This window comes from Mollisia scopiformis, assembly GCF_001500285.1.
Source record: "Mollisia scopiformis unplaced genomic scaffold LY89scaffold_42, whole genome shotgun sequence".
NCBI classification, from domain to species: Eukaryota; Fungi; Ascomycota; class Leotiomycetes; order Helotiales; family Mollisiaceae; genus Mollisia; species Mollisia scopiformis.
The window spans coordinates 23,902-284,029 of NW_017263622.1; the positions used below are offsets into that span (position 1 = coordinate 23,902).

The following is a 260,128-nucleotide window of genomic DNA, read 5'->3' on the forward strand; positions in this document are numbered from 1 at the left end:
TATAAAGCATAAATAGATAAATTTGTGTTCTTAAATAGGTGAACATTTGCCCGAGACGATAATGCGAGAAAGAAAGGAGGCAAAAAGCGCATTGTCTTGACAAACGCACAAACGCCTTTGCTCAATTCGGTGATGAAGTTTGATTGCAAGGTTTAATGGACAATTTAGATCTATTAAGTTATAGAGATGCGGAGGATATGAGAGATGTTTACCTACTCGTGGATTCTGATACTTCTAAGGTAGTTGTGAGATGCTTTGACTTTTGAGTGCGTTTGCAGCTATGATTGGTAGTCTCTAGCTGAGATAATATACCAAAAGATTCTTTTACGTCACTGGTCATTTCATACGGAGTATGAATACATAATTTGACATTCTCAAAGGTGGAACACTTACGCAAGACCTTGGTGAGATGGAAAGGGGCAGTAAACGTAGGACACTTACGAGAGACGCTAGTGAGGCGGAGAAGGGGCAGTAGAAAACGCCATTGCATCGTCCCAACGGACACACGATCTGAACCAAGGTGAAGCCACACGTCGAAGGCTAGAAACTTTCGAATGTTCAATTCTCCAAACCAATTGTCTTGTCAATCCAATTCCTGCCAACCCTTTCCTTCCGCCCTCTTGCGCCTTTTCAACCACTTGCGCACAAGCAACGACATCAACGACATCGCTCACCCTCCTACGTCCTTCTCGTCTGTTTGTGCGTATCTCACCATCTTGCGTACACTTTCATCAAGAGACGAAGTTCACCGAGATCCATCGAGAGACGACATAACCAACCCTTCTGCACCTTCTTCACCTTGCGCGCAATCCCACCAAAGCACGACATCACCACCCACTTGGCCCCTTTTCCACCAATTATTACGCGAAACTTCACTTAGCGAGAACATCTCTCATTTCTCTTGCGTGTTTCTCGCCCTCTTGCACACAGCTTCATAGGAGACGACGTTCATCGAAGACGACATCATTGACCGTCTTGCGCCTTTCTCCGTCTCTGGCGCGCAACCTTAATGGACAATATTACAACTCTCTGGCGCTTCTTTCACCATTGACACCCTCTTGCGCCTTCCTCAGCCTTTGGTACTTACCTTCATCAAAGAACGACATCATGGCACCTTGGCACAGGAAGAAACCATCGGGAAAGCAGGAAGAACAGAACGAAGGAAAGCTGTTTGACTGGAGGGATAAGAAGGCAAACCCGGGAAAGAAAACCTTATCAGCAGCCCCAAAACCCGCATATCCGCCAGTCAAGAACGACCCCACAGAGTTCACCCCCGGACAAGCTACCTCCAATACTACGAGTACGAATCCATTCAAGATCTTTAAAAGAGAGAGAAAGACGGAGACACAAACCGCACCTCCAAGAACCACAATCAACCAGCCTCAGCACGGAGATTCACAGCGCTTATTCATCAATGGACAACCTTCTACATCGAGTGCTGCTCCAATCACCATAAACAGAACCCAAGTCCAGATCCTCAAAAGAGGCGAAAAGATTCCGGATATTCCAAGAGCACCATGTCCGGGCCCGGTTCCTGAGATTCCAGCTCTGCCTCCGATCCCAAAAGAGAGGGTTAGGCGCATGATACCTCCTCTTAACAACCCATCTCTGGAACGAGTACAGAGACTCCAGAGGTTGGGAGGAATTCCCGAAGTCCCAACACAAGATGGAGAATTGAAGAGCAGGGTCATGGAGTGGTTGGAGAAGGTGGAAGATGATGGCGAGGAGGTGGACGAGCTTCGGGAGGAGATTGAGAGGCTTTGATGGATGGAGTTGAGGGGAGATTTTCTCGAGACTGGCTGGACTTTGTAGTTCTACACTTGCTGGTTTAGAGTGCCCGAACTTTGAAAGAGAATCAAGAAGAGTACGGCAGATTTGAGTTGTGTGATGTGAGATGTTGATACTGTGAAAATTGTGACACAAAATAACATTGCTCCAAACCTCATTAAATTATCCGTGAGTTAAGTCATAATTATGAATTAAAATCTCAAAGAATTTGTTTTCTTATTTAGGTTGCTCAGAAGTTCTGGAATCATAATCTCTTTTATTCTAATTCTTACAATAGCAAACAATTCTTAGAATAAAAGTAAAAGGAGAGTTCTTGCCACACAACTTTCTAGTATGGTAGTCGGTGTTTCCGTCCTGGTGGTTGCTGATTCGTCAGGACAAGTGCTGCTAAATTTCACCACTCCAGCATATCCCAGCCCTATAATTGGCCATCCAGGCGATACAGTGGCCAAAAGATAGGGAATCTTCAGTGGCTGCCAGTTTGAGCTTAGTGCTCATTTGCTGCGGGACGGAGCCGACCGCTTAACCTCTCCTCCTTTCTTAGGAACTCTTCACCTTCTTCCATCATTTGTTTCTTCATACAATCCCATTTGAATCCGCTTGAGCGTCACAATGACAACATTGGCAGGAAGATTCGAGAGTTCCAATCTTCCAGAACGCCACATAATTCTTCTCGACTGCCAGACACGGTCAAAGTTTGCACGTGGGGCTGATTCCAAGGTAGCTGATGCCTGTACAGCCTAGGATGCTTGTTTCCCGGGCTCAATCCATAGCTACCTCCCAAGTCCGGATAGCTTCTGTGCAGCACATCAAATCAGATTAACTGCTTTACCAACTTCCTTTCCACACTACTGCAGGGCAGCGCGCTGCCCTGACTTGTCTTTCTGTTTCCAGCCCTTCCCGGGACACTTCGTCCAATGTCAGGCCTCACCGATATCCACGTGCAGATCTCGTACAGAAACCATGGCAGCAACCAAAGGCGATCGCAACAGTGGGGTAACCTTACCTTCCGAGCTTCCCTGTGCGGCGAAAAGCTTCCAGCTCTTGCAACTGCGGTATAAAGATGTCGTGCCCTGTTTTTAGGTCGTCCTGTTGCTGTCGTTCTAGAGTGCGCAACCCCTCAAATCGGCATCATGAAGAGAACCACAGCTTCTGCATTGTTCGGAGCGCTCTCCGCTGCCATTGTCCATGCAGCTCCCGTTGTGGAAAAAGCTCCTCGAGATGTGGACGATCGATTTCCGTACACAGGTCCAGCGATCCCAATTGGCGATTGGGTGGATAACACAGTAAATGGCAATGGAAAGGGGTTTCCTCGCCTGGTCGAACCTCCCGCCGTGAAGCCAGCAACGGCAAACCCCACGAACAATATCAATGTCGTCGCATTGTCGTATATTCCTCAGGGAATGAGCATTCACTACCAGACTCCATTCGGTCTTGGTGAAGTTCCTTCAATTCAATGGGGAACCACTGCTACGGATTTGGATTATCAAGCCACTGGCTACTCTCACACGTACGTGATTACAAGCTGGCATGCTTCAATTGCTACAGTACTGATTGACAATCTAGCTACGATCGTACCCCGCCATGCTCGCTGGTAGCCGCAGTGACACAATGCAGTCAATTCTTCCACGAGGTCCAAATCGGTGGATTGAAAGCCGACACAACGTACTACTATCAAATTGCAGCAGCCAATGGTACAACAGCTTCAGACGTTTTGAGCTTTACAACTGCGCGCGACGTTGGTGATTCGAAAGAGTTTACTATCGCAGTTCTGAATGATATGGGCTACACCAATGCTGGCGGGACCTACAAACAATTAATCCAGGCTGTTGATGAGGGAACTGTCTTTGCTTGGCATGGAGGAGATCTTTCTGTAAGTTTGTCTTGTACTAGTTGTCTAAGGTTTGGAATTCCGAAGCTAGTTTCACTTGTAGCTTCCGTGGAGCTCTTAAAGCTTACTCGCATGGTCTTGCTGTCTGTTTGCAACGCTAACTGGAGCACGAACAGTACGCAGATGATTGGTACTCAGGAATTCTCCCTTGCGAAGATGATTGGCCAGTCTGCTACAATGGGACCTCCACTGAGCTTCCCGGCCCAGCTCCTGTCCCCGACTACTATAAAGTTCCCCTTCCTGCAGGTGAGGTCGCCAATCAAGGAGGACCCGAGGGTGGAGATATGAGCGTTCTTTACGAATCGAACTGGGATCTCTGGCAGCAATGGATTGTCAACATCACGGCCAAGGTCCCATACATGACTCTTCCCGGAAATCATGAAGCGACCTGCAGCGAGTTTGACGGCCCAGGAAATGTCTTGACAGCATATTTGAACAACAATACTATAAATGGAACAGCTGCTAAGTCGGATCTTACTTATTACAGCTGTCCGCCATCGCAGAGGTATGAATCTCTTTTCTTGGGTGGAACTTTCTGACTGTAATAGAAATTTCACCGCTTACCAGCATCGCTTCCGCATGCCTGGAGGAGAAACCGGCGGAGTCGGTAATATGTGGTATTCCTTCGACTACGGCATGGCACACTTCATATCTTTCGACGGAGAAACCGATTTTGCGAACAGTCCCGAATACCCCTTCGCTCGAGATGTCAAAGGCAACGAGACGCTCCCGACAGAACAGCAAACGTACGTTACGGACAGTGGACCATTCGGTGCTGTGGGTAACTACAGTGATTCGAAGACTTATGCCCAATATCAGTGGTTACAAAAAGATCTCGCTAGTATAGATCGATGCAAAACTCCTTGGGTTATCGCTATGACACATCGTCCTATGTACTCATCCCAAGTATCTTCTTATCAGAAATACATCCGGACTGCATTTGAAGCACTGTTGCTTGAGTATAGCGTCGATGCTTATCTTTCTGGGTATGTCACCTTTTTTCTTGGTGCACGGGTTGCTGACAGCGATAGACATATCCATTGGTACGAACGGATGTGGCCCATGGGATTCAACGGCACAATCGACAGCTCTTCTATCGTGAACGACAACACCTACCTCACCAATCCGGGCAAATCAATGACGCACATCGTCAACGGAATGGCTGGTAACATCGAAAGTCACAGCACGCTCGACGCTGGTGAAAGCACCCTACCCCTGACTGCTGTTCTGGACTTTGAGCATTATGGTTTCAGCAAGATAAGATTCATCAACGAATCCGCAATTACTTTCACGTTCATCATGGGAGATGATGGAAGTGCTGGCGATGAATTGATGTTGTTGAAGAGAAGTCCTGGGAACGGAACTTGTTCGTCGTCTTCGAACTCTACTAGTTCAAGTGTTCCTACATCAACTGTTGGAGGATACAACGCGACTTCGACAGCTACTGGATCAGTATCCTATACAACAGAGGTGGTGACTGCATACACGACTTATTGTCCCGGAGCTATGACCTTTACTCAGGGCTCGAGCACTTATACCGTTAGCTCTGTTCGTCTCCCCATCTTACCCTCCTCCCAGATTCAAACTAACGAAACACAGGCAACAACCCTAACAATAACAAACTGCCCATGCACCATCACCCACGCCGTCACTCCAACGTACGTCCCCCTCTGCTCTCCCTCCCCAACCCCAAACTAACACCCCCCAGCCCCTCAACAAGCGCCGAAATCTCCCTCGCCTCCGGCCTCTCATCAGCAAGCATCTATCTTCCCCCCACGGGCTCCCATACCTTCGCCTCTACCAGCGTCATCGCATCCTCCGCTATCTCAGGGTCCCCGACCCTGCCCTCGACTGGTGTAATCGCCTCCTCAGCTTCCAGCGGTACAGCTGCTGGAACGAGTTCAACACCAACGACTGTCACGACCAGTAATGCGGGGAGGAATGGAGCTGGGTTGTGGATGGCGATTGTGTGTGCTTTGGTTGGGGTTTTGATGATGGTTTGAGGAGGGGATAAAATGTATGTATGTAGGGATATGATATGATTTGAATGTTTAATGAAAATGTAATACTTGAACATGCTTTGTCTGAGTGTTGAGGTGCTGTTGGCGGCGAGAATGTCTCAAAGCTGTGATATTTGAGGAGATCTCGGGGTTATTGCCTTAGACGTCCAACACAGGCAAGTGATGCTTTACGGTTTGCGATACCTCTGATGTTTAGATGAGCAGACACATGCGCAGTAGGTGCTTCAGCCTTGTCAGCACTCCCAACGGTGCCCGGAGATCGGAAGACCTTGCAGAAGGGTGTTGTAGGATATGGGATACTCAAATCTGCTTCCTCGTCACAGACATCCATACCCCATGCTCCCAGGCCATCTAGGACATTCTAGCATTTTCATATCCTGACTTTCATTCTTCAAAATCTTCCAAGCCGAGACCGACATCCTCAAATAATTAGAACAAATATATATTACTATCAAGTCAACCTCTCTATCAGCTTCCCTTTTTTCATGGAGGCATAATGAGGCTATACGAGTGAAACAATCCATCAGGGAAGTAAGTAGGAGGACAGCACATAACACCACCGCCCGCGCGCCTCTTTATGCATTTCTTTTTCTTCCCTCTCCTCTTCCCTCCCCTCTTCCCCACCCCTCATCTCACAGCCCCCACCCTACTTCTCAGCCTCACTCCCGGGCTTCATCCCGGGAGCGCCCTTCAAATCGCTCTCAAGCTCATCATTTGGCTGGTCGTGGCGCGAGTACATCTTATACTCGATACTATCCTTGAAACTCAGGCTCCCGGTCTCGACCTGTTTCCGCGTCGCCGAGAGCTTGGATTTCGGGAGGCCCATTGATTCGAGGAATGCTACGGCTATTTCTTGTTAGTATTTATTGGACAAGAAAAAAAGAGAGAGAGAGAGAGAAAGAGGGAAGGGAGAGGGGAAAGCATACTGTCTCGCCATTCAACGTCTTTTCGTTTGTTGTCCCATTTCAGTTCCCCAGCCATGATATCGATTACTTTTGGTAGGGCTTCTAAAGCCGCTTGTGCGTTCAAAAATGCTAATCTCGTCCTCCGGGCCAGGACATCGACAGCCGTCTGCGCGTACTCGTGTCGAACCGCATACCGAACTTCTCCATCGATAAATGGATATAAAGCACTAATCCTCTCCCCTCTCACGGGAAACCTCTTCTCGGTCGGGACACTGAGCGCTGCGACCGTCCACGCTCGATCACCGTATGATTCCGTCAAGTGTTTCGCGATATCGGTTTCCACGCCAAAATGCTGGATTAGATTTATAAACAGCGTTTTCGAGAAGCCGTGCGCGCCGATGAGTTTTACTTGGTGCGTCTGGCAGGACCCGTCGAGCCGTTTCCCGTCATCGATCATCTCGGTGCCGCTCACGTCTGGGGCGTCGGGGAAGGGTTTCGTTCGCAGGTTGAAGGTGGTGATTGCTTCGTCGACGGCTTCTTCAGCCATCTGACGGTAGGTGGTCCATTTCCCGCCTGCACAAGTCAGGAGACCGGAGTCAGAGACGTTGATGAGGTGGTTGCGGACTAGAGACTCGGTGTTCTTGGCCTTGGGGTCTTTGACGAGGGGCCGGATGCCGGACCATGCTGCGAGGACGTCGCCGCGGCGGACGTTGATGTCGGGGGAGAGGTAGTGGCGGATTTCGGAGAGGATCCAGTCGATTTCTTCTTCTTTCGGGAGAGGGTTGTGGGAGATTGTGGTGGGGGAGTCGGTCGTGCCGGCGATGGTGTTTCCTTGCCATGGGAGGAAGAAGATTACTCGTCCGTCAGACGTTTTGGGATCGATGAGACCCATCTTCTGAGGACTGTAGTACCCAGGGAGAATAACGTGAGTACCGGAACTTGGTGCCACGATTTCTTTGACATCTTGCTCGTCCATCTTTCGGATCGAGTCTGTAAAAGGTCCTGTGGCATTGATGATACCTCTGGCCCGGATTGTGAATTCATCTGCCTTCTTTCCGTTCTTTTCCTGGACCAGATCCTTGACTCGTGCACCACAGAGCTTGCCATTAGGATCCTTCTCCAAAGCTGTAACTTCGACGTGGTTGACAACCGTGCTTCCGTACAATGCAGCAGTCATTGCCAACGAAACGTTCATCCTCGAATCATTGTGTGCTCCATCGTAGTATACCAGTGCACCAACCAGATTGTCCTTCTTCAACATAGGAAAAGCCTCCAATGCCTTACTCCTCGTCAAGAAGTACGAAGTCTCAATCCCTTCCGAGCCAGCCAAGAAATCGTACGCCTTTGTTCCCGCCCAATAATAAGGAGCCTTCCACCATTTATCCAACGGCAGCATAATGGGCAACCACATCGACAAATGCGGCGCCGTATCCAAAAAGTATTTCCGTTCTCTCAACGCCTCCTTCACCAACTTATACTGATTTATATCCACCTCCCAAAACGCCTTCTCCAGATACCGCACCCCACCATGCACCAACTTCGTGCTCTTGCTACTCGTCCCACTACTAAAATCATCCCTCTCCACCACCGCAACTTTCAATCCCCTCGTCGCTGCATCCAGCGCTATACCCGCTCCTGTCGCCCCTCCCCCAATGATCAACAAATCATAAACATCGCCCTCATCCTGCGGCGCCGAAGCCTCGGTATTCTGGAACGCACCAGCGATGGTGCCTTTACTGCCACCACTCCTCTTCAAGTCCGCAATCTGCTCATCTCGACTCCTCACCTTGGGGAACCGCGGCGGGCGGAAACTGCCTCCAGCGCCGTAGCCAGGCGGGGACACGACTGCGGGGTCGGAGCCGGGGATGTTGCGTGGGCGGTAGGTGTAGTAGAGGAATCCGCCGCCGAGGACCGCTACTCCTGTGGTGTAGAGGAGGGGTTTCGCGAGGCGCTGTCGGAAGGCCATTGTTGTTGACGGAGGAGAGAGGGAGGAGGATGGAGAGGTAGAATTGGATTTCGAGGTGGTGGAGTTTCTCTGCTGGACTGGAGCTTGGAGCTCTCGATGATGTGCTAACGCAGATCAGCCCGCTTTTTGACCAGGCCGGGGCTTGGCTGCTCGAGCAATTGAATCGCGATCTTTTCTCTGTTCGAGATGAAAATGGAAATCTCGTACTGTGCAATTGCACAGAGCGAGGAGGAGAGAACAGAAGAGTGGTGATTATGATGGAGGACAAGAGATACAAAATAAAAGGAAAGAAGAAGCAATTGTTTTCTCTCTCGTCCTGGCTTTGGCATCGGTGATCTGCCGGTCATTATTCCGCCAATGACGAGCGGAACAGGCTAATTTTCCTTTTCCCAGGGAAGGGTTGGCGGATGGCGGAAAAACTTCCATGTGAGACATCGCAGCCCGCCAAAGAGGAACGTGGACTGACAAGGAAAGTGAGCCGAGACGCCAGATGTGCGGCGTGACGAGAATACTTTTTATGTCCATAGTTTCTTTGACAATCTCGACTCTTATTGTCATTTTGTTGTGTGATATAAGATGGGTGTTTTTGAGCCTATTCAATGTTGGTTGGCAAGAGAAAGTTTTGGCTTTTTCTCACTTCCAAGAGATCTCTAAGTCTGCATGACTCGAAAAAGTGGCACCTTCACCAACTTGGAAGTCTTCGAAGTATCGTGAGATCCGAGGGAAAGCCAGAATTAGATAAGAAAGGTTCTAAGAGGGGTATGCAAATCTGCAGTCAGTTGATTGTTTTCGAACAACCGCCAACACTGCTTTCTAAGCATAGCATAGGAGTCATAACCAGCTGTCGTCAGCTTCTCAAGCAATAGCATATTTTTTCCGTCCGAGGCTGCCGATTACTATACATTCCTCATCCACCACAACCTCACGCCTTCAACTCCGGTGTATCTCCAAACAGGTTTGCCAACGCTGCCGCGGGATACCTCGTCCCATGAACCTCAGCTCCCTCCACCAAATCTCTGATCTCCTTCTCCTCCTCTGCGCTCAACTTAACATCCAAAGCTCCCAAGTTCTCCTCCAAATACTTGATTTTCTTCGTTCCAGGAATAGGGATGATATCCTCTCCTTGAGCCATCAACCAAGCCAGTGTCAGCTGACCAGCCGTACATCCCTTCTTGTTGGCAATAGAAACGATGCCATCTACGAGCTTGAGGTTCTTGGGAAAATTCTCTTCGCTGTATCGTGGTGCCATTTTGCGGAAATCGCCCTCTTCGAAGTCGGCGGGTGATTTGTAGGCTCCTGTTAGGATGCCACTTTTTGAGATATTAGTTATTTTTACGAGAAAAGGAGGGGAAGGAGACGAACCGGCCAAGAGGAGAGTATGCCACGACTGCGACGCCCAGCTCTCGACATGTTTTCAGGAGGTTGATTTGCGGTTGCTCGATGTCGATTGCAAAAGGAGAGTACTCGATTTGCACAGCATCAATGTGGTGCACTTTTTCAGCACGACGCAGGGTCGCGGATGAGACTTCGCTCAAACCGATATACTTTATCTTTCCCTCCCTATTCGCACATCAGCTACAATTCCTCACCGCTCACCAAAGGGGAAACTCACTTCTTCAACTCAACCATAGCCTCGACCGTTTTCTCAATCGGCGTCTTCCCATCCACCCGATGACAATAATACAAATCAATAACACTCACCCCCAACCTGCTTAAACTCTTCTCGCACGCCGTCCTGACATACTCGGGACTCGAATCAATAACCCGCTTCCCGTCCCCCACAACCTTATTCGCGAACTTCGTCGCCAGGAAGATCTCGTCCCGCTTCCCCGTGCGCGCGAACCATTTCCCGATCAGGTCCTCGCTGTCCTGATACATGTCCGCCGAGTCCCAGAACGTTTCGCCCAGCTCGTACGCCCGGTCCAGGACTTTGAAGCGTTCGGCGTCTGGCTGCGGTTTGCCGTAGAAGGCGGAGAGGCCCATGAGCCCGAAGCCCATTGCTGGGACGAGGGGCCCGTTTTTGCCTAGTTTGCGGGTGGGGAGTTGGGGTGGCATTGTGGTTGTGGGATGTCCAATTGAGTAGTTTCTAATTGTATGGAATTTGGTACGTTTGATTGTGTGGAAAAGTTGCTGTTGGAGTTTCATTGAAAAGAGAGCAGAGAGAGAGATTAAGCTTTTAAAAGGAAGGGAAAATCAATGATGCAGTACGCCTGGAGATAGCCCGGAGTTTGCACTCTCCGTTCCTGGTCCTCCGTCGTCACACTTCGATTGATGGCGTGCACTTGCAGTTTGGTTTGGTTTTCGGAGATACAAAGTCCCACCTTGACGCAATGTTTCATCGCCGAAACTGGCTTACCTATAAACGTTATATCCATTGTAAACTCCATGGATTTTAGCAGCGGATGTGAAGAGAAGGATTTATTATACGATTTAATAGCCTCGATGTAACAGAAGATTGCAAATATCGAGGAGAGGCAAACAAGCTGTCGATGACGGCACGCTTGAGGGAGCAAAGGCGGGGCAGCTCGAAGGCCCCGCTATTGCACGTGATATTAGCTTGTTGGATGTCGGACCCCCTTTCCAACAAATCGCTGCCTAGGTAGACAAGCCAGAATGCGAATAGCCTCACTCTCCCCTTCTGCACTCTCCTCTCTCCCCATTCCAGTCTTCACCTAAGAAACCAAACTCGAACCCCAACCACACGAGTAATGGCCCCCCTCCACCACCGAACAAAACATCCTGCCCACCTGGTACAGCCTAGCCTTCCTCCTCTCTCTCCTCTGTCCTATCCTCTTCCTCCTCCTATCACCCCACTACCGCAACCGTTTAGCGCTCGTCGCTTATCTCGCGAACTTGTGCTCGTTTACTGAACCGAGTGATTTGGGGAGGCCGGTTGTTGTGCATTTTAATCCTGGGGGCTCGAGGACGTATCATCATCCGGAGGAGGGGAGGTTACGGGTTCAGGCGAGGTTGTTTTTGGGTGCTGCTCTGGTGGCGGCGTGGGTGGTTGTGGTGAGCGTTGGGGGAGTCTTGTGGGCTGTGGGAGAGAGGGGAAATGGGTTGAAAGACAAGAGGAGCGATGATTCTCATACGGGTGCCAATGTTGGGAAGGGTAAGGGAAATGGGAATTGGTGGATAGCGAGGGTTGTAGAGGTGTTGATGGGGTTGGCGTTTTGTTTGACTGCAGGTGCGTTTTTGGCGATGTATGGGAGGAGTAAACATGGAAGGTTTGGAGAGTACCTTGATCCAAGGGGCTATGTATCACCGATTTTCTGAAAGGGGGCAGGATCATAGCTTTCTGTTGGATCTTATTGAGTTTGGACTACCTATGGACTGGCGCTTTACGGCGACTGATGACTTGCACTGATGATCTGAAGGCTGTGTGAAGAGCTTGTTTCCTCATTATCATGCGGCTTTGATTCCTTACGGGCATCTACTATCATCAGCGCAACCAATAATAGAGCACATTGAAGGAACATCATTTACCTTGTGCAGCATCCATGAAATTCAAGAACACTAGTCCCAGCAATACTAGTGGAAGTACCTGACCAAATCCCCACGTCGACTCATCACTCACTAAATCCGCGTTTGAACGTTTTAGGTCGACAAGGTCGTAGGTATTCCAAGCGGTGAATCCGAAGTATGCAGCCACGATCAACGGTGAGTGAATGTCTCCCCACGCCCAAAGCGCCAAGAATTGTTTGAAAAGTATCCAGACCAAATGAAACGTTGCTCTTAAGAGTACTAGGAATAGCCACCCGAAGAAGCCTTTATTGTTTGTATGCGTGAGGTTGCTGGGGGTAAAATTGGGATGATATCTGAACGTTCGCAATATTGTTCGACCTTGGCTCACAAATACTTTCCATAAAGTAACAGAAGAACTCGTCAGTGAAGACCATTGTGTTTTTAAGTCTGGCCATATTGGCGTCAGACTTATTACGGCTCCAACAAGAACGCAAGTCAAGTATGCTGAATAACAAATCAGACCCGCAATCCAAAGAAATTGTTGGTCGTACGACGACTTGTCATGGGACAAGTAGCAGTAGCCAGATTTCACCGGATCCCATTTGCCTTTCGGTCCCCATTGAGTACACCGAAAGAAGAGCCGATATCAATATTGCAGCAGTCCTGGTCCAGTAATGCCAATCGTCGTCTCCGTCGTCGCTTTGGTTCATCTCACCGGATCTTGCGGCCCAGAAAGAGTTCAGACATAGGAACCAGTAGTCCATGACGAACTGTTGATGATAAAATGTCATCTTCTCGCCTTGAACTAAAGCTGCAATCAGGATACCAGTCCCAGTAACCAACTGTATATTGCAAAGTATATCAAGACCTTTCGCTGCAAATGCTTCAATTCGCGAATGCTTTGTTGCAAACAGTGCTAGGATGAAGGCTAAAACCCTGTGAATGAAGGCCGCTGCTTTTCTGGAAATGCCAGCAAGCAAAGGATGCTCGCTGGCATAGTCGGGAGGTAGTTCAGGCGGAGCATACTGGCCGACGAGTTCATCGAAGCTTCGCTGCCAGTCTGCATGAGTCCTTGAAGGAAGTCGACTGTATACGAGCTTTGATAGAGTACAATACATGCCGATGGCAGCAATCAGACACGTAATCCACCCTGTAATTATGAAAGCATAGAGCACCTTCGAAGTCTTGAATCAGCTTTGAGATACTAGTCTTCTGAGCCGAACTTACACCAAGGCCAGCAATATCCGGATCTCCTTGGAAAGGAGCCACGCAATAACAATCTTACAAATCAGGTGTCGTAAAATTGTAAAACTCTTTCGTCCCATTGTGAAAAAACCAGCAGCAATCGCTGGGTCCATAAGCGCCCTCGCAGAGCGACATGACGGAGAGCTACCGTATACTTTTCGTGACAACAACATATTGCTGAGCTCTCGAGATTATATACGGGTTCAAAAAGAGGTTCAAAAAGAAATATGAACTGAGCTGAATGAACTTCCAATATGTGGATCAGCCACTCAATTCAGCCACAAATGTGGTCTTCGAAATGTTACAGGGTAACTCCAGCAGCCACACAGAATCAATGTAGAGCAATTTCCTGAACGAGAAAAAGAGGCGCACGCAACCACGCTGAAATGGAAAATGATAATCATTCAGTCCTCACTTCGCGTTGTAGCCTCTGATGAGTACCTTCATTGTGGAGATGTTGGCGAAAGGGGAGCGATGACAGCCCGAAACACGCTAAAGCCCGCGACTATCTTTAACTCTGCTCCACCAGCTTGGGTTTTCTCGTTTTTATCATCCCTTTGCTGTTTTCATTCTTCATGCAGCAAGCTTTTCAAATCAACACCTGATTAGAACAATGACCAAAATTTGTAAGGAAGTAAGCCGATAGGAGAAATCTAACCTTTGTTTTCTTACGCTTGAATGGATTTGCGATGGAATAGCTAGGCGAGGGCGGTAACCTCCATCCTTTGATTAATGCAGAGAGGACAAGTTCTTAGGTTCTGTGAGCCAGAATCGCTCTTGGCAAGCTAAATGCGGGGTAGCAGGAGGCATAATTTCACGTAAATAGGATCTTTTTGTTTCAAGTTTGAGAGCATCAACTACGTCATAGGAAGCTGCTGCCTATTGTTGGTTGGTAGGATCGCAGGATGAGGCGCAGGAGCGTCTCCACCTAATACTTTCAACCTTTGCAGTTTTATATATCTCTACCTGTCGTATCAAAGATTGCTGCAAGATCTGAATCACACTCACCATGGCTTCAAGAGCAGAAGCAGGTAGAGACGCTTTCACCTTCATTGATCGCACAGTCGATATCGACCAAGATGGCGAACCGGGACCTCCTCATGTCTTCCCCAAGTTCGGCGATCTCACTTCTGCCAAACTCCCCCAACCTATCGTACAGCTTCTCGAAGATCTCCGAGAGAAGTATCCAGACCATGTTGTTACATATGCCGATACATACAGCCTCAATCTCCTCGCATTTGCTGCCGCTGGACTTGCCACCGCAACCTTGGATATCGAAACAGATTCCATCTTCCGCGTGCGCGTATGGCAGCAACCCATACGCCGAGGAGCGATTGGTCAGCTTGCTGAAGGCCGCGGTTTTGCCAAGTACCGGTATCGATGGGGTGATGAAGACTTCATCCTGTACTGCATTACTGTTAGCATATTCAGCATGCAGTTTGTACTGAAAGAGTACGGCCCAGGAGAGGGGCAATTGTCTCATTCCGCAGCTACAGATACCCTTCTTGCCCAAGTCGGACTTTGGTCGCACAGAACACTCAAGGGCATTTATGTCTACGATTTGTTTTGGCGTCTAGATCTGGCGTTATACGAACAAGTGCAAAAGTTGGTCTCTTCAGCAGGACCAGTGTCATTTCATGGATAAGCTAACGATATTCAGAGCCACGTGGGACAAAGTTATACTGGACCCGGGTATGAAGAAAGATCTGACAAGCGTCAGCGGTCGTTTCTTCGATAGCAAAGCCGTGTACGATGACTTGGGGGTACCATGGAAAAGAGGCTTGATCTTTTACGGTCCGGCCGGGAATGGAAAGACCATCAGTATCAAGGCCCTCATGCACACACTTGCCGAACGCAAAGACTCTATACCAACACTGTATGTCAAGTCAGCGCCTCGAACTCTTGACATCAGGAATATCTTCGCCTTGGCACGCCAGATGACTCCATGTCTATTGGTACTTGAAGACATCGACACCATCGTTACGGCTCAGACACGGAGCTATTTCTTCAATGAGGTTGATGGGCTTGAGAATAACGATGGCATTCTGATGGTTGCGAGCACAAACCACATCGATGAATTGGACCCCGGCCTTTCTAAACGTCCAAGTCGTTTCGACAGGAAGTACCTCTTTCCTGCTCCTAGCAAAGCAGAGCGAGTTCAATATGTGCAGTACTGGCGTCAGAAGCTAAAGAAGAAACCCGAGGTTGTGTTTCCGGAGAGCTTGGTCGAGCCCATTGCCGACATTACTCATGATTTTAGTTTCGCTTATATCCAGGAAGCCTTTGTGTCTTCTCTTCTGGATATTGCACATCATCACGATGATGAGGGCGAGGACGAAGAAGCTGTAGACGAGGCGGGTGGTGGTGACGAAGATCTTGACAAATACGAGCTCTGGAGGGTCCTCAAAGAACAAGTCAAGATCTTGCGAGATGAGATGGATGCCGAGGCATTGAGAGTAGATCCGGATTTCACAACTTTTGCAGCACATACCGCACCACCAGCCTCTCATAACTATGTGGAAGATAGCGGATATCCATCCACGAACCCAGAAGACAGCAACTTGCTTCACCATACATATTCAGAGAGCTCACATGGCTCTGCAATTCACCAACCACTTGCAATACGCGGTATCCATCCAGGTGACGGCTTTTCTGCGCTGCAACCGCCATTCTCAGGGCCGGCGTGTCCTACTTTCGGGGATTCAAGGGATCAGCTGCGAGGAATGACATGGTTCGAGATAGGTCATAAATAAATAGACAATTTAAAATGTTGGACGGTTTTTTCAGTCCTCTTCACTCGCATTTGACGATTTCTATTCTTGAACTTAGACTGTACCTGGGTCGACAGAAGCAAAGTGACTTTTGTTGCGTGAAGGAAGGCATGAATACGTGACCTCAGAGGGCTTGCAGACTTATTATGCAGGGGCATGTCAGGGTAAACGCCGAGCAGCATTAGATAGGAAGGAGAATGCTCTATGGCTCCTCTCTTGCTCCACCTAGGCTAGACTCGACTCTGACATTATCACTTCTATGGCTTCTCCCACGCCACTTATTAATCATTTTCCAAAGCTCAAATAACTACCAAACTCCAGGACCTCGTCATAGCAATGTGATGGACAATTTCTTTACTGATACCCTGCTCTCTCCAGCACCCTTGTGTACCAATCAGACCAACAAAAAAACGTAAGACCATGCTAGACTCCAGATAGCCAAACCGGGAGGAATCGTTGGAGAAGAGCCCGAATGAGATGTCGTCGGAGATGTCGTGGTAGGAGAAGTCGATGAGAGCTCGGTTGTTGTTGTGCTCGTTGGTGATGACCCTGACTTAGCATTTGTTGAGGATGAACCGCCAGCAGAAGTGCGCGAAGACTCGTGGGCTGTCGTACCCATACCTTGGGTTCCCGGGAGCGAAGAACTTGCAACATAGCTCGTCGATGTTATAGTGTCCCAATTAGTGGAATTGAATGGAGCCCAATTGGGACCACCATTGTAGTCGGCATAGCAGGATGTGAGAGGCGGCTGATCCGGGAACGCCCACATGTTTGTGGAACTCCACTGATCCGAAGCATCAAATCCTGTCACAACGCCAAATGATAATCCTTGAGAATCGGATCCAGTAGTTGGAACTGTATTGGAAGCTCCCATTGGGAAAATATGTATCTGGGGATTCGACGAGATGTCGACTGTGGAGTAGGGTAAAGGTGCTGTGATGCAGCCAGATGACCCAGGGAATTGTAATGTCCCGCTCCACACGTAGTCTGTGCCCCAGACGATGAAGCCGGTAGGAAAGGTGCTATTATCAACAGTCAGGGTTCCCTTCTTGATAGATTGCAACCACAACGTACATGGTGGTAGTGCTATTGACTCCCGCTGTGGTATATATTATCTCTTGCGTCCTGATTCCTTCGGAATTGACGTCCGAGAGATACTCCGGAGGAAACTCGGTAACAATGCTTGTTGTGTCAAGGACGGTATCCACGATCGTAATGATCGTTGCTGTCAAGTTCATTGGAGTCGGTTACTTTGTAGTCTGGATAGACAGAACAGCTAGCGTTGTTGGAGCAGGACATAGATTGGTTTGTTTCAAGTACGGGCTTGATGGGTCCATTCGGATCTTTTCAACTTGTTACCACAAGACACATGTATGGTAGATGAAAAATAGGATAGTTGGTGATTGAAAGCTCACCTAGAAAAGCGAGTACAAAGGGTACACAAAAAAATAAAATTATGGAATTAACCATGATGAGAGCAAACTGTGCAGTCTCCTGTCCTCGATATAGCTTGCAGATGTGAAAATTCAAATAAGAATTGAAAGCTTGTTGAAAACATGTTCCAGAATCAGGCTCAGTTGAACCTTTACATATTACCACGCGTTACGATCATCAATGCACTCACGCTGAAGATGCGAGCCTCACTTCAGCTGTTACGCATTCCTCGGCATGAAAACGGCGATGGATCTACATCCACTCTGCATCAGCAACCAATTAAGTATTGTCTGACACAGCCTTGCGTATCTAGGGTAGCATTTACAAGCAAGGATACGGCATATTAGGCCAGCTCAAATGGAAGATAAGCGTTCCATTCGTAGATAAGGGGAGAGAGCCTCGCTCACAATCTGCCTGGACGTTGGAAGGATGCGGCTAATTGTGATGCAGAAAGTCGAGACCAAAATACACGAGCACAGCCTTGTGCATAATACACTTCGCATACGCTGATATTCCCAATTGTACCTCATGGTGAATTGAAATTAATGCTTCCAGTCTTCCAAAAGGTTGTTGAGTATTCTGATGCGAGAAAACGTTGAATCAATGGAGGAAATACCGGACCAAGATCGACCACCAGTGACAGCAACGGAGTCTGAGTCGAAATTGCCAAATGAAGTTCTACTTGACAACGAGATACAGGAGCAACACTCAGAAACACAACAATCAGATGTACAAGAAGCGGAAGTGAGAGAAGAACGGCAGCATCCAGCGAAGCCTCCATCTCTTAATCGAACAAACAAGCCAGCTGGAAATGAAAGCAAAGCGACGAGCAGATGGCTAAGGGTTAAGGATATTGCGTTCCAATTACTCTTAAGCTGGTTCTCCTTAGGCATGTTCGCTATTATCATACTGTTTGTCCAGGCCACATACTCAGCGGAGATTGATTCAAATCGCCATGAGGCTTTCGGTAACAAGTTGTTGAAGACTGATGTCAGTACTACATTAGCAGTCCTACGAACTGCTCAGGGCATTCTATCAGCCATCACTTCCATGTTACTCACTGATGCATTTAAATTTCTGCAATGGATTATGATGAATCCCCCAAGAGGTCTCTCCTATCCTAGCCTTCTTGCTATCTCACCAACGACGGGAATCCTGGGCACATTGGACTTACTCCGTTCATCAGTAGTGAGAAAGTCTGCCAAGGCGTGGGCACTACTTAGGTACTTCTTTTCAAAACCAACTAAACTGTATGCCCAAGATATCTAAAATTCTCAGAGTTTCTCTGATCGCGATAGTCTGGCTGTCCGGCCTCGTCCTTTTCTGTAAGCCAACAATCTTGTACAGTGAAGGCGAGAAAAATGGATTGACCAAATATATAGTCAAAACATCCTTGGTCACGGTCTACGATATTGCATTTACCTACAAGGTCACCGCAGGAGTGAGTCCTTTCAATGCATCACTCATACGACCTTTCATCACGAGTGCGCAATCGTTATCTCCAAACTACCAGCTCATGGTTGTTCCATATACCGTCTTCGCAGCCGTATATACACTGGTCCTGAATCCGTTGCTCTGTACGCCTTCCCAATCAGTAAAATGTACAGGGACAAATTGCATGTCGTATCTTCTCTCTGGTGGGTTGGAGATGGTGGCACCCTGGGTGCCAGAAGGATACTCGGATTATCCCATGGTAAAGATTGAAGATGTTCCATCTATTCAGCTCGACTTTGAGTGGCCAGTAAGTGACATTTTCGACGATGCCGACTGCGATGTTTTTGGGGAGGATGGCTACACTATTGGGATTCGGTTGTGCATTGTAGAAGATACCACTGCCGTTGGATCATTCAGGGCAGGTAAGTCTGCAGACTCCGGTGCTATCACGAGACCATCACGGTCCTTCAGCTGAAGTAGCAATAACGATCCAGGTCTCTTTGTCTGCAATAATGGAACCGTCGGTGGTATCTGCCATGCAACTCAACCTGCAAATATCACCTCCAGCATCTCGTTCTACACTCGTGAAGCAACTGTAGTGGCAGTAAGATCAAACTATAGCATCATCAGTACTTCAAATTTAACGGTACGTACCTCCAGAAGGTTCCCAAAAGGCGCACTCAATTTTCGCTGCTTTGGCAAGACTTTCGGCACCCTAACTCACCGTTCTTCTGATAGCCTCCGATACAATTGACTGGTGTCGATCTCTTATCCTATCGAGAAAGCCTTCGATGGCTCCTCAATTACACAGCCGCCAACATCCCACCTCCATCCTCAATCGCTCAAAGCTTCTGGAGCTCAGTCCCAGAATTAGCAAGTCCTTCAACCTACGGCATCGTCTTGCAGAATTTTCAAAGCGTCCTCGCCTTCCCATTCTGGTATTTCAACTCCAATAATTGGGCGAACCCTGATCTGCAAGAAAAACAGATCATCTCGACTCTTCCTCCCCAATTCTATACTCAGGCGTATATTGTAGCACCATACAGCAAGCTGAGGTTCGACAGAGGCATGTTTATACTTTTCCTGATCCTGCAGGGATTGGCCATTGTTTTCGTATGGTGCGTGCTCCTGTTCGTGCTGTTTGGAACGAGGACACTGCCAACGACATCTTCGTATCCTTTATATGACATTGCGTTCAAAGCGAATGTGGATCATGAGGTGAAGGAAGAGGAGCTGAGCGAAGCAGGAAACTCGCAGTGCTTGAAGTTGATGAAGAATTCGAAAGCTTTTGGGAAAGTTGATTGATAACAAGATCGTACTGAAAATACCCAAGCTATGATAGGATGATCTTGGTCAACAGAGCTGGAAAAAGTGGCTTGTTTGAATCGTTTCCTAGATATCCTGTACTTCTATTAGCTGGAGCTCGCAATCATCCCAACTCTTTAAGCATGACTGTTCATACTGTTCCTGTCTCTGACTTCGCCACACCCCGCCTAACTCAGCCGGCGAATATCCGCACACAGGAAGTTGTGGTATAGTTTTGAATAAGCAAAAGTATTTCACACAATAAGATAGCTCGATAGTTCAGTTAGTAGAATACATGCTTTGGGTGTTCCTACAAACAAGCATGTGGTCCTAGGTCCAATTCCCAGTCGAGCCCATCACCCTTTTTTAGCACTCGCTTCTTTAGAGGCAGAAAGACGACAACGAAAATAAACGGCCACAGCTAAATTTAGTTGATCTAAGTAAGTACTTCCAGCTCAATCTTTATATATCAAACGGATGCGCATTAGAGAAATATCAAGAATATTTCACACGCAGATTTCAATGCTGTGCTCAATCAACATTTGCTGACATGGAACGCTCGCATGTATGCATACGAGGGCAGCCACTTGGGCGCGAAGCTCCTCTTCCCACGTTCTCACGAGAAAGGAAATCCCATAAATTCCAGCACAGATATTGTTCTTGCAGGTAACCTCTGAGACCTATGGCCACTTAAAATTTGCAGACAACGAGGATGCAGCCACCATTCAACAACCAAAAAGACTCTTGTAGACCTTGGAAAATTGGATCAAGTCTATATTATGCTACAAGTTCAGACACCACGTTGCCTGTTCGCTACTTGGCAAAGGAAAGACTCGCCGTCCCAACCTGCCTTTTCCCAATCCAGCTAGAGAAAACTAGAATACCTTTCACAGCACCAAATTCAATCCTGACGTCAAACTCCATTTTATAGCATTTCTTTCCGTCTTTGTAAGTGGACTCAAGTGTGTTTAAATCAACCTCAGAGTAGTCGACTTTGATCTCTCCGACTTGGACTACGCCTATATTTGTCTTAAGTCAAGACCAACAAATAGAAGGGGTGATGCTTACGCTCGTGTTCCACCGAGAGAGGGGCTGTGTCGAGATTGCAGCTGTAGAGCTCGACAGTTTGGGTGAAACTGCTCGATCCTTCTTTGTGGGTGAAATATAGCGATTGACTTCGAACTGTCTTGGTTGTGACATTCTCGCCCTAGTGAGTGCATATATTAGTTTCTTGCACTGGTACTAAGCACTGTTGACCAACCTTTGCAATCTTCCAGACCATTTCCTGGATACGCCTCTGGTCTTCTTGATCGAGAAAAGGGTCGATGTAGGCTTTGGTAGCGTCGTCAACTCCTTCGTCAAAAGTTCTGCCTACCTCATAGCCGTAGTGACGCCGTTGCTTCTTCAGCGATGGCGCGGTACCTGCAAGGCCTCGTAGCGCTGCGCCTCTCGCGATGGCCGCTTGACTGCAGACTTCCTATCAGCACAGAAAGATCAAGCGGGATGGAGAATAATACGGTGCGGGTGGACATATGAGCTTGATGCCTCCATTGGTCTTGCACCACGCTCCGAGCTTCTCGAACAGGTAAGGAGAATCACCGAATCCGCCGACGAGAACGATGCGCTACGAAAATTAGCAAGTAGGCTCTCTCCGGGATTTGTTTGCTCACATCGATGTCATGATTGAGTTTTGAAGCTTCTTGGACTTGAGCTTTCACCAGAGCTATGACTTGGCTGATGACAGGATCAAACAGCGACTGCATATCAGCCCTACTGTTGTCAGCGGATAAAAAGGATACGGACGGATATAATTCGCACAGAGAAAGCTTCACGGTTCCATCGTCGTCATCGTAGTGCGCGGGATTTTTGGAAACCAGCTTCAGCGGCCCGATCCCCTTTTCTTTATCAAAGCCCTTTGGAAAGTCTCTCTTGACTCGCTCAAAAGACTGCATGAACTTGCTTCCTGGGCCGGTCTTCTTCGGGTCCAATTTCTTGAATGACTCACCGAAACGAGTAGTCATGAGAGTGTGTAAATTGCGGTCGATGTATGTAGCTCCGCACTTTCCACCTGATCAGTGTCAGTGAAAACCCTATATGACTGCTCTTCGTAACGTTACCTTCTCCCACCACAAGCTCCTCGAAGTCCAGCAGTGGATAAGTCGCAGTGACAGAGTAAGTGGTTAAATCCACTGTCCCACCACCACAATCGCAGATCATGATGTCCTCGCCAGCCTTGGAAATTAGCAAATAACTTTACCTTCATCAACGGTGATGGATAACGTACCTTTAAAGAATCTGGGGCACCTGGTGCTGTGAGTTTCTTGAGAGCACAGATTGCAGCAGCTTCTGGCTCCGGTATAACATTGATTGAGTCCATTGAGCGAGACGCAAAACCAGCGCCTTTGGCTGCTTCTCGGGTTGCATCTTGTGCTTCGTCTAGCCAAGTAGCAGGCACGGTAATCCAACATTCCATAGGAGTAAGCTTCATGAAGTCTGCCCCATTTTCCTTGTCGAGTCGAGCAAAGACAAAATTGCGAACCTCGCGAAGGTAGTCCTCGCAGACTTGTTGAGCAGACTTGCCCTTGGGTAGTTCCATCATGCCTTTTCTGACAATGTTTGTCAGAGTCGGGTCATCGTATTTGCCTTTGGGCGCATTCTTGTCAAGCAAAAGTTTTGTCCAAGAGTAAGACTTCATTCCTGGCTCCACCATGAAACCCCATTTAACTCCTTGGAAGTTGTTCTCGCTTCCATAAGCAATGACAGTAGGAGTCTTCCACTCGAAGTCTCTGTCTCTGCCATCTCCTGGCCATGTTTGCACAGTGGCAATATCATTCAGTTCGGACTCGTTGGAGAAGACATAGCTGATGCCTGGAGAAAGTCAAACAAATATTGCTATAAATTCATGGATACTTACCAGTATAGGTGGTACCATAATCAATTGAAAGAATGCATTTAATTCTGTTCGATGCGGACAACAAAGTGCGATTGGGAAGCTTCCCAAACTTACGATTGGGAAGTTCGACCTCGTGCGGCAGTGAGTCGGGTTCGAAAGGCATGATTATCTGATGCAACGAGAAGATTTTTTGACTTGTTGTGGAAACTCGAGAATAAAAGGGCATTGACTTTATCTTGGATCTATAGGTGCAAATACCAGTTCCAAAGTCTGCCCAAGACTAGAGGTTCTAAAAGGACTTCACTGTTGAAACTAGGGCAAGCGCCCCAGCCTCCACAACATTGAATCAACCTTGCCGCAGTGTCTCATATCATGCACTGGACTGAATGATTTCTTCTGTCCGTGGAGATAGGCGGAGTTTGGGCCGCCTTCGGGTCTTTGCATTTCCCTCTTTTGGACGCTCGTACACAGATTCAAACTTCTGAGAGTACGGATTGGTCCTTTTCAGCCTCACACTCCCGCCATATATGAAACATAAAACATTGGCCTCTCAGCCGCAATTTCTGATTCAAATGCGAGCGCAGATCCGCTCCAACCATAGGTCTGAGCATTCGGTGAGCTCGTTGGCAACCTTGGCGGCTTCGTATTATGCAGCCACCAACAATGTGGTTTCTCAATGACATGGTCTCAATCAACCTCGGGGAATAATGCAGAGAGCAGGATGGAACTGCCGCACTGCGGAGCCTAGCCACCCCAGCTGCAGCTGCTTGGTACTGTCAATTCTTCACTCATTAAGTCCCGGTTCCCCCAGTAAAGAGCACTCTATAGGATCTGAGTGTGAACGCAAAAAATGTCTGATAGTGCAAGATCTCGCAGACACCATGAGCAACGGGAGAGTCAACACTTTCCGGGAGGCTCATCCAGTCGCCAGGTTAGTCGATGCAAACATTTTGATCCTAGATATCGCTTCACTGCTAATATGAATATGCAGCCAACCAGCGACTATCCGATGGATTCGACTAATCCCACGACCGCAGAGCAGGCAGCCAGAGCAGCGGTAGAAGTAAATATGGAGACTTATCAAAGAATGCCAGCTAACATGACACAGGGGCGAGGGAGACCGACTGCGGCACCTCATGGAGACCAGGTTCAGTACGAAGATCCTATGGACTATGAACAAAGTACACAACCTGGTGTTCGCTCAATAAAGGTAAATGCAAAACAACGCATCTTGGAATTGATTTGGCCTGGACAATAACACTCCGTGCCAGGTGACTTACATTCGAGAGGTCACTAGCCCGAGGGGATCCACTGTCCCAACGGACCTCCCTGGAAGTTGGACTGAAGTGGACTCACCGGGACATCAGCCCGACAGTTACAGTTCGCGAAACGATGCACATCCAGAGACAGGATCACGTGAAGATCCCGACAATCAGAGGCCCACAGACTCTCGACGATCTGGAACGACGAGCGACACCTCAAAGTCTTATACCAGACGTGGCCAAGAGCAAAAAGACGAGAGCATGTTTTACGGAGGGATATTAAGCCTTTTTCGCGGGAACGGAATATCCGCACAAGACGAGAAGAAAGTCAAAAGGGAAGTTACAGAGCTGAAGACGAGAAACCAAAAATTAACCCAGGACAAAACATTGCTCGCCCAAACCAATCAACGACAATCCGAAAGACTCAGCGAGGTCACGAATCAGAGCAGTGTCAGATTCAATACCATTGCGCGGCAGAAAGAGGAGCTCACCTCATTGCGACTGGAGGTCAAACAGTTGAAATTGGATCATCAAGGCATGGAAGATCAAATTCGGACAGCACAGCTTGCAATGAGCAAGAAGTCCTCCAAGCCCAAAATTGACCTTACAGACGAAGAAAGAACAATCAAGGGGAATTTTATGAATCTCCACGATGAAGTGAGGAAATGGGCTAAACGGTGGGGATCTGCGAATTTCTCCGTATTTGAGAATCTCTCCCCAGAAAAGAAGGAAATCTTCTTGCTGGAGTTAGGTAAAGTCGTAACTCTTGAAGATGGTTGCATACCTCAATGCTTGACAAGGGAAGAGATGTCGACCAGAACATCTGTTCTTTGCGTGTCTGCACTGCTCGGACGATATATCTGCGCGGAAGTCCTCGACGCCCCCTTTCGACCCCTAAGGTCGCTTTTTGATACAGCAACAGGAGACGCTCTGGATATAGCTGAGAGACAGCAGATCTCAACACATAGCCCAAGAGTGGTATTGGGTGACGGCTTTCTAGAAGCAGTCTACCAAAGGCTGTCTGATGGTAAGAACCGTTCTCAAGATATTGTCCTCAGACTGATGCGTCGCAGTAAATCGGAGCAGAGCTCAAGTGTGGAGAAGCGATCTCATGTCCATACTGGATCCCTCATCAGGCTCAAGCGTAGCTGCCAATGTGTTACAAACCCAAGAAGAAGCTGCAGATCGTCGGGCACAGGCAGCAAGAGACCTTACTTCGACGTTCTTGAACACAGCCGTAAGCGTTCTACTACCAGACGTTGAACCAGAGCAAGTCGTCAATCGTCACGAAGAGCTGCAGACAATCTTTCGGAAGTCCCTGGACATGGCAGGTCGGCTATGGAAGCAATTGACGATTGTGAAATGCACATATCTGGAGGACCTGAAGCAGTCAGCATTTAACTACGACTCTGACTTGATGGACGCACATGCTTTTCATAAACTAGGATTTGATGACGAGGATGAGGATGAACATCGGCTAGACAACCACCTTGTCCGTATTATGGTGTTTCCAGCAATCAAAGCTTATGGAAATAGCGACGGCGAGAAGTATACGCAAGATCGGGTTTGGGGAAAAGCCATCGTCTGGTTGGATGAATGATTGGAATGAATGATCCTGTACCTAGATTCGCTGTCATGGAACGCTTGCTTGCGTGGATTTATACAAGTCAAGCCACTCGGGCGCTCCTAAAAGGTGCAGGCTTCGCCGTCTCCATCTTCCCAGCAAGAAGTCAGCGTTCCCGCAGAGTTTCAGCATACGAGCATGTCAGAACTCAAAGAATTAAGCTCGTATCTCCGCAAATTCGCTCCGTGATAGTATACCGCTGAAAATGATCTGCATCGGTTTTGTGGCGGTTGGCGAGACCTTATTCCTAATCCGGCTGTTTTGCGAGCGGTGACGTTGAAATCTGACTGCAGATCTTGTCCTTCTCTGCATCTCTACATGAAATCCTTGCTTCAGAAGCTGAATACGATATTTCGAAGTAGAACGTTCAACATCGATGATTTGGCCTTCAAAACCCGTCAGGGTCAAGCTGAATTCGGCAGATTGAAATACGAGCATTTCCCCTTGTTCTTCACTATCTTTGGAAATGACTAAGCCACTTTGATATGCTTGCAGTGTTGCACACTCACGTCCAGGATATCTTCAGCCCTAAATGTTCATACCTACAAGAACCACGTTCCTGCCAAGGGTGCTTGCCACCGAAGGATCATTTCGAAAAGCTTAAGTAGAACATCGTAGCTTCGCTGAGTCGTCCTTGGCTTCAATTTCATCTCTTGTGTCAAACCTCTTCCAATAATCCCGAAACCATGGTCGGGGCTAAGAGCCTAGGCTGCTTGGAATGCAAGCGCCGGAAAGTAAAGGTTTGTGCCTGCATGTGAATGACAAAGAAGCCAAAGTGCCGCAAGCCACTGCTGACTCGAATATCAGTGTGATCAACGCTTCCCGAAGTGTGCAAATTGCGAGCGTGTCGGCCGATGGTGCTCCGGTCCCAAGTCTCACTTCATCCGCTTTGTTCGTCCCGGAGCCGAAGAGCACATGAACACGGTAACAGTCAGCCAGTATCAGTCACTCAAATCTCCAAGAAGTACTGTTTCAGAGCGGTTGTCGGCAGACCTCGTCCGCCAGCTGCGAGACATTGACAACGTTGGCTACCAATTGCAATGTTTCGGGGTATTCGTCTCCTTTCTTCCAGCACGAATAGGGCACAATCGTGCCCTTGATGCTGCTGTGAAATGCTTGCTCCAAGTCCATTCTGCAATGATTCGGGGCAAAACTTTGACTACCCACACGGAAGGTTTAGACAGCTACAACGAATCAATTGCTTTGATCAGGAAGGATCTTAACGATAAGCAAACTCAGACGAACGCCGAGACAGTATGTGCTGCGTTGATACTTTCAACATATGAGGTAATGCCTGCGACCTTTAACTTGTCCTTTCTATCTTTTACTGACCATATCTTCAGCTGTACAAAAGGGACCATTGTCATTCCTGGGTAACACATGCTGGAGGCGTCGCTGCAATTCTGCAATGTTGGGGTCCAGACCGCTTCGTTTCGGACTTCGAAATGGCGCTCTTTGCGTCACATTACGGATCTACTGTAAATTAATCAGGTGTCCTTGTCAATGATGACGCATTCTAACCTCTGATAGGTTTCCACTTCGATAATTTATGGGAAGTCGTGCTTCCTCGACGCTCCAGAATGGCATGCTTTGCGAGGCAGGTGTCTGAAAACATTTCCTGGACTCGACAAATATACAATGGACTGCTTGACTGCTCTAGCGAGACTTCCAAATCTTCTACAGAGTATCAGGAAATCAAAGGCAAGTGCGCGGCGCCCGATCTGGTCTCGTGAGCAGCTACAACTTGCGCAAGAGTTCAAGGCCATGGTCTCCCAGCATGCCCTGAAACTACATCTCGACTTCCTCAATCCGGAACTCATCTGGGAACGAGCCAGCACTTCCTCGTATTCAAATCAAACTATGTTAGTATTCGCAAAGCCTAGGATAGCTTTTCGTTACAACTTTTACTGGGCTGTAACAATCATTGCGAATAAAATCTTGTTGGCGTTTGGTGAAGACGACCAATCGCTGGTGGAAGAGTATAGGGACGCTGCAGAAGACATATGTAGATCCTTTGAATACCTCCAGACGCTCAGACCATTGGGTATTCTATGGTTGAACTTTGCAGCTTCAATGGCATATGGAGTATCTGGAGAAGCTACCCGCCAACGAATTGTGGAAGAGATGGAAGAGGCGTTATTTCCTATCCAGATAGAGGCTACGGAGACTGTTTTGAATATGAGTTATAACATGTTGACGGGAGGGATTGATGAGATCGAGCAGATCCGGGAGTTCGATACGTTCTACAATGGTTAGGATGGTTTGGAAATATAGAGGGGTAGAACAGCTTAACCACTTCGACTTGAAGCGAATACTGAACTTGCATTTTCTCCACAGCATCACTAGGTTGTGGTCTATGATTAAAAAGTGATACCATAAAGCATGTTTTAGTCCAGTCCAGAAGAAAGGAGAGCAAAAGGCTTTGGAGAAGGAGAGGAGAGGAGAAGTTTGGACTTAGTCTCGCCGAGGTTTACCCGTCTGCGTGAAAATGAACGCAGTCGACGTCCCTTCGATATCGATTTGCTATCTGCGATGTCAACAAACACCACCAAACGAAGCTTCACAGATTTGGAATCATATGCCTCTGAGAGTGAGGACAGGCCGCACGCCCAAGATCTGCAAGCTAGGCACATCATCCACAACCTCGACCTGGCAGCACTCCGCGAGATTGCCCTCTATGCATATACCTCGGACAACGAAATCGCGACGTATATAGACTCGAGATACAATACCCCCTCCCGTTCGAAGCCACTAGAGCCTCCGAAGAGCTTCCACTCGTATACTGAGTCGTGCTGGGAGATCCTGAATGTTACATACCCTGCTTTGAAAGCAACGTCAGATTCAACGCTTTACGAACTACGGACCCAAGTGCCAGAGGTGTTGGAGAAGAGCCGTTGTTTGATCATCGAATCTGCCGGTCCAAGAACACTATGGGAAACGAGAAGGAATCCTCTCGAAGCTTTGCGCAAGATCTGCAGGAATGTTATGCTCTGCGTTGACGGAGACCTACAACAGGACATTGTGGAGGATGGGAAGACACTGCCAGGTTTCGCCGACGCGATGTACAAAATTGCTGACGAAATGACGAAGGAAGAACGCACACGATATAAAGATGAGGGTCTTTGCGGCAAGATGTCCCAGCTGAAGGATGAGTGCGATTGGTTGGCCAATGTCCCTGCTTTGGAAAAGCTACTGGCTATCTTTGAGTTCGTAGGGCAAGACCAAGATTTTGGACGTATTATCTCTGTGGTGGAAGCCACAAGTCCTCGAGCTAGGAAGAGAAGAAGGCAGGCATATTACCAGTCTTCCACTGGTGGACGAAGCATATTTCAGCTACCTCTTCGAGGATCCGGCTCGTAGAGTACTGCGAAGAAGGGGGCAGCAGCAAGTCTAAGGCGTTAATGTCCCAGGCGTAAAGGACATTGGGGATCACGAGGTCCAGTGGCTTCACAACTGATCTGGCAAACAATCGCGGTATGCTGCGTGGTCAGATTCATTTAAACGTGTTACCAGGCGAGACACAATGCATCCAAATTGGTATATCATGTTCCTCTGCATAATGGATTGTTGTGCTTCGGCTCTCCGAAAGGTGTAATCACGCTTCTATGCAGCCTTACAAACTACCTATGCCATTACAGCCACTAGGTTCAGCCAAGATATTGCATCCAATGGCCCGCAATAAGTCCTCATCAAGTCAACTTTTTGGTGGCCTATTCCGATGAGGCTTCTCAAACGAAGTGCGAACTCTTGGTCTTCTCTGACTGGAGCAGCAAGGGCTGGTTGTATGGTATGAAGCAACACAAGCTTAAATTCGATTCTCTGCGTTTCTTGCTTTCTCTCTTCCTATCCCAGATCGCGTTTAATGACAATCCCGAGTTAGAAGCTGGAATGTCATAACCAAGGCCCGGGTGACATTCTATAGTAGCATGAAGCCTAGAATGAAACAAGGGTCACCAGGGCTTCGCAGAGCAGGTCTTATTCATAGCGGCCTCTCCCAAGTCGCTGTCATTCCTGCATAGCCTGTGAGCAAACCTGAATAAGAAAATGGCAAAGACTGGTGCTCAGGGTTAGCGTAGATCTTTCATGGAGACAATGTGGTGGAGATACAGGTGACAGCCTTTTGATACAAGTGTAGCTTCGAAGAGCTACTGGATATTAATGCCTCCAGATGAGTTGCAGATACATGTGCGACTCCTTTGTCAATGTCCATGTTCCATCTCCGGGAGACATTTTTGAGACGCTGATGTCCTCACGTCATCCTATTTTCCTTCTTGACTCTTTGTTCGAGATGTTTTGATGAAAGACAAGGGGAAACATGCCCAATGCCCAGACAATAGCGCATCTGTAAAGTTTCAAGCGTGTGCCCTCTTCTCTATGGTCTGACGTAGCTTCGTCAACTCCACTCTAAGGGAGAAAGTTCTTCATATGAGACAACAAGAACCTTTGTTACTAGAGGGCGAGATGTTTCCTCCCCAGATGAAGATCCGAACCATTCTCTTCTCGTCATCGTAGCATTTGATAATGATAGAGTTGATATTACGTTGCAGGGAAGAGCTAAAATTCTCGTTTACCTTTCTTTCAAAGGTGAACTCATGCTCCCAGCCTTAAAGGTGAATATGAAAAGGAACCGAGAAATTATGACGCGACAAATAGGTCTGTAAGGCTTTGAACTGTTCAGCTTTTTTCTTCCTCCACTTCCTCTGTCGCAACTCAACTCTCCACCAAAATGTCATCGCTGACCTCGCTCGCGACCTGCGAGACACCCAATACCTCGTTAATTCCCTTGATTGCCTCTATTCCACAGAGCAAATTCTCGGTCATGCGCTCAACGCAACCCAATGCTAGAGGCGATCACCTTCGAGTAGGATCAATTGCGCTCTTCTGTCAAAACCCAACGCGGAAGTCAATTATTCGATGCAAGCGTGAGGATCATTGCGATGGACTGCGGCTCCACTTTGGGGGCTTGTCACATGCAGTTCTCATTCTTTCCAGAAGCAAGAATGATTCTGTAAATGACAAGGAGGAAACATGTCTGGTAGCTTGGGTGAGTGGGCGTCTCCGCAAATAAATCTAGTATCTAACGCATGAAAGGTCACGTCTCATGGTCATGCCTCTCTGGCAAGTTATGTCAAGAACTACGAGCAAAGCTCAAGCATGCAGAGATCCATTCCGATTGAGCATTATGAGGATGCGAATTGCGTCCAGATTCTCCGACTATTGCGTGGCAAGCTCAACAAGCAATCATATGTCATGGTTGATCATGCTTTCGAGATTCCGGTATCAATGCTTCGCAGCTATGTCTCATGTGTTGGAAAAGCTCGCGCCTTCCGACTCCAGGAATCAAGCTATATCACCTTGATGCAATCTTTCGGCATGGCTGCGCAAGACTACCGCCCTCAACCGTATCGTCACTTTCAATCGTTCGCATCCCCACCACTAGCAATTGGCGAACAAGAGGATGACAAACCACACATTCGTTATGCACTCAGCATCAACATCACTGAAACGTACGCAAACAGCCACACATACTCCGGTTCTCGATCAGCTACAGTCGTTCCTCCACGCCGAGCCGAGTCATCTTACTACTCATACCAAACCTCCGAGTTCGTCTCCTTCCCAGCTCTCCCGCCATCGCCAAATCAATCTCCTTGTCGCGGAGAATGCAAGTCACCAGGCTCGAGATTGGGCATGATGTTGGATGAGAATTCACCTTTGCTACCGGCTCCAGCCACCTACCGTCCAAGAGAGCACGTGAGATTTGGCGAGAGGGTCGGGACATGGCTTACACTCTTGTTTGCGGTGCTCACTCTTGGCTTGATTATTTTCTTCTGGATTGTTGTAGAGGAATTTGGTGTTTGGTCTGGTGATGGTGATGTGGTAGTCGGGGCTACGATGAGGCGTTAGTGATGGGCGCAGCAGGAGTTTCGGGAGCACCGTGATGAATGCAAAGGACAGGTGATTTTGACAATTAGAAAACGATAGACAAACAATAGAATAGAAGTCAGAACGATTTTGTCAGTTCAACATGTGATTTACTCGTAGCTTGTTGCCAGCGTGCTCACACTTAGATTCATAGATGACGATTGCTTGCCATCAGACTGCCAGATTGCGAAGCTGAATACGTCGACTCTGTTATACTTACACTCAAGCTTCATCTCCAATCATTGGCCTGTCTGGAAGTACGGTTCCACCAGGCACTCACCCGAGTCACCCCTTGATTATAACTTTCATTGCACAAGGCAGATCTCTGCTGTGGGCGGTCGGGTTGCACTCACTTAGATCAAGTCTGTACTTTCACCCGTAGTGAAATTTTGACTGGGGTAATCGGATAAGGGAACTCTATAGCGCGGCCTGGAGCTTTATTTTAACCAACCACTCTTTTCCAAAATGGTTATCTCCATGCCAACCTTTCCATCTTGCATGAGTTATGTCTATATAGCGCATAATGATAACTCTTCTTCGATGGTACTGATCCCGGGATTGTCATTGCGAGAAGAATTTTGAGCGTTCGTGAGAATTTGTTCATGGCAGAAATATTTTGGGTTGTTTTGGACATAAGAGAAAGAGACATGCGCCCTCAAAGCGAAGCCCCATTTGGGAATATAAATCGAAACATTTCCCAAGATTCCAAGCCTTGGGTCGTGAGTTCTTCGGACGATAGTAGAACAGGAGAAGCTTTCACCTTTCACATGCTCGATTTGCAAGGATAGACTTGCTGCTGGTGGAGGAATACATAAAACGATGACAGTAGAACGTACCGAAGGCGAGTGGTTCAGCAAGCATATTGGAGCTTAGTGCACTCTAGAAGGTCACACTTTCAAGTAATGGCTTCTTGCGCGAGACTAATTATTACTCCTTGTATGGAAGAAAGAGACGCTAAAGAACGAATAACATGTTGGCGTGATTCTTCCGATTACTTTAAGAGGACATATGTGCCACTTTCTCAATAATACATTTTTAATCGCAATACTTTATTTAATAGCAAGCCATTGCTACACAGACCCTCGAACACAATTACTTACATTCTAATCATCAGGAAACTCATTGAGGTAATGATCAGATTGCAATTGTGCGCCCAAAAGCATTTCAACCCCGATTGAACGTAAACTTCCATTCAACATGCAGCGCAATCCATCTAGTCTGAGACTCAATAGAGGGCAGAATAGAGGCAGAGCGGGTAGAGCCACTCGCGTAGATACGCAACCCGCCATTGCGACCCCAATAACAGGCTCTTCTGTTTGTGTCGAGCACGTCGCGGTTGGCTGTATTTGTAACCTTCCAAATCAAAGCCAGGTGTTTGAACCTGTTTATTGCGTTCGTTCACATAACTGCCAACAGCCGAGCTTGCCATCGGAAGGTTTCAGACACCCAGTCGTCATCTCCGAACTGTACCAGAGAGAAGATGGCGACATCATGGCCAAGTTCCAATTGGTGAGTTGCACTCTCTTCTTGACTCCTGTGAACTGGCATTGGCGGGGACCGCGTCTTCAGGTATCAACCTGGCGAGGCGGATATCCACATTCGGTTTCCCAAAGACGTCAAGGTGAAAGAGATCACAGACTCTGGCAAGACATAGTGATTATGGATGGTGACGACGACTGTGTGGAAGAAGCAGAACACCCGAGAGAATCTCTGCAAGAGTGGTGAGAGTGGAGAATATCGTTATTGTGACGAAAACGTTGCCGCATGGGCCTTTGGGGAAAGTACTGTGGTGTGGTATAGGAAGGTCTGTTTTGGATTGAAATTTTTCTATTATCTGTCTAGATATGTTACTGCTGGACCTGGGGAAAGAGTGAACAGGGACGAGGTTGGGGTGGAAGACTTCGGGTGTCTGCGTGGATCAGACATCTTACAACAGGCCAAGAAACAAAAGGAAGAACGTTGGCCAGATGGTTCTCATCTCACTGTGGTTACCTCAACATGACTTGGCTCTGTTTGGGTGCTGCATCCTCCAAAGTCTTCAAGTGCTTGTAATCATGCAACGATCTCGAAGGCAGCAAAGATCTCGGAAGAGTGAAGCCAGAAAAAGCTTGGTGACACCAGGATTCCCGACCCAGAAAGCAATTCTGAAAAGGAAAGGCCGCCTTAAAATAAAGCTTCTCGTTATGGGGAGGAAATCATTTTCATCAATCATTCTAGAGGCGATGTTGTATGATGCTGACTTGTTCACAACCGCGAAAATTCACCATGTAGATGAGTAAATCACTGAACGATAAGTAGGTAGATGCCATTATGGACGTATGCCGTACATAGAGATTAGCATATCGATTAGCTTGCTAGGTAATCTCTAAGGATAATAGATGAAGTAAAATCTTTTCACACCAAATATTTAATGCAGACAATAGGAAGTCATCTCTTTTTGCTCGCCAAATTTACCTGATCTTCACCGCACTTGAATTAGCTTCGGAGACGCTAAGATCGGTGCAAAACGACAGCCTTCTTGCATACTTGCTCGATCAATTTGCCCGGCTCAAAATAACAAATCTTAGCTTGCAATTCCTTCAGCACCCCACACCAAGGTTTGCTCTCTCTATCTAATTTTTCAACACCGATCACAAAAGGCTATCGATATTGTTGAATCTTCAAGCGATGATAATTCGACAGTACTGTTACAAACATCTCGAATCCGACTAATCACCAACCCGCATTGAATATGCAGAGCAATGCCCCACGTCCGAGTGCAAGTACTGCAAGAAGAAATCGACGCCTTCGACGCGCAGGCCAAATGGGGCTTGGAGCAGGCCATGCAAATACCTTGGCCAATCATAGAGCAAATAGCCCAAGACCTCAGTTCACACCAACAGATATCGCATCCGTTCGCATCGAGCATACGGCGGTAGGAAACGTGTGCTGGTTAACTGATCAGAGTAAAGTGCCTGAAGATGTACGATGCGTCCATAACCATCACTGCATCGAGCCATACATGAGAGCGGACGGATATCGGCATCCAGTTCTGATTACAGGTTTATATCAGAGGGAAGGCTCCTCGGCGCTGGGTGATATTATGGCAAGGTTCCAATCAGTATGTCAGCATCTCAAATTCACTCCCCTTGGTGATTGGTACCAACCCTCTGATTTTTGTATCCTTCCAACAACATGAATTCGACTAAAAATATCTTTTGATAGGTCTCAGCATATAATGGCGAAGATCTTGGGAGCTACATTTACGCTAAAACTTATGTGCGAAAGTTTCTGAACGTAATACCTATCCGCCAGGGCCGAGAAAGACCTGAAGATGGAGTCTTCCGAGAACCAATACCACCAGGACGTAGTCCTTCGAATTCGAAACCAATTCCTTGGTCCTCAGTTGATAAGAAAGGGGAACCCGCAACAGCTACATTCCAGTTAGAATTATCTCCCGAATCACAGCTCCTAGCAAAGCAGTCGTATGTAGATATTGAACATGTTTGGGAGGTCCCGCTCCGATATCTCAAACCATATCGGTTCCGAGGTGTCTGGAGCAAGAGCTATTCTTTTCGAATTTCTAAAGATAGCTATCATGTTATCGCAGCTAGAACCGGACAGCTTGTTCAACCATATACCCCCATAGACGTCGTAAAGGCTAGGACCTTTGTGAGTACATTGGAAGAGTGGTATGGATTTCGGCCTCCTGTGCGCGCTTTATGGTTACAGAAACCAGCCCTAGGAAGAGGACTCGACAGTGGTCATGCTCTCGACGTTAAAAGACTACAGATTACGGCCGGTAAACATACAACGCGATTCTCGGAGAAGATGAAGAACGTAAACAAGGCTGGACATGGAGAGGTCCACACTACGGAAGCTGGAGGAGTGACCGGATCGGAGCGACACTCCGCAATTCCATTCGAGTCGAATATCAGATCTCTTCAGACTGATAGGAAGTTACAAAGCTCGACAGCAACGACACCACGGTCAAGTGGTATCCTCAACCCTCGAGCAGCCACGTTCAGCCCTCGCTCCATGTCAACTCTCAAACAGACTTCTCCGATTTCCCCTCTTACCATACCACCACCGGCCTTCTTCCCAACCCACGAACCAAATTCACGAGCCCCAGAAACGTGGGAGATGCCTCTTCCTAATCACCAGACAGCCTACGTCCTGCAAGAACCCATAATTCCGATGTCTCCCTTTTTCAACTCCCTCGGTATTGGCCGAGACCGAGAATTCATCTACAAGCCAGGGGAACCACCTATTAGGATTCGATTTCCGAAGGAGATAAAACTTGAAATTATGTCTTCCAAGCTAGACATGATGCTCGTGGATGAGGATGAGGAGTTCCTCGAGGACGCCCAATGCCCTAGGGACTTCTTGGCAGATTGGTAACGCAGATTGGGTAGACTGTTTAAATTTGGGACAGATACCCCTTGGAAAAGGATACTGTAGAATTTGGGGCGCGATATTGTACGTGAAGAGACGATGTTGGAAAGACACACTTGGATGCTGTTGTGGGTATAATCATAGAGCTGAGACGACATTTGGACGTCTTTTTGGAACTGATCGAGAGGGATTATGTATGGTATCACACCGCGGATGTTACTAGAGCAGACACCGTCTTGTAAAGAAGTTAAAACATGGAGATCATTTGGGTCTCTTTTTTAATTATTGCCGTAGTCTTACGAGAGTGGTCAACACTCGACAAGCGTGGTCCCACTAACGCACACATTTACATTATCCTTCCCATCTTCCTTCCCATGACAATCGATCAGATTGGGAATCTCTCCAATATCACCACAAACTGTACAGATGTTCGCAGCTGAGACTTGAGTGACGGCTCCAGAACAAGAACCTGGCACCTGAAGTGTGAAGTGACCAGCCGCTGGAGCGCCAGTGAACGTCCCTGCTGGCAGAGTCGATGGCTTGAAAGGGTTAGCAGTTTTTCTCACGATTATTCAAGTCGGACATTCAAGTCAATGTGAGATGGGTAATAGGACGTACAAGCATAAAATTACAAGTTGTAACATCAGCAGTGTGAGAGGTGACCACGATCGTGCCACAATCGAGAGCCAGGTTGATCACCTGTCCCGCCTTGGCATTCTGGATCTCAACTGGGTCACCGGTTGGCTTGCTGCCCTTGAAAGCATCGACACGGAACGGATCATCTCGTTTTGAGAGTGTAAAGTGATGGTCTGTTGTCTCGTTGGCGGAATTTCGGAAGGTGAGTGAGAGAGGTGAGGCTATAGTGAATGGGACAATGAGAAGTGGAAAGAAGTTGATGAGTTGCATTTTGAATCAGGGGTCGTATTGGTCTTATTGAATGAGGCTGTTGCTGTATGGTAGATGAAGAACTTGTTGATGATGCACTTTTCGCGGGACATTGAAGGGTATTTATCTTCAAAAATTTCAGTTCACTCCAGGGATAACAACATCTCCAGTATCTCTTCATGGAGTCGAATAATCATCAGCCTCTGCCAAGTCTCCTTCCGAACGTCGCATTCGGTACGAGAAGCAGACAACATGGATACCAAACTTTTCGCTAAGCGCAAAACAGTTGCGAACAAACAACATTTCTGTCCTTCTATGAGATACTCGGAATTTGACTTCATCTGACACGTAGATCCAAGGCTGACAACTCTTCTAGAGGCAGAGCTTCTCCTCGTTTGTGATTCATGGCCCATATTTCCTTCCGTCATGAACTTAATTTCTCGGACGGTTAGAAATGCATGATGTGAAGGCTTTTCTCCTCTAAGCCATAAGATTTGATCAGCCTGCTATTTGACAGAGAACTTTATTACCGATATAAAATGAGCTGAACTTTGGATTGGCTCGACTTTTATGCATAAGCCTCAGTGGTTGAGAGCATAGACCAAAAGCTTGGCTGAAGCCTCAGCCTCAGAACTTCTGGGAAGTTGGTTTCATCGTGAACTCTATTCCCTTGACATCACTCGGGACAATGGAATCTGAGGTCCGACAGCTCGGCCGGACAAGTTGAAGTAACGAAGTCAAGACGGATACTCAAAGTCAAGAGCTTAGGCTCACGTGATGGACGCTATTTCAAGCTACCTATTACCAATTAATCTGCTTCAGTTTCTCGGCAACGGGGGAGTGTTTCCTTTCGATCAGCTATATTTACAACAAGGGTCTGATTGTCGCACATTGTACTGCTCACGTGTAGCACAATGACGTAAAATTCCCTCTCGCTTAAAAGGGGGGAAGTTGCAACCCCGCCATCTGGACTTGAGATGAACAGAAGTGAGAGAAAGAGTTGGGACATTGAAAACTTAGCATCTCACAATTGCGCTAGCACAAGCGATCGTCCTGATTCTTGAGAGACCTGAAGCTAAACACAAGGAAGGAGAAGTGGCGCAGCACTCACACTATCTGCTCTGAAAGCTATGCCTCATATCGTTCTAATTGGTACTCTTGATACCAAGCTCCAAGAATTTCTGTACCTACACCAACAACTGAACGACCTCTCCACATCCACCTCGTCACCTCTCAAGGTCACTCTCATAGATTGTGGTCGCACAAACATTCAACATGAAGCCATCTCCATTTCGCAACAAGCCCTAATCGCCGAGTATGGAGGATCAGAACTCAAAGATACCATGAAATTACCGCGTGGGGAAGTCATCCAGTACATGACTCAGTGCTGTACCGCCTGCTTGAAAACACTTCTCAAAGATGATCAAATCCACGGAATCCTAGGCGCAGGAGGTTCTGGTGGCACGAGTTTAGTGTCAGCAGTGATGAGGGATGCTGCACCTTTTGGGCTACCGAAACTCATTGTTAGCACTGTTGCATCGGGCGATACCAGTCTATTCGTGGGCGAAACAGACATCACGATGATGAACTCTGTCGTTGATATTGCTGGGACAAACGAGCTACTTCTTAACGTCCTGAGCAATGCTGCTGGGGCAATGGTTGGAATGAGCGCTGCATACGAGCGAACCCTCGAACGAAGGAGCAAGGAAACTGCTCAGCAGGTGGAGCGTGTTACACGCATCGGGATCACGATGTTTGGTGTGACCACTCCGTGCGTCAATTACATCACACAGTATCTCACCAAGAATTATCCAGTCGAGACATACGTTTTCCATGCAACTGGACATGGCGGAAAGGCAATGGAACGGCTCGTCGAAGAGGGACGGCTTGATGCAGTGCTCGATCTTACGACTACTGAGATCTGCGATCACTTATTTGGTGGAAATATGAGCGCTGGCCCAAATCGACTGGAAGCTGCACTTTCGGCTGGCATTCCGAACATTATCTCACTTGGTGCGACTGATATGGTTAATTTCGGAGCAAGAAAGGCGGTCCCGGCTGAGTACCTGAATCGACTTCTTTTGGAACACAATCCAACTGTGACTTTGATGAGAACAACCAAGGAAGAATGTGACGCAATTGGGAAATTCATGGTAGAGAAGATCAAGGGGTTTGCGAAGGATCAAGACATGATAGAAGTTTGGATTCCGAAAGGAGCCAGTGTTGTCTCAACACCAGGAGAGATATTCGCCGATGAAGAAGCAGACGCTGCTCTTGCTGAAGCAATCAAAAAGGGGTTGGAAGGTACCAAGATCAAAATTGTGCAGGATACCAGGCATATCAATGAGGAAAGCTTTGCGAGTGATATTGCAGAGAGCTTGATGAAAATTGTTTCGAGAAAGAAGGATGGAGTTTAGCTTGTAGTAATCATTGAACTCAACGACGATTTTCCAGCAGTAAATACAAATCAATGCGTTTATCGTTCCTTTCCAGTGGAATTTTGAAATGTAATAAAGCAACTCCATTTTCTGAACTATGAAGTGTTCATCGCAATGTTCTTGAATTCCATCGCATTCCGCTTGATCGCCTCCCCCACAGGCAATCTCTCCATCGAACTCGCACCAAAGAAACCATGCAGTCCCTTCACCCGGTTCAACATGAACTCCGCATCTTTGGGAGACGCGATCGGGCCTCCATGACACAAGACAATGGCATCCGGCTTCACAGAAACCACCGCATCTCGAATAGCTTGAACACTACCAACACATTCTTCCAAAGTCTTTCCAGTCTTGGCACCAATAGTCCCCGAAGTCGTCAGTCCCATGTGAGCCACGAAAATATCAGCGCCTGCTTTCGCCATGGCAACACCTTGCTCAGGATCAAAAACATAGGGCGTGGTAATCAAACCCATCTTGCTCGCCACTTGGATCATCTTCACCTCTTTCTGATAGCTCATACCCGTCTCCTCAAGATTCGCTCTAAACTGCCCATCAATAAGACCCACAGTAGGAAAGTTCTGCACTCCAGCAAACCCCAAATCTCTCAGCTGGGCCAAGAACCGTGGGATATCCTTGAATGGATCTGTCGCACACACACCTGCGATCACAGGAGTTTTTGAAACCGCGCTGAGGATTTCGGGGGCCATGTCTACGACGACATCGTTTGCGTTGCTGAATGGCATGAGGCCTGCCAAGCTGCCCTGACCCGCCATGCGAAAACGGCCGCTGTTGTAGATAATGATGAGGTCGATGCCTCCGGCTTCTGCACCTTTTGCAGAGAGCCCGATACCTGTGTTCAGATGTGAGAAGATTCAAGCTATAGAAGAACTTTCGAGCATACCTGCGCCGGCACCCATGATGGGAACATGCTTCTCGATATTGGCTCGAAACCGAGCAAGGATCTCTGTTCGATCTGTCGGCGGTGACATGATTTTTGCATCCAAGTGCGCATGTAATTACCTCATCAACAAGATAGAGAGCTAAGCTTCTTGAGAGGAATGCTCGTGCCGGAGAAGATGTGAGGTTGAAGTCGGACAAAAGCGGAGAGTTTACATAATCTCGCATGACGTAGCGCTTCATCCTCAACCACCTCACAGTTCAAACCTTGTAGCAGACATCAATTCAAAGATGCAGCAATGGGCTCTCCATATGATGGTTTCAAGGCTTCTTTATTTGTTAGAGGCAGAAATTTTGATATACAGCTTCGCCTCTATGAGGAAGAGCTCCAGCAATTACTCTGGCGGCAACGTAAGCGAGAGCCAGCAAGAAAGGGGGAACATGATCTTCGAAGGTTTGACGCTGTGAAGCTTTATTTTAATTTGCTTATAAAATGAAATAGTCTGCATTTTCGAGATACACAAGACATCTCAACGGCCATGGCTTTAACTGTCTTCTCTTTGCAATTTTGAAGGGAAAAAGATCTTCCATTACCTGCCCTCAATATTCAGAGCGGTAGTTCCGCTACAGTGTCATAATATCATTTATAATCCTGGCTTGTGCGCCGCTAATCCCTCTTCATTAATCTTTCTTCCTCCAGCCCTCCAGAGCCTCATTAATTGTCAACGATCTCCACCCATGCTCCGAGATCCGGCTCTCATTAGTTTCTCTAAGCTCCAAACATTGAAACCCATGATTCGAAGGCACTGCACATTTTCCACAGGATATTGGGTGGTCCCAATCCGGAGATATCTACTCCAGAGATTTCTCCGAGCCAATTTGTTGAGTCTCGATGGAATCGACATCTTGCGAAGCTAGAATGGACCTCAAGCCGCAAGACTCAAAATTAAGCCGACACAATCTCTCAACCGACTGCATATTCAGTTCAAGAATCATCGATGTATCCATCTGCTGCTTCTTAGGAACAAACAACGGATATCTCCTCGCCGCTTTGCCGACAATCTCCAGATTCGTGTCACGGCCACGGAGGACTAGGAACTCGTTGTCATTGACCTTGCGAATAGAACCTCCAACCTGAAATCCGGGAGAGCGTGCAACGTAGAAACATCCACTAGAAGAGAAAGTTCCCTCCTGTTTTCCGCCCGTAAAATCATACAGCAGTATTTCAAAATCATCTGCGGATCGTTTGAGGTGGAACCTGTTGATTTGATCGTCGAATTTGAACGAGTATTGGTCGAGCCCTAAAGCGAGGCCAGCAACCATCTCTTTGTTATCCTTGGCGGGTTTGAAGTCCTCTTGCTGGCCCTTTCCCACCCGCTTTGTCTTCGCGTCGTTGAAAAAATCAGAAAATTCTTCTAATTCATGCCAAGCCGCGAAATCCAACACCATTTCACTACCGCCATCCATCACGAAGAACAAATCTCGCGCCATCTTATAGAATGCAGCTTGATACGAGGTTCCTTTCGAGATCAATATTTCCTGATGAGAGACAAGATAATGCTTCACCACCGACCTCCACACTTTCGCGGGAGACTGCGAGTAATCGACTCTCAGACTAGCTTGACAACAATCCCGACTCAAGCTGCGAAGACCAAAGACTTTGTCCCGCACATCAGTACACGAAGCTCTTCTATACGTATGGAACAGTTCAAATAAGGTAGCGACCTCCGTCGGTTGGGTAGCTTGATGAGCTTTTACTCTCTGTTGCAAGATCTTGGCTGGGACGGTATCTAATAAGTCGTACATTTCCACTCGGGCAGTTTGCCGATTGGATCGTAGGGGGTCGATGGAGGCGCCGAGTCCTCTTAGCTCTTCGCCGATGGGAGGTCGAGCGAAGAATTTCTCGAGGCTGTCCCATGGAATTCTCATATCTCCGCAGACGAGCACGATTCGTTGGGCGAGGACGAGTTCTTGGATTATCCATAGCCGGCTCCAGTCTATAAACGTGGATCAGCACGTATCTATATGTATTGGAAAAAGAAGAAGAAGAAGAGCGAATATCCAGAGCGCACACAAAAATGTTGCAGAACACCAGATTCTTGAATCAGAAGCATAGAAACAAGTATAAAGTAAGCACTTACAAGTCCTCCGGCACAGATAGAGCACACTTCGACACGCCTCATTCGATGTATCCCGCGGGAAGACATTTTGTCGCTGGTAGAGTGCCAGCAGCCCAGCCGCCTTGGAGACATCCGAACCGGCTAGGATTCGACGGCGGATGCGAGGCTGATCTGAAGGCCCAAGCCAGGCCAAGACACTCTCTGCACGGCTGTAAATAGCGCCCATGTAGTTGACCTGTTATAGTGTTCTGTTCAGAATGACTCTCTAAAGCAACTCTGAAGTGCTCATTGAGAAAATGAGCAATAGCCCATAATCTTTCTTGGAAAAAAAATAAAAAAATATAAAGGATTGTCACCTGATGATTCCTCTCCTTCTCATTATCCTGATCAATACACAAAGCATCGACCCAGAGCTTGATTATTTCAGTCTCAGAACGTATATGCCACAAAGCTCGATATAGATTTTCTCGGATCGGTACTTGGTCCCCATTGAGCGTCATGCAGTATTTGCTAACAGCAGAGAACTCGAAGAATGACCCCTCAGGTTTCCATTCGTATGACAGTGCTTGGTACCGAGTCGTCTCATCTTCAAGATTGGCTAGATGGAGCGTGCAAACGATGTCCGTTTCGCTGAGGCTTGGCAGGCAAGGCTGTAGATGGATGAGCCGGATTTGGGCTCTTGATTTGTCGACTGGACAGGAAGAGTAGAGTTGAGATGGTGCCATGGCGCATCTTGAAATCTTTTCGATTCCTGAGTTAGTACATTTTATATATCGTGAGAAATGAGATGGTTGTCGATATTGAGGGTTGCTGATCGAGGCTGAGAACATTAGGCAGCTAAAGTGAGATGCATGATGTAGCGCTACAAGCGAGATCCTTGGCTTCACCCAATTAATTAAGCACATACCCATCTAAGTCGACAACACTCAATCTTGCCATAACAATAATATTACTACACCAAATTCTATTTACAGCCCTCTTCCTCTATCTTTCCTTTTCCTGTCCCTCTCATCTCTCTGTCCCCTCTCATCACACATCTAAGCAATACCCTCCCAATCAACCCCCCAAACCTCCCCACCCATCGTGAACCCGTCCCGATTCCACTGCGGCCAATCCCCACTAACCCCCGAGTCCAACACATTCGTAATGTCCATATGATGATTACTCTCCTGCAGCGGCAGCGCCAGCGGAACACCCTCAAAAGAATTCGGATACGGCGTCCAGAAGAAATTATGTTGGTAGTGTAGCGGGGGTTTCAAGCTGTCTGTTGTGGTGGGGAAGATTTCGGGTGCGGAGTCCTTGCGGGATAGAAGTGTGAGGTCGATGTGGTCGTGTTTTGGGTCGTGGTTGTTGATTGTTGAGCCGTTGGTGGTCGTGGGGTCAGGGGTGCCAAGGTTCGGGATGGATACTTCGTCCATTGCTTCTTGGACTCGAGGGGGGATCACCTTACACCATTTGTGGATCAGCTCCATTATGATTGGTGTGTAGCGTCCGGCCATGGTGATCTTTTGTGTCATTTCGTGCATTGCACGAATAGACTCCGCGAGATGGTTTTCGGTTTCCGGGAGGCTCGTGCCTGGGTGTGAGCAGATGTTTACAAGGTGAATGATTGCGGCTGACATGACGCAATGAGTGTTGACGAAGACGCTCATGCGATGGCCATATGTCTTTTTGTACAGGTCCAGCAGTTGGGATATCGTATTCGCCGATGCGGTGCATATTTGCCGTGGTGTTTCCGATCCTTGAACAAAGGAAACCTTCAGGAAAGGACGGAATGTTTGTATAATGCAGTTGTTGTAAAATATACTACCATCCATCAGCGACTATCCATTGGCACGAGGAAAACACTTACTGTAAAGTAATAACTTGTGGTAAAGTAGGCCCCTCCTTCCGAATAGCAAGCCCCGGCGGAAGTTTACGATACCAATCCTGCAGCTGCTCATGAAACATCTGCAACTTCCGACTCGTGATTCGATCTCTCGGGGCATAAAACGAACGTAAAATATCATCGACAATCTCCACCAGGACGCTGCACTGTAATAAAATGGAATATTTCAAGCTTGGCTGAGTAAGTCTCGCCACATCCTGCTCGGGGAACCCATGTGGTCTCCATAACGTATTCTCCAGGCTGGCAGTTAATGTCGGTTTCTCTAACCGGACTGCTGTCCGTGGTAAAGTCGGTATTCGTCCTACACAGACTGACCAAATCTGCTCGAGGACAAAACAACCCCAGAAGGTCACTTTCCGGGCTTCAATCTCGGACAGAGTGAGCTTGCTGCCAGATTGAGCAGTATGAGAGATGTGCAGTCCCAACTCAACCGCCATGCTCATCATTTGAGCGGCATATCTTCGACCACTACTGTCATGACTGCTGATAGCCTCGCGCAGAGACATTAGACCCAGAGCCTGAACAATCGTCAGGGCCGGTGTATTGTCATCCTCTGCCAAAAGTCGTTTTGCCTCAGTAAAGAAACGTTCTCCAATAGGCGGAGATGCTCGTGTTTCTGGCCTGTCCGAGTAATGGCATCCGAGAGCGAGAATAGCATTGACAAGCAGCGGCGTGCAGTATTTAGGCTTCCTGTCCCGCATTCCGTGGTGGAAGATCTCCTCCGAGAATATAAGGTATATTGGATGTATCCATGCGAAATAGGATTCCATGATATCGTTGATTAGATTGGTGTCAGACGTAACAGTTGTCCAAGTCTCAACCTGTTCCGCAGTCATAGCCCGATTTTGGACCTGATCCTGCAATGAAAAATTGGACGTATGCCCATAATGACTGCTAACGCCCGACTTATCCGTCGAAGCCTTTCCATGGAAATCCATAAGAAGCTGTCCTTCAAGACTAGATGGAGGTTCAACAGGAGGCGGATCCGAATGCTTATTCAACGCCATGGCCCTGATCATCTCGGCCATATTCTCATGACTCTGATCCGGATTAGAACGAATGAGTTGCACAATATCATCAACATCAGCTTCAGAGCCGGCTCTAACTATTGGCAAATTAGCAGTTTCTTTTGACAGAGCTCCAGAAGCCCATTTTCTTCGATGAATTGCTCACAAAAACAATCCCAAAGAGCTCAGCTCCTATATTAATCCAATCCAGAAAAAGGGAAGTAGAAATCAACCTACTAGCATCAAGCACCGCCCCAATCCCCTCAACCCTCTCCGTCAACTCCGAAATATCCCTCTTCAACGCCCCCTTCCTCCTATGATCCGCATCAATATCAAACCGGCACTCCACCCGATAAACATCCCTACAAGCCCCACACCTAGGTTTCTCGCCATCACACTTCACATACCACACCCGTTAGCCTCGTCCCCTCACTCCCCTTACTCAAATAACGGGAAACATACCTTCGATTTCCGCTTCCGACAAGGCATACAAGCACTCGAGATACACCTCCTCTTCGCCGCCGCTGCCGCCGACGACGACGACGCCGCCTTCTCGCCGCCCGATCCCGACGACGCTGGGTCTAGCACCGGCGACGCGGATGAGGACGGCGGGTCGTATTTCGGGAGGAGGGGGCGTTGCTGCATGGTGCCGTACCGTTCCAAAATTCCAGTTCCTAGGAGATGATGATGGGTTTCAGCCTCATGGCGCGAGGCGCGATGTATATGCGGGGATGCTGCGTGCGGGCGCGCGAATTGTCTGGTGGAGATGAAGAGGGCGATGTGCAGCTGCTCAATTCCCCGACGACGTCAGCCTCGTAGATAAGTATAAGTATACCTCAGGCATTTAATCTCTCCAGGGATGCGATCGGACTCGAGAGAGGGATGGACGACGTCTCTCTTACTGTAAGAGAACGAAATAGAAGCACCGGGCAGGGACGACGGGGCGAGGCAAGGAACTTTAGTTCAGGTAGGTAGTTTATCGCCGACGGGGCGCTCCTTCTCGGCAATTGCAGCGCGTCACGTGGTCGAGAGCTGAAATTGGGAGTGAGCGGTATTTATTTTGACGGGTTATGGAGGAGTAGAAGAGGAGGTGATGGTGACACAGAGTGAAGAGAAAGAAAGGGAGGGAGGGAGCTTGTCGTGTCAGCGTTGGAGATTCGCAGGATGCTGAACCCCTGAGTGGGGAACCGGCAGCTAACCCCCATATCGCCGATCATTGCCTGCTGAGTTTTTTTCCTTGGCTTGGCTGGGGAGCTCGGGGAGTTGATAACGGAGCATGGATACTACTTTGGATCTTTTCGTATTAACGCACCCTGTTCATGTAAGGCCGAGAACCTCACGTCTTCAGCTCTCTGAATCACGGTTCATATTTCACATCACTCAAATCCAGGAAAGAATCAAGATAGTAAATGCACAAGGCATCATCCATTATATTGTATTTAGCTCCAGCTTCCCCTACACACCACAAACTCTACATTCAACAAGACAAGCCGTTGCGTCGCCGCAAACCTCCCTCTTCTCTTCTTTCTTTTCCCAATCCCACCCATCTGATATAACTCACTTTTACAAGTTCCATTTTCGTTTCGCTTTTCGCTTTGTGATACACCAGACAAGAGACCATGAAAAGAAGAGAGCAAGAAAGAGAAAGGGCAAAAGAGTACGAGTATCAGCGGCGTGAGCCTGAAAGTGTTTTGACTTTTTCTTGCCATGCCCGCCAGATCCGCTTTTGTCCTTCGAAGCCAGCGCAGAGAAGAAACACACATACACCAAGTATACAATTATCAATATCCCAATGCATCTTCCGAAGGCCGTGTATGCGCAGCCAATCCCATTTCGCAGATGCCAAACTTATTCAACCCGCAACAGCCCATTCACTGCTGTAAAAACTAGAAAAAGGAAAAGGATGAAGATCAGTAATGATTCAATTAATCATAAACGCCCTTCATCCGTCGTAAAACGCCGTTGTTCGCCTGTGACCCAGAAACCATGTAAAGATCATTCGCTAAAACGCTATTCAAGTGGGTATCAAATCAATCGATCGATCATCATGCAGTAGTAGTGTGAAAAAAGTGTAGGCGAAAGAGGATGAAAAGGGTATCGTGAAGGGTTGTCGGCCGTAAGGAGGAGTTTCTAAATAGGTGTAGCAGGGACATTGTTGCCCCTGTCTCGAGAATGTGTCCAAGCAAAGATATCGAACTTGTCCTTTTGTGTGGACGAGAATCCAGTTGGGTCGTTGATAGGGCTAGGTCTTGGGTGCATGTTTTCGCGAGGTTCGAGGAGTAAACTCTTGCGGTAGTATTGTTGTACGTTCTCGTTCTCCGAAGAAGACTTGACGCGTACAATCTGTGCTTGAAGCCACTCTTGCATCTCGGCAATCTCGGCGAGTCTGTACGGAATCTGGAATCGCTGAAGTTCACCAATGATCTTCGCAGTTCGGGTATGCTTGTCAAAGTTGATCACTGACATTCCATCGCTGTCACCGAGGCCTGGGAGTTGGCGAGTGGCAGCATTGCCGGCATCAACAAAGGTCAAGTCGGTCAGGTACATGCCGACGAATGGAAGGCAAGGAGGAACGTGATCGTGGAGTCTTCTTCGCAGGACAGCGTAATTCTTGTCGGGCTCGACAATGGCTTGCAGACCCTTGAGCATGTCCTTTCGCTTCTGTGAGACCATATCCCATGTTCTCTTCAGACGAATGATGGTTGAAGAGTTCAATGAACAGATGATGGCCATCAACGAGTCGTAGTTGTTGAGCTCCAAGCACTTATGTGCGATCTTGATCCAGTGCTTGATGATGACTGCTCGCTTCTTCGCGTCATCATACTGAAGGATAGTATCTGCAACCAAGTTTGAAAGGTCTGTGGAAAGCGTCGACATCGCTCTGACGTTGACCGCGTTGGATCCGGATCGCTTCGTCCATTCCGAGCCAAGGAGCTCCTCAGGCATAATCGAGCAGAAGATAGTCATCTCCTTGATCGTTAATTGACGGGCCAATTCGAGGGGATCGAACTCGAGTATGGTAGGATTGCTTCCGCCCATCTTCCAGTTCTTCAAAGCTCCCATCTGACTCTTGCTCAAGCCCGTTGGTGGTAAAGGCGTATCTGCTGGAATGTATTGTGCGATGGAGGTGGATGTCTTGCCCATGGAGGATACTAGACGAGGAACAAGGGGACCGTCAGTAGACGAGACCTTCTGAGACAACTCCAACAATCTCTTTCCAGCTCCAGGAAGTACTCGTCCAAGCTTCTCGGTGGCAAAGGGCTGAATGATTGACAAGGCATCATGATCGGAAAGATCTCTCCAGTGTGACTCAAGCCAACCCTTGAAGACATTGTAAACTCGCAGTCTTACGGGACCAGCGATGTGAGGGCTTTCGCCAACGTAGTCAAATCGATCAACCAAGGCTTTGGCAAGCTCGGTTGGAGTAACGAACAACCTGAAAGTGAGGTAGAAAGTCGAGACGAAGATCGAATCTGGGGTCGAGTCATGCGTGGTAAGTCTCTCGACCAGTGCTGGAAGAGTACCTCCAGTGATTTGACCTTCCTTATTGTGCATAAGCTCGTGCGCATATGTCTTCTCCAGCATCTTCGATTCACCATCATCTGCATCATCAGCAAGAGTCGACTGGGAGCCTGTCATGCTCAATTCTGAAATTGACGGTTGGGTTCTGGGTACATATACGGAGATATCGGGAGTTGTGGCTCGAGTTGATGTTTGAGAAAGCATGCTTTGTTCAGAGTCGCGCATGCCGCTCAAGTAGGTGCTGCTGGTTCCAGAATTTGATATCGCGATGCTGCCAGAACGGAAAGAGGCTTGGAACTCGCTATCATGAGCCGATGAATGTTCTGAAGGGCTGTAGTCCTCTTGAGTCATCAACGGGCTGGTCATCTTTGGGAGAGGCGGTAGGAGGGATTTGCGAGCTTCTTGCTTGGAGTCCATCATTTGTTGCTCAGCCGTAGCATTCTCTGCCACGGGTTCCAGCGCGGTTGGTGATAATCGTGCGAAGTTGTCCTCGGGAGTAGGAGATGCCAAAGGAACCTGTGGAAGGGGTTTCTCGTAGCTTGGAATGATTAGAGGAGGTGGAGGTGGTCGACTTGCAGGTTCTGGAGGTGAGTCCTCAATTATGTCTGCTGATGGTTTGGATTCTTCCTCCGTGACAGCGCCAATTGACGCTATATCAATACCGAGACCTTCGTTTTGCGGCTCGAATTCAAAGTCTCCGATTCGTTCTATCACGAATTTGGTTTTGGCGACGCACTCTCCTGCAGCCTTCACACAACTTGTTGCAGCCATGAGTAGGCGACCATTTTGTTGGGGCATGACCACATCTTCATCTTCAATCCCCGACAAAGTGATGATCTCCCGTGCAGCAATCACCAACTGATTAATTCGGTCGTACATGGCGTTTCGTGCAGCATCGAGGACCTCAGCGCTTTGATTATCGTGGGCACAAATCACCTCAACAACCTTAAGCAAATCTTGACCTGCTGTAACAGATTGTCGTACTGTCGAAATGAGATCTGCAGAAGACTGTGATTGGAGATGCAATCGGCCAATGAATGAGCCCAGGTGCGACAAGAAGGTATCATGACTGGAGTTGAGTCGTTCTGAAACCAAGTTCTGTCGTTGTGCTGCCGGTATGGTCGCCGATAAACGATGGGAGATTGACTGCCGCTTGATGTGGACCGAAGACGGCCGTGAGGATAGAGGCCGGGATGAAGAGGCGGAGGGATGTTTGGTCTCCATCCGTTTGTAAGACTGTCGTTTTGTTTGCTCGTCTAGCCGTTGTGATCCTGACAAGCCGCTTCCCGAGCTGCGACTCGAGCTCCTGCGAGATGCCGCATCATATGCAGGGTCTCCATGCTGTGCTCCATCAAACGACGTCGAGTCCGCAGGAGGTGTTGGAGGATTGTACGCTTCTTCGGCCACGGTTGCCATTAATCGGTGAATCGGCTGCTGTTGTCGTGTTCTGAGATCATCGTCCAGGACATCGAGAAACCGTACTCCCCTCGTGACTATCTTGAACGCCTTCAGAATCATCTCGTCAATAGTGTTGTTAATTTCATCCGAATCAGCGTGTGATGGCGGTACACTAGATGTGTACTCTTGCAATCTCTTCGCAGTTTTCACCAAAGCAGACAGATCAGACAAAAGTGCTTTCCTGTTCCTCCGTAGTCCTTCATTGCTCTGTATGAGATGAGACTCTCGGGTCAGGCAGTTCGATTTTTCCTATGATCGTCAGCTTGCATGAAATGTTCTACGGCTTACGTTACTGACAAGTAGATATCGCACTCCTGCTATGATTCCTCGCATGAACTCCTGGTTACCAAAGACTTCGCTGTCGCTTATGACTCCACTCCTCAAGAGGTCCCAGAAGTTCAATAGAGCTTTTAGTAAATTTCGCATAGACTCTGGGTCGTATGCTTCACAGTAATTCGTTGGCAGCCAGCCTCTTGCTCCAGAGATGAGAAGTGTGCCATCGGCCCAGCCATTTGTGTGGACCGAGTGTACCAATACCACGTCGCCTTCGTTCAACGGTAGGGTCACTGTCGTATCGGAAACTGCGTAGGTAGGATGAAAGGGATAGAATGCTCGGAGGAAGTTGTGGAAGACGGGTTGGGCCAGTTCAATCTGTTGGCTGAGGTCCTCCTGCGAGCCATTTGGTGTCGCTGGTGGCGTCATTTGCGATTGACCACTGGTCGATTCTGTTCCAGTCTGGCTGCTGCTTCTAGAGGATGTATTCCTCCTGTGTCTTGACGCGCTGCTTGCTCCACGAGACCTGTCCTTGTTGATGGACAATGGGGCTACGTGAATACTTGAACGCAACGAATGTTCTTTCTCCGTCACCATGATGGGCAATCCTGGAAGGCTACCATGGGACAGTGATGTTCATAGGTATTGTTGTTTCCCGCGTAGTCTGAATATATGTGTGTCGTTTGTTGTCGACTATGGATCGTACCAACGTATCGTCCGCTATGCCGAATGTTTGTATTATGATCGGTGAACTGATCCAGCGGTAGGGTGATCACGGAGGGGAGAAGGTATGTTGTATGCGGATCTGGCCGTTAATCAATGCGTATCGAGTCCTGCTTTCGGATCCAGCCTGACGTCCCTTCCAAAGATGCAATTGATTGCAATCAACGCAGTGAAGATCTACACGAGACGGGCAATCAGTAAAAGAGGCTCGAAAGTTTTGTCTGTTGTTGTTGTGAAGGGTAGGGAGATAGGAATGCAGTGAGGGGCCTAGGAATGCCACGATGCTCTGAGAGCGTGGGCGGAAGGCTGCATACCAATTCGGGAAGCGTTCAGGGTTTCGGGAGGATGCTCCAGTCAACGTCCTCGTCATGCGCAGGCTGAACAGTAATGCCGGACGACGTTTTTGCTTATGCCGATCTCCCTCGAGGTGACCTTGCTGTCTGTATGTGTGTGTTTTCTTCCAATATTCGTTGCGATAAGTGGGCAGGGAGTCAGGATGTAAAGGAGGAAGGCGAAAGGTGCTCGAGCTCGGAGCAGGGCTGGCGTCCTAGACCCTAACCCTGGGTTCTCTATGCTTTGCACTCGAGTCAGAGAAGGTGACAGACTATCGAGCCAATGGATGGCGGAGCAAACTAACTAATGTGTCAGGCCGTGAGGTTGGAGCTCGAAAATACCAATGCGTTCGGTCTCGGATGTGTTGTGAGTGAAAGTGCTTTTCGTGATGCACCGCACCGGGAATCCGAGCAATGCCAATGCGTGAAACTGTGAGGGTCGAACGATGCTCGCACGGCGCGCGGGAGGTACTGCTGGTCCCGTTGCTATTGCTCCCTCTCCTCCTTCTCCGTGGACGATCGTCTGTCTTCTCGCGCCGAGTGCTCTCGTGCGTGGGATATGCAACGCGGTACTTGCTTGGTACGTAGGAAGATGGGGTGCAGTCGACAGACACAATTGCACAAGAAAGGTCTTGCAGCAGGTTGTTGGTGGATACCCAGGCCCAGATATCCGTAAGTAGGGCAGCAATATAAGATTGCTTTGACCTCTGCGATCTGGGGTTATTGTGACGAGGGTGGTGGTGCTGGTGGTGGGAGGTAAATGGATGTGGGTGTTGGTGGTTCTCTGGTTTTGGTTTGGTCGAGTCGAGTCGAGTCGAGAAATAATGCAAGGGCAGGATGAACGGCGCGACAGGGCAGACCAGGGCAGGCCAGGCATGTGCCGAAGGAACGAAGAGGAAGAAGGTGAACAAGGGGAAGGAAGGGGAAGGGGAAGCAGCGACGAAACAGATGAAGCTGCGACTCGACTGTACAGTACTGCACTGCACTGCACCGCAAAGCTGCACACCTCCACACTTCCCAAAAGTATTTATTCGATGACCCAAGAATTCAATGCACCAGATGCGGAGAGAGAATGAATGTCGGTAGGCACGCATAAGAGATGGAGAGAGCGTTGAGGGTGTGCAGAGGGAGAGGGAGAGGGAGAGGGAGAAAAGAAGATAACAGTCACTGGGGGAACTACTGTACTTGGAGTTCCCACGGTCAGTCAGTCAATTAATTAATTAGTTTTCGCACGCAGGAAGAGTTGGGTTCTAATTTGATCTGGGCTTTTGCCTTTTGGCTTTGGGCTTTGGGGCTTTGTCTTTGTTTTCCCACGAGGGCGAACGAGACGAGGGTCAATTCGGAGACTTTTCACGGGCCACCAGAAAACAAAATACAACGGGCGTACCCTGGTGTCGTGTGTGGTGTGGTGTGCCACGTTGGCGTCGACAATAGCGGAGTTGGGCGAGGTGATGAAGAAAAGGGTCAATTGAGAACGCTCGCCAGAGATCTTTTCCTTTCTTTCTATTGGCGGTGTGCAGGATGGATTCTGGTGCTGAAGCTGCGTAATGACCAAATGGGGACAAGCCGACAGCCAATCCTCCATTTCCACTGCATCGGTCAGGGGAGCGTGTTTTGCTGGAGACTACTATAGCCCCTGGACCGCGTCGCAAGTACCCTCGACACGAAAATGGTATGCAGATATCGACGCCGGTGGGAATAGCTTCATCTTGTACCTCCGCGAGCCGTCATGCTCAGTAGTCCGAGCTAGAGACTGAAGGGCTCTGCTAGCTGCATGATGGCACTTGTTAGATGTTGAGACCACTCAGGATAGCTTCTGAAGGGAGCAAGATTGAGGAAACTCTCCGTGGGATGGGTCGACGATCCCCAAAGACGTGGGAAACATCTGCCGTGAGTGCTATTCAGAAATCATTCCACGAGGGTCTAAAACAAGTATGACACTCGCGGTGTCCAGAGATAGACATATCTGATCACGCATCCAGTTGTTACGATACGCCGACGTCCAGTGTGATGTTGTCTGTACTGGATGTCGAAATCGATGTTCAGTAATTCATTCGTCTTGCTGCTCAGTGAGCTGTCAATTCGCGCACTGTTACTGGCTCAGCTCAACGTCCTCATTTCTCTTGACGGGGTTTCTCCATCCAAACGCTGTAGAACCAGAATTGTATATGATTCGGAACCTCCCTCGGTTTCCTAGATCTGTCTCTGCCACTCCCCGACATCCTTCAGATCATCGAAACGCAATCTCATTTCATCTGTCGCCATGGTCATCTAGGAAGAATCGAGTATCGCCTTGTTGTTGACAGCGTCTCCTCGGCCAAACAGAAGGAGGATCGATCTGCTTTGGGAGATTACGTCGAGCGCGATACTACGTGCCACCGGCCCTTTAACGGCTCTGTCATTCTTAGACCAGGTCGATTCTGGTAAGTACTGTAGCATCGTATTGCAGTTTACCTTTCAATTCTTTGTTTATTCCCTTTTTTTTTTTCCGGAATGAGGTCGCGAACATATCATGGCTCTCCTCCTTTTGGTTGGAGGCTGGCAGGGCGTCAAGATAGATAATTTTATTTCGCTGCATCGTCCAGAGTCGATATCACGATGTCACTCAGATACACCACAAGGCATTCCAGGCGCCGAAGGGTACAGTAGTGCTTGTGTCCTCCGTTCTGTTCGACTCCCCTCAATCGCCATGGGGGGCCTGGCCATGCTCGTCGACGTGGGGTTGTGTGTCTTCGGGGCCCTCATCTGAGACCGACCTGGGATGTTGGTTGGATTCACAGTCTCTCCTTGCACGTGCGAAGAAGAGTCCCTGTAATTGTGGCCGTCACCCCCATGCTCTTCAGTGGACGCCATGTTCAGCATCCCTCCAGCATCCTCAAGCCTGGTCTTATGCGCACGTTCCACGGAATATTCGAAGGCCGAAATACCCTGCTGTGGCGTGCGCTGCTGCTGAGCTTTCTTCGCTGCTGAAAAATTGGTGGTGATGTTTTGTATCTCGTTTCGTACTCCTGAAATTCGTACCAACTGTGCCTCACTTTGCCACTCGCACGCCGCTTCGGCTGCCTCAATCCACCTCTCACAGGCTCAGATTCCCGCAATTTCAACGCCTCCCCGCCTATCTGACCACGAGGGTTCCAACGGTACGGGACGGAGGGCCAACAGCGATGGCACAGAGCCCTTCGTTACTCTGGGGAGATTCCCGAACGGGCTCTCCAGTGGCATTGAGAGTACGTACCTGAGCAAATCAGAGAGCAATGCTTCGCCCTAGAATCGATACACTTCTCGTCCGACGACGGCGACGAGCAAAGGAGAGAGCGGGAGACTCTCTGATGTGGTGATGTGATGGCTGCTGACCCGGGTGATAATGCAGCCTCGTGCACGCAAAGCACAATATCGAGTCTCTTAATGGATTCCCTTTCCAGTCGGGGACACGTGCAGGAGCATCTGCATCGGGCTCAAACAGAAGCTGCATTATTCTGCTGCGGTGATGCAGCCATTGCCAAGTTGACAGCGGGTGAGCACAGATGCAAAATGACCAAAAGCGTACATTTTCCTCCCCTAGCCATTCGTCTGATTACTTGCTCGCTTCTGCTTCGAGACAAAAGAGAATGCGAGACGCACACCCGCCGCAGACTCGACTTTTTGCTTCTATTCAATGGAGAGACACACGACCACTGATCAGCAAATATATTGTCTGTTCAACCTGATACAGGCTCACATTGAGCATTGTCTCTTGGCACCGGCAGTGGGTTTGAGTATTAAGAGGGGTTGAAAGAGGCCGGTCTTAGAAAATACCACCGCAGCGTCGTCGATCATTTCATCTAGAATTTGGATGTAGATGATCTTTTTTTTTTGCTTTTTACACTTAACCTCAAACGATCGTGCTTCTTCAATGGCCTTTCCTACACATTCAAGAAAGACTGGAACTCGACTCCTCTTCTTCACTGCCCCAAGTCACGAGCCGGGGAACCTTATTTGGGGAGATGCTTTGAGAAAGTCGTCTCATCGCTGCTTCCTATTTAAACATCTAGCATAACTTTCACTCCACACTGAATCCTTCCCCAACCAGTGGGAAATCGGTTCAACTCCACTCTCTGCATTCATGACGCATGCAATGCAGGCCTCATCGTCTTATCCTTCTGCAGCTATCAAACTCTTCCCAAGACTCCAAACACATCCTTACACTGATCGGACCATTTCATCTCCACTCTATCCATCACACATCCTCTCCCTCGGGACCTCTCAATTGCCTTCAGATTCTCGGACATTAGCATACAGATTCGACCAGTTCTACAGCATCCAACGCAGGAGATGGAAACCAACATACATATGTGACCGATCAAGCAATCATGACGATATGAAGCACACGTCCAGACTGCTGAAGACAACCACCTCGACTCAGCCTTCGGCATCTTACCGTCAACCGGGAGGAGTATCAGATGAACCCGGCGCACCAGTGTCAAACCGAATTCAATTTTCACAGCATCTAGGCTGGCCGTGATCTCGTACTCGTACTGAGAAAGATTTAGGTACTAGTACCAGGTCCCAGTTATTCTTCACTAAAAATGTCCTCCGTCTTAGCTCTTGTTGGCTTCAATCAGCAAATTTTCCTCTCGCGCGGAAATGACTAAGTTTCCCAACGGACAGCGACGGCCCCCTCTTAATCTCTTGACCAACGGCGGAACCCCACCACGCGGACCACGATTGGTGATCTTGATAGCAAGGTTTCCCGCCGGGAGCTATCCTTCTATCCGCCCGCCAGATTGCTGACGCCTCAGGGTCTGTGAGCACTTTAAGTTCGTCAACCGGGTCAACAACGAAGCCATGTTGTTTGCTGAACGATATCGGCAAGCCAAAGAAATGAACAGACGTGTGAAATGCTGGTTCTACCATCGATGAACTCTTTCGTTCTATTATCAATTTCTTGATAAAGGTGCCAAGACAATAGCACACGGGAAGCACTGACCGGGGCATTTCGTCCCAAACTTCGGAAACGAGCTGCATGAGAAGCTTCGAAGCTTGCATTAGTTTTCTAGCATGCAGGTGAGTGCAGATGAGAATGCATCCAAGGGCCAATTGCAGTCACCGCGGAAGTGGCCACACGGGCCAGGAACTCGACCTGCATAACTCCTGCATAACCTTGCCTCGGTTGGCCCTAGCCATCTGCAATGCACCCGACCACAATTTCGACATCTCACACGCCCCCAAAACATCTGGAATGCCCCAGACAAGCGACGAGCTGCGGATATGCGGCCGACTGACTGATCGCTTCCTCTACCAACGTGCCCAAGCAGACCACGTGAGCTCACTCATTTATTATACCTTCTATCGCTCCAATGCTGCTTCTCTTGGGTCTCTGTCATGTTGGTGACGTACGCTGACATTCAGGAGAAGCAGTCTAGATCTTCTCAACATCTCTTGACACTTCTGCCAAACGAAAAAGGTTCAGATCTAAGATGCCATCGGCGACCAGAAAAAGCGACGGGGCTGTTCTAGTGCACGTCTCGCCTGACTGGACGTGCACGAAAACTGACGGCTTCTTCACTCGTCCATTCAACTATTCTTCATTCGATCAGCCTCTTTCCCAACCCGCAAACTATTACGAAGCCACCACAACAAAAGGCGGGATCATCATCGGCATTTGATTCTATCCACTGTCCACATGTGCTACATCCAGAATAGCTTCAAGAGAAGCATATTTTCAGCGGGAGCCAACAGGCGAGAGGTCTTTCTGCGTGGAGAATCCAAGAAAAACGAAACACAAGTGTATCAAGCCTTCAAGCCTCAAACTCCATCCACTCGGTAACATGAGGGCCCGAAAACCTTGGAGACCATGACCTCATGTAACTTTCCATACTCGTCTCTGTCTCCCGAAAAAGGACCAGGAGCTGAATGCAAGTTGCTTCCTCCACCACTTCAATTATCGCACGTCTTTGGATCGACAAATTGGTGGCCGAGGCAGTCAAACACGCTGTTTTGGCACCGCGAGGATCTTTCCTACCACTAAAGCGCGCGTTAGTCCATTTCTCTACCCAAGTTAGGAAACGGGGAAGTCGGAAAATTTGCTTAGAGCTGTCGATTGCCCGTGCCGTCTCTCGATGTCTCTGAATAGCTTCACTTGTTCTCTAGTGAAACAAGGAAGGACCTTGCTAAAAGGGACCCCAAGTTTTCGTGTGCGCAACACGTGCATGAGACTATTTTTGCTTTTCCGCACGTCCTTTTCGTCAATTATTGTATTTTGCTGCGATGATCTTTGGGCTTGTGATATTGATATTGATATTGATATCATAAGCTTTATGTTATTATCGTTTCGTTCAGTCGATCAAAATAAGTCGAAACAATCTTTCTTTATTTTCAAACTTTATCGTTATCATTAAAGTTATGACTATCGCTACCAATAATCCTCACTCCCAGGAAAAGTACGGAGGAACAAAAATAACCTCGCCCCCTATCCCAGTCCCACCATGTGGTCTCCCACAAACCTCAAACCTTCCAGATGAGTTCCAATCCCAACGTGCCGCCGTCACGGTTTCATCCCCTCCCCCTCAAAACAATGATCCCCAACCATCAAACCGACATCCGGTCTGTGCGGTCCCCTTTGTACCCTCTCCTATATTTTTCTATGACAAACAACATCCGAATTCCTGGATGCGTTTTCTTCCACAGGCTTAAAGTGCTGACTCGTTCGTTGAAAGGTACGAAGTAAAGTTTGATCACCACCCCCGCACGGTCCACTGCTTAATGCCCATCACCCCCGCTGCCGCCGCGGGGAGGACACCCGGAATCCCATTTTGGTATTCCAACATCTGGATTCGTGAGGCAGGCTTCCTATTCGAGGAGTGAGCGGAATCCTTCGCGGCGCGGCGGCGGAAGTCAGAGGTGGGTGGAATGGATTCCGAGTCACATGCGAGCAAGAGAGTTCGCTTGCTCCCGCGGCTTTGCATTTCGTGGGATTGCGATTTAGATTGAAGGATCGTTGATGATCTTCGAATCGGGGGTTTTATACGGAATGATGGCTTTCTTCTCATGTTTTGTACGGGAAGTTGCAAATCTTATTAACTCAGTCTTGAGTCATGTTATTGTTTATCTTCACGACCCAGATACATATATTTCCTAGTTTCTAAATACTAATACAGTACCGGTATCTAGATCTTTGCTGGGTCTGTTCGAATGTAGCTCTTTCTTAAATCGTTGTTCTGGGCCCTTTTCGTCTATCTAGATGTCCCGATTGTTTGGCAGATTGAGTTTGTTGGTTTGGGTAGAGGAGAACTCAATCTGCTTAGCTTAGGAAGATCTCTTTCCGTGCGGACGACGGAGAGATGCTCCGGGGACGAGGTTTTAGTTTTAAAATTGGGTTTTCTTTGAGTTTGTGTTTGGCGTCATGGACGTTCTTTGGCTTTTGCTTACGGGAACCGGGAACATGCTTTTCCTCGCGTCTTAATTCTTTTCTTCACTTTGCTCTCCGCCATCTCGATCGCATCTTAATCCTCGAATGCAAAGCTTAGATTTGCTTTCCCTTACAGGTAGCATCTCTTTGGCAAAGAGATTTCTTTTTCTTCGAGAATCTTGGTTGTATTTCATGCGAAATGGAAAAAGAAAATTAAGCATCGACGGCCCCACGAGGATGCACATTGTATACTCTAGGAGAGCCATTACAATTGCAAGACACTTACTCTTTCTTCACTTTAGAGTTTGTGAATGATGAGAAAGAGTGCAGCTGTAGTTTCGCTAGGCACCGTTACAACGGGCAGCTAGGTAGGAAGGTGCCTTGACACTACCTACGCGAGCTTCCTATTTACTTGAATCTACTGTACAGCTTCACTCGTTCATAAATTCCACTAGATACCGTTACAACGGGCAGGCGTTCTGATACAAGCAAGATTCCTTTTGCAGCTCCAGATCATGTCGGTAGCTCAGATGTGCTCTGTGCTGTGCTTAAGGTTCATGCAGGTGCGTCACTGTACATGCAGTACATATCATCACGGTACTGTGCCTTGAGCGGATGCAGGTTTTGGATTTGTGTTCCTTCAGGTATAGTGTTTTCTTTTCCCCGTTTTGCATTAAAGCTCATGGAGTCCGTCTGTGCGGAAGGATTCTCGACACTTAGATAAATACCGGTAGTCATCATTCATTCACATCTCCAAAACAAACAATTCTATCTCTTATCGTCACTCCATCAATAGTTCAGCCCTGATAACATAGCTACCTAACATCCCCAAGAGTATCCGTGCCCACCAGGCCGCTCCACATCAGGTGTCAAAACGCGCGCAACGGGGAAGGTCCCGGGAGTGTATCCATGACTCAGGATCCAAGGGGAGCTTTGACGGGGGAATTGGGGCCGGGCTGGTCTTGTATCGATAGTTTGGTTGATTACTGTTATCGGGTTCCCCACGACGGGCGGATAGCTCGGAGAGGTCGGAGCGTGGGTAGGGCATGGGATAGACATGGTTTGAATCCTTTTATGGGTGGGTATGAATCCTTCAATGGGAGGAGGAACGCGATACTTACGCGTAACAGTTATCGTCATAAGAAAAGGAGATAGCATAGGTAGATAGCATACAAATAAGCAGCATATTAAAGAAAAATCAGTTCTTCGGCCGTATCATTTGTCACAAGAAGATACAATCGAAGGCACAACCTCGGAGGGATCAAGCCATTTAACTTCCTCCCCCCAGAAACGAGCCTAAGAACGTCGATCCGACGTTGAACCTTACTTCTTTAAGCTCTTCCCTGGATGCCTTGACTATTCTGGGCGCATTCAAGACAAGGGGCAGGTGTTAAGCGAGGAGGAATAGTTCATGCGTTGTGTAACCGGGACAGGGTACGTATTTTCCTGTCTATTATTGACAGGGAACGGAAGAGGAGGCGTTGATGCGATCGATCGATGGATGGATGGATGGGGATAGGAAACGAAACGAAATGCGTGTGATTGTTGTGATGTATGTGATGGTGATGCAGTTGTGATGGATGGGGTGAGTTCGGGATTTGAATGGAAGTACCGTACTGTACCTACGTTAGATGGGGATAGATGCTAGGCAGATATTGGGATTTTGATGCGGGGCTGCCTAGATACCGAGCGGATTTGGTTTTGGAGGGAGATAGATGTCAATGTTCTGAGCGCAAGTACGTTAGGTAGATAGGGATGCTAAGCAGATATTGGGATTTTGATGCGCGGCTACCGAGCGGCTTTTGTTTTAGAGGGGAGATGTCAAAGTCCTGAGTACATGTTTGGAGCCCTACTAAGCAGATGTTGGGATTCTGATGCGGGGTCCGGACGCGATGTTAAGTACCGGTACCTACCGGCTAGGGACATGTCAAAGTTCTGACAGAATGACAGACGGGGCTGGGATTGTGATGCGAAGGTTGTTTCTTCACTTAGAGAGAAAGCACGAGTGAGTGTTTGGTGCTAGAATTTAAAGTTTGCTCTCTTTACGAGTTGTCGTGGATTTGGTTGCGAGTGCTGGTCTTCTTTGTTCGTTTATTCGTATACTCGGATCGATCTCACCGAGTGGCATGAACCGGAACCCTTCTAATTTTATATTCACACGTTTCTGATGCTCCACTGTGGGGAAGGGTAAAGTATATCTTGATTAAATTTCTCAACGGGCACGGTGATAGGGTCGGGAAGAGCCGTGGCTGGGTGGTGTGTGGGAGATCGAGATTTTGAGTTTGTATGAGGGTACTGTGTGACGAAGGGTTGGAGGTTGGGTTTGCGTTCCGAGTCGGAGAGAGCTTGGGTGTGCATGTTTCGAAAGATGTATACTCGTCACTGTATATTGAATTTCTTGAGTCATGAGGATGGAGGTGTGTTGCGATTTCTTTTGAGTGAATTTCGGTGCTTCTCCAGATCCATTGAACATCTTTAGGTATTAAATTAGAATTTGAGTCAAGAAAACCCTGTTATTTTTCCCTTCCTGAGGCTTCATCATTAGAGCTCGTATACAACTTAGAGTGAATCTCTTTTCGGCAGAAGGTAGAAGAGTTTTAGCCCATCATCGGCAGAAGTGAATTGCTACATCTGCAAGTTGGTACAGAGGTACAGACAGCAGGACCCCAGTTAAAAAAAAGTCTCATATCTCTGCTCTACAACCCCCATCATCACTCTTCGTTCTGCTCTCTAAACATCAAGCCTTCTTCTGTCGAGGATGGACCGGAGACCTTTGGCTTTGTGAAAGTTCTTCCGCCATTTTCTTGTTTGTAGCGAACCCGGTTCCGGCTTCGCTGTTTTCTGTCGGCGTTGTCTGCTCAACTCCTTAGTTGTTGTCAACTTCTCCATGATCAAGTTGAGGCTGACCATTGGTCATATGAAGGAATTCTCTTTTTGCTTGGCTTTAGCTCTCTCTCCCAAAATAAAAACTTTTGGCGATGTCTTCTGATTATGAATCCTCAAGCTCTTTCTACCTAGGATATCTTGCACTTCTTGTAGCCAGGCAGTAGCCAAAGTGAGATCCGTCCAAGATCTGGATCTCAATCGACCTGTAGTCGGGAGGTGCAGCTTATTGCTTTCAAGCTCACCCACAAAATTATCAAAAGTTGCGAGCAACAGAGTTGCAAAGGGGGTGGATTTGCAGATCCTCTTCGTGCCTGTCTTGGAGGTATTTGGGAATCTTCTACCCTCCGCTGGAAGCACTCAACGTCGAGGTCTCGAGCACGCCGTCTTTGTTGTCACTGATTCTACTACCGCCAAGTCTGTGGGTGTTAATATGAGATGAACAAGGTTTGTCTACTCAGAAATTGATTGCTTAGATGAATTTCACGCTTTAAGAACTTAACACCTTGATGCCAAAAGCAGTTCAAAGATTCTGAGAATGCGTGAGAACATGTTGTTTGTCCTTGACTCGATTACCAGGTCCTCACCAAAGTTCTAGAAAGACCGCACACAATGGCTTGACTGTTCACTGAATGTCTGAGAAAGGAAATACAAGAGGTCCTAAATTTCTGTCCTGAAATGAGCAGAAAGTCCGACAGGTTTCTGTACATCTAGAGTCTTGTTTTTACTCGTTCCTAAGCTACGATCCTCAAGGCAAACGCAGACATTGTGATTCCAATACATATTCTGTGATTGAGAAGATGGGGGTGTTGATACAGGGATTGTTCTATGAAGAAGATACGATCTCCGTGGTCTAGTGGACAAGATGTAGAGGACGACGAAACCTCACTCTTCTTAGAACAGATCTTGAAATAGAAGATTGGCAGCGCGATGAATGAGACAAGAGCTCAATTTGACGTCAAGCGCATTCCCGGAGAAAGAAAGTTTCATTTTAAAACATATTAAATTCTACTATGCTTCCAAAGCTCAAGTTTCGTTACGATAGATACCACAAAAGGCGTGAGACTCTAACAATCAAAACGAATCTCAATGCTCAAACTTTTCACCTCCTCATAGCGAATGGAAATCAAGTCATCCTCTTCAAGGTGAAGATCGTCTATTTCAGACTCTTCCGTCATCTGAGGGCCATTCGATACATGCTTGAGCAGTTCCGTCCATCGTGGTGGAGTCTCAGGCTTTCTGGGCTCAAGCACATCAGTCGTGGGTGCAGCTGGTTCATAACTTTCATCCTCAGCTGCTTCGTTCTCTCGGAGTAGAATAGCGAGTTGGTCACTCCACGAACAGAGGAGGTGTCCCTCGATTATAGATTCATCTTGTGGGAATGGCTGATCTAAGTAGTCTCTCGCTTAGAAGTATTTCGATGAAAGTGCCAGGGATTATATACCTGATTGATATTCTCGTTGTGTCTCTCTCGAAAGTGGTGACTGCGGAGATGTAGACATCTCAAACTGATTCATAGGCTTAGTGCTCGTGATGCATTGTAGCTCTTGCAAAAGATGGTCTTCATTGCTATCATGGGTAGATTCGGACTCGGCTGGGATCAGCATTTTTTAAAACGATGGCCTTTGAAGGGGAAAACCGAATAATGAAGGAGAAGGGTTTATACAACAAGGAAGTAGTTATTGAGAGGGGGCAGGGCAAGGCTGCACGGCTAGGCTGCCATGTCGGCTGAATGATGTGCATTGTGACTAGGATCACATGCCACTCTTCCGGTGTGCGGAAGCGAAGGGAATGCTGAGGAAAATGCGGCGCGATCATGTTCGCCGGGCTGCTAAGTAGTGTAAGTTAGAAAGGTGAAGTAGAGACAGTATTAGATGGGTGAAATGGGGATAATGTTCAATAAACAGCAAAATACATTTCCATTTGCAAATCATCGTGCACAAGGCACTGTTTTCAAAAGACGCATCGCTATCTGCATGACTCTGATTCCCAATCTCCGACCGCCTCAAGACAATCGAGGAAGATATCTATCCCAATACGACCAAGGAACCTCTGTATAAACACTCTCTGGCATTTTCCTGAAGCAAAGGAAGATCTGCACGACGATGATAAGACGGGACATCATGTATACCGAAATAGCAACCAAAGTAAATACAGCCTCATGGCCGTCTGAAGTCCAACCCATCCCCGCAATGAAGAGCAACGCACAGGAGGGAAGGACGGCAAGACAAGACAATCTCCAAAGCCAGAGTTCGACATGACTGGGAAATAACCAATTCCATGCAGCGAGATGTATCGCTACGATTAAAACAGCAAGGCTAGCCATAATGTACCAGCTGTACAGGCGAAAGATATCGGCTTGAGAGATTTAGTTTTCCTTCTTGACATTGAGGGTGGGGAGAAATACGGTAAGTGCGATCATCCTCAAATCTCACTCTATCGTTGTTGTAGTCGGACGTTAGGTTGTGTTTGCTAACCACTTTCAAAACATGGGATTGTGTGGACTCGGGAAATGTAATAACACTGCGATGCTCGATATCATATGGCTTATTCCACCAAAAGCCGTACGATACCAGAGAGCACAAGACAAAGGCGCAAGTGCTCAACTCCAACTCGGAGATACCTAGAAGATAGTTCAGCATGACTTCAAGGCAAGAATGACTCAATTGCGTACTTGCACCTCCAACTGTTCTTCCTATACATTCTAGCACTAGCCACAAAGACTGCACAATTGCGAGGGTGGCTGTGAAGCTATCCGTTTTGCTGCGATCTTTAATGTCTACATCGGATGGTAGCTGCTCCACTACTTCGCTCCAACCATAACGATCCATCAGTTCTGGGAGACTTTCCCACCTAAGCAAAGCTAGACCCTCAGAGGTTGTGGTAGCCAAGCCGCCCATGTTGATGAAATGTGCTTGCACCATCGAACAACTAAATATTGTGTCAACTTCAGTCAGATCAAGACGGCCAAACTCCACTTACTAGTATCCCTTTGCCTTCATGCGGAGACAAATTGACCTGGACTCACTCCAGTCGCTGACTGCTCTAGCAGATATAAACTCAGGGGACATGATCGCGAGGACCATCACTCCCAATGCCCTGAGCCTTTTTCTGTAGAAAGGCCACTGTCTCCAAGATGCAAGGTGCTCATTCTCCGAGCATACATTGTTGTGAACGACTTTATAAGTGCAAAGCAGAATGACCGCAAAACAAGACCAAAGGATAGTATGTGTATTTCTCGTCGAGGCGCCAGATACCCATCCACATACACCGTTGCCTAGATAACCCGACCCACATGCAGAGTCGCCTGGTGAAGTTGTCGATGTTGCTGATGGAGACGAGGCTGTAGCAGAAATTGTCGTTGAGGCTTGGACATTGGTGGCTGCAGAGGCAATGAGCAACGAGAGCGTAATCCGCTCGAGGAAATGCTTCGAAATGATCATTATTGACGGCGTCGATCGCGAGGGAAAAGTTTGACAAGTCTAGAGAAGTATGGCGCGAAAAGAGAGACGTGTATGTGTTGGCGCATGAGGTGCTTCACGACAGCGAGGCTACAGCCACCAGAGCGGCTGTGCAAGCCATGAAACTTCGAGTCGCACGAATCATACATAGACATTATAATCGGGCGTTCTTGATGGCAGTACATGCACATCTCCGGGGCTGGAGCAACGTCGTCGAGACTAGACACCTAGGAGTAAATTGGCCATACCTGCCGACAGGGATTTTGTCTCGTGTCTTGTCCCGTCTTCAAAGTCTGGAATAAAACATCGCAGGAATCTTGCGTCGACAGAAAAAGAAAAGTTAAAGACGCTGCAATGTGAATGTATGTGGCGGGCTGAGCACTCCAAGAAGATCACTTGTTCTTACGTTAGACGTCTTTTGTGCTGCAGAATGTCACTGGAGTATGATTTGATGCTTTCATAAATCGCATGGCATTTCATGCCGTTTATGAATTGATGAGGAAGAGGACGAGGACGAGAAGATTTCTAAACCCAACGGATTTGCCGAGGCTTAGCGTAGCCTTAAAGTCACTTCCCAACGCGTAGATTTCGCGACGATGAGAGCCCAGGAGTTCATGCTCCCGCGCACGACTGTTATTTCGGTGCGTTTCTGCATCAGCATAATTGCTTGAAGACTGAGCATCGAAGTATGCATCACGCCTTGGGTTCGTTATTTCTTGGCTGTCACGTCTGCATGTCTTGCTAGGAAAGCCAAAGAGCTGATTTCTATCACTATGCTTGTGGACCTCCTTGCCACCGTCGCTAGCTATCTACGAACGCTACACGAACGGCAGACGATAAAAGCGTATCTACGAGATGAATAGCAAAGACCGTCTGCGGCTTGCGGGCGCAGTTGAAATCCAGCGCCTCGAAACACTTCACAACCCCTATCGTTGAGCACGAAGCCTTCCGCCGAATCTTCGACAGCAGAACCCTCGCTAAGTTTCACCGAGAAAATTAGAGCACAAGGAAAGAAGAGCAAAGACAAAAGAAATACGATGGACCCCATATCGTACGCCTCAACCACATGCCACATGCCTGAACACAGTCTGGGCTCAGCGTGTGCTGATATAGCTGGAGATAATGCGCGATCCGCCCAGGTCAAGATATTTTACTGGTGGTGGAACAAGCTATTCAGGCTTGAAGACTGTGTGCAGTGCGATTTAAGACCAATGGTCGTCAATGGGCATTATACGGAAGGACATGTTTCTTCATTTGGTATAATCGCAGACATATCTGGCTTCGTCTTTGGCACACCTACACTGGCATGCAAACAGGTGCTTGACGACCCACTTGCCTGGAATCATCCACTTCATCTTGAGGCATATGGGGATGCTATTCTCCGGTGACCTTCTTGTGGGCGAGATAGAGTGCTCGACGAGATCTGGATTTCCAGTTTGGAGAAGGCCATGAGATGACAGCCAAGAAGATGCCCAACATACTTCGACCGTCGTTGGACACAGATCCAGGAAGTCTCTTCGAACTCAAGATTCTATCAAAGAAGAGAAGTTGGCAGGAAAGCCCCGTCCGGGCTGAGGCTTACTCGATCAGTTGAGATACTTCGAAGTTGCTTGCCGATCGATGATAATGAGAGTATCCTGGGAAGCTGTAAGCACGGTCTCAGGGTCTGAAAGTGTTCATAAATACAGGTATGATTCAGTAGCATACTCTTCTGATCTACTTACATTGAGCTCTAGAATGCCTACCGCTTTCTCATGTCTTGTTTTCATTGTTTTCATCGTCCCTGGCGGAGGAATGGTTCATTTTCTTCAAGACAGCCTCCTAGCAGACCCTTTTTCTGAGTCTTCGCCCCATTTTCCAACGTTAATCATTAAATGTAGGCGAATAAACGAGTCTGCGAATCACTTGCAAGTCCGCTAGATTAGAATACGAGTCTGCTCAACTCCCGAGCACCTGGCGATTGGTCAGAGATTGTGCCTAAATTGGGCTAATTATCCATCTATATTGCTCTTTCGTTTTCTAGTTGCTAGATGGCCTACTGAACCAATCGTGGTGCCTGCGCCGTGTCAGACATGTATGCTATACAGTCTCACGGAAGCCTAAAATTCTCTTGATTGCATGCGTTCAATGAAATCCGTATTGATTCGCGATATTTCCCTTGTACTTTCGAGCTTGTGGGTATGGGATCCATATGAAAGACCACAATAGGGCGAGATTGTCGTCGGGCGAGTTCAATCGCACGTACACGTTACAAAGCATTCGGCGTCCTGCATTGGGGGCCTAAGCAATTCCAGCTCGTAATCATTTCTCGCACCACCCTTCATATACTTAGCTATGACTTGGTACTTGTTTGCTCATCCGTTTACATTCGTTTACATCGGATACAAATTAAAACGTTGTTGGCGACTTCACGTTCTTCAAAGGTGTTATATGTGATTTTTTTCGCCTTGCTTTAGGCTTCTACGTAAGAAACCTTCTCGAGAGCTGTAACAGCATGGACTGAATGCTTATATACGTAGCACCTACTACTAGAAGCATGTCGTCTAATACAACAATCCATACCGGGTTCTGGACCAACTACTCCAAAGGAGCAGTAATTGGAGCAACGCTCACACTTACCAATCGGAATGGCGGTGTATTGATTGCAGCACTTGCTATCTTCATCCAGGTGTGTCCATCACTGCTCTTTAGACCTCAGCTAACCTCCGCACCAGCTCATTGGCGGGCAATCCTGGGGCATCATAAGTTTTATTGTGCATCAACGACGAACAACGACTCTTGCTAGAGATGGTCTACATCACCAACAACAAGCGGTGTTGAGAAACAACAATTCTGATGCCAGCTTTACCTGGCAATTTAGCAGAATAGGATGGGCATGGCGATCTCGTGCCCTGAGGCCTTACCGACGATCTCTTCTTTTTATCGTGATGGGGGTTCTTCATCTCGTAGCCTTTGGAGCTGCTGGCATCTTAGCTTCGCACATTATCACTGCTGGAGACGAGGTAACTGTAGCTCGGAGCAGTAGATGTGGTCCATGGGTCTCAGTTACGGAGAGCGGCAGTGACCCGATTTCAGACGCACACATACTTCAAGCAAGTTATATTGCAACGCTCGCACGAGCTGGCCAGCAATATGTCCAAGATTGTCCTGGAGACTCTCAATCCCTACCCGAGTGCAACATGTTCAAGCGTTCGCAATTGCCTTGGGTATCAAGAGCAAATACTTCATGCCCTTTCGATGATCTCTGTCTTGGCCCTCTCAACAGTGGTTTATCTCTGGACACAGGCCTGGTTGATTCGCGCGACGATCTTGGCATCAACGGTAGAGAAGGTGATCGGATTCAATGGAGGAAGAACATAACGTGTGTGCCAATCACCACAGACGGTCATAGCAAAAATGGCACTAGCTTCGTAAACTACAGATATCCGTATTACAGAGGCCGCAATGCCTTCAACTATACAGCCATATTTACGGACCTCGTTATACCCTCAATTACTCCATGTTGGGATTTCCTGACCCTAGTTTCACCAATGCAACTTATCTGTATACAAACTACCCAGATATCAGGGTGCCCGAATACCCGTCACCGATACCTCTATATATCATAGAGTAAGTTTGGTAATACCTATCTTTCTCCACGATAGATCTAATGCTTTATAGGCAAGAGTCACTCATGACCTTTAACCCTATTCCAGCACTATCTATTCTGGATACTGACCTTTCTTTATACTTTACTACAGTACAAACATGGTATACAGCGCCAAGCGATGATCTCTGGCTACCCGCTCATCTAGCTCTATTTGAAAACTTCCAAGCAAGCTCTGGACCGATCGTTCGGAAGGAAATATACTTTCCGGATAACCAGGTAACAGTCCTGGCTTGTTTGGAGCAACAGCAGATCTGCAACCCTACACCGCTCGTTAACAACACGAAACATTGCACGCGCTTTCAACCCATCTTTACAAACTTTGAAGAGCTTCAAGACGTATTGAGCACTTCGCGTCAGATGAGGCTAGCATATTCATTGTTGAATTCATCTATGCAATCATCGCTTGCCTATACCATCGACGCCATCCCACTACTCGCAGAAAGTCTTGGAGATGGGGCACTATCTTTGCCCATATCTCCCATCCAATGGATCCTTGAGACCGAAAATTGGTTTAAGGTCGGTCTGTACATAATGCAGCGGCTTACGGTGGACTTTGCTACTAGCCCGCCTTCTCAATTTTCACAGTTCATCCCATTAAATCAATGGAATAATGATACCGACCTGCGCTGGATGTGCGACAATCAAATTCTGAAGCGCAGGGATTACACAAACTTTCACAGCCTTTCCATCGGATTTATATTCGGATTTGGTGTACTTGTCTACGCAATTAATCAAAGTCTCGAGACGACTGTAGGCTGGGTACGCTTGAAATGGAGAAGTGGGCGGTGGAGACAACGGGCTTGGTGGGCTGACGGTACTCTGCAGTTGCAAAGACGTGCATTTGAAGGCATGGGTATTAAGGACTGGGAATTGGATGAGTGGGACAGGGTATGACCGAAAAGGGCAGGGTGTTTAGTGCGTTGAGAAATTGGGATGAAATGCTTCCACACTCTGTGAAACTCAAAAACACAGCTGTGGTTGGGACGAACAAGACTTCAGTAAGCGAGGTGGCTGAGGAAGATAAAGACATTGTACAGGTGGCTTCTAGCAGTCCCCCTCGTAAGGAGGTGGCGAGAGACACCAAGAGTCCCAGACCATACTCTGTTTAGGTGGCACTCTGGAGCAAGGTAAAACCTGGGGTGGATTTACTACTTGTCTATTTGTATTCTTCCCGATGTGGCGATCTCCTATATTCTAATCAGTACGTGTGGACAAAGACATGACGTACATTTGAAGTAGAGTATGGAGAGGGGATCAGAATTGATGAGGACCTTCATTTCATATCTGCAATGGGCAGACTGGAGAAAAGCCAATCGACTAAGCTTTCGGTTCTTTTACCAGAACACATTCAGAGCGAAAACAAATACAGGTATAATGCGGTTTAGGGAACAACTTATTCTTCTTACAGAGCTCTACTCACCTTCAGATTGATCCCAGCGTCCCCAAATTGACTTCTGTTGCCCATCTGTTGCCCGGCAGCAACCATATGCCGCGCATAATCCATCATCTCGTCCAGCATATTCTCAGAAGTCATTTCTCCCTTCATCTTTCCCTCTAGCAACAGCGCATGATACGCAGCTTGACTAGTACTCGCTGCAGTATGTGGCCTGAACCCAGCAACCGCGTCGCCAACCAGTAATAATTTCCCATCGAAGAAGGATGCTTGGGGTGACAGCACATCTGTGATAGCTTGCACGAAAGGTAGTTGTGTTGCGCATACTAAGTCCGAAAAGGCTTCTGGTAGTACGTCCTGAGCATGTTGCTTTTGTTGAGTCCATAGTCTGTCTTGGATCTTGCCTGCTGGCATCGTGGTGTGATGAAAGTGGCCGTCGGAATCGGTCATCAGATCTTTGTATTCTGGTGAGTCGGAGGGATAGTTGCAGTACCAAACCCAGTTTATGAGACGTTTTCCTGGCTCTAGAGAACCGTTCTCGCCAGGGATGAGATATCTGCTCCAGTTAGAGAGAGATTATGTGACAGGAGAAAGTACCACTTACGAAAGGATCTGAATGCCGCTTCCGTGGAAGAATGTGAATTTGTCCACGAAGGTCTCCTTCAGCAATTCACTGGCCTCGCTCTCTACTACCGTACCTCTCCACGCCACGTATCCGACATACTGTCTCTCAACCTCCGGTAATAGAAGTCGTCTCACAGCCGAACTTGGCCCATCTGCAGCGATCACCATCTCGGAACTTTCTTTCCCACTTCCACCATCTTTCTCCTCATACTCAACCTCGACTTGTTGCCCCAAATCTTTCACATTTATCACTTTCCTCCCATAAACATACTCCGCTTTTCCTTCGCCGTCTTGTCTCTCGGGAACCTCACAATACCCACTCTTCACACCATCAAAGCAAGCTCTCAGACAGAAATACAACAGATCCCAACTGACCATCCTCTGGCCTCTGTGATCCTGATTCAAGACCCCTCCATCTCTCCTCAATGTCTGTCGCAGCAAAGAATCAACATGGAACTTTCGATTGACGTTTACATGTCGGGAGAAGAATTCTTGGGCTTCGGAACCGAAGACGATTCCTGCTCCTTGGTCTTGGAGGAGGGAAGTAGGTGAACGTTCGAAGATGCGGACGTGGTGACCGAGACGTTTGAGGGCAAGGCCTGTCATGAGACCGGCGAGTGAACCGCCTACCTATTACGATGAGTCTTTGGCAATATCTTTCGATGATTTCACTTACGATGATGATATTTTTGGGATGACTTGGTGTCATGATGTTTGGCATTTACGATGTGATATTCTTGGTGTCGAGAGGTCTTTCTTTATCTTTCAAGAATTGTTATTCTTGTATTTATTGATAAAGATTTTCATTTCATATCCTTAAGTCCATTACATTGCTTATAAACTGGGATATATTATGTTTACGTCATCTCGCCGATATCTCGGCGAGCGGTTCCGAGGTGTTGATCCTCCCCCCTTTTTCTCGAACCGAGGATTCAAATATTGTTTTGTTCTAAAGGCCTCATGGTGCGAAATAGAAGCTACTATCTAGATCTGTCCATATGAGATTGATCATGAAAGTATGCACACTTCAAGTCGGTGGGTTGTCGTCTCAATTTGGGATGACATAGGTACTCTTCCAAGCGTGAATGAAGTACGATGTATTTTTTGCAATTCAATTTATAGACCGATTTTGGGTCATCTATAATCAGACCTTGCAGATAGTTTCACCATGCAACACAGTGAACCATGCATCTTCATCCTGACCCCATTGTCTCCAAGCATCCGCAATATCCCGCAAATCTTCCTGCTTGCAATGGCCTCCTTCAATTGCAAAGTCTCTGAAAGAAGATTCCAGTGTTCTCTTTGGCCAGATTCCACTCCAGTACTCAATCTCATCCTTTGAAGCATATAACCAAGTCCCAACCGAACATTTAACGTCCTCAGCCTTGAACCCCGCTTCTTTCGCCCAGACATGGATTCGACTTCCAGGATGTGGATTCGAACCTCTTGCTTTTGCAACCCTCATGTAAAGTTGTTTCCACTTCGTCAGTCCTTCAGACTGCGGATACCAAGTCATGTCTGCACTTTCTCTACAAGCCACGATTCCACCCTTTTTCGCCACCCGTTTCATCTCCCTCAGTCCTTCCACCGGATCTCGGATATGCTGCAAGACCTGATGAACATGGACGACGTCAAAGCTGCCGTTCTCAAATGGTAGGTTATGGATATCAGCAACCTGAAAATCGATATTGGTCACTCCTTGTTCTGCTGCAAGGGCACGAGCATTTTCCAGTGGCTCTGGTTTGTACTCGACACCGGTTACATGGCCTTCTGGGACGAGCTTCGCTAGGTCTGTAGTGATGGTTCCCGGGCCGCAGCCAATATCGAGGATCTTGAAATTGGATTTGAGATGTGGAATAAGATATGGGATGGAGTTTCTGGCAGTGCGCCAGGAGTGAGTGGCGAGGACGGAGGCGCTGTGGTCGGACACGTAGACGCTGTCTTTGGACATGTTTGAGTACTCGCAGTGATCCTGCCTTGAATGTTTTTGAGATATGGTTTTCGTATCAAACGTTCTTTGAAGGACGTTCAATGGAACGGGGAGATGCAGGCAGCAATGACGATCTCGGAATGAGAAGGCGCGAAGCCGAATCATTGTCACGTGGGAGTTTCACATTCAAGGTAGAGTATCTATAATGAAGAGGAAAAATATCTATGTGTGTCCCTGGAATTATACTAGACCCTCGCTCTTGACCGGTAGCAGCGCCAAAGACATGCCCGTATCACTTCTCCTTTTCTCAGAACTTATTCTTGATTTCGAACGCTGTCTTCTCATCATCCTTTAAGACATTCCTGAATTTCCATTTCTGCCATATTGTCCATATTGCAAACACTGCTACAGTGAGTGGGATGGTTACCGCCAAGTAGTACCACCACTTCTCAGACACTTGAAATTGTTGATTCCCCATGCCATCTTGCTGAAAGTTGAAGAATGTCATGCTGAAGATGGCCTCTCAAATTTAGTTGCAGATATTGAAGAAATGATAAGCAAACTCACTGATACGAACGTCCCAGGCAAGAAGAACATGGTCACTGCGGCTATAGTGATCATCGACGAGCTATCCCGTTGAGCTTCGTGTGCGATGGCTTTGGTTGCACTCGAGATTTGAAGGTTGATATCGTTATCTGCTTGAGTAGACAGATGGAATGCCTACATTATATCAACGAGGTGTTGCTGTTTCAAAGCTTTGCGCATACCAGGTTGATGCGGATGTTGATCCTATCCCGAAAACTTCCAACCCACCTCCCTGCTTTCGTCGTCGTTGACAAAATCTGCTCTAGCTTATCTGTGTTTCGAAGCTGTTCACTTGCCTTGTCATTATTAATCACTGTTGCAATTCTGCGGCTAGCCTTGATTAGAAAGCCAATCAACTCTTCAAGATCACACAAGTATTCCTTTAGCGAGTAGAGTGCAGAAGATAGCCTATGTAAGCTTTCGGATTTTGCTTTCGGTTGCAGATTATGAGGACCATTCTCCTGATACTTTTAAGCTCTATCGGGTACCCATGGGCTGTGTTCTCACCTCCTGCAGGACCCCATTTCTTAAATGACCTCCTTCGCTGCTCAAGCCTTCTAAGCAGTGCGGCAAGACGAGTTCGTGTATTCTGAAGTACCTGCAAGCAGCTGGGAGCCCAAGGTTTTGGATCAAAGGGTTTAAGATGTGCGTTGCACGTGGTTTTGCATTGACCCAAATGTTCGTGATCGTGTTTCTCTGGATCTCATATTTCGAATACAGGAACGAACGGCCAAGCCACCTCCCATTAAAGTATCTGTAAAATATATCTGACGTTTTGTTAGCATGAAGATGGTGGCGGATTGATCTTAGCATCGATAATGAATCGAACCTATGCTCAAACATTTTCCATTCTCATCCTTAGTGACAAACAACCCATTCCCAAGTCTGATCCAATGTTGCGTCTCTACCAATCCTCGAACAAATACTGGTCTGATTTTCATGGTGTTGCACAATAGCTCCATGTCTGTAGCAGTAATGCCAATAGATGTCTCATGCCCATTGGGGACGCTCCATGGAATCAGGCTAGAACAGTATTCAGCGAAAAACTGAACCAACCCTCGATCTTGAGAGGCTTACAAGGTTCGGATCGTGACAGCAGCAGTGGATGTGTGTATGATCTCCTGCGGACCAAGAAATCAGGTAAGCGCTAAGACATTCACATTTAGAGTTCGTACCTGCAGCTTAGCTTTGAGGGAATGACTCTGCAGGACGGTTTCTTTCCCTAAAGCAAACTATTTAGCCCACAGTCAATACACGAGTTTGACAACCATCATTCACATTCACTTTGAGTTCCAAACGACTCGAGTAGAGTGATCTCGGAATTTTGAGCAAATCGACCGTTGTCGAGGCCATACTGGATAGCCTCGCGCATATCTGTGGAAACATCCTCTGCAGTCATGGTTCCAATGAGTTCTAGACTGGAAGAAGTGAAACAAAAAGCGATGTTTTCGAGATAAATATGATTCTTAATCCTCAGCAACACTTTACTGCGAAATGATCATGTTTTCAACCGACTAGGCATCGATGGGGAGACAAGGCTATGCCGTCGGGGTGCTTTGAGATAGATAGGCGTTATCGTGTCATGTGCCAGTACGGCCAGTAGCAAGGCTTCAGCCAGATGTGGCTTCCATTTCGTGTGGTCGTGTGGCTGCTCAGCCTGGGTTGCAGTGCATGAAGCCACAGTTTATATACACGTGATCAGCCTCATTCTCGACCACTTGTAGGTATTCATTAGTCAATGTGATAAGAGAAACAATATCTTCCGCTAGTCTCAAATTAGTTGAAAGTAAGACGGATACTGTAAGAATAAAAGTGAGGCTCGTTAGTTTTAGTCTATAGACTAGAAAATTGCGTGAACTTAATTTCGTTAAAAGGAAATTCGTTATCGAGCGAGTGTTCCAAAAAAATATAGCTTGTACTTCTATTGTAGTAATTAGTTAAGCGATCTTGACTAATAGATTATAGTTTCGTGTAAGTGAATATAGCAAATATCCGGCTAACCTGCACCGTGCCGAACATGGATTGTCTAGCCGGTAGCAATAAGATTTGAGACGGAAACGAGCGTCAGGCAAGCTAAGAACAATGTTGCTCAAGTGAGACTTCTCATCTTTATTGGCCTTTGCTCGCGTTTCAAAGCATGCAAGGCAATGTAGCTTTTGTCCGGCGAGCCGGTTCTCTCGCTTAACCCCTATTTCACACTCTAGGGCTGAGACAAAGGTGGCCAAGTATTGCAGAAGATGTTTCGAACCATACCTCGGCCCGTTCTTGAAAGGCATCGCAAATGGCATTCAGTGCTATGTGGGGCAGCACTGAGAATGCCATTTTCCAAAGAAGAGCTCTCTTTTCGGACTTTGATAAGCAGGACAGGGTTAACTTGACATTTTGTCCCCTGTGGCATCAACGTCTTTTTCAAATCCTTATATTTCTCAATTTTCTACAGGAATAAGTTTCTTGGCTCTCGTCCTGTGAGCGCCGAATTTGACTGGTGATAAATAGTAAACGCTTATGTTCCACGCGTCCGCCTTCTCTCGGTCCGACGCTCTTCTCCGACCGCTCTTCCAAGGTGGCTCAGGTCAAAAGGCGCCAACAGCCACCAGCCATCGGGCGCTGTGGCTGAAAGTGACGTCCTGACCTCCATAGCATCTAAGACACTTTCGAATGCGAACCATCGTAACCAGGAACCAGAATGTTCTCTGCACCTTGTCACACCGCGTCACAACGATTTTTTATTACGATGTACCTTTTCGGGGTTTCCGAGAGAGAGATCTCAAGCGCAAAAGCCGATGAAACATGCAATTACTGACATGAGTTGCAATAATGGGACGCAGTTTCTCATGGTGACTTTGAAGACCACGCGGTATAAAACCTTCAACCTGCCTTGCCAGTCGAACACAACTGTGCCCCGCTATTGACCTCTTGAAGGGAAGGTAGGACTGCGAGAACCTCATAGTACTCGGGTGAATATGTTCAGGGGCTCAGCGTATATTTGAGCTTCGAACGCATATCTCATACTGCTGCTCCGCATTCTCAAGCCTCTAGACTTCATGATTCAACGTCTATTTCTTGAGGCATCTAATCATTTCCACCAAGTACCACAGGATGGGGCTGTGCTGTGGGTGCCAAGATTTGGGGTCCCCTGCCGATCAACACCCCTTTCCGCCCTATGTGCAGCATTTTACACGCTAACACAACCCCGCCAGATCTGCCTTGCCCCTGAGTCCTCGGTGAACTTTCTAAGCCCTTGTGCGTCGGGCACAGCAAATAGAAGCTCGATGATGGCAAGGTGGACCTTCTTTATAGCCGGGACGGTGCACTTTTGGGGTTTATCCGGACGAGACGAGACTGCTGTTGACCCCTGGGCCCTGGACCAGTTCTTGCCCATCTTAGCAATTCCATGGTATCAACTCTCCGTCTTTCTTCTCGCTGCTCATTTCTCTCCATTCCTCTTACCTCCATTCGCTCATTTCCCAACGTTCATTGCTCTCGGACAGGATGGTCATTAATACGCTCGCTCAAACTACATCTATTGAACCAACTGGAGCCAGACCTGTTCATCCTGACCACAGCCTTACCATACATACGACACCAAGTCGCTCCCATTTGGACTTTTTCTGCAGCTTATCAGGCACACTCGCAAGTCAAACGATGACCACCCTTCCTCTACGCCATTCAGTCTATCCACTGGCGGTTTAGTGAATACCCCCAACTTCAATCTTTGGGTTCGGTAGCTTGCATGACAATGGAATTCATACCCTATCGCCTCAATCCTCAGCAATGGCTTCGTGCGGACCAGATTATGCAAGATGAAGCCAGCAAGCCCTACGAGTCAAGGCCTGCTGTCAAGGTTGTGGTCAATCGGACACTTGGAACAAGTTTCAACAATGTCTTCAAGTAAGTTCATCTCTGTTATAACCTGTTGCGTAGTCGAGGACTGACTCATTGTTCGAATATAGGACGCCTACATTCAATGCGGTCAAGAAGCGATACGAAACCTATTTTCTGGGAAAGATGGGGTCACATGGTCGATCTTTGGTGGAACTAGGGAATGAAATGATGGACTTAGGTTCCATGAAGCAGCTCATGTGCACGCCATCTGAGCTGGCTGAGGATATCAAGAACAATTATTTCAAGAATAGGTAAGGAGTCTTCTGGTCATTTCAGGGCTATTGCTGACGGGTCAAACCCATAGTCCGAGTGCATTACATACCCGAGAAGCCATCGAAAGTCGTTACAGGACATATTTCATGAAGTGGATGGATGCGGATGAGATGATGAAGTACGCAGCCCAACCGACAGATAATCTTGGAATACGATTCCGGATTGGAGCTGTGGTTGATCATATCAAAACAACTTTCTTCCCTATGGAGTAAGCTCAAGTCTCTTCTCCGCTCACAAATAGAGACTAATAGCTACAGCCCATTAACAACGGAAACAAATATTCAGGACCGATACTGCAGGCTCTGGCTGGGAGGTGTCATGACTGCTACAGAAGTTGAAGCATATGATCAACAGTGCATCGACCAAGAGTGGTCGACACTGCCCCGAGAAACGAACGTATCTCGGCCTCCTCATCAACCAACCAACGATTTTGAAACCGCACAAGAGAGTATATCGAGTACTTTACCACTTGGATTTCCACGTCCACCATCCCAACAATCAGTCGTCCCACCGAATTCGTCTCCACCCCCACAACAATCTGTCGCCTGGAGCGCATCTGTACAATCGCAACCACTCGCAACGCCCTCCCAAGTCCACGATAGTCTTGAGCCTACAAGACAGTCTAGTGTGAACTCCCACAAACGTATACGAGGAAATAGTTACGACAGCAATGCCATCACATCAAATACTAGCTATATGGGCCGAAGCAACAGCACAAACTCCCCCCTCGAATCTCTCCCTCCATTCCAGAAACTCCAGAGGGAGCTTCGAGACTCAGGATTCTTCTCCAGCAGTAGCTCTAGTGACTCGAGGTCACTCATTTCACGCATGAGTCGTCTTTCCATCGAGGTCAAGCCATGCACGATGAACCACTCACTTGCGTCGTCCGATAATCCCTGCTCCGTGTGTCAATACCCGGAGCTTCAACCAAAGCCCCGTGTGTATGTTGCTCCAGAATATGCATCACCACAGCGTGCTGATGTCGTTGATGCGGATGAGATGGATAATGGGATACTGACTGGCAATGCGAATGCGAAGAGTTTATGATGATACGATGTTGCATGGCGTTTCTTTTTGGAGCATAGAGCTCAACTCTTTTTCAGCATTGTTTTGGTTGCCTTATACCTTGCATTTTATCCTGTAACTTTTATTTCTTGATACCTTTTTGCAGTTCCAAGCTAGCGATTGAGCGAGGTTGTTTGGTTCTTCTTGGAAAGCGAGGAGCTTTTCGTGGGCGAGAAGGAGGTGTAGTCATCGAGGTCGATGACTATCATACCAAGCACAAGGCAGGCCTTTCAAGATATAGATACAAAGAATAGGTTGTACGATATTCATGAACTCAGCATGTCTCCATATTTCTGGCAAACTAGTATATGATCAGGGTGTACGGGCATTGCGGCATAAAGTGATGCGGCTCCAGGATATTTCCCTTCATTCAGGCCTTCAATCCACTAAAAGTCAGTGAACAAGCGCTGTAGAGACATAACAATCCCTATTTCCAGCATGCGCACACTAAGCTAGGCTCAAGTGATCTAGTTAGCTCCAGGCACTTTAGAGCTTGGTAGCCTATTAATGCTCTCTAAAATAGCCACTCTTAGGCACTATGTCCCTAAAACGCTAGCTAATTCCAAGCACTAAAACCTCAACCTTTTAGCGAGGTTAAGGCTAGAGGGCTGGAAATCCAGGGTGCACAGTGGCTAATGATACTGCTTACAGCGTGTTATGGCTGTGCCGTTGCCCTGTAGAGCACTCTTCAGGGAGCAAAGCCCTGTAGTCACATCACTTTCTGCCGCAATATCCGTACTGTACGCGAATATGGAGGTGCACAAGCGACCGCAAGCGAACTAAACCTTAGACACCCAGATCATCAATTCACCCACTAAAACAACAGACATCAAGCCAGTGAAAGCGTTGCACCTTCCAGACTCACTTGCTATTTAGGTGAATCTAACGAGGTACTCAAACGGCCGCGTGCGGCCGCAATCCCGCAAGTATATAAACAAGGACTCCTCCCTCCCTCCTACTTCCCTTCTTCTTTACACTCAAAGGATATTACTACCAGGGATACTAGGTGAGCTTTGTGACAGGCTCGGCCGGCATATCATCTCATAAGGATAGCTTTCAGTATCGAGATATGTTTCGTCTAGAAGCTTAAGATTGTTCTTTACTGTCAGTTGTGTTGGCCGCGTTTCGTTGCCATTTATTATACCACCTTCCCGATTCAACTGCTCTAGGTGAATCTGATAAAATGAAGAAACGGCCGCAGACGGCCGCAGATCCGCAGATATATAAACAAAGACTCCTCCCTACTTTCCTTCTTATTTACACTCAAAGGGATGCTACTATCAGGGACACTAGGTGAGCCTTGTGACAAGCTTGGCGTACACATAGCCTTGAGTGTCGAAATACTTTTCGCCTAGAAGCTCAAGATTATTCTTTGCTGTCAATTGCGTTGGCCGCGTTTCGTTGCCATTCATTTGGGTTTCTTTGTTTGTTGACAGCAAGAGGATAGTTGACGGCAGTTATCGTCCTGTACTAGATCAAAGAACCATGTCATCTTCCGACTTTGACTTGCAGAATGACTACAGCATCGCTCCAATTCGAGGAGAATGGACGGACAGAGTTTTGTGACAGGTTTAAAGTCCGTCAGGGATTGAGTATTTTGAGGCGGCATAAAGCTTTTCCTCTTTATGTTAAATTGAAATAATCGAAAGTCAGGAAACCAAGATAGGATCAGGAGGTACACTGTAAACAGCAATTGGAACCAGAAAATTGAAGCCTTTGAGTTATTGACATGATTATATTCATTTTGGATGCGTAAATTGAATATCCTCAGCCCCTACATTCTCCAGCTTCAGTGTCCCATCACATCCACCTAAACAGCAACTTCCTTATGCTCCGCAGCCTTCTCATCGACCTGCAAATCCTCCACATTTTCCAAGCCAGCCAACCCCAGCCTCTGCTCAATAGCCCTCATCCTCTCGCGATCCTTCACCGCAATCGCATCCGCATCACCCCCAAAGAAAACATCCAACTCCTCCAACGTCTTATTCTTCGTTTCCGGCACCGCAATCCACACAAACAACCCACCCATCGCACAGAACGCCGCAAAAAAGATATACGTCCCGTACTTCATGCTAGCCAACATATGCTTCGTCGTGAGCCCAATGATAAAATTAAACATCCAGTTCGTAGACGCCACGATCGAGACGCCACGCGATCTCATCGAATTCGGGAAGATCTCTTGCGTGAGGACCCAAGCTACGGGGCCCCAGGAGTACGCGAAGTTGACGGCGAACAGCCAGATGAAGGCGATGCTGGCCCATCCGGCGCTTCGGTGGGTGGGCCAGGAGTCCTCGAAGGAGCCATCGATGGCGGCGACGAGGACGTGGCAGATGCACATGCCGATCGCGCCGGTGATCAGGAATGTCTTTCTTCCGAAGTTGTCGAGGAAGAGGACTGCGGGGAGAGTGAAGATGATTTGGAAGATGCCGGTCACGCCAGTGGCTAGAAGATCAGTAGTGACGGACGTGAAGCCAAAGGTCTGGAAGATTTGGGGGGCGTAGTAGAGCTGTGCAGCGAATTAGCCTTTCTGAAAATTGGAGATTTCTCGTAGAATAATTCTGGAGACTGGAACGAGGAGCTACTTACCACTGCGTTGATGCCAGTAAACTGCTGGAAGATCATGATCCAGACACCGATATTGAGACGCCTGAACATATTTGGTGTGAAAAGAGCTTTCCATACGCCAAACTTGGTGGTGTTATTCAATTCCGCCTCTGTTTCTTCATCGAACATGACAGCGGCTTTGATTTCGAGGTACTCAGCGCGAAGGAGAGGAGATTCGGAGGAGAGACGACGCAGTTTGCAGAGGGAGGCGATGGCGTCGTCATCTCGGTGCTTCATCATGAGCCAACGGGGTGAGAAGGGAAGGAAGAACATTCCGAAGAAGAGGATCCAGGCGGGGATCAATTGTAGGGCAAGAGGGATACGCCAGGAGATCGCTTCCTCGCCGAGACAAGTGTGACCATGGGCTGCGTTGTAATCGAAAGTACCGTCTGGGAGGTTACCTCCGTTTGGAACACCAGCTGCGTTGCAATCTGAGCCACCGGCAAAGTGCATGCCATAGTCAAGCCAGAAAGAGATGCAAGTGCCAATTGTGATGGACAGTTGTTGAAGGGAGACAAGGGAGCCTCGGAGCTCGGGAGGAGCGATCTCGGCTTGGTAGAGGGGAATGACCTGTAAGTAGTCAGCACCAGGTTCTAATCCACATGGAATACGGACCACAATGAAACAGCAATTGAAAGTAGACTACCACTCACCATAGAGAACATTCCAATACCAATACCTCCAACCACTCTGCCACCAAACAACATAGCTGGATTCTGGGCACCGGTCTGCAGACCCGTTCCAATAGTAAAGATAATGACTGCGACAAGCATGCTGTACTTTCTTGAAATCTTGTCCGCCAAATAACCACAGAACAAAGCACCAGCCCAAGCTCCCAACTCCAACGCTGAGACCAACCATCCTTGGATCGTAGAGCCAGTGAGCGAAGGGAAATGAGCCTCGAAGTTCTGCATGACGAGGATGGAGCCCATAACTCCCTGGTCGTAGCCGTACATCATACAGCCGAGAGAGGCGAAGAGGCAGGTCATGAAGACGTAGGGATTTTGGAGCATGCCAATGATTCCATGTCTCTTGTTGGCGTTGGTACGACCAACGACCGATTGGGAAACTTTTGCTTCCTGTACTTTGCCGAACGCCATGATGGGCGAGGTTGTTCTGACTGAGGGTTCTGAGAATAAGGTAGAGAGACCCACTTGATGGTCAGAGTTGCCAACGATAGAGGGCCGAAGAGGATAAAAAGGAGGGTGAAAAGTCAAGGAGGAGAAAGATCGTCGGGTACTTATACACTCCCCAACCACTTGGTGAAAATCCGAGAACCTGGGCAGACAGCGAAGCTACCCTCGCGATATTTCCTATCCTAGACTGGCTCATACTCCCCCACCACCCGCATCTCACAGCTCTTCAATCGGTCCTTCTGTGGCGCCTATCCACACCAACTCCAATTGTCAACTCCAGTCCCCGTATCTCCATCGAACCATCTCAGAGTGGCCGAGGAGTTGGTCAGCGATAGATCTCCACTGGGTCCCACTACACCTGATTTGCTTGCGGAGGAGAAACGTTCCTTCAATCATCGCGGAGAAGTGTTTAGCCTTCTCTCCAACCCTCCTCGCGTGAGCTTCTCAGACCGTGAACAGAGACACGATTGGCTCGAACCCAGAAACTCCAGCACGATGGAACGTATCCCATCGATTTAAGCCGCCGTCTTGCGCCGCACGGAAGCTGTTTCCCTACGCACAATTTGCATAAACAACCGTATTCGGTTCTACGGCACAAGCCGTGTTCTCCTCCGCCTTCCAAAGAATGGTTGAGGAGTACTTCTCCGCATGCCGATCTCCTACCCGAAAAGAAAGAAAAGCAGATCTAGGTCCAACGTCGGTGCAACTTTGCATGCATCTGATAAAGCTCCCACGCAGAAGCGAGAAAAGCTTACGCGTGTGGCGGCGCGTGTGGAGAAAAGGATTAAAGCTTGTTCGAAATGACTCGAAATATTGAGGCTACTTTCCCTCCCTGACTTTGGGACAATTTTATTGGCTGGTTTGGAGCTAGTGGGAAGAATTTCGTTCCTAATTGTGCCGTGCTTTCCGAGTCGTGAACTGTGGGGAAGATGCGAGATAGAGGAAACAAAATAAACACTACTTTGATTTGCTTTGGGTGTGGATTCGTGGAAAGATGGGATGGAGAGCTGGGGACTTGGAGTTGATGGAGACTTCATCGGCTTGTCCTCGGTCGCATGCAGTGTTGCTCGGACAGACTTCCCAGCTTTGGGGTGTGGAGATAAAGAGGAGTCCCAGATATTCCCAATCGCATTTCGGGACCGACGAATTGAAGCGCTAATCAGGTCACTTGACCAATGGATGTTCGGTTCATGTCTCTTGATCTGCTTGATCTGCATCTTTCAAGGGTTCCCGGTTGAAGAGGGTTATATTTTCTACTTTTAGGTTACACGAGAGCCTTTCTATAAAGCTCTGAAAATTCCATCGCCAATTTGTACGCCAGTTATGAATGTCCGGTTGAAGGTGGATCATTCATCAATGCTGTTGAACCCCCAATTTATGTCGCCCCCAGAATAGCTTTTGTCTTTATGCCCATGAACGCCGATGTTGAGATCGTTGAAGTCATAAAGTCATCCGCTTCGCCCGCTATCATCTCCAGACAAATGAAATGAAATAAAAAATGGTATTATTTACTTGGTGGAAGCATACTTTTGGCGGTAGAATTTGGCGGCGTTGACCATGTTGATGAGCGCAGCTTTGGTCTCAGCCCATTGACGGGTCTTGAGACCACAGTCAGGGTTGATCCAGAGTTGTTCTGGCTTGAGGTAGACTAACATCTCATCGATTCTGTCCTTGATCTCTTGCTCGCTGGGAACACGAGGAGAGTGGATGTCGTAAACACCGGGACCGATGTGGCGAGGGTAAACCTCATCGACGAAGACTTTGAGGAGCTTGGCATCTGACTTGCTGTTCTCAATGGAGAGGACATCAGCGTCGAGAGCCGCAATGGCGTGGAAGAAGTCTTGGAATTCGGAGTAGCAGAAGTGAGAGTGGATTTGGGTAGAGTCCTTAACACCAGAGACGGACAGACGGAATGACTCAACAGCCCACTTCAGGTAAGCCTCACGTTCCTTGCCAGCACGGAGAGGAAGACCTTCTCGAAGAGCTGGCTCATCGACTTGGATGACGTAGACACCAGCAGCCTCAAGGTCAACAACTTCATCACGCAGAGCGAGGGCAAGTTGTTCGGCTTGGACAGATTGGTGGACGTCATCACGAGGGAAAGACCATCGGAGACATGTGATGGGACCAGTCAACATGCCCTTCATTGGCTTCTTGGAGATAGAGACAGCGTACTTCGATTCCTTAACTGTCATTGGTGCTGGTCGGGAGATGTCACCAACAACGATAGGAGGTCGGACGCATCGGGAACCGTAAGATTGAACCCAGGCATGGGTGGTGAAGGCATAACCATCAAGACGCTCGCCGAAGTATTGCACCATGTCGTTTCGCTCGGGTTCACCGTGGACGTAGACATCGAGATCAAGCTCCTCTTGAATCTTGACAACGTCTTGAATCTCCTTCTCGATGAACTTCTCGTACTCCCCAGCAGTAATCTCACCCTTGGTGAACTTGTTACGTTGGATACGGATCTCCTTGGTTTGAGGGAAAGAGCCAATAGTGGTAGTTGGGAAGAGAGGAAGTCCGAGAGTTCGTTGTTGCTCGGCGATACGGGTTGGGAATTCGGATCTTCTGTTGTACATGTCGGGGGTGATCTTAGATTGGCGGGTCTTGACAGCAGGGTCGTTGGTGCGCTTGGATGTTGCACGGGACTGGATCGACTTTGCGTTCGCCTCAAGTTGCTCACGAACAGACGCTGGGCCCTCAGTGACAGCCTTAGCAATCACAGAAACCTCAACAGCCTTTTCGCAAGCAAAAGAGAACCAATCGGCGATTTCAGGATCAAGCTTCTTCTCGCTTGCGAGAGTGTGTGGGGTGTGGAGAAGAGAGCTAGAGGTGGCAACAATGACACGGTCTTTGCCGAGATTTTGGATGGCAGTCTCCACAGTCTCAATAGCACGCTTCAGGTTGGTCTTCCAGATGTTTCGTCCATCGACGACACCAGCAGAGAGAACAGTCTTTGAGCCCAATGCACTGATCACAGTGTCGAGTTGCTCTGGGTTGCGGACAAGGTCAACGTGAACAGCGTAGACATCTTTGGGGAGGACTTCGATGTTGTGAACAATGTCACCGAAGTAAGTAGCGAAGACAATCTTTGGGATCTTGTCTCCGAGAGCAGCGAACTTTTCGTAAGCTGGCTTGAATGCAGCCTTCGTCTTAGCTGGGAGATCGTAGACGAGAGTTGGCTCATCAATCTGGACGGTCTCGGCACCAGCAGCCTTGAGTTTGGTCAAAAGCTCAACGTAAACTGGGATGAGCTTCTCGAGCAAGTCGATTGGCTGAACAGTTTGGTCACGATCGGCCTTTCCAAGGTGAAGGAACGAGACGGGGCCGATGAGGACAGGACGGGTAATGATACCGGCAGCTTTGGCCTCCTCGAAATCAGAGACTGCCTTGGGGTTGGCAGTGAGCTTGAACTCCTGATTATCTTGTAGAGTTGGCTTGACATAGTGGTAGTTCGAGTCGAACCATTTTACCATCTCCAAACTGGGTACGTCGATGCCATTCTTTTGGTGACCACGTCCCATAGCAAAGTATTCATCGACGGGGTTGAGGCCGTGGGAGGTATATTTTGGTGGTGCGGCCTGTGCAGATAAAATGTTAACATGATGATTCACCTTAATGAGGTAAAAAGCTTACACCGAAGTCCTGGATCTGGTGGAGAACTTGATCGTAGAGAGCGAAGTCGTTGCTGGGAATGACGTCGACACCCGCCTTCTTCTGGATGTTCCAGTGCTCGAGGCGCAGTCTCTTGGCCTCAGCAAGAAGATCTGCTTGCGAGATCTTGCCGGCCCAGTATGCTTCAGTAGCCTTCTTCAGATCACGATTGACACCCATGCGAGGGAAACCGAGAATCGATCTATCATTGACATTGAAGTTAGCAGTCTGCAGCTTCGGATGGTCATTGCAGAGGACTGTACTCACGATTGAACCATGATTGCGGTGTTGTAGAGTCGAGGAACAGCACTGAAAATTGCTACGGAGACGGATCACCAGCTATTGCGTGCTTTGATTCTGGGGTCCGATTGTCGGGATCTCAAGAAGGAATCCTCTACAGCCGTGAGGGAGGAAGTGTTTGTTGATAGAAAGATATCGCTCTCTGATTGTATTCGAAAGCGAGATCTGTGAGAGGAGATGGGGAAGAAGAATTGTTGAGGAGGTGAAGCGGTGTGAAGAGAAAAGAGATTTGAGAAATCTTCTTGGAGGGGTTGGTTTGCTGAGGGGCGTAAAATCAGCGTTAGACCAAGCTCTAGCAGGGTGACCTTACGATTTCAGGCTAGCCTATCACGTGGAAATCGCCGAGAAGATTCGAGTGAAACTTGAGCCGTGTCTCGTATGTTTCTCAGGAACTCTTATGTTCTTGCGAGAGGATGGTACTTTGATATGTGCGAGAAGTCAAATATTCTATCAATTATTTGCTATCTATTCACTCTCTCAAGAGTTGAATGTTCTTCCTTTTGAGGTAAATGGAAGCTCTCTGGCCCCCCGCCAAGGATTCTATCACACAGACCTGTTGTACTCATTCAGATTCGGCGGCGTAGCTAAATAACAACCAATCATGACTGGACGTGTTCAGAATTCGGGATTTATTTAGCGTCATGTTGTACCCCCACCAAATCAAACGGCCGAACGAGGGGAGCTCAGCTCAGTTGTTTGCAAGCGACGTTGATATCCCATTAACAACACGATTTGAGTCAGCGACGAGCAGAGTCCTCGTAGAGTGCTACTTGCTTTGGTAAGCAGGTTTCAATTGAGTCATTACACAGATACACAGAATCTTAAAGTCAAGAGAAGAGGCAGTTCATCCGTCGCGGAGGTTTAAACAACTCTTCATTTATTGGTTCAACTCACACCACCGACTTTGCATTATCTCTTTAATTGATAAACATTTCATTGTAGTTGAAGTTTCTCGCTTTCACTTACAGTCTGACATTGTATCGGAAGTATCATGAGCTCAATCACTTCCCAAATAGTCTCTGATCATTATTCAGCCTTGGCTCGAGAAGATGCTTCGTTGAACGCAGCACACATCAGAAAGGTGGCAGAGTCTTTCGGATATTCTACTGATGATCTGGCTTCCGTTCCAGAAGGTGCAAATCTCGGTGTCAGCTGTGGGAATCCACTTGCAGTTGCTGGATTGAAAGAAGTATTCCCCCATGTTCAATTAATGAGAAGCGTGTAATGACATCCAGTGTTCAGGGCGAAACAGTGATTGATCTTGGATCTGGGGCAGGCTTTGATGTATTTCAAGCAGCTCGAAAGGTTGGACAGAATGGACTTTCCATCGGCGTCGATATGAGTCAGGACATGCTAGACAGAGCGAAAAGAAATGTCGAGAAGTCATCCATCACCAATGTCAGATTCGTCCTCGCACCAATTACGAAGATACCTCTAAGTTCTGAAAGTGCCGATTGCATCATCAGTAATTGTGTTGTCAATCTCCTCGCTCAAAGTGACAAGATCGTCTGCTTTCGAGAGGTCTTCCGCCTGTTGAGACCAGGGGGACGACTAGCTGTCAGTGATATCCTAGCGAAGAAAGTCTTCCCTGCGGAGCTGCAGAGAAATATGGGCCTCTATGTTGGGTGTATCAGTGGAGCTAGCCTTGTCAATGAGTATCAGGAGTGGCTGAAGGAGGTGGGCTTTGAAGGTATTGAAACCTCCTCATAAACTGTGTACCGTAATGTTGACAATAACCCCAGACATCATGATTGTGGACAAGAAGTCGGACCTTAATATCTACAAGGAAAGAGGCCAAGAAGATACCTCATCATGTTGCGATACATCGGTTGTAAAGCCGCAAGCAGAAAGTTCGTCTTGCTGTGCTCCTTCAACCTCATGCTGCTCGAGGAGTGGAAATGCAGAAGTAGATGGCAAGAAAGAACTAGCCAAACGTGTCGCGGACATCGATTTCAATGAATGGGTCAGTGAGTATCTCCATACTCGTTCTCCAGATGTCCTCTCACAAAATCAGGTTCGTACAGCATATATGCTGTCAAGCCTAGCAAAAGCCAATAAGTGCTTACCGACTTCATGTCGCGTTCGCGTTCGAAAACAAAATAGCACTCATTAGATAGTTGCTGGATTCACTTCAAAAGTTCCCTGGGTTGGTCGGACGTACTTCGGTTGATTCTCGGGCAGATAAGGGGGTATCAGCCTTGCTTGAAGCGGGACATTTCCCGCCTTGTTTACATCCTTGATCTTTACCAAGGCGACCAACATCCATTCATTTCCCCATGCATAAAAGCCAAGGTGCGGAAAGACCTTCAATAGCATATCAATTCAACTCAATTCTTCAAAGTCAGAAATCTCACAGAAAGTTCGCTAAGAATATGTTCCCGAATTCAGAGACCCAACATCAACACGTGATCCTAAAATCACCGAAATGCCAACCATAATACCTAGCATATCGCCGAGATGCACTTCACTTGAGCACACAAATGCTTTGTTCCTGTTCCTAGGTTCGTTCTCCTAGTGCTGTTCCACTTTCGAGTTTCCAACTCGAATCCAGTCGTCGCAGAAAACGTGGACATAGGTCACTTTCGAACTCTACGAGTCTACGTGCCCTTCAGAGTATGCATGCTTGCATAGTAGCAAGAGCATCCTTGTATTCTTCCCATCACTCGAAATATACGTCGTTCCATCATCTCCCGTAACAACCAAAAGGTGGCAATTACAGACTGTTCGCGCGGGGGTGTAAAGTATGGTTTGCATTGCTGAGAGCTAATAATGCATTTAGAGAGATGGTGCATTCAGAGAACCGGTGCATTCAGAGAGTGCATCAAGAGCAGGTGCAAGTGCGAGAGCTGGCTGAATGGGCTCAGAGAAGGTGCAGGCGATAATATCATAGCAATTCAAGATTTTTTTGCACTTCAAATTCTTCATAATATCATACTATCGTGCGTGTGCCCTTTATGTCTCAAGTTCCTCCCGTAATACCTTATTTTTTTCTCGAGATGCAGCGTGATTTATTGATAAACAGATTATTTTACAAGTAAATCGGAACAACGCAAATACCCCTTTGTCTTCTTTCCATTTATCAAACGAGAAGTGGCGTATCTTCAGCAGAGGTGGTTTGACGGATTCCTGCTGATATTATGATGACGGTACAGGTGCAGGAATCATGATGGGACCAGGCGTGGAGGGCAATACTTGCGGCTTTTACTTGTTTGCTATACGAGTATACTGCCGCTCGCCCAATTTCAATCTGACATTTTTCTTTGGCTGTCTTCTCCGTTGCTTCGCTGCATTATATCTATGCGATGACCTGTTTTACTCTCTATACAGATAGCAGTATAATCCATAAACCAAACCAGCTGGACCATCCCAACATTACTCCTTTCAATAAGTGGTTGCTGAATAGTGAAGCAAAGTTAGGCGAAGATGCCGAGGTTTTGGTGCTGGGCTGTGAACCCGCTCCGGGGCTTGTAGTTACAACAGGGGCCGTAGCTTCAATTATTGTACGGGAACCCGGAGAAGTAACTCCACCTGACGTCGTGATAGCTGGCGTGGTGACCGCTCCGTTGACGAAGCTGGTAGAATTGTGAGTTTCCCAGCCGGTGCTAGTGAACCCATTAAGGACCGGACCGTCGTCTTCAGTAATGTAGCAAGACGCAAAAGCAGGTTGGTTTGGAAAATCTGGGCAATGGGTGCGGCACAGTACTCAGAGTTATCAGCGCCTCCTAAAGAAACCTGGAAGCTCAAGCCTTGCGGATCAGACGCGATCTCTGCAGAGCTGGGCAGAAAGAAGCTATCGGCAATGCTGGCAATCGCAGGCTGAAGGGTTGATTTCAATTGGACTGTACTCCATGTGAATGGAGTTACGAAGCTGGTCATCGGGGTTTTCCCTGAGTTTGTGACTTCTAACGTCCCTGTCCATATATACGAATCTGGCCAGACGAAGAAAGGAGTCGGAGTATTCTCAAGGACTGGTCTGCAGTTTCTATACGGTCTACTTCTGTGGAGTCTTTTCGCTGTTGTTCTGATATTCGTGCAGACTGGAGTTTGGGCAGAGTCAAGATCAGATGAAGGGCAGTCTCTGAATAATCTTTTGAAGATCAATGCCAGTACAACTCTTGCTGTGCTTCGATTTACACAAGGAGTCTTGGAAATTCTAACCTCCCTCATGATCGAACAATCTTTTTCATACATATAGTGGACTTTGACCGCATACGCCAATGGCATCTCAGGTCATAGCCTTTTGGCTTTGGCGCCAGCTACTGGCTTTTTTGGTACGATCATGCTCGCATTTGCCAAAGTCTCACTTCACACCAGGCTTTGGGCATTTTTGAGGTTTGTTAATTCCGTGATTGGCTTGCGAAACAGCCTGGATTCAAACGAGTTTCTGACATCACGCAGAGTGTCTTTGATTGGAGTTGTATGGCTGACAGGTGTTGTCTTATTCTGTAAGCACCCATCGAGCTCGCGACGATGACCAGAGCGCACGACTAATTCGCTCATTGCTGTGAAGTCCGCACGTCTACCATCGTCGTGTACGACACTGAGTCCACTTACAACGTAACGGCAGGCGTTGGCCCATTCAATGGCTCATATGTCCAGCCATTCTTCGACTACCTCCACTCGTTGGCACCTAGCTATCCACTCCAGACGCTGCCTTATACCTACTATGCGGTCTCCTACAATCTTGTCATAAATCCCATTTTCTCAACCGTGCTGCAGCCTGTTAGCTGCGTACAGAATCAGACTTCCGGGACTCGCTGCATGTCATACCTTCTCAGCGGCGGGTTGGAAATGGTTGCGCCTCGGACCGTTAGCACCTCAGAAGATTATCCGATGGTGAAGATCAGCAAGGTGCCATCAATGCAGCTCGACTTCGCAGAAGACATACCGAGTAACATATTTTCGGAGGAAGACTGCGATACCTTTGGAGCAGCGAATACGATCATAGCCTTGCGGCTTTGCCTAGCAGAGGACCAATTGGATTATGGACGGTGGAATGCAGGTTGTCGCACTTTATCCTCAACGATAGAGCGAGCTAATCGCTATAGGCCTTTATCTCTGCAACTCTGCAGAAAATGGGACTTTATGTGATGCGACAGGGGCTGATTCGCTACCCAATATCACAAGTTCGATCTCCTTCTACAAACGCCAAGCGACAGTGATGGCAATGCGGTCAAATTACAGCATCACCAGTATCTCTGATCTCAGCCCACCGGAATCAGTCACAGACATGGATTTACCTGCCTACAGATCTGCTCTTCGCTGGCTTCTCAACTTCACAGCTGAAGGTATCCCTCCGCCATCGTCGATTGTGGAAAGCTTTTGGGGCGCCGATGACCAGCTAAACACTGGCCCTGCAACGTATGGTCTCTTGTTGCAAGAATTTCAGAGTATCTTAGCGTTTCCGCTTTGGTTTTTTAATGCCAACAATTTCGGCAATATAGCGTTGAAGAAAAGAACGACATCAGCCGCGCCCCAAGAGGTTGGGCTACCGGCAGAATTCTTCACGGTAGCTTCACTTGTGGCACCGTACGCAAAGCTCAAGTTCGACCCAGTAATGGTTATCCTTTTTATTGTGCTCCAAGGGTTGACAATACTGCTTGTCTGGAGCATTCTGTTTTGGATTTGGTTCAGAGTAGGGGTCGACCAGCTACCAAATGTATCGTCACATCCTCAATTTGACGCGATGTTCAAAATCGAGGCGAAAGGAATGTCGAAAGCGCACACGCAAGATGATTTGCTAGATGCGGAAGGAGGGGAAGCTATCAAACTCGTCGATGGGGTAAGAGTGTACATGAAAGATAACTGACAGTTCTTTGAACAATGTATGAATTCAGGGATGTTATCCCAATGTTACGCATGTGTTCTTCGCGATATCAAGGGCACACATGCGGGAGAGGTAGCCGAATTTGGGGTCACAGTTGCGGAGGCTGGAGAGAAAAAGGATAATGTCTCTTGCGAGGAGAACCAGGGCAGTGATACTTGCTACTTCGCCAACGCCGCACATTATTGTGAGATTGTGATCAATGGCGTTAAAGCTTTGAAATATGTTTCAGTTATTATACAGAAGAGGTCGACCCTCGAAGAGATATATTGTAGACGAGTTTTCCTTGGGTCTTGATTTCGCCAGATATACTTTTCCTCTCGCAAGTTCAGTGAGACATGCAAAGCAACGCGCGCTTTCAACACAGTCCACCGCCACATCCTTCTCACAAATCAAGCAAGCTATGGTATGCACAATAACATTGCATTTGCATGATTCGAGCCCTCTCGACGCAAAATGAAAGGCCCTTCTTACTCAACAGCAGCGCTCTCAATGGGCAGTTCGGGCCTTTTTTTTGCCCTGAACTGTCACCAATAGCACCCTAGATGGTTCCAGACGGAAAATTGAAGAGGGTGTCGATTGCTTGAAAGGAGTAGATGGACTCGAAGATTATCAGCTCGTCATTCCAGACATATTCTGCAAGGTAATCAGCGATCCGAATTCGTTGCCGAAGGAGACTGGTGGGAAGCTAGAGAAACTGTACAGTACCTTGATACAATTTGATATGGCCAGTGATGTTGCAGGGTGCCCCATTAAGTTCTGAAGGGCGAGTGGAAGTGGTGGGATGGTGGTTTGAGCTTCTCTGGGATTGTCCTTGGCGACGATGATGGTGATAGGAGACTGAAACGCTGTAATCTTCATGGGTCTGGTACTGGGAGGTATATTGAGGGATAGACCACGTCGAAATGTTCATGTGGTCTAGAAGAAAGGCCAAACCTCAACACACGAGAGGTGAGCTTCCTCGTTTCCTGGTATCGAAAATGATATCAATCAGCATTTCACCTTCCGGTAACGCCGTGTGTGTCTCCACGATATCATTATCCAACAAATGAGCACCTTCTGTTTTAAAGAGAAAAGCCAATATGTGATTAATTGCGGTGTCTCTTCTGCAGGTTGGAGTAGGGTATTGACGGCATCCTGCCATGTGTCCCCCTTAGGACGAATATCCGAAAAGCCCGCTGCTATGTCCTCTCCGCGACCCACACCCACAGCTTCCTCTTGGCAAGATATCCTGCAGGTCTTTTGAAGCCAGCCAGAAGCCACTGATTAAAGACCCCAAAGCGTTGAATGTAATACTTGGACGGGCTGAACTGATCGTCAAGATAACGGAAGCAAATATCAGGGTGGAGAATGATGTCCCAGCCTCTTATGTAAGATTACCTTCTCCCTCGAGATAACCAATGCATTCGTGCCTTGTAAAAAAAAAAACTTCCGAATACACCCTCTCGCTGGCATTGAGATCTGTAAGGTGTGATTAGCTAGAATAGGTATTCAATGTAATGATAGAATTGTTGGCGGTTGCAATTTGACAGTTGACTTCCTCCAGTTGCTCGACTGTTTTGCTGTATTCGCCAGAGAACTGGAGAAGTGTCTGTAGATGTGCAACAAAAAAACTGTCTCGAGAACTGATTGGCTTGCGCGTTCACAGCGGGTCGTAGATGTGCAACGAACGATTGTCTTGAGAACTGATTGGCCGGCGTATTCTCAGCGTGTCGTAGATGTACATCGAAAGATTGTCTTGAGAACTGATTGGTCCGCGCAGTCTCGTAGATGTGCAACGAAAAAGTTCCTGAGAGCTGGTTGGCCGGCGCGTTTACGTAGATGTGCAACGAAAAGGTTGCTACGGAGCTAAGCAGGTAGACCACTTGCTTCCACAGTGCCGAAAATGCTCTGCACTGCTATTTAGTACGTCTTCCGAATCGAATATAGCATTGGCAATCTACGGCATCAATCACCTCCTTCCATGTATGTTCCATTATTGACTTGCGATCATCTCTTGATATTAAAGTATTGACAAGTGCTCAGAGTAACCTCCTGTCTTGCAGCCTCCCTGGCTGTAACAGCGCTACAACCTCTTTCAACCTTGAGAAAAGCTTCTGACGAGGCCATCTCCCTCCATTCATCCTCTTCGAACTTCCTTATCTCTGGCTATCTCCCATCCGCCCAGGAGAAGCAGCTATCGAAGAACAACTTGCGACTATCCACGCCACGCCACACAAATATGACTTTGCGGCGATCTCGACATGGCATACGACGGCCGCATGGATAAGATTCAACCCAGAAAGACATGCAAAGTCCTCTGCTAATGCGTTTCAGAATTATATGCTTACTCCTTTGAATACAGACAGCATCCCAGACCCCAAGCCCAATGAACCTCCGATCCTCTCCCCATTACCGTTTTACGACCCACCTGCCCTCGACCTCCTCCGAAAGATCTCCTCTCCACTCTACGCGCACCAAGCGATCCAGAGCCTAGAGAAAACAGCCTTCCAAGAACAATACGCAGAATGCTTCACCAAGTTCTTCACGCAGTGGAGCGGCTGAGCCATCCTCTTCTACAAACCGGGTTCCCAATCATAAAGTGGTCTTCGCAAATTGGCACGGTGGGCGGAAAGGCTATTTCTTGTTGACGGCCTGGACTTGAGGGAGATATATACTAGGAGTGTATTTGATACTGTGGGGAGGAGATTGATGGTTTGCAAAAGTTCGAGAAGGAGAAGCCGCTGAACTGGTTATTTTTATTACTTTTTCTTTTGGAATTTCTGGGCCATCCTGGTGAGGATCAAGCCTGTGTCGTTGGCATATGTAAGGAAGATTCAGGGCTGGAGGGTGTGGCCAACTTGGAGGCATTAGCTTTGACTGTTTGGATGGTAATGGGCGAAGAGAAGAACGACTCTGGGATACCGATGTCCTACACTTGTGTTCGCTGCCTGTGTGCAGATGAGCTGATACCGATACAAGGAGCATATGAGGCGTCGTGAACTTTCGTCTTTTTGAATGGTTGATGTGGTCGTTGATGAGTGATGTGTGTTCCAGAGGAGAAATGGTGGCTCTCGTGCATTATTTTGTGATATTACTCTGTTCCAGCTTGCCAACTCAATATACCCACCATTCTACAAAAGGTCCTACACAAGTGACTCCAGTCCCATTGCCCTCTGTTCTATTCGTATCACTCGTTCTTGACCCTAACCAGCTTGGTGACGCTCGTCCCATCGCTCAAAATCTCAACATCTTCTTCGATTCTATACCCATGCCAGTTGGGCAGTGCCACAAGCGCCACATACCAGTACAAGACTGCGAAGACAATACTATCCCAGTTAGTCCACTAATCACCAAGCGATCGTTTGTGGAAGACTTACAGTCCAATACCAACAACGGCATAAGTTGCGTAAAAGAACCCAACATCCGCACTCCCATCTTTCGGTGGGAAGAATGGGGCTGCGATCAATGCAATACAAATTGCAATCCTTATCCAAACAGCAGGAACCCAAGCCTTGAACGGCCTCCCCAAATCACTCCTCTTCCTCCTTAGCCAGATAAGCCCTATCGATGTGGCTAGTGCTGCGAATTGCCCCGGATAACCTTCCACATCGAGGATGAAATTGTATACATCGCCTCGAGGAGGGATGGCTATTACAAGGAAGGAAGGTATATAGTGGACAATCAATCCGCCCATTGGTGCGCCGAAAGGTTTCGATGAGGAGAAGAAGTTAGTGTATTTTCCAAGAGGAAGAAAGCCTTGGCGTGCTATCTCTTGGTTTACTCGTGCCTAGGAGGTATTAGCTTATTGAGTACTTCCTCAGAGTAGGAGGCTTACCAAAGTAAAAGTCACCACCATGACATTCCCTGCCGCAGAAACAGCAATCGCGAGCGGCAGAATCGTCTTCCCAAATTGCTCTCCAAAAACACGCTCAAAAAACAGGGCAGCGATAAGCTCACCGCTTTCCTTCACCTCCTCGAGAGGTACGACAACAAAAAATGCAAAATTGACAAGCAAGTACAGTAGGCAAGCTGTGAACAAAGCAGCGGGAGCCACAGTCTTTAGCGTCCTGACTGGATTCTTCACCTCGTTGAGAACATTGTTGAGATTATGAAGCCCAGCATACGAGTAAGAAACTTTGAAGATTGCAGTCGACAAGGTTCCCCACCCCCAATTCGAGTCTTTCCAAAGCCCATCCCAAGAAAGCTGCGAGCCAGGAGTCGATCCTTTTACAGGCTTGACGTTGAACAAGACCACATAGATCCCGGTCAGTGCCATGAACAAGATAAGTCCGACTTTGATCCACCCCAAAGCATTCTGTATCCTGATACCAGTCTTCATGAAGCAACCATGCACGATGGTTATTGCCGTCAGAAGACCCAAAGCCAACGTCTTTTGGGAGACCTCGGTAACCTCAACTCCGAAAGCAAACAGGACATACTCTCCAAATATGATACAGTTGCTGGCAGTGAAGCCTAACAAAATAGCTTGTACAGCAACTAGAGTCGAAGCAAGGAATCTGGGATACTGATACGTGAACTCCAAATACACTTTATCACCACCCGATCGTGGAAGCATGCACCCATATTCCAATGAAATAATCATTCCACACCAAGCAATAAAAGCACCGAAGACCCATAACAACAGTGCTAGACCGACACTACCAGTCGTTTTCACTATTGAACCCGGCGTTGCGAAGATCCCGGATCCGATGACTCGGGATATCACGAGTATGTAGGCGCTGGCCCAGGAGAGGTTTCGTCCTAGAACTGCTGTTTCGGGAATAATCGCGTCTTCGACGTGACGGCTAGGTTTGAAGCTTTGAGCTTCGACTTCACCATTATACGATGTTGAGGATGATGAGGATGGTAGGAGTGGCTCGGTGGCTGATGTTTCAAGCAGTGTTGAGGAAGCCATTATTGAGGACCTTGACTTATCATCTTATATGGTTCGAGCGCAATCAACGGTCACTACGGCTCTTCATAAGTAAGGAGCTTTCGGTCGTCCTCTAATACTCATACCTTTCCTTGTAGGTGGCAATCCGGGATGTTTGTAATACAACTCACGTGCTTCACAACAACAATCAACGACCTCGAACCCTAAAGAGGACATGCAAAAGACTCGCATGAGGCAGAAAGCTCGATGTCTTCCAACCGGAACTACGGTTTTGATTTGAATAGACTTCGATTGATAATCAAACCTAGGTAAAATAGGGACGCTAAATCCTGATACATCATTATGTCTCAATCTAACGTACGAACCATGTCCTCAATTTTTCAATCAAATATCTCATAGATAAGATAATAAACCAAGCTTCGCAATGATGCCATTTTGGCCTGAGCTTGGTGATTAAAGGGGGCATCGGGAATTATTTACGACCACTGCCATTGGCAAGCTATCGCGTGAAAGATCTGACGAATTGCGTGCTTACCCTCATATTCTCCATACCACTCAGCGGCTCCATACCCCGCACTGGTGCCAGAAACGCTAGTATGTTGGGATATGGTGTTTCGATGCTTTGAAATCCATGATTACAATTATTTCTTGTGAATATGGGTATCTGTAAATTCCGTTTCCGTTCCGTAGTATAAATAAAGCGCAAGCTGCCTAGGGCAGAGATTCTAATTACCTTTTTCAAACCGAGATCAATATGGCATCTGCAGCAACCCAGCAAGCTTTCGTTCCCGAGCCCTTTGGAGCTCAAGGTGATCATTACAATTATCTTGCTACTCAACTAGGATCTACTTATCAAGATATTGAGGTCAAGCCTCGTGATGTGACGACCATTTTCAACTATTTCAAAGAAAATGAAGATGGCTCTCCTCCCGCACCAAGCTATGTCGGAAAGCCAGAAACATACTTCAGGCCGACTGTGCCACAGAAGACGGTAGTCCACGACATCCGCGGTACCGAGAAACAATATACTTTGGACACCAAAGGCTTCCAGATCGTGAAGCATGCAAGCAAAGAGAAGGACTTCCTGGATGATGAGCAGATCAAACGCATTTACTACCCTGAGACTGAAGATTTATTGAAGAAGGCGTAAGTACGAATTTATGAACTCTGAATATGGAGTTTTAATTGACTGACCCCAACAGCACCGGAGCTTCTAAAATATTTATTTTCGACCACACCATCCGCCGCAACGCGCCTGACTCCAGCCAGACCGCCGAGAACCCAAAAGTACCCATCACACTCCGTGGTCCCGTCCAACGAGTCCACATCGATCAATCATACGCTGCCGGACCCCAGCGAGTTACCCACCACCTCCCAAACGAAGCATCCACTCTTCTCCGCGGCCGGTATCAAATCATCAACGTCTGGCGTCCGATTAAGACCATCTTGAAAGATCCTCTCGGCGTCGCAGAAGCTGGCTCAGTCCAAGACTCAGATCTTGTTGGTGTCAAGCTCATCTATCCGGATCGTGAAGGAGAGACGTACTCTGTGAGACCAAGTCTGGAACATAAGTGGCACTACCTGTATAAGCAGACTTCAGAAGAGGTGTTGCTTATTAAGTGTTTTGATTCGAAGACAGATGGGAGAGCTAGGAGGGTGCCGCATAGTGCGTTTGTAGATGAAGGGCATGAGGGCGATGTAGCGAGAGAGAGTATCGAGGTCAGGGCTTTGGTTTTTCATCCTGATGACACCTAGTAGTAGCTCGGCATGCGTGGGATGGGACCGAATATCATTATCAACTGATGTTTGAAAAGAGAATTTATTTGTATTCTTTAAAGTACAGTAAGTGGAAGACAGGAAGAAATCAACTGGAACATTCGTCCATGATCACTCAGTGGGGCCAACATCTTCTTCATCCGCCACCTTACTTTGATTTTTACCTCCGGAACTCTGCTCATCGCCTTGACTGGCTGCACCCTTGTTCCAATCAACTTTCTTGAACTTGATCTTTGCCTTCACACCTTGTCCCTGGTATTTCTGCATCTTTGCCATCCATCGCGAATTCCCACGATGAGCTTGCCTCCACTGCTTGATGCTTGCATCACTCCATCGGTGCATAGGTAGGGGCATGGCAAGCTCGATGTCTGCTTCCTTAGTTGTTGTGGAAGCACGGCGAGGTCGCAAGATGAGAGTGATTGTTGTAGCGACGACGAATACTGTGACGCAGACGATGACTGGCAGTCCAATCACGAGGACGTGGTGGACTGAAGGCTTCATTTTGAGCTAGTTCTAGAAGAACAGCCGCAAGGTTCGGAAGTTCAATTGAAAGGACGTGTTGTGTTGAACAGAATTCGTAGTGAGCTCTCTGACAGTTTTCGGTGTAGTTTTGATTTATGAAGAATATTGAGGTGACCAGTGAACAATGTTTTGAGGTCGTTGATTTATCTACACTGAAATTTCAATGCGGACTGTTGGGTGTTAGGTCATTTTCATTCGGACTGTCCCGTGGTTTCTGGTCATGTTCTGGTTTCGACGGTGGGCATTCGCTTAGCATAAGCGAGAAAGAAAGGGGCGTGGAGCGGGCCGTTGGGGATGCTAATCGCAAGCATAAACCCCTCATAGTGAAGCATCAATTTAAGATATATTCTCTGATCGATCGCAATATCTTCATTCAGATGTATTCGAAGAAGTGGTCCACCTCAGCATCGATGATCGAACGTGCGTTGGTTTTCCAAGCGCAAAGGCAGTAACGCAATCTCTTGCAGATGCAATGGCTCGCCATTCCCAAACAGCAACAGTCATGTTTAGACTAGCAGAGATATATATCTTTTCTCGAAGCAGCAGCTATGAAGTGATACTAAACATTTATTGGGGTTGTAATAGGACAAACTGGAGTTGCGAGAAATGAATGTCGCAGACTAGCCGAAGTACTAGTGCGCAAGTGCGCAAGTGCGCAAGGAATGCAGATAGATGGCTATATCCCAATCGCAAACACCATGATCTTGTATACTTCAACAAAAAGGACCATTGACTTGAGCTTTTACATCAAATTCCACACTCCTCTGTCTTCAATCTCTGGACATCACCTCGCGCAAAGTAAGACATTTGGAGTGATTCGAATTGTACTTACTTGCGCCTTCATCTGCACACTTCAAGAGCACAAAGCATAACCATGTGTCTCTACGCAACCATCTTCTTCATCGGCTACTGTCTTGGCATATGTTGCTCAACAGAAGCTCAAGATAGCGAAGAGGATAACATGTCAGAGCAATATGTTCAGTATGGCGATCCTCTACTACCTAGTCCATCATCACCAGCTTACGCACAAGCCAATGAGCAAACACCACTCCTTCCGAGGGCTGATCGTCTGAGAAAATTCAGTCCGCGTGGCAGTCAGAAACGGGTAACATCTTGGGTACTCACGTTGGAGAGGGAGCAGGTAGAGAGAAAGCGAGTCACGGATGAGCAGTAGGAAAGATGCTATCTGGGAAGCGCAAGTTTGTTTTTATTGATGCTATTGCGGAATGCATATTACTTTTCTTTCTTGTAATCAAGGCATTGAACCTTGGAGGTAGATGATGATACGACCAAAAGAATTACTTGAAACCTACCAGATCTCTTGAAGAATTAGTGCACGTGCGCCTCAATGTTGAGCGCAATGCCCTCGCGACAGTAATCATTTACTAAATTTCAATGTATGCAAGTGAAAAAAAAAAGATTGGATTAGAAGAGATTATACTAATAAGTACATTTTTATCCTCGATCGATAAGCAAATCTAAAACACCGGACCTAAATAGTACCGCATCTTTTCCTAATCTAACAATATTAGTATCCTGCCATTCGTGGCTGTCGACTAATGCAGAGCGAATTTTGACCTCTTTCTTAGATTTTCACCAAAGAAAAATAGAAGCCAAATGCCAATCTAATCAATCGATTAGTATCCAGATGCAATTTCGTATTGAAGACAAAAAACATACCACACCCAAGAAGCTCAAGCCAGCCAATAAACTACTTCCGGGGCCAATACCGAGATTCTCATACAAAGGTCTACCATATAAGATGGCGCCGAATGCCATCAAGGATCGACAGACATCGTTACCGGCGAAAAGAGAGGCGGCATATGGTGGGTATGACATTGGAATGTAGGTGAAAATTCCGAGGGTGACGATGAAGACCTGAATTTCTTGTCAGTAATAACAAGGGTGCATATTGGGAGGAGGTGACCTACGGATCCAGCGTATATTCCAATACCTATGATGCTCACTATGTAGTTGACAGAAGCTCTTGCCGTCCATCCTAAACAGGTGTCAGTATATTCCTTTAGGCCAAATCACATGATACCTACCAAAGAGAAACAAGCCAATCGGGGGTCCGAAAACCATGATCAACGATGGCATCAAGACATCTTCCTGCTTGCCAGGTCCTTTGGCTTTCATCTGGGGAATCACAACGAAATGTAGTAACGCGAAAAATCCAGTCCCAGCAACCAATGCACCGACAAGGACAGTCAAGAATGCGACTCCTGTCAAGCCTAGATTGAATCCATAGATCGGCGGGTACACAAGGGCAAAAGCCTCGAAGAAGCTGTAGTAGATACCGTAGATCAGAGCAGTGTAGACATTGGTGAACAAGACGGCAGGATCTTTGAACATGATTTCGAAAGGCTTGATGATGGCATCGATGAAGATTTGATTAGCAGTCATATTACGACGCTTGATCTCAGACTGAGATTGGAGGTTGGGATTTGAGGTTAACTTCCGTAGACGACGAGCGCGGTAAAGGAGGATGGTGTCGGCACTGGTCTCCGGCAAGAAGAAGAACCAAAGGATAAACACTGGGCCAGATAACCAGAGAATTTCCCAAAGGGACCACCGCCACCTGTATCAGTCAGCGACGCAGCCTTCAAGATATCAACCACAGATCGAATTGCGTACCCTTCTGCTGCAACAGAGAAACCAGACATCATAGGTCCAAGTGCTGGTCCACAGAAAGCAGCTAGAGAAGTCAGCTTCGACTCATCGTTCAAATTTAGATGACAAACCGGCAGCCCAGATTGCGATCGCGTAAGGAATGTAAAATGGATGGAACTTTGTTCTGTCAATACTGGACTCTACAGCAGCAGAGAAGAGCTCACCAAGTCCTGCATTGTGGCACCACCATTTGCAAGGCACGGGCTTCCAAAGAATCCTGTCAGGAATCTAAGAACAAGCAGCCCTCCGACGTTATCGACCAAAGCTGTAGGAACACACAGAATTACATAAATAGCAAAGGTGCCGACGTATGGCACATTACGCCCAAAAATTGGAATCTCCGACATGGGAGACCAGAGAAGAGGTCCGAGACCATCTGTTACTTGTTAACAAGAGCGGGAAGTAGAAGAGACGGGTCGAACATACATCCAAGAACATACATCGCTAGACCGAGTGCTGCCTTGGTGTACCCTATGCCGAACACATGCATAACGTCCCTGGAGAACGTCAGTAATCAGCTATATTCGTCTCAAGAGTAACCTACGGCTCGCTACTTGTATATATCGATGATGCCATATAAACTGCGAAAGTGTAGAGATCCACTTGACCAGCGACAAAAGCCTTCTTTCCAGCAGACCAGTTCATCGGATTCGCTGGGTCATCGGTGGTGTACCAGTCTACCAAGATGGTGCCTGTTGTCGTTCTGACAGGCACGATTGGTTGCGAGCGAGCTCTTCCAAGTGTGCCTTCCGCATTTCCCGTAGCAGGAGCCGTGGCTGCTTGATAGAGATTTGGGGTTTCAGTGTTTTCGGTTGCTTTCTCGAGATCTCCTGACTCGCTGACTCCTTTCCATCCTTAGTTCAGTACTTTGATCTGGAAAGGAATTGGTACAATGGTACACTTACTCTCGCTGTTGGGAGCTTGTCCCGCGCTTAGATTAGGTGTGGACTCGTCGTCTCCTTCAAACTTCTTCTCGTTGTTTCCAGCTTCTTCATCTTCTATTGCATCAATTGTTAATCTCTCGTTGGTGATAGAAACAGAGTTGGAGGAAGTCTACATACTGTCTGAGATTGAAGAGGCTCGGCCGTCTTGAGCTTCCAAAGTATCAGTCCGTCCTCCATTTTGAGTGTCGAATTCGGATTCATCTCGAGGATTTGGCGGATGGGAAGCATCGCCATAGAATCTCGAGAACTCAAATTCTTTCTGTTCCTCTGGGTATGAAAAGAATCTATCCCCTGTCGCTAGACGGGTAAGTTGACCAAAGGTCGAGTCTCGAAGAATGTCCCACACCATTTTGACAATATTCACAAGACGAAATGGAAGCAAGCACAGAGACAGTCACTCTCAATTCTCTGTGAAGAATGGGAGTGGGATAAAAGGGACCATTTGAACTTTCGGAAAAGGCCTAGGAGATAAGGACTGCATTACTGATATTGGCATCTCACAGGCTATCAACTCATTCGGCCTTATGAGTACGCCGTAAACCGAGCTTTAGCTTCGTGAGGAAGTCAATTTGACTCTCATATGGATGACTCTGACTGCGTCGATCTTGACTGGTTCACTTGGGAGATCTAGGCAGCTTCACGTAAGCTGTGCCGCCGCAAAGCTACCGCACCGCAAACTCACATTCTTACCCTTATCAAATCATCTTATCTAGGAGCCAGTGAAACCGCAGTTGTGGATTTTGAGTTCCCACAGTCCGGGTCTATGATGACGGGGCGTAAGATCAAGTAGCATGATTAGTGTGCAATACGGGCCCCAAGGCTGACTCTGAGTAAGAAATTAGTGTTGGGCTTGTGGAGCCGCGATCTGAATTTTGGGACATTCCAAATGATGTCTCCTCGTGTCAAAGCTCGATTTGTTGTTCGTGAAGTCGCTTCTGGGTTTGTAATATTGATCCAGATGGCGAGATCCCAGGGAGCGGATATACTAAGGTACCGAATTGCAGGTGCGGCACTGACTAACGCTTAAGCAAATCGCGAATGCCGAATGGCAATGTCATCTATGCCGGTACACGGCGGAAACATCAGACCGAACCACGAAAAGACCGCCTCAATCGGCCGGCTTCGGTGGTCTAGCATCTAGTGTCGCTGTTATGGTCATCACGTGACTCGTGAGGCGCTCATCTGTCCAATGTTCTTGTCAATGTGTCAAATCTGGCACCAAGGCAAGTTCTAGGTAACTTCACGATACGAATGAAACTTGGTAAGCCGTACGGAGGTAAGTTTAGACTCTGCCATGGATTTTCAATTGTACTTGCATTATGAGCTTAACATCGAAGCCCGAAGTCCTAGGTATCTTAGCGCACGGCTATATTCCTCTTTGATTGGACTTTATAGATATTCAATAGGTTACAGACACTGATCTGATCAAGAGCAGGTTCATTGTCTGAGATCTATTTGCAACCTACACGTCTATCGTGAATATCAACGATATTTGATGGGACTTTACATAACAATTGTTATCTGGTCTTCTGACGAGTATCTTTGCTTATCTTTTTCATGACGTCCTTTTGTCAGGGAACACGATGGCAAAGTTAACTGCTACAAAATGCCCCCTTCAGATAATATCGAATGACGCAAAACATCGATATAAACTGACCAAACGGCATATTCCCATGTGATCAAACCTTCTTTTAGCGCTTTCCATGATGGAACGCAAGGGTTATGGCCTTCTGGATATTTTCCTGACGTGGTCGGAGGTAAAGATAAAAAGCTGCATCTCCGACGATCTTCGGGTTTATGGGAACGACTCGACACTTTGTCGCCAGAATCACAATAAATCCGAAATCCGAAAATTGCTTACCAAATCCGAATTCTTTCGATGTTTGGATATCGCACCATTTACCATTATTGGAGATCATGGCGGTATCAGTTCTTCCTAGGCTGATCAAATAAAATCAACTTCATAGACGAAGGGCGGCGTTCGGATTTTGAAACTGTACCAGCTTAAGAAAAGAAGGTCCGGTTGACGAACAGCTATATCCGCCAGTCTAAAGAACTGAATATTACCAGAATTGTCAATTGGCAAAAAGCTAGTCAGAAAGACGACGGTGCGGTTACTGAAGATACCGAGGACTTCTTTAGCGTGACCGAATGAGTATGTACCAGCTCGTTTCGCTGAATCCATGTTGAGCGATGTGATCTAGTTTTGAGCCTCCAAAACGCTAATACTTTGTACGCTAATACTTTGTACAATTAGAAAGAGAAATTTCCCTATAGGAGTAAGTGTAGCGCTTGTGGCATCATTGGCACGTAGTGGCAGGGGTGTTATTGACATAAGTTCCCATCAGGAAGTGCCTCGCTAAGAAAGGGGAATACTCGGTCATGTGACTCAGTCATTGATAGCTCATGCCTCTATCGTCCAGGTCAGTAGGGTCATTCAGACATCAGGCTAACAAAATCAATTTCGTGCCCAGCTTGTCTCCTTTCTTTTCTTCTTTGTTCGGGACATAAATGGCTAGATGTATGCATACATGACGTGGCTGCCTGCTCGAGGTGCACAACAGCCTTATCCCTCAGCCCGTTCGCTCGCAAGGCTATGAGAAGTTCTCACGAGAAAATAATTTCTCGCTCCTCTGGAACTTCTCTCTAAACTCACAATTGTGACTTTTCGTCCGATATCAGCAACAACATTACCATTTCAAAGCACTCACCATTTTTCAAGAGGCTCGAACGATCTCGACGAGGCTGGTGAGTCAAGCCACAGCCCAACAATCTTGAGATGGATACATATAAGTACGAACCACTCGATCTTGACAAGCCTGCTGTTCGACTCCTCCGACTTCTGAGAGGGGAACTCGGAGATGTCGTCGAATGCGACCTATTTCAAGGATGGATTGACAGAGACGATAGCGGCATGCCTTACGATGCCTTGTCGTATACTTGGGGAGGCACGGAAAAGCCCAACACGATCAAGGTCCACGGAACTGCGATGCATGTTACTGCGAATCTGTATTCTGCACTCCAACATCTACGCCTCAAAGATGAGGATCGCATCTTATGGATTGACGCCATCTGTATCGATCAAAGTAATGTCCATGAGCGACGACATCAGGTTCAACATATGGGTGAGATTTACAAGGGGGCTGAGCATGTTGTTGTCTGGTTGGGTGAGGGTGATGTAGCGACCGACCTTCTCATGGGCACCATGAAACGGCTCGAAGAACGACTCCTTGAAGTCTCAGGCGATTGGAGGCGATCAGCTCATCTATGGATACAACCTTGGACTGATCTACAATCTTCAGACGAGAGAACGAACACACACCATAGAAGCCACCTGCGTCATGGAATGAGTTCAATATTGAAGCGATCATGGTTTCGAAGAATATGGGTTCTGCAAGAAATTGCTCACGCTCGAGTCGCAACCATAATTTGTGGAAACAAGTCTATTTCTGCACGGGTTTTCGCCCAGATCCCTCCTCTGATAGGCCTTGTGGTTGATAACCATTGTCAAGCTATTCTAGATATCATGCCAGGGTTTACTTGCAAAGAGTCGTGGTGGAATGAAGACAGAAGTTTGCATAAACTTCTTATGAAGTTTGGGCACAGCGAAGCATCCGACAAGCGAGATATCATCTACGCTTTGCTAGGGATCTCATCGGATGCAAGTGACAGCAAAATCTTAATTCCCGAGTACACCAAGTCGGTGAGAGAAGTGATCCGCGATACCACGTCATATATACTATTTCCTTCGAACCGAGATGAGCCACTCTTTGAACCTCCTGACTGGAGTCTGGAAGATTTCTTACGAAATCTACTTTTTTTACACATTGAAGTACTCAAACACGTTTATATGACCGGCCTTGAAGGTGTATCAAAAGTGTTGCATGCAATGAATGAATTACCGACAGAGTCAGGGGGGAACATTTGCTTCACACCACTACAGTTACTTGTGAAAAGAGAACAGAAAAATGGAATCAGGTCATTGTTGGAGAGCAGCATATCAAACTTATACAACTCGACTGAGCCCCCACTGTCGGAAGCCATTCGAAGCGGAAATCAAGAATTGGTTGATCTTTTCTTGAAAAGTGGTGATGAAGTGGGCTGGATTCCGCTTCCGTATGCTTCCCGATGTGGAAATCAAAGAGTTGTTAAGTTGCTCTTGAACATGGTTACAAGCCAGAGTCGACAGACAAATTTCGGCATACAGCATTTTCGTACGCTGCTAAACAGGGAGACCATCATTTGATCAAACTACTACTTGAGTACACAAAGGAGCCAGACTGCATGGATGGTTATGGCCGGACACCACTTTCGTATGCCGCTGAGCAGGGATATAAAGTCGTGGTTGATTTATTGCTTGACTGGGGCTATAGTCCAGATGCTATAGATGACTACCATGGAACACCCCTTTCGTATGCTACGAACAGGGGACATGGAGATGTAGCTAATTTACTTCTTGAAAGGGGTGCCAGGACAGATCCGGTAGATCGAAGCTTCATGGGACCACTTTCCTATGCTGCCAAACACAAGAAGAAAGAATTAATCACACTCCTCCTGGACAGCGGTGTCACAATAGACACCCTCGACCAAGATCTTCGAGGAGCGGTCTCATATGCTGCTGAGAATGGAAGGTGGGAGATTGTCAGATTGCTTCTTGAACGAGGTGCCGAAGTAAACTTGAGATGCGAGTTCGGTCGAACCCCTCTCTTATACGCCGCGATGAACGGCCATACAGAAACAATGAAGCAACTTCTCGCTGGAGGCGCCATGGTAAACTCGAAAGACAACGACCACTGGACTTCGATGACATACGCTGCTCATGCAGGTTTTGTGGACATTGTCCAGCTGCTCCTAGAATATGGGGCTGAAATGGACATATGTTGTCGCTTTGGTCGTAGTCCAGTTTCGTACGCTGCTCAAAATGGACATGCAAAGATAGTGGAGCTTCTGCTTGACAGAAATGCCGAGATAAATCTAAAAGATTGGAACCAATGGACGCCAGCAATGCACGCTGCACAGAATAAACATGAGAGTGTATTGCAGCTACTGGTTGGAAAAGGCACCGAGGTCATCTCAGCTCCACTTGGTGCTGCGAAAGGTTGAATACACTATATGTAAGAACGGGTTTTAGGACCCAAATAGGATACAGGCAGAATTAGGCCATATTACCAGCTTTTCTTTGGGACAGGAGCTAGCATAGAAAGTGAAGAATGCACCAATGCCCCCTGTAAACCTAATGGGGAAGTGACCATCGAAGTTGCGAGATGCAACAAACCCCAGAGATGAACTTTAAATTAGAGCTAGGCCAAGCATGGGTCTACTCCACACATATGGAAAGCGCGATACCTGATGGAGACTCAAAAGCTCCCAAAGCTGAGTGGGTACTCACGGTGAAAATACTTGGGACCTCACAAAAGGTTCAACGGCTGATATATCAAACACTGGAGCTTTTGGTGGGTAACAAATCTTACCCGTTCACCACCACCCCGCCGCAGCAAGGGATGGCATCAAGAGCAGAATAGAACATAATATGAGAAATTCATCAGAGGTGAAACTATCACACACTTTCCCAGTTTAAGCAATACAGCAAACTCATCTAACCCCTTGAGTGAGCGAGGTGTGCCATTATCGAACGTGCGAAAGCAACAAGAGGCTAGGTTCCAAGAAAGGAAGGCGCGGCTGAACGGCAGTTCGTTTTGCGATGTGCAACAAGAATTCATGGTGATGGTAAAAGCCACAGTGGAGACAATGAATAGAGTGTGGCATAGCATGAGATCCACCAGGATTCAAGCAGCGGCTTGGACCGTCCTTGGTGTGAAGCGTTTGTGATCTCGCATAGCGAGAATGTTCGGTGCTATGAATTAAGGAAGGGCCTTCAAAAATCTAGATCTCGTCTGCGATTCGCAGCAAACCGAATTCTGAAAGAGAAAGCATCATCAGTAAACCAAGCTCCCGGGAAGGCAAGCACGCTCCACCACCTATAGTCTGCACAGATCTAGACCTTGCATGCGATTTCCAGCAAACTGAAAAGGAAAAAGAAGTGGGTAGACTATTCCCACGAATATGCATACACGTACTGTACTTCGCTGAACCACCAAGCTGAAAGGTGTTCAGATCTGGTTCTCCACTGCGATGTGCAGCAAAAGAGATTCTTACTTCCCGCACCAGGCTTCGAAAAGGGACCGCATCCTATAGGCCAATATAGACAGCCTCTCAGCAAGCAAGGATCTAGACGCCCTCCTCGAAGACCAACATACCAGATGTTCGAGCGGGAGCAGAACATATAAGGACACACGATCTAGACCTCCTATGCGACTTGCAGCAAACCAAATTCCAACAAGGGAATAGCACACACCACCTCGAACTCTAAATCCTACACCCGCGTAGTGGAGAAATCCAGACCACCATACAAGATACAATGTACCAAATACCCAAGCGGAAAGAAAGTGTGGAACCAAACTCTATCAAATGGATATAAGATCTAGACCTTCCCTGCGACTTGCAGCAAAACCAAATTTCAAGAAGGCAAGAACTAGTCCCAAGAACATACCACCTCAAACTTTAACCATAGAGCCTCAAGGTCTGGACCTCTCTTGCGATATGCAACGAACTTCTTTAGACCATCCTAAAGACCATCCCAAAGAACGACAAGTCTGGTGAATCCATCTAACCTCAAGAGCGCAGGCACGCAAATAAGCATCCGCCAAAAATAAAACAGGCCACGGTTCAGGAAACGAAGAAATACATCATCTCAAACTCAAATGCAAGAAAGGAAAGAGCAATGCAGTGGTGCGATGTGCAACAAATAAAATGATAAAGAAGCATCAGTGCTAGTAACGGAGCCACTGAACTTTATTTGCGTGGTGCTGCGAAACTTAATAATGGACGGAGGCTTAAGACATCTGGAAGACTGAAAATGAAGACAATTTAGACACGAGAGACGGATCTTAACATGGACAGCAACGATCGACGCCACGAATGCATTACTCATACCTCATAACCTCATTTCTCATCACCTACTATACCTCCCTCCACTACCCAAACCTCATCCCCATACTCGGATCCCAAGTCCCTCCCGTCTGTCCCTGTCCTTGTTGCCCGCCACCCTGCTGCGGGGCCCCGCCATTCCCGCCAAACTTGATCCCCATAGCCGGATCCCACGTCGTCGGCACCATATTCGCGACCGGGGCTAGACTAGCTCTCTGCGGGACCGGAGCCGGGATCGCGGTGTTGGGTTGTGGGGGACGGTATTGTTGTGGTGGAGGTGGCTGAGATAGGCGCTGTGGTTGAGGAATTGGAGAGTTGGTGTATGATTGTTGTGGAGTCGGGGAGTTGTAGGATCTAGGGATGGCGGATGCGTGGGCTTGTTCGGCTTGTTTGTGGAGGGATAGGGAGGAGAGGGGTGGGAGGGAGAGGTCGCTGCTCTCAAATCAGTATGAATTCCATGGTGAGAAAGGGGAGTGTACTTCTCCATCCTCAAAGCCTCCTCTCTCCTCTCATTCACGAATCCCTTCGCACCATCTCTGAATCTGCCCACAATCTTCGCCAGATCATTATAGAACTTCCTCCCCGTCTCCAGATTATGGATGATCTCCTTATACTTCAGGTACGCATTCTCAAGTTTCTGCAACGCTTGTTCTCGTTCCCTCGAGCTTGTGTCTCCTTTCCTCGCTCCTACGAAACTTGCATTCGCAACTTCAAGTTGTTGAACAAGTTTCTCCTGCTCATCAGCTTCAGTCTTCAATGTCGCTACGTCAGCATCGTATTTCGCGAGATGCTTGTCGAAGAAATCCTCAAACTGAGCAGCAGCAATGGTCTGACTCGGATACTCCCGCTCTAACCTCGCTGCTTCGGCAAGAATGTCATGATTGATATCATCTCTTTTCGCCTTCTCTCTCAAAGCCTCAATCTTCCTCCGGCGACGAGACTCCAAACGAGAAACTTCATTGAGACTATTCCGCAACTTTGAAACTTCTCCCTCGAGTTTGGGAGGGATAGCAGCCCGGCGACTACTCGGGACGAAGTTCCCAATGTCGCGATCAGACGAAGAAAGGATTCGAAGCATGTCTTCGCATTCTCGGAATTTGGATTTTACCAATTCGTCGCTCTTAGATGCGCTCGAGAGATAGCCGCCGATTTCGTCGACCTGCGCGTAGAATTTTGGTGCTGCTGATGTGGATTCTAGGCGGCTCCATCGATCTGTTCCATATTTCATCATCAGACGCTCGTTCTCGGACTTCTCTGCTTGAAGAAGTTCACAGCCTTCGGCGAACATGGCGTTATCCGAAGATTTTAACTTTTCTGTGTCCGAGAATGAACGGTGCAGCCGGTCAATGGCATTTGCTTGTCTGATCTCTTCGGCATGAGATGTGAGACTGGGTGGTAGACCCAGAGGCTTTTCTAGCGCTTGTAAGGATCCTGGTAGATTCAGTGATCGTAGGGTATCATGGATCTTGGTTGTCATAATCTCTAGCTCGTCGATGATGTTGGTATTGACAAGACGATCTCTTCTCTCCTCGTAAATGCTCGCCGCTACATGCACAGCAAACGGTACTAACTTGGCAAAGAGAGGTGGACCAAATTCTCCTTTATCACCGATGAAGCTTGACGGGTCAGAGACTTCTTTTGGTACTCTAGCTATAGCCATATTTGCACGTTCAAGGGTCTTCAGTTCTGATTTTGGCGGTACGGGATCTGGGATGTTAGGTGAGTTACAAACATTGAGACTTCGACTTACTGAGGTAGATCAAATCGTTATCCTTCTCAGCTCTCTTCAAATCCTCTGTAACCTTGTTTTTCAATCCATTAAGATCCCCTAGAACCACCTTGTTAAGGTACCGAGCCTCCTTCAGAGCTTCATTTACACAAGCAATACTGTCTCGTAATCTGGCAACCTCTTCTCCGTACTTTCTCTTCTCCAAACAATCACATGCTTGTCTGTATTGTGCAGCAGCAGCAAAGTGATGATGTTTCGCAGTCGTATGGTGTATCCACTCAGAGCTTATAGCTTCGCTCTTCACACCCCAATCTCCAGCAGCACCATAGAAATCAGACACCTTAGCTGCGAGCTTGGCGATAGAAGCATCCTTATATCCATCCATCACTGCTTTCTGCCAGAAGCATTCTTGTGCTTGTGCCAACATGAGCTGCTGTAGAGATTCGAGTGTAGAGTCGTCCATATCTTCTGGAGGAGTAGCTCGTAGCTCAGGTATGGTCTCGGTTCTGAGGTGGAGTATAACACCAGCTGCAAGACAAAAATAGTTGATCGCTGCCTTGAGGCCTTCAGTTGTGCTTCGATTCGAGGATATAGCTAGCTGGGAGTATAGAGCTGCCAAGTTGTAGAGGACATTTGCCAACTCGAATTTCAGGTTATTCTGGGAAATGGGTCGTTCGGTGTTGTATCCTAGAGCCGGATACCATGTGAAGTCTACTCCAATCTGCAAGACAAATTAGAGAATAGAACTCAAGTGGTGGTCGTGTGGTCCCTACATCGATGGGAAATTTACCCCCCATCCAAGAAAGTTGCCCCGCATATGCTGCTATCTTTTTGATCCCACTCGTATGCGGCTCTCGAACATTGACAGCATCCCTTCGTAGAGCATCGATGACCTCGAGGTCCTGCCTGAACATATCTGGGTGTTGATCATATTTGCTGGAGATGTACTGCTTAATCGCCGTTGACAGAGACTGGGAGTTGGTCTTGCGGAAGGGCAAGAAGAGAATATTGCTAGCTGTAGTTTAGCAAAGCTCTGCGGATGGACCAAGGGAAGTAAGAAACCAACATACTTAGCCATAACAACAAAACACAGGGCGTGACTATCAACGCGCCTCTATCGTGATTGTGCACGCGTTTCACCACGAACTCACGATGATCTCATTGACGCCTTGAAAGTGTGGCATAGATTCAGGCGCGAACCGAAGATTTCCCTTTGGAAAGTTTTCCTTTGTCGAGTGGAACCAAATTCGTAGCAAACCGAAGATCAGGGCTGCTGAGTGGAACAAGAACGGCTCCTCTTGAAACCGGCTGTTCTTGATGATCCCTCGTGTTCCTGTTGATCCGTTACAGATTTATGCTTGAATTCAAGATTCTTCACCATTCCCATTGCAGCCCCGCCATTCCACGTGATGATCAGCCTATCAGAAGGACAAGCTTTCCCAAGGTTTTGATACAAACGAACTCGAGGCTTAGCCTGCCGCCAGCATCTTTGACACATCCCTCAAACGTAACTCGATGCTATCCTTGACTTTCTCGACTTCATCCAGCAAACGAAACGCCGCATCCAACGAATTACCGCTTGTGTGCTACGACCAACTCAGTTGATCCTTTCCTGGCCATTGCAACATCGGTTACCCCTTTTCGGTCGCTTCATCTTAATTGGGCGGCGGTGGCTTGCCGTAGGCGCAATTCCCCTCGAAAGGGGGCTTGATGGCTGCAGCCCAGATCCCCAGCCAAAACGGCGAAATTCCTTGCTGAACTGACTGTTTGTGAGCCTTTGTGCGGCCTCGACAAACGGTTGAGATGTCACCACCCGCCACTCGAGATGATCTGTAGATAAATCCAACATCGTGCAATTTGAGACCCCTTTCCAGCTTTCTAATTGGATGCGACTCCATCTACCGGAGCAGCAATCTCTTGGACATCTTATCGCTGTCAAAAATTGCCAGATCAGCCAGCCATCCCGGTGCAGCTCTCCACATGATCGCCGCCAGCGGAGGAACCAGTACAGATGCAGCAATTCGAATCCCATCTGTCAGTGTCTCACCCAATCAACGCCGCGACGTCTACTCTGTGACATCCACTACTCCATCGACTGCACATCCACTTCCACTAGGTACGGCACCAAGCATAAGAAAAAGATTGCGTATCTGGGTTGATGCCGAAGAACTCTGTCTCCATACACGTGGGCAAGGTTTCCCCTGAGAGCGTTGCTGTTTTCGCCCTGAATTATATTTAGGCCGAGACCCCAAGCTCTTTCCTCAATTGTTGCAACACCACATCCAACATCTGTTCACGACTGCTGCAGTGCTGGTCTTGTTTCCTCCCAACTTTTGTCTTTCTTTTTAACTGCTTTACTCTTGTCTGCACTCTTGAAAGAAACCTCACTCATTATGGGTTCTCCAATGGCAGCTGGAAAAAACATGCTCTCGCCCCGCAATACCTTCACTCGCGTCTTGTTCCTCGCGGCCTTCTGCACCGTTCTTTTCTTTTACACGCTTCGTCCCATATCAGATCATCCGCGCAATTTTCACCAGGAAATAATACCTATTAACATTACCCAACCCCATTCGCGAGACTGCTCCCTGGACGCCGCACATTTACGATCGTTACAAAAGAAATACAATCTCGAAGATGATATCGATTATGCGAGGCGATATGTTCGATTTCACCGCCAAGATATACAACGGGTTTCCATGACCAAGCTTGATAAGGACCTCTTTCCGAAGGGCTTCGATCGTATCAATATTCAAGATCCACCTATGAAGACAACATGTCTCAAGCCACTCGAGGTTCCAGTACCCCTCTCCTTGACGCCCAAAACTGTTGATGCTTCCGAGCTTCTTTTCGGCGTCTCTACAAATTACAAGCGTCTCACAGACGAGAAGACAAGTCCAATGAAGGAGTGGGCACACTGGTTGACTGACGGGAACGGAAAATCTAACGGCGCAGGGCTGGTCTTGCGCTTAGTGGATGCTTCGGAGGAAGAGATGGAGAATTCGAGAAAAATTATGACGGCAATGGGTACCAATGTCAAAGTTTACCATTCCAAGAGCTCAGACGAAATGGCGGCACGGTATCTCTCTTTACTCCCAGCGCTCTACAACGACTCTTCACGAAAGAATCGCAAGTTTCTTGTTATGTGCGACGACGATACTTTCTTTCCTTCCATGCATTCCCTCCTTGCTCGGCTCGCTACCTACGACCATAAGGAGGAACTCTATATTGGTACTTTCTCCGAAGACGTCAACAACATTCAACGCCATGGTTCTCAAGCTTTTGGTGGCGCAGGTGTTTTCTTTTCTATTCCTCTTGCAGAGAAAATCGCCGCTCTCTACGATCAATGCAGCACATCTGAGAAGATCAAAGAGTCCAACACAGGTTGGGGACCACAAGGCGACATCCTGCTCCGGAAATGCATCTACGAAAACACCGAAGTGCGCCTCTCGATGCTCCGCGACCTCCACCAACTCGACATCCAAGGCGACCCATCAGGATTCTACGAGGCTGGCCTCGCTCCCCTCTCCTTGCACCATTTCAAAGGCGGCATCTGGCACGAAGCAAAGCCTTACGCTGGGGCACAGGTTATCCACGCTTGTGGCGAAGCATGTTTCCTGCAACGCTTTCAAACCAAGGACGATTTCATCATCAGTAATGGCTATTCTGTCGCTCATTACCCGAAAGGAATCGACTTCAACGTTCACCAGATGGAACGTACGTTCTCGCCAGCACCAGATGATTACGGGTGGAACCTCGACTTCATGCTTGGACCTGGGCGAAAATCCTTAGCATACACGGGCCGAAAGGTGGCGTGGGAGTTGAAAGAGGCGAAAGTACAAGATGATGGAAGTGTGTTGCAGACTTATGTGAGGAAGTTGGATGACAGGAGATGGTCTTATCAGGATGGCGAGAATTGGTATAGGATGATGGAGAAGGACGGTGTCGTGGAGCTTGTCTGGATACCTTAGCTCCGATTTCCTTTTGTTTTCTGGGCATAAAATATGGGGTTTGGCGTTCAAGTGGCATTTAGTGGCGTTTTTTGTTTGGATAAAGTCGAGGTTTGACTTCTTGTACGAGAATATACCATTGCTGCTGCTGGTTGGATGGGAGTGTGCTGTACATTAGACGCATACTGTACATGTAGATGATGGAACGCAAGGATAGACATGAGAATAAATACTGCATACAAAAGGTGGTCATGTGCCACTCAAATTGCCCTTTAAGGGAAATGTCCCAACACGTGAAGTGAGCACGCCTGAAGCGGAGAGAACCTTGAAGTCTCAACTCCTACCTCGTCATTTGTCCTGGTATCTATTGCTTTCTCTGCAGGTTACGCCAAAAATGAGCTCAAAGGGGACTGTGGCCCTAAACGTTCAGCCAGGGGCTGATATTCCTTTTCCTGTATTCCCGTGTCTCAACGCCACACTGAGACTCTTCGCACTACAACTACCTCAAATTCACTACGTTGATAATTCAATCAGAGCATCTCACGATGGTACTTTAGAAGAAGAGAGAGATCTATTCCTTGTACTCACTTTTCTGGGGTCTGACATTCGGCGATTCTTTTGAGAGTCTTTGACATCGGGAGCTAAACAACGGTGCGATTTGGGCAAAACTTTGATGATCTAGTGTCAGTCTCACATTTAAGATTGTATTTCTGGGGAAATACGCTCAACTTTCAAGGACAGAGCGAGTAGCTGTCAGCCATAGCGTGCATATTTCCGGGGTACTGGATGGATTATGAATGAGCGTTCCTTTGCGTGTCCCTTATCATATTGACTCGCGCCCAAAATTGCCCAGACAAGTCTCACATTTAGATTTATTTTACTAGTTGGTGGCTTTACCTCCCTTTTCTTCCGTGTATATAGATACCGTCTCATACCCCAAGCGGCTCTACAGCAGTGTGCTCACCTACAAGCACCTCATTCTTACTGCCTTGACATCAGCGATGTTATTCCTTCCACTCGTTATAGCTCTTGTGCTCTCCTTCACTGGATCGGCTATCGCTAGCACAAAATCATGTGCTAATAACAACGATCTCATGAGATGCTTCCTCAGCTCAACCCAACTCGCCACGCCGTTCTGCAGCTCTTTCTTGTCCATCCCAACGGCTACATTCACGTACACCGCGACTACTACGTCGTAAGTCTTCCAGAAACGGAACGTGATATGTTGCTAATAGTTCCAGGTATCTTACTTTGCCCACACTTGCTACGATTGAGACCGATGTTATCGAATCGTCGGAATTCATTACCTCATATACTCCGGTTGTGGTCACAACCACATTGACTTCAAGTACGCTACACGCCATTCATATCTACTCTTACCTCATACAGGAGTTCTCAAAGCATTGGAACAATCCTCTGATATTACCCCAACTCCAACATCATGAGCTTCTGTTTTATGACGATATCATTTTACCTAGATACTAACACTTCCTAGCCACTACTTTGATAACTGATGCACCTGCGAACATTGCCAAGCGAGAGCCAAAAGCACCAGCACCAAAACCATCTCCAACCACGCTCGCCTGCCTCTCCGCTCTTACTGCGAAGTTGGCTCACTCATCTACGAGCATCGCCCTTGCCTGCAGCTGCCTCTCCGTCAAGACCTCAACAACATCCGTAACATCCACACAATACGTCACCGCCACCTCCTTCTCCTCCTCCACCGAAACCACCACAACGACAACAATCCACGAGATAGTGACCATCCTCCCATCCACCACCATCCAGACGGCAATCGCCATGGAGACCGACTCGACCAGCTGCTTCGGCCTAACCATCTCCAGCGCCTCGGATTCCTCCCTCATCGGCCAAGTCCTGGCCCTCACAGCCTCAGACTACGATCCTGCCGTTGGCCAACTGACACATTTCACCGACCCTTCCTCCGCAGAGGCATTCTACCTCAGCTCCGCTAGCGGCCTCGTCTCAGGCCTCAACGGCGCCTTCCCGGGCCAAACCGCCGCAATAGCCCCCGGCTCGACAGCGTACTATATCCAATTTATGACTCCGGCCGATAAAGCGGGTTACGGGCTCGTAAATTTGGTTTGTGGGGTTGATCACGGTGGGACCTTGGCTTGTAGGGATGCCAGTGGGGAGGGAGATGATTTGTTGGAGTATTGCGCGGATTTGGAGAATCATTTGTTGATTGCTAATTATCAGTATGATCCTACCTGTGTGACGGTGACGTTGCGGACTGTGCCGATGTCTTGTCATGGTGTGGATTGAGGGTCTTTCTAGGGAATTGGATATACTGAAGAAATTGAAGCATTTTTGATTGGTGACTTTTAGTTGATTCGTCTAGGTGTGGGTCCTTGTTGCTCACTGAGTCAATAGCTAGCTTGTTGCGGAGTTAGGTGGGCAAGACGAGCGACTCGAAGATGTTGCTGAGATCCTCCTCCCCCACAATGCTTCCAAGGCTCAGTCACACAGCCTGTCACACGGGGGCCCTCTCCCAAAGCCTAGTTCTCATACGACATTCCGCTCTATTCATCTAGCCATCCTTCATCTAACCCTACCTTTTCGTCAAGACCGGTTGCTTTGTTCACTTCTCTCGCATAAGAACGTTCGTGCCACAGCCACCAGATGCGCCAAATGGGATAGTGACTGTCTAGTATATCCAGAATTTGGGAGATATGGTCGAGTCTGCTGAGGAGGAGGCAGGGGATGATGACCAGGAAAACATCGACATGCTAAATGATGAGAGTATCTCTTCGTCGAGCCACGACTGAGCCTGCTCGCTGCTTATTGTAATGTGTCTGAAGGTTGTCTCGTCGAGAGCATCAATCTAGTCAAGTAAGTGGAGTTCCTTCGAGACTTTACCCCTTGATATTTCCACGCTTCGACTGCCTGCAAGTCGCTGCTCACTTGCTTGTCGCTGCGAAATCTTGCGATGTTAAGAAGCTCATTGTTTCGAGCCTTAAACATTATCACAGTGGATAGATGCGACTTCTATATTAGAGATATCACGAAATAGAATCTATCAGTGCAGAAGAAATGAGATGTGGTGCGGCTGAGACGCAATATGCAGTTACCATGGTCAGGTGAGAGCTACCCTCGTGGTCAAGATCTTCACTCCATCTGAAAATCATTTTCGGACCACTCTATTACACAGCTTGATCAGATATTGAGTCTCGTTTTGGGTATTCTTACAGTATTAGTTGTGCCGTACATCCCACCTAATCCATGATATAATCTAAATCGTGCCTCCTGAGGAGGCCCTCCTCCTCCTGAGACAGCCATATGACTGACTTTTCTGCTTCCATTCTCGGAATGCATGACCGAATGAGCCGTTTTCTTCCTCGCCAAGTATCACAGCTACTCGATGCTCCGCCTTCTTCATGGTACTTGTATCGACCAGAGGCACAAGGCTTGGTCGGCCATGCGCACACTGAAAAGGAAATTTGCAATCTGCCAGCTTTCTCACCAACTTCTCGCATTGAGTCTTACTCAACTCATCATTGAACATGATGGCACCTCTGCATGCTCTTGAGTTCAACATATCCAATATGCCTTGAGGACAGGTTTGGGTTCGCTGCAGCCATGTTTGTTGCCCCGCCGAAACGTCCGGGGCATTCTTGCCCAGCTCGTGAGCCTTCCATGCTTCGGTTCGTATCAACTCTATTAGAAGCCTAGGCTCCTGTTTGCATCTCTCGATGATACCAGGAGGAAGAGATCGAACTGAGAGGCGAGGCATCGCCTTGGCATCGATGGTATCGGACCCCCTAAGGTTTAAAGCCACCTCGTATCGTATGCCCCAATAGGCGAAGTAGGAGATCTTGGAATTAAGAACCTGTACCTCTCTCATGGATATTTCAAACACAAGAGGTTTGTTGAGAAGTGTAGTGACCACAGGAGATTCTGGTGCAACGCAGTCATCCTTCGAAGGCGTGCAAAGCTGCTCCATCAACGATTCGATACGAATTCTTTCGTCAGCTGCGTGTTGATCAATGAGAATAAGAATACCGTCACTGTTTTTGTCATCGCATGACTGGGCAAATAATGCTCGCACCTTCACAAGAATGAATTTTCGGTCGACTTGTGAGACAACTTCAGCGTTCCTCAGAGCAGACTTCGAGATTCGACCACTGACGCCAGCCGATGACTCTTTGAAAGCAAGATCAATGTCGATCTGGGAGCAGTGATGGTGGCGCCCATGAAGGATGCTTTGTGTATGTTCGTCGGGACCTTCTAGCAAAATCTGCGGTATCGTAGGTTCAACAGTAGAGAAGACGGGATTTTCCCAACCTTGCAATATATCACTAATCCACGCGTTTGAGGGTTCTGTGCTGTTTCTATTCGACTGGCTCGAGAAAGATGGCTTTGTAGAAATCCTCCCATGCCTTTCGTTCTTCGCAGGCAGTGTCATACCTGTCCGCTGGTTCACCAAGCATCTTACTTTGGTGATGGGATTTACCCATGCCACGAACTCATCGCCATCATGACTTGTTGTTTGAATCGTTTGAGAGGCTGGAGTGGGGCCTCGAATGACTTTGGTCGTACGAGCCCGTGCTGTGACTACATCATCAAATGGTTGGCGAAGAAGCTTGCCATCCTTAGCTATCAGTGGAGTTTGTGATCGTTCTGTGGTCGTTCCTCGAATTAACGGCGGTGCTGATGATGGTCTAGCAATCGTTTCTTCCCGCTTTTCCTTTTCACTCAGATCGACGATGACTGCACCGCTTTTGACTTTCGACCAACCTTCAAATGGCGAGTCCTGTTTTGACAAAGAGCGGCGAAATGGTGGAAGCCTGACGTTTGTTCCAAGAGGATCTAGTCTGGACTTCCCACTTCTCGACTCTGCACTCTTCTTGGCTTGTGCCGCCACTCTGTTCAAACTTGCAGATATTTTCGTTTCGGCTAACGACCCATTTGGGAATGCGGGTTGAGGGAAATCGCCCTCATTATGCTTCCTCGAACGCAACCCGCGACTGGGCTTCGGCCGAAAATGGTGAACGGTTAGGAACTTCGTTATCATGACTTGTAGCAGCTCCATGATTGCGCCGAATTTGTTGCCAGTGTCATCAAAAATACCATCGGGATTCATCTCACCAGTTCCTGCCGATGATACTTGACCAATATTGATATAGAACATTGGCCATCTGTCCACGCCTTTCTTTCCTCCCTTCAGCTCTTTGTTAGTGTACCCATCGCTATTGAATCGTCGATCTTTCGCTCTTCTGGTCCGTTCTGCATCATCAAGATCCGAGACTTCCTCCTCATTCCCGAACGAAGAGTTGAAAAACAATCGATTGATCTCATCATGAAGTATGCTTGGACCTTCACCCGACAGAGGATGAACACCGAAAGAGATAAACTGAACTTGCTTGATAGCACTCGGAACGAGAGAGATGGTGCCTTGAACAACCAAGCTTTGAGTTGATATCCCAACAGGGACCCAAGATGTTTTCTCGTCTAGCGAGACAAAGGTAGCTTGGGTGAGAATGCTGCAGACTCGTGATGCATCCACTCCTGTAATGCCTTCGTTGAAATGTACAGAGGGTCGGATGGCTAGCTTTTGATTGCTGTCCAGCTCTCGAACAGTGATAGCAACATTTCTCGGCCATGATATCAGAAGCAAGACAATAGCTCGTCTCAACTCCTCCCAGTCTTTGTGGTTCCTTCGTTGTTTCTCTGCTGCAATAGCTCTTTGTTTGACACGAACAGGCATGTTCCCAAAGAGGTCACGAATAGTGACTCGTGTGCCATGATTTGAATTTGAAAGATAATGCTGGGGTGGAGCAGGCGTTTGGCGTGATACAACATTTGATTTGTGCATGCTTATCGTATTGTGCGAGCGATGCAAATGGTAATGTGATGTGATAGACATCAAAGCCATAGCTGAAAGTGAAGCAAGGAACGTTCCACGACCGCCATGAACTATAGTCTGGCTGTTCAACTTGGATGAATCTATCACGTGTTAAGTCTCGCCAACAATTCAGAAAGGGGGGACACTGACGATACAGCTTTCCAAGACACCCATCTTCGCCAAATTCGGACGGTTGTATTCCCAGACCATCATCTTCAACGACACATCCACCTCTAGTGTAATCAACACTAATATCGATTCTCGAGGACGAAGCATCCAGAGAGTTCTTCACAAGCTCGCATATAACTCCATTCAAGCTTGTGATCGTGATTGAAGACTTGATTTGAGCAATGACTTCTGGCGGTAATGGTTGTATGGACATGGTGACTGGCCCAAATGCAGCATCAAAGTGCTTCCAAAAATATGGTTTGGAACGTGGCGAGAAGGACAGCTCCAACAGGCTGAATAGCACCTTCCCAGACTGAGAAATAGCGCTCCGAGGAGATCATGTCGGCTGCTACTATAAAGTATTTTTGTCGACTACACACCTTCTTGAGGCCACAATGGAAACTTACAAATATCGTATAAAGTTGAAGCATGAAGTTATTACACCAGCGGACATTTAAACCGCCGAGACCCGGCACGTGACTGCGCTAGCCTGCAGCTTGGGCTGAGACGAGGCTGTTGTGTCGACCGGAAATAGAATCACAACTTCCACCTCATCACACCCTGATTCACCTTAGACAGAAGTCCAAGCACATTCGTTTTCTTGCGACCTCAGCTCCTCGAGACATTGAGATTCTATTCCATCCTATTCTTCCTTTTCCGTGTCATCTGCACCAGTCCTTTGTCTGCGACTTTCACTACCTCAAAATGGCTACCACCGAGACAGCACAACAAATGCATGGTATGAGTCCAACCAAAACACAATTACGCTGCTTCATTGCACCCTTCTCCAAACCTGATAAAGTTGTCAAACTTGGCCTTCTTCGCGTGCCCACTCAAGAATCGCCCTCGAAACTGACTGAAATGCCAGATCGTCCTGGACGTCGTCGCCCGTTCTCGTCATGGATGAAGAAGCTGGCCAACTTCAAAGCCGGATCTTCCGCAGATTCTGGAAGTCCTGCGAGTACGAAACGGAACACATATCAGATGAGATCGAATGGAAAGAAGCCATCGCCTTCGAAGAACAACAATCCATACCCTCAGTCTGGCGTGATGAATGGCAATGACTTCACCGCGCCGAATGGTCATAGGTCGTTCTCGACAGTTCCAACTGGCACATCGATGAGTACAACCTCTCTGGACCGAAGTAGACGATCCTTTCGATCATCTCTAGATGGACTCCCTCCTCCAACCATCGGAAACAAATCTATGGCTGCTACATCGTCGACAGATCACGATGCGGCGCATTCAGATGCTGCGCCTTCACACGCACCCTCATCTGGACAAGGGACAAATGCTACAGCTGGATGCGGAGTTAGTTCTGGCAGAGGTGCTGACAGCACTTTCTCTTCTCCAGCACATTCGGTACGGTCGCTAACTACGACACTGACAACAATACAATCAGTGGCCCCGCAGGCAGCGACTGGGACGCACCACAATTCGAACACAAACAATTCCCAGAGCATACAGTTTGTTCACCAGTTCCCTACCTCTCCGCCTCCGAATGCATTACCAGCACATCTCGTTCCTCAAGGAAGTGGTGGACATCCTGCGACCTACAATACAGCGACTGCCAATAACCTCCTTACCGACAACGCTTCGATCCTGACACTTGCTTCGTCATCAAAGAGAAGGAGAAGGAGATCTATGGACACCGATGCTTCGGTTCGAGCACTGGCTCCCTCCTCTTTGTTCGGAGGCAGTCGAGAAAGTCTACCATTAAGTGTGCTAAGTGCTAATATCGATCCAAGTGGCCCACCACATCAGACTCGACCAAGTGTTGGAGGACTGAATGAAAGAGCTAGTATATACTCTGCGACGGGAGTCGCTCCCGCTCTCCCCAGTGAACGAAATAGCTACTATGCAGGCAAGCAGTCAATGGCAGCCGATGGCAGTAGCATAAAGAGTGGATTACTTGGTCACGGACGGAACGATAGCATAAGCGGTAGCATAGGTGGTGTTGTGGCGCCTGGAAGTCCTCTCGCAAGCCCACGAGACTTGACGGCGCAGAATGGGAAATTGAGCCGGACAAACTCTGCTTGGGGAGAGGGAGGGGAGGGGGGAAAGAATGATTCTGCCGATGCTGAAGCCGATGGCGAATATTTGAAGGAAGCCGAAAAATCGTAAACGAGACAAAAGGCTCGATGTTCATTCTTGGGATTAGGTTTGGCGTTGGTTACACATGGAGTCAAGAGAGCATGTTTGCATGGACATTGGACGATGGCAGGCGTAGGATTGAAGGGCAAAGCATGCCAAAGATACCCGTTACTAATATTGCATTTGAGTGGTTTTAATGGAATGAATCCATGTTATAAACATCGGTGTTTGACTGTTGGCTGTGAAAGTCCCAGAACCTCGAGGCTGCGTATCCCTACCATACACCGTCAGTCACCGAAAGCTTGAAGCAGAAACAAGAGTTCTCGCAGGATCAGAAGACCTTGGAGGAGAATGCAAATACAACAAAGTTCAAAACTCGCAAGCTCTTCTTATTTTGATCTGCTTTTTTCATCTTTCCTTGTCCTGGGCACATTTTGAAGCCACGAAATCATATTGGTTGAGGCGATCATCTACCTTGCATGGGGAATGCTTAAAATGGATGCTCTGCTTACATCCATGATGCAATGTCAATCAACTCAAATACCTAGTATCGACGATGGCGGCCGCCATGACTTTGTAGGATGCTGTAGGATTATTGAGATCCGATACGCGTACTGGACACAACTATCAAGGTCCCGTTAGGGCTGATGCTCAGCCGCAACCCCGTGCATTTAAGATGTTGACAACAACGCGGGCTCATTCTTGACGGGAAACCAAACCGGGAACTGGAATAACTTTCCGTACGATGATTGGTGGCCGTGCGATGATTGTACAGTTCGTAGGTCACATCTGACATTTGAGTTCGAGATCTGCATTTCTTCGTCCCTTGATAGGGTCAAGCTCCGCTTGGTTCTTACCATGGGAAAGGAATCCCAGACTGCAAGCCAAATAGTCTGCAGGTCCATCCCGTACATCGCCATTTAAGTACCTGATGGTACCTGAAGTCAAAATGTTCTCTAATCTTCTCAAGCACTTGTCTTATAGTTGCGAAGATGCACTTCTCCGATTTTCTTTCGCTTTTGCTCCTGTTAGCCTTGGAATGGAACGTGGAAGCTATAAAGCTGGTATGCCACGATGAGACTTTCGTTCCTGATGCTGTGCTCCGAGTTACAGCAGAGAACCATACGACATCATGTCTCCCATCAAAGTCAACAGTGCTCGTCAATGGTACTTCGCCAGGACCTGAGCTTCGTCTAGTGGAGGGTCGAACGTACTGGATTCGAGTCTACAATGATATGCCTGCGGCAAACTTGACAATGGTTCGCCTTACGTTGCTCCAATAGCTTCCTTGGCTAATAATGGATAGCACTGGCATGGCCTCTCTATGGCTGTATCACCTTTCGCAGATGGCACCCCTTCCACAGTACGTTGAATCCTGCCGTTATTTTGTATGCATTCTAGGAGCCGAGATATTCGAAATCCTCCTCGGGAGCTCTTTGGTAGAGAAGATGTCGTTGCGATTCCTCGCATAAGCTCCTCGGCTCCTAGATATCTATAGAAAGTGTATACTGAATTGTCTATAGTCTCAATGGCCCATCCCGCCCATGCATTTCTTCGATTACGAAGTGAGCCCCGCTGTCGGTATGGCTGGTACTTACTTCTATCATTCCCACGTCGGCTTTCAAGCGGTCTCTGCAGCAGGCCCATTAATCATCGATGACTGCGAGGAGCCGCCGTATAAGTACGATGGCGAGAAGATTGTCTTCATTGGTGATACCTTCACAGGGAATGATTCTACAATAGAAGCTGGACTAGTCCATAACCCTCTGGTGTGGAGTGGAGAAGCTGCTGCGATTTTGGTCAATGGTCAAGGAGGTGGAACAAACAATGGAACTGCTTGCAACGCCACTCTATCCTCTCTAGATGTGGAGCCAGGCAAAACATACCGGTTTCGATTCATTGGCGGGACAGCACTTACATTTGCGTCTCTTGCGATTGAAGGGCACAGTAATTTGACTGTCATTGAGGCAGATGGGTACGCCTTCAATTCTTCCTAATGACTGTAGGCTAACGGAGTGGACAGATCTTATACAGAACCATATAACACGTCTTTCCTCCAAGTTGCAGCCGGCCAGCGTTACAGTGTCCTGTTGACAACTAAACCTGCCTCTGAGCAGACCAAGTACTTCATGCAACTTGAGTCCCGTGAACGCCCAACAGTAACTCGTGGATATGCGGTCCTCAATTACGGCACTCCTGACCCGCCATCTACCTTCTATCCTCCAGCTCAACCCGTCATGACGCTCCCAAACACTACTCTAGGGTTTCTGGATTATGACCTCCATCCACATTCTATGTACGGAGAAGAATACCCCTCCGCCCAGGACGTCACAAGAACAATTACGATGACAGTTCATCAACGAGTAACAGGTCCAACTATCTGGGTAGAGAACAATTACAACTGGACAGAACAATTTCCTCAAGAGCCATATCTTGTGTCCCTTTACAAAAATGATGGCATTGAATTTCCTTCCATGGAGCGAGCTCTTGCAAACAACGGTATCGACCCTGTGACTCGATCCTTCCCCGCTCAAATTGGAGAAGTGATTGAGATCGTCATCCAGAACACTGGAGCTGACGCAGGTGGCCTTGACGCACACCCCTTCCACGCTCACGGAGCACATTACTGGGATTTAGGCTCTGGAAATGGGACATACAACGCGACTGCAAACAATCTGAAACTAACTGGTTCGCAACCAGTGAAGCGTGACACCACTATGTTGTACCGATATGCGATGACCACTGGTAATGGCACACGGATGGGCTGGCGAGCTTGGAGGTTGAAGGTCACAGAGCCGGGCGTATGGATGATCCACTGTCATATCTTACAGCATATGCTTATGGGGATGCAGACTGTGTGGGTGATGGGGAACAGTAGTGAGGTACTTGGGAAGGTGCCTACTCCAGAGGTTGAGGGGTATTTGACTTATGGTGGAGACGTCTATGGAAATGAGACGCACGCGCCAAATATTGTGCAATTTTCAGACGATTGGGAGGAGGAGCAGTAGATGATGTCATTGTACACAAGATAATGTTTTATATAGTAATGGGAAGAAGTGAATTGTAGATTTCTACCAGTATTGGTCGCATTTTCAAAGACGGTCCCAAAGTCGTTCTCGCGCGCCAGAGTGAATTTATCGTTAGCCTCCCTAGAAGGTATATATAAACCACCTCGGTCTCCGAACCTCCGACCTCCGACCTCCGAAGACAACTCGTCTATGTGGTTTCTGACCATCTTGTGGAGAGTAGGGGCCTGGCTACATCACGTTGTTGAACGCTGATCTCTTCTGGCTGATGTCCCCCACCACGCAACAGATAGTCTCTCAAGTAACAAGCTATTTTTGATCAGCAGTAACTATCTTCTGTCATTGTAACTACCATTGCTATTCTCGTGGCAACGATTCGTGTCTTTGAGATGGACCAGCAATTAACACATATAATGTGAATAATAACTATTCCCGACTTTGAGCTCATTTCTTGTCTTTGAGATAGACAGACATTTTACATGAGTAAAGTGAGTCTGACTAATCTCACTTCTAAACTACTTTCTGTGTTTGTGGAATAGACCGACAATTCACACTTATAAAGTCAGTAGTGATTGCTCTTAACATTGAGCCACTTTTAATGTCTTTGAGATAGACCAACATTCTACAAATGTGAAGTGAGTCTAAACTCTCCCGGACTTTAGGGCCCAATTGTCCTAGTCATGTTTATAATTACTTTCCTTCTATTGATCTCGCAGGCCAGCCCAGACGAGATTGCCACACAATTTATTCTTTATCCGTGGTGGATGTGGTCCGTGGAAAGCTTCTCTTTGTAAGACTCAGATGTCAGTAAACTTTTTTGATGCAGCCCTTGTTTTGCTCCCTATATGAGCCGTTGGTTTTGTCATCATCTGTCTCGTCATTGTCATTTGTTCATCATCAGATATGAGCACATTCTAAGTTCGACGAAACATTTAATATAGAGACATGCAGCTATCATGCGCCGGGTCCTTTCTTAGCTGCCTGTCGGAGTCAACTGTCTGTCACATGTGGCATCTCTTCTCTTCTTTGGGATGTTCTTAACTCTACAGAAAACGTGAGTCGTGATATTATATACTGACTAGCGTAGTTTGAAAAATCAATGACAAGTTTTGGCAAAGCCTAGTGAATGGATCTTCTGCATTCACTATCAAAAGCCAAGGATATACAATGGCTGAGACGAGCAATCATAAAACATACAAGTGTAAAATCGAGACGCAGGGTCAAACAGCCGCTGGATATCGTCTATTCAACTTCGGGTATCCCACTGCTGCTTTCTAATCATAGGGAGATGACTTTCGAGGTAACTTTACATTACAATTATGTCTACCAGCTTCAAAAGGCAGAATCTCTTCAAGGTGACAAAGTAGCCGTAGTATAAAGAACACCTCACGGCTAGAAGGCCACAAACATCCGTGGAGTAACTCCAACGGCTAAGCTTGCAGTATTCAGGCCAAGATATACCTTTCATGGTGGTATCTCAAGGACATGAAGACATGATCAGATTCACTGCATAGGCTGAGGCCCGAATCGACGATAAACACGATAACAAAGCAATATCCTTAAGGCGAGTTATGTCACCAAATATTGTGAAAATGCATTCACTAAGATCCCAAATGACTCGAGATTCCAACAAGCTCGAGTTGTTGGTCTCGGAGTTAAGCGAGCCAATGACCCCCTTTTTGCTCGCTTAGGTGGCATTCCATGATCTAGCAACCAACCCGCAGAAAGCAGATGATGCTGTCGATGAGGCTGGAAGCGCCTATTTTGTCTTCTAAATAAAATTATCTCTTGTTCATAATCGTTTCGAAGGCAAATCCTCCATCTTGCCGAAACGACACCTTGCCGAATCAGGATAGCCGAATGGGACATAGTGACGTAGTGCTTCTCTGATCAAGTCAAAGCTTGACAACTTCATGACAGACACAACATATGTCTCATAACAGGAGAAAGTTTGCATATACAGGAATTCAATATTGTCGAATCATATCTCTTTTTGTATTGATTTCACCTCGACCGCTGCTCGGCGGAACATTTTCCACAATGTCGTGGATGGATTCATGGTCTCGCCCCGGGAAGCATGCTGCAATACCGCCGCCTCTATATTCGACTCAAGGTGACTCGGCGAGATACTGCCAATCGTGTGGCCGTATCATGAGCTCTTCAGCGAAAGCTGGAACGGCAAAACTCGAAGAGAAAAAGTACTGTTCGTCCAGATGCAGGAGTCAGAAGCCCGGCCCTCAAGATCGAAGAATCGAAGATGCATTTGTCAGACTTTTGATGGCAGATTCGAAGTTTGAACGAGAACCAATACCCGAAGCTCTTCTGAATAAACGAACGAAGCCACTCAAAGGCGATCCCAGAGTCATCGTTCCTTGTTCAGTGGTGGAAGAATTAATTTTTGGGACGCGGCATGATCCCACGAAGACATCGGGGCGAAAGAAGAATCGTGCCTCAAGGGTCATTGGAGATGAAAATGAAGAGCTCGACGGGCATGGAGCGGAGCTCAAGCAGTTCACAACTCAAGGATTCGCGGGCAAAGTGCGCCCCCCGCAACATTTAACCGATATCAACGGAAGCATCGGTGGCGAGAAGGGAAGAGCAGAGAAAGGAGAGGAAACCGGAGAACACGCAGGACGGCGGAAAGAAGGGCTGCGGGTGACGGAAGAGAAGGAGAGAGTGAAGCGGGCGGCAAGGAGAGGAGTGGTCTTTGGCTTCACGGTGGGAGACGCTAAAGAAGCCGAAAGCGAAGATAAGGGCAACGATCATCATGCGAGGAGGAAATGTGAAGCCATGATGAAGGGAAAAGTTGTTGAGCCGAGTTTCGCAAAGGGTGACTGGGGTATCAGATGGAGGGAGTAAGGGTCATCCATGTTCCGATGTCAGCATCAACACTTACAAATTCATTTGGCTCTATCTGGAATTTCTTTTGCTTGGTTGTTGTTCTACTTAACCTTGCGCAACTCCATGACAGGGCTTCTGGTCAATGTTGCCGACTGGACCAATGTTCCCCGGCACCTATGGGATCTAAACTAAATGGGGCCTAAGTTTATGCAAGTTCTCGAATCCTTGAACAACATCCAATATGACCCTACCGCAGATCTTTCAGCTCACTCACCTCGAACTCATTCTTGATGCTTTCTCAGCCTTTGCATCCTTTTCAGTATGAGCACTCTTCGCAAAGCTTGTCGCAACTGTACGTTGTATAAACGGAAATGTATTGTTCAACTACCAAAATGTATCCGTTGCGCTCAGAGGGGTCTCGAGTGTAGCTACGATCTCGAACCTATAATCACACCGACTACACAGCTTCAGGAGCTACCACACTTTCTATTCAATCCCTCAAATTGCGATTCGCCAGGATATTGCATTATGAAGACGCTAAAATTCCGCCCTTCCTTCATCGACCCAACCATCTGCAGACCTGGACATCGAGATGCCATAGAGGCTCTTCGCTGGGGTTATCTACCAGTTACTGGCCTTCTTAGAGCAGGAAAACCTGCAATCTTCGTGCATCCAAAGTTACAGATGCATAGTGATTGTGATTACCTTGCCGCCTTGGGAGAAATCGGGGAAAGTGGGGCAAGCCACGAGAGCTTCGAGGTCTTGCTTCAATTGAATGTCACGAAAGTACCCATCAAGGAGGCCCTTGTCGCCCTTCAAGCTCTCATTGTCTACCTCTCAACATTCGTTTTCCCCGGAAGTCCAGGCCAACAAATCAATGCAGAGAAATATCTCAACGTCCTGTCTGACTGGACTCGAACTTTATTGGCATCCGCAAAAACTAGAATGCCACCAGACCAATCTCCATGGCAAGAGTGGCTGTTTGGGGAAAGTGTTCGACGAACCATTCTCATGTCATACATACTGTCTTTGGCTATATCTAGCTTCCACGCCGGTCATTGCACCAATTGGCTATTCGTGGAATCACTCCCTTTTGACAGACGTGCTGGTCTCTGGATGGCAGAGTCTCCACAAGCTTGGATCGCTGCAGCTAAAGCTAAAACGGGAGAAGAGGTTGGAGAGAGGCTCAGTTCTCTTCATGAGTTCGCAGAGGGTTTAAATAGATCCGAGCATACTTTCTATGGAGATATCTTCTTGGCTCTGCTTGCATATGGTCATAATGGAGGTAACACAAGCAAGGCAGTTCACAAAAACTAGGCCAAATCGGATATCAACGATATCGAAAACGATTCGAATGATACAACACGGAACCATCATTCTCCCGCGGAAGATCAGAGTAATGGGAACTAATCTGAATTGAGACTCAAACACCAAAAGTTTCCGAGTGGTCGGGAAGATGTTAAGTAAAGCGGGGCAATGTTCATCCGTCACTTGGAAGAGACAGTGCTGTATAAATCAAGTCAACACTCACACACCGACTGATAGACCACGAATCATACTCGCCTTTCTTTTAAAAACCATCAGCATGTCGGCAAAGCCTCTTCTCGTCGTCCTCGGTGCCACGGGTAACCAAGGAGGCTCAGTTCTATCATACTTTCTCTCGTTGTCGCCTCCTCCGTACGCACTTCGTGCAGTAACTCGAGACCCATCCTCGTCTAAAGCCACCTCTCTCGCCACTTTTGGAGTTGAAGTTGTGAGGGGCAACTTTGACGATCCATCCTCACTCGACGCCGCTTTCAAAGGCGCAACTGCTATCTTCAGCGTAACCGATTTCTGGACACCCTTCGGCCAGCCGTCGCAACGCGAAAAAGCCACTGCATCTGGTCAAAGCATCGGACCCTTCAGTAGAGATTACGAAGCCCAGCAAAACAGAAACATCATCGATGCCGCTGCCAAAGTTTCCACGCTCGAAAGGTTCATCTTGTCCAGCTTGCCCAACACGAATAAATTGAGTGGTGGAAAGTATCCACACGTCTATCACTTTGAGGGGAAAGCCATAGGCGAAGAATATGGCAGGTCGACCTATCCAAAGTTCTGGGAGGAGAAGACAAGCGTCTTTTATGCGGGGTACTATTTGGAAAATTACTTTGGGCCTCAGGGTGCTTCATTTAGACCTACATTGGTACGTCCAGCGGCTTGCGTCTATTTCCATTCCCTTTGTCATGCTAGACCTTGCACTCACCGGCTCCTAGAACAAAGCTAAAGACACTCTCATCTTGTACATGGCAGATCCTATAGCCTCCAGCCCTCTGCCTTACTACTCTGCCGTCGATGACACGGGTCGCCTCGTGCATGCCTTACTTCGTGCTTCCCCGGGCAAGAAGCTCATTGGTGTCAACGAGTGGCTCAGTCTCCGCGACTTTGCCAAAGTCTTGGGCCAGTCGTTGAAGAAAGGGGTCAAATTTGTTGACAGTAATCCGGACTTTACGATGGGAGACCCGGATCTTGAAGAGGATTTTGCGGATATGGTAGGGTGGCTTGTGGAGTTCGGGTATGATGGAGGGAAGGTGGACAAGAGTGTTGTGCAGCCGGCTGAATTAGGAGTCACACTGGACTTGCTGTCTGTAAAGGAGTGGTGCGCAAAGCAGGATTGGGAGAAAGTTCTGGAGGTTGAAGGTTAACTTTTCCGTTTTTACATGAAAAGAATGTGTACTATGTTACAAATGCATCCTATTAGGATCGAGCATCGACACACCTCAAGACTTGATGTTTCAGTATGACTTGTCAAGCTCTGCATGGGGTGTACAACAGAGCGTCATAGAACTCAAATCCACGTGTGCATCGTAAAGCCATCCCTCTCGAGCAACTCCCCAACTCCTAAACATGGAAGTCCTTGCAAGGGAAATGGCGAGAATAAGAACGGTTCTCCTTCAGAATCGGACCCAATACTGTGCACCCTGCCCAAAGTCGGAACGTCCGCCGAGAAATAATCCATCAGGTCACTATTCGGGCTTTCGTTCTGAGCAAACTGAACATCAACCTCCCATCTCACGGCAAGGACGCTCAATGCTTCGATAGCTCTCAATGCAAACCCATGACATGAGCCCATTGCTTCTAGATCCCGTATTCCTTGTTCGAGTTTCATCCTCGCGTCGATGTTTGAAGAATCCATCTTGATGGCAATGAGGTGGATGATGGAGGATTGTAAAACAAAGTAGGGCACAAATGATGGAGTTAGACGAAGTGTGTATAGATCCGAATACGATTTGACAAGTCCTGTGATTGCGGATGCGGCTTGGAGGCATACTTCGAGGGGGACGATGGACGAGGACACCAGGCGGAGTTTGATGAATGGCTGGAACAAGATGAGGGTCGCCGAATGGTAGAATAGACTTTGATACGGTTATTTCAGCTTTCTCAAACTGTATCAAAAGAGGAAGACCTACTGCGCGAACAAGACTGACGGAGTGGAATTTTGTCCAAGCCGAAGACTGTCAGGGATGGTATCATACCACTCGAGATACAACTTGTACAGTTCTATTAATTTAGCGCTATTCATTCCAGAGACCGGGCTATAGAGGATGTGAAGAGCATTGTAAACTTTTTCCGAAAGTTCACAGAAAGTCCAATAAACGCTTCGTAGATTCGATGGTTGACCGAATTGGAGACCCAATGGTTCGCCTTATTGAGTCGTCAGTTAAAACTTCCTCGGGGATTCGCTGTCAATGTTTACCATAATCTGTGTAAGGGACCCATAACGATTGCTCGTCGCGGTCTATGATAGCAGGCTTTGCTGGAAGTGGGATCTGGTAAGAGGTCTGCGGAAGTGAACAGGTAACAAGCGATAGCATCCTACGGCTTATGAATTAGCATTGCACAAAATGAGGTAATAGGACGTACTTGTTTAACGAAAAAGCGCCCCAAAAAGTTGCTTCTCTGACGGGTTCATCTTCACTATCCGTTTCCACATGCAATCCCATCTCAATTGCAAGACTTATCGACTGACCGGATAGAAACACACTTTCGTTGATCCGGCCACAGCTAGCTTCACGGATTGACATCACACCTAGAGCTTGGACTGTTGTCAAAGCATGTCTTTTCTCTGTATTTATCAGCCTTGTTGCTTCTGCAAAGAATGCATCCCCAAGGTTGTTCCCGGCACGCTCAGAGAAACGACAAGCCAGGGCGAGAAGAGCGTTGACAAGCAAAGAAGAGCAGTATCTTGGGTTGCCAGTGAAGAAGTGGAGCATGAATTGCTCCTGCTTGATGGTCGCGAATATGGGGTATTCCCAGCAGAAGTATAGGGCTAGTAGATGCTCGACCAAGGTTCGATCCGATGTTACCGTTGTCCAGGTTTCGAGATAGTCTGTTGGGCTATGGTCGAGTAAGAGTTCTTGAGACGGACGTCGGCTTCCCTGTTCGTGCCGAAAAGCGCTTTCGAGCAGATTGGCTCTGGCCCATTGCTCGAGCCAGTCTTCAAACTCAAAAGGCAACTGATGTATACTCGATGTCAAGTTCCCATTCTTTGTTGCAGTGGTGGATGGGGTACTCGAAGCCTCAGGCAGTTTGGAAGCCTCAAGTCGTCTCGAAATATCTTCAACTGCTTCCCCCTTCTTTAGCATTTGCAACACGTCCCCAGCTCCGCCATCTGAAGCCAGAGCCTCGAGCATCATCTTGCTCTGTCGTTGATACTCCTGCAGACGTCTAATTTCAGACCTCATCTCGTCTTTTGTTTGTCTTGCAGGTGCCTCGTAAATGCAATCCGCAAGTTGAGAAGCACATCTTGTACATGGCTTTTGTCCATCGCACTATGAACAATGATGTTAGGGAACCACGATTAGTATAGAAGCACTTTGGGCGGATACTTACCTTGGCCCTTTTCCTACGGCATTCGGTACATGCGTCTATAGACAGATTATTAGTCAACTTTGACAGAGATCTAGGAGCCGCAGAGCTCGTGCGAAGAGTTCCGATCTTGTTTGAAACAAGGCTCCCAAGCAGGATCCCAGACTCCTCGTCTCCCAGTATAAATGCAAGACAGAGACGGAATTTGACTTACTTGGTGTTACAATGCCTGCTCCACGGCTTCTCCTTCGATAAGAAGCATCCATCACTTAATGTGCACAGACTGACTACTAGCAAGGACGATTAAGAGATTGAGAACAGGTAAATTATATCTACATGCTTATCTCGGGAACATCGAAGGTTATATTATACCCAGCCAATGAAACCGAAAAAGGAAAGAGGTCAAGGGAAAAGAAATTCACAACGACCGATGCAAAAAGTCTAACAGTTTCCATCCCGAAACTCTAATTGTTTCCATCCCGACCCTTTGCTCTCTTCCGCTCGAGAAAGAGTGATGCCATATGTTCCCATTCCCATGTCAGAGTGCCGCGTGAAAAGGGGAAAGACATCGCTGGTTGGTTTGCGGTTACGCAGGGTCTGAGCGTATCGAGACGGGACGGAGGTAAGGTCCGACCTTACTATCGTCTCACTAAGCGCTATACATGTCAGTAAAAGGATTAATTGTCTGAATTACCTTGCCGCCGGGATCTGAATTGAATGAACTGCCCCGAGTTTCTGTGCAGATGCCGACCGCAGCAAATCCCTCGCTTTTCACCAATGTAGCGATAGCTTCGTGACTTCATGGCTTGAATTGCACTCAAGCTGAGGTTCTGCGCCATTACGGTAGAGCCTCGGGGTAGTTTCTTCAATTCAGACCCCGCGGCGGGGTAGTTCGAACAATTGATCCAGTAAAAGTGGTTGCGCGGAGACGTTGGGGGCATTGATCTTCAATGCTTCCCGCTATACAGGACAGTCAAAGTAGCCGCGCGGAGATACTGGGGACATTGACCTTCATTGGTCCCCACTTAAGCTGTATTGTTTGCCACTAGGCAAAAATACATGCCGAGCTTTGTATCGAGACTGCATCAATTATCGGGAGAAGCGAAAGCTCGTATATGTTTGAGTGTCATTAATCGTACATTAACAATAGAATTACCTAGGGGGTGACCACCGTCTGATTATAATCAAGATCGCAAGCATGCGGATGCTGCAAACAGTACTTTGGCACCAGTGGAGCGGCTCCAACCCCATTTGCAACCAAATACTCTCTGAAATTCAAAATTCTTTGGGTCATCTCTGTGACTCTCTTCTCTCCGGCAGCATTTTTATTTCCGCTCCAACTCAACTCTGCCAACGCGGCAGCACGAGGCCACATCTTCCCACTGATCACAGTATCGTCGACTTGCTCGCTCCAGAGCGGCGCAGTAACACCTATTACCCGTGCCGCTTCCGCGGATGTGAGGTTGGTGGTGAAATCGTAGTCGTAGATACGTTGCCAGGTCTTGTATGGTGCACACCAAGATCCACCATTTCCTCCAAAGTTGAAATTTGCCAGCCCGTCAATAGCGTCCGGGTTGACCATCACGTCATATCGAGGATCGTTCGTTACCCAGCCGCCGAAACCGCAGTCCAGACTCCAGGAAGTTAGCACTTGGTTTCTTGTACAGATAAAGAACCGAATCTTCGGGACAAGGATAAAACTTATCCGGGAGCCCAAACATGGCTTGAGTAAAAGGAAGCGAGGAGAAGGAATAAGAAAGGGGCTTGTTACTAGAACCAATCTGAGGAAGAAACAATAACATCGTAGCCAGCTGAGGTGAGCGTTTTGATGTTGGTAAGACCACCATTCCATGTTTGCATTATGATGTCTGTGGGAACGGAATTGGCGTGCGGGGTAGCGAGATAGATATCTTCCCACATTATGAGACGACGATCCCTGGGTTTTTGGAAGATAGGTACTGCCTCGTCGACCCAGTATTGGAGGAGATCGTTATATGTTCGAGAAGCGTTGGCTGCAAACCATTCAGTCGTAATAGTGCTGAGGTTGTAGCAGCCAGTCTGAAGCTCATCGGCACCAACATGGAAGAAGTTGTCCGTGAAAACACTTGAAAGCTCCTCATACACTTTTGACACAACATCGTATGTCTTGCTGTTCAGGATCTCGAGCTGACCAGGGTTTGGTTCGACGGCAGTGTGAAGCGGCCAATCATCGTTCGACCACCACGAGTCGGCACAAGCCACGATGCTAGGGTCGACTTGCTTCCAGCCGGAAGAAGCGTGGCCTGGCATGTCTACTTCAGGAATAACCCGAACACCTCGAGCCGTGGCATATGCCAATACATTTTGTATGTCGCCATGGCTATAGATCTGATAAGATGCATATGCGTCCTTGGTCATCTCAGGGTAGGTCGACATCTGTACAGGCCAAGATTGAGCATCATCCAAGTGCCAGTGGAGAACATTAAGCTTCGACAATGCCATTCCATCGATTTGTTCATAAATCTTAGGCAGACTGATGAAGTTGCGCCCACTGTCAATCATTAGGCCTCGGTATGGGTATATTGGTGCATCTTTGATAGACACAGGCTGTTCGACCATCAACCCTCCCTTCCCATCCGATATTATGATCTGTTGCAAAGTCGTGAAGGCGTGCAAAGCTCCCCAAGGCGTCTTCGCGGTGACGCTGATCGTAGGCGAGCTGGCAGTAATATCTATTGTATAGGACTCGTCTACGCCATGTTGTAGAGCCGCATTCGAGTCCGAGATCTTGACAGAGACTCCTGTGAGCAATGTGGAGGTCGTTCGCTTCGCTTTGGCAGCTGTGGTTGGGAAGACTGCATAAGTAGCAATAGGAGCTTCTGTAGCTTGAGGTACCCATTTGAGACTGGCAATTGTACCAAACGCGCGGTTCCAGGCACTGACGACGGTCGGATTCGAAGAACCAGTCAAGACGAGATATCCTGCAACCTCTTTTGGGCCCGTTGTTCCCCAAGAAATCGAGGTGGGAGCTGGAAGAGGGTTGACCATCACAGCTTCACTCAACCCCACCAACACGCACCCTATCGTTCCCACAAGTTGATTGAGACGCATCTTGGATAGATGGAGTCTCGAGTCTCAAGTCGACAATGAGTGCAGAAGACGAAAGAGATTTCCATCGTGGGAAGCCAAGGGTTAAAAGATCAGCAGTAATAGGAGTAATAAACTCCAGCCTTCCTCCTGCGGTCAGCAGTTGCACAGGATAAACAAATTACCTTCTAAGATGTAACGTGCATGGTTGAACCCCGTTCACGACGTCACTTTGATTAGGTACCAGCATGTCTCCCAGTGAGACCCTGAGCAAGGAGCAGAGCATGCAACGTTAAGGGGCCAATCAGTGCAAGGCGGCGTTGGGTCAGATGCGGTGATGAGAAGTGAACCCAGGTAAGGGAAGGATAGGGATAGCGAGATGCACGAGCGATGTGCAGTTGGGGGAGTCGGGCCTATTAATGCTCCGGGAGGAGGGCCCACTAACGCCTATTCGTGCTGTGTTACAGCGCTTGAACAATGTTCTAAGCTTCTAATTTTACAGCTTAATATTAGCTTTCAGCTGAAGGGGGCCACTAGAAGTGCTCGATTCCAGTGGACTCCACCAAATTCAAGCTTATCTCCTCCTCCCGCCCGGGCCGCCCCTAAGGATTTGGGTGCGGCTGCCCTGAAACGTTACAACAAGCCCTCACATCCTGCCACTAGCCACGATGGTCTTCGACAAGAACCGAACACTCCAAGAACCTGCATCGATGCACGTGAGTTGATCTGGGGAGAGCCTCACATCCTGAAATTAGTGGGACTCGGTTCAGAGACCGACTGGTCTATTTCGTACTCGTATGTACAGTTCGTGAAATTGTGTAAACATCTCTGAATCCTGTCTCGTGGCTCCTCGTGGCTCAGCTCAAAAGGGGCTTTGCCAAGAAACATCGACACAGCTGATGAGATCGAGGATGAGACATTGATTCGGACGTCGTGAGTGTATCTCCTGCTATTGTATTGCCAGTGCGCATTTGGCAATACTGTATATCGTCCGACCCGATAACTGCCATTGACAATATTGTCTCGATATTTGTTGGTCTTTGCCTTGCAAAGCAAGGAGCCGATACCATGGTACAAGTCGCTTTCTTACTGTACTTTACATTCTTCTTTCGTTGTTTCGAACACAATAGGCTCTGACAGGTCCGCAGATATGTACTCTAATTGAAATGGTTTGAGAAGACGGTATCTTAAGTGAGATACCCGATCAGGATTACATTCCCATCAAATTAAGCGAGAACATTAAAATCCTTAGAGTCTCCTATTTCAACCTCCTCTCATTCGAATCTTCGTTTACAAAATTATATTAAAACTTGATCCACTTGAAATTCAGGCCTTCGAATACTTTTCTATAAAGCATTGTCAGAATGTACATAATTATTGTGCTCTTAATAAGTATTGCACATCAGACAATATTCGCGAAAACAACGTAATCCTGATCGCAGCTTAGGGGAGAGCAACCAACTAGCGGAAGCTGTAGAGTAGACGGAGTTCTAATTATGCTGCATGTAAGTCACAAATCATGAAGGCGAGACTAAGAGCTAGGGAGCTGGGAATAGAGAACTGGAAATAGGGAATAGGGCGCTGGGAATGGGGTGCTGGGAATAGCTCGGAATAGGGTGCTGGGAATAACTCGGAATAGGGCGCTGGGAATAGCTGGGAATGAGGCGCTGGGAATACCCCGCGCTGGAAATAGGGTGCTGGAAATAACTGGAATAGTGCTGGGAATATCGCGCTGGGAATAACTTTAGGGCACTGGGAATAGGGCGCTGCTTGTGACCTCCCATAAGCTGAAGACGCATAAGCACTCTCGGCACTCGATTATGAAGCACTCGAGAAGGCCGAAGAGCTGGCCATGCATTCCGTAGTCTGAGCTTTGTGGAGACCCCGAATAGTCATGAAATATCCCGCGCCGGGAATGGGCGCTGGAATAGGGAGCTGGGAGTAAAGAAGACCTTGAGTTGGCCTAAGCTAATATTCAAACATGTGGTATTTCATGACTAAGACTAGCGATACTCTCATTTTTGAGGTCAGCATCGAGTGAGTTCATCTTGAAAGCTTGAAACACTTATTTAAAAGTAACAATAGAAGCTAGTCCTTGAAAGCTTGGGGGAAATAAAATATAATCTTAATAGGAAACTGGGTGCACATGAGTATAAATTTCAAAATTGCCTTTTAACAAAAAATCTTTAATTGAGGATAGAAAGCGAGGTTTCAAGCAACTCCGACATCTCCAATAGCATCCCTCCTTTTACAGTGTTATCTATCTCGGACTTCAAATTCTCCCGCTCCTCGCGGCGTTCGAGTAACATAGAAGTCCGAAGGTGTCGTTGAATCTTTCTGAATCATGGTCTCAAATGTCTACATATTAAATTTTCACTTTGCCGCGTTACTTTTCACGATTGGCAGATAATTTATTGCGCTGCAGCACATGATTGGCTGAAGCCGCGCGAGAACCCCTTTTCTTCATTCTCTGATCACGAGATCTCGATGCGCAAAGCCCTCGCATTGGTCAGAAATGTCAATACTTCAAGTTGCATGGGCGAGCCGCATTCAATGACCAGTGCGGCTCTTCAAAGTCGCTGATTTTCTTGACTATCCGCACGCGTAAAATTTCATGTTTTGGGTTCAGGCTGTCTATGATTGCTTTATCAGGAATACTCAATGAAATGTAATCTGCTCAAATAGACCCGTCTCGCAGTGTATTCTTGCTCAAGCTTCTCCCGCAATGCTTTCTATTCTTCAATTCATTGCAAGTACTTTCCTGCAAGCCTTCCACTTCCTCACTGCTCATTCTTTCCAACAAATAAACTCCTCATCGCTACCATCTCAAACCATGAAGAACATTTTGATTCTCGGAAGCTCCTATGCGGGGATCAGTACCGCACATCGAATCCTTAAACAGTCTTCCAAAACTGGTCCAGTCAAGATAACTCTCGTATCTCCAAATACCCATTTCTACTGGACCATGGCCTCGTCTCGTGGCTTGATTCCTGGACAATTCTCCGATGATCAGATGTTTCAACCCATCTCAGCTGGCTTTAAGCAATACGTGGAAGCACAGTTTGAGTTCATTCTCGCTTCTGCCGAAAGTCTCGACGTGGACAATAAGTCTGTGGGAATCTCTGGAGGCAGAACGCTCAAGTACGACTTTCTGATTCTAGCTACTGGCTCTCACTACAAAGGTGACACCCCATTGAAAGGCTTGGGTTCAACCGAAGCAACCCAAACCGCTCTCCACGACTTCCAAGCACAGATCCAGAAAGCTCAGAAGATCGTCGTTGCTGGAGGTGGGGTAACTGGTATCGAAGTTGCAGGCGAAATAGCCTACGAATACGGGTCCAAGAAAGAAGTCATTCTGGTAAGTCAAAACCATTCCTCTTCGCCCCTTTTCACTAACACATCCCAGATCGCAAGCAACCCAACTCTCCTCCACGAAAGCCCCCCCTTCATCTCCAAATTCGCCACCAAAGAACTCCACAACCTAAACGTAACCCTCAAACTCGGCACCAAAATAACCTCCCACACCCACTCCACCCCCGACAACAAACACCACCTCCTGCTCTCCAACAACGAGAAGCTCGTCGCGGACCTATACATCCCAACCTTCGGCCTCCTCCCGAACTCCTCCTACATCCCCTCCAACTTCCTCAACGAAAACGGCTACCTGGTCGTCGATGACTTCCTCGCCGTCAAGGGCGCAAAGGATGTCTGGGCCATCGGCGACGTGTCGGCTGTTGAGCCGTCGCAGTTTATCTACGCGGATAAGCAGTCTGGGTTCCTGGCTAAGAATTTGGGACTGCTGCTTAGCGGGAAGCCGGTCTTGAAGTATAAGGTTGCTACTTCTCGTGAGTTTCACTTTCTGTTCTTCTGTGGGAGAGGGGGCCTTTGGCTAATACGGGGATGGATAGGGATTTTCGGTTTCCAGGTCGGGAAGAAGGCTGGGACGGCGCATTATGGGAATTGGGTGCAGATGCCTGGGTTTGTGATTGTGCGGGTGAGGAAGAATTTGTTTTTGGAGAAGTTTGTGGGGTTGCTTGATGGGAGTGGGTTGTGATAGGTTCTTTTGTTGGGAAAGTATGCTGGATGATTGTGCACGTTGGCTATTAAGGGGTGGATTTCTCTTTCCCTGGACTGGGTGCGGAGAATGTTATTAGGAGGATGTCTTGAAATCACAATATATGCAATCTGCTTTGGAATTGGCTCCTCTATGCTAGCTATCCTAAGAGGCAGAATCTATATCTGCACCATGATGCCTCAACTCTTTTGATATGAGCTTCGAACCTCATTTATATCTATACTCTATTACATAGCATTCCCTGAAGCTACTCATCTCCCAAGAGAAACGTTTTGTTACACCTCGTAGCAACGACCACGCCCTCCAAAGAATGCCCACTTTTTGCGCAATGCGCGAACTATGCCAAATTCGCGAAGAGCTAAGATAGGCATAAAAGCCCAGATAAAATTAGCTCGATAATATAAATCTATACAGCATTCTTAACCGTGTTCCAAAGAAAGCCTCACTGCTGTAGCCAGGGTTCCATTCGCTATGAGGAACGTTTCAATGGACAAAGTGAACAAACTCTTGTTGGCTCTGCCACATTGGACTGATAACAACCCACATCAGCGACCTTGCAGAAAACAACACTCAATGTCAAATGATTACCAAGCTGATTATCAAGCTCTCTATTTTCTATCTGCCCACCCATCTAAAATATACTCTCTATCCCCAACTCCTGAAGTGCCACCAACACCACTCACTCAGCAACACCAAACATCCTAACACTGTTCGCCCAAGCAGCCTCTGAAACCTGCTTAACAGAGATCCCCTTAATCCCAGCAATAGCCCACGCAACGTGCCCGATCATACAAGGCTCGTTTCTGCCTTTGATCATTAGACCCTCTGCCCAGCGCTCCTTCTTGACGCTTTTCCATTCTTTGAGTTCGCCGTTTTGATCTTCTTCTTCCTCTTCCTCAGCCTTAGGCTCATGTCCAGCAGGCTCCCCATCTTGCATTGCAGCTTCTCCAATTAGCTCTCCATCACCAACGTCTTTGTGAGAACCGCCTTTCGAAGCACCCCCCTTCCCATTCGCCTTCTCAGCCCTAACCTTCTTAACCCCAACCCCCATCCCCAGCAAAAAATCCGCACTAACATGACTAGCCCTCATCTCGCACCACGGCCCATCAGTCTCGACCTGCAACCTATCCAACGGCACCTCCCGCACCACCTCGCAATTCTCCGCCGTCTTCATACTACACCCATTAACGCCAATATCCCAGCCCTTCTCCACCAGATCCCACATCTCTTCTTTCGTTCCGGTGAAAGAATGCACTACTCCCTTGCGGGGAAGTCGCGAGGAGAAGGAGCTCAGGATACGGATAAAATCTGCATGCGCGGCGCGTGAGTGTAGGAAGAGCGGGAGTTGGACTTCCGTTGCTAGCGAGAGTTGGGCTTCGAAGTACTTGAGCTGTTCTTCCTTCGGACAATGCTCCAATCGGTCATAATCAAGCCCTATCTCCCCAAATGCCACAGCGTGGTTAGAAGCCTTTGCCTCCACCGCCATTGCCCGGAGCTCATCTAGTATCGTGGACGGCGAGGGTGATTTCGTGAATTGGGAACAATTGCATGGATGCACGCCTATTGTGGCGTATATTACTCTTGCTGTAGCAACTTCTCTTAGTATGATTCTCGAAAGATGAACGAGGGGCCATACGATGTTCCTTCGCAAGTTGCACTGCTTTCCGGCTTTCCTTCAGATCACTGCCTGTGACGATCAATTTCTCGCATCCGGCTTCTTTCGCGCGTTGGAGGACGCCGGAGAGGTCGTTAGGGTGGCGTTGTGTGCCGTAGTAGAGGCCTGTGAAGACGGGGTCGGTGAGGTTGATGCCTATCTACTGTGTGGGAGGTGGATTAGCTGTTGTGTACTACCTACAGAGATTGGCAGAAGGGGGAAGGGAGTATACATCTATGTAGCGGGGTTTGTAGAGTTTCTTCACTCCGTTCGTAATAGGTACAGAAGACTGAGATGCTGAAGCTGCAGCTTCAATGGTGTATTCGGTCGCCATTGTGGAAGTGCGAATACTTGGTGGGTAGCGTAGGATGCTTGAGAAGATCGATTGAGACCTTAAGAGAAGTTTGGGGATGTGCGGAGTGGGAGTCATCGAGTTTCGAGCATTTTGTGGGTAGGGTGAAGGTCCAAAGTCGTGAGTCAAGACTCGATACGAGGCTGCAAGGCTGACAAGAAGCGGGGCGGTTGCTATAAATTCGGCTTTGGTCCTACAGTATGGGGAAGAAAATACAAGTCTTAACAAGCTCCTTCCAAATCAGTACAACCGAAAAAGAGATCAGATTTCCAGATACTTGGGTCAGACAATCAATAGTAATCAATCGTTCAGCTGCTTGTCCGGGAAAGTTGCAACGCCACGAACCAACCCTGAAGTAAGTAACTGACAGAGAGATAAGACTTGACAGCAATAAAGTCGGGATTAAGGATAATGTTGATCGAAGCATCCTAGCTTTATCGCGAGAGGAAAGTTTGACCTACTCTACCACATTTTGATCTTCGGATTGTCCGAGGTTTGATGGACAATTCCAAGACTTTCCATCCCAGACGGAGAACGGACATTTTTCTCTGCTTCATTACGCAAGGGACCATGCAGGACGAATGATGAAATGCCCAGCTATTCTTCCATCGAATGCTACCAACCCTAATGCCATTGGATATCTCCCATCCCAGATGCCCTGAACGCCAGACATGATACTCATTCATACATCACAATAATAAAGGGCGAATGGAGCTTAAACCCCAGTCCCCTTGAATCCTCTTATACGTCCATCTCGTACAACACCAAGGCTCACACCCTCCTCGCCAGTCATCCATCCTGGCATCTTCTCCCCCTCCACGATACCAGCCTCTATCAAATCTCTGATCCCAGCAAAGACATGCGATCCATGCAATGTGATCCTTACATCCGGTCGCCAACCATCAGCTTGAACATCATCTTCTTCAGCTTTGTCTAATTCAATACTAATGCTGCTCCTTCTTCCTTTTCGTTTCGAATTCCGATCTCTGGCGCTGTCATCGAGATTGAGGTCCTCCTCTTCAGCAGCATCTGCTTCGGGAAATAGATCTTCAACTCGTATGTCAAGTCTTTCAATACCCTTCCCATCATCTGCCTTTGCGGTATTGCCAAATCTCCCTTGCGCAACCAATCTACGCCTCTTCACAACATCGTGGGCCTCTTCTCTCTTTCTCTTCAAACCCTTCTCCTCTTCTTTCGTGTTCGACTCAACATCGTCCAGTATGGAAGCTTCCGGCGTGGGTAATTGTGTATTAAGTGGATTATCCTTTCCATGTTTTTCCTCCGCATAGACACTCCATCCTCCACCAGCTGCACTCGTTCTCCCACCACCTCGTTTTTCTACCAGAGCCTCCAAGTTCTTAGCACTGAGACTCGTGCTTTGTAGTGTATATCTCTCCCTTGGCTTTGAGAATGCTTTCGGAATTCCCTCTAGTATCAGCCTCCTTAAGCTCTTATTATTTGATGAAGGGCCTCGTGAGCTGCTTTGTGCATTGAATGTTGCTGATACGAAGACATGGGGAGATGAGTCAGGAAATGCAACGTAGAATGTCTTGTTCGAGTCGAGGATGCTGTTCTGATTTACAGATTGGAGAGCCAACGAAGTATTGTACGGACTTTCGACGATAAATACTCGAAGTATGAGGAGAGGTAGGGTCGCATGTCGGTCTAAATTATAGTGCGCCTTAACGTCTGGGAGGACTTCTTGTTGGAGGTTTCGCAGGAAGGTTGCTGGGTGAAATCGTGGTATTGAGGGAGAAGTCTTCTCTTGGTCGTTGGTGAGGCGTGTAATCTTCAAGGCATTCCATTTCTGTGATGAAGGATGATCGTAGAGATATTGCATATCTGCCATTGCCAACTGGTAGAGAGATATTCCATCTCGCCAGTCCCCTTCAATCGCCCTATCCACCACATCTCTCTTGCCGCCTTTGCGACCCTGGAGGTCTGTATAGATTTCGCGCAACGCAGCGAGAGATGAAGCTGGTGGGTATAGATCATCGTCATTTTCGTCGTTGTCTTCGTCATCGGAGGAGAGAAGATATGGTGCAGTATTCTCTTGGTTGCGTTCATCGAGCCAGTCCAGTACCAAGGATATCATAGATTGTCGCGATAATCGAAGCAAGGTTCGATGGACTGCGGGGTGTGTTGAGGGGACGAGTTGGGTCGAGGGGAGGGCGGAAGTGGTCGGAATGGAGAGAGTCGTCATGATGCCAATGCATGTAAGTTAATTGGATATCATTATATTTGCGGTTGCCATCACATATCCGTCCTTGTCGACATTGTCGTGCTGTATTGACATCTGCTTTTGTCGCGTTCCGATGCTTGGGTAACGCGCCTGGATGAGGCTCAAAAAAAGGTCCAGATCAATGGTCACATGGAGGTCCCTTTCTCATCCCGGAGTTTATCCATCAGAACGGCTAAACAACAAAGCCCTTGCCCGATCCGGGGAAGTGAAAGCCAAATATTGGCCTCATGATTCGCGCATGTAAGCAATCTAAGCAAATTTGTCTCAGAGCCCCCCCACTTCGCTTTATCCTCTTGCAGCAAATCGAGCCGAGGAGAAACCGCGAGCAAACTCCGATCTTCGCTCCTGGCGAGATTTGCCGGCCAAGTCTGCTGTCTGAGGCCATGAAGAAAAAACTTCAAGACATCATCATGATCAGCAATGCAATTCCGTCCACCCGTTTGCTGAAGATTGACGGTCAGAATTGAATCGTAAGAGAAGTGTATGTTCGAAAAGTGAATTTCTCATCTTGGATTTCCAACGAGAACGCCCTTTTAATCCAGTCACACGCCTTTGCCGCGGGTTTTGTCCATCCCACGTTCAGCTTTCCACTGCATTTTGAATTAGTAACCCGCCCCACTATCGTGGGCCGACTCTACACGACTCACTCCCGGGCAAGGAATTGCTTCTTCAACTCCGTCAAATCCTCTCTCCTGCACATACGAACCAGAAAGCAAAAAGTACGGGGTAACAACCACAGCCTCCCAGATTCACTTGACCTGTGAGTTGAGGAACTGATTGGCGTTGTTCTATTCAACACCTGTTCGGTCGAAGCGCATTTGCCTTCAAAGACAGACTTACTCACTCCAGTCTGAGACTTTCACCACCACTTCCACCTCTCACACGCCTCCTCAGCAGACCCGAATACGCCAGCGAGTACCTCCCTTTTCGCAATTAAATCTGTGGCTACGACAGCCTTCGCCCGTCGCATTCATTGTTCATCATGGCATACAGTGGAAGGACAGGACCGAACGTGTCGGAGTACATTGCGAACCTGAATGCGATTCCTCCCACCGCAGCAGAGGCTACGAACGACGACGACGAACTGAACTTCGACGCCGACCTGGCTATGTTCACGAACACACAATTCTTCGACTACGATTTGGGCCAGGATACCGATCTACAATCTACAAATTTTGGCGTTGATGGGCAGGATGGAGCACCGACGGTTGCGCCCGACAGCGTGGACTTGAAGTCCCTAGAGTTTATGAATGGTACGTATCAACCTCCGAATGCTTCAGTTCTTTTGCGGTCTCTTTGTCTGTCCTTGCGATCATCGTTGCCCACCTTTGTGTCTCTCGACGTTGGCTCGAGTTGAGCACGAGTGAGGTTCGTATCTCGTCCTACCCCGCTGTACGTTCGATTATGCGAACGCAACGACCACTCGACTCACCATTCGCCATCACTGGCTGAATCCCTTTCACACGTGGGCCCTGCGCATCGCACTGCATCTGAGAGCTGCGATAAGATGCACATTGCTACCTCTGTTCTCAGCGAGTGCTTGCATCACGCAATCCGCGATGGATATTTGCCGAGTGATGGCGCAATGTCACATGACCCCCATCACCGCCCTTCTTTGCAGCATTACACAGCAAGAGGGATGCCTCGACGACTTGTCAGACATAAATGCGGCTCTCCACATTGTATCCGCTTTTCCCGTTTGTCATTCAAAGAAGCAATATGCTGACGATGTGACGATGTTGCGTGCAGGCGACTTCTCGTTTCCTGACTTCAATAACTTCTCCCAACCCTCCTTCGACAATGCCGCTCGGCCATTGGCACCGATCAACACTTCGCAATCAATCTACCCTGCTTCCTCCAGCGCAGGATCACCAGGACCCGCCCCTCAATCTGCGGGCACAAAACGAAAAGCGGACTCGGTATCCTCTCCTCAAAACATCGAAGATGCCTCTCGAGTAGCCGCCGAAGAAGACAAGCGTCGACGAAACACTGCTGCCTCGGCCCGTTTCCGTGTCAAGAAGAAGCAACGCGAGCAAGCTCTCGAGCGCTCGGCGAAGGAAATGAGCGACAAGGTCTCCGCGCTGGAGGGACGAATCAACCAACTGGAAACAGAGAACAAGTGGTTGAAGAACCTGATCACCGAGAAGAACGACAGCAAAGATGACTTAGCAGTGCTATGGAAGAAGTACAGCGAGAACGAGGCTAGGAAAGGTGCTGAGCGGACCGACGGTGTGGGAACTGATGCGTGATGCATGACGGGGATTGAGTGAGGCTTTCTGGGTTCTGGTGGGGGAGGCGGTTTTTTGCATTGCATGCGCTTGATTCAGTTCGCGCCGGTGGTTTCCATGATACGAAGTTTATGCATACACGGAGTACGTGGGTGGTGGATGTGGGGATGGCAGATGAATATCGGCTGCTTTAATACTCCAACTGGGTGGGGAGTAATACATATGGCTACTGGGGGTGGCTATCATCTATGCAGCTAACAAATAAACAAAGATCGTTCTATTACAAGCATTTTGACTCATATTTCAATATTGCGTGTGTAACATGGATCTTTCTCATTCTGCACGCTGTCCAGACAGTTCTGGTCCAGTCTTTCTTCTAGCGGATGTGGGACAGTGTCCTTCACAACCTCTAAAGCCTCCACTAGCTTTACGCACGAGTAGGTCAAAGATCTATGAGGTCAAATATCTTATTCCGTTGAATCTTCTATCCTATCAAATATTCTGTTCTACTGAGTGTCCACCTGTCGAATGCTTCTCCGTGATCAACCTCTTCCTACGTCGATGATTCATCACATCCTTCATCTCCCCTTCCCGACCAATCCACTTACACGCCAAGACAACTCCTTCATGAAAACACTCTTTATGCTTATATGGAAAGAAGTTCATCCTTTTCATTGCATTACGCAGTTGCATACATTTGTATTCACTTGACAACTTATTTATGTCACGGGCCTTTACTTCCCTATGGGGAAGGATGTAGAGCTGTTTCGTTGCGTTATGCGTTTGTATTCACCTGATAAATCTTTCATACACAGGCCCTTTACTACTCTGTAGGGAAAGATGTAGAGCGGTTTCGTTGCGTTACGTGTTTATATTCACCTGACAACCCTTTGATTCTGAGCCGCTCTATACCAAGCCCAGAAGCTTAAGGAAATTAATCGTTGCGTTACGCACCTGCCCTCGCTTGTTATTTTAATGGTATTGGAAGGAGTTAAATTTGTTTCGTTGCGTTACGCGATTGTATTCACTTCATTCTTGATAGTCCTAGAAGGAGGTAAATCTACTTCATTGTCTTAAGCAGCAGCATTCACTTGCTACTCTCACAAAGGAGAACTTAGTATAAATTCGCCGTCCACAAACCTAACATCCTTCTCAACATCACCAAGAAGATACACCGGTTCAAGGAGCAACACGAGCCGGGCACCCTGGCTTGACACAAGAACTACCACAAGTAACTGGCCGCCGGGTGCGAAGAGAACCTAAATTCACCCTCCGCAACCAAATCAATGATATGCGAGCTACTGCTCACCGTGTCAATGAGTCTTACAGGGTTGAAAAGATATAATCCATCTCACTGCGTTATGTAGCCTAATTCAGTTCCCCACCCTCTTGACTGTAGTGGAAGGAAGTAAGCCCATTTCGTTGCGCTACGCAGTTGTATTCACTTCATTCTTGCAAATGTAGTTTAAGTAGTCAATTATTTTGTACCGCTTCGTTGCGTGACGCGTTTGGATATGCTTGCCATACGGCTTGACTAGTGAATCACTTTAGTGACCCACGTCGTGTGTTTTAGGGGCGAACCTGAATCACTTGAATCCTGGTGGGGTATAAAAGAAGGCCCTTGAGGAGCTGTCATTTGAATTGTGGCTCCTTTGGTAAAATCACAACCCCACACTTCAGCCCGGGTCTGTGGAGAAATTTTGAAGTGGATGTGAGGATTGATAACAAAGGTGGTGGCTCTCCGTTTGGAACTTTGCATGAAGGGTCTTTTCTTAGGTAAACATTTGACAATACCTTAGAAGATCTCTCTTTTCACATAACAATTAACAACTTTATTCACTTATATTCACTTACTTGCCAGTATCTTATATTGCCCCAGGAGTGAGGCAGCACTGCCCCCAGCGGCCGATCTTTCCTCCTATATATACTTTGAATTTCCACCTTTCAAAATTCTCAGATCCTGTCCTTCGTTGGCGCGGTATACCATGGGACTGTCGCGTTGGAAGGGGCGCCGAGCTTTGTAGGCTATGAATGTGTGGTGTTGCGAGCTAACTTTGGGGGTGGTGCATATAGATTCTTTGGAGGAGGCATATTAAAGGTCGGAAAGAGTTTGTGGAAGAAAGAGTCGACAATAGCTTGGCACTTGACAACAATTATTTCCCTAGACACTTTAGCACATTATTTAACAGCAGCATGGGAGTTCTTTGGACGAAAGCGTTTAAGCTGACCTTGGATATTTCCAAAAGTGGCAACGGAGAAAGAATTGACAACAATCGCGATCCAAAATGGTGGTTGACAACAACAATCAAGCACAAAAGATGGCAGTTCACCAATTTCGTTCTGTAAAAGATCTGTGTTTGTTTCATGTCTTCCGGGGTGCAGAAGCTATTCTCCCAAGCGACACATTGGCCTCCGGCTCTAGTGTGGTGATTGTGGTGTGTGTGTGTTTGTATTGTACTGAACTTTTTGTGTGGGTTTAGTTGAGCAGTATTTATATTCGTACAGCGATAGAGAAAGCTTTGCGACTCCCAGTTTGGAAATGTGAAAATGAATTTAGTGAATCTTTGCAAGAGTCCTCGGTTTTAAAAGTGAATTGCAGCTATGTGTGAGTGGTAGAATTTTCCCGTCCTAGGTGCAAAGAAGTATATAAGCAAGCTCCCTTTACAATTCTGACAAGGAAGATGGTAGAAGATAACGAGGACCCTGCCATCTCCAAGCTGTGTCTGGAGAACCTTACGGTTAGGATTAGGCAATCTGATATTTAGAGTATTGCCTCCATATTGCGTTGACAAGTAGCTGTTCGCATTTCTGAGCAGTACTAGGAAGGTCCTGGAGATATGAGAATCTTGCTGACATTGACGAATTCTGCAATTGTTGACAGTGGAGGGAAGGTCGACAGCAATACAGGGTTCTGGCGAGCGTGCCAAGATACTATGCTATGTATGAGAAATCGATATGTCTATTGCTGCAAGAATGTTTCACGAATTCAAGACTGCACCGAATGAAAAACTCCAAAGGAAGCTTTTCTGCATTTCGAACATCTTAGCCAGAACTCAACAATATGAGAATGTTCATGATCAAAAGAGGGTTTTATTCAATCTGAAGTGACTGCCTCACAAAAGTACTTGATCTCAAGTCAAAGATCCACCTCTGAAAGGGAGGACCTTGCTTGAAATCCCACTTCCCACTCCTCCAACAACCACATCTCCTTCCACCTCACTTTCCAAACCCTCTTAGGCGGCCCTGTTCTCTTTCACTAGAGCCTCACTAATTCACGGAGCTAACTTGGAAAATAAAACCTTTTCAAAAAGCGAGGATGTATATATCCATGACTATTGTGGATAGAGCTACAATCAAAGACCATGAGCTTAACCTTAAGTGGACCCACTGCAGCAAAAAGTGAAACAACGATGTTTTTCAGTACACGCTAACAATAGAACTATGCTGTTGCTCTGCGGCATCACACCTCGCAGAAGTAGCATTTTACAAAGACAATGTTTTAACACGCAGAAATCTACCATGGGAGAAGGAACGTCAAAACCTTGCATCAGCCCTATGATCGGAGAGAAACACCACCTATGAATCATACAAGACACTTCAACTAACAATCCCGAGCTTCCAATCTCACTGCAATCCAAGACTCGCAAAAAGCATGCGAAATCTACTTCCACCGGAACATGAAGGGAAAGTCTCAAGATTCTCGCAACAAAGCACATTTCGGTACTCGATTTCATGGGCCCAGCTAAAAGTAATCTCCCCTCTGGAAAGACAAAAACAGAAGTCCCGTTCCAAACTTTGAGGTCCTGTCGATCAAGACACCAGCCCAGAAGGACAGGGGAAGGAAACTTTTCGCGCAAAGTCAGATCTTAGTTCCTTGAGAGATCATGAACTGTGGAAGTGAGCAGCTTCAAAGCGGTCGATACGAGATGATCTTCCATGTGAGCCAGATTTCCAACAGCTGGACCAGAGTTGGATTGTATACCAGGTCTCGCGATTTTGCAAGCTTGAACTTTGACTTCAAGATGGACGGCAGTCAATTCAGCACGGAATACACTATCGCCAGATTCACGAGAGCCGGGTTCAAGGCCGACACCAGCGGCACGGCAAATCGTAGGTCTGGAAGAAAGTGGAAAGTTCCTTTGCCGGATCTCGAACGTTCCGATCGTCAAAGCTTGGCAGCACGTACGGAAACTTTTCCCGTCTTGCCATGCAAGCAGCAAAGCACTGATTCTACGGGATGGGGATTGAAGATGGGAAAGATAGATGTGCATTTTGTTGAGACTTGGCGCAGAGTATCTTTCGTATGCAATTTATATCTCGCGCAAGTGCCATGCGATGATGCGAATGCCATGCAGTCCTGCACGCTCCCACCCTTCGTCGAACAAGGACGGGACGGGAGCTGTGCCTCTTCGGCTAAAACGGAAGGTAGTCAAACTCGCGTAGAATATTTTTCTTATCTTCAGAATTGACGATTTCTCGGGATGTCACATCATGAAGGTTTCGATCTTGAAGCTTGTTTGTTTGTACTTTGGCTGTTCTGGGTATACTTTAAGTGCCATGGCGTGCAAGTGCCTAGCCTCGTTGTCTATCTATGTACATTGATGAAATCTCGACCCGACCCAACCCAGATCCAATCCTGAACGCCTTGTGCGCCAAGCCCTATGCACAGTAATCTGTGGTTGGTGATAGATCAGAAGGAAGTCCCGGTCATGCATCTCCATTCAATCGTTTCTTTGTTTCGCGCCAACTCATCTAGTTCAGGGGAGAGAAGGTGGTGCAAGAGCCGGTGGGGGCGCAAGTGCAGCGAGATCCGCAAGTTGTTTCTCAGCGGCTTCCTTGACTGCAATCTGCTGCTTTTGCTCTTCCTCTGGGAGATTCTTGAAAACCGCAATGTTGTAGTCCCATAGCTTGACACACTCGGGATCCCAATTGCACTTCTCAACTTCTCCGAAGACGGGATGGCTGAACCGTGGGTGGTTTGATGGCCAGGATGATGCGTGGTAGTGGTGCTTGACAAGTGCTGTTCTAGCATTGTGGTTTCCAGAGTCCGAGTGGCCTTGTCCTGCTGCGAATGCTTCAACAGTGAGGACGAGGACACCGCCAACCAGCTTAGATTCGTTCATGTCGTGGAAGACACTCCAGTCCACTGTAGATTTCTCCTTTTTGCTCATGGCTTCCAGAACTGCAATCGTGAAAGCCGAAGGCCCCGTACCACTGATGACCTCGTCGAAGTCGAGATGAAGTTCGGAGATTGGTACTCCTTGCTGTCTTGAGAGGTCGTTGAGCCATGCTAAGATGTTGTCAATCAGTTTCAACATGACTGGTAGACGTGGCTTGCACATGAATGTCCATTGACAGAAAGATTGTGATTTCTTGCCGAGAATTGCATGCTCCTTGAACTCTGGCTGGTCGATCTCAACACTGATAACCATGTCGATGTCTCCTTCGTCGTATCGATCTGGAATAAATCGCTTGATGGGCTTCAATGCCTCAACATCAATGTCTGCATAGACTCCACCCTCTACGTACATAACGAGATACCGCAACAGATCGGCTTTGATAATCTTTGCGGTTAGTGATCGGTACGTTTCGACTATGTCTGGTCGATTGAATCCATCTGGTCCGAAATGTGTCTCGACATAGTACAAGTCATTGTTGTCAGTCAAGACTTCGTATCGATAACTTGGATTCTTGGCTGTCCACGTCTTTGCTGTATCCGAATCTCGCACGTCAAAGTTCAATGGATCCACTTTCCACGTTTGCCATATCTTCTTGGGGAATTGCGTTCCCAATCCTGTGGAGAGGACTTTCTGTGTTGAAAAGCTTCGCTTGAGGTTCTTCGGACTCGCTCTCTTCATCGACGACCCGATTGAGTCGGCATTGGAGATGATTGTGATGAATAGAATGACTGCGATATATATAGGAAGAGCTCTTCGAATCTGTTTTGGAAGACGGTTTCCATAGGTCATCTTGGGTTGCATCGTGGTGTCAGGCATAGCATCCAGCTGTAAGGTTGAGGCACACAGATAAGATGGGAGAGAAGAAGGTTATCGTTATTTTTCTGTGAGCTTGTGACAACTTCCCCGAGCCATGCGATAGCGGGGACTCCCTTGTATCCCATCAAGGGTCTGTTATCTAGCCTGAGGGAGAAGCTCTGTGGAGAATGGGAAAGGGAATCCGAGGTCCACTCTGCCGTTCTCGAGAACTGCTTAGTGACGTATCACTGGGTACACAGTTTAAAGACGGCTGGGACGATCGCGATCCGATGTTTGAGGGTGTGGGACAAACATACAAATATGGCTGAAAGTCCGTCCCAAGTCTGCAGCGGTCGAGGATCTGCCCCTGGCAGTTAGTGCTGATCGCTGGGAGGGGGGATTAAGCAATTTGGAAGTTGTGTAACGGCTCATTTGTGGAAGGAGGGTTTCACCGACTTCACATGATGACTCAAGGTTACAAGGGGCAAAAGGTCCATTATTAACACAGGTGCATGTCAAGCTGGTCCGCCAATTTCCGCTGTGAGCCAGGCCAGAGATATCAACGGCAGAAGCTTGCAGTTCAACGAAATACATCTTGCAGTAGACTTGTCCACTTCCAGCTTATCTTATCACAGAGACGTCTAGGAGTGACCGCTCCTAAATAATGCATCAGTTAAGCCACGTCACGCATGTGTAATATTTGAGTTCTACGAGTAACCTAGAGTTCTTACAAGCACCATTGACCAATGGCATAGTTGGAGTAGCTCATACCTGATAGAGTATGGTTACCGGCATTAGTCAGATTCCGGATTGGACGAGAAGGCAAAGAGAAGCTCTTGATATCTAGGTTTAGGCCGATCTCTTTCGTAAAGTCCAAGAGTATGAAGCATCTGTAGTTGATTGGTAGAATTGGGCATGTACCTCGGACGCACAAGCGAGGATAAAGGGGCTAACAATGCGGGGTTAAGCGATCCTTCCCCCAGCCGGTAATGGATCCGAAGAGCAACACAGAACAACGATAGGGCGAGTTGGACTTAGTCAGGGCAGATGCTTGTTTCGCACTGCCGAACACAGCGATAAGCAGTGCAAATCGCGGCTATATATGCTTTCCTGAGCTTTTGTTCCTGCACACCTCCTGCACCTGGCTCGGGAACGTTTTCTCGACAGGGACATGGCAATTTCGAGTTGCAAGGTGCCCCGCAGCGTTACACTCGTCAACCTCGGGAGCCGCCACCATCTGATTGTTGGGAGTGCTCACCACATGTGATAAGTATGGTACCCTAGTCTGGGTGTACAGATTGCCATACAAATGTCCTGAAGCAATTGACGCCATTTGTGTACCCGTCTTTAGACGATCCGCATCTCCCGAGTACAGACCTCGGCGATACTCTCTGACCCATGTGGCCCAACTTAGGCTTGTGATAGACATTGCGTCCACAAGCCGCCACACGCGGCCTCAACGATTGATGAAGCTTGCTAAATCTCCGTTGATGATATCGGCAGTGCGTCCCGCAAGACCTCGTGCCTTGGCAGTCTTCGTGCACACACTTTCTTCCAAGGAGCACGAGAGCAGCGAGAGTGAAACACAATCTCAACAGCATGCCTTCGCTTCCTCGTTCTTACACTTTACCAACAAGCTTCAATATGCCTTCTAAGAAAGACAGCATCTTGGATGCAGGTAATTGGGACGAGATCAAGCAAGATGTCCCACCTCTTTCTCCAATCCGACGCGGGCGATCGAAGACCTGGTTTCTGGATATCTTCAGACCATTGTGTATGAGCAAGACGGGCGATCCGGTCAAGAAAGCAAGGAGAACAGCTTATCTTGACGGTCTTCGAGGATTTGCAGCTTTCATGGTCTATTGGCACCATCACCAACTCTGGGCTCATCAAACAAACAAGACCGATGAAGTTCTTCAGCATGGATTTGGATACAACAATGAGCATCACTTTGCAAGCATTTCAGGCATTCGTACATTATTCTCCGGTGGCCATTTCGCTGTCTCGATCTTCTTTGTCGTTTCAGGATACGTCCTCTCCGCGAAACCGCTATCTCTCATTCAGTCTGCTGAGCACAGCAAGCTTGGAGATAATCTATCTTCGGCTCTATTTAGACGATGGCTACGACTTTACATTCCAGTTATTGCAACGACGTTTTTGTACATGACTTCCTGGCATCTCTTTGGACTCTGGACCGATTCAGAACACAAAGGTACCTATGGAGAAGAAGTCTGGAATTGGTATGCCGAGTTCAAGAACTTTAGCTTTATCTTTACAGGCGGCGGAGAACCTTGGCTGAGTTACAACTTCCACGTTTGGTCCATTCCCGCCGAGTTCAGAGGTTCAATTGTCATCTTTACAGCACTTCTATCTTTCTCGAGAGCTACCAGGAATGCTAGATTGTGGTGTGAAGCAGGACTTATCTTTTATTTCATGTACATTGTGGATGGAGCTTTCTGCGCCATGTTCTGTGCTGGAATGCTGATCTGCGACCTCGATCTTCTTGCCGACAGAAACAAGATCCCAGAAATGTTCACGCGTTTCGAGCAATTCAAAGAACTTATTTTCGTCAATTTGTTTGTTGTCGGGATCTACCTTGGCGGCATTCCCAATCATGACGGAAAGTTGGATGAGCTGAAGAAGGAGAAGGGATGGTACTACTTATCATTCTTGAAGCCACAAGCTGTCTTCGATTACAAGTGGTTCTACCTTTTCTTCGCAGCTACGTTCATTGTGGGCTCGATATCACGGATACCTCTGATCAAGAGCTTTTTCGAGATGCGATTCAATCAGTATCTTGGTCGCATCTCGTTCTCTCTTTACCTCGTTCACGGACCTGTCCTGTGGACCCTGGGTGATCGACTTTACGCTGCTACGGGCTGGTTCAGAGACGTCCATCAAGGTGGAATACCGAATTGGGTCAATGCTTTGCCAATGAGTAAAGCAGGACCTCTGGGCATGGAAGTGGGTTTTCTGGTACCACACTTGATTCTTCTGCCAGTTACTTTCTGGCTTGCAGAGCTCGTCACCAAGCTCTTCGACGAACCCAGCGTCACATTCTCACAATGGCTGTACGGAAGGACTTTGCGAGGTTCAAAATTGTAGAGTTGTGTTTGATTACCTAGACATAGAAAGAACATAGATTATCGCAATCAAAACGTGCAGCATCTCTGGATATCGTGAGATGTACAAATTTGCCCAATGTGACGATAGCAATAAATCATCTCGGATTATTTTCTCCAGCTTCCAATTTTGAGCTATGATCGGCTTCACCACTTTCCCTGTCGAGCGTACCTTATCAACGTGAGCAAGGTTACCACACATTAGTGATGTTCAGTAGTACAGACGAACAAGGGATGAGTGGGGCACCCCGGTATGTACCGAGGGTGGCGGAAGGTCCTGGTTGAATGTCGATCTCGGCCGTTCTGCAGCTAAGACTGCAATATGAGGACGGCGTCACATGTACTTCACAGGGGACTCCTGCTATCGATCGACATCTCAACCAGTTTTCGAATTCCCATCCTGAACCCCGCGAGCTTGAGATCTAAGCTTTCTCCCTGAGTGATTTCACCCTGTATTTTACTTTATCCAGAATTGCTTGGAGCTGGAGAAGCTTCCATATAGGCGTTGTCAAGATGATTTCTCGTCCGATTGCAATTGTTGCAGCGATTCTCATTATTTTTACTTTTGGGTTGTACCATAATTCAGGACTGATACCGAAGTCCACGAGCTCGACAATACCTGCAAAGGCTGCTACGTCGCCGACAAAACCAAGTAGCAAGTCAGATTCCAATGCAGAGCTAGGAGTTCCTCATGCAGAGACATATTTTGAGCAAGTCTTTTCAGAGCGCAAGCCTCCCCAATACGATTTCCCAGCGTTGAAGCAGCAATGCGAACGTACGAAATGGCCGGAAGACGAGGTGTATCTTCAATGCGGCGGCATGGCAGCAGGACTTACCTCCATCATGTCACAAGTCAAAGTCTGCTTGAAGATGGCTGTCGAAGCAGGAACAGGCATTGTCCTCCCATCAATGCCTCTCAGAGACTCCAAGCAACTCGATAACTTCAACTTCCTCAATGGCGAAGCATACTTGACATACGATCAGTGGTTCGACGCCGAGCATCTCATTTCTCAAATGAACCGCGCTTGTCCACAAATGAAGATTGTCCATCCGAATCAACTCGACGCACTGACCGAAGACGGAGTCCAAGTCAAGAACAAATGGTCTATAGACCTCGCTCAAGCCCCCGGATACGTCCAATTCATGTCCTACTTCTGGGCTGGCCGACCCTTCAAATCCTTCTTTGAAGAACAACTCGGTCGTCTTGAAAATCTGCAGCAGCTAGATCCACACCACGATGATACGAAAAAAGGAATCACCATCATCAACATTTCTTCCCAATTCCTCGTTTTCAGAATAACGGACGACCCAACAGGCGAAGATCTCCATCTCTGGAACGATCTCGGACACTTGATCCGATTCAACGAAGTCCCGCGCAAGATCGTGAACCAACTTATTAGGCAAATCAACCGCCCATTCTACGGCGTCCATTTCAGAGTAGAAAAGGACACCATCTGGTCCTCGCTCGAGAACCAGCTCGCAGTCGACTTGGACGCTCTCGACACAGCTTGGACCAAGTATGGCGACAAGAACTCCCCCAAACCTCTCGTCTACCTCGCATGCGGCGACCAAGAACAAGTCGAGAAATTCGTCGCAGAAGGAAAGAATCGCGGTTGGGACGTAACTCACAAATGGAATCTCGCTTCTACCTCTCCCGAGACGCTGAGCCTGATCAATGGGTTGGCGTTTGATTTCCAGGGTGCGGTTGATATGGGACTCATGGTGAAGAGTGAGTTCTTCTTGGGGATTACGGGAAGTGCGTTTAGTAGCAGTATTGGCAATGTGAGAGATAGGACGGGGAGGTACCGCGGGAGCAGCTTCTTGGTGTGGGATGACGAGGGAGCGAGGACGCATTTGTTTAATGACGGAGATGCGGGGAGTTATGCTTGTTGTTTATGAGGGACTCGTCTTGGAATGACAGTCTGATGTGTTGGACGAGGCTTGGGAGGAGTTTTTGGCGAACTTGGCGTTTGGGGAAGAAAGGTTGGAATATTTGCTGTAATGGATACGACTATATAAGACGAATATCATCATAGATGAACACTTATCAGCCTATTTCCGTCGTACGTCTTGAGACAAGAAGGAAAGCTTACACAGGAAAAGCCTCACGTGAGCCCCACGTGAGCCGCATTCTGGATCCCGTTGCACTTGATAGGCCAGACCTTCATCTTCCTACCTACCGGTTGGTGATTGACTATTGTAAGTCAAAGACCCGAGATGCCCTCACTTCAATGGTTGATCGGCTGACTTGTCGGTAACCCAGTATCAAGTGAGCCTGCTGTCACAATGCATCACATCGAAAAAGGGCAACCAAGCATTCGCCCCTGCATCAAGTCGGATCCGCTTCAGCAAAAGCATATAGCAAGTGCCTCTCCCACCTCCAATTTTCCTCTTCTTCTCGCACATTTTCTTCCTTCTCAACCTTATTTTCGCAACTCAATCACGCTAGTTCGCCCTATTCTTCAACTTGCAGCCGCCACATTTCGCCCTCTCCACTTCAGGAACCAACAACATGAACAATATGGACAACAACGGATACTATTCGTTCAACGAGAACGCCCTTCCTCATGCCAGCATGAATCCGTTCGAGCAGCAGTTCCACAGCGCTACTTCTTTTGCCCAGGTTTCCGACGGCAACTTCACGGCTGGGCAGACCGCTGCCAACGAAGCCTTCACCGCTGAAGGTGCGATGAGCTTTGCGGATTCCTATGCTTTCGACGAGAACGCGCTGCCCCAGCCTGCTACGAACAATCTCTGGCAGCCAATGTCCAATACGTACCAAGAAATGGTCCAAAGCCAGTATGCCTTCGATCAATCCGCTCTTCCTCAGCCGGCCCTCACGAACGCTTTCGACTTCGACAATTCGGCTGGACCATGGGATGCGCTCAATCAGCAGGCCTTCGAACAGACCCTCACCGACATGCAATCGCTGGACTGGTCAACTGCGAACGCCCTCTCGAGTGACACGACGGGAGGCTGGCAACCGGCTTTGCTGACTGGTTCGGATATTGACGCCCCTTTCGAAGTCGACGAATCCGAGTGAGTTTTTTTTTTAGATGTTGAAGCTAATTTGCCCCTTTTTTTGCTTTCATAGTGCCAACGAATCACCTCATCTACCGATCCGCACTACAGGAAACAGTCATGTATTCATGGATGCGGCTCTGAAGTGCACATTTCCAGGCTGCGCAAAGACGACCTCTTTCAAGACCGAAAAGCTTCTCATGACCCACGTTGAGAATATTCATACTTTCCCATTATATTGCACCCAGCCTGGCTGTCCTTATCGTCGCCCATTCCCCAGGAAAGGTGACCTTGACCGGCATCTTGCCTCAAAGCACGGGATTGGCCGCCTGTTCAGATGCCCTCGACTGGATTGCCCAAGACACAGGCGCCCATATGGCCGTAAAGATAAGCTCAGAGATCATGTGAATGATTATGCACACGGCATAAATCATTGTCAATATGATCATTGCTTGCTGAAGAGCGAACGTGGTCTTTTTTGCCAGACCGATGTCACCAAGCATGAGCAAAGCTCTAAACATGGAGAGTACGAATGCAGCATCGGTGACTGTGCAGGGTCAAACTCTCACTTCACCAAGCAAGGGCTGTCGTTCCATTTGTCCTCGCACAGAATTGGGCCTAGGGAAGTCGATATCGAGAAGATGCTGAAGCCAGGCAAACATGTACTCAGATCTGAGGACATCAACCAACTCGTATACTCGGACAAAACTAAAGCCACCTCCTGCGTTGATGCATATCAGAGCAAAAGCTGCACCGCTTAAAGGACACCAGGTTCTCATTCTACTTGAATCGTAATGAGAGTTGGGTGTATGAATCTAATGAGGGTATTGCGGTTCTTCTCATAACAAATTCTGCTCTTCGTGTCTTCAGCCATCTGATTTCTTGGCATTCAGATAAGATGCAACCTCGAGATGGAGATGGATTTTCTTTCAGTCTGTTCATGACTTTAATGTTCACCAGTCCCTCGCTTCGACTCTTCCTTTGTTCCATTTGTGTTTTGCTGGAAGGTTGATTGGCAGGATGTACACACACTCGTTATTAGATAGCAATATGAATTTTCCTCTGGTCGCGATTTTGATGACGTTGACATCGAACGTGAAAGATCCCAAGCACACTAGTGCATCTGTAATAGCATCGGATAGTACACATAAATAGCAATGTCTGTCATTCACTCTCCTCAACCAAGCAAATTGCAGCTTTATGGGAAATCGAAATCGTGAAGCAAAGAGTTACAGCCTTTATTGTTTGAATGTAGTACTAGCTGGAGCCCAACAATTTCCGAAGAATTCAACTGCAAAAGCTCATCGACAGCATATGTCCCATACTCAAGCCGACCACATTGCTAAAGCAACATATTCTCCCCATCACTCTCACCACCTGACAACAGAAACTCATCTTCCTCTTCACCATCCCATCCGTCACCAAACAACATCTCATCCGTCTCCCTCTCAATCGCCAACCTCTCACGCTCAGATTCATCTAGAAGATCAAGCTCATCTTCATCGTCGCCATATAGCAAGTCATCGAAATCATCGTCTGATGTGAAGTGCGCTAGGATTTCGTCCCAATTGCTGGAGCCTGGGTTCTCATCCTCAAGCAAGTCGGGGCTTGAGTCCGAATCTTGAGATTTGGAGGAGACATCTGTGGCGGGTTTGGGTTCTTTCCATAGTTTTCGAGTAGCGGGAGGATGGTATAGGGTTCTTTGCATCATGCTGAACAGGCTTGTTTGAATGACGCGGGACAAGCTATCGGATCCGTCGACGTTGTCGCTGGGGTCTTCCCCTACTAATGGCGAGATGGGTATTGAGGCAATTTGTTCCAACTTCTTCTTTAAGCTCGGTGATTGGACATTCTTCGGTAAGGTCACAGAAAGTGCGATGGTAATGGTTGGAAGAAAACGAGAATGGTGAGCCATTAGCTAGCGTATGTCAGCATTGTCAATTGCAGTACAGTACCGGCATACCTCTCGGTACCCAGGATTGAACATGGTAGGTACGAGCTGAGATAAGGATGTTTCTGGGACGGGTTTCTCGATTTTGACTTTGAGTGGTAGTTGGATCTTGGGATAGTATCCTCCGATGAAGGTTTGCAAGGCTCCATTAATCAACTCGCAAGCTACGGTAAGGTCTAAGGGCTCGGATGAAGGGTGTTGAGAAGAGATCTCCGAAATGGAAGAGGCGGCAGTTGAGAATATGGATGCTTTGGAGATGGATTCAGTATCTTCGCTGCATTGAGACCAGAGACCGGGAATGTCTTCTTCGAGGGATTCGACCTGTGAATGGACTGCTGAGAATAGCATTTCTTCCTCGTCCTGAACGAGCGATGCACCAGAAAGCTTGTGTCTGGATTTTGCCATCCAATTACTAATCTGGCCTGGGAGTGCGGTCAGTAAATGTGAGAGCGGATTTGGAATCTGTAGTCACTTTTCTTGAGACCCGTCTGTTTCATCAAATCCTGCTTTTCTATGTTTGTCGGGTAAGGATGAAGAAGATGAGACCTGAACCATGCTTCCAAGATACCCACGACTTCTTTGGGATACCGTCTGTACATCGATAACTTCTCACTAGAAGTGGACCGCGAGAGAACCTTATTATGGTTGGTTTCCATTGCCAATTTTGAGGGTACAACCTTCGTTCCACTACCATCAAGCCGAGGAAGAATGGGTTGAAATTGCCCGAAGTTAGCCGCAACGACCAGAGGAAGGCTGCTAATCCTCCTCACAGTGTTCTCAAGTTGTAGTAGATGGTCGGTCTTTAGCTTGCGGTCCTGGTCAAGTAGCTCGGCGTCTTGTTGAAGTTGCTTGGCCGGATTCTGTGGCTTTGCTGGTACGTCGATTGTGAAAAAATTCAACAGGAGTCGTATCGTTTCCATCTCTGCCTTGAGTATCTCGTCTGGAGGACTGACATCCGTTTTGTCCAATAGAAAACCCTTGAGTCCTGCTTTCATCGCTTGTGGATGGCCATGCTTGAGGGTAATCGACACATCGGGTCCGAACGATCGGGAGAAGGGTATCGTGGGGATATCGAGACCTGGTAAGAGAGAGAGCTGATTCCATATCTGCGAGAATTAGCAAATCATTGATACTAGCAGAAATAGACATCACCTTGGCATCTTGAACCCGTTGTCCAAGACCCTTCCGAAAAGCTGCCCGCACCGTTTCATCCAGTGGCTTACCATCTAATAGAATTGTAATATCCAGAGAACAACCTCTACCTCGTGATGTCCATATGTGTCCAGATATCAATGCTTTGAGAATATCAGCATCGCGGAGGCTGGGAAGAGATTGTGGTAGCTGGAACGATACAGCGCAACTGGCTGACAGCTGTATCCTCTCTGCGGAGTTGGTCAAAGTGACCTGCCCCAGTTCTAGCCCATTCGAGGACATAATACTTGGTACTTTTGCGCTCTCCGAATAATTGCCTTCACAGAGTTCGTAGCCAAATATCGGAGGACTTTGACGGAGGAAGAACGTGGTAAGAGTGGAAGAAGATATTTAGAAAAGGAGAAAATAGAACTGTTTGGAAATGTCAATTGGAGTGTGTTAGTATGTTATAGCATATCTTCGAGTCGTGGCAGACCCTGGATCGTGATCATTGCGATTGATGGAGTTGATGTTTGTTTGCTGAGCACTTGTCGAGATTCGTCCGAACTCGGGATTTCAATGTTCCACCCAAAGTTCTGCCATCCGCGACCGCCCTTAAATTGAAGAAGAACGCTCATCCTCCGCTATCCAGAAACTCCCCACTGCCCCGAATCCATCTTTGGTCAAGCCCAGAAGCCCGCCGGGAAACCATGACGCTGCACCTCTGCCGATAACCCGAACACCACGATTCTTGGCTGGAAAATTGATACGAGTAACCTACGAGACACACGCACACCCACGAGACCAGCAAAGCCCAGAACCTGCATATCAAGCTCCTCCACCACGCCCACCATGGCGCTCAGCAATGTCGGATCAATTGTCCTCAATCTTCTCATCTTCATCACTACCCTCGTCAACTTCAGCTACGCCCTCACCTCCATGGAACCTTTGGTTCTTATCGCCCTCTACGCTATCTCGAAGATCTTCGTCACTCCGCCTGAGACGGGTATCTTCGCAAAATGCCAGCACAAGGACCTCTACCCCGACGGATGACAAGAATAGTTCCCGAAAATGGCTACGAATCACCTCAATCCCCGGAGAGCAGCGGATTCTTCTTTGGAAATGGCATAATCATAGATGGGGAGCGGAGAAGAAGGAACCCGTTCGGTGATAGCAACGAAGATACTGCAGCGGATGACACTGTTGAAGAACAGGATACAGCGGCAGAATGCCAGCAGATGGAACAGCAGAATGAAGACGCTCCTGCGCAGAGGATTGTCGGGTTCCGTGACCGTGTTGGATCCTTCACATGGACATGGTTTACGATGACAATGGCTACAGGAGGCATTGCTAATGTTTTGCATTCAAGTAATGGACTTGCTTCTACCTACAAGTTCTCCTCTGACGATGTGCAGTTCCATACCGCTCTGACTGGCTCAAGATCCTCGGCGTGATCGTGTTTCTGTTTAACCTGGTCTTGTTTATTCTGAATTGCTCATTAATCACATTGAGGTTCAGATGGAATCCCGGGTCGTTCACAGGATCTTTCAAGAGTCCTTCGGAGTCCCTGTTCATTCCTGCCTGTGTAAAGCCTCCATTCCCAGTATCTATACCATGTAACATCTACTAATGCATTTACAGGTTGTCTCGTACGCAAAATCAGTGTGCTACAAACCTTCGAAGACTGACTTGTGGACAGAGTTGGGACGATCCTCATTAATATGAGCCAATACGGCATTGCAGAAACAGGAGAATGGTTCCAGACGGTCATGCAAATCTGCTTCTGGGCATATGCTGTATTGAGTTTCGTCGCAAGTTCTGGGCTCTACCTTATCATTTGGTCTACACAGCATGTCTACCTACCATTGACCCAATCTGATGCTAATCCTTATCAGAACTTTTCCAATTCACACAATGACGCCTATCTGGATCTTCCCAGCATATCCTCTCCTTCTTATGGGACCTTTTGCAGCAAACTTAATCGATGCCCTGCCCAATTCCGCCGCTGCGACTCGAATCAATTCTGTTGCCATAACTTTCGGAGCTCTTTGCATACAAGGAACGGGGTTTCTGGTCAGTTTGATGATTTACAGTGCTTTTATCTATCGTCTCATGACCCAAAAGCTACCACGAGAGACCACAAGACCAGGCATGGTAAGAACTACCTTGCTACATCCCTGTCCCCAATCACTGATGCTTTTTAGTTCGTTTCTGTTGGACCCAGCGGCTTTACAGTGGCAGGTATCGTCCATCTAGGGAATACTGTCATTCCTAAAGTCATGCCAAATGGATTTGAGGGCAATGGTGATGCGGCATTTATCATCAAATTGCTGTCAGATCTAGCAGGACTTTGGATGTGGGGGCTATGTCTTTGGTTCTTTCTTGTCAGCATTGGAGCGCATTGGCAAGTAATGCAGCCGCGGCATCCAGAGCATCACATACGATTCGATATGACTTGGTATGTCAGCTCACGAAGAATGGAATTTAAAAGCTAAATCTACTCAGGTTTTCCTTCGTCTTCCCGAACACCGCCTTGGTGACAGCAACACAGGCTCTAGGAAAGTCCCTCGATTCCAATGGCCTAAAGATATTCGGCACTGTCATGGCTGTTATCCTAGTCGGGGTCTGGCTATTCGTATTCGGCATGATGATAAGGGCATTCTATCTCCGTCGACTGTTGTGGCCAGGAGAGATTGATGGAGCGGAAGCTTCACGACGAAGATGGATCGGGAAGGTTGAAGAAGCTGCTGCGAATGGGGCTAGCAGATTGCGGCATAGCAATGATACTAATCCATAATGCAGCATGAATAAAGTGATCGTTGATTTCTCGAATATCGGCCCTCTGCGTGATTATTCTCCTTGTCGCAAGTGCGATTATATCGGATTATCGATGGTTTATAATCATCTGCGGACAATTGTCGGAGATCTCAACCATCAGCCGTTCTTTTCGAACTATCAAATCCCGAAAAGTCGATTTATCTGCGTGTCATTCTGATGTGTAGAAGCAAGTGTTGGTGTAATTAAGCTTATCGCTCCTGTGGTGAAATGTTGCACAGCATGCGGCTCAAAACCCAGGTGACCAACCAATACAGTAGTGCTGTGTGACCTATTAGCCTGCCAATGATGTTTAGGCTGGTTCGGTCTCCTCCTGTCACACGAATAGACTGGCATTAGGGTGCTTCAGCTTTGAGACCCTCTAGCAGACATTGTATCATCTAGCGCCGTTTGCTCGAAAGTCTCCCAATCACAAGCCACCTGGCTTATCTATGCATTGCGACACTGAGATAATTTCTGGAACGCGAGAAATAGTGCACTTTCTGACTGAATGCGGTCGATAGGAATTTTTTCCCTGCTATTGTTGAGTTCAAGTACTTTTCTGGTACGCTAATCGCGGCTCTTACACAACGCACAAATTTTTGGAAATTCGAGCATCTGCCCTCTGTACAGGTAACCAGATCTGGAGATATGTTTACGGATATGATTGTTTCACACTTCGAATCTTGGAAGTTCACACAGAAGAATTTGTCGTGATAATCAAAATCCGAACATTGTGGACGAAGTCGTTTCGTCGCATGTATTATCTTCCTATAAATCTACGTCAAGTTGCTTCATTTTCATGCTAGACTTAATTCATGTTATAATACATCACGAATACATCACGGGAACGCTATCAAACATGCCCGCCCACCACCTCAATACCATTCTGTCAACGATGACCCTATCGTTGCAACTGCACATTTTTGACGTCAACAAACTCGAGGTTTAAGGAGGAGAGTAAGACCAGATATTCATCCCTCAGCTTCCAACCTTTACAACACTCTCGTTCATCGTCTTCAAAGCACCTAAAAATGAAGGTTTCATTCGTTACTGTCCTTGCCTTCGCGGCTTTGGGCAATACTCTTCCTCCTCCTGACGATACGGCTACTGCCCTCACTTCTTCCGATTCTGCGACGAGTGGACAGACACCTGACCAGTTTGCAACTCCCGACATCACTTGCTCCCGAGAATGATTACCCGGAAACCTCATCTCCAGAACTTACGATCCCTGATCCAACAGGCGATGAAGCAACGGACACCGACCTCGCTACCCCGGATCTCCCTCCCTCAGAGGCGATACCCTTCAGATCTCCCCTCCGCCTCCACGGACTCCACAGCCGCACCATCTCTGGCTCCCATATCGATAGTACTCAACCTCATAAACTCGCAACCCACAAACTCAACCCAGACCTCCAACACCGCAGAACCCCCCAACACCGCCATGTGCCGCTACAGCGACGTCGGCGGCGTCTTCACCGGCTGGCGCGTCTACACCACGGGCAACTGGACCGGCGACCACGGCAAGGAGCTCCACTCGAAACTGAAAAAGCGGTGCGGCGGCATCGTGCAGTGGCAGTTCCGGTACGAGAACAAGACTCTGAATCAGTGGAATAATGATTTTTGGGGGAGTGGGGACGGATTGGCGGATTTCAAGACGTGGAAATTTCATACCAAGTGGTGTGTCGAGAGGGCGGTTAGGGATGCGACGAAGAATGCGCCGGGGGGGTTATCGGGTGGGGAGAAGGCGATTGAGTGTAAGCATCTGGTTTATATTGATACGGAGGATACGCGGATGTGAGGGGGCTTTGGGTACTAGGGAGGGCATTTGTTCTGTGTACTGGCCTGGTTAGTAGAAAGCCGTTGGGTGCCGCTACCGAGCTTTGGAATTTCAGGGATTTCAGTGTGTTGAACTTGTACTAGGAGCGGGTAGACTAGAGGTACCACATAATAGTCCTATGGCTGTAATATATGATCTCTATCCATATCTTTATTCCTTTCTCTTCTTCCACTTCCTTTCAGCACATACAAAACACACTCAACAAAGATTGCACACAGAACGCTTCAAGCAAATCATCGCACCTTTTTCCAGCACCTGTTCCAACTCCAAAATGAAGCTCACAACCCTCATCGTGGCCGCTCTTTCTGCTAGTCTGGCTTTAGCTCGTCCCTACGACAATCGACTTGCAGACAAACCCTCGTCTCTCAATGGAAACACTCCGTCCAACGACCTTGTTGAAATCAAACACGGCAACGAGAATAACACAGCTCTCTGCGCCTTCGAAACGTTTGCTTTTCGTCCGGGCTCCGATCCTATGCTCCAGTATCATCAGTGGTATATATGGGCCAACGGCCCTTGGGTCCGACGTGAGCACGCCCTCTCTCGGCTTTCTCCCACTTCCATCCTTTGTCTTAGATTAGCATACTGACACTGCAGGATCTTCTAGCCACAGAAAGATACGACGACGCTGGACACGCACTGAAATATGGTACAGCCTTCAAAGAAAAGCTCCATGCCAAATGCGGTTGGGTAGATGATTTCCAGTTCCAGTACGGAAACTCTACTATACAAGAGTGGAATAATTCAAAGTATTCCAATGGCGAGGCGCTGATATCATTTATAACCCTGGTTCCTACGTGGCATCATTGCGTCAACGGGGGTATTGCGGAGTTTACCAGAGACCATGGTGGACTTGCCAATAACGGAAGAGCAAAGGGCGGGAATTGTCACTGTGAGTTTTATCCTGATGCTGTGTTGAGAACAAAATCTTCAGAGAGGGGTATTGAGACAAGAACGTAAACGACTATGACTCGTTCGTCGCTCTGAAAATAGTTCCAGCTCCCAGAATGCTCTTATAACTTTACAGTGCTGATCGGTTGGTAGATATCACGGAGGGATATAGAGACCTTCAGCAAATCAAAGACAGGGCTTGGGAATGGGACCTCCTCGATCATTGACCGGGGTATGAGACGGAGAATTCCAAACAACTCTTGGATCTGAAGAATTTTGATTGGCAGTAATGAATCATTTCAGGAAGGCTGAGAAAACTGCTCTGAAGAGGCCAACAAGCAAGTGTCTGCGAAGATCTTGAAACGCTTGGTTCAGGATGGAAGTATTTATGCCTGGGATCAGATTCTCCGCTTTGCATGTATATATTGTTAGCATTTGATTCGCTGTCACTACTTGACTGCCTGCCTGATTTTTTCAAATGGATTTTTACCAGTGCCTGTTTTCGTGGAAGATTTTGGAAAGGGCTCAATCGCTGTATGCGCTGAGTGCGCGGAGTGCGCTGGACGCGCTGCATGAACCAGACAAGCAGAATGAACACGAACAAGATCTCGAAGTACAATCTCCAGCGACCTTGATAACAAAAAGCTTCAACGTTCTCGACGATCCATGTATCTTGCTTGCGGCAGCTTGCCACGTGAGTAGATATGCCTCACTCTCGAGGTCCATTTGACCTCTAATCTCCTTCGGCAGCTGATCTTCCTTCCACGAACTACTTGGCCTCCGAGCTTCGTCGTTCGCTCGGAATTCCTATGCCATTCGAATCTCGTCTTCTCATAGCGAGCTTGGCACTGGTCAAAGTCGTCGCAAATTATGACAAAAGCGAGAGCAAGAAAACATAGACGTCTCTCCAATTTTCGAAATTGGAAAGCTAAGAACGTCTCATGCGCGCGAGGAGAAGCACACAATATCGCAAGGGGTAGCATCAACGGAATCGCTTTTGGAGGCATTTGTCTATCGCGCCACGAAGAGGATTGAACGACCGATATGATAAATAGGCAATGCTGCATCTATGATCTAGGCTCAACTTTAAGCACAAGTCTAGAGGTGTATCAAACGTCTATGAAGCAACGCAGCACAAATCTAATCCCCTCTATTTCCCAATCTCCTGACTCCGTTTCGAACTCGCAATGACCGCCTTACTAAAAGCATATCTCGCTCTATCCTCCTCCAGACTTAACAATCCATCAATAGTCGTCCCTTTCGGACTACTAAACTTCTCCCTCAACACCGCCGGATGCTCTCCGTTCTCCAACAGCGTCGCCAAACTGAACAGAGCCTGCGTCAAGATCTTCTTCGCATCCGCTCTCTTGAGTCCTTGACTCACTGCGCCGTCCAACATGCCGTCGAACGCCACGGAGAGCAGGGCACCGGATGCGCCGGCCATGACTCCGCCGATATCGAACAGTTCTGGGGCTACTGATTGGATTTTGCCGCATTGCAGGAAGATCCAGTCTGTTAGTTCGTTGTAGGAGGGAGGCATGTCTTCGGTGGTTTCGATGACAGTCATGCCTGCGCCGAACTCGACTGCTATATTCATCATTGCTCGCTTGATGTGAAGCGCGCCTGCCTTGTTGGTGATAGTACCCTTCCCAAAAGGTTGGCACAGACGGATCGCATCCTCCAGCTTTTGAACCGGAGAGCCTACCAAGACACTGATTACGAGTTTGCCTAGCAAAGCTTCATAAACACCCTCATTTCGGAGGACTTTGTCAACCATGTAAGGTTTGAATGCCAATAGAACGAGATCAGCCTCTTTCATCGCCGTGACATTGTCTCCCCGAATAACTTCGATTCGGTCTTGGAAGCGTGATCGGAGAGCCGCAGCCGATCCTTCGCTCTGGACCGTTGCGATGAAGCGAGATATTCTGGGCTCGTCTCCTTGCGCTTGGGAAGCGGCACAAGCATTAAGAACGCCTGACAAAATGGCTGAGGCCATGGTTCCTATTGTTCACGGGTTAAGGTTAGTTTTCATTCAGTGGAGGCGAAGCGGAGGGAACGAACCGCAGCCAATGATTGCCAGGGTTTGCCCCGTTCGTGGGGATTCCTCATTCGTGGCCATGGTACGAGGTGAGAAGGTTGGACGTGACTTTGAGTCAGGGTTGTGAGAGATGATGAGATGAACGAGTCGTTTGACGTGTAACAGTCACGATAATCAAGATTCCCGTTGCCTGGTTTGATTCTGCCTGGGATGATGGCAGCTGAGAAGTGAGTGTGAGTGTGAGTGTGAATGAGTGACAGGATTTCTCTTTTTCTTGGAAGGATGCAAACGACAGGGCGTGAGAATCAGCATCTTGATCTTGAGTCTAAACGAGAGTGGGATTGGATCCGATTGGGAAGGACGACCCTTTGGCGAGACCGTTTGCTGTACTGTACCGAGCAAGAGCGACCTCATGGCGTGAACAAGAACAAGAACAAGAACAAGATGGAAGTCAAAGTCAACAACAATCATGGAAGGCAGACAATCAAAACTTGATCTGTTGTCAACAATCCATATCACATGAACGAGAAAGAAGGAATGCATTCGAGACCACCAGGTTTTCTCTCGCGCGACCATGTCTAGCCTCGTGATATTGGGCCAAATATAGGTCGACAAGGCTGAGCTGATGCCAACAACGACATGCCACATCACGGGCCGCCAACCTCGATTCGACCTCTTCACGTTTCAGATTCCAACTTGGCTCAGCTATACCGCGCACAATTATATGCTTCTTTTCCCGTATGGTGTATGGCACCACGTTGTGACTCGACAACTTTGTTCTTCGACTGCATCACCATGCATGTCATCGCTCAAAAGTTCCCAACCTCACTCACAACTATCCAGCACAAACATACATCACCACCTGCAGTAGCCAAGTTGTCCACCAACGCAACTCACCTCAACTCACCACCGCACGTTTATCATCGTACGGCACCGCCCTAACTTAGATCTGCCGTTGATGATGATACCTGCAGGAACACGTCGATCATTAAGGCCTGGCCCTTTTCGGCGGACGATATCATCTCCAAAGATTAAGGGAGGTTCACGTCAAGGCCCAGAAACATCCTTCACCCAACCACGATTCCTCCCAAAAAAGCGCAGCCCCCCACCGAACAGCCAACTGAGATGACCATCTTATGCGCACAACCCTGTCCTTACAGTACCCAGTACTGTACTCATCACCCATCATCCATCGCTGGGCGCGCTGGCAGGATGATTGTTGTTCGGTGATCCGCTGTGGTGGTGGTGGGTTCTTGCTACCGCCTTCGCCTACGCGGGACTTTTTCCACTGCGACAATGCGAAACCGAACAATTTGGCTCAATTCGACCAATTAGGGTCATTTAGAGGATCCCGGCTTGCACCCCCCCTGGCACTACCAAGAGGGCCATGTCGATGTGATTATTTCCCAAAACAATGCCATGTCTATTCACGCAGTCGGTGAGATTGCGGGAATTCCTTCACCTGTGTATAAGTATTTCACGATGCCTTTCTTTTGGTCGGCCCAGAAAGTACTGGGTTTTTGATCCTCTGTCAAGTACTTTCACTCTAGTTTTTTCTTACTCGCGCAAGAAATAATTCAAGATGTTGTTCTCGATACCTCGTACACTTGCAGTACTTACTACATCTATTGCTATTTCAAATGCCTTACCTCAGCCTCAACCCAAAGCTACACCACTTCCTCACACCTCTCCAAATCCAAATTTCCATCAGCTCTCAGAACGAAATCTTCAATCTCGAGCAACACAAACTCAATATGTTACCTATGCAGTAGCGGGCATCAACCAGTTGATGACATGGTACAACGCTGCCACTGGCCTTTGGTCTGGTGATTGGTGGAACTCTGCCAACGTCATCACCATGCTTGCTGATTTCCAAGACTACTTTCCCTCGATGGCAACTGGAATCACAAATTCTGTGTTCCCAACCACGCTTGCCAAAGCTCCTTCTACCTATGCTGGGTTCTTGAATGGGTTCTATGATGATGAGTTATGGTGGGTGTTGGCATGGATCAAAGTCTATGATGTTACTCAGGATGAGACTTACCTTACCACCGCCGCTGCTATCTTTGAGGACGCAAAGAGTGCTTGGGGTACCTCACCATGTGGTGGCTTATGGTTCGTCTACTCCCAATCACATGATCTGACTCAACTAACATATTCAGGTGGGACAAAGCACACACAGGTGTAGGAGCTGTTGAGAACGAACTGTACCTGACCGCGGCCGCCAAGCTTGCCAATCGGCGTCCGTCAACACCCAGCCAAGGCTACTACTACAACGAAGCCATCAAAGCCTACACCTGGTTCATCAACAGCGGTCTCATCAACTCCGGCAACACCATCAACAACGGCCTCGTCCTCTCAACCTGTAAAAACGACGGGAACCTAGTTTTCTCCTACAACCAAGGAATCCTCCTCTCCGGTCTTGCGGAACTCACGTGGGCCTCAGGCGATGACTCCTACAACGAGCTCGCAAACACCATCGCTACCGCCGCCATTGCAGCTCTCACCGACGCAAACGGCATTCTCCACGAACCCTGTGAAGCGACAGGTTGTGATGCCGATGAAGAACAGTTCAAGGGTGTCTTTGGACGTAATATCCAGTTCCTGGTTAATAGGGCGACCGTCCTGCCAGCTGCTACGAAAACGCTATTTGTCAATTTCTTAGAGGTTAATGCTAATGCTATCTGGGCCGATGATGAGGTTGATAATCAGCTGGGGTTGGTGTGGAGTGGACCGGAGGGGACGGCTACGGTGCAAACGCAATCTAGTGCCTTGGATGCTATTGTTGGCGCTGCTTGTGTTTCTTGAGTGCGGGGCGGGTTTCTTTTCCGGCGATGTTTGTTTATTTATTTGTTTGATACCCGGTTACCATTAATTGGTAATGTCTTCTGTTTATTTGGTGTTTTGGATTAGAAAATGGAAGGGCCTGGATGGAGGGAGGAATTAGAGTTAGGCTTTGGTTTGGATAGAGGGTCGCATGTAGATAAATGATACCTGGTTATGTACTGTACCTAGTTGGTAGTGTTACACTGTTACGAATTTATAAAGTATAAACAAACATCGCTATTCCGTTTTCCACGTGATGTGTTTTGAGAAACGGAGGAGAGGCTCGGCATCCGGAATGTGTTTCGATTGCACTTTGTTTGGAGGGCGGCTATTATACATTACTTTATTGTGTTCTATGCCGAAAGTCTATCAAAGTTTAGTCTACCATCTACTTCTGGTCTTACCAAAGAGTCACTTCAACAACATCCAAGCCGCCGCCGCAGCAGCAGCTCCAATCAATCCTACACTAGCCCAAATACCAAACCCCATTCCAACACCACCTTTTCTATCGACAGTCACCTCCTCATAAACACCACTCCCCGGCACATACCCCTCAGCAACCCCCCTCAACGCCCCCTCCAACCACCCCGCCAACCCCCTCGCATCCCCATCCGGCGTAACACCCCTCACCCAATTAACACCAACCCTCATCTCGCGCCCCTTCACCGTAACCACCGACACACAATACGGATCCGCATACGTACACAACGCCGACGAAAACGTCGCGCTCTCAAACCTCGCCTTGCCCTCTTCTTTCTTTCCCCCATCCAAAACCCCAATATTCGTCACCTCGAAAGTATGCTCTCTCTTCTGGCCCAGCAATCCGAGAAAGAACCCCCTGATGTCGGACACGAAGACCAGTAAGCCCACCGCTTGATTCCGTTCGCTCTTCGTCCCCGCCTCGACGAACGCCTTGCACTGTCTAGCTGCCGTCCAAAGCGCTTTTTCGTCCTCTCCTTCTTTCCCTGGGGCAGAAGAAGTGAGGCAAGAAATATACCCAGCAGGCACCTCTACCTCGCACGAAAATGGCGGCGCGACCATAGATGTATAGCACCCCATATCAAGCGCGGAATGCTTCGTCCATTTCCGCACCGAGAACGGGATGTTGCCCATAAAGCGCTTGTGCCTAGACCGGTGGACCTGCGCGAGGCGTCGCGCGACTAGGACGGTGATTAAGCATGTAAGGGTAGTTTTCTGGTCTCTGCATTTGGAGAGCAGCTTCTGCACCGTGGGGTTCGGGAACGAGAATGTGAGGAGGTTGCTAACGGGCGGCGTGAGCGGTGCGGTGGAGGGGATGGGGGGCCCGGTGAAGGTTAGGGGCGAGGGAGGCGTGTAGATGTATGCTGCTACTATTTTCTTGATGGCGAACCAGGGCGAGATGGGGAGTTTGCAGCGCTGTTCGAGGGTGTCTACTAGTGGGAGTTTGGGGACGGAGATGGTGGGTTGAGGGGTGATTGAGGTGGGGTGAGAGAGCAGGGTGTTGAGGGCGGAGAGGAAGGTGAGGTGGAATGCTCCGGCTGAGAGGCCGTCTCCTATTGCGTGGTGGCAGTAGAATGCTAGTGTGAATGAGAATTCGTCTTGCTTTTCGGATTTGGATTTGGCAGAAGAAGGAACAGCGACGATTATTCGCCATACTGGTAGTTCATCGACTCGATCCAGACGAGTTCGGTGGCCAGTGGTGATCCAATCGTCATGTGACTCGTCATCTGTTTCGATGATCTTGACGATTTCATCGAGGTTGATGGAGGCAAGTCGTTTCCATTTCGGTTCTCGAGTGCCTTCGTCCTGGATCGTGACCCCCAGGATGGGTTGACTTTGCAGGGCCAAAGCCAGAGCTGATTGAAGAATTGGGAGGAGGGAGTAAGTGGTGATGGCTGAGTGAGGTATGGTGTAGGTTGCGGATACTTGGATATTGTTGTAGAAATTGAGAGAGTTGCGGATTATGTTGAACCGCTCCATGTTGCCTATACTTTGTTAATTGTGTTTGTGAAGCTTATGGACGAGGGTACCTGTCGGCCTCAGCGGCATGTCTTCTGAGGTTGCTGTCTCCATGATTCTGACGGCAAGTAACTGCATGTCCCAAGAATTCAAACAGAAACTAGAGAAGTATATACAATGATAAATGGAAATGCTAACTCATCATTCTGCTGAAAACACCCGCCTGGTCATCACGGGATTGCAATTCATCCGAGCTGGCCGTTATCTTCAGCATCAAACCCCTTTTACTTCGCCGCATTCTATTTCCCGGCCGGCCGGACTTGTCCTTGTGAGAACACGCATGCTGTGAGCCCTTGAAACGCGTAGAGGAAGAAGGCAGTCAAGGGTGAAGGAAACGAAATTGCAAAGGGAAAATTCCTTGGCATATCCACTTTCGGATGAAGCGGGCACTAGCCACACCAACCGGTTCATCTCATCTTTCAAGCAGCTTTCCAACCTTCTCTTCTCTTTATCATGAAGATATACTTCTTTGTGCAACCTCCCGAAGCACAACATCAATACCGATATCGCATTCGGTCCCCAAGGCCATTCAACGGTTCGGCCCGATCGATCTCAACGCCCACATCGGCGAGCTTCGTTAATGAGGACCAATTGCTTTCAGGCTGATACTCTCCAGCATCTCGTCTCCAAACCTGTCCCACATGCAGGACATAAAATTGAAATACAGCATGCACACCTACTCGTCACCTACCGCTTCAGGAGTCTCTGATCCGTGCCATCCACGTGGGAAACTCCCGTCATCGCATCCATTTGCACGAATACAGTACCGGAAGCAACCCGTCCTCGCGCTCGGACGGCGCAGCCATATCGAAAATACGGTTTAGAATCCCCCAATACATTTAAAAAATACACTCAATTAATATATCCAACATTCGCAATCTCCTCTCATTTGTCCCAGCGCCATGTTTCCGTGAAGTCTGACCCAGCAAAACTCAAATCCATTTGCTGAGTCGGTTCTGACAAAGAAGTCTCGTCTCCAGTCTTTTCTCTTCTCTGCTCTTCCTCCCCGAAGCGCGTGTTCGCAATTGGACTTCGGTCTCGCTTCTTTCGGGCAAGGCGCCCTTTCTGTACGTCGTGGTGGTGGTCTGAGTTTGTTCACGATGGACCGCTCAGCAGGGTCTGTATGCGGGGAACGCGCTTTTGACATGGGGCCCCGCATCTGGCGTTCCTTCGACGGTCAACACCCACGTTGGATTCCTGGGAGGGAGCAAGCTTATATATGTTGGGGTCCCGAGTGTGTTTTTTCTATTTTGCCTGTTGGTTTACTTGCTTGTTGCTATACGTCTACTTGTTGCTGTATCCTGTTGGATTTAGACGCCAAACGTCTCAACTTGAAGTCAAGATGGCTACCAATGGTGTTAGTCAACGCAAGGCTGTCAATGAGGATATTGCGGAGGATATGGGGCCCCACTTGCACACCTTGAAGTCTTCAGGCGCAATGACCATTTCTCCTGAGCTTTTTGAGAAGGTAATACAAGGAGTCTATATCTGCCAAGCGATACTTGGAGCTAATAGCCATGTAGCTATACCTCACGCCCAAGACTGCTCCCACAGGAGACTTCCGAAAGCGTTTCGCCAATCCCACGCCTCTGGGTCTCATGGGGTAAGACGCATCGCATTGCAACATACACCCAACTGACCTTCAACTTCCAGCTTCGTCATATCCGCTGTGACATTCGCAGCCATCGAGATGGGCTGGGGCGGAGCCACAACCTTGGACGGCGTAGCGTTCGTCCCTCTCCCCTCCCCCTCAACCAACAACCCACTAACCATCCCAGCGGAATATTCTTCTTCACCGGCCCAGTCCTCCTCCTCCTCGCGCTCATCTTCGAATGGATAATGGGCAACTTCTTCTCCATGATGGTAATGGGCATGTTCGCCGTCTTCTGGCTCTCATTCGGCGTCCTCGAAACCCCGTCCTGGGGCATCGCAGCCTCGTATTCCGCGACCGGCGACGCTGCCCAGGGCGCCGCTTCCAAGGGGTATAATACTGCTATTGCGCTTTATCTGCTGGTGTGGGGATTCTGGCTGTTTACCACGTTTATCTTTACGTTGAAGACGAATACGGTTTTTGCGTCGATCTTTTTGTGTGCGTTTACTAGTAGCTTTATTTTCTCGGGCGCATATTGGAAGGTTAGTACTGGGGATTATAAGACTGCTATGAGGTTGCAGAAGGTTTGTTACCTACCGAGTCCGTGGATGGGATGGATGCTGACGTGATTAGGCTGGAGGAGCGGTCTTCTTTGTGCTGGCGGTTCTTGGGTACTATATCACTGTTGTGATGATGGCGGCTGAGATGCGGATGACGGTCAACCTACCAGTTGGAGACCTATCACATTTTTGGCCGAACCCTGATGCTGAGCTTGCGGATTTGGAAAAAGCCGAATGAGATGCTGTGGTGCGTGGAGAACTTTGAACTCGGACGAGATACAAGCTTTGCTGTAGTGCTAGTTTGGATAGGACTGTCGTATCCATACTCAGCTGTCGTAGTGTTCTCTTTCTTAAAGACAATTCTTGCTGCAAGCGCACTGAAAATCGATCTTAAGCAATAGCCTTCGAGAGAATTCGTTTCTTTTCTTGGTTTTTAAACAGTCTATCTATCCAATCAACATTGCGCCAGCTATACTTGTACATCTATACTGCCAAACCACCACTGTTAAATTGCCTCGGTTCACTCCCAGCCTCGAAAGTCCCATTCCACAATCTCCTCACGCCCTGAACGGCACTATCATGGACACCAGCCCAAGAAGTATTATGCCCCTTCTCTTTCATGATCTCGATCACATCTTTGTTGAACGTTTTTTCAAAAGTCGTGTACGCAGGCATCAATTGATCGTGCAGTCTCGGCGCAGCCAGAGCTTCAGGAACCATCATCTCGTGATCCAGAACATGCCATACCGTTTGTGCGGTAGAAGTGATGATTCGAGAACCTCCCGCAGCCCCGACAGAGAGGTATAGAGTCCCGTTTGGATGCTCAACGATGATTGGACTGATGGATGAGAGGGGTCGTTTTCCAGGTGCGATGTAATTTATTGGTGAGGGAACGAATCCGAATGCGTTGGGCACGCCAGGAATAGAGAAGTCGTTCATTTCGTTGTTCATTATCACCCCTGCCCCCGATTAGCAGATTTCAATTGCGGAAATGGTACTCCACTTACCAGTCTCGGGAACAACAAGTTGTGAACCAAAAAGTAAATTCACAGTCGAAGTCGACGAGATAGAAAGTCCCGAAGCATCTGAAGTCACAATATGACTCGTCCCATGATTCTCAGGTAAGAAGTATTGCTTTGAGTTTGGGAGAGGTCGATAATCAGTAACGTTCTTCGTGCGGTCATCAAGAATCTTCTCTCTAGTCTTCGCAGCAGTCTTAGACTTCAACATCTCTGCCTCGAGACCGACCATGTAGCTGAAGAAGTCTGGGTCTCCCAATTCACTGCGTGCAGCGTACGCATATCTCATGGCCTCATCGAATCGATGAGTGTTGAGTGCCATCTCCTCTATGTCGTTGAGATCGGTGATGTTGTATCCTTCCATGATTTTGAGGATACTGAGGGCGACACCTCCACCACTCGGTACGCCGGTGGAGTGAAGGTTGTAGCCTTTGTATTTGATGCTAATAGGTTCACGAACTGAGACTGCGTAGTTCTTCAGATCTTCAAGTGTCATGGTACCATTCTGAGCTTGAATTGCAGCTATGGTGTAGTTTGCTGCAATAGTGAGCTTTGTTGAGGATGCTAGGGAGGAGGACCTACCAATTTCTCCTTCATAAAATGCCCCAGCACCATATTTAGCAATGGTTTCGAGTGTACTTCGCGGCTTCGTCAGGCTTGAAGGTAGAAGAAGTGTGCACATTGAATACTTACTTTGCATATCGCTTTCTCGTCAAAGTCTCGTCAAGTCCAAGGAGTGTTCCTCATCAGAGTCAATAATCATATCGAAACGAATCCAAGCTACACATACCATTCGGCGCAAAATCAACAGCCCATGACGGATCCTCAGTAAGAAATGGATTAGAACCATTATTGAAAGACATCGCAGCATTCATATACCAGACCAAATCTTCGGTGACTGGGAGACAATCAGCATTTTTCGTCAGCTTGAGATTTTACCTCTTACCTGGGAATCCATATCTCGCTACATGCACAGCAGGATTACATACTGCTCTCCATGGCAATACCTAGCCATTTAGCAACCCTTTCTAAAACAGAACTACCAAATACTCACTCCATATTTGTTGTGCAGATACTCCAATCCGCGAAGATCTGAAGGTACTCCACTCGCCAACCCACTCCAAACACTTCCAAGCACATTATCTTTGTACATATCTCTATGAGCCGCTGCGGGTGCTGTTTCTCGGTAATCTGATCGTGTCAGTATATCCCTGAGATGTCGTGCTTGGAACCCACCAATAGACTCGTATTTTCCATCAGGGCCACGGACAAGCATAAATCCACCTCCTCCAATCCCACTATGTTGCATACCTAACAAAGATTAATATGACTTCAAATTTTTTTAACTCCATACTGACCAACAACTCCAACACATAACGCTGTTCCAACCAACGCATCTGCAGCATTTCCCTGAGATCATGTGATCAGTATCTCTTGAATGTCGATAAGTCCGGAAATGTCTCACCCCTCGCTCCAGCAGCTCTATCCCGATCTCACTACATAGTCGGCTCTCACTTGATACCGCACCAAGACTATCCGTACCAGATGTCCATGGTGCACAAGTTCCTACACCACTAAGAAGGGTGACGACGAGCTGCCATTTCGATATCCTTCCGATAAGCCTCAAAGGGATCCCTAATTTCATTAGATAAGAGCGTAGGACACAAGAAGAGCTACAAACCCATATATATTGTCCTTCTCGATATCCCATACAACGTATAAAGTAGAAATATAAAAGACGAAGATCTCCGCTATGAGATCTTTGCGGTGGAGAGTGGGGGTCTGTCGTTGGTATCGCTACTCTTTGATGGTATGGTGTCTGGGTCTCGAGTAGAACAAGGTGGATCTTGGGAAGTGTTTCAGGCAAAGAAATCGAGTTCGAACTTGGGCTGTCCACCATAGAACCTTCAAACGGTTCATGGTCTTGTCACGGGGACTACAAGTACAGCTTATGGTTGTCGCGCTTGCCTGTTTGGTATTGGTGTGAGATCCAGAGTCCCGCTGATGGACGATTGGTGGCTGATGCTTAGTCATGATTTTTTTTGAGCTTCATGCTTCACTTGAGGAAACATATGTGAATATCGGTGCACGATACTCAAATCATTGGATACGATAATTCGAGTGTGTGAATACCTCTCCACAGTAGCTTGAGTGCAGAGATTCAACCTTGTGCCCACAGCCGTCATCATGCGAGGGTAGGCTGTGCTGCAGGTGTGAAATGGCGAAATGGAGCAGAGTCGTTTAGGTGGCACGAAGAATCGCAAGACATCAGTTCACACGCATCTCTGCCTTCGAGACACACTTGGATAAGCTTGCCATCTCACTTGCAGTTTCAGCAGGCACAAGATCTAAGAGAACGTCACCATTTGGACTCACACATGAACCCAAAACTTCGCCCGTCCTCATTGCATGGATCTATCCCAATTCGTCCAAAGACAAGTTCCAATCGACCTTGCCATGACCCCTCAATCTCACCTCCTCTTTCTCGCCCGGACTAGCTACCAGGTGTTCAGATAAATGTGTATTGTAGTCAACATGTTGCATCAGAGGGAATCGCATCATCTTCAAAAGGAAGCACAGTAGAAGGGAGACTAGACAGAAGAGAGGTAGCAGAAGAGTGGTAGAAATGATATATCTGCTCCAGAGTCATCCTCAGTAGAAAGTGGCGAGGTCGAGGCGAGACAAACTGAGCATTGTGTTCAAGTGTCACGAGTACCGTACAGCAATAGCCCAGTCAGAGGAGTGTCGGTGCACGTAACAGAACTCAAAGAGACATATGGTTTCTGATCTCACAGCTAGGAGATCTTCAGCAAGGTTCCCAAATTTAGGAGCCTAGGCCTAGGCTGACTGAAGCTAATGAGGCAGAAGACCTTGAGCTTAATGGAGATTAAAGTTTGGAACAGGAAGAGGTAGCGGAGGATGAGGCTGACTGCGTCAGCGAGGAAATTTCACGCGGTCCGAGGAAGCCGAACAACCCTGTAGTGCACATTCCTCCCACCTCAAATTCAACCTCACTTCATCACATCAAGAAGACATTATATTTTCAATTGCTTGATTCATTCGTATCGCTCTGATCCTTTCAAATTATCAACACTAGTCTCGCCCTATCTGTCGAAACAAACAGAAGCAGAGATGGCGCCTCCAACTCAATCGAAGAACAAGAAGCATGTCTTATTTTCCCATCCATGATCCCTCATCATCTGACCATGCTCAGATTTGCATTATCTCATTACCACCCTTCGAAGATGTCTTCCATGCATGATGTCGTATCGTAAACCGGGAATCAAAACGAGAGAGAAAAAGTAGTCAGACCCCGCAGGGCAAATATCAGCAAGAAACAGAAGCCAAGGGTATTCGCAATCCATCCACCCAGATCATTACATCCGCCGTCCATTATTTTTTCCATCCGTGTAGTATGCGATGAGGAAACGATTACTCGGTCGGAAATCTATGCGCAGGGATTGTTGATTCATTTACAGAATGAAGGCGGCAAGACCAGCAGCGGCAGCCATGCCTGCGAAAGCAGTTTGGCGAGCGCCACCAGCTGAGGACGAGGAGGTGGAGGAAGAACCAGCTGCGGCGGATGATGCCTTGGAAGCAGCCTAGAGACGATTAGACAGTTTTCAACAATGGACAAAGCTGTTACTTACAGATGAGGCAGCGCTTGCGGCACTAGAAGAAGCTGAAGCAGCAACGGATGACGCGTGGGAGGAGGCAGAAGAGCCAACTGATTCAGCGCTGGATGTGGCACTTCCGCCAGCACCGCCAAAGATGGTGGTCAAACCAAGAGTTGAGGTGAAGGTGGAGGAACCTGAGGTCTCAACGGAAACGATGGCAGAAGTGGTGATAGCAGAAGAACCTCCGGAAGCAGCTGTGCTAGAAGCAGTCGAAGCTGAACCTCCAGCACCAACACCAAAGATGGTGGTTGAGCCAAGAGTTGAGGTGAAGGTGGACGAACCAGAGGTCTCAACGGAAACGATGGCCGAGGTAGTGATGGCCGAGGAGGATCCACCAGCAGCCTATTGTGTGTCAGTCGATGTCTCCAAGCCCCAAACAGAGATATCTTACGCCTGCAGTTGAAGTAGTGGTAGCAGTTGCCGAGGTAATGGTGGTCAACGCAGTTGAGGTAGTGACACCAGCTTGAAGGTATCAGCTCTGATATGGATCTCAGACCGAGAAAAACTTACAGGCTCCAGTTCCGGTAGCGGTAGCACCAGATCCAGTAACAGCTTCAATGAAGTCAGCCTTGATTCAATTTTTCAACCGACTTCCAAACGTACTAGCACAGTATGCGTTTCCATAGGCGATGATGGCAGGAGCATCGGTTCCGCAAGCCTCGTTGGCGCAATCACGAATACCATATCCGAAGTCGACGTTCTTGCAGAGACAGCTGGCCTCGGGGGTACCAGGGCATCCAAGGGATGGAGCCAAGGCGAGCATGTTGTTGATACAAGTCATCTACCAGATCAAGTTAGCGGCCATCGATGTAAACAAACAGCTTCGCAGCGCCATTGAGCTTCAGCGAACGCGTTCCCAAGGGGAGAAACAGCGCGCAAGATGGATTGAACTCCTTTGGAGAAAGGCAGGATTGTTTGGGGGGGCTTACACCGCAGGAGGAAAGGGTGGTTTGGGCGAAAGCAGAGACGGCGAAAGCGCCAACGGAGAGCATGATTGTGGACTTCATCTTGACGAATTGAGGTCGGAGGGATGTTTGGAAGAGCTGTTGGGAGAGGTTGGGAATGGAGATGAAGAAGTTGGAGAGTTTGCGATGGGGAGAGGGAAAGGTGCGTTTGCTGGTGAAGGTGGTTTGGGGGATGGGGAAGGAAGGGAAGAAGCTTAAATTCAATCGGGGCAGCGCTTGCCTTTTTGACGAACACCCAGCCGAAAGGTCCAAGTGACGATGAGTTCAGAACTGCCCAAATTCACTACAAGTTGGCTGGGCCTAAGACAAAGTAAGACACTTGATTGGCACAATCTCAGCGATTCACCCTGTGCCACTGACAATTAAGATTCATTTTGCCATTAGTACCGCCAGTCTACGCTGTTTGAGGTCTAGCCAGTGCAAGATTTCAGGTCACGGCAATGCCGTCGCGGTCGCTGGGGGACAAGCGATGTTGGTTGCTCTGCAAAATTCAAGTTCACGCACGGCCGGCAAGCTGCCAGATGCAGGCTACGATACGAAGTATGGAAAGCTTGCTGGATGAGAGCTCAGACCTGCATGCCAAGGGCGGGTTTAGGCTCGATTTGGTCTAGAGACTTACTCTAATCGGGGCTTCATGCAGGGAAGGCCAGGGAAGTGGATGTCCAGCCACATCTCGGGAGCTGCAGTGAATACAGCACGCCCAGGATGATGCAGGACCAGCGTCGTGATCAGAGCCAGCAACGAGTCGGTCTGGAAGGGTTCGACTTCACCTTCTTTCAGCAGACTTCATTGTATTATTTTCTGTTATTCATGTTCGTCTTGGTTCCAGTCACTCAAGCACAGCGGCAATCAATTCTTTGTGTTTCTTTGTCCCATCCACTCCATCCCATCTCATCTCAATGAGATGAACCAAGACTTTGTTCTGGTTCCCTGCCATCGAATTGTCTCAAAACAAGGTACTCTAGCCAACCACTCACAATCTCATATGCACTCGATCCGCTGCATGGGTACGACTTAGTCTGACATCACCTTGGTAAGTATTTTCCCCTTCTTCATCCATGGAAATGATCCCAAGATACCCGATATCAGAATCGATAACCTCCCCTTAATTTCCCGGGAAGAATATCACACCCACCCACCTCAACGTGAAATCTCTCCTTTTATGCTCTGGATCTTTCGCAATATCCTCTACTTATTTTAAGAACAAAGTCATTTGCATTCATCACCGCAGGTAAAGGTCACTCTCCGCTGCGACCTTGCGTTGGCACGGCTGGACGTGGAGTGAAGTGGAGTGATATTTGCTGTTGCTCAAGCAGGTTCCAACGCACATGGCCAATGCTTCTGCGCACCGTGACGTCTCTTCTAACCAGGATCCTCAGATCTCGGGCCCAAGCGAACATGCGATGTCTCCAACCGCGATCCTCAATTCGCTGGATGCGTGCATGCTATACCTATCATGGCATTTTCCACCTGCAGGTTTTCCATCCTTCCCCAGCCAATCAAGGACAAATGCGTGCAGAGTTTCAAACGAAATCAGGAACTGGATGGTCAAGTTCCCCAGGTTACCACTACGATATCCCTGTCGCCTTCATGCGAGTGCCAGCAAGCAACGCGACCCTGAGAAGCTGAATGTTGCTTTTGCGACAGTGTGTTTGCCCAAGCTTCTCCTCGCCAGACAAATCAGAAAAAAGATCCGACGATTCAGGAACTCAGGAACCGACCTCTTATTTTGCTATCATCTTATTTAACTTCCTTTTCCCCTGCCTTTAAAACCAAACAAGAGGAAATCGAGCGCGCAAAAAGACCAACCTCCCGTGATCCGAGCCCTCAAATTAAAGTGCTGATCTTTCTTGATCTTGGCTCGACCGTCTCATTTCATGCGTCGCACTGGCGGCTGCCATCACAACCACTCAAGCAAAAGGCAGGGAAACAGGTGTGGCTGATGAGCATCCCGACCTCAGATCTAGAACATGGCTATCGCTCTCTTCAGCGGGACAAGGTTTGCAAGCTGCACGAGCCACATCATCTGTGGCGATGCCCCTCACTTCTCCTCAACTTTAATTGATTGTTCTCATTCGCGCGAGTTGAGTCCTGAACATGAGGCAATTTGAACGCGAATTCGGGATCTCGGTTGCTTGTTCAGATGACATGATGAGAGTTATGACGATGTACGGTCCCGAGACAAATATCGAGTGGTTCCGTGGCACCTGGATTGGGTCTGTGAAGTGTGAAAGCGATGTGGGGAGCCGAGAGCTAGAGCTGTGCTGCGTTGGCAACCATTCTTGTCACGTCACATGTTGGGTTAGAGCTTTCTTGCTGTGCCTTTGAACAGTGCTTGGCGGAGATGACGACAATGAGGCAATTGAACCCGTTCTGCTTATCGAGTTAACTGGATTCCTTCAGCCATCCCGCCTCGGATTTTCACAATGAATGAAACAGTTCATTTCACCGCTTCCCTTCAAGCCACGATCCACAAAAACCGCCTCAAAACTCTACATCGCCAGCACCGTAGTCGGCATCGAAACACGCAAGCTTCACGTACAGATCGCTGTCCAAAAACAGGAATGGTAGTTAGCTTGACTAGGCTAAAAAGTCCCTGCTTCCACGTTCGATCTGACAGTCCCGGGCTACAGTAGGTTATCGGACTATGTTTATGTAAAGATCTGCTTCCCCTCTCGGCATGTCCATCATACCCACCTTCCATTATTCTGGAACTGAATCAATTCTGCTTCGAAAAGAGAAACTCCCGTGTATCATCTTGCCAGCAAACAAAAGAGGCGAAAGTCTCACCCATTCTCCAACCTCCTCTCTCTCGATGTCTCACAGTTGAACTCACCTCGCCTCCTCAAGGACCGAGAGCCGCAGAAAAGTGATGCAGCCACTGTCACAATGTACCGAGCCGGTCTTAAGCTGACCGCTTAGCTTGTGCCGGCAGAGAGAAAGAGAGACTGACAGCAGACCGAGTGGCAGCTTGGGATTGATAGTTTGAGCCCCACTGACGAACGTGTCCGTGCGATGTGAAGATCTTGTTTTGTAGATCTTCTGGAATTTGGGGTCGGTCTGAATGTGATGTTTTTACGAGTCGTGACAGCTCTTACCTTTAGAAACTGAAAGCGTGCTTCGGATTCTCAATGAGAAGCCGAGGAATAGACTTCCTGAAGTTTGAGCGTGGCGATTCCGTGAGCGCAGGGGAGATAATTTAGTTACGATTCCTGCCTTCATTTCTTTTCTGCGACATGAGTATTGCACTCTCTTTCAGTTATAGAGACCATTTCGTTTCATCGCTGGTAATCGCAGAAATTGAGTTACAAGTAATGACTGTCAAACTGCATTATGGTAGTATTCGAACTCTCTTTTGGAGGAGAGCTCTACCAGCGACCTATGAACTCGTCAGCTTGGCAAAGTGTACTCTTACGTGAGTCTGCGACGAGTTCCAAGCTACCAAGCTTCAAACATGGGAGGTTATTTATTAGATCAAACTTCCAGAGAGATTGGGTCTGAGCTATGAAATCCAAGCACGATTTCATACTCGCATCTCAATCAAGATAGCTTGTTAATTGAGGATAAGCTTCAAGGACCACAGGAGGTTCGAGTAGAACCCTAAATTGAATGATCAGACATCTTCTCGGACTGTCTAGAGAGAAAAACAAAGTCTTAAATCTTATACTATAACAGGACACTCTTCCTTTTTATGTCTTTCACCGAAATATCTGAGGAAGTCACGATACTGCTTATGCGGGGTAGCTGGAAACAACCCCGCACCTGCATTTTGAGCGCACCCCACTGCTGATGAGAAATCCAATTCACACCACCCTTGGGTGTCAAGAACCACGACCCAACTCTTCTTTCAGCTCAGCTAGAATCAATTGAAAACGACGAAAGCCAATTCAAATTCACCGCAGAAATGGCACAAACCCTCCGCCTCGCAGCCTCTCAATCCCACACCCTCTCCACCACCTCCGCGACCCTCCACGCCCTCGAAAAGACAACCAAACACGCATCCTCCCAATCAATCGACCTGATCCTCTTCCCAGAAGCCTATCTAGGCGGCTACCCGCGAACAGCAACCTTCGGCGCCGCAGTCGGGGCCCGACGCCCTGAAGGACGAGAACAATTCCTACATTATTTCAAAGATGCTGTAGATTTAGGAGATACACCGGAAGGCGCGGGGAAGAAATGGATCGATGGCACATTGGAAGGAGGGAGGAAGAGGGGTGATGGGACGAGAGAGGAGCTGGAGAGGATTGCGAGAGAGACTGGAGTTTTCGTCGTTACGGGACTGGTGGAGAGATGTGGTGGGACGTTGTATTGTGCTGTTGTTTATGTTTGTCCGCGGCTTGGAGTGCTGGGGAAGAGGAGGAAAGTTATGCCTGTAAGCTTGGACGTCAATTGGCATAGAAATCTGCTAACTGGAGATTGGTAGACTGGCAGCGAACGTCTGATCTGGGGCCAGGGCCAACCCTCCTCCCTTCGAGCGATCACAACTACGATTAAAGGCGTCAAGCTCACACTCGCATCTGCGATATGCTGGGAGAATTACATGCCACTCCTACGCCAATCTTTGTACAGCCAAAACGTCAACTTGTACCTCGCTCCAACGGCAGATGCAAGGGATACTTGGTTGCCGCTGATGAGGACAATTGCATGCGAGGGAAGGTGTGTGGTGTTGAGTGCGAATCAATGCATGACCAAGTCCAATCTGCCTGCGTGGATAACTGGAGAGAAGCACGATGATGAACCAATCACGAATGGACATTCTTCAGCACCGGCAAGATTGAGGAGGAAATCAACGATCACTGATGAAGGACATGAGATCGTGCTTCCCGAGAGACATGATGGTAGCTCTACCGCGATAACAGAGAAGCCGCATGAAGATGATTATGTATCAAGAGGTGGATCTTGTATTATTTCTCCTCTGGGCGATGTTCTTGCAGGACCACTGTGGGATGATGAGAATGGATTGTTGACTACGGAGGTCGATTTTGATGATTGCCTACGTGGAAGATTGGATCTGGATGTTGGTGGAAGCTACTCAAGGTGAGTTCATGGCCATCATGCTAGAGAAGCTGCTAACTTTGTAGAAATGACTCCTTCAAGTTGACCGTCGAGGGCCTTGATCTGAGCCCTCCACCATAGTCGCATCAACAGGGCCAATATTTGACAGTAGCCAAAAACTCACATCCCTTTGGCAATTCACCAAATGACTACTTTATCCCCTTACTCTTCAGTCCCTCAAGGTTAACCATTACCCTTTGTGATCAATCCAGGATCCCGTGTTGGTACATCGAACAACCTCTTTCTCATCTCCATTCATAGCTTTGTCTTTTTCACTTTCACTTTCACTTTCACTCTCAACACTACCACCTTCAATTTCCACGCTATCATCAACCACACTTCTCGTCAACTTCGCCTCCGCACATACTTTATCGGTCACCTCTCCATGATCTTCCTCGCCTTCCTCTTGTCACAAACCCACGTCCTCCCTCTCATCCCATCTTTCATCATCCGCTACCTAGGCAGTGAAACGCGACAAAATAGCATTAATAGCAAACGAATTACTCGACCAAATACCTACGAACCCAATCCCATACTCATCATCCAAGTACCAAAGCATCTCTTCTGCAACCCTTTATTTTCGATACTCTTTATGAACGCGTAGTTGCGTATCCATACACGGGCTCAGAGCGGTGATAAGGCCTATACTAAGTTACGAATACATTCCCAAATAGCACGCCTGTATCTCTGTTTTTTTGGTGGAGACGAAGAAGTGCTCCTTGCACGGAGGATGGAAACAATTCTGTTATGATATACTTGGAACTTATGAAGAGATGCCGAGAATTTCGCTGCTATGGAAGGACATTGGCAATTCGTTGCAGGGACATATATGCGGAGCAGCCTCTCGAAAATTAGAGGACTTTCCAGAATTTGGCAACGCAATATTCTCACGAAAATAACCTCGATGGCACGGCGCGAGGATAACTATTGAATCATAAGAATATGAATCTGAAAATAACGTTCGATGTCCGACACGGCCAATTGGCTATTCCTGACATTCGACTCGCAGAACATGTGTCTTGAGAAGGGACATCGGACTTCAGCCGAGTTTCTGGAAGAGGAACCAGTCTTCTCGACAATCAGCTTGGACTCCTGTTAATCATCTCATACCATGGAAGAACCTCTTCTCAGACTCTCTCAACAAGCTGAGACCTCATGTCGTTGGAAGGTGGTTCTCGATCACGTGTACCCTCTTCCGAAGCAGACCCTTTTCACACCCAAACCGCCCTCGTCTCCATCACAAGCTTCACATCACTCCCGAGCGCGTTTGAAATTTAGCAGTGCCGTACCCGAAACCCCTACCTTCCCATGGCCCTGCTCAGCTGAAAGTTGCAGCTGTCATTTTGCGTTTGCCGACAAGACCCCTCAAACGCTATTAATTCCGCGAAATAGCATTGGCAACCCATTGCGCGTCATGCTGGCTACCGATAGTTCTGCGGCTAGAGATAGTCGCTAGTCTAGCTGATCAGCATCCTCGATTCGAGCCATGTCAGAAGCTTGGCTGGGGATCAAGGCACATGCGCCTGACGTCAAGAGACAGAATTGCTGCAAGTGTAGCAATTTTTTGATTGAGAGAACTGTTGCAGCTGAAGAGAATGGTCGAGACTTCACATGCGCCTCTTCTCACGAGCGTTGGGGCAATGCATGAAATCTCTTGAAACGTGCCAGCCACGACCTTTTCTTCATTTGCTGCTGATGAGCCGATTTGTCAAAGACTAGCGATTCGACGGCATTTGCTAATCTGAGGTCCAAGTCTCCATAAATCTGGCCAATAGTGGCTGCAATTACCCTGAGACGATCTATAGCTCCTCTATTTGACTTTTGGACGGCAAGCCACAGACTAAACGTCGCACGGCGGGGATGACGATACCGAGACCTGGCGATCATCATCTTCGACCGGTTTTTTTCGTTTGCGGTGGAAATTGCTGTCCAGCTAGCTTCACATCTTGTGAAAGGCACTTTTTTCCCTGTTGATATACATACTCGAGACCTGCCCATTGGCATCAGGAAGCGACTTGATTTATATTCCAGGAAATTTAGACGCGTGTTGGATCGCGTCTGTGTCGCATAGTCAACATGGTATGAGAGCCTCATCGACCTGTGCAAGTCAATCAATCACTGACCTCGAGATTTAGTCGTCCGGTGCAGGAAGCTCCACGAGTTCCACCAAGAATTCATCATCGGTCTCTGCTTTCTTGTCGACCTTGATCCCAGTCGGTGTGGAAGCGATCGCATTTATTATTCTCTTCTTGATCTTCAGAACAAAGCTCAAGCGAGTATATCGACCTCGAACATACCTTCAAACACTTTACGATGGGTAAGCCAATAGATCGCGTGGCCGAAGCAGAGCTGATGGACACAGTGAGAAGACAGAAGATCCTCCTCAGGGAAAGCTCAATTGGCTCAAACCATGGAGGAGTCTTCCCGACGAATATGTCCTGAATCATCAATCGCTCGATGGATACCTGTATCTTCGGTTCCTCAAGATGCTCACATTCATCTGTTTCTGTGGCACTGTCCTCACTTGGATCGTTCTATTTCCAGTCAATGCGACAGCTGGTGGAGGCGAGCAGCAATTTGACCTCTTGTCCTTCGCCAACATTCCCAAGAGCGGGAAAAACAGATACTATGCACACGTTTTTGTTGGGTGGATCTTTTTCAGTGAGTGCTGGAATATTGCCTGGCGTATCGTTGCTAAATCCTCCAGGTTTCGTGATGTACATCATCACTCGCGAGACGATCTACTTCATCAATCTTCGCCATGCTTATCTGCTTTCACCTTTCAACGCCGCCAAAATCTCTTCTCGTACCGTTCTCTTCACTGATGTGCCTGTCGAATATCTCAATCAAGAGAAGTTACATACACTTTTCGGCAATACAATCGCAAGAACATGGCTTGCAACCGATTGCAAGGACCTTAAGGACAAAGTCGAGGAACGCGACAAGGATGCTTACAAGCTTGAAGGTGCTGAGATCAAACTCATTACAGCTGCAAACAAGCGACGCATGAAGAGAGAGAAACAGGCTGCTAAGGGGAAAGCAAAGCCAACTGCAGACAATGGTGATGCTGAGGTAGCGATCGCTGGGTCGCAATTCATGAAGCCCAAAGACCGTCCAACACACAGACTGGGCAAGATTCCATTAATTGGGAAGAAGGTTGATACAATCGATTGGTCCCGATCGGAGCTGAAGAGATTAATTCCTGAGGTTGAGAAGGATCAAATGGCACATCAGAAATACTCGGGAAAGCTTCTGCCAGCGGTTTTTGTCGAGTTCATAAATCAGCAATCTGCGCAAGCTGCGTTCAGACGAATGAGTCCCAAGAAGTCGCCCAAGATGAATCCTCGTGCGATTGACACCGCGCCAAGCGAGATCATCTGGGGCAATTTGAAGATCAAGAAGACGGAGAGATTGGCGAGAAAGTTTGCGACGAATACTTTCCTTACATTGATGATTATCTTCTGGGCTATTCCTGTCGCTGTTGTTGGAGCTATCAGTAACATCAACTACCTCACAGACAGTAAGTTTTCGTACAGCTTAAGTCGATTGATGCTAACCCCCTATCCAGAGGTGCCTTTCCTGAGTTTCATTAACGACATCCCAAGTGTTATTCTTGGTGTTGTTACCGGTCTGCTGCCATCCATCATGCTTTCTGTCCTGATGTCCTTGGTTCCAGTCGTTTGTCGATGTGAGTCTTCTCTTCGTGTCCCATATCCACAGTGCTGATTATGTCTAGGGATGTCCAAACTCAGCGGTGAAGTCACGCTTCCTCGAGTCGAGCTTCGATGTCAATCATGGTACATGGCATTTCAAGTCATCCAAGTATTCCTCATCACCACTTTCGCATCTGGCGCCTCATCAGTTGTCACCCAAATCATCAATAATCCCAGCTCAGCAACCACTTTACTCGCTCAGAATCTACCAAAAGCCTCGAACTTCTACATCTCTTATATCATCGTTCAAGGGTTGGGCATTGCTGCTGGAAATCTGCTGAACATTGGTTCACTCGTCATGTTGACAGTGGTTGGCAAATTCCTTGACAAGTCACCTCGCAAGATGTTTAAACGCTTCGTTACTCTTGCTGGTCTGGGTTGGGGATCTCTGTACCCTCAATTTGGAAACTTGGGCATTATCGGTACGTTTCGTCCTTCTATCTCTTCTTCAGCATACTGACCTGGTTCTCCAGCAATTACTTACTCCATTATCGCTCCTCTCGTCTTGGGCTTCGCGACTGTTGGATTCGGAATCGTTTACCTCGCGGTCCGATACAATACCTTCTTCGTCCTAACAAACAACATCGACACCAAAGGCGCTGCCTACGCTCGTGCCCTCCAGCAACTCATGACTGGTGTCTATCTCTCAGAAATATGTCTCATCGGTCTATTCGCCATCAACACCGCTCCCGGTCCCATCGTCCTCATGGCCGTCTTCCTTGGAGCAACCATCATCTACCACGCACTCATGAGACATGCCCTGAAGCCACTCCAACTTTACGTCCCCGATAATCTGGACGGAGATAGCGTCGACATGTTCTCCCACGCCGACGCAAAATCCTACGATGCAGCCAAAGCCGGCGTCCCACCCTCCCAAGCAGAACCCATGGCCCCCAAGAAATTCTCTGCAAAGAAAGCAGGATTCCTCGCCCGGATGTTCGATCCTAAGAAATTCAAGTCTCATCAGACAGTTCGTTCCCTGGTTCCGGACTGGCCTGCTCCGCAGTATTTGGAGGAGGAGCAGGAGACTGCTTACTTTAATCCTGCGGTTACGAGTCCGGTTCCTAAACTCTGGATTGCGAGGGATCAGATGGGGATTAGTAGGAAGGAGGTCCAGGATTCGAGTGAGGTTGTTCCTATCAGTGATGAGTTTGCTAGTTATAATGAGAAGGGGAAGATTGTTTGGGATAGTGAGGGGGTTACGTTGCAGCATATGCCGATTTATCAGAAGAGGATTGATTATTAGATCTGCGTGATTGAGGAGGAGGGAAAAGTCTGGTTGATAGGTATTGAATGGTGGATCGGATATTATTTGTTATAGGATGTTAGGGGCGTTGCAGTGATTGGGCTATTGGACGATACCAAAATCTTTCTGTATCAGTAGGAATATACGTAATATTAGTCTGTTCACTCAAGTTGTAAACCGGATTGAGGTGAAGATGAGCCGTATTCCTCCGCGTTCAAAACATTGTCCCGGACCTTATACATCCGCCCAACTTCCAGACTCTGACCTCTGACCACATCCCGAATCTCGACCCCTCATCCCTCCAAATCTGAGCGCCGACTGTCGTTACACAACACCCTCACTCGCCATGTCTCAAGCCCAAAAATCCCTCAAAGTATACGACAAGCAACAAACCAGACGGCTCACCAACGCCTTCCATCCTTGCACCCCACTCCTGTCCTGTACCGGGACCATCATGGAAGCCACGTTCTCAGCCTCCGCTTCCATCCGAGATCGAGACGAAAATCCGTTTCCCACCCCACCCAATCCACCTCGGTGCCGCGAATCCCTGCTTCCCCAAGGTTTCGGCGGATTGATATTGCGGGTTTGTGGTGTGACTTCCTGGGATCTTGGATGGGCGAGTGAGAGAAAGTGGTGTGATTCTGATCGATGTGGCTTAGGAGATGATGGGATTTTTGACGATTAGAGTTTTTGGTGCAGCGACTTCGCTGGGACCAGGGCTGGAAGGAGGAGCGGATGGGGTAATGATTAACTAGAGGAAATGTATATCTGTTCTTGCGAAGGCGCCGAAAGTCCTAGTTTTTTGTTTTCTTGGTATTTTTCGTTCGATTGCCAAGATGACGTTTGATTTCTTATCCCTGGTTAAGAAGCAGTATCGTACTGTTCCACTGGAAGGGGATTTCATCCAGCCATCTAAAATCGAGGGAAAGGAGCAGATTTTGTGGGTTGGGTGCAGTGATAGTTCGGTGGAGGAAACAGATGTGTTGGATGTGCCGAGGGAAGAAATTTTCGTGCATAGGAATCTTGGCAATATCATCAGTAATGGGGATCTGAGCAGTGAGAGCGCCATTGAGTGGTGTTTGGATTTGCTTAAGGTGTGGTAGTTACCTATTCTTCTGATCTATGTAGTTAAAGCAGCAGCTGATGTGATACAGGTCAAACATATAATAGTCTGTGGACATTATGATTGTGCTCTGATAGACAAGGGAGATGGAAGTGCATTGGGAGGTTGGCATAAGTATTCTGCCGCTTGTTACAGTATCTGCCTGCATAAACTAATAAGTCGAAAAGGAATGTAACAAGACTACATGAGCTCAACGAGAGTCATCTCTCGAAATCCGATTCGTCACTTAATTACGAATGTCGACATCGAAAACTGGAGGAGGTATATGTTCTGGCTGAAGTAGATTGGTTGAAGAGACAGCCGAGTGTGAGAAGGGCCATGGAAGAGGAAGGATTGAAGCTACACGCCTTTGTTTATGACAAGGAGAGGAATGTTGGCTACAGATTGGTGGAGGAACAGTAGAGGGAGGGATAAACTGTAAGAATACGTCTGAGCTAGAAAAACAGCAGTCGAGAGTTGCCTGTTTAGACACCCAGAAAAAGAGATGTGTTACTTCAGTAGCAGATTATCTCTTCAGATCATGTTGCAGCTGTGATCTCTGAAGAACACACTATCAAGGAAGCTGTTAAGCTCAAGAACCCTTCGCGTATTGGAAAGGGGCTCAGTGAGGCACTCGCCAAAGCCCTGTGCTGACAGCATGAAGCCAACAACCAGCGAATTCACGGGTCTTGAACCTTGAGCCGAGCGAAATGAAAGCAACATTGAGAGCATCTTCGGATATAATTTGGCCAGCTCGACCAGAGAAGATGACCAAACATCCTCACACGTCCTCAACATGCGATGGTTTGACTGTGACAAACATGCCACACGCTAATGCACACTGACCTCAGCCTCGGCCTGGAGCATGTCACCTTCAACATGTCTGCCCACGCAAGCCAGAAGCCTCCATGAAAGACGTGGACATCAAGTCCGAGAGCTCAATTCATTTGCACTATCATCGCACAGCAGACCAGCTTGACGGAACCTTGAGATGCTGTACGGGCTTTTGGATAAACCTCTGGGTCGTGGACTGCGCTACGACCCAGATACTGAGATCCCGGATCTCAATGGCAAGATAATAGTTGTCACTGGAGGTATGTCGAACATGCTGTCTGCGAACATCAAGCTCACCATCCTACAGGCAATGCTGGCCTCGGAAAGGAAACCATCCTTCGTCTCTCCAAGCACAATCCAAAACGAATATACCTTCTCGTACGAAACCAAAACAAATCCGAGGCTGCGATCAAGGATATACAGTCAATCGTCCCCAACGCGCCGATATCTTTCATACAATGCGACCTCACGGATCTGAAGAGCGTGGAATCTGCTGTGAGGGATTTCACAAGCAAGGAGCAGAGATTAGACATGCTCTATCTCAACGCTGGAATTATGGCTACACCTGCAGGACTCACGAAAGATGGCTACGAGATTCAATTTGGCACAAATCACGTTGGACATGCTCTTCTGACAAAGCTGCTACTTCCTACGCTCTCGAGAACCGCTGAAGAGCCAGGGTCGGACGTCAGAGTTATCTGCTTGAGCTCAATTGGACATGCAGCTGCCCTGTTCACCGGAATATGCTTTGACAAGTTGAAGACGGAGATGTCGTGGACACCAACAATGGTCCGATATGCACAGTCGAAGCTTGCCAACATACTATTTGCCAGGGAGCTCGCGAGACGGTATCCCAAGATCTTGTGTGTGTCCGTTCATCCTGGAGCTGTGAATACAGAGTTGTATCGAAGTATGCTCAGTGGATGGATGAGCTCGTTCAATTTCTCGAAGCAGCTACTTGAGACTATTGAGTCGGGCGCAAAGAATCAGCTTTGGGCAGGCACAGCGAACAGAGAGGACATCACAAATGGCGAATACTATACTCCTGTGGCCATGAGTGGTGGTGGAAGCTGGAAGAGCCAGGATATGGCCCTTGCTAGCAAGCTGTGGGAATGGACAGAGAAAGAGCTTGAGGGGTACGCAGCTCCAACGGCTCTCCCGTAGTGAGCAACGGAGATTGGACTGATTTGGGCTATGTACAAGCATCTCCGTTCTCGTTATTTCAACCCGTACTGAGCTGTTTGATTGAGAAGATGTGGTGGCCTGCATGTCGAGTAGTATCTCGGGTAATGAGCTGTATCATGCCAACTGCATATTTTGGCGCGGCAAAACATTCGGCAGGGTCGTCAAAGACAATGGGACAGACCAAAAACAGCTCAAATCCGCCATTGGTTTACTTGTTGTTATCGACTTCGCCCATTATTCAAGACCTCAACGGTTGCCAGTGCAAGCTGTTATTGCATCCATTCCGATTCCACCCTAAACGCTCCTTGAGAGCTATATTGTCTCTCAGTCTTTCTGGCATTCATTACTCCTTCAGTACGAATCAATGGTTCTAGACTCCCGACTCTCTGTAAGTCTCAATTTCGTACGACGAATGCAGAGCCAGCCGAGAAACCTCAAGCCAGTCTCAAGCACTGGGTCACAGCAGCCACACTGCTAATTGTTAGGAAATTACTTTCCCTTGCTTTTATTGTTCCACAAAGCCTCCGGCGGCCCTTCCCGAACGATTCAAGGTAGTTCCATCTCAGTTGTATCACTTGCAAGTCGTCTTCCTGGAGATTATCGAGGCTAAATCAAACTTTCCTTGCATTATGAGAACTGCAAGTGATTCTCAGTGGAACAGAGAGACGACCAGGTGCAGCTATAGGTCTCTGTATCGAAGGCTTATATGATGTAGGTCTACTCCCTTCTCAAGTCTGTATCCTCTTTGTAGCATCATCCACTCCTTTCCTCGATAGCAACACGCTATCCCAATATCTTTTATTGTTGTTGAGCACCAGCTCGTTCCTCGCTCCTGTTCTCGCAGCTGTTGATAGCAATGGTGTTCCATATCCCAACGATACTTCCGTCCTGAAGCACCAAGCTGATCAAGCACGATTGATCGCCTATGAAAAGAAGGAGAGGAATGGTACGTTCTTTGTATCAGTCTTCTATGTCCTGTCTAACATCAGCAGACTACGTCTTCAGACAATCCCTTTCAAAGACAGCCATCCTCGCAGATAAAATCGTCACCGAAATCAGAGCAATGGAGCGTCTGGGAACACGCCGCCGGTTACGGCAACTACACTAGTGAGAGCATCATGGGCGAAAACTTCGCCATCGCCAGACCACTAATCGGCACCACCGACCTCTTCAAAGTCGTCAAAGCAATGCCTAAAGATTCCCTCCTCCACGCCCATCTCACTGCCATGTTACCACTTGGAATCGTCTTCCCCACTATCCTCAACATCCCTGGAACGGTCATGTCTGCCGCCACAGACCTTTCCAACGACGGAAACAGAAACTTGACATAGATCAACCTTGCCCATACAAATGCCACCATCACTTCTGTAGCAGGCAGCATATGGACCACGTGATACGTCCCGAATACCCCTGTCTTCGTCGCAGCAGCAGCAGACGCTTTCTCTGGAGGTCGAACTGCCTTTCTCGCCTACTTGTAAACCAAGCTCACCCTCGGCGTCGAAGACGCAGACGAAGAAGAACTAGGCGTTGACGCAATCTGGCGTTAATTCCAAGGAATATTCGGCACCGTCGGCTCAGCATACACACACGAACCCGTCGTGCGCCAATTCCTCCATGACCTCTTCGGTCTCCTGGCAGCAGACAACATCCAATGGGTCGAGATCCGAAACAGAGGAAACAACGGCATCGTGCAGACAGGAGACATTTCCTTAGACCCAGACTCGGATTACTGGTACGAGCTCTTTGTCGAAGAGCTAGCTAAATCCAAAGCCAGCCCAGCAGGCAAGAACTTCTGTGGCGCTCGCATCATCTGGACTGTATCCGGCGGCAAAGCAAGAGCGGGTATAATCTCCGATATGCAGAATGCCCTGGTAAAGAAGGCGAAATACTCCGAGCTCCTCTCAGGCTACGATCTCGTCTCACAAGAAGATCTCGGACGGTCCCTCTCTGACCTTGCCCCCGAACTAATCTGGTTCCAGCGCCAGACCGCCAAACAGGGGCCTCACGATCCCATACTTCTTCCCACGCGCGCGAGACGCTCGGAGACGGCAACTCAACGGACGACAACCTGTTCCACGCCGAGATGTTCGGCACGCGGCGCATCGGCCACGGTTTCGCGCTGTCCAAGCACCCGTACTGTACCTGATGGACGTGTACTATACAAGCAAAAAGGACATTGCGGTTGAGGTGTGTCTGATCTCGAACGAGGCGCTGTGAACGGCGGCGTGCTGCAGCAGGCGATGATAGCGCATGGGGTGGCGACGACGCTTTCGAATGACGATCCGGCGATCGAGGGGCAGAATGATGCGCGGTTGAGTTATGATTATTTTGAGGCTGTTCAGGCGTTTGATAATGTTGGTTTCGCGGGGTTGGTGAGTGTTGACTTGACTTGTGTCCTGAGAAACTTGACTAATGTCCTAAAAGGGCCGTAGGGCGCAGAACTCGGCGAGGTATTCGAATTTCCTCGATCAAGACGATAATGAGTAGTTGTTTGATATTGTGGCTGGTGAGAATGGGTCTGGTGTTAAGGCTGGTCATATGCAGGAGTGGAAAAGGGAGTGGGAAGACTTTTGTCGGTGGGTTGTTAATGAGTTTGGCGCGAAGTATAATGCCACTTCTTAGGATACGAACTGCGAAGACAACGTAAGTTTTACGAATGAGCTGTGCTGGATTTAATGTACAATATTCTAAAAATCTCAGGCCCTGGCTTCATTCTCACTTTGTTTCTCTTGGGATCACCCCCTGCTCCAAGTTATCACATTCAATCAATTCAACAAAACACAATTGAGAAGTAATCTTATAATTGCCCTCAAAATCTCTGTCTGCCCTCTTCTCTCCTCTGCTATAGGAACAAGAAACCTCCCATCTTTTGTTTCATTCCATTGCCATCCTCTCGCTCTCAATGCTCAAGATCCCGTTAAAACTATGCTACAATTATGCCTCCTTTGCTTCCCACCATGGTCCGAGAAAAAGACTCGAAAATTTGCTATTTGTGATTCCAGTCCATACCTACAACGCCTCGCTTGTTTGCTTTATTGATTGAGAAAAGATAATCCGCCCTATCCCGACACTGGCACAGTTCCGCCACCCATTTCCTTCCTTCCTGTCCTCCTGATTCATTTCAATTCGTCCTTAAGCGCCATAGTTGCCAGCCGGCATCCATCCGTTTCATCAACCCATTCTCCCATCAAATCATGTAGCCCAGGTAGTGTTTCCTTGCTGGAACGTTAAAGCCGTATACTGATAAAAAGTCGACGAACGGAAGTAAAGTTTCATTCAGCCCTCCATGACCACCTTCTTGGCAGTCTCGGTGCTACCAACACTAGCATTTGTACCCCTCCTCTCATGCGTCTTCAGTTCAGCCTTAACATCGGTTGTCGGGGACTTGGGTTTGGGTTTCCGCCTCGACATAGTGAGACCTTCATCGCTATCAGAATCCTCGTCCTCGGCCGTGAAAGTGGTGTCCCCATCACCATTGTATCCGTCATCGTCTTCATCAGGCGAGAGAAGAATAGCGTCTTCAGCAGTAGTCACATGAGGGGTGTCGGTCTCAAGTGAGGTCTGCTTCGAGAGCGACGGTGGAGTAAGAGTCTCTGGCGTGCTGTATGTAGTGATACCATGGTCAGGAGGTCGAACTGAGCCAGGACGTTGAAGCATTTCACCCTCGGTATCGGCCGAGACTGAAGAAGCACCCGAGATAAGAGCAGGTAGCGAGGGAACCGAAGGGTAGAATTGATCCGTAGAACCAAGATTGTCTGAAGAAACTGGAGATGTGATGTCAGACGGAGACGTGATTTGAGATGCCATACTGTTCGAGTTGACTGAACTGTACGACCTCGCACGTCTGGCTGCATCTTCTTGTCTCATAAAAATCTCATCATCTGGCGAGGGTGGACACTCTACCGGTGTTTGATTCCGCTGAAGAGCTTCTTGTGTGAGTTGTTGTCGCATCTTCTCAGCATGGTCTTCTAGCCTTCTCCTTCTCTCTAAAGCATCTTGGGCTCTTTTGAAGGATTGCGGAGTGCTGGCTCCATAGATCCGTGGAGCTGGAGTCTTGCCTTCAGGGGTCTTGCTCGCTGTAGCAGGTCTATCATCGAGGTTCGATGCGGCAAGAGCAACATGGGGAACGTCTGGTGTTGATTGAGAGGACTGTTGAGCGTAGTGAGCTTGGACCATGTAGGGTTGGAAGAATAGTGGAGAGGCGAGTGGTTTGTCGTGCCCGAGATTGGTGGGGCTGACATCATTTGAACGAGATAACGGCCTTGGATGATGCAGATGAATAGGATGCTGGAAGAGTCCTGGGGCGGTGGCAGTGCTCATTGCGATACTTGGTTCGCTGTGCTTGTTCTCCGACTCGAAAAGACTTCGGTCGACCGATCGAGCTCGTGAAGGTGACTCTTCGATGTCTGGCATCCCTTCTCTGCCTCTTCCATTCCATAGATGACCACCAAATAAAGCCTCCATGAAATCAGGAGAGTGGCGTGGAGATCGAGGAGAACGTTGGCCATTGTCTGTTGTACTCATCGACCGCGAATAGGAATGCCCGCGATGTACGACAGTCTGAACCGACGCCGCCGCCGAGACGGTACGTTCCGGCGCACCTGGTCTTGTATCAGGATCTGCCGCGGACGAGGGTACTCGTTCACGTTTAGGGGTAGCTCCTACCGAGAGAGATTGCGGAGCAAAGTCAACTGCAAAGGGGTCCCCTTCATGGACAGAAAGGTTGGGACTTGCTGTTTGACTTTGGGCGAGTGGGTGCTCAGTGGGTTCTCGATGATGATCATGAAGGTCGGCGAGGCTTGCGAAATAGGACTCGTCTCCCCGAAGGCTTGCTCGTCTGCTATCTCGTAGAATGGGGGTTAGAGGAGAATGGTGTTGGGTATCCGTTCCTGAGCTTGTAGCATTGCTTACAGCTCTTCGTCGAGACCCCTCGCTTCTCGTATCACTTCTCGTGGCACCAATCACCTTCCCAACAGCCTTCTTGACAGCCGAACGAGCACGCTCCAAGAAGGTAATAGGGACAACGGCACGCTCCAACTCGTTCTTGTCGACTTGGATCCTTCTGCCTGCTGTCTTCCTCGATGGATCTGTGTCGTCCAGCCATCCAATAATGTTGTCAATACCGCGGACGACCCACGGATGGCGCTTGACCTCTCGCAGCTTCATTCGTTCCGTGGGGTCTTTGATCAGCATTCTTCGAAGCAGATCATATAACTCATCGTCAATATCCTCGAACGCGAGTTCTCCTTCCTCTCTATATGGACCAGTCGATGGACCAGTACGTTTTATAGGGTTTGTCTGTGGTGTGGTACAGTTCGGGTCAACGGCCTTGAGGCGTCTTCTAGGGATGTATACATCTTCTTTCGCGATTGCGCGGAACAGTTGGTATTCATCGTCAGCGAGGAAGGGGATGCGAGCAAAAACGAGACAATATAGAGTGATGCCCAATGACCAGACATCGATTTGTTCCGTGATCTTGGGCTGTTCTTTGTCGAGATCCGTGTAGCAAAGTTCAGGAGCGAAGAAAGCTGGGGTTCCAACTGTCTTGGCCAGCTCAAGATCATCATCGAAATCGGTGGCATCAGCTTCAGAGATGTTCTCTTCCGTCTCGCCGTCTCTGATTGGTCGTCCAAAGTAGGAAACACCGAAGTCGGAAATTTTGACACGATGATCTCTGGTCCAGAGAAGGTTGGCAGGCTTGATGTCACGATGAACGATGCCTTCGTAGTGGAGATACTCGAGACCTAGAACGGTGTCACGGAAGGCTGACCTCGCTTGTTCGATGGTGAAGCATGGAACATAGGAGAAGTCGTCCTCGAATGCATCATGAATCACACCATCTACAGAAGACATGTGGGAAATGATACTGTCAGCCATGCTTGGGGAACGGCCACGGTAAGGAGGGTCATCGGGATAGGATCCATAATATGTGCCTTCTAGAGCAGAAGATGAGCCGTGTTGGGAGCCAAGAGAAGGAAGCGGCCCCGGGGTTTCATCTTCATTGTCGCTATCGATGGCGGGAATATCGAACTCAGTAGGGAGAGGTGTATGCGCGCGAGAGCTGGTCCGAGAAGGTGCTTGAGAAGGTGGTCGAGAAGGTCCTCGAGAACCTGGATTTGAGCGGAATGCAGATCTGTAAGATCTCGAGAGGTTCTGTGTAGAATCATGAGTGTTTTGCCGTGACAGCGTTGCACCTTCTACTTCATCCTCTTCTTCACCATGCTCTAAGCTCCAATGGTCAACTTGTCCCAGTTGTAGAGAGGAAACCTTGGCTTTCTGGGCTTCCTTCCGAAGTCGGCGTCGTTCCAGCATTTTGAAATATTTCTCGTCATCGCCTGTCTCCTTCTCTCCATTCTGTTCCCGCTCGATTCTTCGACGCTCGTAGTAACAAATCTGCTTGTCGCCCTTCTTGCGCCATACAATCTCTCCAAGCTCAACATGTTCCAACACCATGTAGATCTTCTTCAACTCGGGGTCATCGATGACTTCCAGCAGGCCGACCACGTTCGCGTGTCTGATCTTCTTCAAGATAGCAATTTCTCTCTTTGTCTTGTCTTCTGGTGACACGGTGACTCGACCAAGCTTGCGCTTCTTGGAGAAGCGTTGGATAATCTTGATGGCCACATAGTCCCCGGTTTCCAGACTACGTGCCAGCTTGACCTTGCCATGGACGCCTCTGCCAATCTCGTTGATGATCTCGTATTGGTTTATGAGCTTTCGGCCGGTGATGAAATCTTGTTCGACTTGGGCCTTGTGGGTTCTGATTTGCACATGTCAGTATCGAGTATGACGTTATGATGGAAGAATGGGGGTTTTGGACGGCAACGAGAGCAAGGAAAAGATTTCGAGACACATTTCAGCGGCAGACAGTATGATACAATGAGTGCAGGAGGGGACAAAGGCTGGCGGGTTGGATCGAAGATCAAAGAAGCGACTCACTCTCGAACTTTATGCATCTGCAGCGGGTGCAAGTACGGACTCGAGTGCGGAGTCCCATCTGATAGCGGAGGAAGATGTGTGCGAATTGGGGCGAGGGTGGGAGAGAAGAGTCCTGGGCTCGACGAGGCCGAGGGCGTGCTGTGGACGGTCTTCGTTGTTGAGGAATCCATCACTTGTCGAGATCATGTTTGGCGTACTTAAAGACCCGAAGCAGACGGGTTGCAGCTGGTCAGCAAACAATAGACATTTGATTGATCAAGACGGTGGCCTTGGTGATGGGCAGATGGATGCGCGCAGATATTTGGGAGAGTGTGTTGGTCTGTGGTGGGCGTGAATGTGGTGGTGACGGTCTTTATTGTTGAAGTCCAGAGGATGGGAATTGGTCGAGTGTGGTGGTGGTGAGAGGTGAGAGGTGAGGTGAGGTGTGAGTTGAGGTGGGTTTAGTTTAGTGTGTTCCGCCCGGCTGCGACGAATGGAGGGCAGAAAGAATTGTGCTGGGGAGTTTTGGAGGGGAGGCTGTCGCTTTGCTTTGACTTGGGGGCTTGGCCTTTGGCCTTGGCCCTTCTTAACCAAACCAGACCCTCTTTGCCCTGGTCTGGCGAATCCGTCTAAAGCCCTGCCCGCCCGTCTTGAGCCTTGAGCACTGCACTGCACTTTCACTTTACTGCACGGCGAGCCTTGGGGGTTCTCTCGGATGTTGGTGATACGGTGGGCTGCTGGGATCCAGTCTGGGTGGGCCAAGAATCCCTGGCTGAACCTTGAGCCCCTGGTCGAGCCTGTAAGATGGTGGTGTGCAATCGCTGGGGTCGGGGAGGCGAGAAAGGCGAGAAAGGTTCGGGCGCTGTCAATTCGGTCCCTAGCGCAATCGAGTAATCGAAGGCGCGGTTGCGGTTGATTGCGAGGATTCGATGGAGGAGGGATTGGGATTGGGATTGGATTGGATTGGAAGGGGATGGGGATGGGTTCAGGATTATTGGGATTAGAGCACTCGTACTGTCCGTACTGTAGGAGGATCTCGGATTGTTGCGAGCGAGGGGGCAAGCAGAATAATCAGACCGTTGTCGTCGTCGACCAGGGCCGCAGGGTGGAAAGTGCGTTCGTTGCCCTGCGCGTCTCTCGGGATGATGATTGAATTTTGGAAAAAGACCACCGTCTGGTAGGGGGCAGTGAATAAACGAGAGAGGCGAATACTTTGTCTGATGGATGTTGGGTCCAAAGAGATCAAGCGCCGAGACAAGGCGTTGGAGGAACAGATCAGGCCAAGCTAGGCCAAAGAGGATTTCGAAAATAGAGTGAAGTGAAGTAAAGTTAAGGCAAGTAAAGTGAGTCGAGTCTTGCTTGCTTGCTGGCTCGTCAAATATCGTCAGATCTCGACTAGCTGGTCAACAGTGCGAGAGTGCTCGACTCGACTAATCCCGAAAACACGCCAGTTTCTTAGATGTGGAGACTCGGGCCCGGGAGGAAACTGTAATTGATAATTGATAGCCGCCACAAACTCAAAAAGAGTTCTTAACTCAAACTCCGAGTATGGCTTGCTGCTGCTGTTGATGTTAGGCTCGAGAAGCAACAATCATCAACAACAACGCATCGAATGATCTGAATCGAGGACAACTCTCCGAAGGATACGACTGTACTTGTCCCAATTCCCGCGGCAACACCACAACACGCATGCAACCAGCCCTGCTGGGATGGATGCCTGCAAGGGATCAGAAAAAGTATGATGGTGTAATGGTTGCCGCTGCACCCCGGATCTATCAGGAGAGGTGACGATGTCGATGCTGGTGCTGATGCTAATGCTGAGAGCTGATCGACCCTTAACTTTGTTCGCCCGCTGCGGATAGCCTCACGCTGCAATGAATGCAGCAAGATGCCACTGCAGACAGATACAATCGGAGTTGGTGGCGTTGTTGGCGTCCTTCAATAGTGCTGGTCTGTTACTTACTGTTGACAGACTCTCTTCTTTTTTCAACAGTTCGCCCGCATTCACCAATCGCAACGGCCCAGCAAGTGCTGATCTTCCCCAAAATAATTCTCGCCGGTTTGCGGGGGCGTTCAACCCTCAACACCACACTCTTGGGATCAACGACCAAAGAAGCGGCTTGGCAAAGGGACGACGAGCGAGGGCAAGGGAAGGGAAGGGAAGGGAAGGGAAGGGAGATTTACCGCATCAGACGGCGGCACGGAGAAAGCAGAGGCAAGATGATGCAAGTGGACGTGAGTAGTTGTAGGGGAGGATGAGGAACTTCATGAATGGCTGGATGTCGGGCGAACCTGGGTACTTGCAAATTCCCAGTAGGAGAATTTTGGAGCATGGGATTGTCACTTCGACTGGGACTTGATTTGACTCCCAAGTGAGAGGTAGGGTTATGATGGTGAAGACAGTCCTCGAGGAGGGTTAGGGAAGAATGGGAAGATGGTCAGAGGGGACCGATCGAAGAAAAGGAGGTGTGCTGATCGCGGGGTTTATGACTGAGAGTCATGGAGGAGCACAACGAGTCTTGCAAGTACAAGCAAGATACAACGATGCATGCCCATGCCACGGCACTATTGCTATTGCTGTCCTGATCACGATTCACGACGGCCTTTTCGACGGCCACTGGTTGTGTTCTCACTAACCCTCGATCACCAGATAGCTTTCAGTGACCCCTCCGACGGGCATGGCAAGGGCCACGGCGAATCAAATTGATGGACAGCCGCTGTACGCTGCGACCAAAAAAAGTTGACCGGGCATGACTCCGCATTATTTTTGCTGCAACTTTTCTGCGCCTGGAAGTCTCAAATCGGGCTGGTTTGAGAGGACTGGCTTGCGCTGGGCGTGTTCTGCTTTCTACTGGAAAATAGCCCCTCATTCTCCCAGACACTTCTCTCCACCACAGCAATCCGGAGTGCAATCTCCAGACAACAACATCCGACTCAGTCAGTCACTGTTTCCCCTCACTGATCCTCAATCCTGTCGTGAGACCGCGGTCCATGACCCGGTTGGGGAGAATTGAAGATGCGGAGAAGCCTTGATGTCCTCTCATATATTTCTGCATGCCCTGGTCCAGAGCATAAAGTATCTCCATCTCTGAACCTCCTACCTGCATGCTGTCCTGCAATCCTGCTCCTTTGTGTCGCATTGCCCAATTCAGGGATCCCGTTCTGCTATCCCCAATCTCCTTCTCCAGTCAATATATCTTTGGATCCGCTTTCTCCCCTTGCCCAGACTCTCCACAGCCCACGTCCACCTTACCAAAATCTGCTCATGCAGTGCGGACTTCATCTGGCCCTCTGCAGATGCTGCATATGGGTGCATTCAGCCACATCGGTTCCTTCGGCACGAGATATCTTTTTCCTTCTTGAGGGACATTTAAAGTTCGATGCCATTGGAACTGACTAGTGGGGGGATTGAAGAGAGAAAAGGGTTATGAGATCGATCGACGGAGTTCAACAGTCGAGGGTAATATCAGGACTTGCATTGTGATACCTGAGCCAGAAATACTTCCCCAGGTTTCTCTGGACATCCCTGTAGTGTCTGTATGCGATTCACATGGAGGGGTCGAATGAGGTTTATCATGATGAGAAGTTCCTCTGAAAATAAGAAACAGTCTGAAGTCTACATCCTTACAATCTCAAACCCGTTACCCGCGATATCAGGATCCCTTCATCAGAGGTCAACATGAGGTCCGGGTCCCTCGTTCATCCATCGTCATATCTCCCCTTTGCTTGCCTGTCTCCATAAAGTTCCGTACCTTGCACAAGCCACCTCAGCATCACATCCCTGACACGTTCTCACATTCATATCAAGAAGAAAGCAACGGACGGCGGACATGCTCCCCCTCAAAGCCCCCCAAAAGTGACAGAGATAATAATGAGACCATATCCCCCCCTCACGTAAACCATATCGTGAACCAAATAGATTCCCACTTCAATTCATCCATACAAGCAGTTCATGCTGCTCCCCACACGACGTATCATTTTCCTCATTCTGTTCCACGTCGACAAGCCGATGCGAAGTTCTTTTCCCACATCAACCAATCCAAAAGTTTCGTTCCTCTGTCGCGACCTTTCATCGCGTGCAGATTTTCCCTCTTCATCAACCAGATACAAAGCAAAGGACCTCACGATGCCACATCGCTCCAATCACCAAACAAGGCATCACTGCATTTCTCCCAAGTCCTCCAATGCCCCCCAAACACGGTGCATCTCCCGTCGGTCCAGATTGTCCCCTCCCTTACTCACGCTGCCTCGCTCACGGACTTCCACACCCGCGTACGCTCGCGAACGCAACACGATAAAGATCCCAAGTCACGATAGGGTCACTCAACATGCGGGTAGGGTTAGGCAAGCAAAATTTTCACATCAGAGGGTGGTTACTGGAGGACAGGCCACCGGGGGTTTTGAATCACCCAGCATGCACCAGCCCACATTCGCGCACGCACGGCATAACCTTACATAGACGCGGTATGAGGACTGCAGGAGTCTCAAAGCTGCCTGCGAGCGGAACGTTGAAAAGGTTTGTGAGGGAATTGGATGAGGCGATAGGCTTCAACGTGGCAACCTGAAATCCTGAGATGCACGGTGATGAGGACCATTATAGGTTCCTGCACTTTGGTCCTTCTGGGGATTTCTTGATAGGATGCAAAGTTGCAAACCACGCCAGTTGTGAGATGGAGATCATGTACCTTCATCCTAGTGCGGACATGAACTTCCTTCTCTTCCTTTGGCCTCCTTGATGCTCTCGTCTGGAGAGAGAGGGCGGGACGATCCGCTACTTGCATGGTACGTGCAGCTTATTTTCAGCGCAGCGTCACATCGCCACTGACAGGAGTCGGAGCACTATCCGGCGCTCGAGCAGCATGTGTGACAGCACGGTGGGAAGCTCAGTACGTAGACGAAGAATCGATTCGGCTATCTCTTAGAATCTAAAGGTAAGGAAGGAAGAAGGGAGTGGGAGAGCCAGAGCTTATATACGCCAGAGTGAAACATGCTTAAGCTCTAAGCCCGATCCGTTCCCAGGGAGGATCACGTGGAGGCTACCCAAGTGCTCACGTGATCTATAACCAGGTGATCCAGATCAGTGTGATCCAGGTGATCCGTAACAGCATGCCAGCAGCAGCGGACATGGAAAAACTGAAATGCACAACATACCTTTTTTCCCTCTTTTCCCGACATGAGCTGACTAGCCTGCGGGTATTTCTTAAAACAACATCTCACAGGGGGATGCGTGTCTCGAAACGAGGCAAGTAGGTAGGAATTTTATGATACCGATGGCAAGAGCGAGTCTGCAGTGAAGGATGGAAACGGTCTTCCGCCACCGCGGAAAAGTCTGCTGTTTCCCCTTGAATTTCCTTTCGAAGCACACCCTCTTCCTGTTCTTCATTCCATGATTTGAATTCGAGTTTGCCTGTCGTATTCGCAAGATGTTATTGAATTCAATCTTTGTTAATAATCCCCGCAGCCACACACCTTCTTTGGTTCAAGTCTACAAGGATATGATTACGTCCTCAACCTTCTGAGACATTTCACATGAAAGTTTGTGTGTGTGACCTCTAGATTAGATAATGGGGTTCAAGACTCCTTTTCCATCTCCCCTGCTTTTCATCCATTTAGGCACGAAGCGAGCGCATCATTTGATTGGCATGTAAGACAGGACACCATCTCCAAAGCTGATGTTGAGAATTGCATCGCAACCCTCTTTTGAATATGAAGATTTCTGATTTTAGACACGGGATCACCGGATGAATGAAGCAAGGTCTCGACAACATGAGATGATATCATGATGTCTCTGGTCCATCTTGAAAGGGATGCGCGTTGGACCCCTTATCTTGCTGAGATGTTGTGCTTCTGTCAGACAGAGATAAAGTTGCATGGGAGGTTGGGATCATTTGATCGCGATCCTCGAGGTTGAAGTCTCAACTACCGTCATGAAGACTCATGAAGACAGAGCACATCTTTATGGGCTTGCGAGATGGGTGCCAATGTCCAAGTATGTACTGGGCAATGTATTAGAGTTCCAACTTGTCTCACCTGTTTGTTTCGTATCTTCTTCAATAGCCCTAGAAGGGTTACTACATAACAGCATTGTTTCGCATCACGATTTGCACCTTTCAAACACCTCTCTGTAGCCTCCTAGGGTTATCCAATACCACCATCTCTTCAATCCAATTCTTGATCACGTTGAAACGCTCATGTTTCTCACCTCGTAATAATCAAGGCCAATTCCCACCATCTCGTCCCATCCTCACTCAGCTGAGCCTCCTTAGCCAAGCTATCCAACATTCCCAGACTCTGAATCGGGAAAAGTAGGAACGCATGTGAAGGAGGCTTACGCCAGAACCCAAACAGGCTGAAAATGAAACTCCAATACTTGTTCGAGTCAAGCCACCATCTACGTTTGGATATGTGGTTTGGGATAAGAAATCCGGGGAAGGGTTTCTGCAGCACTAACGGCTCTGGTGGAGAAACATCACGAGCTGAAGTGTTGCTCTGTCTCAGACATTGAATTCATCTTCACAATTCAACGAGGAAAGATCACCATGTGGAAAGCAGATTCGGAGAACGCTCCGGAGACAGGACGATTTGAAGAAGCTGATTACGATCTGCTATTATGATTCACGTAAATGGAAATAGATGAACTCGCAAGCCACTTCCAATGTTCACAACACCACCCCAACCATCCGGGGAATCATCCGCCTTTCAAGGCTGCCAACCGAACATTTCCCAAACTACCATCTTTCGAACCCATCTCGTATACTCTATTCTTTGAAGTCGCTGTCATTCTCATCCCGCTTCCTCACTATCGCTGCTCCCTTCAAAATCTCGCGTCGTCAGCTGTCGTGCATCATACTCAGCACCAATATATCACTGAATACATTCAGCACCGATCTCAGATTGTGCTTCGGAAGCCCTCATCCCCCTTGCCTAGTCGCACCCCTCCTCGCAAGCCACATCACAATCACACCCAATCAGACCCCTCCCTAACGACTCGAAAATCCGGGGTAAGCCGCCACAATCAAAAACGCGCGGTACGAGCGTGAGTCAGGGATAAAATCATCACCTGCTCTCACTCACCCTACCTACCCCTATCTTTCCTTTCAGAATGAGAAGTGATGAGACACAGGAAACCATTCTGCTTAAGCCGACGAGAGCCATATTCATGTCATGGTAAAACAGAGGGAATTTTCGTAACGTGTTATGCGACACCTCCTCAGCTCATGAACATGCGGTCCAAGCTCCCGAGCTGGCTGTGCCGGCTGTCTTATTTGCCTCAATACCGTGATTGATTGATTGATACGGAAGAGGCCGATAGACGAAAAGGGCTGAGCGAGAGCGACCTGTGGTGCGATGCATAGACGCGTCTCGCCCCCTCCCCTCTCTCGGCACCGTTCCTTCCTTTCTTATCCCTATCTCACCATTTCCCGCTACACAGGCACGGCCCCAATCATCCTCGGCATCTTATCTCTCAACTACTCAACTCATTCATGCAAGCCGAATCCTTCACCAGGCCAGACCAGACCTTTACCGACGCCGTGCCACGGACATCCATGCCGAATATTTCATGTCGATACCTAGGTATAGCCCAATTGTGCCGCCAATATGTGTCCCGTTCCCTCCTTCACCGCTCGGGACAGATAGACGTTGTACTCGGTCGGGTTGGAGGTAAGCTGACGGGAGGGTGTGGTGCCTGATTGAAGCAGGAACGGTAATGTTGTTGATGCCATTGATGCCGTTGAAGATACAGGGACGGCTGACGCGATGGTCGAGGAGGTTGGAGAGAAGGAACATGTGAAATTTTTGATTCGTTGGGATGAGGTGAGAATTGGAGAAGGCGTTCTTGATAATTGCTTCCAAGTTACGACGGCTTGTCAGTTCATGGATGAATAGCAGGCAAGAGGAACAGTAGTAAGTGGTTGGGCACGTGATATGGAAAGTCCTCCTGTTGATCAGCCGCTTGCTTCTCAGCGAAAGGGCTCAAGTGATTCCCTTCATTGAGCATCCATCTAGCAAGGTTTAGAGAGCAGTCAGCAACTGTTGTCCTACATTTCCATCTTTCATTTTCTGCTCTTACTTCACCTGCCAAAGAGCATCGTCGAGCGTTTGCGCTGTTCGCATGCCTGTTGTCAGCAGAATATACTTCACAGCTTCATCTTCAGGATATATTACTTCTGGCCTTTATCTAAGCCATATTTGTTATGAAAATGAAGTCCTTTATCTCATGAACCTCTCATTTACTTTATATCCGAACGTTTCCTGTTGAAGTGGTTAGCTATTGATCTGGTGTACAGTCGTTGCAGCTCCAAGTCTGACACTTTGATGAACCATGATCTGAGACCCATTAAAAGCGATGCGGAAGTAAATAATAGCTTCGATAATGCTACCCTCGTGTGAATTTTGCGGCTCGAAGAGCCCCGTAACGTCCGATTTTTGATTGGGGTTCATTTGGTTTGATGTGATTCTGAGTTCAAGCCGTCCCTCTCATGGCGTGGATGAAACACACTCTCGACCCTTGCTTAATGAGACCAAGGATTGATTTCAGGGCTATAAAAGTTATGAGAACTATCTTGAAAAGCTCGCTTTACACTTCATTTTCATCTCTTCTCATCTTAGCTAGCTTGGTCTCGAGCAACGAAAGTCGATGAAATCTGATCTTCGGACGCTGCACTAAGAACAAGCTCATGAGATGAGATAAAGGGGGAAGCTCTTCTCAAATGTCTGATGTTACTGAATGAACCGAAACAGAAGGTGAACTCAAAACATTCTCGCTTAGCAAGTAAACAAACCCCTAAAAGCGCAAAAGAATTGTTTCTCAACACTCGACTAAAGTTCCAAAAAAAATCCAATCTAACCCTTAGAAATGGGGGTAGACCTTGAAAAACTTGCTCGGTGTCGATTGCAGTTTTGATCGCGAGAGTGGCGTATCGATCGTTCGTTCGTATGCGGGCCAGGCGTTAGTTTTCCCATTTCCAAGCTCTTAACCCACGGTGACCTGAACCACTGACCTAAGTGGCACGCTGCTCGTGGTTGTGGTGTAAAATCTGCTTTTTTGGATCTATATGTTGAGTAGGGTGGGTAGCGAGAATCGGAATTGGTATGTTTACATTGCGGAAATCAATATCAATATCTCAGCTTCGAAATTCAGACTAGAGAAAGTGAATGAATGAGGTGCATATTTCTGTTATTGCTATCTGCATACTCTATTCTTACATGGTGCTATCAACGTGAACACGACTTTCATCTGAAGAGCTGTTCTCAGATAATCTATGTTTACGAGTAGAATGAGAGTGAATGTCTGGTCCGAAGCCAGATATTATGACTCATTTCCAGTCCTGGAGACGAGTGGGCAATTCTCCCTTCTCTGCTATTGAAAGCCGGATCCCGCCTTAAACACAGAATCCCTCATGCTGTATCCTACTTGTACAAAAGCATCTTTCCTCAAGGCTTCAATCCCTCACTCGGGAGTCCCAGCCCTGTCCTCCAAGGTTTCGCGTTGGTGCAAGGCTTCGGGGCAGACTTGATCGGCATCACCCTCTCCAATATCGAAGCCTGCAAGAAAGCAAAGCCACTGCTACTGAGCCAATATAATACCAAAGCGCTTGGAACATGAATCATTATTGGCCCAATACAAAGAGCTACCAAACCCATGTTCCTCTTCAACCTTACTTGCCATTTTGGCAGCGCCAAGTCTTGCCCCTTGATACCGCCACCGAAAACGTTCAGCAGTATAGTTCCAGATAGAATGAACGGTAGGACAAGTTGAGGATCCGCTACCAAGAGATCCGGAAACCACAGCATTCCTTCATTGGCAAAGCTGGACTCGACAGGTATCCGTATAGCCTCTGCAACCAATCCATCTCCTGTCAAGAATGCCGCTGTATCCTCAATACCTGCTTCCTTCACAGGTCCATTGGTACCAAACATCATGCCAATCCAGCCTTGACTCGAACCACTCATATTCCTTAGAGCTTCCATGATAGTCAAAAAGACGGGCAATTGCGCCAAGCCCAAGAAACCCTTCCATATCCCACACCTGTATCTTCTGTATATCTCCCGTCTCTTCTTCCTTAAGCTGGAAATGAGAGCTTGTTCCGCAACCTGTGGTCCTAGATGTCCGTATTGCTTCATAGCCTGTTTCTGGAGTGTGAAGCGCCATGCTTGAATCAATGGCTCGAGCTGAACTTGTCGTTGTGCAGCGCGGCGTTGGTAGATAGATAAAGGAAGTATGAACGTAGTTCGTAGTACGAGTGCGAATAGAGGAAGGGACAAGGCCCAAGGGAGTCCGCTGAGGTCGTGTACCGATTGCAGGGCGGTATGGGACGCATTTATAGCTTCCGTTACGAATTGTCGTTGCGAATTAGAGCGTAATGGTCGACTGGGGACGGCTCTCTGGGTTCGAATCTGCGGTGCAATTGAATGTGTAAAGAAGGGTCTCGTCGAGGAGAGACGAGGAAGGGCCATGCTTCCTTTCGAGGGACAGATATATCTACCAATGTTCCAGTGACTTCGACGTCGTAGAAGTAGGACAATGTGAACACAGCCACGAGAGCCCAGAAGTGGTTCTTAGGCCAAACCCCCGAATCGAAAGCTGGCACCTTTCGAGAAGCCCTTGGCCACATAGTGAGGTCGAGCTTGAGCTTGATCGTGAGGTTTTGTTTATCAGGCGATACTTCGTATCGTAGATTAGCTTGCTCCACTTGGCGAAATGTCGGCGTCTCGGAGCCGCGCCCAAAAGTGACACAGTCGCGCATATCGAGTCCAAGGAATCCGGATTTCTTGGCCTTTCGCAGCCTTGCCTTACTTGGCCTTTGCTCCCTTCTCTCTTCTTCACAACACCAACACAACACAAGGATGGCGGAGACATGCAGAGCTCTCGACGGCTCTGAAGCGATAACCTTCGGCCTTACGAAATGGAGAGCGATCATTCTGGTTATGACCGTGGGTTGCCTACCTATGGCTACGATACTCCTGGGTCCGAGGCTGGTTTATTGGCTTGGAAGGACGGTAGGCTTTTATTTGAGGAACAAAACCGCGGGTCGGAAAGCGCAGATCCTGGAAATGACCGAGAAAGACGAAGCAGAATGGGAAAAGCAGAAGGAGGGGAGGAGGGACAGTGATGAGTGGGAGAATGTGGATGCGTATACAGTTGGAAGCGTCGGAAATGGGGAGAAGGGAGAAAGCGAATGGGATGGGATTGTAGGTTTCCTTCATCCTTTTTGGTAAGTATATCATCCGCAATCGAAGAATAGCAGCTGATGGACATAGCAATGCGGGTGGTGGTGGGGAACGTGTCCTTTGGGCTGCGATACGAGCTACGCAGAAGAGGTGGCCGAAAGCCAAATGTGTGGTTTACACTGGTGATCATGATGTGGATAAAGCTGCTATATTGGCGAGAGTGAAGGTTGGATTCATCCTTTCATTGGCAGACTGTGTGCTAACTACAGCAGAACCGCTTCAATATCGCTCTTCATCCGCCTACAGTCACTTTCCTCTACCTAACAACTCGACACTGGGTCTTGGCTTCAACATGGAATCACTTCACCCTGCTTGGTCAATCAATTGGCTCCTTGATTATGGCTTGGGATGCCTTCGGTCTTCTTACCCCAGATATTTTCGTCGATACGATGGGCTATGCATTCTCCCTTGCATTGAGCAAGCTTCTCTTCCAAGATGTCCCTACAGGTGCATATGTCCACTACCCCACTATTTCCACGGACATGCTATCTTCTCTCGATCCCGAATCTGATGTGGGATTCCAAGGAGTCAATGCTGGGAAAGGACAGGGTGCTGCAGGAATCGGGAAGAAGCTCTACTGGGAATTGTTTGCCAAAATGTATTCTTTCGCAGGAGGATCTATCGATATAGTGATGGCAAACTCGACCTGGACCCTGGAACATATCACTTCTCTCTGGAGTGAATGGAGGAGAGAATTCAGTAAGCCGAGACCAGTTGCTGTATACCCTCCCGTCGCAGTTGAAGAATTGGAGAAAGAAGTCGAAGTTTCGGAAGCTAGCGAAAGCAGGAGAGAAAATGTGTTGCTATACATTGCCCAATTTCGACCAGAGAAGAATCATCAGCTCATTCTGAATGCATTTGCGGAATTCATGGCCACAAGTACGCCTGCCACCAAAGGCGCGAAACTTGTTTTGGTAGGATCAGTTCGGGACGATGGAGACAGTAAGAGGGTATACGAGCTCCGCCTTCAAGCCAATGAGCTGAAAATTAAGGAAAGCGTCGAGTTCCATCTTGATGCTTCGTGGCCCGAGATCTTGGACTGGTTGAGAAAAGCGAGCGTGGGTGTGAATGGGATGTGGAACGAGCATTTCGGTATCGGAGTTGTCGAGTATCAAGCAGCTGGTTTGATCAGCGTTGTCCATGATAGTGGTGGACCAAAGAGGGACATTGTCACCAAAATCGATGGTGAACCAACAGGTATGTCTCTGTATTTCTTTTCCTCATTGAGACTAACATATTCCCAGGCTTCCATGCAACAACCTCCGCCGAATTTGCCCAAGGTTTTGAATCAGCCCTCTCCCTCCCCGCTGAAGCCAAATTGGCAATGCGGAAACGGGCTCGCCAATCAGCAAAGCGTTTCACAGAAGAGGAGTTCGCCAAAGATTGGATTGCACAGATGGAGAAGTTGGTAGCATTGCGGATACAGAGGAAAAGTGTCGAGAAGGGAGGAGGAGGAGGAGGAGGGAAAGAGGGCCATCTCAAGACTGCTTGAGTACGATGATCTTTATATCAGTTATTGACATATACCCATTTAGTTGTATAGAGTGATAGAGTGAATGCTATTTGACTTATCCATGTTGTGTACCGGGCCCTTTTGTGAGTAGGAACTCGGATTCATGTGAACGTGGGACATGAAGTATTGATATGAAGTTTGAAACAGAGTACATTGGTATATTTTGATTTAAAAGATTTCGACGAACGCTGGAAGGTTCCCACTCAAATTTTAGATCGAGGTGTTCACAGCTTTTTAGGGCTGAAAAACGGTATTTCGGGTTGCTGCCTTCTCGCTCCAGATATCACTCCAGGCCAGTCATCACTTCAACAATTCAAAATGTCTACAATATTCTTGATTCAACGTAAAGTACAGTAATCCTATCTGTCATCTCATCTTCTGGCTGCCTACCAAGCTATGCAAAAGAAGCATAACATATTACCCGACCCCTCCCATCATGCAAGAAACAGAAAACACTCAGTAAAGGTATGAACTCCAACCCAAGGAAAAGAAAACATCAAGTGCGTGAGCATGCAGCATTATATACGTCGTCAACGATCATGTAGTCTAACCAGAGCACATCAAGCACTCCTCTCTGTTGTCAATGCTGCCTGGAGAATGGTCAGTGCTGATCTGGAAATGAGACAGGGAACTTACACTGCAGAGCAGCCTCGGCATAGATATCATGCTCTCTATCATCACTCTCTTCCTTGGTATCCTCTTCTTGCTTGGTCTTCTCGATAGCAGGTTCGGGAAGCTCTTCCTCTTTTGGTGGAACGGTTGTTGGCTCAGTAGCCAAAGACTTGGGGCTATCACCTTCGGGAACATCAGCCTTGAATGTAGGAGGCTTAACAACAGCAGCTGGATTGAACTTCTTGTTCTCAGACGCCGGCGGAGGAGTTGTCGTCGGCGTCGGAACTCCGTTTGGGGCACTGATTGGGGTCTTGTTGCGGTACAATGGTTGAGGACCAGGAGATTGAGTAATGTAGCCAGTGGATGGACGCTTCTTAGCAGGTCTCTCACGAGCAACGTTGGTATCAGCAACGAGAAGAGCTTCTTGGTCGACAGTAAACTGGATAGGAGCTGAAGCAGCCATGGTACGGAGATAGTACATGCCAGTTTTCAGACCCAACTTCCAGCCAGCGAAGTGCATACTGGTGATCTTGCCCATTGTGGGATCCTTCATGTGAATGTTCATCGATTGTGATTGGTCAATGTAAGCACCACGGTCAGCGGCCATTTGGACGATGGTTCGCTGTGAGATTTCCCAAACGGTCTTGTAAAGAGCCTTGATATCAGCTGGGATGTTGGGGATGTTCTGAATCGATCCACCATCGGCAATGATACGGTTCTTCATGTTGTCAGACCAGAGACCCATGTCAACAAGATCCTTGAGCAACCATGGGTTGACGACTTGGAACTCGCCAGCAAGAACACGACGAGAGTAGATGTTGGACGTATATGGCTCAAAGCACTCATTGAAGCCAAGAATTTGACTGGTGCTGGCAGTTGGCATAGGAGCGACAAGCAAGCTATTGCGAAGACCATGTTGCTTGATTTTCTGCTTCAAGCTGTCCCAATCCCAGAGATCTGTTGGAGTAACACCCCACATATCATACTGCAACTCGCCCTTGGAGGCAGGAGAACCCTCAAATGTCTCATAAGTGCCATCAACCTTGGCAAGCTCAACTGAAGCAGTGAGTGCGGCATGGTAGATGGTCTCGAAGATTTGAATGTTGAGGTGCTTGGCCTCTGGAGAGTCGAATGGAAGACGAAGAGCCAAGAAAGCATCAGCAAGACCCTGGACACCAACGGCGATAGGTCGGTGGCGGAAGTTGCTTCTCTTGGCTTCGGGAACAGGGTAATAGTTGACATCAATGATCTTGTTCAAGTTCTTGACAACGACTTGGCAGACTTCGTGAAGTCTCTGGAAGTCATAAGTGCCGTTGTTCATGTCGACATAGGTAGGAAGGGCAAGTGAAGCCAAGTTGCAGACGGCAACCTCATCTGGAGCACAGTACTCAACAATCTCAGTGCAGAGGTTCGAGCTTCGGATGGTACCGAGATTCTTCTGGTTGCTCTTTCTGTTGCAAGCATCCTTGTAAAGCATGAAGGGATTGCCAGTCTCGGTCTGAGCCTCCAGGATGGAGTACCAGAGCTTTTGCGCCTTGATGGTCTTGCGACCCTTACCTTCGCGCTCATACTGCTCGTAGAGAGCCTCGAATTCATCGCCATAGACATCAGCCAAGCCTGGGCACTCATTGGGGCACATCAAAGTCCACTCGCCATTCTTTTCAACTCGCTTCATGAAAAGATCAGGAATCCACAGGGCGTAGAAGAGATCACGAGCTCGGACCTCCTCCTTGCCGTGATTCTTTCGAAGATCAAGGTACTCGAAGACATCGGCGTGCCATGGCTCAAGATAGATAGCGAAAGCACCTGGTCGCTTGTTACCACCTTGGTCAACGTAACGAGCAGTGTTGTTGAAGACTCGGAGCATGGGGACGATGCCGTTCGAGTTACCATTTGTTCCTGCAATGTAGGCTCCGGTAGCGCGGATTCGATGAACGTTGAGGCCAATTCCACCAGCATTCTTGGAAATCATGGCGCAAGTCTTCAATGTGTCGTAGATACCGTCGATACTGTCCTCCTTCATGTCGACAAGGAAACATGAAGAGAGTTGGGCTTGTGGAGTACCAGCAGCGAAGAGAGTTGGGGAAGCATGCGTGAAGCACTTCTGGGACATCAGATTGTATGTCTCAATCGCAGCCTCGATATCTTCACCGTGAATGCCGACTGCTACTCGCATAATCATGTGTTGTGGGCGTTCGCAGATCTTGCCATTGAGGCGGAGGAGGTATGATCGCTCGAGAGTCTTGAAGCCAAAGTATTGGTAATTGAAATCTCGGTCGTAGACAATAGCGGAATTAAGTTCTGCCTCGTGCTTGATAACACACTTGTATGTGGCCTCGCTGATCATAGGAGAAAGCTTGCCATTCCGAGGATTGACGTAGTTGTAGAGGTCTGATATCACAGTCGAGAACTGCTTCTTGGTCTGCTTGTGGAGGTTGGAGACTGCAATTCGTGCAGCGAGGATGGCATAGTCGGGATGGGTAACGGTCATGTATGCAGCAGTTTCTGCGGCCTAGGTCGGAAAGTCAGCAGAGCTCGACGCGTTTGGACGCGTGGAATGGATAGGGTAGAGGTAATTCGTACCAGATTGTCCAGCTCAACTGTTGTTACACCTTGATAGACACCAGAGATAACCTTTTGGGTAATTGCTGCAGCATCGACATGTTCGGCGTCAAGTCCATAACACAGTCGAGAGACGCGAGCTGTGATCTTGTCGAATTGAACGCGTTCCTTGCGTCCATCTGCAGAGCATTAGCTGAGGTCAAGATTGTATATAGCTGAGGAACATACCGCGCTTCCACACATACATGGCGGCGACGTGGATAGGGAAGTTCTTGGGAGAGGGGTCGATGATGTAAAGGGGCAAAGAAGATTTTGTTGACGTAGAGTATCAATGCGAGTGATCCTACGAGTTGTAGTGTTACTCGACACGATCAATCAACTTTGGAGGAGATCTTGAAGTTGTTGAAGAAGGATGAAGAAGTTCGGCGTTGACGAGGGAGGAAGAATGTTTTTGAAGTACCTACTTTACGCGCCACGACGCGACTTCCTCGTTTGTCAGCCACGCGCTAGTCTGAACCTTGGATGTCAATAACGCGAAACCACTTTAAGATGTGTTGCCTGAAACCCTTAGCAACGAGGTGTTTGTGTGGGGAATATGGATGGGAATTACGTTCTGCATGAGTCACGGACGGAGTTTTCGGGTTGATGCATGACCTTAGAGTGTTTTACATGCAAGTGTTAGAAGTCACGTGTTTTGGCGTTGGACAAAAAAGGGGTGAGGAGAGTAGCGAGGGCGTTCAGCATGTTGAAATTATGATATTGACAAGTTCACAACATTATGGATCGTTGCAGGCCGGCAAGATCAGCTTTCCAAGCACAAGACCACTGAGGGAGTTGAGGTAGTAGAATTAGAATCACTGCATCTTTTACAGCTGGATCAAGTCATTCTCCAGGTTTCATTTCTACATGCTCACGACTTCCGACCACCCAATAGGTCGTTTAATACTACACCAGGATGATTTCCGCTGTGTATCGGCAAACCGGAATCTTCTGAAACCGAGGAAGGAGCGGCGGGAAGGAGAACTTGACTCCAGTCATCAATCTCATGTATCTTGCGGCCTTCAAGATTAGCCACCATGGTTTCCAATGACCCATCTGGACGATCAGTTGGGCTCTTCCGATATACAACCTTTGTAATCTCGCCGTGTCGAGCAGTGAAGTTCAGCGAGAACTGCGTCCTGATTAGAAAGCTCCCACAGAGGAGAAGATACTTACGCCAGATGAAATGTTAGGATCGTTGGGCGATTCTCCTTTCTTGAGATGGTCTGAATCGAAAGAGAAAGTGAATTGAGGAGTCTGGCAATAAATCCAATCAAGGGACTGACTATTGTTAGCCTCCAATCTTCGGCGGTTGAGGAGATCTGCACAAACCTTCAGCTCCTTCAAACCTTTACCTATCTCAGGAACATCCTCCTCCTGATTTCCGACCAATATAACCTCTGTACTTCCATACATCTCGTTGAATTCGCTGATTACACTCTCTTCGAAAGCTTCATTGGCCACTCCCGTATTTGTAATTGGTGAGCTCACACTCTCAACGCCCCTTGTTTCGATGTACGGCTTCGCTTTGGATCGGAGGTATTGAGAAATGATTGGCAGATTCGGACTGGATAGAAGGCATGTTCCATGATGCAAAGATCTCTGCCGTACAAGCTTGTACGCAGAACCCGAGACCTTGAAGGTCTTGTCCTCCCCTTTTACCTCTTGGTCCACCAGTATATCATGACGCTCGTTGACCCTGGCCCTCTCAATTCCAAGCTTCTTTAGAGCTCGAACCACCATATGCGCATGTTTATCTCTATCGAAAGCCGGTGGGGGACATATAACGCTGTAATTCACGTTCCCTTCGTCATGGAAAACTGTTCCTCCTCCTGAACGACGTCGCACAAGGTCAATTTTCAGCTCTCCATGGCGGAGCAGGCTAAGATTGACTTCGAACCAAGGATTCTGATTTCGTCCGAGAACAATAGAAGGTCGATTCGTATATAGAAAGAGGACTGTTGATTCGGGAGGTGTCTTCTGCAAAAGGAAATGCTCAATTGACAGGTTCAAGTACGGATCGAGAGATCTGGACATATAGACTTGTGATTTATTCGCCGAATTGGACGCTGCATAGGTAAATTGGGAATATCTTCGTACAAAAGGAGAAACATTGGAATGTACTTGCAGGATGCGGTGCCATCCTCTGGAGGGTGCCATGTGTCTCGAATGGAAAGTAGATATCAAGGCTGAGAGTCGAACTGTGGATCAGTGAAGCTCTCGGGAGCTTCAGGCTGCACGACGCTAAGGCGGTGAAGATCTTCTCCGAGCTCGGCTGCCACAAAACAGTCACCAGGCTGAAGAAAACAAAAAGAATCGCCTCATCCTCGAATTTCGACGAAAACACTCAACCCTTCACGATGTCGACCTTTGGGCAGTACTTCAAAGTTACTACGTAAGCTGGCCTCAATTGGCCGAACAGAGGAACGTGCTCACAATTGCTAGGTACGGCGAGTCGCATTGTCGCTCAGTAGGATGTATCGTCGATGGTGTCCCTCCAGGAATGGAGCTTACAGAAGATGATATCCAACCGCAGATGACAAGAAGAAGACCAGGCCAGAGTGCGCTGACCACGCCTCGCAATGAAATGGACTTGGTGGAGATTCAATCTGGTACAGAATTCGGCGTCACTCTCGGAACTCCAATCGCAATGATCGTACGAAATAAAGATCAAAGACCTCACGATTATGGAAACAAGACAATGGATCTATACCCGAGGCCTAGTCACGCAGATTGGACATATTTGGAGAAGTACGGAGTCAAAGCCAGCAGTGGCGGAGGCAGAAGCAGTGCCAGAGAGACGATTGGAAGAGTTGCTGCCAGTGCCATTGCAGAGAAGTACTTGAAGTTGTCCTACGGCATTGAGATTGTGGCTTTCGTCTCTTCTGTGGGTAGTGTACACATGTTCCCTCCTACTGCGACGCATCCTACACCATCTACGAATCCTGCCTTCCTTTCTCTGATCGATTCAATTAGCAGAGAGAAGGTCGACGAATTCGTTCCAGTACGATGTCCAGACAAGGCTGCATCCGAGAAGATGGCGGAGTATATCGCAGATTTCAGGGACAGACAGGACAGTATTGGAGGTACGGTGACGTGTGTGATTAGGAATGTGCCTAGTGGGCTAGGAGAGCCATGCTTCGACAAGATGGAAGCTCTGCTTGCTCACGCAATGCTGAGCATTCCTGCTACGAAGGGATTCGAGATTGGCTCGGGTTTTGGGGGATGCGAGGTTCCTGGCTCGACACACAATGATCCTTTCATTCTCGCTCCGGAAGTACCACCACTAGAGACTGGCGCGACGAAGAATGGCATTCCCAGACCGAAGCTTACCACGAAGACCAATAATTCAGGAGGTATTCAAGGAGGGATCACCAACGGAGCACCGATATACTTCCGAGTAGCGTTCAAGCCACCTGCGACGATTGGTCAAGCTCAACAAACATCAACATACGATGGAGATGCAGAGGGTGTATTGGAGGCGAAGGGACGACATGATCCATGTGTCGTTCCTAGAGCTGTGCCAATTGTTGAGGCTATGGCTGCACTGGCTGTTGTTGATGCTTTAATGGCTCAACAATCGAGGCAGATGACAAGAAATCTTTTACCGCCATTGAAGCAAACAATACCGGCAGCTAAATCTGCTCTTGAGACTGAGGCGAACGAAAAGCATGGCGTCAACGGAGTTGCAAAATAGAGAGAAATGAATTGGACTTTTGATCGTATCTGTCTTCCCTGTTATCGATGTCTGCTCTTGGATGAAGCATCAGGGGCGATGAACTAATCTCTTTCGATTCATATAATCTTCCTGTCGACATTTCAGTCCGCAGACTGGTTCTAGGTCGTGCAGCTCTCAAACGTGGCGTTCCGAGAAGAGGTCGAGATTGCAATCTTTCTCATTCAGCCTCATACACAAACTTGGTATTGTGCTCAATAATCCGATGGACTGGACATTAATCATTCTCAGGAATGACTGGTGCATTTAAGGGCATTCTTGCATATGCCACAATGGAGCTAGGAAATATGGGAGTTTCCCGGAACTCGTTTCTCAGCATTCATTCGATAAAGCGTCTTGAGCACGTAGGACATGACAAGCCACTTAATCACATGCTAAACGAGTCATCAGGAACGAGGAGCATTCAAAGTCTTCATCCCAAGAAGCTGAAGAACTCTGGAGACCAGGCCGAATATTGTGGCATCAATCAAGTGATCGACTCAGCTTTGCTGTCAGCCCCCATGTCCCAAGCTTTGATTTGTCCCCCTCTCACTGCCATCCACGAAGAGCTCCTGGACAATTTAGTGGCAAACATTCCGAAAATCACGCTACCCCTCTCCTTCGGAAGTCGTATATCCTACTAGTGCTTAGTGTTCCTCGACAAGTGGATCATATTTTCTTATGAATGACGAGTCATTGCGAAACACTGACGATGCCGTATTGCAACCAGTGGTATCTAGAATTTTTGTATAAAAAGTGCGGAGGTTGTGGACCTAATTTGGACTCGGGACTGAAGTACCGAAAATCTAGGAGCGGGGCTAAACATAGACCCCTTTGAGACATCGACTGACAGCTGGTTGACTGTGGCTTGAAATTTACGGACACTGAAACAAAATGTCTCGTCTCGTTTGGGTGCTGAAGGAGGCTCTCAAGCAAGATCTTCGTAAGTTGGGGAGCTCCTTCTCAGCTCTCAATAGCCTTCCTATCTTGTCCAGGTGGTGCAAAGGCATCCGGTACACAGCATTAATAGTCGGCCCGTGGTGCCACGTGACTGCTTGTGAGACATTCAAAACGACCTAATTTCAACATCATCGTTGCACAACGTCGAAGTCAATGGCCCCAAGCCTTGGTTCAAGAACTCAGCACGGTAGGATTTCTTTTGCCAAGGTACGGTAAGTTTACGGTCTCGCTCGATCTCTCCAATTGGCTCTCGGTCAATATCTGCGCACGAACGAGGTCTGGCCATGTTCCGAATATCATCTCCTCACGGCCTGCGTCAAATTGGCAACGCCATTTTTCACCATCTTGCAGCTGCGCCGAGGCCTGGCACCTTGGTTTTTAGCGATCGTCAAAAGTTGACGAGAATGGTACACAAACTGCGGTCCTTTGGTGAAGACCGATTTCGGCATGGCCATACTTGCAAGGACCGGAAAGAGAAGATCATTTGTTCTCGCACAAAGGTCCAATTGATACTTGATCGACTGCTCCATGGACCATGGACTTTGTACTCTGACAAAGCTGCCAACGCAGAAATTCAGGAATCGGGAAAAAGTATCTTTTACGGCTGAGGGATCACGGCTTTTACCCTGCAGCCATCCATTCAGCTGCGCCTTGTGAGATGGCGCTCATTGGCTATATCGCATCACAACACCGTCTCACCACGACTTTCGCTGCCACTGATGCTGACAGCAAAAAGCCACAGTTATCGCGCTCTGGTCCTCTAAGGCAGAAGCTGCCGCCGTCCCTCAGTTCGGAATCTGCCTGACAGGGAAGTCCTTTCGATGTGTCAGCTCATCTTCTCCGTGCCACTGGTTTATCACCAGCCCTACCATTTCTTCTTCCCATCTGCCATGCTTTCGGGATCACTGTCTGGTCCGCCCCTGGAAACAACACGATCGCGGGTAATCCTTTCTTCGGACCTCGATCACCTTCGTTGACTTCCAGAGAAGTTTTGTTTTCTTTCATTATTGTTTTGCATTATATTATCTTTGGCCGATGTTCGCAGCCTGCCAATCACTTACTGGTGGCCTCACCGCGACTTCGTCTTACACAACAGGCTGCTGAAGAGAAGGAAATTTTGGCGTGATGTCGAAGATACTCGGCGTGATCCTATTGTTGGCTCGATTATCATGGCAGCAGCAAGACCCTGTGACTGATTTTTGTCGGAGATGGGGACATCAAACTGCTGTTATTGATGAGAGGTTGTGGATTGATGGAGGTCAAGTCAATTGGACGCCGTTTACATCAAGCTCGCAAAATGTTTCCAGTACGTATTTTTGCTTCTTTAACACAATCTCTCCCTTTTCGAGGTTGTTGGTTACTAATTGTTCATTCCTGCAGATACTTGGCTGCTTTACAACGACCTCACCATAGATTCTCCTCTTGGAATGCCCCAGCTTAATGCTACAAATTACAAGAACGCTACGGTACCCGATGTCACTGGTGGAATACTCTGGGAAGACAACATAAACAAGCGGTTCTACCTTTTTGGGGGCGAATATTTGAATGATGGAGTTGGACCAAGTCCCGTTAATTTATGGTCTTTCGACGCCATCTATGATTATTGGGTAACCTTTGGAGCCCCTCAAGTCACAGCTTCGATTTCAGGCGTCTCCTATGCTGGCCATGTAGTAGCTCCAGAAGTTGGTCAGGGTTTTGCGCTTGGAGGGTGGATGAGCAATCTTACTGTCCCGAACTGGTCTGGAGGTCCAGTTGCTAGTAGTGCTCTGCTAAAATACGATATGACGACCAATTTGTGGACGAACAGTAGCGGTCCAGATTCTACACCTCGAGCTGAAGGGGCAATGGTGTATATCCCAGCGAGCGACCACGGGCTGTTGATTTATTTTGGAGGTGTCACGGCGCCATATTACAACTCTACAATGGTCGAAGCTCCAATGAGCGAGATTCATGTTTACGATGTAACGAGCTCTAATTGGTATACACAAACAGCAACGGGGCAAATTCCACCAAATCGGAGACGTTTCTGTGCTGGAGCAACATGGGCAGCAGATAAATCCTCATATAACATGTGAGTTCTTCCAACCTGATCCTAGAAGTGGCTAATATCAACCAGATATATTTACGGTGGTCTTGGATTTGGTGCCAACTCAACTGGATTCGATGATTTATGGATCCTGTCATTGCCCTCATTTACTTGGATCCAGTGGTATGTGGGCACGAATCCTGAAGCATATCATCATTCCTTGACTTGTAATGTCGTCAACAATGCTCAAATGCTTGTCATTGGAGGTACCTTTCCTGTTGGGGATTCATGCGACGCTCCGAATGTTTGGGGAACTCATAATGTCGACATGGGAAAAGTATCCGGAAACATGTGGGAGGTTTACACGCCGAATTTGACGACCTACCATGTACCACCTGAGGTAATCTCTATAGTGGGTGGCTCGTAAGTACCTTTTCACCGAGACCTGAAGCAAAGCTGACTTGCCATAGATCCCTTGGAGGCGCCACAGCTACTGCACCAGCTGCAGGATTTCAGAGCCATGATCTCTCCGTATACTTCACGGAACACGCCTCTGCAGCCGTCCGGACTGCAACACGAGCCATTCCTTCCTCCACATCCAGCAGTACTGGAACTTCATCTTCGAAACTTTCGGCTGGTGCAATTGCAGGCATTGCGGTAGGCGGAGCTGTGGTATTAATCGCGATTCTTCTTGGAGGCTGCTGCTTGATCCGTCGCCATAGACGAAGAAACATCCAGCAACAATCACCTGCTGGATATCCCACTCCGGACTACGCCGTCGTGCCCCAGACTCCACACAGCCCTTACACTCCAGGAAGTCAGTATCAGCAAGGATACCAACCTCCCATGCCTGTCCAGCAACATTATCAATTGCCAGCAGTTGTTCCTGTGGAGTTGCAAGGAAATAATTATCAAATGGATCCCACAAAGCATGCTGGTATTCAGCAGCTTCCAGCCGATCAGTATTCCTACCAAGGTTGGCAAGGATCGCCAGACGCCTCACCTCAACCTCAACACCTTTCTCCTTCACAGTCTGTGCATTCACCTCATCCATCACATTCTCCGCATCCATCTTACTTCAGCCCTCAAACGGATTCGAACTCGAATACGTTGTACAGCGCGCCGGGGTCCGCAACGTCACCGACCCCCACCTATTCGAGTGTGGGAAGGCACGCCAGGAAACCTGTTGCACCACCTAATCAGACATACTATTCCCCTTGAATTGTTCATTTTTTGTTTGTAAGCGGACTAGCGAGTGAAACTATGGGCGTTAAGGATGGGACATACCAGTGGCACAATTGCTGCGACATGAATTTATGATGGATACCGTTGGTCTAAAATATATAATCATTGATAGTGTATATTCAAACACAGATGATTCTGTCCATTTGCACTCGTCTGAGAATGACCCTAATGTCGAATTTCAATGTGTAACCGACTCCCCACAGCCCATGCCTGCTCAACAATAGCGTGAAATGTGTCAAGAGCCATGACTATCAAGTCAGAGTTGAGCAATGGCATCTCGTCTCCCCCAACCTTCTAGTACACCTTAATTCCAAGCGGGGTATTTTAGGTGGCACCGTGGCTTTGAAAGATCAGACTAACAATTGTAAGTGCATCGAAGTCAGCGGAATCTTCAGCGTTTCTGATTCGATGTCTCGTATAGTCTACCGTTCAACGTTAAATACTCGGTAAGGTTAACGGTAAATCAACCAATCAAAAGCCACAGAGCCCAAATCCTGAAAATGAAGCGGAAACGCGGACCATCATCCTGCCGCAGACGAGTGTCTCATCTATTGTTTGTGCAACCTTGAACCTTTTCAACATGTGCAATGGATCACCATAATTATACCTCGAAGCCATGAATACATATCTTTCGGTACTGTTATGCCTTGCTGGAGCAGAGCTCTTGCGAAGATGCTACTCGGTCGTCATCTGTGCCTTCACAGGGCCTTTGTCAAAGATTCCAGGGCCATTTTTGAACAAGTTTACACCTATTCCATGGGGAATTCAAAATCTTACAGGAAATTCTATGAATGTGGCACCGAAGATGTTTGCGAAGTACGGCGATGTCATTCGAGTTGGTATGGTTGCTCCTTCCAAGAAAATATATCGTCAGCGCTGACCCGTCTCAGGTCCGAGGGACGTCATGATTGCAGAGAAATCAGGCGTGCAGAAGATTCTTGTTGATGAAGATTTCGTGAAGGCACCAGTCTACGAGAAAGTCCGTCTGTATCCAGGTGTCACAAGTCTCATTACAGAGAGAGATAGAGCTGCGTACAGACAGAAGGTAATTACTGAAGCTGCGACTTGTATTTTTCGCGCTAAGTTTTGCAGCGACGACTGATCTCTCCTGGATTTTCTATTAGCTACTTGAATGGCCTGGAGCCGCTCATGAAGGAATGTTTAGACGTTCTTGAAAGAACTTTGAACAAGGAATGTGAGAAGGGTGGCGGTCATGCGGTAATCAACATGTCACAGATGCTGGGAAATTTAACTTCTGTAATTGTTCTCTCCAATTCATGGAATCACTTGCTAATGAATCAGGATGTCATGAGCGCCACATCCTTCGGGGGCTCGTTCGGCTTAGTTGAGTCAAATGACTTGAAGATGAAGAACATGGTGATGGACCGCTTGAAACGAGCTGCTCTAGATGCACAGCTCCCGTTCATCAAATATCTTCCCTTTGTCCCTCCTTCTCAAGGGGAAGGACTGAATAATATCATTGATGACATTGTCGCCACGCGAAAAGCAGAAAGTCAAAAGCCGAAGAAAGATCTTCTCCAAATTATTGTCGATGTCAATGAGAACAATCCCGACACTTTCACGCATTTGCATGTTAGGGAGGAGATGTCACTGTTCATGTGAGCTTGAATGTTGAAGGACATTTGCGTACTTGACACTGATATAAGTAGGATTGCTGGAGCAGACACGACAAGTACCACGGCCACGTTCACACTTCTTCTGCTTGTGAATAATCAGGACAAGCTCAAAAAGCTGGTGGAGGAGATTGATTTCGCCTTTCCCTCAATCCATGACTCTATCACATTCGCCAAAACGCAAGACCTACCTTATTTGAATGCAGTCATCAACGAGAGTATGAGAAGGATGCCAATTGTGGCGCTCGGTAAGTCGATTGAAAATAGCACAGAGCGCTTTTCAGGAGCTCCATTACCACCGCCTCTTCTTCACTTGCCAGCCCTTCATTGTCCAGATACTGACTCGTGGGTAGGTCTTGCACGCTGGACAGAAAAAACATCCATGATCTCTGGCTTTGAGATCCCGAAAGATGTGAGTCAAAATTGAGGATCCGAAGATGGGAATTAATCATTCATCTAGACCATTGTATCTCCTGCTGTCGGCCAGTTGATGAGAGATCCCCGTGTCTGGCCTGATCCAGACAAATTCATTCCGGAAAGATGGCTAGAACCGTACAAAGATGTGGAAGCTGACAAGAAAGCTTTCCATCCGTTTTCTTCGGGGTCTAGAAACTGTCCCGGACAACAGTGAGTTAAAACTACTGATCAAATGGCTAGTCACTGACCCTCGTAGATTTGCTTTGAAAGAATTGCGACTTATACTTGTTACCCTCATCCGGCGATACGAACTGAGCCTCGTACCAGGTCAGTCGCATGAGATGAGACTTCACACCGTTCCTTGGTTTACTCAAGGATTTTACAACGTTGGAGTGAAGCAAAGATGACATCCTCAACTCATGTTCGACTCTAGACTGGACTTTCTTCCCCCGTGCTCTTCGAATGTTGATAACTCAGAGCTCTGAGGGGGTTTGGGCATGTGGAGTGGAGGAGTTGAATCTTCAGCGGTTGTTAGAGGATGGTGATGAAAAGTTTGATGGTCTTTACCCACAGGACTACGGACGAGGTTGGAGTAATCCAAAACATGCTTGATGATTGCAATGCTAGAGCATTCAAATAGCTGCTATAGAAAGTTGAAACTGCTTACTCGGTCTATTGATGAGTGTCCCTGGTGAGTCGGATGCTTGGGCCTGTAACAAGACGCGTAATCCATCTCCAGAAGGCGTAGGTTTGGCTTCCGAGCAACGAACTGACGAGACGGAACATTGAGTGAGACGAAATGGAGAATGCTGACGAAGGGTAACAAAACATTGAATCGGAAAAAGCAGAAATGTGCACTGAGATCCTACAGGAAAGCTTGAGTACGTTCCCGCCGACAGTAAAGCTTGTTTCAGCGGCATTGCGCAACCGTTTCCGACTAAGATGCTGGGTTGAGCTGAAGTGAAACAGATGTTGTCAAGATTTGGAAGATGGCACGCACTAAGCATCAACTTCGATGGAAGTGGAGCTTCGAGACGGCTGAGCGGGGCGCATAGTTCGCCTTGACGTATGAAAGACAATGAATTTGCGTTGATCGGCGGTAGAATTATTGAAGACGATGGAAGCAATTGCCTTTGCATGAAGAACACTGGACGATCATCTGCATTTCCTATCAGCTCAAAGCCTGTTTCTCGCAAGGACATGGAAAGAGCGCTCCTATGTTGAAGTACTGTGGTAGACTTAAATATGTTCCTGCTCCCAACCGCCCAAGTGCTGGAAACATTCTCTCGCCCCGTATTGATTGCATTTTCCACTTGACTTTTCGCTTCCACCGTTCATCCACCGTTCACCCACACATCAGTATGCGTAGCCAGTCTTTCTTCTCTTTCGCCTTGGTCGCATTTGCTGCTACACATGCAGCTCCACTGCTTGAAGACGTGAAGGCAGCGATCGTTGTTCCAGGACAAGATTTCGTTGAAGTTTCGGATCGACAGGCTGATAATGTAGCATCGCTGTTGGCTTCGTTGCCTGCTGAAAACCATCAACCTGCCCGAAGAGACCTCGCTGGAGATCTCCTCAGTGCTCTTCCGGCCGAAAGTCATCAACCGACAGGAAGAGACCTGTCAGTAGATCTCCTTTAAACCCTTCCTGCGGAAAGTCACCAACCAGGTGCGCGAGACATCAACGCACATGCGACTGCCATCTCAGCCACACTGCCAGCCGACCATTTTCAGGGTTGAAATGTCGAATCCCATGCAGCCTCCATCCTCGCCACACTGTCCGAAAGTAACTTCCAAGGAAAATGGAAAGAGTCGGGGAAGACAGAGGAGAAAGGGTGATACGAGGGAGAGAAAAGGTTGTGGGTGAAGACTTCATGTACATAAACTAGAGTAAGAAATGACGGACATGCTGGGAAGAATCGTTCATCCAGAAATCGTTATTTATCAATCTGAACTCAAATTCTTCCAATTGACCAGAAACTGTATTGTCACACAAGTAGGACTTCCCACGAGGCAGAGACAAAATGCAAGCTTTGACAGCGACTTCCCCTCACCAACATTGAAGCTGAACACACTCGTGCTCAGCGGTTGCCAAATATGTGCTCTGAACATGGTTTGACGCATGTCCATCCTCACTTGTGCAGCTGCCGCCCTCCCGATAACCCAGCTAGAGAACACTTCTTGGAGGGCATGCCGGCCAAGCAGCGACGTGGCTAGAAAATGCCTCGACTATGGCCACGCAATTGACTTGCGAATGCGGCTGCAGATGGATGAACAAGCAGGTATCCGTCGCAGATTGCCATATATCCTGTATGCTTTCCCAATCCTTGGTATCGTGTGTTTCCAAACTTCTCGGTCGCTGAGGGATTTTCGCTCGATGATGTCGTTCGTGCGAGGTTGGGAAACGGTTGATCATCTGAACAGCTCAACGGCGGAGGGAATTGGGTTTGCAGGACGGCTTTTCGTGAAGGATGGCTATTCAGAGGATGCTGAGAGAATGGTTAATTCTCGTCGAAGGCGCAGAGGGGAGTACTGTGTAGATCATGATGGCAATCTCGAAAAGTCGACAACTCGAGGAGGCTCTGGAAACTCGAGCAGGGGAGCTGTTGACCTTCGACCTGTAGTTACCCCTCCTCTGTACAACTTCGCGCTTGCCGCCGTATATCATGGATGCTTGCAGTACGATCATCGCCTTGTCCGTGGATGCTGCAAAGAGTTGACGACGGGATGGTTGTCGTTGGTCCAAGCTTATCTTTGCAGTGGCTTTGGTGTGGCGGGTTGCATACAGCCAAGGACCGTTAATCTGCAAGTGGGGGCTTCAGAGGCTCAAAGTTGATAATTTCGTCAAAGCAGGTTTTACTTGCAGCATGCAATACGAGAAGCACTGCAGCCATTCCAGGTATTCGGGATGTCTCAACCGCTCTCGAGCATTTCCACCTTCCAACCTCATCATCCCACCTCGTTCTTGTACTTGTCTTGGGCATAGGGCAGCTGATCAGAGACCCTTCACATTGTTCGCAGGATCCAGAAGTTTTGCTTTTTGTCTTTGTCAACCCAAAGGATATCCTCACTAGGAGTTTTGGGCGTTGGATCGTGCAGAATATTTGAAGTCTTGACTTGACTTGGAAAGATTGTCTCAAACCACCATCCAGAACGTCGCCACCACATGCACTGAAGATGGGGGCGACCCCTCCTTTGTACAACATGGGACGGGAAATAAAAAGATCCTGGAAGTTTCTAGGATCACCAGGATGTCTTCACCGACTTCTTATCTTTTCCCATGTCTGCATGGAGATCATCCTAAGCTATGAATCTGACATGTTGGATTTCTGCGGGATTATTGGGTATGCATTTCTTAGCAAAAGGTCGAGAAGGATGCACATTGGTTCTCGAGCATGTGAATCCTGCATGCAAGCTTATATTCTCGCGAACTGTTGAGAGATAAGCCACACTTTTCACCGCTCAAGGAGGGTGTGAAGAGAAGAACGTGGGCGCTGCCGTTGGTGTTTGAACCAATCGAATATGTCTCCATTCGAGAATCGTTAGGCCTGTGTTAGGGGTGTCTCTGAAAGTTCAGGTGTGCCCTGGAACTGCATCCATTCACCATGATGGATGCGACCATTTTCGGTTTCGATATGATTTCAACACAATTGAGCCGCGCCATTGGGTGGCAAAGGTCATAGCAAATTCTCCGAGGTGGGTAGCATTGATGTCTTCGAAGCTTATTCTCTCGTTGTGTTTCACTACCAGAATTAAATTCTGCACTTCCCGCTTGTACGATCTACACCGCTGTCGTACACTGTTCCCGAGAAGGGCATCTTTTTTCCGTTGCCTATCTGTATGTAGTACTTAATCTCTGGGTGCCACCCTGAGAAGCTCAGCGTATATCTGCTTCTTGGCTCTCATTGTTTGTTTGTGTTTAAGCTTTTCCTGATTTTCCGTGTTGTGATTTTCTGGTTTCAGAAATCGGTCAGTGCAAGATGGGTTTGAAGTTCGACGAGACCACTCCACTCATCAAGGAGATTGATATCCAGTCAGAGTATTCTGCTCTTCACACAGAATTCGAACATCACCTGGGCGTTTGGCAAGCAATCAAGGTCTACAGTCCTGCTGTGTTCTGGTGTATCATTGTTTCCTTGACAGTGGTATTGAATGGATTTGACAATGCCTTGATTGGGAGCTTGATCAGTGTCGAGTCTTTCACCCAGCAATTCGGCCGACCTTATGGGGATGTATACGTTATCAGTGCTGCGTGGCTGGGAGCATTTAACTATGGTACGTGAAGGAAAGGGTTCGGGCGAATTGCTACTGACTTCTTCAGCTGCTATGCTTGGTGGCGCCATTGGTTCTCTAGCGGCTGGTATCCTGTATGATAGACTGGGGCCGAAGAGGACCCTCGGGTTATGTGTGTTCGGCTCGATTGGTGCGACGATCATCCAGTTCTTCAGCACCACTCCTGCTGTACTTTTCTTGGGCTTGGTATATACTCGGATTCAGCTCTGAAGCTTATTCTGACATTTCTAGCTCCTAAACGGGACGCTCGTTGGATTCTTCCCAGTCGTTGCTTCGGCTTACATTGGTGAAGTTTGTCCTGTCGTGCTGAGAGGCATCATGGGTTCCATGGTCAATTTGGGGTTCGTCGTGGGACGTGAGTTGACTCCCCCCTTACGCTGGGCCGGGCCGGGCTGACCTGATAGAATTGATCGCTTCCGGACTTTTGAAAGCCACGGAGAACATGACCTCGGAATGGGAGTACAAGATGCCCCTTGCTTCTCAATGGATCCTTCCAGTTGTTTTAATGCTGTTCTTACCCATAATGCCAGCATCACCATGGTGGCTCGTTCGGAAAGGAAAGGTCGAAAAGGCCGAGAAAGCGTTGAAGAAGCTGTCAACGAAAGCAGTAAACACAAGGAACGCTCTCGCCAACATCGAGGAGACTCTTTCCCATGAACAGAACTCCGGCGAACAGGTGAATGTCTTGGATTGCTTCAGAGGCACAAACCTACGACGTCTCATCATTGCGGTCATGGCATATCAACTTCAACCCCTGACTGGAAACGTCTTCTTCATCACTTATTCAGTGTACTTCTTCACGAACGCTGGACTCAGTCTCTCGGATGCCTTTTCGTTGAAACTTTGGTTGACTATTGCTGGATTCTTCGCGACTATCCTTGCTTGGCCAGTCATGTCTTGGACCGGACGCAGACCAATCCTCATTATTGGTACGGCATTCCTCACGATGACCATGTTCTTGATTGGTGTTTTGGATCTCGACTTTGTTCGGACCTCATCATCAATCTACACACAATCTATGCTGATGGTCTTTGCAACCATTGTGTATGATCTTTCGACAGGTCCGATGTGCTTCGTTATACTTTGCGAGATTCCAGCTCCTAGAGTCAGGGGTATTACGATTGCCATTGCGAGTGTGTTGACTTCAATTACCTCCGTCATTATCACGGTCTTGATTCCATATGGTCTGAACATCGACCAGTTGAACCTAGGAGGAAAGGTCGGGTTCGTGTTCATGGTTCTCGGAGCTCTTTGCACAGCATGGTGCTTCTTCTGTTTGCCAGAAAGCAAGGGAAGGACATTCGAGGAGCTGGATATTCTGTTCGAAAAAGAGGTGCCTAGTCGAAAGTTTCAAGATTATGATGTTCTGGGCGAGGAAGAAGAGTGCACGATTTTGTATTGATGGAGAGAGTGTGTGGGGCATGGATATTTTGTATCAAAAAAAGGCGTTTGCAGGCATATATTGGGTTGCATTGGCTGGCGTTTATGGAGGGAGTGGGCATTATTGGTTGATGCATACATGATGGGCATGAGCGATGTCAATGAATGATATTTGAATTCCTGGTTCGTAATGGCTTTCGCTCTCTCCGGTGACAAGTGTCTTGTTAGTTGGGCCAGTGCTGCATGGAGCATCATGGATCTGTTGTGATGAAGGGGCATAGATTCACTGCGATCATCGTTCCTAGGTACGTGGCCTGCGAGGCAATGCAAAGTCAAGTCATGTGGGGAGATCTGCCCAGACACCGACGGAGTTGCGGTTACGAAGTTGGAAAATTGACAAGGCTGCAAGAACATTCAAACTTACAGACAATCACTTGACATACAAAGCTTTGCATTGCTATTCCATGTCTATTCTATCGAATCTGCGCAGAGGTATGAGTCTTCTTGAGCAAGAGCGCGTGACTAGCAGGTGAGAAATCTCCCTTGCTCCACGCCACGCCCGCTTAAAAAGGAACTCTGTCTTCGTCTCCGCAACCTAGCCTATCCCACTCAGTCTTACTGAGTCCATCGATTGGCGTGGCAGGCCTTTTGTAATCTACCGTGACAGCAGCTCGATTCGCTGGCGTCAGCTGCAGAAATTGTGCATACCACTCGGTAATAACGGGGAGGCGTCCATCGTGGTCCCGAAATTTCAACCAGCTTTTGAAAACCGTCATGATGTGGGTAGCAGCTTTATGCACCCTCTTAGGGACATGATTCTTCCGACCGCTGGGTTGATCTAGCAGCTCGAGCCATATAAGACTTCGTAAATGGGCGTTGTTGTGGGAGTGGATGCACTCAAGCTTGAAGGTTGGACTGAGCATCGAATTCAGCTCATCGAGATATTTGCCATTTTCTGCAGTAATAAGTATATCGTAAGGACGAACATCAATCATCAGAGAGAACCGAGGTTGGCCTGTGTTGGAATCCCATCCTAAGCTCGGTGACCACTTCGGATCATTCTTTTGTTCCATTACTGCTTGGTGAAAACCATCACTATATTCCTTCGCGGTGAGATCTTCAAAGCCGTCGAAGTCATTTTCAGGGCTGTAAGGAGGACTTTGTCTTGGAGAAGCGAAGAAGTGATTGTCAATTATCCATGTAATCTTCGATCGTGGTTTTGCTGTCGGAGATTGGACCTTTGAGGTTGGAAGGAGCGAAGGAGAACTCGAAAATGATGGACTATGGATGGCAACAAAAGGGTGAGGTAGCGGTATCGGAACATCTTGTGAAGTAGACACTAGGGTAGACACATCTTCAATTGGCCTCGAATTTCTCCCTGTTCGAAGTTAGTACGAGCCTACAGTTTGCGCTGCCAAACATACAGAGGTAATTCCATAAACGACACTCGGCTTCTATCTGTTTTGCTTGTTGGTTACGAAAAGGGAAATCGCGAGGAACAGTAATGTTGAGGTGTCGATAGAATTCGCTTTCAAGCTTGGCATCTGTCAAGAAAGGATGCAAAGATTGGTTTCCATTTTGATGATAATCGTCCTTGATAGAAGCCAATCGGCTTTCCAGGATCATCCGCGGCGATTGCACTCGTTCTGGCTTCAACATGATTGGTGATGCGTGGTTATTGAGAACTGTTGCGTTGTGTTTAGGAAGGTGGCTTGGAGAGGTCAACATGGCCGAAGAAGTGATTCGAAGTTGGTTAGACAATAATGGCAAAAGCGCACGTGTATGAAGGTTGATGTCGAGACTGTTCGCGTAACAGTTCGAAAGGTGAATTAGTATCGATTGTCCACAAGGCCCAGGGGGTCTTGGCTCAGGAAGTCTCGGCCTAAAATTTCTGACAGTATGACAAAAACCCAAATCCTTTTGTTGTCCGAACTGGCCAGAATGCCCACGGCTTGTAGGAACTACAAGATGACGTCCAAAGTATTCTAAATTATATGAAAATGGGAAGCGACGACGGACTTGGTAAAAATAGCTTACCGCAGTAAACAGAAATTTAACATGAGACGGCTTGCTTCTCTGCCTCTCATCATTTATCGCCACTAGAGCGGGAATGGCCCAAACTTCTCGTCTCAATTCAGTGCCCAGAATGACGGCTTCTGACGAGTCAGCGGACGCGATCATTCTAATCTCATGAGCCCAGCGTGAAGCCACACCTCTTGTGTTTTCGCCATCGATCTAAAGAGGACGAACATTGCTACCTAGGCCCTTGCGGCCATTCCTTAGTGAAGAGCAAATGCGGAGACAAGATATGGGCAGCATGTCGTCAAGGTGATGAGGGATAGTATGAAAGCAAACGTGAGATGGAAGGTATTGCCCAAGTGAGAAAGAATGATCGTGCAATCGTTGGTGATTTGGACCTTGGACTTTCTTTGCAGTATCTGTACTGCGCTTTGCACTTGCCGTTTCTGCCAAGAGTTCTAGGCGATCTGGCTCTCAAAAGGAGAAGCTCTGCAGTGACTCTGCGAAGCACGAAGAATCATCGAACGTTGCCTTACCTTGAAATTTTGGTATGAAAATCCAATGAGAATCCCGACTTCGTGAATGAGGAGAGCTTCAAGCCTCGATCACGTCGTGAAGAATGCAAAGAAGAAACAAGTGTCATACTAAGTAGGTGGCTAGGGTACAATTAAAATTCTTGAGGAGTATGATATTGTGATACTTGGAATGTCATGGGAATCTCTCCGCAATTGAAATGGTGGCATTGGGTGCGCCTGGAAATGAACAGCATAGTAACCATGAGCATGACAAATTTGGATGTTGATTCTCCTCCAAGGAAGGAAGACACATTGAATCTGGCAGATCCACGCATTATGGAGACAAAGGAGTAGAGCTCTCCTTTTCACATAACCCATTGTAGGCTCCTGCCAAACTGGAATGCCAATGATGTCCCAATCACGCTTCGATTACGTTCTTGATATTGGATTTACTGGTCGTTCCCTACCCCAAGATCTGCTGGTAGGGCAGGCATACTGACAAAATGGCATTGAGTTGTCGGGGTCCAAAGGGTAGAAGCTGTCAGCGAGCCTTTGCTGCGGGAGGAACGATGGGATATGCAATCAGCTAGAATGGTAGACACCCTAATACTGCTGGAACTGCAGCGCTGGTTGCACGTGGGCAAACCGGGGTGGAATTATATCAAATGTCCTCGATTCCTCATAAGCCAATCTTGTATAGAGCCAGGAGGAAAGTCAGGTTCCGGTGGAAACATTGACAGAACTCCGGACATCTGGGTTGTGAAAGTGCACATCGTGGGAGGGACATTGGCAGATTGGTCGAGTCTCCAAGTTTCTTGCTGTTGCAGGGAATCAAGGGAGATTGGTGTTCGGTAGATTGAAGCCTTCCGCATGTCTCGATGAGTTGAAATATCCATGTGAACCATTGTATCCCCGTCCTGTCTGGCTCAGACTTAGGTAGCAACCCTGTAGGAGATTATTAGCAGATGTCAAGACGATGAGCTTGCGGAGCTTTGAAAGCAACTCCTTCAAGATGAAAAACATTGCAGATTAGTGTCTGCAACCTGCCATCTGTTTCGATAGTCGACAGCAAGGGTGACTGTTCGAGAAGTACAGTAGAAGGATTATGGTGAAGTTGGACAATAATTTGTATAGAGAGACTTGGATTGGACGGGCATTGAAGTCAGACCCCACCAAATAGGGTGGGGTACAATATTATGTAATCAGATCAAAGCAAGCACCAGTAATTGCCCGAATTCGTGGCGCACAGGCCATCCCCACCAAAATTATAAGGGGGCCAGAAATCAGTTAATTGAGACTATATACACCTGAATTACCATAATGCAGTCTTAATAGGCTTTCCACCATTATTAATAAGGCGCGCGCATCGCCTAGGCATCTGGGAAATTCGTTTCCGTACTTCCGTCATTATTACTTTGCTCCATTCCTCTTGTAAAGCCTCCTTGATTTCCTCCTCAGATTGGAAGATCCTATGCCGTAACCTCTGCTTAATTATGTTCCAGATAGCCTCGATTAGGTTCAGATCAGGGCTCTGGGCAGGGTGCTTTAAGTTAATAATCCAATTATTCTCCTTAAGCTGCTGCGCGAGGCCCCTTTTCCTCATACCGTGAGAGGGGTCCCCATCCTCTTGAAAAAGCCACGGTCCTAGGTCTCTTATACGTGCTTTTTGAATAGTATCGATATAAACTGGCAAGAGACGCTCTATATAGTACTTCTAAGTCATAGAATTACCCTGCGGCTTAACGTCGACTTTGTGAGGCTTCTGGGCTTCCCAATCCGTAAGTCTGGCTTGGTATTCCTCTGGCGTTTCAGTCGTTGGCCGCCGGCGAGGCTTAGTAGGCATTGGGGGTTGTTCTTCGTGCTCTTCTTCGTCATTATAGAACTCCAGCTTCTCAGCCTTATCAAACCAGGTGACCCACGCAGCCACATGAAACTTAACTCCCTTCCTCTCTCCTCTCTCCACAATATTCTCATCATCATACCGTGTCCCAAGCTCTCTAAGTATCCCAGGAGCTTGTTGTGCCGAAGGGTCAATATGTGCTTCATCGGTAAAGAATATATAAGACCAAAAGTCCTCCATTGTCTTATCCTTATGCTTATGTGCATAAGCTACCCGTTCGTCCTTATTCCTGGCCGAGATTTCCTTTTTGACAAATACACACTTATAAAACTAACCACCATTAGTATACTCTTTAAGCTTACGTTATAACTAACGCTTCTTACAAGGAATTTTGTGATAGGCAATCTGCGCTTCGTACGGCTAATTTCGGACAGGATTTCTAGCCGGATCGACTAGCTTCTTACACATAGCTTTTGTGACTTTTGAGGGCTTTCCAAGCTTGCCTGATCTCCCGCGTGTATGTCGATAAGCTAAGATACCTATATTTTCACGTTGCTTAAGCCAGCGTCGCGCGGTAGACTCAGTAGTGCTTTCATCCTTTGCGATCTGGCGTAGCGATTTGAATAAGATTTCTTTGTCGTACGCTGTGAAGAACCTAGTCTTTTTGATCGTATCAGCTTCGTGGCCACTAGAAGGGCCTGGCGGAGGGGTAATGCGGCTTGTGCGACGTGTAGTTGGGGCCATAGTGAGTGTTTAGAGTGATAATAGATAAATCGCAAAAATCGCGTTTCGCGATTTTTGGTGTTTTTGGCCCGTGCGCCACGAATTCGGGCACCCACTGGTGAAGCACGGTGAAGCACCAGAAGCTGGTGAAGTGCAAGCACCGAAGCACCAAACCCCGGTGAATCCCATCGCGATGCTCATCCACACTTGAGTTCATGCAATCAGCTTGACTGATGTGCGATCTCTATGAATTTGCACTGCAGAATGTGGTAAAGCCAACGACTTATCAGGCCTCAGCTTTGCCATTGAAGTTCTGCAGCAATCAGAGGACAATCTCCGCTGAATTGAAATCGGCGATGGGAACCATCAATGCCTACCTAGGTACATATCAAGGTACCTGGCGACTCGGTCGATCCACAGGAGGTGAGTATGGACCTGCTGTAATCACACCCTCCACCAAAGTCTTCTTTGGATGCTAACAATTTACAAAGGACCTTGTTGATCACCACACCTTGCGCGAACACGACCCCAAGCGCAACGAACACACCTGAGAATCGAGAGACCTGGCCCGTGTACAGGAGATGAGCCTTGGAAGGTCAAGAAGTGGTGGACACCGGCACGCAAAACGGGTCCTCCCGAAACGCAGAATCGTTGAATGCAGGGCAATATCTACCTCTCAATGTTCGAACTACCTACACCAACCCCTCTTCGATTTACCTCTCCGATATACGTCCTATTCAAACTACATTTTTCTCGATACTGCCTCAAATTTCAAACACCACAACACTTGCCCGCCGAACATTCTTCCTCCTCGATGTCTCTACAATCTTGCAACTCTCCATCAAGCAGAGCATATGATGACATTCGGGGTTTATCAGGCCAAGGCTGTGGAAGTGTACCATGTTTAGGCCGAGCTGACATGAGGGTCTAGCTCAGACCGGCCTCATCGACCCATATCCCCTTCCGCGATCCGTATTATATGCTCAATGCAACCGCTCCACAAACGTAAGTCTGCGGCGACTTGGCTTCGCGGACCAGCATACACCCTAGTGGGCGAACTCAGCGACACCCTTTCGAGGTTGAACGCTTGGTCCTTTGCTGGCTTATCTGTTTTCTTTCGAGGTTTGCTCAGGCGTCGTTAACTTGGCGGCTGCATCCTACACGGGTGGACTTTCAACGACCAAGTCTAAATTGAATCAACGACCCACTACGTCAAGTACACCGAGATGCAAAAGCCTTCAAATTCACGAGAGCCGGGATACCTTTCAGCACGAACCCACGCCAAGTGCGTGGCATTCGCATAAGTACTCTCCAATTTTCTATGATCACTCCATCTCTTATGAAGCCGCTCTTCAGATTGAAGAAAGAAATGTGGCTGAACCCTCGATCCCAATAGAATGGATATGCTGGAGGAGTTGCTTGGAGCCAATAATCCAAGTCGTCTTTTAGCCAACTCAGATCGCCATCTGAGTTTGATTGATAGCACACTCAGTAGCAACGACGAGCCTCCAAGTTTACCTTGTTCGATGCATGCTATCTCAGCCATTACCTCTGCATCAATTTTGCCTCTGGTCCATCAACATGACTCCATCATGTATCGGGAACACGGCCTGGCATGGGAGACGACGGAGTTGCCAATGCCTCCGGTGAATACTGCAAGAAGAGTACCCTCATAGTTACCCGGTTGCTCTGTGTCTCTGCATGTCACTATCTGCTTTAATGGAGGTAACCTTGACCCATTCCAGGGCATGATTTTTCGAGCGATACTGGCCACAACTGGCTACGTGACTTCAAAGTCGCATTGGCACTGATTCTTCCGGCGTCAGCGAGTGCAGGCTCATCACTCATAATGAGCTTTTCGGCATCACTCGGGTCTCGGCTCAGCGAGTTCCTCCGTCTGATTTTCTTTAGCCAATCAACTTGATGAAACAGGATTACTCCCCTGTGCCGCATTGCAATATAAATACGAGACTCACCCCTCGTTTCCATTCTCATGTCAAGCCATGACTATGGCGTCTCTCGCAACCACCCTTGGCCTCCGCGCTCCTTCTTTACCCAATGTCACGGTTCCCAGTTATGCTCCTGCCTTTTTGAGCTTCCACTTCGTCTTTGCGTACTGCGTTCTTGCCCCTCGTCACTTCAAACAAATATTCGGCATCGACCACAATGTTTCACCGAGGGAGGATCTAGTCAAGTACGGCGATGCAGTGGTGAAGTCGGGCAAAATCACTCAGAAGCAGCTCGAAATGATGAAGCGTAATGAGTCCGCGCACGCCAACGCCATCGAGAACTATATCTTATTCGTCGGGGCAGTAAGTTTTGCAACTTTCGCAGGAGTTGAGAGGGAGCTGGTGAACCGTGCAGGACTTGTATACACGATTGCGAGAGTTTCATATGGATTCATCTTTATTTTCGTTGATCAGACATTTTGGAGTTTGTTCAGAAGTGCTGCATGGTGGGTGGGGAATATAAGCTGTCTTTGGTTGCTTCGTAGAGCCGGGAAAAAGCTGAACATGGCTTGAAGGATGGAAGTCTGTGCTGGTGCTTGAGTGGATGATCACCTGAAATGAAGTTCTGTTGGCAGCATCATTGGATAAGCAACGTTGAATTTGACGGGTTGAATGCCATTCGACGAACTGCAAGTCGTGAGTCTCCACGAGGTAGGAATTGCTGCGCTTCCTCGACTCATTTTTGCCACCTTTCCACCCCCTCCTTCTCTTCTCCTTCCATGCAAGAAATATTTGCAGCGTTTGTCGACGTAGAAATTTATGCATCGCACGGTATCAAGGGCGCCAGCGACACATCTCCGCAGGAGTCTCTTCAATTAGCCCAATGTAACGCGTTTCAGCTCCCTCGGCTTCGGCGCGCTCTTTTTGGCTTGTTTCTTCTGTTCGCGGAGCTCTTTCTTAGACAGAGCTTCGGGTTGGAGTTTTGATTCAAGGGTTTCGTCCGGTTGTTGGTAGACGAAGTTTCCGAGGGCGTCTTTGAGACCTTCTTGACCCTTGGGTGCTTTGATCTGGGTGAGATCCATGATATCGGGTTTCTGGTATGCTGTGGTTGTTTGAAGTTAAGTTTTGCTTTTTGAGCGTGGACTGTGAGATTTTTTGTAGGTTTCTAAAAAGAAAATGGTTGTGTGATTTCTTCATGACGGGAAGTTTCGCCGTTGAACTAGTCAGGTTAAGAAGCAATGAAGCTTGGGCCCGATGAAGTACCAAGTGGGGGTTGGAATGGAACTTGACTTTGACAAGTGGTTCAGAAGAGCACTAGCTTGTACCATCCAGCTCCACAATCCCATTGCGGACTAGTGATGCAAAGCTAGCAAATGCTCCATAGAAGACTTCCAATAACGATGCTCTGCTCCTGGCTACTGATTGAAACGAGTAGCATTTCTGCATATCGAATTAAGCACAATCATTTGTTGGGTTCGACTTGTTCTCAAAATATTCGTGAAAGTTTCGAACGTGAGGTTTCAGGAACAGGCTGCTCCTGAAAAGATCGAGATCAAATGTTGCTTACAGCAGAATTTCGCGCGATGCCATTAAGTCCAAAGAAGGGTTAGTCCGCACTTAATGGCATTTGATCCTTCAGGGTAGCTAGTACAGCTGATATGAATTCGACTTCGGACAGCCTGGCAAGCTCGAACTCGACCCCATCCCCCTCCATTCTCTCACTTTCATCCAGCAGCATGAACACGTTGTCAAAAAAGGAAAATCTCTCGAGTTTCTTCTCCGAATGTGAGTCACTGAAAGACTCATACCCCTGTATCACGCCATTCCATATTCTCACCTTCAGATACTGCTCCTACCACTTTCACAACATTATTTCGTACCTTATAGTTCGACTTCTGCCCTCCATTCTCTGCTTTCACCAGATCCGCCCTCGCCGAGTCAATTCAATTGGACCTTCCTTCATGATACTTTCTACACATGCATAGTGGCATCTGCTCCCGGCGAGTGGGGATTGCATGAGCTCGGAAAGGGAGATAACATATGAAGACGAAAATGGGACCTAGGAATTTTGCGAAGGAAGATAGATGCTATTAACATGAACACTAGAATCTCACGTTTCAGGCAGTTCTGACGGCCGACCACTGGCAACAGCCATACAGTCATCAAAAGGTGCAAGAAGATATCGATGTCCTATTCGCTTCTCATCCTCGAAGGTTACCATGATGCGCTGCTCAGGCATACGAGCAGCCAGGAAATTTTGCTGGTCTTCCAGACCGGACTGGTGTTGCTTTGACTGACCATGCTTTCGAGCGGTCCGCGAAGATGATCTGATCACCATCATCATCTGAGCATGGCCGAAAATACTTGTGATAAAGCTGGAACCTTGTGCACGAAGTCATGAACTTTTGATGAACTTTTGCTAGCTCCAAGGAGAGATTTGGCATGGACATTGATTTCGAAGACACGAGCTTCTCCCTTGGCTTTGTATTCGGGCTGACTTTGCCCTCCTGACGGCTGGCCATGGTCGTGCCTCTCTTCTCCTCGCATCTGCTTACTCACGTGATTGTGGGAAGACGCAGGCAAGGATGGAGGACAGGAGTGAAAGAGATTGTCAAATGAGAAAGGGATTTTGAGAGTTCCAGTATTGAGGAACGGACAGCTGAGTACGATTGCTTAATTGTGTTCTAAATAGCTGTCTGCGAGAAGCCACCGTTCCCACCTTCAGGGATCCATCATTCAAACAGACATCGGTCCTGATGGTAAGTTCCACAACAAGATGCCATTCGTCTACCAGCGCGAGCACTCGACAGCTATCATCCCCAACTTCGGTACCACTATTGGCATTCGGGTTAACGGTGTGAGAGCATATATCGGCCATGGTCGCAAGGTCCGGAGCAAGACCACCTTGATCCCTCATGCTAAGACCATGGATTTGAATGCGATGGCTGCTTTCTGTACTGCTTGTTAGACGATTCCTGCTCCATCTGACCTTTGGTGCTGTACTGCCTAAAGTCTGTACCATGCCTACCTAGCCTTCAACGACTCAATGCGAGCTACTTACTATCTTAATTTCTACGATGTATGACTATGAACTCGCCCATCTTGTAAAGCAACTTGAGGCCCTCTGACTAGGTGTTCCTTGTTGTCCTTGATAGTCAGAATGTTTTGGAGGAAGACGTCCTAGTTAGTAGCATGATTGCGTTCCTTTAGGAAACCGGAAGCGGCCTAGAGACTGGTGAACTCCTCTTTCCGCACAGCGCCGACCTGGGTTCTGGAGCTCTTCCAGCTAGGGACAAGCAGAGGATGCGGCTGTTACTAGTCTCCTCGAGTCTGGTCCATGATGCGTCGTGGTAGACAAGATTTGCGTCAATGTATGATATTCGAGTCGTACAATGACCTCAAATAGCAGCAAATGAATGGAAATCGAGCGGTCCGGCAGAACATTCTTAATTTTGAGTGCTGTGGGCTGCGTTCGTCGAAGATTTTTCTCTGCCGAAGAAGGATGGTTAACTGTACAAACTTATGCGTCGAGACTTTATGAAAGTTTTATTCTAACAAGGAATTTCAATCAATCGAAATCACCTAGAAACAATGACAGATTTGAAAGAGATATGGTTAATAAAATATCGAACGACTTTAAGGAATTTGCTATTGGCATTTTTGATGCCCTTAAACGAGCCCCTTTTATCGCTCGGTTACTGAATGGCGGTGCTTACGTAAGGGCAACCACTTGGTATTGTCTAGGTACGTAGCATGGCAAGAACATAGATCAGCAATGCGCCCACCATTCTATCACCCCATTTTGTGTTACGCTAGGCAGCAATCATTGCCGAGAGTTGCCGTGAATTCGCTAACGATCGCGACTTCTAAAAACCAAACTGTTTCTTGCTCCCCTGAACTTCGAATTGTCTCCTCTGCCCATAAAGGTCGATCGCAAAATCAAGCGCCAGATCTTTCTCTGTTCACGATGGATCCAACCACAGCAGCCTTTCAATGGTTTCCAAAGCTTCCGAAAGAGTTGCGCCTCCACGTATAGTCATTCGCGCTCTTCCCCAGAATAGTCAACCTCATCTACGATCCGCAGGAAGATAAGTACTTCAATTTTAACTCGCAAGTACCGGCTATCCTCCACGTCTGCAGCGAATCACGTGAAGTTGGACTTGGTATTACGCTTCAGCTCCTTCACCTTCACGAAGCCGCAGAGAAACTATGGCACCTACAAATTCTTTGAACTTGCCTGGTCCGGGAGTTCTCCCTACTATTATTGATAATAATGCATTTCACGTCTTTCGATATATTCCAGTTCACTTCTGTGTAATTCTTCTCCTTCAGCCGCTACTCAAGAATGCTAAAAATGCTAATAAGTACTGCTTATTATCTTCTCATCACGATCAAGTCTAATTGGTGAGAATTCGGCCGCGCTGGAATGCCTTCTTCATTTCATGGATATCTGGAATAATTAGCGGACCTACGTCAGCTTTTTTGTAATGCTTTCAGCGTGTGACTCTGTCGTGCGATACAATAGACTCAACATAGGAACTTTCCAAGGGATGAGATATGAAGGTTGAAGAACAGGTGCTACCCGCTGAACAATTATTCCGCATTAACGGCAAGTTCCACTTGCATGAGAGCACAATGTAGCGTTTCCATAAGCATGGGATGGTAGAAAGATGCTGTTGGGATACATCTTGCGACTAAGTGTAGAGTGTGACGACACATGATACAATTGACTTAATGTTTGATTAGTAAGGGTTGTAGGCATCGCACGATAAAGAGTAATATGATCAATTACTAGGATAATCTCAGACGACAAGTGAGCCTACTAAAGTCCATTTCCGTCTTTAGACTAAAGTAGTCGCTGCTTTAACCTGAGCTAAGCCCTGGGTCCTGAGCACGCTAACGAAGTTAGGGGGTTTCCTTTTTAGCTCCCTCGAGAATCGGTTATAGATTCTATATTATCTATATATAGAATTTTGCAGATCTTGTTGCTTGTAACATAGCCACCTCTTTGAGCCTATTAAGATATCGTGACGGTGCTGTTCTCGCTCCCCTATCTCGCTTATTAAGAGTTCTTGCTGGAGCCGATTTTGGATCTCTTTGGCCTAGTTGCACGTGACGATTAATGCAGCTTGCCCGCTCGCTTAACTCTTGTCGTCGCTTCGGCTATTAAGGCCACAAATTAAAAAAAAGTATAATAAAGTAAAAATAAATTTGATGAGAGGAAGGGGCTAATTTATTGTTAGACTCAATTTTTTTATTTGAAAGAGGCAAGACTTACATTCGAACCCCTGCAGGTTTCCCTATGAGAAGTCTCACTGATTTTTAAATCAGAAAGATACGAAATCGCATCTTGAGCCTAATAATAGTATTAGTATATGATATTGTTGTGGTTGGGTGCGGACAAACGCACCACACGCCATAACCACTCGGCCATCCTCCCTATTGTTTTCCGAAAATGTCTCTTATTTTGTATTATACCACTTTTAAAGAAAATGAGCGGAATAAGCGGAAATTGACCGGCTTTTTATCGCTTGGCCTTTCCTATTCTGGTATGGCTCCTAGCTAGAAGTTGTTTTTTTTAACCATATATATCTCTTCAGTTCCCCTTTCCCCTTGATTTAGATTAACATGCACTACTCTACTAGGAAAATCAACACGTTTGCTCAGTTCAAATTCCAATTCTTGTTCATTTTTAGGGTGTTTTTAAACGAAGGTGCGCATCACGTGGACTCGCTTGGTCGGGCGCAATCCGCACTTTACACAGACGAAGAATAGATACTCTGCATACGAACGGCCGTCAGCAATAATTCCTAATTAATACCGTTACTATGTATAGAAATGGTGATGGGCCACGGCGGGGGCCCATTTCGTCTCGACTCTCGAGCCCAGCAGCGGTGTGAACACATACACATGACGCAAGTCACCCAACGCGACTTAACTTCTTGTCACAGCGCCCGCTGTAATCGCCTGCCTAATCGCCTGCCCAATCGCCTGCGACAAAGGCCAGGCCGGGAATGGTGGCGCTCCCGAGCTTTAAGCAAAGTGGAGATCTTGAAATTATCGTTTGGTACTATATCCCATGAGCCAGCCATCTACTTCGATTTTGCAAGAGACACTCTCTACTTTGACGACTGGATGGCTGCATGTTGGTCTCGGATTGACGATAATCGAGTTCGTGGGGGAGGATGGCGAAGAATCAGATACCCAGAGGGACCCATGGCCGCCAACGAGATGAGTAGAATCGAACGCTTGGCCGTTAGCTCGAGATCTGTGGACGATATTAGCATAGGTGATAGAGCCGAGAAAATGCTTTCCCGTTTCGCAAACATGAAGACATTCTTCGTCGCCTTTGATGAGCAAAATTATCCCACAACCTCACGAGCCACGATTCAATTTGCCGGCATACCAGCAACAACCAACTGTGAAATGGAAGAGCTCGAATTTGAAGAGAAGTGTCAAATTTGCCGGGAAAAAGACAGATGCGAGGAAAGACTTCTCACAGAATTTGCGGCAGACTTTGCGATAGTTAGCATCATGCTTATAACTTGGAGGAGACAATTAGCTGACACCTGTGAATAGTATGACCCGAGCAACACAGTTGGAGTTCCACCAGTTCCTGCGGAAATACCAGATATTGAGTTCGTTGTTGCTGTTCGGAATGACACCCGATCCGACCTTCGCTGTATTGGGCTCGGAACTGCCGCCCAGTATTTATCTTCGGAGTTTGGGGTTGAATACGAATCTGATAGTGATTCGGATAGTTCTCATTCAGATTTAGACTGGGAATCCACTTCTGGATCTACTTCTGATTCCAATCTTCACGTTCTCAAGATTACAGAAGCGGGTGGGAAGGTCAAATTGTCTTTATTCGGCGTGAACAATTATGAGGAGAAGAGTGATGATGTGGAAGAAGAAATTTCCGAAATCATCGAGGATGAAAAAAAGTTTGCCAAGTTCGTGAGCTACAGTGGAGAGAGTTTCGAGACTCTCTGCTTCTGGGTAGGGTCAGATTATCTTGAAAGAAGGGCGGATCTCTGATCTTCCATACGCAATGTATGTGAGGTTTCAATCCTTCATCAGCTTGCTCACCGACAATTTTGAACAATCAGCTATGAGTGGAAAGGAACAGCTTGGGAAGTACCATCGACATGATCTAGAAGTCGCTATGGACGAGATGAGGTGATGATTCTAGAGAAATCTGGGCTGGATGAAGTCTGAAATGGGATAGAGATCGGAATGTGCGACTAGACGGCCGCAAATTGAGCAAAGAAATATCAAAATTCTTTTCTTTCACTCAGATTTCGGCACAGTCTTTTCTATTTCCTCTTCTTTCTGTTCTCGTATGCTAGGATTATATGGCAGCCTTTTAATGCTAAAGACAGTGGTGCTCCAGACATTATTATACGAAGAAAAGTGTGGGAAGTGGTTGCGCGGAACGGTGAAACTTGATTTTCCATGTCAAAGAAATTAAGTGAATGAAACAACAGCGTAGTTTGAAGAGTATAGCCTTCCAGACTTTTCCTACCCACTCAAACCGCTTGCTTCACGAACTCTGAGTTATTGAGGAATCGTCAGTTCATGCGAAAGCTGTATTGCAGGGCACAGACATTCGCTTGTAGAAGTTTTGCTCGAGCCCTTCAAAAATTCCTCTATGTGATTGCATTCCGTATGGAGATTGCATGGAAGTCCCCATCCCACTCAGCCTCTCAGCAACTGAAGTGTTTGCACATAAGACCGACATTCACGGTAGCCTTGCTTAGTGCGGATTCTTTCCGCAACCTTGTGCTGTGTAAACAAAGACACCGCTGCACGAGCTTCTGACTAAATCCTCCGACAAAGCGCCCACAACAAACCTTCTTCACACCGAGCAAGACTCTCGATCAGGCGCAGAACTCAATTACAATGGACTTGGGAAATGTAGTTACAGGAGATCGGCTTACAGCTACGGATCTGATGCAGTAGGTTCTCGAGAAAGGACTTCTGTGGCATTTACTAATGAATCCAGAAGCCTATACTCGAAGCCAATCAACTGTCGTATATTTACGGCACCATGCCTCAGTTACCCCTTTCCCCGAGAGCTCCTGAGCTTGTCACCGGTATTGAAGTCGATGGACGAAGACACCGAGATCATCGCCCCGGTCGAACCAACGCCGCTGTCTTCGCAATGGTGATCCAGATTTTGGCGACAGGCGGGGTCACTATGGAGGCGGCAGGTGGAGCAAGCTACAGTGATAAGGACAAGCTGGATGTTCTTGTCAAGCTATTGGAATACTTTCGAGGTCTAGAGATGGAGGCGGTCACCCAGCGAGCCATCCTTCCATGCAGAGAGAGCGAAAAGTCATGACAGACCGCACCATTGTGGCAATCTTCGCAGCCCAAGTCATGACATTCCTCGAGCTTCGAGATACAGTAGTCAGGAGATTTGTGAAGGATTGGGTCATGTTCAAGGTGTCCACAGAACACCAGCTCTACCACGTTCCAGACTGTGACAGCACTGGGACGAAGGTGTGAGGTGGCAACGCTCCGTCGGGCTATTCAATTAGAATCTAAAGCTAAGGAGAGAAGAAAGGAGAGGAGGAGAGATCTATATACATATATATGTCAGAAGTAAGGGGATGTCATGTGAGGAGCTAAGCCCTAGTAGGCTTAAAGCTCGGGAATGCCACCATTCCCGGCCTGGCCTCTGTCCCAGGCGATTAGGACAGGCGATTGGCTCAGGCGATTGGCCCAGGCGATCCGTAACAGCTGGCGCTGTGACACAGACTTTCCACACCATGCCGCAATGAAAGCCAGCGCCCGCTTTTCGGTTGATATGATGACGGCCGGGAACGCATGTGCAGTACGGGGAGTAACTCCGGAAACTGGTCCGAAGAGAGAAGGTTGAAAAGGTGAGGCCTCAAGAGTTCATGAACTGAGTAAACTGCTGCTGATGACACAAGTAACCTGAATGCTGTACAGAATATTGGCAGGAGATTTGATGGCGATTGAAGCTGGCGTTGGAGATCTTCGGACAACCTTCACCATATCAAAGACATTGGCTATCTCGTATTCGGACTTCTTCAGAGTGTCGTTGTCCAAAAATCTTCAACAGCGGCATCGAGAAGACCTGTGTCGATCTATCGCACAAATGGCCGATCACGGTCAGATATTATCTCCAAACCCTCCAAAACAAACAATGGGACTCCCAAGGAGATCTCATCGGCGACACGACGGAAGACGAGGAGATGGATACAAAAGCCTCTCCTATGACTACGATGGAAAAGTGTCAGGATCTGCTGAAGTTGGCAGAATATCTCCAGACCAAGAGTAACGACATCACAGAGTCTGTGTGTGTTGTTCTAGAGGACCTGAGCAGAAATGCTATGAAGCCATGGGAGCTCCTGACTGTCGACGATCTTGTTGGGTTTCTCGGTATCAACAATTATGTCCAGGACATGACGGGCATATGGAAGCAGCTGGCTCCCATGGTTGCACCAATTTTGGCAGCAACCGCGATGTGGCGAAGAACTCTGCCGGAATTCAGACACTATTCGTCCCCCACGTCCAAATTCGAGACTGTCACCACCGGAAACGTCGAGTTCGAGACAATCTTGCAGGAAGAGATAACAGCGATATTACAAGGTGCATACTGGGCTCGAGTAGAGGGCGTTGGATCACAGGGAAATATCGCTTGGTATGTTACGGATGCTGCTGGGAGAAATCTATGCATCTTCGAAGACGAAGGAGTTTTCCGAAGCCTGTGTATACATCGTGGTTTTTGGTTACGACCAGAGTTCGTAACTCGCTACGATCTGTGTATTCCTCGACCTAAATGAATGATTGCATTGTTTACTCTCCTATCATTGAAGTGAAGGAATGCCTACTTCGTCTCGCGCTCAACCAGAGACAGCCGACAGAATCTCGGCCATGGCCATGCTAGAGTACGAGTCTCAACTGTTTCAAAGCTAAACCACAAGCTAATCAGCAACAGCAACACCGCATCAGTAGCGTGCATCATATCCAAAAATCCCACAACCAGGGCTTCAGCGCCATACGGAATACCGAGAATTTCTCCCATCATTGCGAGCCTCCTGCGACCCGTCTCCCTGCCTGTCAATGGCTTCATCTCGCTTCCAGGAGACGACAAATTCGATACTATTCGCCATGTTTGTTCAGACTCTGACCACTAGCTCTCTTTTAATAGCTACTACTTTCACATGCTTGCGATTGACCGTAATCCCTTTATCCCACCACTCCATGCTCCGCTCGTCCGTCTCGAATAAACGCATATCGAAATGCAATATGAAAGTTGCGAGGCACATATAAATTTCTAGGTATGCTAGACTAAGTAGTAAGGAGACATCAGCTTGCCAATCTATAACACCTTATAGGTCTCCGTCACGAAGGGAAGGGAATGGAGGGATGAAACTTGAAACACACTTCATTCCAAGACACCTCCTAGGTCCCTTAGAAAACGACACGTTCCAGTAATCCAGCTCCTTGTTATTAGTCCCGAGCCAGCGTAGTGGATCGAAGTTTTCTGGTTGCGGGAACAAGTTGGGGTTGTCGTGAATTGTGCGATGGGTTACTGAGACAGCCGTCTAGATTTCGAAGAGAAAGCAAGTCAGCGTGTTTTCACATTCTTTATAGCGCGAGATCTAGGCCAACAAATTTCTACCGCGCTTAAGGAACTAGAAAGAAGAGCGCAAGCCGCCCAGAATGATTGAGACGAGTAAAACATTGGGAGATTGGGTCAGTACTTACACCGGCAGGAAGGAAATACCCGTCAACAATCACCCCACCTTCCGGAACCACACGAGGAATATTCCCAGCAACAGCAGTAGAGAGTCGCAGGCTTTCCTTCACCACTGCCGACTATAGATAAGAACAGGGTCAGATCTCCATTCCACACGTCAAAATGATGTACGACAGCACAAGAAAAGAGGTGACCCACCAGATACGGCAAGCCCGCGAGAACTTTGTACTCAAACCTCCCATATTGGTCTCTTGGTGCAGCGACTAACTCTTCGACCAGTCCTTTGTGCACCTCATCATGTGAGAGCACATAGTAAGTAGCACAAGAAAGAGAATAGGAAGTTGTGTCAGTGCCCGCCATTAGGAAAAAGAAAGCTTGATCGATAAGTGCTTCCGCAGGCGGCACCACATACCCTTTCTCGACATTCGACTCGAGAAGTATGTCAAAGAGTGTCGGGTGTCCATTCTCGCCATATTTCAGTCCCTGTGCTCGTCTTTGCCGCACAACTTGCACCCATCGTCGGGCTTCCTATCTTAGAGTTAGCAATGTCATGGTTAGTTGAAAGAGTGATGTTACTGCGCGAAATTTAGCAAGACCTTTCAGTACAGTACGGCCTAGCACAGTGGGTAGAATTTTAGTGATGTGTTTGACAATTGGAAAGTGCTTGATCAACCCGGAGTCATTCACGAAGAGTGTCAATTGAGCTAAGATTGATGGCTCCTCATCCCCAGATAGAAGAAGATCCTGAGATTTGCCAAAGAGTGCTTTCGAGATCATTTCCATCTAGTGAAATAATTTCAGCAACGGTTGTATTGTACTAGTATATTCCCTTGGCGTTGTACTTACCGTGATGCAGCGATAGAGTGTCTGAATATCTACCGGTTTTCTGCTCTGGCATCGTTCCTCCATAACACGTATAGCCATTTCGAGCTTCTCCGCCATAAGAGGCGATAATGTATAGATGTATCGTTTTGAGAACATGGGATTGAGAAGTCTCCTATGTACGCGGTGTTGATCCGGATCCATAATGCCCACAATTGAGTTTGAGGCACCTAGCCGTCCATAGAAATCCGGCTCCTTCATGTACATGGTTCGGATGTTGAAAATTCTAGTCCGTCAGCTAGCTGCACGGTTGGCGGAGAAAAGAAGCATACTTTTTGTAGAATTCCAAATTATCAACATGGACGTGGTTGGGCGAAGTCCGAACAACAGGACCTTTGCACAAGTTAGATCACCTCGATTTTGCTCCGTATTGGCACTATTTACCATATCTTTTGTACATCCAAGTATATTCTTTGACATATGTCCCTCCAGTTACAACATCGTAGTATGCTTCGTACCATCCTGTCATGCTTGCCATTAGAGGTCCTGGGATATGAGAAAGTGGGTGGAAGTATCGACGCCTGATTGCACCAACCACTGCATAGGTAAATGACAGAGCAAGAGCCAGAGCAATTGGCTGCGTGGTAAGGTGTTTAGCGAGTGCCAAAAATGCAGGAAACAACAGAACAGCCATTCTGTATATTCTGCCATCGATCGTCGGACACTTAGGATGATGCTTTCATGTTCGAAACGCAAAGAACTTGGGAAAACCCAGGGATGAGAATGGACTGAAATGAAATGTTGACTTGAAGAATGAGTATCAGGCTGCAGATAGGTAGCCCAGCTCCTCCCATATGCATCACGTGCAGGCTTTTCGTCTGCTTTAAGGATATATTTCGTGTAAAACAAACGTTCGGTAGATAACACAAGTCTGCTCTCGTTTCAGTGGTGGCTGAGTTCGAAGGCGTTGAATCCCTTCGCCTTCAAGTCAGAGACCGAGAGACGACCAACTCGACATCCCGCGCACATTTCACCCCGTGCATTGCAATTGTCTGCTGCAGGGAACGCCTCATAAGGAAGATGAATTGCAGATCAAGACACTCCCAGCGCGCCCCGACACAGAAGCCGGGCGTAAAGTTGCTTTTCCCAATGTTGGGTTCAACCTCTTGGAAAGCGGAAGGATCCAGAGCTGCCACTTTCAACCACTTGTCGAGTAATCAATATTATGCACGCTGTTTCACACCAACCGCCGTTCTATGCGGGTCGCTCCTTTTTGCCGCTTCGCATCGATCAACAGTGCGGAGTTAGCGGACTTGATTCGAAGTTTGGGTGTATGTAGTAATAGTAGATCAATCGATACCGAAAACGGCATTACAGGTGTTGAGGTTATCGTCAGGAGAGTAGGAGAGTATTTTCACAAGTAATTCTTGATTACATGAAAAGCATGGCTCTAAAGCTTTCGGATCTCCCAAACTTGCCAAGTACAAAATGCAACCTTTCGTTCATCAAAGCCGAGAAGTATGAATCCATCAAGCCATATTTCTTCTCTGGCCCATTGCCGCCAGATCAGGAAAATTCGCGTACCAATTTAGAATACACGCGCCGTGACGATGTTTCCATGTTAGACTTAAGAGGTTGGAACATGTTCTCGATATACAACAACACGGATTTCAATTTCTCAAACAGCCAACAGCCATTCCAGCGGAAATGTCAGAAGACGAATTTATCAAGTCGTACATGGAGGAGACAGCCTTAATCTTGAAAACTCAGCTGAAAGCAGACATTGAACTGTGCTACGACTATCGAGTAAGAAGTTTTGTTCGTTGGCATCAATGGTAGATAGATATCCAGTTGTATTTTATCGAGAGATAGGAAGTTTCTAACCATCGAAAGTAATAGTTTCGCAAAAATAAACCTACGCAGGATGGAGATTCGAGCCAGAAAATTGGCTCCCAGCAGCGTCCAGACGAGCCTGCCAATACTCCACATGTGGGTATGCTGGCCTATTGAAATTGTCTTCAGTCGTGAAGAATGACGTGGAACTAGATCAAACTCGCGAGGGCGGTCAGCGTCGAGCTGCAAGGCATATGACAACAGAAGAAAGGGCCGAATTCCTCGACAGGACGTGGCGAGTTCGAATCATCAAGTGCGACCTCTTCTCTACCCACATTCTGTAACAATCTTTAGTTATTGAGATCTGGTTCTAACAAGTTCAAATAATAGTGCATGGAGACCCCTTCATCACGAAGTGAAGGACGCTCCTCTGGCGTTCTGCGACTACTTCTCGACTAACGATAATGACCTCGTAGCAGCAGATAGAGTCTCAGAACAATACGAAGGAGAGATCTATTATTTGAAGCACAGTAAAATGTTGACATGGTATTGGATACGTGATCAGACACCTGATGAGCTGGCTATCTTCACTAGTTGGGATTCAGATCCAAAGGATGGGGCGGCCTGTAAGTATTTCTTGCATGGTGTGCGGGAGATGAATAACAGGTTTTCAGGGTGTCCACACTGCTCGTTCATAGATGAAGCGGCTGCGCACAAGGGACTTCCTCATGAGAGTGTGGAGGTGAGGACTGTCGTCTTGAATAGGAAGTTGTAACAGAGTATAGTATCTATTTTCAAGGAGAGTGTTCCGATTCTGCATTGATAATAATATGCCATGTAAAGTGAATTGTGAAGAACTCGTCAACCCAGAAGTAATCTTGTGACAATTCTATTCTAAACCCTTTTTTGAGCTCTCAGCCTGTAAAGTGGTTGCAATGAAAACCTGATAAATGTAGAAATTGTGATTCATTTCTTTACAGCTCCTTTGAAGTGACGGACGGAATAGGAGGTGGTCTCCTTTCCGGGAAAGTTGCTTCCCAGGCACTCATGACTTCAATCAGGGTCGCCTCACTATGTGCACTTGACACTGCGGCTAGGGCAAAGGGGCGGCCATTGAAGTTGAGGTAGCCTAGTGGAAGTGACGCAATCGGATACCCTGAACGTTGTCAGTGTAAGCCGATTTGTAAACTTTACATAAAAATCGGGGAACAAACCCGCAGCGGAAACAAGTTCTGTTAGCCAAGTGGGAGACTTTGCGACGGTCAACAACGTACGGACCGGAGGAGGAGGAGCCGGAACCAGCTATTGCGAACATCCCACCCGATTCACGTCGTCGACAAACACCATGGCACACTCTTTTAGCATGGCTCTCATTCTCTCAACGCAGCGGGAGCCTTGAGACGGGCGGTGAGGCCGGAGCGACTCATGACGCGTCGTCCGCAAACCAAACTGATAATCGCATTACATTACTTTCGGCTGAGCAGAAACAATACATTGCTGCTTGTACTGGGATCTCGGCCGGAGGCTCGGATGCTCAGCCATACCACAAAGCTGCCTCGAGATATATGCGGTTTGTGGACCAAGAAATCGACAAAATTCCAGCTGCTGCATTCCTAGAAATCCTCCTTGACGAGAATCCCAACACCACGTCACCGGATGCATTGATCTACCATTTCCTGAGTCACGTCGTCGAGGCTCTCCGTTTGGATCCTATCACAACCGTAAATGCTATTATTGATGAAGCTGTTGCGTCTCGAATCTTGATCGAGGATTGCAACATATCTGGTGCGGCCCGAGATTCAGCGTGGCAGTCCATTATTGCTTGCTCTGCATGGGCGACGCTCTTCTATATACCTATTAATGGCGATAATACGGACCCAAACCGATTGGATTTCCGTATCGATCTGCAGAGAGCAGACGGCTTGCCGTCAACTACACTTACAAATGACATGTCTCAGAATAACATCCCTCAAATCTTGCGGGCACTGAATCTGGGCCTCCCTTCGAAGGCAGACCCAGCGCCGTCAAGAGAGACGAAGTCTGATTTATTGCATGTCTCTTACTTGAACGCATCTACCTTGCACAGTACAGGAGGGATCGAAATCGTCTGGGTCACCTGCCTCAGTTCACACCTCCACTTCGATTCTGTAAGCCGTCATCTGTCTTTGTTTTGCCTTCCGTCGTTTTGTGAAGTGCAGAAGTTGGATGACTCTGTCATATCAAGGTGGGCGCCAACCAGGCCGAAGCACTCATTGTATCCACTAATAATGGTGCATAGAATCCTTGACGAATATTACGATGAATGGACCCGACCCGAAAATTACAAAAAGGGTAACCTGTCTCATGAGATCCGTCTTTCATATAAGCTACTCTTTGGAGACAACCAGAGATCTCGAGGGTGTTATCGCTGGAAGGAGCGCGCGAAAGCGCAGGCTGCTGCTGGTGGGCATGGAGACCCGCTCCTCGACGAATTGTGCGGCATGAGGAAGTCAGCTCACGTCCGCTTCTCGTATGGTCAAACCGACTTTCCAATTTTCTCTTCTCGACTTTACAACATTCAGGCAGACATCAAACGCCAGCTACCAAATCAAATCTCCCATCTTTGGCGAGACAAGAGTGACATTCTTCGATGGTACACCTTTTGGGCAGTGGTAATTGTCGGAGGACTGGGTTTGTTTTTTGCTCTTGTTCAAATCGTTGAATCTGCAATCCAAGTAGAATATGCTGTCAAGGCCTACAATCCTGTAAGGATCTGAAATAGAGCATCACTCCCGAGGAACAAGGCATTCTGAACTTGAAATACTTTCATACTATCACTCATTAAATCAACCCGTCTCATGCGTAACCGAAGAAAACAAGGAGATCGTAACTATATTCACTGTCTGGCAGATCCTTGAATCGAGATCCTTGAATTCGTTCACGCATTGCCTCTGCCTTTTCATTCAGTTCCGCAGCCTCCTCCACATCACCATGTATCTCCAAAGCCTCGGTGAGTCGTCGTAGACATCGAGCAGTCTCTCCCTTATCCCCCTTCGCCTTTTCGTTCAGCTCAAACAGCAACCGTACTTTTCGGAATAGATTTCTACATCTGTCAAATTTTGATTTTGAAAGGAGCATTGCCCCGCGGTGAAGTGTCCCTGAGTTCACTTACATTGACTGCTCCAAGTCACCTTGCCGCATAGCAATTGAGGCCAACTTCCACATCGCTGCGCACGTAGAAGGATGCAATTCATTCTCCTCCTCAAATAATACTAGTGCACGTGCGAATCGTTTCTTAGCATTATCCCAATTTCCCTGAAAGTACTCAATGTCACCATATACGTAGTCTGCACTATACGATACGTTAGTCTGCAACATCGAATCTCGAATGTTGGTGAACAAGTATGTTTTAGGGTATATCGGGCACACTTCCTCGCCGTCGAAATGGCATGCTGGACCGAAGTTCTTGATGGCGTAATGTCTCCCTGTTTCAACAGCTTCGACAGCTTCCTTGTATCGTTTCTGGAACATCCACACAGTGGCAAGGTTCAGCCATCTGATGTGCAAGATCAAAGCACTCTCCTCCTCAGGTTTTGATTTATCGATCTCCAGCGCCTTGAGATACAGCGATTCTGCCATCGCCAAACTGGCTTCATCCTGTGACTCGGTCATGATGACGTTGGCATAGTTGTTGTAGATGTTTGCTAACTCCTCGTGGTCGGATGGAAGTAGTTTCTCTCGGATACGACGGCTAGTGTTCATATAAACAAATGCTGCTTTTGCATTTCCTCTCTCGCATTCAACCAGCCCAGCTGAATTGCAGAGATGTGCCCACTGCAGAGTCTCTTTGTCTTTGCAAGCGAGATTAGCCAGCTCCAGAAACTCGGACCAGGCGCCACTTTCCATTAAATACCTGTTGGAAAGTCAGTGTCTACTGTCGGTCTTACTATATAGAAGTTATGGGTCGTCAAAAGGTAAAGAAATCAACTGTGCACTAACCAACCGCAACTTGTGAGCAGTTCAATAAATGTATCGAGATCATGTGACGATGACTCCCGAGGTGGAATTTCCCTAAAACGCATGCATAATACAAGCACATGTCGAATATACCTGCGACATAAATGCCATTTTTTGCGCAGTGACAAACCGTTAACGTGCTTTGGTAACACTTCGAATAAGAGTTTTGAAGCCGATTTCCAAGTCTCAA

The 260,128-nt window shown here is 47.9% G+C and overlaps 95 protein-coding genes and 1 non-coding gene across 96 annotated transcripts in view; 52 read left to right on the plus strand and 44 right to left on the minus strand.

Moving 5' to 3' along the window:
• The first annotated feature begins 664 nt into the window (after positions 1-664).
• Positions 665-2,032, plus strand: LY89DRAFT_692355 (uncharacterized protein). Its single transcript, XM_018216523.1, has one exon. It carries the CDS (start codon positions 1,108-1,110, stop codon positions 1,762-1,764), a length of 657 nt encoding a protein of 218 aa, XP_018060883.1. The 5' UTR covers positions 665-1,107; the 3' UTR covers positions 1,765-2,032.
• An 889-nt stretch (positions 2,033-2,921) lies between these two features.
• On the plus strand, positions 2,922-5,377 carry LY89DRAFT_603092 (acid phosphatase AphA; the record flags this gene model as incomplete). The annotated part of the gene is made up of 5 exons (XM_018210285.1): positions 2,922-3,298; positions 3,355-3,661; positions 3,796-4,184; positions 4,228-4,665; positions 4,711-5,377. The coding sequence occupies 5 exons, from the start codon at positions 2,922-2,924 to the stop codon at positions 5,375-5,377; spliced, it is 2,178 nt and encodes a 725-aa protein (XP_018060884.1).
• Positions 5,378-6,323: 946 nt separating this feature from the next.
• On the minus strand, positions 6,324-8,928 carry LY89DRAFT_632659 (mitochondrial putative glycerol-3-phosphate dehydrogenase). The gene is made up of 2 exons (XM_018211312.1): positions 6,627-8,928; positions 6,324-6,546 (listed from the first exon to the last, which is right to left on the minus strand). Exons 1-2 carry the CDS (start codon positions 8,569-8,571, stop codon positions 6,347-6,349), a joined length of 2,145 nt encoding a protein of 714 aa, XP_018060885.1. The 5' UTR covers positions 8,572-8,928; the 3' UTR covers positions 6,324-6,346.
• Positions 8,929-9,298: 370 nt separating this feature from the next.
• LY89DRAFT_692358 (Aldo/keto reductase) lies at positions 9,299-10,849 on the minus strand. Its single transcript, XM_018216524.1, has 3 exons — positions 10,184-10,849; positions 9,934-10,131; positions 9,299-9,881 (listed from the first exon to the last, which is right to left on the minus strand). The coding sequence occupies exons 1-3, from the start codon at positions 10,624-10,626 to the stop codon at positions 9,494-9,496; spliced, it is 1,029 nt and encodes a 342-aa protein (XP_018060886.1). The 5' UTR covers positions 10,627-10,849; the 3' UTR covers positions 9,299-9,493.
• Positions 10,850-12,596: 1,747 nt separating this feature from the next.
• LY89DRAFT_726422 (uncharacterized protein) lies at positions 12,597-13,361 on the minus strand (the record flags this gene model as incomplete). The annotated part of the gene is made up of 2 exons (XM_018219051.1): positions 12,597-13,186; positions 13,322-13,361. 2 exons carry the CDS (start codon positions 13,359-13,361, stop codon positions 12,597-12,599), a joined length of 630 nt encoding a protein of 209 aa, XP_018060887.1.
• An 869-nt stretch (positions 13,362-14,230) lies between these two features.
• Positions 14,231-16,034, plus strand: LY89DRAFT_726423 (P-loop containing nucleoside triphosphate hydrolase protein; the record flags this gene model as incomplete). Its single annotated transcript, XM_018219052.1, has 2 exons — positions 14,231-14,886; positions 14,942-16,034. Exons 1-2 carry the CDS (start codon positions 14,291-14,293, stop codon positions 16,032-16,034), a joined length of 1,689 nt encoding a protein of 562 aa, XP_018060888.1. The 5' UTR covers positions 14,231-14,290.
• A 226-nt stretch (positions 16,035-16,260) lies between these two features.
• Positions 16,261-16,759, minus strand: LY89DRAFT_692360 (uncharacterized protein). The gene has a single exon (XM_018216525.1). It carries the CDS (start codon positions 16,669-16,671, stop codon positions 16,447-16,449), a length of 225 nt encoding a protein of 74 aa, XP_018060889.1. The 5' UTR covers positions 16,672-16,759; the 3' UTR covers positions 16,261-16,446.
• Positions 16,760-18,377: 1,618 nt separating this feature from the next.
• On the plus strand, positions 18,378-20,225 carry LY89DRAFT_603023 (uncharacterized protein; the record flags this gene model as incomplete). The annotated part of the gene is made up of 5 exons (XM_018210277.1): positions 18,378-18,709; positions 18,765-18,811; positions 18,869-19,342; positions 19,415-19,566; positions 19,659-20,225. The coding sequence occupies 5 exons, from the start codon at positions 18,378-18,380 to the stop codon at positions 20,223-20,225; spliced, it is 1,572 nt and encodes a 523-aa protein (XP_018060890.1).
• Positions 20,226-20,493: 268 nt separating this feature from the next.
• On the plus strand, positions 20,494-20,580 carry LY89DRAFT_t92. Its single transcript has one exon. It is a non-coding gene; the product is annotated as a tRNA-Pro (tRNA).
• A 458-nt stretch (positions 20,581-21,038) lies between these two features.
• LY89DRAFT_661851 (actin-like ATPase domain-containing protein) lies at positions 21,039-23,320 on the minus strand (the record flags this gene model as incomplete). The annotated part of the gene is made up of 9 exons (XM_018212625.1): positions 23,140-23,320; positions 22,510-23,093; positions 22,343-22,457; positions 22,044-22,293; positions 21,896-21,995; positions 21,743-21,849; positions 21,487-21,691; positions 21,294-21,432; positions 21,039-21,244 (listed from the first exon to the last, which is right to left on the minus strand). Exons 1-9 carry the CDS (start codon positions 23,279-23,281, stop codon positions 21,039-21,041), a joined length of 1,848 nt encoding a protein of 615 aa, XP_018060891.1. The 5' UTR covers positions 23,282-23,320.
• Positions 23,321-23,968: 648 nt separating this feature from the next.
• On the plus strand, positions 23,969-26,228 carry LY89DRAFT_790405 (uncharacterized protein; the record flags this gene model as incomplete). The annotated part of the gene is made up of 5 exons (XM_018223365.1): positions 23,969-24,049; positions 24,110-24,181; positions 24,227-24,328; positions 24,390-25,407; positions 25,454-26,228. The coding sequence occupies 5 exons, from the start codon at positions 23,969-23,971 to the stop codon at positions 25,978-25,980; spliced, it is 1,800 nt and encodes a 599-aa protein (XP_018060892.1). The 3' UTR covers positions 25,981-26,228.
• Positions 26,229-26,506: 278 nt separating this feature from the next.
• On the plus strand, positions 26,507-28,260 carry LY89DRAFT_726427 (uncharacterized protein; the record flags this gene model as incomplete). The annotated part of the gene is made up of 4 exons (XM_018219053.1): positions 26,507-26,744; positions 26,812-27,291; positions 27,348-27,482; positions 27,535-28,260. Exons 1-4 carry the CDS (start codon positions 26,691-26,693, stop codon positions 28,258-28,260), a joined length of 1,395 nt encoding a protein of 464 aa, XP_018060893.1. The 5' UTR covers positions 26,507-26,690.
• An 804-nt stretch (positions 28,261-29,064) lies between these two features.
• Positions 29,065-29,364, plus strand: LY89DRAFT_602963 (uncharacterized protein; the record flags this gene model as incomplete). Its single annotated transcript, XM_018210274.1, has 1 exon — positions 29,065-29,364. The coding sequence occupies one exon, from the start codon at positions 29,065-29,067 to the stop codon at positions 29,362-29,364; it is 300 nt and encodes a 99-aa protein (XP_018060894.1).
• Positions 29,365-30,730: 1,366 nt separating this feature from the next.
• LY89DRAFT_790408 (uncharacterized protein) lies at positions 30,731-31,908 on the plus strand (the record flags this gene model as incomplete). Its single annotated transcript, XM_018223366.1, has 2 exons — positions 30,731-31,048; positions 31,096-31,908. 2 exons carry the CDS (start codon positions 30,731-30,733, stop codon positions 31,906-31,908), a joined length of 1,131 nt encoding a protein of 376 aa, XP_018060895.1.
• Positions 31,909-33,123: 1,215 nt separating this feature from the next.
• On the plus strand, positions 33,124-33,928 carry LY89DRAFT_678627 (uncharacterized protein; the record flags this gene model as incomplete). The annotated part of the gene is made up of 3 exons (XM_018213757.1): positions 33,124-33,435; positions 33,496-33,647; positions 33,727-33,928. 3 exons carry the CDS (start codon positions 33,124-33,126, stop codon positions 33,926-33,928), a joined length of 666 nt encoding a protein of 221 aa, XP_018060896.1.
• Positions 33,929-34,657: 729 nt separating this feature from the next.
• LY89DRAFT_678628 (uncharacterized protein) lies at positions 34,658-36,306 on the plus strand (the record flags this gene model as incomplete). Its single annotated transcript, XM_018213758.1, has 2 exons — positions 34,658-35,026; positions 35,131-36,306. The coding sequence occupies 2 exons, from the start codon at positions 34,658-34,660 to the stop codon at positions 36,304-36,306; spliced, it is 1,545 nt and encodes a 514-aa protein (XP_018060897.1).
• A 302-nt stretch (positions 36,307-36,608) lies between these two features.
• Positions 36,609-37,206, minus strand: LY89DRAFT_678629 (uncharacterized protein; the record flags this gene model as incomplete). The annotated part of the gene is made up of 2 exons (XM_018213759.1): positions 36,609-36,839; positions 36,919-37,206. The coding sequence occupies 2 exons, from the start codon at positions 37,204-37,206 to the stop codon at positions 36,609-36,611; spliced, it is 519 nt and encodes a 172-aa protein (XP_018060898.1).
• Positions 37,207-38,175: 969 nt separating this feature from the next.
• Positions 38,176-39,660, plus strand: LY89DRAFT_405434 (UPF0261 domain-containing protein). The gene has a single exon (XM_018207291.1). It carries the CDS (start codon positions 38,316-38,318, stop codon positions 39,600-39,602), a length of 1,287 nt encoding a protein of 428 aa, XP_018060899.1. The 5' UTR covers positions 38,176-38,315; the 3' UTR covers positions 39,603-39,660.
• Positions 39,601-40,688, minus strand: LY89DRAFT_661853 (uncharacterized protein). The gene is made up of 2 exons (XM_018212626.1): positions 40,525-40,688; positions 39,601-40,473 (listed from the first exon to the last, which is right to left on the minus strand). Exons 1-2 carry the CDS (start codon positions 40,610-40,612, stop codon positions 39,719-39,721), a joined length of 843 nt encoding a protein of 280 aa, XP_018060900.1. The 5' UTR covers positions 40,613-40,688; the 3' UTR covers positions 39,601-39,718.
• A 385-nt stretch (positions 40,689-41,073) lies between these two features.
• On the minus strand, positions 41,074-43,437 carry LY89DRAFT_632674 (HET-domain-containing protein). Its single transcript, XM_018211313.1, has 3 exons — positions 42,997-43,437; positions 42,662-42,875; positions 41,074-42,517 (listed from the first exon to the last, which is right to left on the minus strand). The coding sequence occupies exons 1-3, from the start codon at positions 43,363-43,365 to the stop codon at positions 41,373-41,375; spliced, it is 1,728 nt and encodes a 575-aa protein (XP_018060901.1). The 5' UTR covers positions 43,366-43,437; the 3' UTR covers positions 41,074-41,372.
• A 139-nt stretch (positions 43,438-43,576) lies between these two features.
• LY89DRAFT_726432 (uncharacterized protein) lies at positions 43,577-46,657 on the minus strand. The gene is made up of 4 exons (XM_018219054.1): positions 45,998-46,657; positions 45,773-45,932; positions 44,493-45,633; positions 43,577-44,446 (listed from the first exon to the last, which is right to left on the minus strand). The coding sequence occupies exons 1-4, from the start codon at positions 46,178-46,180 to the stop codon at positions 43,678-43,680; spliced, it is 2,253 nt and encodes a 750-aa protein (XP_018060902.1). The 5' UTR covers positions 46,181-46,657; the 3' UTR covers positions 43,577-43,677.
• Positions 46,658-47,481: 824 nt separating this feature from the next.
• On the minus strand, positions 47,482-51,603 carry LY89DRAFT_405493 (ras guanine-nucleotide exchange protein-like protein). Its single transcript, XM_018207292.1, has 2 exons — positions 50,813-51,603; positions 47,482-50,764 (listed from the first exon to the last, which is right to left on the minus strand). The coding sequence occupies exons 1-2, from the start codon at positions 51,383-51,385 to the stop codon at positions 47,666-47,668; spliced, it is 3,672 nt and encodes a 1,223-aa protein (XP_018060903.1). The 5' UTR covers positions 51,386-51,603; the 3' UTR covers positions 47,482-47,665.
• An 8,287-nt stretch (positions 51,604-59,890) lies between these two features.
• LY89DRAFT_692368 (uncharacterized protein) lies at positions 59,891-60,364 on the minus strand. Its single transcript, XM_018216526.1, has one exon. The coding sequence runs from the start codon at positions 60,287-60,289 to the stop codon at positions 60,050-60,052; it is 240 nt and encodes a 79-aa protein (XP_018060904.1). The 5' UTR covers positions 60,290-60,364; the 3' UTR covers positions 59,891-60,049.
• A 2,765-nt stretch (positions 60,365-63,129) lies between these two features.
• On the minus strand, positions 63,130-63,795 carry LY89DRAFT_726435 (uncharacterized protein). Its single transcript, XM_018219055.1, has 2 exons — positions 63,558-63,795; positions 63,130-63,503 (listed from the first exon to the last, which is right to left on the minus strand). Exons 1-2 carry the CDS (start codon positions 63,718-63,720, stop codon positions 63,181-63,183), a joined length of 486 nt encoding a protein of 161 aa, XP_018060905.1. The 5' UTR covers positions 63,721-63,795; the 3' UTR covers positions 63,130-63,180.
• A 252-nt stretch (positions 63,796-64,047) lies between these two features.
• On the minus strand, positions 64,048-66,054 carry LY89DRAFT_790414 (uncharacterized protein). Its single transcript, XM_018223367.1, has 4 exons — positions 65,096-66,054; positions 64,788-65,044; positions 64,521-64,736; positions 64,048-64,471 (listed from the first exon to the last, which is right to left on the minus strand). Exons 1-4 carry the CDS (start codon positions 65,554-65,556, stop codon positions 64,119-64,121), a joined length of 1,287 nt encoding a protein of 428 aa, XP_018060906.1. The 5' UTR covers positions 65,557-66,054; the 3' UTR covers positions 64,048-64,118.
• Positions 66,055-68,110: 2,056 nt separating this feature from the next.
• Positions 68,111-70,479, plus strand: LY89DRAFT_769160 (uncharacterized protein; the record flags this gene model as incomplete). Its single annotated transcript, XM_018221808.1, has 3 exons — positions 68,111-68,242; positions 68,289-69,156; positions 69,240-70,479. 3 exons carry the CDS (start codon positions 68,111-68,113, stop codon positions 70,115-70,117), a joined length of 1,878 nt encoding a protein of 625 aa, XP_018060907.1. The 3' UTR covers positions 70,118-70,479.
• LY89DRAFT_692372 (FAD/NAD(P)-binding domain-containing protein) lies at positions 70,332-72,032 on the minus strand. Its single transcript, XM_018216527.1, has 4 exons — positions 71,917-72,032; positions 71,221-71,870; positions 70,644-71,172; positions 70,332-70,410 (listed from the first exon to the last, which is right to left on the minus strand). Exons 1-4 carry the CDS (start codon positions 71,947-71,949, stop codon positions 70,372-70,374), a joined length of 1,251 nt encoding a protein of 416 aa, XP_018060908.1. The 5' UTR covers positions 71,950-72,032; the 3' UTR covers positions 70,332-70,371.
• Positions 72,033-72,320: 288 nt separating this feature from the next.
• LY89DRAFT_712519 (ubiE/COQ5 methyltransferase) lies at positions 72,321-73,271 on the minus strand. Its single transcript, XM_018217985.1, has one exon. The coding sequence runs from the start codon at positions 73,189-73,191 to the stop codon at positions 72,385-72,387; it is 807 nt and encodes a 268-aa protein (XP_018060909.1). The 5' UTR covers positions 73,192-73,271; the 3' UTR covers positions 72,321-72,384.
• Positions 73,272-73,400: 129 nt separating this feature from the next.
• Positions 73,401-75,270, minus strand: LY89DRAFT_632689 (uncharacterized protein). Its single transcript, XM_018211314.1, has 8 exons — positions 75,034-75,270; positions 74,931-74,977; positions 74,833-74,876; positions 74,585-74,778; positions 74,263-74,522; positions 73,938-74,216; positions 73,738-73,890; positions 73,401-73,690 (listed from the first exon to the last, which is right to left on the minus strand). Exons 1-8 carry the CDS (start codon positions 75,152-75,154, stop codon positions 73,478-73,480), a joined length of 1,311 nt encoding a protein of 436 aa, XP_018060910.1. The 5' UTR covers positions 75,155-75,270; the 3' UTR covers positions 73,401-73,477.
• Positions 75,271-77,372: 2,102 nt separating this feature from the next.
• Positions 77,373-79,068, plus strand: LY89DRAFT_405612 (uncharacterized protein). The gene is made up of 4 exons (XM_018207293.1): positions 77,373-77,646; positions 77,709-77,891; positions 77,945-78,121; positions 78,171-79,068. The coding sequence occupies exons 1-4, from the start codon at positions 77,489-77,491 to the stop codon at positions 78,958-78,960; spliced, it is 1,308 nt and encodes a 435-aa protein (XP_018060911.1). The 5' UTR covers positions 77,373-77,488; the 3' UTR covers positions 78,961-79,068.
• A 1,619-nt stretch (positions 79,069-80,687) lies between these two features.
• On the minus strand, positions 80,688-83,029 carry LY89DRAFT_405648 (sugar transporter). The gene is made up of 3 exons (XM_018207295.1): positions 82,236-83,029; positions 81,565-82,152; positions 80,688-81,484 (listed from the first exon to the last, which is right to left on the minus strand). The coding sequence occupies exons 1-3, from the start codon at positions 82,680-82,682 to the stop codon at positions 80,789-80,791; spliced, it is 1,731 nt and encodes a 576-aa protein (XP_018060912.1). The 5' UTR covers positions 82,683-83,029; the 3' UTR covers positions 80,688-80,788.
• Positions 83,030-84,080: 1,051 nt separating this feature from the next.
• Positions 84,081-86,837, minus strand: LY89DRAFT_405646 (putative 5-methyltetrahydropteroyltriglutamate--homocysteine methyltransferase). Its single transcript, XM_018207294.1, has 3 exons — positions 86,643-86,837; positions 86,358-86,577; positions 84,081-86,302 (listed from the first exon to the last, which is right to left on the minus strand). Exons 1-3 carry the CDS (start codon positions 86,651-86,653, stop codon positions 84,227-84,229), a joined length of 2,307 nt encoding a protein of 768 aa, XP_018060913.1. The 5' UTR covers positions 86,654-86,837; the 3' UTR covers positions 84,081-84,226.
• Positions 86,838-87,517: 680 nt separating this feature from the next.
• Positions 87,518-89,002, plus strand: LY89DRAFT_692379 (putative UbiE/COQ5 family methyltransferase). The gene is made up of 4 exons (XM_018216528.1): positions 87,518-87,864; positions 87,918-88,365; positions 88,418-88,642; positions 88,690-89,002. Exons 1-4 carry the CDS (start codon positions 87,667-87,669, stop codon positions 88,731-88,733), a joined length of 915 nt encoding a protein of 304 aa, XP_018060914.1. The 5' UTR covers positions 87,518-87,666; the 3' UTR covers positions 88,734-89,002.
• A 1,766-nt stretch (positions 89,003-90,768) lies between these two features.
• Positions 90,769-92,493, plus strand: LY89DRAFT_769177 (uncharacterized protein). The gene is made up of 4 exons (XM_018221809.1): positions 90,769-91,007; positions 91,074-91,120; positions 91,186-91,680; positions 91,724-92,493. The coding sequence occupies exons 1-4, from the start codon at positions 90,955-90,957 to the stop codon at positions 92,482-92,484; spliced, it is 1,356 nt and encodes a 451-aa protein (XP_018060915.1). The 5' UTR covers positions 90,769-90,954; the 3' UTR covers positions 92,485-92,493.
• A 3,074-nt stretch (positions 92,494-95,567) lies between these two features.
• Positions 95,568-97,396, minus strand: LY89DRAFT_769184 (amino acid transporter; the record flags this gene model as incomplete). The annotated part of the gene is made up of 3 exons (XM_018221810.1): positions 95,568-95,807; positions 95,859-96,268; positions 96,317-97,396. The coding sequence occupies 3 exons, from the start codon at positions 97,394-97,396 to the stop codon at positions 95,669-95,671; spliced, it is 1,629 nt and encodes a 542-aa protein (XP_018060916.1). The 3' UTR covers positions 95,568-95,668.
• Positions 97,397-98,129: 733 nt separating this feature from the next.
• On the plus strand, positions 98,130-99,170 carry LY89DRAFT_769186 (methyltransferase-like protein; the record flags this gene model as incomplete). Its single annotated transcript, XM_018221811.1, has 3 exons — positions 98,130-98,184; positions 98,233-98,521; positions 98,578-99,170. The coding sequence occupies 3 exons, from the start codon at positions 98,130-98,132 to the stop codon at positions 99,128-99,130; spliced, it is 897 nt and encodes a 298-aa protein (XP_018060917.1). The 3' UTR covers positions 99,131-99,170.
• A 92-nt stretch (positions 99,171-99,262) lies between these two features.
• On the minus strand, positions 99,263-99,652 carry LY89DRAFT_743708 (uncharacterized protein; the record flags this gene model as incomplete). The annotated part of the gene is made up of 1 exon (XM_018220968.1): positions 99,263-99,652. The coding sequence occupies one exon, from the start codon at positions 99,650-99,652 to the stop codon at positions 99,263-99,265; it is 390 nt and encodes a 129-aa protein (XP_018060918.1).
• Positions 99,653-100,547: 895 nt separating this feature from the next.
• Positions 100,548-100,847, plus strand: LY89DRAFT_743709 (uncharacterized protein; the record flags this gene model as incomplete). The annotated part of the gene is made up of 1 exon (XM_018220969.1): positions 100,548-100,847. The coding sequence occupies one exon, from the start codon at positions 100,548-100,550 to the stop codon at positions 100,845-100,847; it is 300 nt and encodes a 99-aa protein (XP_018060919.1).
• Positions 100,848-101,132: 285 nt separating this feature from the next.
• Positions 101,133-103,742, minus strand: LY89DRAFT_632701 (multidrug transporter). Its single transcript, XM_018211315.1, has 11 exons — positions 103,408-103,742; positions 103,252-103,344; positions 102,891-103,191; positions 102,773-102,843; positions 102,511-102,722; positions 102,418-102,463; positions 102,311-102,371; positions 101,722-102,254; positions 101,605-101,672; positions 101,354-101,551; positions 101,133-101,298 (listed from the first exon to the last, which is right to left on the minus strand). Exons 1-11 carry the CDS (start codon positions 103,637-103,639, stop codon positions 101,230-101,232), a joined length of 1,884 nt encoding a protein of 627 aa, XP_018060920.1. The 5' UTR covers positions 103,640-103,742; the 3' UTR covers positions 101,133-101,229.
• A 2,327-nt stretch (positions 103,743-106,069) lies between these two features.
• Positions 106,070-107,029, plus strand: LY89DRAFT_603033 (HET-domain-containing protein; the record flags this gene model as incomplete). The annotated part of the gene is made up of 1 exon (XM_018210278.1): positions 106,070-107,029. A coding segment is annotated over one exon (960 nt), but the record flags the coding sequence as incomplete, so codon positions are not given.
• Positions 107,030-110,026: 2,997 nt separating this feature from the next.
• Positions 110,027-113,343, minus strand: LY89DRAFT_405830 (BRO1-domain-containing protein). Its single transcript, XM_018207296.1, has 4 exons — positions 113,077-113,343; positions 112,780-113,017; positions 112,028-112,727; positions 110,027-111,984 (listed from the first exon to the last, which is right to left on the minus strand). Exons 1-4 carry the CDS (start codon positions 113,082-113,084, stop codon positions 110,480-110,482), a joined length of 2,451 nt encoding a protein of 816 aa, XP_018060922.1. The 5' UTR covers positions 113,085-113,343; the 3' UTR covers positions 110,027-110,479.
• A 1,086-nt stretch (positions 113,344-114,429) lies between these two features.
• On the plus strand, positions 114,430-115,974 carry LY89DRAFT_678652 (uncharacterized protein; the record flags this gene model as incomplete). Its single annotated transcript, XM_018213760.1, has 1 exon — positions 114,430-115,974. The coding sequence occupies one exon, from the start codon at positions 114,430-114,432 to the stop codon at positions 115,972-115,974; it is 1,545 nt and encodes a 514-aa protein (XP_018060923.1).
• Positions 115,975-116,954: 980 nt separating this feature from the next.
• Positions 116,955-118,236, plus strand: LY89DRAFT_678653 (uncharacterized protein; the record flags this gene model as incomplete). Its single annotated transcript, XM_018213761.1, has 3 exons — positions 116,955-117,148; positions 117,195-117,301; positions 117,449-118,236. The coding sequence occupies 3 exons, from the start codon at positions 116,955-116,957 to the stop codon at positions 118,234-118,236; spliced, it is 1,089 nt and encodes a 362-aa protein (XP_018060924.1).
• Positions 118,237-119,203: 967 nt separating this feature from the next.
• On the minus strand, positions 119,204-122,198 carry LY89DRAFT_743715 (uncharacterized protein; the record flags this gene model as incomplete). Its single annotated transcript, XM_018220970.1, has 2 exons — positions 119,204-121,917; positions 121,967-122,198. 2 exons carry the CDS (start codon positions 122,196-122,198, stop codon positions 119,204-119,206), a joined length of 2,946 nt encoding a protein of 981 aa, XP_018060925.1.
• A 491-nt stretch (positions 122,199-122,689) lies between these two features.
• Positions 122,690-124,108, plus strand: LY89DRAFT_702889 (uncharacterized protein; the record flags this gene model as incomplete). Its single annotated transcript, XM_018217276.1, has 2 exons — positions 122,690-122,723; positions 122,823-124,108. 2 exons carry the CDS (start codon positions 122,690-122,692, stop codon positions 124,106-124,108), a joined length of 1,320 nt encoding a protein of 439 aa, XP_018060926.1.
• Positions 124,109-125,070: 962 nt separating this feature from the next.
• LY89DRAFT_603073 (L-ascorbate oxidase) lies at positions 125,071-127,086 on the plus strand (the record flags this gene model as incomplete). Its single annotated transcript, XM_018210281.1, has 4 exons — positions 125,071-125,337; positions 125,385-125,441; positions 125,602-126,053; positions 126,102-127,086. The coding sequence occupies 4 exons, from the start codon at positions 125,071-125,073 to the stop codon at positions 127,084-127,086; spliced, it is 1,761 nt and encodes a 586-aa protein (XP_018060927.1).
• Positions 127,087-129,018: 1,932 nt separating this feature from the next.
• Positions 129,019-129,968, plus strand: LY89DRAFT_692388 (uncharacterized protein). The gene has a single exon (XM_018216529.1). It carries the CDS (start codon positions 129,145-129,147, stop codon positions 129,961-129,963), a length of 819 nt encoding a protein of 272 aa, XP_018060928.1. The 5' UTR covers positions 129,019-129,144; the 3' UTR covers positions 129,964-129,968.
• A 146-nt stretch (positions 129,969-130,114) lies between these two features.
• LY89DRAFT_405987 (uncharacterized protein) lies at positions 130,115-131,744 on the plus strand. The gene has a single exon (XM_018207298.1). The coding sequence runs from the start codon at positions 130,267-130,269 to the stop codon at positions 131,260-131,262; it is 996 nt and encodes a 331-aa protein (XP_018060929.1). The 5' UTR covers positions 130,115-130,266; the 3' UTR covers positions 131,263-131,744.
• Positions 131,745-132,060: 316 nt separating this feature from the next.
• On the plus strand, positions 132,061-132,652 carry LY89DRAFT_692390 (uncharacterized protein). The gene has a single exon (XM_018216530.1). It carries the CDS (start codon positions 132,228-132,230, stop codon positions 132,624-132,626), a length of 399 nt encoding a protein of 132 aa, XP_018060930.1. The 5' UTR covers positions 132,061-132,227; the 3' UTR covers positions 132,627-132,652.
• Positions 132,653-132,769: 117 nt separating this feature from the next.
• On the minus strand, positions 132,770-135,056 carry LY89DRAFT_603076 (uncharacterized protein; the record flags this gene model as incomplete). The annotated part of the gene is made up of 6 exons (XM_018210282.1): positions 132,770-133,337; positions 133,392-133,626; positions 133,679-133,797; positions 133,846-134,753; positions 134,815-134,849; positions 135,005-135,056. 6 exons carry the CDS (start codon positions 135,054-135,056, stop codon positions 132,770-132,772), a joined length of 1,917 nt encoding a protein of 638 aa, XP_018060931.1.
• An 803-nt stretch (positions 135,057-135,859) lies between these two features.
• On the plus strand, positions 135,860-136,499 carry LY89DRAFT_405958 (uncharacterized protein). The gene has a single exon (XM_018207297.1). The coding sequence runs from the start codon at positions 135,989-135,991 to the stop codon at positions 136,436-136,438; it is 450 nt and encodes a 149-aa protein (XP_018060932.1). The 5' UTR covers positions 135,860-135,988; the 3' UTR covers positions 136,439-136,499.
• On the minus strand, positions 136,293-138,230 carry LY89DRAFT_692391 (uncharacterized protein). Its single transcript, XM_018216531.1, has one exon. It carries the CDS (start codon positions 137,878-137,880, stop codon positions 136,561-136,563), a length of 1,320 nt encoding a protein of 439 aa, XP_018060933.1. The 5' UTR covers positions 137,881-138,230; the 3' UTR covers positions 136,293-136,560.
• Positions 138,231-140,689: 2,459 nt separating this feature from the next.
• LY89DRAFT_743722 (nucleotide-binding domain-containing protein) lies at positions 140,690-141,910 on the plus strand (the record flags this gene model as incomplete). The annotated part of the gene is made up of 3 exons (XM_018220971.1): positions 140,690-141,214; positions 141,263-141,701; positions 141,765-141,910. The coding sequence occupies 3 exons, from the start codon at positions 140,690-140,692 to the stop codon at positions 141,908-141,910; spliced, it is 1,110 nt and encodes a 369-aa protein (XP_018060934.1).
• Positions 141,911-142,610: 700 nt separating this feature from the next.
• On the minus strand, positions 142,611-143,919 carry LY89DRAFT_603079 (deoxyribonuclease-like protein tatD; the record flags this gene model as incomplete). Its single annotated transcript, XM_018210284.1, has 4 exons — positions 142,611-142,838; positions 142,971-143,515; positions 143,568-143,745; positions 143,818-143,919. The coding sequence occupies 4 exons, from the start codon at positions 143,917-143,919 to the stop codon at positions 142,611-142,613; spliced, it is 1,053 nt and encodes a 350-aa protein (XP_018060935.1).
• A 262-nt stretch (positions 143,920-144,181) lies between these two features.
• LY89DRAFT_790436 (CHL4-domain-containing protein) lies at positions 144,182-146,140 on the minus strand (the record flags this gene model as incomplete). Its single annotated transcript, XM_018223368.1, has 1 exon — positions 144,182-146,140. The coding sequence occupies one exon, from the start codon at positions 146,138-146,140 to the stop codon at positions 144,653-144,655; it is 1,488 nt and encodes a 495-aa protein (XP_018060936.1). The 3' UTR covers positions 144,182-144,652.
• Positions 146,141-146,877: 737 nt separating this feature from the next.
• LY89DRAFT_406120 (uncharacterized protein) lies at positions 146,878-148,579 on the plus strand. Its single transcript, XM_018207299.1, has 3 exons — positions 146,878-146,980; positions 147,035-147,432; positions 147,929-148,579. The coding sequence occupies exons 2-3, from the start codon at positions 147,162-147,164 to the stop codon at positions 148,426-148,428; spliced, it is 771 nt and encodes a 256-aa protein (XP_018060937.1). The 5' UTR covers positions 146,878-146,980; positions 147,035-147,161; the 3' UTR covers positions 148,429-148,579.
• Positions 148,580-153,164: 4,585 nt separating this feature from the next.
• On the minus strand, positions 153,165-154,265 carry LY89DRAFT_678666 (uncharacterized protein; the record flags this gene model as incomplete). The annotated part of the gene is made up of 1 exon (XM_018213762.1): positions 153,165-154,265. One exon carries the CDS (start codon positions 154,263-154,265, stop codon positions 153,165-153,167), a length of 1,101 nt encoding a protein of 366 aa, XP_018060938.1.
• A 1,430-nt stretch (positions 154,266-155,695) lies between these two features.
• LY89DRAFT_692396 (uncharacterized protein) lies at positions 155,696-157,546 on the plus strand. Its single transcript, XM_018216532.1, has one exon. The coding sequence runs from the start codon at positions 155,982-155,984 to the stop codon at positions 157,485-157,487; it is 1,506 nt and encodes a 501-aa protein (XP_018060939.1). The 5' UTR covers positions 155,696-155,981; the 3' UTR covers positions 157,488-157,546.
• Positions 157,547-157,859: 313 nt separating this feature from the next.
• Positions 157,860-159,551, plus strand: LY89DRAFT_692397 (uncharacterized protein). The gene has a single exon (XM_018216533.1). It carries the CDS (start codon positions 158,018-158,020, stop codon positions 159,401-159,403), a length of 1,386 nt encoding a protein of 461 aa, XP_018060940.1. The 5' UTR covers positions 157,860-158,017; the 3' UTR covers positions 159,404-159,551.
• Positions 159,552-160,372: 821 nt separating this feature from the next.
• On the plus strand, positions 160,373-161,459 carry LY89DRAFT_406326 (uncharacterized protein). Its single transcript, XM_018207300.1, has 3 exons — positions 160,373-160,503; positions 160,599-161,349; positions 161,419-161,459. The coding sequence occupies exon 2, from the start codon at positions 160,654-160,656 to the stop codon at positions 161,284-161,286; it is 633 nt and encodes a 210-aa protein (XP_018060941.1). The 5' UTR covers positions 160,373-160,503; positions 160,599-160,653; the 3' UTR covers positions 161,287-161,349; positions 161,419-161,459.
• Positions 161,460-161,756: 297 nt separating this feature from the next.
• Positions 161,757-164,147, minus strand: LY89DRAFT_790442 (uncharacterized protein). Its single transcript, XM_018223369.1, has 4 exons — positions 163,629-164,147; positions 162,949-163,582; positions 162,489-162,898; positions 161,757-162,443 (listed from the first exon to the last, which is right to left on the minus strand). The coding sequence occupies exons 1-4, from the start codon at positions 163,908-163,910 to the stop codon at positions 161,868-161,870; spliced, it is 1,902 nt and encodes a 633-aa protein (XP_018060942.1). The 5' UTR covers positions 163,911-164,147; the 3' UTR covers positions 161,757-161,867.
• Positions 164,148-164,484: 337 nt separating this feature from the next.
• LY89DRAFT_406347 (uncharacterized protein) lies at positions 164,485-166,483 on the plus strand. The gene is made up of 7 exons (XM_018207301.1): positions 164,485-164,975; positions 165,023-165,192; positions 165,249-165,256; positions 165,307-165,456; positions 165,503-165,761; positions 165,812-166,065; positions 166,113-166,483. The coding sequence occupies exons 1-7, from the start codon at positions 164,627-164,629 to the stop codon at positions 166,402-166,404; spliced, it is 1,482 nt and encodes a 493-aa protein (XP_018060943.1). The 5' UTR covers positions 164,485-164,626; the 3' UTR covers positions 166,405-166,483.
• Positions 166,484-167,613: 1,130 nt separating this feature from the next.
• On the plus strand, positions 167,614-168,222 carry LY89DRAFT_743732 (uncharacterized protein; the record flags this gene model as incomplete). The annotated part of the gene is made up of 1 exon (XM_018220972.1): positions 167,614-168,222. The coding sequence occupies one exon, from the start codon at positions 167,614-167,616 to the stop codon at positions 168,220-168,222; it is 609 nt and encodes a 202-aa protein (XP_018060944.1).
• A 310-nt stretch (positions 168,223-168,532) lies between these two features.
• LY89DRAFT_743733 (uncharacterized protein) lies at positions 168,533-169,379 on the plus strand (the record flags this gene model as incomplete). Its single annotated transcript, XM_018220973.1, has 3 exons — positions 168,533-168,781; positions 168,859-169,153; positions 169,306-169,379. The coding sequence occupies 3 exons, from the start codon at positions 168,533-168,535 to the stop codon at positions 169,377-169,379; spliced, it is 618 nt and encodes a 205-aa protein (XP_018060945.1).
• An 812-nt stretch (positions 169,380-170,191) lies between these two features.
• LY89DRAFT_632761 (pyrroline-5-carboxylate reductase) lies at positions 170,192-171,764 on the minus strand. The gene is made up of 2 exons (XM_018211316.1): positions 171,214-171,764; positions 170,192-171,153 (listed from the first exon to the last, which is right to left on the minus strand). Exons 1-2 carry the CDS (start codon positions 171,269-171,271, stop codon positions 170,303-170,305), a joined length of 909 nt encoding a protein of 302 aa, XP_018060946.1. The 5' UTR covers positions 171,272-171,764; the 3' UTR covers positions 170,192-170,302.
• On the minus strand, positions 171,164-171,993 carry LY89DRAFT_406400 (uncharacterized protein). Its single transcript, XM_018207302.1, has one exon. It carries the CDS (start codon positions 171,836-171,838, stop codon positions 171,365-171,367), a length of 474 nt encoding a protein of 157 aa, XP_018060947.1. The 5' UTR covers positions 171,839-171,993; the 3' UTR covers positions 171,164-171,364.
• Positions 171,994-172,772: 779 nt separating this feature from the next.
• Positions 172,773-173,998, plus strand: LY89DRAFT_603132 (Six-hairpin glycosidase; the record flags this gene model as incomplete). The annotated part of the gene is made up of 2 exons (XM_018210288.1): positions 172,773-173,305; positions 173,353-173,998. 2 exons carry the CDS (start codon positions 172,773-172,775, stop codon positions 173,996-173,998), a joined length of 1,179 nt encoding a protein of 392 aa, XP_018060948.1.
• A 429-nt stretch (positions 173,999-174,427) lies between these two features.
• LY89DRAFT_661946 (uncharacterized protein) lies at positions 174,428-176,445 on the minus strand (the record flags this gene model as incomplete). The annotated part of the gene is made up of 2 exons (XM_018212627.1): positions 176,026-176,445; positions 174,428-175,980 (listed from the first exon to the last, which is right to left on the minus strand). The coding sequence occupies exons 1-2, from the start codon at positions 176,090-176,092 to the stop codon at positions 174,428-174,430; spliced, it is 1,620 nt and encodes a 539-aa protein (XP_018060949.1). The 5' UTR covers positions 176,093-176,445.
• A 911-nt stretch (positions 176,446-177,356) lies between these two features.
• Positions 177,357-178,403, plus strand: LY89DRAFT_702907 (uncharacterized protein; the record flags this gene model as incomplete). The annotated part of the gene is made up of 5 exons (XM_018217277.1): positions 177,357-177,482; positions 177,538-177,617; positions 177,668-177,742; positions 177,793-178,189; positions 178,239-178,403. The coding sequence occupies 5 exons, from the start codon at positions 177,357-177,359 to the stop codon at positions 178,401-178,403; spliced, it is 843 nt and encodes a 280-aa protein (XP_018060950.1).
• A 245-nt stretch (positions 178,404-178,648) lies between these two features.
• Positions 178,649-180,829, minus strand: LY89DRAFT_743738 (gamma-glutamyltranspeptidase; the record flags this gene model as incomplete). The annotated part of the gene is made up of 10 exons (XM_018220974.1): positions 178,649-179,124; positions 179,173-179,721; positions 179,767-179,822; positions 179,878-179,926; positions 179,975-180,082; positions 180,131-180,191; positions 180,239-180,375; positions 180,421-180,495; positions 180,543-180,594; positions 180,650-180,829. 10 exons carry the CDS (start codon positions 180,827-180,829, stop codon positions 178,649-178,651), a joined length of 1,743 nt encoding a protein of 580 aa, XP_018060951.1.
• A 1,828-nt stretch (positions 180,830-182,657) lies between these two features.
• Positions 182,658-183,868, minus strand: LY89DRAFT_743739 (uncharacterized protein; the record flags this gene model as incomplete). Its single annotated transcript, XM_018220975.1, has 6 exons — positions 182,658-182,786; positions 182,835-183,203; positions 183,253-183,323; positions 183,372-183,413; positions 183,465-183,642; positions 183,791-183,868. 6 exons carry the CDS (start codon positions 183,866-183,868, stop codon positions 182,658-182,660), a joined length of 867 nt encoding a protein of 288 aa, XP_018060952.1.
• Positions 183,869-187,730: 3,862 nt separating this feature from the next.
• Positions 187,731-188,962, plus strand: LY89DRAFT_678681 (carbon-nitrogen hydrolase; the record flags this gene model as incomplete). Its single annotated transcript, XM_018213763.1, has 3 exons — positions 187,731-188,198; positions 188,250-188,863; positions 188,908-188,962. The coding sequence occupies 3 exons, from the start codon at positions 187,731-187,733 to the stop codon at positions 188,960-188,962; spliced, it is 1,137 nt and encodes a 378-aa protein (XP_018060953.1).
• Positions 188,963-190,742: 1,780 nt separating this feature from the next.
• LY89DRAFT_790451 (DUF221-domain-containing protein) lies at positions 190,743-194,000 on the plus strand. Its single transcript, XM_018223370.1, has 7 exons — positions 190,743-190,960; positions 191,017-191,198; positions 191,244-191,542; positions 191,589-192,401; positions 192,450-192,569; positions 192,618-193,016; positions 193,068-194,000. The coding sequence occupies exons 1-7, from the start codon at positions 190,958-190,960 to the stop codon at positions 193,838-193,840; spliced, it is 2,589 nt and encodes an 862-aa protein (XP_018060954.1). The 5' UTR covers positions 190,743-190,957; the 3' UTR covers positions 193,841-194,000.
• A 676-nt stretch (positions 194,001-194,676) lies between these two features.
• LY89DRAFT_603104 (carbonic anhydrase) lies at positions 194,677-195,365 on the plus strand (the record flags this gene model as incomplete). Its single annotated transcript, XM_018210286.1, has 3 exons — positions 194,677-194,934; positions 194,995-195,077; positions 195,143-195,365. The coding sequence occupies 3 exons, from the start codon at positions 194,677-194,679 to the stop codon at positions 195,363-195,365; spliced, it is 564 nt and encodes a 187-aa protein (XP_018060955.1).
• Positions 195,366-195,933: 568 nt separating this feature from the next.
• On the plus strand, positions 195,934-196,940 carry LY89DRAFT_603077 (NAD(P)-binding protein; the record flags this gene model as incomplete). The annotated part of the gene is made up of 2 exons (XM_018210283.1): positions 195,934-196,036; positions 196,084-196,940. The coding sequence occupies 2 exons, from the start codon at positions 195,934-195,936 to the stop codon at positions 196,938-196,940; spliced, it is 960 nt and encodes a 319-aa protein (XP_018060956.1).
• A 2,261-nt stretch (positions 196,941-199,201) lies between these two features.
• Positions 199,202-199,448, plus strand: LY89DRAFT_743744 (uncharacterized protein; the record flags this gene model as incomplete). The annotated part of the gene is made up of 2 exons (XM_018220976.1): positions 199,202-199,333; positions 199,386-199,448. The coding sequence occupies 2 exons, from the start codon at positions 199,202-199,204 to the stop codon at positions 199,446-199,448; spliced, it is 195 nt and encodes a 64-aa protein (XP_018060957.1).
• Positions 199,449-200,237: 789 nt separating this feature from the next.
• LY89DRAFT_602986 (kinase-like protein) lies at positions 200,238-204,070 on the minus strand (the record flags this gene model as incomplete). The annotated part of the gene is made up of 2 exons (XM_018210276.1): positions 200,238-203,721; positions 203,901-204,070. The coding sequence occupies 2 exons, from the start codon at positions 204,068-204,070 to the stop codon at positions 200,238-200,240; spliced, it is 3,654 nt and encodes a 1,217-aa protein (XP_018060958.1).
• A 9,304-nt stretch (positions 204,071-213,374) lies between these two features.
• LY89DRAFT_565026 (uncharacterized protein) lies at positions 213,375-214,274 on the minus strand (the record flags this gene model as incomplete). The annotated part of the gene is made up of 2 exons (XM_018208528.1): positions 213,375-213,736; positions 213,794-214,274. Coding segments are annotated over 2 exons (843 nt in total), but the record flags the coding sequence as incomplete, so codon positions are not given.
• A 375-nt stretch (positions 214,275-214,649) lies between these two features.
• LY89DRAFT_692413 (glycosyltransferase family 4 protein) lies at positions 214,650-216,773 on the plus strand. The gene is made up of 4 exons (XM_018216534.1): positions 214,650-215,095; positions 215,142-215,277; positions 215,324-216,308; positions 216,356-216,773. The coding sequence occupies exons 1-4, from the start codon at positions 214,728-214,730 to the stop codon at positions 216,601-216,603; spliced, it is 1,737 nt and encodes a 578-aa protein (XP_018060960.1). The 5' UTR covers positions 214,650-214,727; the 3' UTR covers positions 216,604-216,773.
• Positions 216,774-217,044: 271 nt separating this feature from the next.
• Positions 217,045-220,234, minus strand: LY89DRAFT_692414 (uncharacterized protein). The gene is made up of 4 exons (XM_018216535.1): positions 220,027-220,234; positions 219,820-219,977; positions 217,261-219,748; positions 217,045-217,214 (listed from the first exon to the last, which is right to left on the minus strand). Exons 1-4 carry the CDS (start codon positions 220,043-220,045, stop codon positions 217,171-217,173), a joined length of 2,709 nt encoding a protein of 902 aa, XP_018060961.1. The 5' UTR covers positions 220,046-220,234; the 3' UTR covers positions 217,045-217,170.
• A 607-nt stretch (positions 220,235-220,841) lies between these two features.
• Positions 220,842-221,997, minus strand: LY89DRAFT_661976 (uncharacterized protein; the record flags this gene model as incomplete). The annotated part of the gene is made up of 3 exons (XM_018212628.1): positions 220,842-220,969; positions 221,010-221,118; positions 221,170-221,997. The coding sequence occupies 3 exons, from the start codon at positions 221,995-221,997 to the stop codon at positions 220,902-220,904; spliced, it is 1,005 nt and encodes a 334-aa protein (XP_018060962.1). The 3' UTR covers positions 220,842-220,901.
• Positions 221,998-222,142: 145 nt separating this feature from the next.
• Positions 222,143-223,534, plus strand: LY89DRAFT_661977 (chorismate synthase-like protein; the record flags this gene model as incomplete). Its single annotated transcript, XM_018212629.1, has 2 exons — positions 222,143-222,232; positions 222,283-223,534. The coding sequence occupies exons 1-2, from the start codon at positions 222,198-222,200 to the stop codon at positions 223,532-223,534; spliced, it is 1,287 nt and encodes a 428-aa protein (XP_018060963.1). The 5' UTR covers positions 222,143-222,197.
• Positions 223,535-225,637: 2,103 nt separating this feature from the next.
• On the plus strand, positions 225,638-227,759 carry LY89DRAFT_743750 (uncharacterized protein; the record flags this gene model as incomplete). The annotated part of the gene is made up of 4 exons (XM_018220977.1): positions 225,638-225,818; positions 225,893-226,583; positions 226,629-226,961; positions 227,009-227,759. The coding sequence occupies 4 exons, from the start codon at positions 225,638-225,640 to the stop codon at positions 227,757-227,759; spliced, it is 1,956 nt and encodes a 651-aa protein (XP_018060964.1).
• A 640-nt stretch (positions 227,760-228,399) lies between these two features.
• LY89DRAFT_702918 (cytochrome P450) lies at positions 228,400-230,241 on the plus strand (the record flags this gene model as incomplete). The annotated part of the gene is made up of 8 exons (XM_018217278.1): positions 228,400-228,622; positions 228,674-228,762; positions 228,876-229,040; positions 229,086-229,402; positions 229,454-229,665; positions 229,771-229,829; positions 229,878-230,044; positions 230,091-230,241. The coding sequence occupies 8 exons, from the start codon at positions 228,400-228,402 to the stop codon at positions 230,239-230,241; spliced, it is 1,383 nt and encodes a 460-aa protein (XP_018060965.1).
• LY89DRAFT_408827 (uncharacterized protein) lies at positions 229,875-231,275 on the minus strand. The gene is made up of 3 exons (XM_018207303.1): positions 230,502-231,275; positions 230,083-230,353; positions 229,875-230,029 (listed from the first exon to the last, which is right to left on the minus strand). The coding sequence occupies exons 1-2, from the start codon at positions 231,034-231,036 to the stop codon at positions 230,247-230,249; spliced, it is 642 nt and encodes a 213-aa protein (XP_018060966.1). The 5' UTR covers positions 231,037-231,275; the 3' UTR covers positions 229,875-230,029; positions 230,083-230,246.
• Positions 231,276-233,465: 2,190 nt separating this feature from the next.
• On the plus strand, positions 233,466-235,715 carry LY89DRAFT_692418 (maltose permease). Its single transcript, XM_018216536.1, has 4 exons — positions 233,466-234,108; positions 234,155-234,312; positions 234,358-234,481; positions 234,531-235,715. Exons 1-4 carry the CDS (start codon positions 233,814-233,816, stop codon positions 235,526-235,528), a joined length of 1,575 nt encoding a protein of 524 aa, XP_018060967.1. The 5' UTR covers positions 233,466-233,813; the 3' UTR covers positions 235,529-235,715.
• Positions 235,716-236,069: 354 nt separating this feature from the next.
• LY89DRAFT_743753 (uncharacterized protein) lies at positions 236,070-237,165 on the minus strand (the record flags this gene model as incomplete). Its single annotated transcript, XM_018220978.1, has 2 exons — positions 236,070-236,884; positions 236,931-237,165. The coding sequence occupies 2 exons, from the start codon at positions 237,163-237,165 to the stop codon at positions 236,070-236,072; spliced, it is 1,050 nt and encodes a 349-aa protein (XP_018060981.1).
• Positions 237,166-239,352: 2,187 nt separating this feature from the next.
• LY89DRAFT_602968 (uncharacterized protein) lies at positions 239,353-239,679 on the minus strand (the record flags this gene model as incomplete). Its single annotated transcript, XM_018210275.1, has 1 exon — positions 239,353-239,679. A coding segment is annotated over one exon (327 nt), but the record flags the coding sequence as incomplete, so codon positions are not given.
• A 2,933-nt stretch (positions 239,680-242,612) lies between these two features.
• Positions 242,613-243,125, plus strand: LY89DRAFT_603035 (uncharacterized protein; the record flags this gene model as incomplete). Its single annotated transcript, XM_018210279.1, has 1 exon — positions 242,613-243,125. The coding sequence occupies one exon, from the start codon at positions 242,613-242,615 to the stop codon at positions 243,123-243,125; it is 513 nt and encodes a 170-aa protein (XP_018060969.1).
• Positions 243,126-248,185: 5,060 nt separating this feature from the next.
• Positions 248,186-249,860, plus strand: LY89DRAFT_408936 (uncharacterized protein). Its single transcript, XM_018207304.1, has 2 exons — positions 248,186-249,077; positions 249,132-249,860. The coding sequence occupies exons 1-2, from the start codon at positions 248,391-248,393 to the stop codon at positions 249,588-249,590; spliced, it is 1,146 nt and encodes a 381-aa protein (XP_018060970.1). The 5' UTR covers positions 248,186-248,390; the 3' UTR covers positions 249,591-249,860.
• A 1,553-nt stretch (positions 249,861-251,413) lies between these two features.
• Positions 251,414-252,535, plus strand: LY89DRAFT_408953 (uncharacterized protein). Its single transcript, XM_018207305.1, has one exon. It carries the CDS (start codon positions 251,777-251,779, stop codon positions 252,365-252,367), a length of 591 nt encoding a protein of 196 aa, XP_018060971.1. The 5' UTR covers positions 251,414-251,776; the 3' UTR covers positions 252,368-252,535.
• On the minus strand, positions 252,353-253,132 carry LY89DRAFT_790466 (uncharacterized protein). The gene is made up of 2 exons (XM_018223371.1): positions 252,972-253,132; positions 252,353-252,875 (listed from the first exon to the last, which is right to left on the minus strand). The coding sequence occupies exon 2, from the start codon at positions 252,655-252,657 to the stop codon at positions 252,412-252,414; it is 246 nt and encodes an 81-aa protein (XP_018060972.1). The 5' UTR covers positions 252,658-252,875; positions 252,972-253,132; the 3' UTR covers positions 252,353-252,411.
• LY89DRAFT_661995 (cytochrome P450) lies at positions 252,353-254,803 on the minus strand (the record flags this gene model as incomplete). Its single annotated transcript, XM_018212630.1, has 8 exons — positions 252,353-252,875; positions 252,972-253,132; positions 253,296-253,406; positions 253,486-253,815; positions 253,864-254,070; positions 254,134-254,395; positions 254,442-254,502; positions 254,554-254,803. The coding sequence occupies 8 exons, from the start codon at positions 254,801-254,803 to the stop codon at positions 252,704-252,706; spliced, it is 1,554 nt and encodes a 517-aa protein (XP_018060973.1). The 3' UTR covers positions 252,353-252,703.
• Positions 254,804-256,330: 1,527 nt separating this feature from the next.
• Positions 256,331-256,717, plus strand: LY89DRAFT_603054 (uncharacterized protein; the record flags this gene model as incomplete). Its single annotated transcript, XM_018210280.1, has 1 exon — positions 256,331-256,717. A coding segment is annotated over one exon (387 nt), but the record flags the coding sequence as incomplete, so codon positions are not given.
• Positions 256,718-258,422: 1,705 nt separating this feature from the next.
• LY89DRAFT_602958 (uncharacterized protein) lies at positions 258,423-258,698 on the plus strand (the record flags this gene model as incomplete). Its single annotated transcript, XM_018210273.1, has 1 exon — positions 258,423-258,698. The coding sequence occupies one exon, from the start codon at positions 258,423-258,425 to the stop codon at positions 258,696-258,698; it is 276 nt and encodes a 91-aa protein (XP_018060975.1).
• Positions 258,699-258,761: 63 nt separating this feature from the next.
• Positions 258,762-260,128, minus strand: part of LY89DRAFT_790467 (uncharacterized protein) — a gene marked incomplete at its 5' end in the record, with an annotated part of 3,442 nt that continues 2,075 nt past the window's right edge. Inside the window, 2 exons of the mRNA XM_018223372.1 lie at positions 258,762-259,024; positions 259,094-259,834. Coding sequence (XP_018060976.1) covers positions 258,778-259,024; positions 259,094-259,834 — 988 coding nt within the window. The 3' untranslated portion in view covers positions 258,762-258,777. The remainder of the gene's footprint in view (positions 259,025-259,093; positions 259,835-260,128) is intronic.

Coding starts and splice junctions, on each gene's coding strand:
- LY89DRAFT_692355 (XM_018216523.1), top strand. CDS start 1,108: ATGGCACCTTGGCACAGGAAGAAACCATCGGGAAAGCAGGAAGAACAG.
- LY89DRAFT_632659 (XM_018211312.1), bottom strand. CDS start 8,571: ATGGCCTTCCGACAGCGCCTCGCGAAACCCCTCCTCTACACCACAGGA. Junction 6,547..6,626: donor AGACGTTGAATGGCGAGACA/GTATGCTTTCCC, acceptor AACAAGAAATAG/CCGTAGCATTCCTCGAATCA.
- LY89DRAFT_692358 (XM_018216524.1), bottom strand. CDS start 10,626: ATGCCACCCCAACTCCCCACCCGCAAACTAGGCAAAAACGGGCCCCTC. Junction 10,132..10,183: donor GCTATGGTTGAGTTGAAGAA/GTGAGTTTCCCC, acceptor ATGTGCGAATAG/GGAGGGAAAGATAAAGTATA. Junction 9,882..9,933: donor GCATACTCTCCTCTTGGCCG/GTTCGTCTCCTT, acceptor TATCTCAAAAAG/TGGCATCCTAACAGGAGCCT.
- LY89DRAFT_692360 (XM_018216525.1), bottom strand. CDS start 16,671: ATGGGTACGACAGCCCACGAGTCTTCGCGCACTTCTGCTGGCGGTTCA.
- LY89DRAFT_405434 (XM_018207291.1), top strand. CDS start 38,316: ATGCCTCATATCGTTCTAATTGGTACTCTTGATACCAAGCTCCAAGAA.
- LY89DRAFT_661853 (XM_018212626.1), bottom strand. CDS start 40,612: ATGTCACCGCCGACAGATCGAACAGAGATCCTTGCTCGGTTTCGAGCC. Junction 40,474..40,524: donor CATCATGGGTGCCGGCGCAG/GTATGCTCGAAA, acceptor ATCTGAACACAG/GTATCGGGCTCTCTGCAAAA.
- LY89DRAFT_632674 (XM_018211313.1), bottom strand. CDS start 43,365: ATGGCACCATCTCAACTCTACTCTTCCTGTCCAGTCGACAAATCAAGA. Junction 42,876..42,996: donor AGAAGGAGAGGAATCATCAG/GTGACAATCCTT, acceptor ACACTATAACAG/GTCAACTACATGGGCGCTAT. Junction 42,518..42,661: donor CTATCTGTGCCGGAGGACTT/GTAAGTGCTTAC, acceptor CCACGTTTATAG/ACTGGAGCCGGCTATGGATA.
- LY89DRAFT_726432 (XM_018219054.1), bottom strand. CDS start 46,180: ATGCAGCAACGCCCCCTCCTCCCGAAATACGACCCGCCGTCCTCATCC. Junction 45,933..45,997: donor GTCGGAAGCGGAAATCGAAG/GTATGTTTCCCG, acceptor TGGTATGTGAAG/TGTGATGGCGAGAAACCTAG. Junction 44,447..44,492: donor CCACAAGTTATTACTTTACA/GTAAGTGTTTTC, acceptor GATGGATGGTAG/TATATTTTACAACAACTGCA.
- LY89DRAFT_405493 (XM_018207292.1), bottom strand. CDS start 51,385: ATGGTGACGGAGAAAGAACATTCGTTGCGTTCAAGTATTCACGTAGCC. Junction 50,765..50,812: donor CAGGAGTGCGATATCTACTT/GTCAGTAACGTA, acceptor TGACGATCATAG/GAAAAATCGAACTGCCTGAC.
- LY89DRAFT_692368 (XM_018216526.1), bottom strand. CDS start 60,289: ATGTCTATCCCATGCCCTACCCACGCTCCGACCTCTCCGAGCTATCCG.
- LY89DRAFT_726435 (XM_018219055.1), bottom strand. CDS start 63,720: ATGCTGATCCCAGCCGAGTCCGAATCTACCCATGATAGCAATGAAGAC. Junction 63,504..63,557: donor ACAACGAGAATATCAATCAG/GTATATAATCCC, acceptor GAGACTACTTAG/ATCAGCCATTCCCACAAGAT.
- LY89DRAFT_790414 (XM_018223367.1), bottom strand. CDS start 65,556: ATGATCATTTCGAAGCATTTCCTCGAGCGGATTACGCTCTCGTTGCTC. Junction 64,737..64,787: donor AAGAACAGTTGGAGGTGCAA/GTACGCAATTGA, acceptor ACTATCTTCTAG/GTATCTCCGAGTTGGAGTTG. Junction 64,472..64,520: donor TGAGGATGATCGCACTTACC/GTATTTCTCCCC, acceptor AAATCTCTCAAG/CCGATATCTTTCGCCTGTAC.
- LY89DRAFT_692372 (XM_018216527.1), bottom strand. CDS start 71,949: ATGACACCAAGTCATCCCAAAAATATCATCATC. Junction 71,173..71,220: donor AGCGGCATTCAGATCCTTTC/GTAAGTGGTACT, acceptor TAACTGGAGCAG/ATATCTCATCCCTGGCGAGA. Junction 70,411..70,643: donor ACGCTGGGATCAATCTGAAG/GTGAGTAGAGCT, acceptor ATTAGAATATAG/GAGATCGCCACATCGGGAAG.
- LY89DRAFT_712519 (XM_018217985.1), bottom strand. CDS start 73,191: ATGTCCAAAGACAGCGTCTACGTGTCCGACCACAGCGCCTCCGTCCTC.
- LY89DRAFT_632689 (XM_018211314.1), bottom strand. CDS start 75,154: ATGACTGCAGAGGATGTTTCCACAGATATGCGCGAGGCTATCCAGTAT. Junction 74,217..74,262: donor GAAATGGGGTCCTGCAGGAG/GTGAGAACACAG, acceptor TAAAAGTATCAG/GAGAATGGTCCTCATAATCT. Junction 73,891..73,937: donor TCAACATCCGCATCAACCTG/GTATGCGCAAAG, acceptor GATATAATGTAG/GCATTCCATCTGTCTACTCA.
- LY89DRAFT_405612 (XM_018207293.1), top strand. CDS start 77,489: ATGACAATGGAATTCATACCCTATCGCCTCAATCCTCAGCAATGGCTT. Junction 77,892..77,944: donor AACAATTATTTCAAGAATAG/GTAAGGAGTCTT, acceptor TCAAACCCATAG/TCCGAGTGCATTACATACCC. Junction 78,122..78,170: donor ACAACTTTCTTCCCTATGGA/GTAAGCTCAAGT, acceptor TAATAGCTACAG/CCCATTAACAACGGAAACAA.
- LY89DRAFT_405648 (XM_018207295.1), bottom strand. CDS start 82,682: ATGGCGTTCGGCAAAGTACAGGAAGCAAAAGTTTCCCAATCGGTCGTT. Junction 82,153..82,235: donor GTATTGGAATGTTCTCTATG/GTGAGTGGTAGT, acceptor GACTACTTACAG/GTCATTCCCCTCTACCAAGC. Junction 81,485..81,564: donor TTACTGGCATCAACGCAGTG/GTAAGTAGCTCC, acceptor TTCGCTGCACAG/CTCTACTACGCCCCCCAAAT.
- LY89DRAFT_405646 (XM_018207294.1), bottom strand. Junction 86,303..86,357: donor ACCAGATCCAGGACTTCGGT/GTAAGCTTTTTA, acceptor TTATCTGCACAG/GCCGCACCACCAAAATATAC.
- LY89DRAFT_692379 (XM_018216528.1), top strand. CDS start 87,667: ATGAGCTCAATCACTTCCCAAATAGTCTCTGATCATTATTCAGCCTTG. Junction 87,865..87,917: donor CAGTTGCTGGATTGAAAGAA/GTATTCCCCCAT, acceptor TCCAGTGTTCAG/GGCGAAACAGTGATTGATCT. Junction 88,366..88,417: donor GAAGGAGGTGGGCTTTGAAG/GTATTGAAACCT, acceptor CAATAACCCCAG/ACATCATGATTGTGGACAAG.
- LY89DRAFT_769177 (XM_018221809.1), top strand. CDS start 90,955: ATGCTCGCATTTGCCAAAGTCTCACTTCACACCAGGCTTTGGGCATTT. Junction 91,121..91,185: donor GACAGGTGTTGTCTTATTCT/GTAAGCACCCAT, acceptor ATTGCTGTGAAG/TCCGCACGTCTACCATCGTC. Junction 91,681..91,723: donor TGGACGGTGGAATGCAGGTT/GTCGCACTTTAT, acceptor TAATCGCTATAG/GCCTTTATCTCTGCAACTCT.
- LY89DRAFT_632701 (XM_018211315.1), bottom strand. CDS start 103,639: ATGGTGTGGGACATTCTTCGAGACTCGACCTTTGGTCAACTTACCCGT. Junction 103,345..103,407: donor AGCCTCTTCAATCTCAGACA/GTATGTAGACTT, acceptor TTGATGCAATAG/AAGATGAAGAAGCTGGAAAC. Junction 102,372..102,417: donor GATCGCAATCTGGGCTGCCG/GTTTGTCATCTA, acceptor TGACTTCTCTAG/CTGCTTTCTGTGGACCAGCA.
- LY89DRAFT_405830 (XM_018207296.1), bottom strand. Junction 112,728..112,779: donor GGGGTAAATTTCCCATCGAT/GTAGGGACCACA, acceptor TTTGTCTTGCAG/ATTGGAGTAGACTTCACATG. Junction 111,985..112,027: donor TAACGATTTGATCTACCTCA/GTAAGTCGAAGT, acceptor CTAACATCCCAG/ATCCCGTACCGCCAAAATCA.
- LY89DRAFT_692388 (XM_018216529.1), top strand. CDS start 129,145: ATGTCGTGGATGGATTCATGGTCTCGCCCCGGGAAGCATGCTGCAATA.
- LY89DRAFT_405987 (XM_018207298.1), top strand. CDS start 130,267: ATGAGCACTCTTCGCAAAGCTTGTCGCAACTGTACGTTGTATAAACGG.
- LY89DRAFT_692390 (XM_018216530.1), top strand. CDS start 132,228: ATGGCAGATCCTATAGCCTCCAGCCCTCTGCCTTACTACTCTGCCGTC.
- LY89DRAFT_405958 (XM_018207297.1), top strand. CDS start 135,989: ATGCGGATGCTGCAAACAGTACTTTGGCACCAGTGGAGCGGCTCCAAC.
- LY89DRAFT_692391 (XM_018216531.1), bottom strand. CDS start 137,880: ATGCGTCTCAATCAACTTGTGGGAACGATAGGGTGCGTGTTGGTGGGG.
- LY89DRAFT_406120 (XM_018207299.1), top strand. CDS start 147,162: ATGGCATACAGTGGAAGGACAGGACCGAACGTGTCGGAGTACATTGCG. Junction 147,433..147,928: donor GTCCCTAGAGTTTATGAATG/GTACGTATCAAC, acceptor TGTTGCGTGCAG/GCGACTTCTCGTTTCCTGAC.
- LY89DRAFT_692396 (XM_018216532.1), top strand. CDS start 155,982: ATGCCTTCGCTTCCTCGTTCTTACACTTTACCAACAAGCTTCAATATG.
- LY89DRAFT_692397 (XM_018216533.1), top strand. CDS start 158,018: ATGATTTCTCGTCCGATTGCAATTGTTGCAGCGATTCTCATTATTTTT.
- LY89DRAFT_406326 (XM_018207300.1), top strand. CDS start 160,654: ATGGATGCGGCTCTGAAGTGCACATTTCCAGGCTGCGCAAAGACGACC.
- LY89DRAFT_790442 (XM_018223369.1), bottom strand. CDS start 163,910: ATGTCCTCGAATGGGCTAGAACTGGGGCAGGTCACTTTGACCAACTCC. Junction 163,583..163,628: donor AACGGGTTCAAGATGCCAAG/GTGATGTCTATT, acceptor TAATTCTCGCAG/ATATGGAATCAGCTCTCTCT. Junction 162,444..162,488: donor TCAATCCTGGGTACCGAGAG/GTATGCCGGTAC, acceptor GACATACGCTAG/CTAATGGCTCACCATTCTCG.
- LY89DRAFT_406347 (XM_018207301.1), top strand. CDS start 164,627: ATGCCAGCACAAGGACCTCTACCCCGACGGATGACAAGAATAGTTCCC. Junction 164,976..165,022: donor TGCTAATGTTTTGCATTCAA/GTAATGGACTTG, acceptor GACGATGTGCAG/TTCCATACCGCTCTGACTGG. Junction 165,762..165,811: donor AGACCACAAGACCAGGCATG/GTAAGAACTACC, acceptor GATGCTTTTTAG/TTCGTTTCTGTTGGACCCAG.
- LY89DRAFT_632761 (XM_018211316.1), bottom strand. CDS start 171,271: ATGGCCACGAATGAGGAATCCCCACGAACGGGGCAAACCCTGGCAATC. Junction 171,154..171,213: donor CCTGGCAATCATTGGCTGCG/GTTCGTTCCCTC, acceptor CGTGAACAATAG/GAACCATGGCCTCAGCCATT.
- LY89DRAFT_406400 (XM_018207302.1), bottom strand. CDS start 171,838: ATGTGGCATGTCGTTGTTGGCATCAGCTCAGCCTTGTCGACCTATATT.
- LY89DRAFT_790451 (XM_018223370.1), top strand. Junction 191,199..191,243: donor CTTCAAACACTTTACGATGG/GTAAGCCAATAG, acceptor TGATGGACACAG/TGAGAAGACAGAAGATCCTC. Junction 192,402..192,449: donor CATCAACTACCTCACAGACA/GTAAGTTTTCGT, acceptor CCCCCTATCCAG/AGGTGCCTTTCCTGAGTTTC.
- LY89DRAFT_692413 (XM_018216534.1), top strand. CDS start 214,728: ATGGCGGAGACATGCAGAGCTCTCGACGGCTCTGAAGCGATAACCTTC. Junction 215,096..215,141: donor GGTTTCCTTCATCCTTTTTG/GTAAGTATATCA, acceptor TGATGGACATAG/CAATGCGGGTGGTGGTGGGG. Junction 216,309..216,355: donor AATCGATGGTGAACCAACAG/GTATGTCTCTGT, acceptor ACATATTCCCAG/GCTTCCATGCAACAACCTCC.
- LY89DRAFT_692414 (XM_018216535.1), bottom strand. Junction 219,749..219,819: donor CAGTTGAGCTGGACAATCTG/GTACGAATTACC, acceptor TTTCCGACCTAG/GCCGCAGAAACTGCTGCATA. Junction 217,215..217,260: donor TGCCGAGGCTGCTCTGCAGT/GTAAGTTCCCTG, acceptor ACCATTCTCCAG/GCAGCATTGACAACAGAGAG.
- LY89DRAFT_408827 (XM_018207303.1), bottom strand. CDS start 231,036: ATGTCCTTGCGAGAAACAGGCTTTGAGCTGATAGGAAATGCAGATGAT. Junction 230,354..230,501: donor GACACTCATCAATAGACCGA/GTAAGCAGTTTC, acceptor CAACCGCTGAAG/ATTCAACTCCTCCACTCCAC.
- LY89DRAFT_692418 (XM_018216536.1), top strand. CDS start 233,814: ATGGGTTTGAAGTTCGACGAGACCACTCCACTCATCAAGGAGATTGAT. Junction 234,109..234,154: donor GCTGGGAGCATTTAACTATG/GTACGTGAAGGA, acceptor TGACTTCTTCAG/CTGCTATGCTTGGTGGCGCC. Junction 234,482..234,530: donor TTTGGGGTTCGTCGTGGGAC/GTGAGTTGACTC, acceptor CTGACCTGATAG/AATTGATCGCTTCCGGACTT.
- LY89DRAFT_408936 (XM_018207304.1), top strand. CDS start 248,391: ATGGTGATGGGCCACGGCGGGGGCCCATTTCGTCTCGACTCTCGAGCC. Junction 249,078..249,131: donor TTGCGGCAGACTTTGCGATA/GTTAGCATCATG, acceptor ACCTGTGAATAG/TATGACCCGAGCAACACAGT.
- LY89DRAFT_408953 (XM_018207305.1), top strand. CDS start 251,777: ATGGATACAAAAGCCTCTCCTATGACTACGATGGAAAAGTGTCAGGAT.
- LY89DRAFT_790466 (XM_018223371.1), bottom strand. CDS start 252,657: ATGAAGCCATTGACAGGCAGGGAGACGGGTCGCAGGAGGCTCGCAATG.